Genomic DNA, 257657 nt, shown 5'->3' with positions numbered 1-257657 from the left:
AGATTACATGGAATGCGTAAATTATTTGAGATAATTTTATAAAAAAAATATTATAATATTTTTTTAATGTAATATATATAAAATAAAAAAATAATTTAAAAATAAATTAATAATACAAATAAATCAGCATATGTAAATAAAGTTGAAATAATGTATAATCCACACACACTCTATACATAATTTCTTTATAAATACATCCCAGCAAAACCGCTTACATGAGAAATTTTTCCACAAGTGGTAAACGTCGGGTTTGTTTGGATTGTTTCATATTTCCCCAATTTTATTTGCTTACATCATCTTTACAATTTCCAATACACCTTTTTATCTTACCAATATCTTTTTATCTCACATACATCACATCACAAAAAGTGCTACAGTAAAAATATCTCAAATAATCCCAAATAACTTACAATCCAAACAGACCCGTCAACTTGCGAGTATAAGTTTACTATTTGACGGATCTTAGATTTGGTGTAAAAAGTTGCATATTGACTGTGGGATCCCGTCTCGCGTAAATGGTTCAGTGGCAGCGTCTCTCACCAATGAATCTTGACGTCACAAGTTCGAGTTTTCGCTCCGCTGGATTCCTCCGCGCACTTAACATGTTCGAGTCGGGTTGGGGCGCCGGACCCGGGCCGCAGGGGATTAGTCGGACCCCCGTAAGAATTGACCCGAATACTCCTGTATCAACAAAAAAAAAAAAAAAAAAAAGACCGTGGGATCCCAACTTTTTCTTTTTCTTTTGTCCTTTTTTGGGGAGAGTGGGGGATTTTGGTGTTGACTGCCACAAACTACTCTACCCGGCAATGGTTCGCGCCTCGTATCCACTTTACACCATCGCTGTTGGAAACAATTTAGATGGCATAAACTATTTATGCAGTTGCTCTGAAACTTGTTTTTTCAGAGCTTTAAATTTTCTATAATGATTGGAGATTCTGCACAGTCTACTACTTGTGCATTACAAAAATGCGAATTAATTTAGCATATAATTTCCATTTCTAAAGTGTCTAGTGTGTTTGTACCACCCAAAAAAAAAAAAAAAAAAAAGGGTATCTAATCTAATGAGTAATGTCTACAGCTCCACGTCTTCCATGTAAATATGTACAGTGCACGCAAACTTTACGCGGGTTGCGGAATTGGCAGGTGTAGGTGTTTTTTTTTTTAAAAAAAAAAAAAAATAGTAATGTTCCAAGTAGTTTTTCTTCTAGCATCGGATCCATCCTCCAACTCATCTGATGGGCAGATTGTAATCACATGCATAACAGTCTCCCCTCTAGTTTCCCACGATAGCTTTGGATTCATCCGCCCTCCTTCCTTAGTATAGAATAGGCGTATAGAATAAAAATTATCCTATCAACCAAGAAAAAATTAAGACATAATAGTCTCCTTTATTTTAGTGTTGAAAAAACACTTCCACAGCTCCACTAACTTGCACTTAGTAAGATATTTTTCCAAAATGTGTGATTTGTTTATTACGGATATAATATGGATTAATCTTCTATATATTGATTGTGTATATAAATTTTATTATTAGATATATAATACATAATTTAAAATTAAAATTTTATACATATATTATATATCTAATAAATATATTATTATTAGTGTATATAAGATTTAGTTATACACTTTTGGGCGTGGAATCATTAAAAGATTATTCAAGGTTTGGTGAGCCACATATTCTATCGACGGAATATAGGCCTTGCCTGTTTGGCACTTGAGTTTTTTGTCAAGTTTGTCTGCTACAAATTGTTTTAAAAACTTTAACTATAGTAACCTAAAAAATTTTTTATCAAAGTTTTTAAACTATACACTTTAAAATATTTAAAAATTACATATTTTAAAAATTTTTTGAAAAACTTTTACTGTAAACAACAGTAAAATTTTAGATATATATCCAAAAAACTCACTTGTCAAATGAGGCATAGTCTTGTGGCCGATGGGCCGTACTATCACAACAGCTCACAGGCCCTCTTGTAATTTCGAATAAGTTGTTGTTCAGATCAACGTAACCTACACTCTATTCCAGGCCCAAGGCCCCAAGCACCGAGTTAACTAATAAATGTAGGAGAAGAGAGTATTTCTTATTCTCATTTTTATGGTAAGGTATTGCAGGAGAGTGAGTCCACTGATATTATCACAAATCAGGAGGATTTGTCTGTATTTCCGTCCACACCCGCCCAACGCCCACCGGTCCTCCCAAAAGGGAAGAGGAAAAACAAAGAAAAGAGCTTGTCTGTAAAATGTTTTCACCCTACGAAACATTTCCTGTTAGATTTCGTTCTCCTCTTAATGATTTGGTCTTTGCACTCAGTCAAGAATTGATGAGCCCTTTCGTGGTTAGTTGACGACTAATTTGAAGATTCAATCTTCTGAATAATGGCCTTCTCTCAGATACCTTCCTACATCTTACGTAATGGTGAGGTTTGTTTACTTTCCGGGGAAATTTTGATGGGTCAAGTAACAGGTTAGGGGTAACCCTCTGATCCTTTTTGTCTCCCACTGTATGGGTATGTACAACTGCAACAGCCAGGAACATTTTAGTCTAGGGCGTAACCAAAATTAGATATCTAAGTGAACGCCCGATCTCTTTTTTGGATTTCTTTCGCTTTTAATTGGGGCTAATAAAAGAAATTCTGGAGATGGAGGATGAATTTTAATTTTTGGTGTGGATTGGAAATTGGAATTAATTACAGGCTCCAGCAACCCTCCACGACAAGCATATTCAAATCCAACCCTTGTTGCCTGGGGACCAGCAAAAGCCCTTTCTCTTTCTCAAGAATGCAGGCAGGCCCAGGGGAACAGGGAGGCGGTGGTTGTCGGTGATGCTATCTGGTTCAATTTTCTTTGAGAATCAAGGTTCTTTTGATGGTGGCTGATTGTGAAATGTGAATGGCTCCTTGTTAACTTCAAGAATCGTCCATGGAACAATTTCTTACAATCAATTTCCCCGTCAGTCATAACATTCAAGTGCATGATGTCGAGCGAAAGCGAAATCCCGGATACTTATTCGAGCAATCACATTATATATAGATAGATAGTTTCAATTTTTTTTTCCGCACACACAGATAGAATTTAGTCTAAATCTACTTCTATTACGAGGAGAAGAGAACCTAAAGAGATCTTGGAGGAATCGAAGGGAATTAAATAATCATCGATTCAAACAGAATCTAAAGAGACTTTGGAGGAATTGAAAGGAACTAAATAATCATCGATCCAAACAGAAGACTACCACCCATTGCCAAACCTTTTCAGGACTGATGGATAGTTTCAAATTTCAATAGTTCACGAAATTTTTTCGCTCGTCTTGTTGGTATTTCTTTCACCCATTACTAATTCAATACGATATATGTGTGGTATGGTATGCCTTCTTCGACATGAGTGAGTTAGTGGCCTAGCCCTTCGCCCACCTACTGTATTGGAAGCTACTGCCTTCGCTTCTCTAGGTTTCGCTGTCGTTCGCCAGAAGTGACTAGTCGCTCCTCGAATGCCTTACATGATCTCTAATTTATATAGTATCTTTTTTTTTTTTTTTGGGGTGTCAGGATTAGGGCTGCAAATGAATCGAGTCGCAGTCGAACTCGATATTAATCGAGCTTGAGCCGGCTCGAGTCAAACTTGAGCTCGAACTCGAGCTCAGAATATTAAACTCGTTAGTTCGCGAGCTGACTCGAGAGTTTGAGTATATGTATATTATTTTTATTTAATAATAAAATTACGTATATTATATATATATTTTTTATTTTTTTTATTTTCATAGTAAAATTACGTATATATCTTTCATATTTTATTATTTATTAAGAAAAAAATATTATTTTATTTATTTTTTTAAAAATAAAATAATTATTTTTTATTTTTTTCAAGTTCGAGCTCGACTCGACTTGATTCAAGTCGAGCTCGAGCTTGAAAATTGTTGGCTCGTCGAGCTCGAGATCGAATTCGAGTTTGGTAAAATTTAGTCGAGTCTCGACTCGATTAATTCAAAACTTGACTCGATTCGGTTCGTTTGCCGTCCTAGTCAGGACTCGGGAGGGAATTCGAATTTCTTTATGAGATGCTTTTAATTGGGACCTTGCAACCTAACGACGGTTAACAGGCCAGGTCGCTGCAGGCTTTTTGGGCTGCATTCGTCCGGTGGACTTGTCAATTAAGGTTGGCCCCCTCCTCCTCTGACAGAAAGACAACAAAGCCCAATGTCTCATGTCTTGCAAGTTACTCCAGAAAAAGGGAAGCAAATCAAGCCCAGTTGCTAGCGTTCTTCCGGTTATGGATACTTAATACCAATAGAAAGAGGGGTAGTTTGGTTGCGGTTTGCAGCCCGTAAAACTTTGAATGATGCCTTATCGAATTTTTGGCGTTCGATCTTCCACCTCGTCTTTGGGCGAGTCAGAACTCGTACGCATAAATCCATCCGCTAAGCATAGGGTGGTGTGAGGCTAAGGCCTAAGGCGTCAGGTAGAGAACTAAAACAGACCAAAAAAATGTAAAGTTGAAAGCTGCCTATATTAAGCAAAGGCTCCATCTCACTCGTCGGACTAGCCACCCATAAATCATCTTTTACCTTCCTTCTGCTGGGTAACAACAACCCTTTCGGGGTCCAACACTGTAAACCTCCCCACCAAAATAGGGAAATTTTGTGCCCTTTAACACTAGATACCAAAGCCAAAAAAAAAAAAGACATTAATAAAACTGGCACTTGTTTTTCTTTCTTTCCTTTTTTTTTTTTGGGGCCCCGTTAGGATAAAACTTGGACTGCTTCAAGTTGAGAAGATTTACTGCGACTACAGTATCGCTTTTGGAGTTAAAAAAGAATAAAAGAGAGAGAAAGAGCAAGGGGGGGGGGGGGGGGGGGGGGGAATGTGATGAAGAAGGATAATTAAATTTTATCCATCCAAGAGAACATCAGAAACCAGATATCTGCTGCTGCTGAGTTTAGTGTTAAAGACGAATAGAAGAAGAAGATGATGATGATGAGGCAAGGGCTTGTGGCATGGAGCCCTTATCCTCGGTCTATGTGTTCTCCCTCATCTTTGCAGACAACTAAAGCCCACCGTTTGCAGCCTACTTTCTTGACTGTATCAGCAAGATTGCAAGATGGGGTTGCCCAGCACCAAATCACCTGCAAGTACGACATCAACATTGCTCGCCAGCTGCTCACTATCAGTCACAAGGTAGTTATCCCTTTTTTAAATCCAATAAAACTCTTCATTTAGGAGCCATTGATGAGCATTTCTTACGCTGGACCAGTCTTTACTTAGTATTAGCAGCTCAAGCACACAAGCACACTGCCAGAATCATTACCGGAACCTCGCCGAGTCCGAATTGCTGATATAACGTAAAGGAACCAAGAAAGATTTAAGGGATTACAAGTACTGGCACTATATGGTGCAGATACCATCCAAATTTAAGCGACAATATTTTTATTTCTAGAGTTGAGCGAAAATCGTTAGGTTCCGTACGAAAGATCGGTTCTTGGGAAACATTTCCTTGTACTACTAGTTTGCATACCACAGGGCAGAGAGGTCTTGTGACATTTAAGACGGTATAATTGGTCGCAGGACTTCCTCTGAATCCACTTTTTTACTACTTGTGTTGGATTATGCGCTTTCACCTTCTTGTATATTCACAATTCTTATGTTCTCTAGGAATTGATAAGTTTCCCCGAGCAAACACTGCAAGCTCACATTCTTTGTTAACGAAAAAAATTCACATTATGACCCACATCTGTAAAAATGCAAAAGGTTTCATCGCCTATTCAGTTTCTTGAGTAAATCTGCCGTATTTCCTCAGACTTGTGGCGTGAAGCTCTGATCCCAACATTTTAGGTTTGGTTCAATATTGTGGAGAACTCATAATGAAAATGACTCAGTCTTCTTCAAGAGACTGCATATAAACGGTTGCAGCATCAGATTGTGCAATCTCTACCATATAAGGAACTCATTGCCTTTTTGGCCTTTAGGGATGAAATGCAAATCAATGTGCACCTTGCTGAACATCGTATGACCCTGGTGTTCCCTGCTTAGTCTCACCAAGCTGCAATTTGCAATTTGAAATTGTAGATGCGAATCATAAGAAAGAGTCTTCTTTGGCAATGATGATTTTCTAAACGTACTCATTTGTTATCGATTTGGCAGGAAATGATGTCTTTAAGAGTCCCAGTGATGGCCCTTATTGCCACTGATGCCTTGATGTACTTTGCACCTTTGGAAGCTATCGCAGAAACTTGTGAGGCAGACAATTCAATACTCAATATGAATATGCCCTTGCTGCTTTTTGTTGCCCTTATCGGTGCCACAGTTGGAGGTAAGTTGCCCTTGCTGCTTTTTGTTGCAGATTCTAGTTTTATCGTTCACTTGATTACCTGTTAGGTGGAAGTTTTTATGGTCTTAGGAATCTCTTCAGTACTTCTCTTAACGTCTACACTTCCAAACTGTAAGCATTTTTTAGGCACTCAAACTTGAGGTCTAAAACTGTGGCTATGTTGATTAAAATGGGCTTAGGATTCTAGAATGGCATCCGAAAAGCATGGAAATGGGCTGCTAGGTGAGCGCCAAGGGAGACTTTGGAGACTGCTAATTTCCTAAGCTGCCCAGTCCTCATCACACTTCCACACATAATTTGTTGATTTGGAAGTTCTTTTAGTTCATTCTGCATAATTTTCCAGGATTACTTGCGCGACAAAGGAGAGGAGAATTACAGCGCCTGAACGAACAGCTCCGGCAGATTAATGCAGCTTTAAGAAGGCAGGCTAAGATTGAATCATATGCACCCAATCTGAGTTATGCTCCTGTTGGTGGAAGGATACCAGAGAGTGAAGTTATTGTTGACCCAAGGAAGCAGGAGCTGATCGCCTGCCTGAAAAATGGGAAGAATTTTTTGAGAAATCAAGATCCAGAGAAGGCCTTTGCAGAGTTTAAGTCTGCTCTTGAGCTTGCTCAGAATCTGAAGGACCCAATAGAGGAAAAGAAGGCTGCTAGAGGCTTAGGTATACCATCTTCGTATTTTTTTGAATCAATATTTTGTCCCAAGAATGATTAGTGGCAAGACATTCCATGGGATAACATACAGGAATATGTACTGTTTGTCTTGCATCTTAACTGAAACTAACACAGCATGCATGGATGCACCTCATCCCTTTGGCTGAGAATTCAGTGTAGGCATTCAATTAATGCATATACTTCGTGCATGTATGGTAATAATTCTATGCCAAAATTTCACCTTTAATCTTCCATTAATCTGGATTACCCATTTCAGACATGGGCTGATTAGTGATCTTTTGATGTGACAATTGGTTTATATCCCAACATCTCCCACCCCCAAAGGAAAAAGTCATTTGAGGCCTGTCCAAATGGAATGCTGCTCGTGTTCTTCACATTTTCTTGTATGTGTTTTTTAGGGGCATCATTGCAAAGGCAGGGTAAGTACCGGGAAGCAATCAAATATCATTCTATGGTTCTGGCCATTTCGCAGAGAGAAGGTGAGGAATCTGGGAACACAGAAGCTTATGGAGCCATAGCTGATTGTTACACTGAGCTTGGTGATTTGGAGAGAGCCGCAAAATTCTATGACCAATACATAGCGAGGCTAGAAACGGACTGAATGTCCACATTTTTCAGTTGATGTTGGGTATTCATTCAGTGATCACCATTTTCCTAGTAGCGTGATCCTTTGAAATTTACATAGAATTTATGGCTAGGCAAATTGATGGTGAGAAAAAATGGTTAGCCAGACATCTATCTACCGACTCTAGAGCTTGAAAAACAGACTGGAGCAAAATCACCCAACAAATAATGATGCAGGTAGAGAAAAGTATCTCGTAAATTGTAATCCTTCCCTGATGAGGATTGGTGAAATAATTTTGTATCTATGTTCATCGTTCCTGTCCACTGATAGACCCCTCCCCCGCCGGAATTCGCAAATTAAACACTTTTGATAAAGATCTCTTTACAAAGTATTCAAGAAAAATTTTAAATTTTTCAAAAAGGTCTTGTCATTAATCAAAATTGGTCTTCATGCGAAAACTTGATTCTACGAAGTCCCCCTCGTGTCAGTTGTAGACAGCAGAATTCCGCTTGTTTCGTGGACTTATTTATTCAAGCCCGGACCAAAATAATGATTGGCAATGAAATTCGGATTGAAAAATAATTTTGCTCAACAAATTTATTAGATTTTTCATAAACGCCTTACTGAACGAACATGTTAGACTCCATAGATAATTGGCGACTTTAAATAAAATTAGCTGTAAAGGGAAAATCCTTCAGTATAAAGCTACGGGTCTGCGTCGTTGATCTCAAACCCAAACCAAGAAAAGGACAGAGAGAGAGAGAGAGAGAGAGAGTCCTGTGGTCGGATGCATGGTTTCCGCTATTGGGCTCTGTGACCATTGTGATTGTTACGCAGTCAAAACGCCAACCAGGTGAACGCAACTGCCTGAAGAAAGATTTTTTTTTTTCCCTTTGCTCGCGTGATATATATATATATTTTTTGTTGACACAAAATAGTTTCTATATCATACTTACTCCTACTCTATTCCAAGGATAGTTTCTATATCATACTTGCTCCTACTCTATTACTTGCTCCTACTCTATTCTAAGGGGGAGGGATGGGCTTAAATGGACCAAGAAAGATCCTAAAATGAATTGAACCACTATCGAATCCAAATCGGTGTCTTTGCATCCGTTGGTAAAATTTTTAGAAAATTAATGCAAGTCAAGGGATTTGATGTCTTGGCCCACATTTGAGAGGTGGCCAGCTACTCTAAAAGCAGTTGGTTGGTTTTCCAAATACTCCCGTGATCAATCAAGGAGGGTTGTCAAGTCTTCCTTACTGTCAAAGTACAAATTTAAGTTGAGAGTGGAAACAGTGTGAAAGGATAAAAAGAAAAAAGAGAAATAGTTCAAGATCTATATTAATTAATTTAACCAATCTCAAATAATCAATAATGAGATTAGTGTCTTTAACGATTGTATTGTAGCCATAGCGCAAAGGTACTGGTATTGGATACAGTTTTAATATAGATGCAGCATTCGAAAATGAACAAGTATCTAAATTGGTTTGTTTGGATAGAGGATTATTTACCAAAATTTATTTGCTTACAATTTTTAACACACCTTTTTATCTTTCCAATTACCTTTTTAATTTACATACATCACATCACAAAAAGTGTTACAGTAAAAATATCTCAAATAATTTACAATCCAAACAGAGCAATAATATGCATGCATTTCAAGTCAGCCATTTACCTTAATTGGCCATTTCAAGATTTTTCAAGTCTGACAGCAATTTACCTGACAAATGATGAATTACAAGGATTTGGGGCAGGGTTACGACGTCCTGAGCGAATACTAATGTGCTGGTAGTCCTTTTCCGCATTAATTCTACACTGACCATACCGGGTGGGGTGTTCGGCTCTGGCATCAACCGTTGATCATCTCGTCTGTGTCCGTCCATTCTGTACAGAAGGTCAAAATTGGAGTTCTCCACCGGATCCCGACCTGCGACCACAGAGGATTGGTTGACAGATCGAGCGGCCAAGATCAACTCATTCAAGATCACCTATTATATAACAAAAGGATGAAAAGGATGTAGTTTTCCTGAATTTCAATCCTAAACTCCAATAGGACCTGCCACAAAAAGGATGTAGTTTTCATGCTATTATTGCTAGCTTTAATAGCTCAAATGGGCGAAAAGGCTATATGTGGAGCATATATATATATATATATATATGCTTTTAGAAGTTTTATTTAAAATGAGACCATACATTTAGCTGCTGGGAGGACGAACAAAATACAGATACGAAAGATTGAGAGCAACATGTAATTTTCTGTCACTCTAGTACTAAGAGCAAGAGGGAAGTTGTTGGTTCCAGCCAAAAGAAGTTGCCAGCTCCCACAAGATAGCAGCGGCAATTTGAATTTCATACCCTCAAGTTTCATTTTGTCAAACTGTACATAATGAGCAGTAACTTTTACAGATGTGGCAAAAAAAAAAAAAAAACTTGGTACATAAAAGTAAAGGGATAGGGAAGAGATCCAGCCCCCACGCCATATCCCTCCAGGGCCTCCACTCAAATTCAAAGCAGATTCTCTCGCACAGACGCAAATAACAAAAATTAAGATTCCTGAATGAAATTAAAAGATGGTCAAGGCTAGCGAATAAAAGACGTACGAGCACCTCTCTAAAGAAAACTAGAGAAAGCAAAAGCAGATAAGAAGAGTATCTGTTTTGGTCTCTTTTATGTTCCCCCTCCTCTTATGCATTTGGGTCTCAATTAATGTCTTGTTCCCTTTCTTTGTTTTTTCACCACGGTATCACTTACCACCTCCAGATGGGCCTACCACTTCTTTTGACTGAAAACAATCGCTGAATTTTGGTACAGCAGTAGTAGTATGTATGTGTCTGGTTCTGGTTCTGGTTCTGGTCTCATTTTAAAACTCTCTAAGCCAGGGTCCCACTGTCCCGTACGTTCTTTCAGGTTAATTCATACTGTATTTGCCTCGTACCATGACAGCTGAAAATGTGAACGGCAGACATTCCTACTTCGCTTTATGTTGTGGCTTTTTCTGCTTCTGCATCCGTTACAGAGTACATAATACGTCCCAAGGTTGGATTTTGGGCACCACAGGATTGGTGATTTGCTTATATGACTGGTGAAGACTGAAGAGGAGGAGCAGAAGAAAATTATTACAGGATCTGCTTGAACTGAAAGCCTTCTTGGTCACCACGGTCAATTTGGTTGAACCAAGGCGAGCATGTGGGCATGGCGTTGGTAGGAAAAGATCATTTCCCCCAACGCCTGATGTATTGCTAGCATAAGAGTAGTATGGTGTGACCAAAGGGGAAAAAGTGTAAAACGGAAGTCCCAGAACCATCTCTTTCTCTTGGTCTTGCTTACCTTTTCTTTTTTCCGTCTCCTCAATAAATAATCAGCAACTGCCTTTTCTCTGTCTTCCTGCTCTTTCTGTCTCTCTCTCTCTCTCTCTCTCCCCTCGTCGAGTGATCCATGTCAATCGGGAACATGAATAAGAGAGTTGGTTTCAGCCCCGATGTCAACGATAAGCAACCGGTAATCAGGAAGCAGTACTCTAACAAAGAACGCTCTGGATACGGCAGTATTAAAGTTAGCGGGGGGAGCAAGGAGAGAGTCCATGCTGCTACTCAGGGGACCTGGACCAGTTTCAGAGTTCCCGAAAGCTCTTCGTCATCAGGATTCTCAGCCGCGAGATTTGCAAAGCGCGTTGGAGCCAACGTTGCCCAGGCTCTTCGTTTCATCTCCTGCCGGAAGAAGTGTTCGTGCAAAGTGTCTTCGGCGGCTAGTTTAACTTTAGCAAGATCACGGTCCTATGCAGAGACACTTGATGATTCTCAGCGGGCTGAAGCTATTGAGGAATGCATTGAGTTCTTGAATTCATCATCCTCCTTGCAAAGATCCAATTCAGTTGCAAGCTCTTGCTAATACTTTTGTCTGCTTTAATTGCGCGCGCTCTAGTATTGTGGATGAAACTGATTTGTTTGTATGAGTAGGGAAGCTGCCCGTTTTACCAGTTACCACCTGGAAAGGGTTAATGTATAGAAAAACCAGGACATAGATAGAAAGATCATCCTCACATCGACTGGTGCCAGTTCCAGTGTTCTTGTTGTAAACAGATTTTCCAGCTAGAAATGGCTCAGATGATGGTTCGTTTGCGCACAGGCCACAGGTAACGAGCCTAGAGCCTAGAGGTAGGAGGTAGGAGATATATTTGTCAGATACATACGTGCATTTACTGAAAACCATGATTGTTGTCATTAGGCGAACTTTCCTCTGCTTTGGTCTTATAAATTCTTCGTCTTTGATGAAACCTCTTCCCAGATTTTAATGCTTATTTGTTCATCTTTCACCTTAAATGTACGGATAAACCCCATATCTAGGCCAATTGAGATCCTCCATTTTCTTAGTGGTAACTCAGTGCCGCTCGTAAAATTATATTAAGTATCTAATTAATTTAAATTATCACGCAGTATTTAATTTCAACTTAAATTAATTGAACACTTGCATCGAATGAAAGAGTGACACCTAATGAGCTGACGCTGATTAAGTGGCACCGAGCATCTAATTTGTATCTAGGCAGCTTTGATGAATATTTGCATCCGGTGGGGAGAGCAAACACTCCTCCGGAGTCCCCTAAGCTGTCTCATATTCAGCAATAATTTAGTCCAGTTGCCCAGACACATCATCCTCCATGTATATATATCTATTCATCCCAAAAGGAAAAGGAATCACTCGATTGCCTATCCCACGGCTGGTACGTCGGTTAATCTTCGCTACGTGAATCCTCGTTACTCTTTAGTTGTAGGATGCCTTCAGTAAAGGTCAAGGCTGCGATTCTGGGAAATGCAGCAGCTCACTGACGATGACAAATCTAGCCCAATATTGTCTCGTGTTCATGCCTGGTCCGGTTAAAAATTGAGTATTAAATTTATTAATCTTACGTTTTAGCTATTGAAAAGTTAAACTGGAAAATCGAATCAACCTTCTGAGTCCCGACCCAGCAGAAGAAAAAGAAATAATCAAATCAATCATCCGCAGCCAGTTAAAATTAAAAAGGGAGAAGAACTAAACAAACCCACTTTTCACCATTTACCCACTACCACCATACTTGCCAATACCTCGATAAACAATCTCAAACCGATGCGCATCTTACTGATTTTTGTTTAGACTCTGAAGCAGGAATACGTATAGTTTCCAACAGAAGTCTTCAATTATCTCGCTGCAGTAGACACATCTCCAGATCAAAACAGCACTTTTTTTTTGGGAGGGGGGGGGGGCGCAAAAAAATTGAGCTTACACAAGAATTCCGTAAATTCCTATAACCTACTTGTTAAACAAGTTTGAGTTTAACAGTCATGCATCACGTTGAGTTTCTCCATATCTCGAATTCCCTGACTTATAGCTTTCTTCATGTCAAGCGCTCTCTTGTATGGTGGTGCTATGGGAGGTTGTACAGGATCCAAACTCTGATACTTTCCATCTGCAACTTTGGGAAGTGGATAAGAACGATCTGAATCGTACCCGTTTAGGTCTCCACATGCCAGAAACGGGATGTACACCTTGTTTGGACCTTCCAACCATCCACTGCTGCAATCTGTAAAGCAACATGCATTAATAATGTAATACCCACAAAATCGCATTTGCAACCAGTATTTCCATCTAGGGCCGAGACAAGGGGATGTTTAAGGAGGCATCTACTATTCCTGAAACAATAGAGAGTTTGCCACAAGGAATAACGTCCTTCAGCCCGCTTTCAGTTAAAAGCACCCCAACTACATTTAGAGTAACAAAACTAGCAGCAACATATGGAAAAGAACAAGACGAAAATATTCGCTCCCACACACACAGATCCACAAATGCCCAAGTGCACACAAATGGCCAAGCCAATTGATTATATACTTCTTTTTTTTTCATTTTGAGCAATTGATTTGATACAGGAGCTCTGTAACAGGTCAAGTACACGTACACAGACAGAATAGTAAGCAAAAATGGTTATGTTAATCAAGTCATGATTACCTAGATCATCCGCACCAGATGGACTCCCAACCCTTTCAAGGAGGCGATGCAGATCCTTCTCATTAAATCCTTCAGGAGGAGAGTAATTCTCACAAACAGCAAATGCCTCTGCGTTCAACCAAACACAAGCACAATTCAGTTCTTTTCTTCACACAGCTTTTGTCTTGTGAATTTAACCTCATAAATACTACCTTCCCTGTAACCATTGATTGCTTGGACAACACTTAATAACTGATAAACCACCAAATCTTAAGATACATGACAAAACCCACATAATGAAAGGTCCCAAAAAATCACAAGGACCATAAAAGTTGACAGCACGAATGTTTGCCAGAGAACATATATTGGAAGGCTAACTGTTATCAAGCTACAGCTTATATTGTCTATAAAGCTTGTGACGATATTTTCACAATGTATTTGAAAGTTATCTGCTCTTGCCAACAGTGATCATAACTCTATGGTGGTACATGCTGATACAGAATATCAAAGAAATACAAGAGAACAAAGTTAAATATCTACCTATACTTGAGTTCCGGCTACTTTTTGGTTTTGCAAAGGTCACTTCAGTGAAAAAAAGTTTTAACTGACAATAGAGCAGGCTTGTGTCCTTTCCCCGAAATATCTTGGCAATGAACTTTCCACCTTCCTTCAGTACGTGGGTTACAATTGTCAGACCCTGCAAACAAGTTTTGACACCTCTTGTTGTCACTGTGAACACAAAGTGAGAAACAAAAGAAAAAGAGAAAAGCATCTGCAAATATCCACAAATAATGGTCAAAACAACTAATTGTTAGTATAGTAATACAACAAACCAAAGTTTCAAAATTTTTCAGTAAGGATAAAAGTAAAGATCCATAGTCTGGAAAAGCAATTCAAGACTAACTGCAAGTATGAGTTGAGACTGAACGAATTCATCCATGTCGTGAAGACCAGTAACTGCAACATATGAAAGAGAACACTTAGATATATGACAATACACGACATAGCAAAGAAGACAGCAGCCCACAAGTTAAAATCGCTTTTTTATGCTCACCATCAGGGGCACCATCACAGACAACCAGGTCAGCTTTGCATCCATCAAAATGTCTGATAACCTAAAGGGAAAAAATAAATGTTGTTGGTGATGCCTGCCTACCTTAACTCTCTTCATAAATAATATAACAAAGGATCAGATGCTAGCATTCAAAGAGACTGAATAAACACATCTTACCTTGAATGGACAATGACAGCAAGCAAGAAAAAATTGACTCTCTATTCAATTAAAATTATAAAAACACGTTTATTTAAGACAACTGTGAAGTTAACACAACCAGAAAGGGGTGGACAGAGGATTAGAATATTAATCCAGGTCACAGGTGTATTTACTTGAGAAGACTCTGAACTTAACACTGTCGGAAGGAGATCAAAGAGGAGATCTGTAATGACAAGATGTGGACTTTCTTGGCATGTTCAGATATCATTTTCAATCAATGGTCAAACATACACAACATAAGAAGCCAGTGCACAAAATTATACCACTTCAGCTGTTCTTGCATTTGTTATATCACCCTGAACTTGAATAACACCCTCGATTGGAGCCATAGGCTGCAAATCAATTGCCACAATAAGTGGAAGGTCGCTATCCCTACCAATTATAACTTGAATATGGTTAATATGCAGCAGGGAAGCACCATAACTGGGAAAATGCTAACAAAAGCTCATACAGAAAATGAAGCAAAAAGTAAAATACTTTATGCCACAGGCAGTTTGAAGCTAGCAAATCTTTGGTTAGATTCTACTCCTACACATAACATTCTCTATCTCTATAATCTGCAAATTTAATTGTTCATATTCCTTGAACTAAATAATGCAGTCTTTCAAATTCCATGTGATCCCAATGCAATACTGCCAATAATGCAAAAAACAACAGATAAGATCTTTCCAATTGCATCAGCTGCCTTCCTTCCAAGTATGCAAGTCTGAAAAATTAGTCAACAGATAATATTCAAATAGCTCAGAAGCATCAAGATATAGATTGCCAAGATTATGGGCCATTAGAAAACTCAAGTCTTTTATAAAAAAAACTTGAAAATGAAGGAAAACTTTGTTAAGGGAGATAAGTTTGTAATAAAACAACACCAATGTGCAGCATGAATGAATGAAGGAAAATTGCTGGTTGGTAGCAAACTAGAAATTCAGGTTTCAACATGATTCTCAGAAAAATATGTTAAGACAGAACATCAAAAGTGAAGTTGTGGCAGGCAGCGGTCATGGCAGCTATACTAGAGGGAACTAAACAAGCACACATACTTTGCATTAGGATCCAGCTTGACAGGGAGGTACAATTTGCGACTCAAAACCTGTGCAGAAGATAGAAAACAACTGAAACGTAAGAGAATGGCGCATCAGCAATCAATTGAAGATTAAGGTGAAAATACACTCTGCTTCGAGATCTATTTGTCTCCCATGTAGTCAATTTCTCCTATCTTCATTTCATTTAAGGGTATGTAACATGTATAATCGTGGTCCAGCAAGAAGCAACAAAAGCTTTCCAGGTTAAAACAATGTCAACAAGGTTAAAAGAATAGAGCCGATATTACAGGAAGTAATCTTATGTACTCCAGAAGTGACACTGACTCCAACCATTCAGTATAATTTGCTTGTGGGAAGCAAAATGCAACTAACTACTGAAATGAGTTCTATTATATCTCTGATTACAGATTCTTATTCACATTTAATTAGTTATCCTATAAAGATCGAAAAACATTTACATAGGGTTGAGTGAAACAAACCTTTTGCAGGTATAAAAATCTAACTTAACGGAAGATAGATAAAACCACAGTGTGGTGTTATGTGTATTTATATGCAGGAACTGACCTAATCATCTACTTTTCTAGAAACAATGAATAAGCAACCAATACCTGACTCCAGCTACCAGGAGCTGCACATAAATCAACCACACGCCTCACTCCTACAAGGAATTAAAAAAAAAAATTATCAGCAATTGATGATTATGAGAAAGGCAGTCTTGCTCTGACATTAAACTTGAAGATGCAGCAGCAACAGCAGAACCTTCAAAAATGTTGAATTCTTCATCAATCTGGAGGAGCTTGAAGGCACTTCGAGCACGCCATCCTTCCTCCTTCGCTTTCCGATAGTAGATATCCTGTCAGTGAGTGAGTGAGAGATCAAATAGGGAAAGGGACGATCCTGCTACATGCTCAATGTAGCCAACCAAAAAAAAAAAAAAAAAGAGAAGCAAAATCTAGCAAGTCAGGAGATCAAAACCCGTTTATCTCTTGAAGCCTTTCCCATTTCTCAGAAAAAAGGAAAGAAAAAGGGAAAACTCCTGCTTGTTCGGTGGAAATAAACTGGTAGATAGGTGGATTCCCTCGGCTGAAAAAGACAGACTAGGGGGTTGGTTGGGGACGCCAGAGAGGGGCGAAACAACGGCGGTTAGGGAGACCCAGAGGCCGGCGTCCTAAGGAGATTTTGGTTGGCGGTACAGATGCGACTGCGAGGACCAGACTTGCCTCTAATTGGGCTTTTTCCCAATTAATATTATATAAAAAAAAATTCCTTTTTGAGGTCTTGGTTATAATTTCCATGCATACATAAATTTCAAACCAATCCACACTAATTAACCCGCACAACGTCAGAATTGTAATTCTTTCAAAAAAAAAAAAAAAAACGTCAGAATTGTAATTTGAATGGCCCGTTTTTAATTGTTGTTGGCCTCCAGTTCATTACCCAATGGGCCGCCTATTCCATTTACCTTATTTTAAAAAAAAAAAACCTGCTCAGGAGCTGGAGCCTGGAAGCAAAGAAATTGGAAAAAAAAGAAAAGAAAAGTCCTATTCCATTTAACTTTTTTTTTGAATTAATTTTTTCTACGCTGACAATAATATATACATTATCAGCGTTAAATGAATGATAATTATGTAAAATTTGAATTTGAAAATTCAACTTTTGCACGTATCTAATAAATCAAACGATGATTATGTATATATTATCAGTGTATATAAGATTTACTCTTTTTTTTTTTTTTGTACGCACGAAGCAAGAACAGAGAGAACAGAGAGCAAGAACGAAAAAAGTCTTCAAGCGAATATAGTACAGTACATACAATCAATCATCTAACAACAGCAGCAGCAACAACTAGAATCCTCGGAATCATCTTGGTCTTGTGCATCTGTACTCCTACAGGCATACCAAAACCTAATTACCACATACAAGACGAGGTTTATGGCGCAGAGGCAGCACAGAAACCAGTAGTAATTATCGAGCCTACTCTTATTGAGGGTATCCTGGAACCAACTCGGCATTCCTCCCCTTTCACTCACCTTACCCACTGCGGAGACCGAAAGTATACTGCCTATGCATCCAAGCCCATGCACAACACAGCCAAAAAGGAGCATGTACCTGTTCAAGGCGGGAGTGAAATAAAGATCGAAGAAAGCAGCTGCACTGATTTCAAACATGCCCTCTACAGCGCCAAGGAGGATAAATTGAGGAAGTAACCAGAAGACGGACAAAGGAATTCTCTCATCGGGCTTATCCGGTAAACCATGGCTTTTAACCACATGAAGCCTATGGGATTCGACCTTTGCAGCAGTAACACAGCATAGTGCACCTAGTACCATTGATACCATAATTCCAATTACGGGAGCCACAGTTCGAGTATTAAATCCACAAAACAACCCGGAAACACTGAAGTACAATGCTGGAAAATACATTTTTGCTTGAATATAGAACCAAAAAAAGATTGTTAATGGTATTGCAAGGCTTCCAACCTTGTGGTTCATATTTTTTGCTTGCTCAATAAAGTAGGTATACCCTAGTGAAGACAGCAAACCCAGAAAAATAAAAGATATTGCCATCGGAATCAAGTCTATTATGAGTTTGGTAGCTTCGACTTCTGTGACGGTGCAAAGCCTCCATCTATTATTTTGTTGTTGTTCCAATGATTGATCCGGCAGTACAAGCGCAGCCTTGTCTAGGCACCTGCATCTCAGGAAGCCATGCATGTGAGGAAAAGCTATCTAAATTGATAGCTTAACAATGCAATTTCCATGTGCTATCATTCTTAAAAGGCAAAAGTAAACAAACTTTTTGGATCAGATTTCACAGCCAAAATGCCGTTTTCTGCACTGACTTAAACATGGTGGTAACATCAAAACAGGCAACTTGCTAAAGAACAATCGACTAAACCATCAATTTGGTTGCTGGCTTTTTTACTTTCTAAAAGCTTGAAAACATGAAAGAAACCAAAAAAGATATGAAACTAAATCAGTCAGCCATTATTGAGGATCTCTGATATCAATAATCTTCACTTTTAGGTGAAAAATATCATCATTTTTCTTATTCTTTTTGGTAGTAACCTCAACATTAGGAATGAGGATAAGTGCTTATTCCTTTTTTTTTTTTTGGTTTCATTAATACCTTTTGCACTTGCTAATGCAATCATGGTATAGAGTAAATATTTTATCATGAAGAGTTAACAAATGGACAAGGACAAGAGGCCAAAACCTGAGAAAACGTGTGCGAGGGAGAGGACAATCACTCATTCCATGGAGCTCATATCTATCCGCTGGGTGTCTTCTGAATAACTTGGATGCAGCAGCTACAAGGACCCTAAGCACCATTGTTAGATGGCTACCTTGGGGTCCAACATATGTATATGTACGAGATCCGCTAAGGAATATTATTGTTGCAACCAGGATACATATGGTTGGAATCCCAAAATGAAGTGACCATGGCTTTATATATGGTAATCCAAGAACTGCAACCACGCTGACAAAAAATGTTACAATATTTCCAATATAAGCAGAGATGATTGATCTGGTGGAGATATTCTCAATGGCATCCATTAATTGTTCACCAAGGAAACTAGCTAAAGAAGTTACATGTCCAGCTGTTCCCACAGCTATTAGAGCTAGTGCAGCGTAAAAGAGTATATGTTGAGTGTCACCAATGCATTCAGGCTCATAGGAACCACATGTTCCGGTAAGCTTAGAAAGTACGGGTGGTGTTGACATTGTCAAGAAGCCCATTCCCTGCTCACAGAATAAGTGTTAGAAGGGGGCTTTTATTTTCTTGTCCGGTGTTCTTCTTGCTTAACAAGAAAAATAGACTATTTACTCGTGACAGGTCAGATGGAAACAGAATCATATATAGCTTGCGGGGGAACATATACAATGTAAAGACGAAGGGTTTTGCAAGGTAAAAAGTGCAAAAGATTTGGAGTGTTTAAAGATGCAATCACCAATTTTGCAAATTGATATAATTAGTATTTAATCAGTGTGATGTAGGAGTAATTCAAGATCCGGTACGCTCACAAGTCGTCAAGAGATACATTGTTTTCAACAAGCTATTTCCATTAACTCTTGATGTAATAGCATGCTTATCCTGATTGTCCCGGACTACTAAGACTAAAAATCCATTCAAGCCATCTTCGAGTAGTTTCTAGTTTCTTATCAACCTGATTATCCTGAATTTGTGGCTAGATAGCACGAAAATATCAAAAGTCTTACCTGCATTCATTCAAGCCATCCTCGAGTAGGTTCTAGTTTCTTATCAACCTAGCATGCGGCAAAGTTTAATATTGTATTCACTCAGGCTTCAGTTTAATCTTCAATAATAATCCAAGTAAAGATGCAAATACATAGCTCAATCAACAGCAACAGTAATAGCACAAATGAAGACATCTGCAACGCTTCTGATCAGAATACTGTCAAGGTAAATAAAGAAGAATCTGGAAGAGGAAATACCGTGCAATACGCAAGAGAGGAAAACAGGAGCATCCAATAGTTCCCCATTACTGTATCGGCAATGAATTGCATAAATAGGGGCATAATGCCAGTTAGACCCATGTATACATTGATAATGCCAGCAGAGTGTGTGAAAGCAAGCTTCCATACATCTGTTAAATAGATCATGAGCATCCACATGGCGTACGCAATTAATATGTCTGCCCATGCCAGAGCTACAAGATTGAAAACACTTCTGATCAGTGGATTTAACACCATCATTCAGACATAACAATGTCTCTTAATCTGAAAATAGCATCCCCAATTTAGAAAAGAGAAACAGGAAAAAAAGGGAGGTGGAATGGCTAAAACCGGTGCTCTATGGATGCTCATTCCCAAACAATAATGAAAACTCTTTTAGCAAAGAACTAAGGAAATAGAGGAATCTTGCAGCGAAATGAAAAATTAGCAAAATCAGCAGATTAATAGTCAAAGGAAAAAGCATAATTACTTTGGATTCTCGTGAACATCGTTTCAGGTTAGCTGTTCGTTGCCCCAGGGGAATGCAAATAAATGCAAAACAAATGTAGAAAATGAAAAGCAATATATATCTACAGATAAAGAGAGAAAGGGACGAGGGGGAAAGATGCAGCTGCAATGTGAGAACAAGAAATTGGCTTCCAGCGATGTATATAAATATCTAGTTAGTTGACCGAGTATAGTGCCAGCCTGCTTAAAAGACAACCCCATGTACGTGTTTTCTGAGTTTGAAACTTTAGCAAGGTCCAACTCTGCAACTCTGGGACAAGATTTCTATAAACTAAAAGGAAGGCCATTGACTTGGAAGCTAGAAGGTAGGGAAAAAAATGGAAAAAAAAAAAAAACTCAATAAGAAATGCATAAGAAACTTAGCTGTAATTCGAGCGGAAATCTCAGTGACCAACTTGTCAAAACTCAATAAGAATAAGATGGGGATTGACTATTTCCATAAAATAATTATGGGCACATTCTCTTTGCATTTAGCATCCAGTTTCTGAGCAGCTGCGAATAAGCATCAGGTAGAGGTAAGCCCCGGTTGCGAAGCCGCCGAGCTACATGTAGCATCGAATGTCAACTAGTCCAGATTTATGCACACAGGTTTATTCGCTGAGTCGAAGATTAAGAATCAAGTTACGATGGCCAAAGTCAACCTTGTTCGCAGGACCTAATGATAATCCTCCTTAAATTAAAATGGGGGTGTTTCGCGAAAGCGATGGTCCGTATCACTATCACCCGATTTTCGTCTCATTCCGTAACGTACGTCAACTCTGTCGGTTGACCATTTCGCGAGTTGACGTTATGAACTCTGATTGCACCAAAACTTCCCAGCTCCAGGACTCGAGTTTTTTCATCCCCACTTAAAAGAGTCAGAGGGTGGAAGCAGGAGCTTAATACTTGGATCTTGATTGTCTGAAGTTCTGAGCAATCAGGGAAACATCACAAGTCTATTGGCTGAAACACAAGAAGAGGAGGCCGAAAGAAATGATACTCGAACCAGGAAAGGAGTAGGTCAATAGTTTGTTGTTTTTTCATAAAGTAAGATAATACTAATAATAAACAAGCTTCAATCGAGTCTGCCATAACAATAGCAGTGTAGTCTGTAGGAGGAGCGAGTTGCAGAACATGCTTCAATTTAGTTTATCCGACAATAAATCAAAATGTTAATATTCGCCGCCTGGACAAGGTATGATTATTTTACATTATTTTGTGGAATAGAAATACCATCTCACACGTGAAAATACTATTTTAAATGTCATCGGACTGAATTGTTACCAAAAATACAAAAATTAAGGAGGTCGGTGTAATTTTTGAAACCTTTAAAGGATGTATCTGAGATTATCCCTAAATCAGGAGTCTAAAATTCGCTAGCATGATAATTCGAAGATCATCTTAACCTTAAGAATTGGTGGTAAAGATGTGATAAACACACCAAGACGTTCGTTCGGCAAGTGTTTTTACATCAACCGAATTCTAAAATTCGGTTGCCAAAGGATAGTTAAAGTTTAGGGAGTATTTCCTCCTGTCCCTTTATTTTGAGAAATAAAAAAAAATTTTGTGCCTTTTCCTTTCTCACTTGAAAACTACTTTATAGAAAAAAAGCAGGAAAAGGTTGTGTGTTTGAAGAATCACACTGCCACTGATTTAATAGACAATCTGTATAATCGAAGTCGAATTTATCCAAACTTTTGTCTACCAATTAAAAAAAAAAAAAAAAAAAAACTACGGTGCAACTTTGAAAGTAAAGCTTTGAAGGTACAATCAAGCAAAATGATAGAATCGATAATATTGGGCTATGAAGTGATATAATTTGGGCTTCAATCCAAAGAGCAACTCAGCAGCAGGTGGTTGTTAAACCGAAACGCCCTGAGCATCTCAAGTCTCAGCATTCGTCAGCGTATGTTCTTTGGTCATTTGGATGCCAATAGGCCCACTATACATTCCAAAGATTTTGTCCCCAGAGACGAGTGTCTTCGCATTTGAAATTAACGGCTTCGACAGGAAATGCAAGTTGTAAAGGAAGGCGATGCTTCATTCATCCGGTAAGGTGTGATTTTGCGGACCCATTTTAGTCCTTGGAATAAATCGAATTCAGATTTAAAGTACAATTTGCCCTACGTCTAGATTCTCTCTATCGATCGAGAGATGGATCGACTCATATTCTTCTTAAATCCAAAAATAGAGACAAAAAACAGATCACCATTGCGGTTACCATTTTAAGCAAAAATAGAATTTTTAACTGGATGGATTAACATTATTCATAACCTAAATTAAAAAAAAAAAAAAAGGAACTGGGAAACAAAATAAGAAGCACAATAGACTAACTAAGAAGGGATGAATTACATGATACGAGATGATGGGAGACTGCAAGTAACAAGTTCTGGATATGAAATTTTTCACCTGCATCGTAAAAGAAAAAAACAAAAACCTAAAAAAGCACAACAGCCGTTACAATTTTGCACGTGGCTAGCGGGTTTGTTTGGATAAAGTATCATTTGAAATAATTACTGTAGCACTTTTTATGATGTGATATATGTGAGATAAAAAGTTGATTGGAAATATAAAAAGGTGGGTTGAAAAATGTGTTTATGATGTAAGTAAAATATTATTTGGAATAATATGTGTATCCAAACAAACCTTTAAGGGAGACTTCCGTTGGTTAGCGTAGGACGACTGACAAATACAACCAGTACAGCTGTCGTCTGATGGGGAGTCTTTATCCCGACGCTGGGCTAGAAGGCCCGGAACTCTACAAATCTTTAATTTTTTGTAACCCACAATTAGCACGCCGCTAATGTGGTTCAGACATTGAGAATTGTCATCAGTTGCTATAATCAGGTAAGAATAGCGTCTCTCCCAAGTCAAAACGCAGTATTAATTGTCAAAAAATGTGTTCTTGTTTGTTTTTTAAAAAAAAAAAAAAAAGTTTCCCTCTTTAGGTTATGAAACAAAATGATATTGCTTGTAAAATATCCTTTTTCAACGAGCATTGAGTTTCTTTTGTTTTAAATATAGAAAATGATCATTCGATAATAAGATTCAGATGCACATGGCTGAACAAGAAACCCTCTCCCTCTCTCTAATTTTCTAGTTGCCGGAATCTTAATCTTTGACTATAAAGATGAATATACCCTCAAATCTATATTTGCAAATAGGGAAATTTGCTAAATTGGTCCATAACATTTACCAAAAACACTTTTTTAGTCCTTAACATAAAAAATCAGCCAAAATGATCCTTCACATTTAAATTATGAGCTAATTTGGTCCTATTGCTCGTTTTTGCTCATTTCTCCGGCTAAAAATAGCACTCCCCCTCACGTGGTCATATTTTTAGGGGCAAAACTGGAAAACACATTTCATTACCGGTCAAAAGAAGCCATCTTTCCTTCATTTAATCACCGCCGGAGTTTGAATTAGGTACATAGGAGGAGGCTCGGTTCCCCCAACCCCAACTCCAACTCCAACTCCAACCCCAGCTGGAAAAGGCCCTTGTCTTTCCTGCCAATACGTCGCCGGAGTTGTCACCGGCGCAACCTGCTCCGCCTGAGGAGCCTGGGGTGGAGGTTTTTGCTGGTAAAACTCATCGACTTTCCTCCTGTACATATCTTGATCATGGCCTGAAATTTGCATCTTCTGCAACTCATGCATCTGCCGTTGAATCTCCGCCGCCGGAGGAACCACGGGCTCGCCTATCACCTGCCGAACCATAACCGTAGGGGCCACTGGCGGAGGATCCTGCAACTTCGCCGGCGTGGGATGACCCTTTTCCAAACCAAACAAAAAATCAGGACTCCTCGCCGGCTCCTCCACCCCAGAAACCGCCACAGACTGCGGAGAAGAGCCCTCCAAATTCTGATTAATCTGCGCAGCATTCAACGCATCAACAAACCACTGCCTCTCAGCCTTGGAATCATCCGACTCAAAACTACTCACGGACGGCGGTGGGTTGGCATTCAACGGAAATATAAACAGCCTCAGCCTTGCCGGCATAGCTGAAGACCGATGAAGACGGTCATATTCAATGAAATGTGTTTTCCGGTTTTGCCCCTAAAAATATGACCACGTGAGGGGGGGTGCTATTTTTAGGCGGAGAAATGAGCAAAAACGAGCAATAGGACCAAATTGGCTCATAATTTAAATGTGAAGGATCATTTTGGCTGATTTTTTATGTTAAGGACTAAAAAAGTGTTTTTGGTAAATGTTAGGGACCAATTTGGCAAATTTCCCTTGCAAATAACTCGATTTGCATTTGGTAAAGAAGAAACCTCAACAATTCTCTTTCTTTTTTTTTTTTCAATTATTTCTCGAATAAGTTACAGGAGATCCTAAGATGGCAATCAATGAATGCCCTCAAATCGCCTCCAAGGGTTAACTCGAGCGATCAGCTCCCCCTCTTTAGAGTATGGTAGATTTATCTGGGTAATCAGGACTCAAGCCCTCTTGCTACCGTGCTCGGAGTGGAATGGGGTCTCCTCTCTCAGGTCGGAGTGGGATTAGTCGGGTCAAAGGCTCGGATACCCACTCCGTAAAAAAAAAAAAAAAAAAAGCCCTCAAATCACGATTTCTAAATCACTCGAAGCACGCTTGCCACGGAAAAGCATTGACTTGAGATTACATCCCCAGTCTAACTCTACCCGAGAAGCTTTATGGCGTAAATTGTATTGTAAAAAGGACCAATTAGGCCTGTCAACGGGTCGGGTCTAGACCCGGATCCATGAAATTATTGTGGGTATGGGTAGGGATTTAATTCCGTTTCCCGGATCTGGATCCGTTTTGTCAAACAAAAAACGGGCCGGATACGGAATATAGTATTCCGACCCGTATTAGACCCAGATTCGGATATAAATGAATTAATAATTTAAAAAATATATATTTATCAATATAATTTGATTAGGGTGATGTATTTTAATAAAGTTAATTTGATTTCTTTTCTTATTTGGTTTTTTCTTTGCATTAGTTAGAAATTAGTTTACAAATATATTTTTTTCTCATTTTTATTAGAAATTATAAATTTTGGTAAATTTGTTCGGGTAGACCCGGATCCGGATCCGGATCCGGAACATAGAATAAAAGACCCGTCGGATAAACGGGTCGGATCCGGATCCGGATCCGACATAGTAATTCGGGTCCGAAATAATGAATTCCGGTCCGGACCCGGCCCGTTGACAGCCCTAGGACCAATGACCATGAGACTTCCTCCGTTATTAATTGCTTCCATGTGATTCACGCACCATACAACTGTCAAATGGCCATAATAATATATCATTTAATTTGTACGCTGGAAGTTTTTTTTTTTCCCCCCTTTTGGGGCACAGTTGAAGCAGTTAAAAACATTATTGAAAATGACTTGCTTGCTGCAGCTTGATGAAAAGAAATAATTTTCTTCCCCCTTTTTCTTAACATAATAGGGTTAAAAATTAAAAAAATCCCTTTGTGATACTGGTATATCTAATATACAGAAAAGTCCCCCGTAGTTTTAAAACATACAAAACGTCACTTTATGTTTTGAGTTAAATTGTAAATTAATAAAATTCGTTAATTTTAACGGAATCCGATAAACTTAACGAAATTCGACAAAGTTTAACAGTCGAGACCGTCATTTCCGTTAAATTTAACGAATTCTATTAGTTTATAATTTAGTTCAAGCATGAGATATCGTTTTGTATGTTTTGAAATTATAGGGGATTTTTCTGTGTATTAGATATATCACGGGGAATATTTTTGTTTTTAATCCAATATAATATGACAAAAAGGATATGAAGAAGTCTAAGGCACTGCATGCTAAGCAAGACTGGGACGTAGACTTTATGCATGTAATGTAATCCAGATAGCATATACGTGGTGCGTTATACCATATGAAGATCTTAATCATAACGATCAACAATTATTTTGTTCTCGTTTTTCTTTTCCCCTCTTTTGCTTGAATACGACGAAAAAGGTTCGAAAACATTATACTACTTGGGGAAACAAATGGAGGACTCAGGACTGCTCATTTCATTTCATGGGAATTGTCCTTCTTGTTTTCAACACGGCCATCTGTTCCGGCCATCATGGCATACTTGTCTTTCCTGGTCAAGCTAGTGCACTCGAAGCCTAGCGTGCCGGCGAGCACCCTTTGGATGTAGTTGGCAACTTCAATAGCAGATTTTCCACCACCTCGGCGAGTCAGTTCCGGGGGCAGTTGATTCAAGAAGGCGATCTCGTAGGTGGGCCTGGGATTCATGAAAACGAAGTACGGATCCAAAAACTTGTGCCCACGCACAGTTGTCCCATAAAATACGGACTGTTTCGTGTTAATGGCGACGGGGACAATTCTGTCTGTCAGCTCGGCAAAGAGTGCGCTAAATCTCAACAGAAATGGCTCCCTGCACGTAGTCCCCTCGGGGCAGATAACCAAGTCACCTTCTTGAAGCAAACGCTTGATGTTCTCTGCATCCTTTTCTCGTTCTCGAGATAATGCCACGGCTTTGATCGGTGAAATGAGTTCTGAGAATTTACTTATGCTGTATGTCACGCAACTGATCTTCCTTCTCAGTGCCACCGCCGTAACAACGGGGTCCAGGATCGTGCGGTGGTTGCAGACGAATAGGACCCCGCTATTGCCTTCCTTCGGAGGTGGGGGTGGGTTGCCCTTCACAACGAGTTTGATTCCCAGAATCATGTAGTTGTACCGAACAATTCTTTCGGGCAGGGGAATGTTGAGGTAAACGCGAAGGATGGAGAGGACAATCCCAATCGGCATCCACAAGAAGGTCAACAGGGCCACAAGAGGTGTAGGCCTTTGTACCAGACGACCTTCGTGAAAAATGACTGGGCTTAGCAGCTTATTTCTTGGCAGGGGTTCGCATTTTGCTCCTGGTACCATGTAACCTTCCTGCACGATCAGTACAGATGTAATTCTTCATGCAAAACCCCCCAAAAAAAAAAGAAAAATCTTTATGCATATATGTCAGTATCTGCATGGAAAACTGCCTGTCACCCAAGAGCCAAAAAAAAAGATGAAGAAGAAGAACTGCCTATCACCAAATATTGCATTTATTATTCTTCCAAGTTTTATTTTTTCATGAATTTTATTTGAGATAAGACAGGGGAGTTTGTTACGAGAGTACAGCGCCGGCAGCTGTAACATTCTAATCAGAAGCGGATATCATATCTACTCTGGTACTTAGTAGCGTCCAAGCAATGAATAGCATTGACTCTTGCCAGATTGGACCTTCCTGGAACGTGCTATTTATTGAGAAAATGAAGGGCCCATGTCCTTTTTTTTTTTTTTTAAATGGTCGCAGTAATAGGTACAATTAAAAATGGTTGCAATAATAGTTACAATTAAAAACTTAGAGCCACGCTGTCCTCTTCCCATGTCAATACAATTGCTTGATGCCTTCGTTATTTATATTTTTCCTAAAATATGCACACTCATATGCCTCACCCACTAGTATATATAAAGTATGAGGCATGATTTTGGTGTTAAAATATTTTTTTATTTCTTTATTTTACTCTCATAAAAAATAAAAATATACTAAAGATCGATAACTTCTAAACTCCATAACTTCCACTATTTTCAATAACTTCTTTTTTTTTTGTTTTTACAACAAAAAAAATTCTAATAAACTTTCATTTGTTTGAATAAAAAAACTTAATTTTTTTAACTGAATTTGCATACTCATAAGGCGCGTGCATCTCCCATTAGTATTTAATATTTGAGTTCATCTACAAAAACAATTAAAGATGATGGCATGCATGAGTACGTAATAGACACAAATGTAGGAATTCTTAAAATTAAAGAGGTTGATCATCTTTACTGCAACCATAGCTTTACGGGAGTATAGGTTTACTACTTTTCCAAAAGATGCATGGTGGGTGGATGTGTACCGTGCAGAGTCTCGGGTGTGTGTTCACCTTCTCCTTGAAATACAAATTTCACGCTTTTACAAATTTTCAGGATTTTATAGAAGAAACTCTAGGATTTTCAAGTAATATGAGACGAGAATGCTAACTACAAGGACAATAAAAATTTTTAAAAAAAATTACAATGGCAAACGAGACAAGGAAAAAAAAAAAACTGATCCATACGAAATAGATATTGCAGTTAATCATGATATAGGAACAAATAACAGTAGAAACCAACCCCGTATAAAACTGTTGCCTTCAGCTACAGAAAAAGTGAATCGATAAGCAAAGGCATGGACGCTCATGAGGAGGGAATTATGTATGTGTATATATATTAAAAAAAAAACAATCAAAGTATCGGGAAAAAAAAAAGAAAAAAGAAGTTGAAGTTTACCTTGCATATGGGCATGAAATCATGGTCTGTCTCTCGATCTCCTAGACCTAAATCAGGCACGTCAGTACCAAACTCTTGAATGAGTGCTGCTTTCTTGCGTTCGCCGACAAGGACACCAGGCTTCTTCAAGAATCCCGTAGCACGTCCAGATTTTGACACTTGCAGCTCTGTCCCCAGAACCTTGTCGGCCCCAAGGAAATTCTTGGCAAAAGGTTCCACCATGATTCTGGGAGTTGCGGTTATAATGTATCTCCTTCCAAAAGCATTGAACACCCTCCAGGTCTCGGGGTGAACATCTTCCGCATAAAACTTGGGCAATACGGACTTCGAAACGAGTTCGATATCCCGCAGTTTGAGTCCAGCAAGGGCGATGTATGCCCAAGTATGGATGGCTATAGATTCGGATAGGAAAATGTACGTGAAGTACACAAAGGGAACAGAGGCCAGGAGGAGTAATGCCCTTGGAAGGCTGCCGGCTTCCAAAGCAACAAGCATGTAGTAGGGAAAAGCACTTGTGGATACCAAAAGGGTGCCATCTAGGTCTGCTGCCACGGTCTGATTCGACCGTCCCTCCGAGCTACATTTCGAGATTGGTTCAAAGTGCGGATGAGCACCCATTGATCAGAGCGTGGGAGAGGATATGTATATGACAGTGTAATTACGATGAGATGGATGGAGTGGGATCTTAGTAGTTGTACTACATATATGTGTTCCAAGTTTCTTGCTGTTTTTTTCTATCGCTATGTACAAATAGATGCCGTGGGAGGAGGTGAAGAGGAGGGAGACCGGGGGGGTTTAAAAAGAAAGGAGAAAGTGGGGAGGGACACGAATATGAAGCATAGCTGCTACTAGTCTACACGTTAAGTATTTGCGGAGTGGTCTTTACCACCAAAATTTTGTGTGGCTGAGAAGGCAAGCCAGGAGTGGAGGGAGGAAGAATTATTACATTGGTCAGAATAATGGTAGTATTTGTTATTGAGAATTTGAGAAAAATACAAGTATAGATACCATAGAGACGGAGGGAAGGGGGATTGATTTCCTAAGCTTAAATTAGGGCGGTTGTGAAGACGGGTCGGGGTGGTTGGAAAGTCCAAACCCAACGCCAACGTTAACAATCAATTAGCCTACTTTATAGTTTTTAGCTGCCGTCTTCGCCGCGCCATTATAATTTCAGCCGCCGTGACTCCCCATTCCCCTCAACTTGGCTAAAAGGTCTTTTCTTCTTCTCGAGGTTTGATCAAGTTATAGAACGAACCTTATAGTTTAACTAAATTATAGTTATCCTTTTATGAGCGATGATGTCCAAACCCAATTAACTAAAATACGAAACGACAAAGTCACTTGGATCCTCGGTGACATGTTTTCTATACCAATTCAATATCATCTACAGTATTGCACCAAATGTCTTGTTATTATTTATCATTTAATTTTCTAATAATTCAACTTAGTTTGGTTTAATACAGGTGTAAATAATAACATGACACTTGGCGTAATATTATAGATGGCATTGAATTCGCATAAAAAACATGTCACCGAGAATCTCAAGTTTAACAAAGCAACCCTTTGCAATAAAATTACAGTTATCTTCCTTAAAAATTATCTAAATTGTAAAAAAAAGGACTGTATAATTTGACCCGTAATATAATTCAACCTTTGGATAACCAATTATTTATATGAAATTTCCTTAACATGATCCGAGAAAAAATGAGACCCATATTAGAAGAAAACAGTGAAAAAAAATAGAGTTTGATTATTCTTTAACCAGTTGAAAAATAGAGTTTGATTATTTGCACATTGACATGGAAAATGTTTTTTATGTAAAAAAAAAAAATGTAACCATGGTGGTTAAAGAAACTACACAAATTTGCAAAAGACTATTGTGTGTGCTGTCATATGATTAGAGTTTTGGTTACATTAATTGTATTCTATAAGGAGACAAAAGAATAACTGGGAAAGAGATCAGTCATTAATGCTCTATCTTGATTAGTGAAAATGTTGATTTGATAGGAGTTGCTTTAATTAAAGTATTGGACTAATTTGGACAAACTATGAAGTTGATCTTGTCATTTGGACAAACTTCAGGAGAGATAAATATAATGCACACAAACCTTAAGCGAGGCAAATGTAATGAACTCAATTTCCAAATAGGTATTTTGGGGGCTTTTATGCATGTATTTCGCTGATACATGCGTTATTTCTAACGGCAATTAATTTAAAGAGGGTATATGATAAAAGTCTTGTCATTCAATGGGTTTGATTGTAATATACACAAATCACTGAGTAAATTTTATAATTTGATCAAAACTCAGGTGAGGTAAATGTAATTAACCCTTCTAGTTATTAGTTATTTGCGAGCAAAGATGCAAAGTAAACCCATAGAGGCAGCTTAGGTAGTTATAAGGCAAACAATAATTGTGTTAATAGCAAGAGGCTTAATTATCTGTCCTCACAAACTTTTCAAAGAGCGAATCGAAAAAAGAAAAAAGAAAGCCATCCTTTGAATGGTAAGAAAGCTATCCTCAATGAGAGTAAGGTTTCGTTTGATAAAACTGAATCTGAATTCCTGAATACTGAAATAATTATTTTGTTGAATTTTATGCAGTGAACATAAATATATGAATGTCTGAATTTTAGTGCTAAACCTATTTATACTATTTGATAAATATTTATAACTGAATGCTTAATAAGTTAAATTTGACAATTTTGCATTTATATATTTTCATCCAAAAAAGAAATATAACCTATGATTTAATTAGCTAAAAATGTTATGTATGAAAATGACAATATTTATTTTTAAATCGAATTAATATAAAAGATGAATTATATTATATGAGGAATATGGAGAAAAAATGAAAGTCATTCAAAAGGGAGAAAAGAGAAAAAGAAAATCATTAGATAGATAATATTAGGTTGTTTAATTATATAAGAATTTTGAACATAATTAATAAATAAGGATAAATTTGGTAGATAAGATAAGGTAGTTGAAATAATTCTTATCAGAATTAAACATTCAGTTAGGATTCTTGTACTAAAAAAAATACAAACAAGTTCAACACTACTTAACAAGTTCAGCAAATGGATTTTTATTTATCAAACACTCAAAACATCTGAATGTCTGAAAAAATTCAAATTCAACACTTTTTTATGTTATCAAATAGGGCCTAACCCTTCAATTGTGCACTGTTACGTAGCTTTGTGGTACTAAGGTCCATACAACTATAAAATGTCCGCTCGATGCCGACAGAACAGTAAATAGTAAATACTAAAATCAGCACTCAAAGTCGAGGACGGACACACAATGCATCACATGCAACTCTTAACCGGTACCCGTAGAGGGGGAAAATCTCTGACGCTACCGCTGCTGCATTCAATAAAAGAGTTAAAAGCACCACCACGACGTAGTACTACTACTGCGTAGCATCAGGCCCTCCCCCCTCGTATGGACTATTTTGGCTATGATTACTTACTGGCAGTGTTGGTGTAATTATTTTTGGTCTCTTCTGCTTTTATCTATTTTGGGATAACGCCATAGAGAATTTTTAACTTCAACCACCGGCTTAAACGAGAGAAAAAAAATATATCAATCACCGACTCTTCCCTGGGGTTGCCTTTTGTCCTAATTGCCCAACCTCCGGGCTTGCTTAACTCCTATGGCGTCGAGTCTACGGGTGGCAATGGGGCGGGGACCCCTCCCCAGGCCCGTTGCCTATTAATTCTCTCCACCCCGCCCCGCTCCGCCTCACTTTCGCTGCCTCACTTTCTCCGCGGGAGCATCCGTGAGAATTAAAAATTTTGTTATATAATTTTATTATAATTAAATTTTAGTAAATAATCAAGTAATAAAATATCAACACATCACTAAATTATTATTTATTATAATTTCACAATTAAAACTTATAAAATTAATTAAATAAATATTATTTGAATACAATCTAATACGATATAACAAATATAACTAAAATAATCAAATTTTCACTTTTGATACAAATATAATCACTAAATTATTATTATTATATTTTTTTAGAAAAATTTTATTGTATTAAGTGTAATTAGAAATTTAATATAAATGTATTAATAAATTTAATATAAATAATTAATAATTTTTATTAATAAACATGTAATATTAGCTATACTAATATTAATAAACATGTATCAATTATATTAGCTATACGAATATACATTAAATGATACATATAACCAATAATATCATTATTATAAATTTATAACTAATTAAATTAAATATTATATATAATTATGATACATATATCTTTATTTTTTTAAAACGAGTGTACTCTGTCCCGCCCCGTTTCTAAACAGGGAAAAATTCCCCCCGCCCCCGTCTTCATTGCCATCCCTAGACTCGAGTTGATTAGCACACCCTGTTTTGGATTTTTACTCACAATTTCGATAATGCTTCCAAAATTGGCTGCGACTTTTGCGTTTCCTCGGGTTTTCTTCTATTATCACTGAAAATCGAAATCTTTTGGCATCCCAAACAGGGAATGAAGATTCAAGAAATATCTTTTATACCAACATTTTAATTTTGTAATTTGCTATTCCAGTCCAAGAAAGAAACAATAATATGTTGTGGATTCTTTGTTTTCTAATCTTACCCAGTTACCCCTCTCATTTGTCAATGCACCACCCACATCCTCAAACAAAAAGGTACCTTTTCTAGTTCTTCTTTAGCTCCGTGTGTGTGTGTGGGTGGTTTTTTTTTTTTTTTTTTTTGGGTAAACGTCCTACGAAGTTGGACGGGAGTTGTAAAAACTTAATTAATATTATAGGTGGACATTTACTACAGTAGCAACCAGATTGGACCATCTCTCTCGACGTCATCGAAGTTCGATGGGAAAATACAAAAAATTAATTAATTAAATTTCATCAAACTCTCCATGCTGTCGTGAGATAAAGCAAATCGACGCTCAACTAAAAGTTGAAGGATATAAAGTTGGCCCAAAGCAAAGCCACAAACTGTCCATCTCTCATTGCCAATTCCATCTGCTCCTTGGCTTCCAATTGCTTCACTTTTATTTACTTTTGCCACCAAATCGAGATTTACGGATAAAACAATTTTGTCGGCTCAAGTTATAAAATAGAAACCTCTCTTAACTTAAGTGGTAAATAGAGTAGTTAATCGAACCGAGTAACTCGCGAGTCGAGCTCGACCCGACTCGATAAGGGCTCGACTCGACTCGTTTATTAAGAGAAACAAACCGAGCTCGAGTTCAACTTTAGACTCGTTTAAGCTCAATAGGCTCGAATAGTAGCGTCATTAGCATCATTTCATTGTGTATTTGATACTTTTATCTAATTTATTCTCCCGTTTCTAGCCCTAATTTTTTCTTTTCTCTTTCGGTTTTGCCTTAATGTTCATCACCCAAACGAGCTCGAGTTTTCGATCGAATACACTGAGTTAATCTCGAATAGCTTGTGAATCTTGAATTACTAATCGAGCGAGCTCGAGTTAGCTCGATTAGCGGTTCGAGTCGAGCTCGATTATCATGTGTTCGAGCTCAACTCGACTCGATTAACAGCTCTAGTGGTAAATACATGAGAGTTTCATCCCAATACCGTTCTTGTTTCGTTCAAATATTGCACATACCTCTCCTACTTTTATTGTTTGAGTAACAAAACCTTTTGCTAAAGAATAAAGAAAAAGAAGAACAAAACAAGCTATTCTAATGTGTTTTGTCTAAACGTCGTAAAAAACCAGCACCAGCACCATCACCAAAACCACAAATGCCACTGTTGCCAATTTTGTTGCCACCATACTAATTATGGACCATAACTTGAAAGCAAAATTAAGAGGAGCATTAGGTGGAATTATCATAAATCTCCGGGGAAGCATCTAAAATTACTCCTCGAAGACATCACATCAGTTGAGAAGAACTAAAGACAAAACGTTCGTTTTCTTTTACTACCTGTTACGAGAGTCGGGCGGACGTCATACGGGAACGCTTTCTGCCAACTGAAATAGTTGTACGGAATCGGCAGGGTGACATTTGCATACATGAATATTAATTATATTATTTAATTCCGCGAACTACAGATTTCCCAGTAGTTTGAATTGTGGATACATTCGCTTAATCAGTGCACGTGTATCGGTTAAAGTTTTAGATCATCACAAAGCGCTTTTGAAGCATCCAGAAATTGGTTAAGAAAGTTTTACAGGCAGGAAAAAAAAAAAAAAGCTAACTTTAATTTAATCCCTGGTTAGCTCGCCAAACACCGACAGGCCTCGTCGCTCAGCCAAAATCAACCGTGAAATTTTGGCTTTGCTTCTTGTATAAGGAAACTTAAATAGGATTTGTTTCTTGGACCAAAAAGAAATTGTACCTGTACCATACCATCGTGACAACAAAATTTTAAAAAGACAAAATTAATACTATCCCGACGAATACGTATATAAAGTGAAGCCTGCCCCGGATGGTGAGTTTGGTTTTAAAAAATTAAATGATATGTATATCCAAATTCCCATATACCACTTGAGATTGGGATATATAGAGACCCGTGACTTTGAAGATTGCTGAAAATACAGAAAATGGCAGTACTTGCTTAGTACCTGGTTGTAGCACCAAAAAAAGTGCATGCGCTGCATATGTCTAATCCATCACACAAATTCAGTTGATTGACTGGACGCCATAGGCATGGTGGCTTCATCACGTACGTATTTGTTCGGAGACAACCGTTCCTAGCAGTTGATGCCATGATCTGACCAAAAAATTTTGATGCGGCTCAAATCACGTCTTATAATTCGATTTTCAAGTCACGTGTGGACTCGCAAAAAAGTATTGTAAAATTACGTCATGTACAAAGAAAATTACACCGTATTAATTTCTTTTCTTTTCTGTCGTTGATAATTACTCCACATGGTGGTACGACTGCAATTACGATTTTGGGGGTTGGGGGGGGGGGGTTTCGGTTTCCAGCTTTAGCGTGTTTGAGAGGATTGAGAGGCGTACATATTAATGAACCTGAGAATAGTTACCCTCCTTTTGGTAATTGGTAGTAGTAGTACTACTACTACTCGGTTTACTTGCCAGATAAGACTAGAATTATTGAGTGGAGGAGTTGTCAATTGCATAAGCAGTCATTATTATTAATGAGCCAGCCAGCCCTATGCCCTTTCGCTCGTTTAGCCAGCCAGGCAGCCAGCCGCTTCTAAAATAACTTGGTGCTGGACAAACTAATTAAACTCGAAAGTACCACTAGTTTTGGTAGCTTGATGGGTGGATTATATAATAACGTCAAAGTGCATCATAAAAAGATGGGATAATTGCAGAAACCTCCCATGAGGTTTTTGACACTTGCACTGACCCCCTCTAGGCTTAGAAATGATATTCAGCACCCTGAACAGGAACAATTCGTTGCAGAAACCTCGCCCGAGGCTTGATGAGACATGGAAGACTCCGGACCCAGTTAGTTGGTCACTTAGTTGTGCTCACAAATCAGATCTCCCCAGAGCTTGCTTCTACAGTAATGATGCTAGTTCAGTTGATAACAATCATATCAGGATTTTGAAAGCAACGCAGAGGATTTCCCTAGTTTTGATTAACAAGCTGCAGAGGAGAGGAGTGCCGCTTCCTTCTTCAAGTTATATATAATTATTATATCTGTGGACTGCGTTGACTTGAACTTGATTTTGGTAGGAAATTTAACTCGTTCGTTTGACCGCTTAAAATACATGCCGAATTAACTCGGACGTGCTCGTTTGCTGATTAGAAGAAAGAAACCGGTAGCTGAGCCATGAATGATGATGAAACTTTCAGCATCTACCCCTCGATCTTCCCACGCCTTCCCTCTGTATAAATAATGCAGTAGGCACACCGCTTTTGAGAAGAAAAACAGATAACTAGCTTAGCTAGCTGTGGGTTCCATGACAATGGGGGAGAGGAAAGAAGAAAATCTAAATGGTTGGTTGGATATTAAAATGATCGTGGTATGGGTCCACATTATTATTGCAAGTGATTATGTCGACAGAGAGTTTTTGACATTCATGTCAAAGCCAATCCACAATGCCACCAATTTCTTTAGGGTCCTTCATTCTGGGGCCATCCATCCCTGAATAGGGACCTCATATTTTAGACTTTGAGATTAGTCTCTCATACTTTATTTTTATTTTAGTGAAGGAATTGGAAGGCAAGAGATTGAGATTATTTTGGACAGGCGAATGTCATTTTCCTCACTTGGGACCCTCGGTGACATGTTTTCTATGCCAATCCAATGCCACCACTAATGTTGCGTCAACTGTCATGTTATTATTTACACTTGTGTTAAACCAAGTCAAATTGAATTATTAGAAAATTAAAGTGTAAATAATAACATGACACTTGGTGCAACACTATTGGTGACATTGGGTTGACATAGAAAACATGTCACCGAGCATCCCAAGTGATCAATGAACGGTGTCCGTAATAAAAAAAAAAATACTACTACTACTACTTGATGATAACCAAAAATGTAGATACGTTTTTAATTAGCAGGAAAGGAAAGCATTGAATGGATGCAAAGATTGCAATTTTAATGTGAAAGTGATGCCGGGATGCAGCGGAGTCTGTGACGTCGCTTTAGCGAAAGAGTAAACCGTTGCCTAACAGCACATGGGCTTGCCGTCGGTCTCTCACCTACTTTGACGGTTTTGTCTCTCAGACTTTCTGCAGTAACCGCGTCGCAATCCAACCATCTCGTCATAATATACTAGTAATAATTTTCAAATTCGGATGATAAATTATTTGAAATATTTTTACTGTAGTACTTTTTTATGATATGATGTATGTGAGATAAAAAAATAATTGAGAAGATAAAAAGTTGTATTAGAAATTGTAATGGTGATGTAAACAAATATATTTGGAAAAATAACTCACTATCCAAACAATCATTTTCTTCGCCTTTATTAAAAGAAATTCATACAAAAAGCAAACAAAAAATAATAACAAGAAAGAGAGAAAGAGTGGGGACAAAAAAAAAAGGGGAAAAATCATCCAAAATGTCCCTCAAATTTTGTAAAATAACTTTTTTCGTCTCTTACTTTAAAAAGTGTAATTTTATGTCCCTTACATATTCACATCGATCAAATTTAGTCCCTAACTAGGTTTCCGATCATTTTTTGGCCGGAATCCATCATGTGCAAGGCACATGATCATTTTTTAAGGGTAAATTTGTCAAATTATATTTTACATAATCTGATCTATAGTCCTCCACATTTTATAAAATAAATTTTTTCGTCTCTTACATTTTATAAAATGATTTTTTTCATCCATTACATTTCACAAAATGAATTTCTCCATCCCTCACATTTTAAAAAATGAATTTTTCATTTCTCACTAATTATGTGTGAATACATTTTTTTTAAACACGTGTATATGTCTATTTGATTGTGTTTAATAATAATAGTATAAACACATGTATGTAATTGGGCCCAACTTATGGGCTATCTTCTCTTTTTGTATGATTATGACTAATATTTACCAATAGAACCTTAATTTACATATTCTTATTGTATTTTGACCGAAAATAGCTTTATTGGCCAATTTGACAATGAATGCAAGATTTTTTACTAGCTAATACCAGATGAAATCAAATGATCACGTATAATATATGATATTCGTATTGTTAAGTGAAATCAAATAGACACATACATATATTTATGTTATTCGTATTATTAAGTAAAATCAAATAGACATATACATGTGTTTAAACAAAATGTATTCACACACACAGACACATATATATATTTTTAGGATTTCCCTCACACACATAATTAGCGAGGGATGAAAATATTCATTTTTTGAAATGTGAGAGATGGAGAAATTCATTTTGTGAAATGTGAGGGATGAAAAAATCATCTTATAAAATGTGAGGGACGAAAAAATTAATTTTATAAAATATGGAGGACTATAGATTAGATTATGTAAAATATAATTTGACAAATTTACCCTTAAAAAATGATCACGTGCCTTGCACGCGATGGATCCCGGCAAAAAAATGATCGAAAATCTAATTAGGGACTAAATTTGACCGATGTGAATATGTAAGGGACATAAAATTACACTTTTAAAAGTGAGGGATGAAAAAAATCATTTTACAAAATATGAGGGATGTTTTGGACGATTTTAAGGGTAAATTTGTCAAATTATATTTTACATAATTTAATTTATAGTTCTCCATATTTTATAAAATTAATTTTTTCGTCCCTCACATTTTATAAAATGATTTTTTCATTCCTCACATTTCACAAAATGAATTTCTCCATCTCTCACATTTCAAAATAGATTTTGAATTTGTTTGGATGGTAAATTATTTGAGATATTTTTACTGTAACATTTTTTGTGATGTGATGTATGTGAGATAAAAAGGTAATTGAAAAAATAAAAAACTGTATTAGAAATTGTAATGGTGATGTAAGCAAATATATTTGGAAAAATAACCCGCTATCCAAACAATCATTTTCTTCGTTTTTTTTTTTTTTTTTTTTGAGATTTAGTGAGTGGGTCCTTCAAAACGGATTGCATTTAATCACTTGATTTCACGGCTAATAAATAACCGATTGGCACCAATATCAGCCGCCACTAATATCATGTCCTCATGTTCTCTCTCTGTTATCTATCTCACGTGCTCCTCGTTGGAGACGGAAACTTAAATACCACCACTAATAAATAACATTGGGGTGGCAAGTAGTTTATGTTTTTGTGTGTTTGGCAGACCATTTTTATTTGTTTTCTCTGCCAATGCGGCGGCGTTGCATGATTTCAGCCCCTTTGTTCTGCTTTCGAAGAGATGTTTCAGTCGTTTGACTGAAATTTTCAATGACAAAAACTATTTGATTCACTTCTAGTTGAACCGTCAGATTTCACCCTTGCCCCCACGACCACGAGTTAGTTAGTTAGGACAAACTTTTGCTCAATTCAATTTTACGTCGACAGAGTGAAGTGCACGGCACAAGCATATAATAAGAAGACTAGAGACATCCGTACAATAAGTTACTGGCAAATCAGATATCATCAGCACATTCGTGTGTCGAGGTAAAATGAGTTTTAAGAAAGTATGTGGTAGTTACTGCTGTTGTCAATAATAATAATAATGATTAATAATCGTACTTCTATTAGAGCATTGATACATTTTAAATGGATGATAACTTAAGGAGAATTTTCATCAACTAACTAATGAAATTTATAGATCATAGTCCATAACCATCATTTGAATGGAGCATAAACCATCTTCTTTTTTTTTTTGGAGATATTCCGTGTTGTGACGAAATCTACCCACCTCTTCCACTTTTCCGGTAGGGAAAACAACAAATAATATTAGAAGGAGCATCTAATCCTTTGGAATAGCCTAGAAAATTTCTAGAGGGCCATGAATGCTAAAACCATATACCGATGTTTTAAAAGTCGAACCGAAAATGTACCAGAAGAGCTTTCAATTTGCAATTCGACCGTTCAATCTCGATTCAAAGGTTTAATAATTTTTTATTTACTTTAACAGTAAATAATGCGAGTAAAGCTGAAATATTGATTCTAAAAAAAAAGAGTTTGTATATCTGATTGATTGAAAGGATTTCAAAACACTGCCATATACGATACGACAGTTTACTTTTTCCAGAGCTTGGAATTTTCTTCCTAATCTATAAAGGATCGGAGAGGTTAGATGACCAACGCGAGAAAGTTCAGCCTATGCCGAACTCTTAACGGTTGGCTGTTCCAATGATAAATCTTCAATATTCACATCCATATTCTTTTGCCAATTATTTATATTTGCGAGACCAGAATTTTTCTGTCCGACACATGCACCGACTTTGGTTGAGTATTCTAGTAAGTAAATTTCTTTGTGAAACTTTGATCTAAAACACTTAATAGTTGTCCATAAAGAATGGCATACCCCGAATATATAAGTACTTTAGTCATTACCACGTCCTGATACACGTAACACGATTAACTTCATTTTTGTTTTTTTAACCAAATTTTGTGTATGAAGAACGTAATTTTTTATTCAAGTTCTTCTCGGCAAAAACCAGGGATTTTTGTTCCCTGGGCTCAAGATCCAAGTGTTTGTAAAATTTTTGATACAGGTTCTTCTCGGTTATACAAGTTTGGGCAGAGGAGCCCAGCTTGATTTGGTGCATGTGGTCCATATTTCAACGAGACATTTCCGTCTTTGTACATGTTAAGCAAGCCCAATGATTCTTTTTTGGGTCTTTTGTGACAAGGATTTGCTTACACGGTCCACAAACTTTAATGTAAATTATTGGGATGACTAATGGGCTTTGAGTACCGGGAAACATTGTCCACACACTCGGTGTGGGATTTCAATTTTAAGGTTTTATTTGATGAAGTTGTAATCTATAAATTTTAAATTTGAAAGTATTAAGTTGCCGAATTCATAATGTTATGTCTGTTTCATAAGTAATACTAGAATCTAGGTATTAAAGTGAAAAGTTGCAAGACATATGATGATAATTTTATCTTCTTTAACAAAAATTTTGCCTTTTCTTGGTCGTAGACAAGAAAGAAAGAAAAGTGTGTGTGTGAGAGCAAAATTAGAAAACAATTGAGGTGCGGCGTTAAGCGTGTGGGCAAGAGAGAAAGAGAGGGAGTGTGTATGTAAGAGAGAAAACGTGTGTATTTGTGTGCATAAATTTACACGTAACAACAGGATGCGTAAAATATAGGAATTTAACTTTATTACTAACTCAAAAATCTGTTGATCAAGCAAAACAGTTCATAGTATAGCATACTAGTTTTCTTGAAATTGATTCACAAGAACATTTTATAATAGTAGGCTAAGGTGAAAAGAAAATTCATACCTTGATTTTTGTTTTAAATCACCTTCACTCCCAACAGATGAACAATATATGTTCACTTTGTCTCCATTTTCTTTTTCCTTTGATTTTTTCTTCTCTATTTCTTCGCTTCTAGTTTTATGGCTACAATATCAAAAACTTGTTCAATCATCTTTTGTCACATCATACGAGTCACAAATATGGCGCCGAATTTCTTCCTCAATTGGTGCCTTTATGTAATGGAGTTTTAATCAACTTAATTGGATATAAAATTTCAGTTATTCTAATTAAGTATAATTAACTAATTCAAGTGCATTTGTTTCCCAAATTTACGTTAGTTATTAGTCCCAACTTTATAAGACAAAGTGGTAATTTCAACTATCATGATGTAAGCAAATTGGTAATTTCCCTTCTCTACCAAGGGAGGTCAATAAAATTTTTAAAACCTCAAGGAGTGTCAGTGCAAGTATCAGAAGCCTCAGGGGAGGTTTGTGCAATTATCCCATTTTCTTATGTATGCTAGAAGAAAAATGTGTATCCATGTGTGTGAGAGAAAAAGTTGTTTCCGTGTAACAGAGAAAGAGCACTAAAAAAAAAATAAATAAATAAAGTCTTGCTTTGTGGGTTAATTCAGCAAATTCAACAAAAATATTTTTCTAAAAAAGCGAACAAAAATTATGCATTGCTTAATGTATTAAAGTGGTAAGGTACTTCCATTATTAAACATCTCGAATTTAAAAAACTCTTAATAAATTAATTTTCAGCATAATTAAGTCAGGTTATCAGATATTAGGTCCGAAGACTACGTATAGATTTCATATTACGAGAAAGTACACTTTGACGGCCTTTAAACGGATTTTCTTTTTCTCGTCCAACTTTCTCTTTCTAGCTCTGTTAAACCCAAAAAAGGGGGAAAAAAAAAAAGAACCAGAAATAGATTCATTTTGTCTACTCTCCGTGCTAAAGGTAAATCGATTCAGTAGTAGTTTGATTTGATTCTTCACGATCAAATGTACAGGAATAGGAGATTCCACTGAGCGTAATATGTTTGACTCGATCTGTTGGGAATCTCTTTTCGTGTGTGTGCGGCAAAGCACTTACAATGGAGTTTCGTGTAGGATTTCTCAATGTCTGTCTGCCACAATCTCTACAAGCCACTCGTGCTAGAGCCTAAAGGAAGAAAATGCCTCCGGAAGATGGAAAACGACCAAAAAAAAAAAAAACACACACACACACACACTAAACAAACTCAAAGTCTGAAGAGTACATGCCACTTTTGAGATTGAGTTTTGTTATAATAAAACAAATAAATATATAGATTGTCATTCCTCTGAGGATCACAATTAAAAATGATTTGCAAGCACGGAGGAGAATTAGCAAATGTAAATTGCAGAATGACAGGTTGGGAGCAAGCGGTGCAACTCAGAAATTGGGTGGCGGATCAGCGGCCACTTCTTTTTGGTTTGTCAAAAGACACAGCAAGAAGAATGGTCTGCATCCGGGGTGATTGATTCACATGCACATGCACGAACCATCTAATGCGATGCTTTGCTTTGTAGGCCATCTAGGTCATTCCATAATGGTTATATTCATATCATCCCTGAAACTGATCTTACTGGGGAACCACCTCAAGTTCCTAGTCCCATTTTGTCCCAAAAACCCTCTTACAAAACCCTGTTCTTCGAAGAAGCCAATAATAATAATGATAATCCAAGGCAACTAGCATTTGCGATTCAGAAGGGAATCTGAAGTCAAGCCCGCCAAATGGAATTAGAGTTCGCATTCATAATCCCGCCTAATTACCCCTTTTGGACGACCAAGGCAAGACAGTCAGGCGATCCCCTTTAGCTTGGTGGCCATCAGGTTAAATTGATCTGATTCTTTGTGCCCGTAATATTTTGTGCATTGTATTGAACAATCTCCACTTACGATTGGTTCTACCCTCTCCCAGTGGATGTATATTCCTTTTGCCTAACCATTTAGGAACCCATCAATTACGAGTACAAATCTGGTTATCGGATGTGGAAGCTATGTCGGAGCCACTTTAGTAGTTTCTTTCGAGTCAGCCACCTTAATTTGCTCACAGTCCATCAACAATGCCCTGCAATGCATGTTCAAAGACATGACTAAACTGATGGTAACGATTGTTGTGGGACTCACTACTGCTCCATTTCATAATACATCATCATGGTAAGCATGTCTTTCATGTCTAATGGCTTCCTCCACCCATTGCCCCGGGCATCAAATCTTCAAACAGTAAATAGACGGTGGGTGGATTCACGGCATCAGAACCTCCTGCTGACACACTACCATACCGTCTTGGTGGGAGGTCAGGAGCTTCCAAAGGATCATTTTCTCATCAAGCAGAAATAGATGGGCCATTTCGACTAGTTAATTATTCATCTTGACTCCAAGCTCTCTTCTATTGCGGAAAGCTTCAACGTGGCGCCTTGCTGCTAATTTCTTTACCCACCGCTTGCAAGCGTGGTACAATTTCGCGGAGCACATAATTGTTTACTACATGTGGTCATGTCAAGTTAAGTGCGAGAATACCTGCCTTGAGCGCCTCGCTAAACAATGATTTGACAATTGTATACCCAACTTTCTTTACCCGCTTGGCATGGTCGTAGTAGAAGAATTTGAAATGATTTGACATTTTTTTTTTGTTTATCCCAATCAATTCCTCTCCTCTCCTCTCCCTTTATTTATGTATATATAATTATTATATATATTATATTCACATGTGGATCAGACTTTAATCGGATTTGAATATAATATGATTCAAACTCGACTCACGTTTAGTTCGCGTTTATTATTTAAGCCCAAACTCTGTTGAGATCCAATTAAAGTTTAAACTCAATGAATGTTTTTTGGGTCGAGTTCGAGCTGATATGACCCATTGACAGTCCTATTTGGAAGGAGTTACTATTGAGGGATTCTTTCAATTTGAGGGATCATGGCGAGATTTTATGTTACCTAGTGGATGAAAAAGGAGACTCTTCCGGTTTCAGTGACCAAATTGATATGTTTTGGTAGTTTAAAAGAGTAGATTGAATTCACTCATGCACTAATTTGGAGAACTATTATTACAAAAATGGAAAATATATATGTGCAGTGTCCTACCACCACATTAGCCAATTTCCGATAAAAGGTGGTTGGTTTGGCGAGGTGGGAGGGGGGGTGTTGAGGTTGGAGTTAGTCTCTGTCACGAGAGCAGTACGAGGTCACGTGATTGAGTTAGGGGTTAGGCGAAAGCTAATAATAATATATTATTAATAAAGCTAGGAACTAAGAGGAGTGGAGAAGGTCTTAAGATTTTTGGCTGGGGCAGCTGTCTTTCGTCTTAGGAAGGGCCACGTGAATTGCAGAAGGCGGCCCCTCCCCACAAGGCCTCGAATGTCTGTCTTCTATCGCTTCCAGTTTCAAACGTTGATCCATCAACAATATCTCTCTCTCCCTCCCGCCCTCATTAATTAATTAGTTAATTGATTTTTTTTAAAATTATTTAATCAATTTATTAATCATGCTGCAATGGCCTCGAGAGTAAATGCTTGATGACGAGATGTGCAGCTACTTTAGATCCTCCAACAAAGCACACAAAAAGAGATTTTCTCAAGGTTCAGTTGGCCGTTAATTTTATTATTTTGTATCACAGGGGCTGGGGGAGAAATAAGTACTATCTCGAATTTGGTTCAGAACAAAATGGTACAGTCCTGGCTGGGCTAACTTATGGAAGTAACATAACACGTAACATGGGGCACTAAACGACGGGTGACTGAGATTGGGAACTAGGCTGAACCTAAATGAAACCTTGTAGGGAGAAAGCAAAAGATGTGGTCACTATATGATGGGCCAGGATGGGCAATCAGTCGAACTTGTAGGCTAGGAAGCATTTAAAGCCTGAATGTCCCTTATCCTCCCCTGTCTATCTGGGCCCGCAACTTCAACTTGGGTTATCCAATCTAAATTTCGTGGGTCCTACCCAACACCCTCTTCTGTCACCATTGGCCTTCACTTGACAGAGGTCCCACCACCCCCCTTGGTCAGGTCCCTTCCTTCTTTGACCATCAAAATTTCCTTTCTTTTTTTTAAGTAAGCAAATCATTGGTGACGTACTATTTGTTGTCAGCATGGTAAAATAGTAACCAAAGGGTACCATCGGGTTTGTTTGGATTGCTTCATATTTTCCCAATTTTATTTGCTTACATCATCTTTACAATTTCCAATACACCTTTTTATCTTTCCAATATCTTTTTATCTCACATACATCACATCACAAAAAGTGATACAGTAAAAATATCCCAAAAAATCCCAAATAACTTACAATCCAAACAGACCCATCACCTTCCTAACTCGAACAAAATTAAATTAGTACAGTTTACCTAATTAACATGCAAAAGTGACACGGGATTGGATGGTACGGAAAAGGGTAATATAATATAAACGTGGAATCTCGTATTCGAATCCCGTTACTTGCATTTGCTATAAATTTAAAAGGAAAAAAAGGAGTACTCTGTAGTTTCCAAGTCCTTGATCAAGATTACTAACATGCGCATGCTTCTTTTTGTCATCTTTATCGGCTCCTACTTAAAATCAGGCAATTTGGACCAACTTTTAAATTGTTTAACCTTCACACATCTACTCCTCAACGAAAAATTGGAAACAATCAGACTGGTGGCCCTTCATATGACCGCGATTGATGAAGAAGGTCACGGTAGCAGGTACAAATTTAACTTAAGAGACAGATTGAAAAGATTGATGGGAAGTGCGATCCGAATACATATATGCATGTCTCAATTAAGCCTGGAGAAGATTGGAGCATCACAACCTCTCCTCTACGTTACTACTAGTCGGTCTATCGTCTACACCAGCAGCACCAGCTGTTGTTTCACAATATAGACAACGATGGGCAATGAATTCTCCCCCAGGCGGACAGCTGAGAGACAATCCTTGTTGTCATTGCATTTCCCTTTTCCTTTTTTTTCTCTTCCTCCCGCCCCCCTACTCTAGTTCTAGACTTCTAGTAGAAGAAAGTAGAATCCACCCCATTCATTCCTACCTCTACTACCACTTATTGTATTATCCTCGCTACCATGTACACTCCTGTTTCAGGGAGTTTCCACCAACCACTCATTATTTTCTTCTGTCTCCGCAAGCCAGCTTACTCATATGACCACGATGGATGGTGGCATTTTTACTCCCCTGCCGGAGATTAAAACGAGTAACCCTACGGCTACTTTCTGCTGCATTCACTTCAAGGCTTTTTTTTGTTCAATAATTGTTTCACATCCGCGTTAAGCTAGATAGAAAATTGCTACAGCAACATTTTGCTTGATCAAAATGTCACGTCGACCCTTTAACTTATTGGTAGTGGAAACAGTACGTGCAAGCAAAAATTAGACATTTGATAATAGAAAATCACAACGGCTGTTGGCCATCACCATAACCTTTAAAACTTGTTGGAGTAGGAGGTTAAGAGTTCAAATCTTACTTTCCACCAATTGTTACAATATGTGATTTGTCACTCTAAGTAGCTTAAATTCATGCTAGTATGTTCAACTTCCGTTAATAGGCTAATTCAATTAGAACTTCTAGAGTTGTTCACTTTAGAAACATAAGAAGCTTTTCTTATATATATATAAAAAAATAATTATTTGGTGCGTTAGCGGTTAGCTTAGCTGTTGTAATGCTGTGAAAGAGGATATTAAAACCGCGGTGACGGAATTTTGCATTTCTCTGTATAATATATATATATATACATGACAATCAGTAGTTTAGTGTTAACTAGGGATGGCAACGGGGCGGGGTTGGGGCGGGGGTCCCCTCCCCCGTCCCCCGCCCCGTCCCCCGCCTCCTGCTCCCCCGCCCCGCCCCGCCCCCGCCCCGTTTCCCCCGCGGGTGCCCCCGCGGGGTTAATACAATTTTATTATATAATTTTATTATAATTAAATTTTAATAAATAATCAAGTACTAAAATATCAACGCATCACCAAATTATTATTCATTGTAATTTTACAATTGAAACTCATAAAAACAATCAAACAGAAGTTATTTGAATACAATCCAATATGATGAAATAAATATAACTAAAATAGTCAAGTTTTCACTTTTAGTACAAATGCAATCACTAATTCATTATTGTGTTTGTGTTTTTTTTTGAGAAAAAAGTGTTATTCTATTAAGTGTAATTAGAAATTTAGTATAAATATATTAGTAAATTTAGTATAACTAATTAATAAATTCTATTAGTAAACATGTAGAATTATTCATATAATTGATAATATCAATTATATTACATAAACTAATATACATTATATAATATATCTAACTAATAATATCATTATCATAAGTTTATAACTAATTAACTTACATGTTATATATAATTATATATTTTTTTATATTTTTTTTTGTTTTGCGGGGGGCGGGGCGGGGGATGGGGCGGGGGTATACTCCCCCGCCCCCCGCCCCGTTTCTAAGCGGGGGGAAAAAATTCCCCCCCGCCCCCGCCCCACCCCCCGCCCCAACCCCCGCCCCGAGAGCCCCCCGCGGGCACCCGCCCCCATTGCCATCCCTAGTGTTAACTGGAATCTTTCAATTTATATACTAGTATTACTGCTATATATCATCTACTTATTCGTGCTAAGAATACGGTCGAAGCTCTGACTGCGCACAGGATATCCTAATTCTCTTCCCCCGGCGTCCGTCTGCAGTGATGATTGTGGAGAGAGAGACCCATGATGACGGACGGAAACCAAGAGGTAGGTGGCGTTTGTTTCGTACATTGGAATCGGAATCAGATATCCTGAGTTTGGAATGAGGTCATTCATTCCAATTAGTTGAATATTTTGGGAATCAGAAGCAAAAAGGAGAAAGAAGAAAAGTACTAATGTAACTGACTCTGAAGGAAGTAGGGATGACAACGGGATAGGGAAGGGGCGGCCTCTTCTTTCGCATAATTAATAAAAATTTGTTATGTAATTTTATTATAGTTAAATTTTAATAAATAATTAACTACTAAAATATCAAAACATTACAAAGTTATTATTTATTATAATTTCACAATTGAAACTTATAAAAATAATTAAATAAAAGTTATTTGAATACAATCCAATATGACGAAACAAATATACCTAAAATAGTGAAGTTTTCACTTGTTATACAAATAAAATTACTAAATTATTATTATATTTTTTTTATAAAAAATGTTATTGTATCAAGTGTAATTAGGAATTTAGTATTAATGTATTAGTAAATTTATTATAACTAATTAATATTGTATATTAATAGACATATATAATTAGTAATATAATTGATAATATCAATTATATTACATATGCTAATATACATTAAATAATATCATTATTATAAGTTTATAACTAATTAAATTAAATATTATATATAATTATATACATATATATGTATTTATATATTTATTAATTTTTTTAACGAGTAGCTGGGCGAGGGATTGAGCGGGGTTATACTCCCCTGCTCCCGCCCGATTTCTAAATTAGGGGGAAAAGATTCCTCTTGCTCCGCCCAAATCCCGGACAAGGGGCACAAATGGTTGCAGGTGCAATCGTTTCTGCCGGTTGTTTGCATTTTTTACTGTGCGTAACTTTGATTACACATAGTGTAACTTTCTTTGCATACGACGTAACTTTAGAACAAATTTTTGTGGGTCACACACACAATGTAAAAATCAAATTACAAGATGTGATCTGAGTCACGCAAAATTTTTTAATCAAATCATGACCGTCAATTGTCAGAAACGATCTGACAACCATTCCTGCCCCGTTTCCCCAAACCCCCGTTTCATTAGCCTCCGTAGGCATGCATCCAATTGCCATCCCAGCAGAAAGTGGGCTGGAGAAATATATACATGCGCGAAGTGTGTGTCGGAAAAGGCGGACAGATTTGTAACCTGACACAGGTTCAGTCAATAGTGTACTGCTCACTAGAAGGTCAGATTCCTAATAAAATACTATTCAGTAGTAACAGCAAAGATGGTGCAGTTAGACGTTAAGGGTCAGACAGGTTTTGCTAGGAAATGAGCATTGTGTCAGATCACTCACATGCTAATGAACCCTTCTTTTCTGCAAGTATTCGTCGGGTGCAATTCTAGATTTCAAAACAGAGAAGAGAAGCGCTGGCGATTCATATTTCCAACCGATCAAATTACTAATATACTAGTACAGTCGAACTAGTGGAGTTAGGCTGGACACTCGGAGACTTGAGACTGTGAGTACAGTAGAGAACAGAAGCAGAGAGCAGAAAGGGAAGGAACAGAAAGAAAGAAAGAAACAGTGGGTTGGTTGTGATGAAACTTGGGCAGGGCAAAGGCAAGCGAAGGTGGGTAGTGGGTGTTACTATTTACTACTATTATGTTGCAGCCTCTTTTTCGGCGTGTAATGTAACTAATACTGCTTAGGGCCCTTCATGAATCCGTTTGTTTGTTTTTCACTGCTGCTACTAAGTAAGTGAAATCACCAACATCGAATTTGGATTCAATGGCACAATCAGTTTGTCTCTGAAGCCCACATCCCTCCATCGATTGAAATAGCAGAGGGATCCCCAGCAATTCCAAAAATATCCACATGCCAATGTAACCATAAAGCTAGGCATCTCATACATACCTATATCCAATGTTATTATTGTCAACTTTTACAATGATCCCCTTCCCCTTTTTTTTTTTTTTTTACTAACCTAAAGCTAGGCACAATTCAATATATTCCGCCACGTCACTCTCATCAATGGGGAAGCAATTAATTGGTCAGTTTCTATGAAGGCAGCAGCGGTTATGGATTAGAGGTCCTTTTTTTTTTTTTTTTACTATTTGTTAATGGAGTACTTATCAGATAGAATAGGGTCAAAGACATCTCCTTTCGGGTATAAATTACTCCATTAAATTGGCCTTCTTATTAATGTATCCGTGAATTCAGAGTTTAATTGTGCATTGGTAAACAACAACAATTAATCATGTGAGGAATGTGGTGGCAGGCATTTGTATCATCAACTGGGTCAAACATCCTCATCTCCTAATACTACTATATCTCAAGCAACGGGGGATAGAGAATCCATGCGGAGTTTAGCATAAAGTTCACGAACGGTAGCAATTTTTAGTAAACGACTGTAACAAGTTCGATGATTTTGCCATACAGGATGCCTCAGTAACACCATTAAATCATTAATCCGTTAAAACCATTCAACGTTGCCAAATGCACAAGTAACTTTCCTTTTTCTTTCTTTTTTTTTTTTTTAAAAAAAAAATTTTTGGCCCTATTTGACAAATGAATTTTTTGGGTGTTTGTCTAAAATTTTACTGTAGAAATTGTAGAAAAAAATTTTGAAATGTACAATTTAAAACCTTTGAGAAATTTTTTTAGTTACTATAGTTAAAGTTGTTAAAAAACCTGTTACAGACAAATTTAGCCAAAAAACTTGCTTGCCAAACAAACCCTTTGTTTTCTTAGGGGAGTTGGGGGAGTCAATACTCATGTTGGCTTAAAAGACTGAAAAGCCCCTTATTACTAGCACTACAAGTTGTACTTAGTATTTATCTGCCCTTCTTACCCCAAAAAGATATGAATTAATCGCTTTATCATGTATGGTACCGTATCTTGCAAAACCAAGCAACTGAAAGATGATTCGTTCTTGTGTTTAATTCTTCACAAAACAATTACATAATTGGATTGTCATGCAAAGCTCGATTGCCTATACAGGTCAAAAATGAAATGTTTGCACTTGGTTACATTTTCTTTTTTTCTTGGGTTTGCACGCAGTTCGAGACATCTTGAGTTCATAATTAAAGCCAAAATGAGGGGCCGGAAGGCCGGGGGAAATGATGATTCGACCATGCTTTCCGTCCCTCGGTTATTTGAGCTAAATGGGACACAACCTTTTTTTTTTTAATTTAGCGCAGCGAGAAGATGTTTAGCAGCCGATTGATACTCCAGAACCAGTTCCACCCACCAACACCACCAATCCCACAGTGCAAGTGTGCAACAGATTCTAAAGAGGAAAAAGAAAGGCCAAAAACAAAGCGAAGCACATTAAAGGAGAAGAAGCCTAAGACTTCACTTTTTCGACTCTTTACTTATCTAAGAAACCATCCATCATGTAGTGTGACTTTATTTCTCCTTCATTACGTGATAGCTTTTGGAGATAGATAAAATAAATAAAGCACACAGCTTCCACCTTTCTAGTCCCACTCTGCACTGCTAATCTTCTTCAGTTACCCAATTTCCATTGTTTTTGTAGTATCCTACAAAAACTTTCAGGGGTATTGCTTCTTGTTGATTTTACAATTTCCTGAGATGTCGACCAATTGGTGCGTAGAAAAGCTCTTGAATCCGGGTCTCACAGGTTCCATTTTACTATATTTCATGATAAAACAGTCATTTAAGTTGTTTTATTTTTTTTTTGATCATACCATATTGCAACTTATATTATATATATCCTACCGATAACTTACTTATACTATATGGACAATGTTATTTTCACTCTATTTTTTGTTATTTGCATTCACATAATTTGTTTTATCATGTAGTTTAATAAATAAAAAATATATTATTAAAATGATAGTGAAAATATAAATAACAAAAATGAAAGTGCAAATAACATCTCCAATAGTATATTTCAACTCATTTACATTAACGGACAACCTTATTTGAAATCGAACTTGTGAGGACCCATGTGCTCTCGATGATAGGTTTGAATTTCCAAGTCACAAATCGTTCATCAAGCTAATCGGGATTGATCTTTCTAATCCATTATCCACGATGTCGTTGGATTCACATCCTAAACTTAATTTTGGTATAATGATAAGAAGGCGCCCTTCTTTGCGGCAACGTGGCATCTTTTTTTTCCTTTTCCTTTTAGTCCATTTGATACAGATCAAGCATGCAGAGCCTTTGTAATTGCGGCTTGCGTCCCCTTTTATCGCCTTTGCCGCTATAGTTGAACGCTTAGGACATAAATTGATTTAAACTCGTTTTTCCTTTCGCATGGAGGATACCTCTATCGAGCTTGTTTGAAGGTCCCGACGCCATTTGGAGCCCGAATTTTTGCAGTTGTAAGACTTGATTTGCAACCCCCCCCCCCCCCAAAGTTAGCAGACTCTTTTTTTTTTTTATTTATAACAATAACATTTGTATAATTTAATCTGTCATATTTTACAGGGAAAAGAAGTCTAAAGAGACTATGTAAGGGGTTAGCAAGTTTACGAACCTGACTAAATCAAATGGGTGATCTGGTATCTCATTTGAATTTTTTTTACTGCAAGTAGAATTTGAATTCTCAACCTACAGTCTAAAATGGGGCTTAATCCATTTTTGGTGATCACTAAGTTAAAACTTGGTGGTTCCCAACAAATTAGCCAATTCAATGTGCTCTTATTTTGTATATGAGTCGTTGCTTGTCAGATAAGTTGCAGTATATCACCCCGAGAGAGGTCGAGATTAGGTGTACTAAAGGTGATGAGAAAAATTGGACTCAGCACGTGGAGAAATTCTTGCGTTCTCAGTATCACGACGTCGTCTCATTTTCGACTCAGGAATATCAGGCATTCTTCAAGTCTAGCATGGTGGCGTCCCTTCCAACTTAGTTGGATTACATTAATGGTGCGTTTGACAGAACTGAAATTTCAAATTTCAAATTAAAATTTGAATGCATTAAAGTATTCAATTGTTAATTACTAAATCTGAAACACTTGAATATGTATATATCATATTAAGTAATAAATGAATAATTTATAATTCAATTTTTAGAACAATTTTTGTTTAGAAAATTTAGTATCGCTCAATTAATTCAAATATTTTATTTTGATTATCAAACGCATTTAAACATGTTAAGACCTAAAAACGTTAAATTTAAGTGTTGAATTGAATTATCAAACACGAGCTAAAATTTGAACCCACTGAGTTGTTAAAATTAATGAGTCAAGTGATTTTCTATTATGTATGTTTAATGATAACAATTTGCTTCTAATCCTGTGCATATGAATATATCTCGCAATTAGACATTCAATAGAAACAAAAACAAGATTCACTCGTGGAATAACTAATTATGTCCTAAACATATTTTAACATATTACTAACTAATGTAACATCGTTGTTTAGAAGATCTGGAGATTAATAGAAAAAAATGTAAGTTTAAAGTTTAAAAAGGACAGGATTGGTGTTGGTACTTCAAGATTTGAGCGATAAGATATTACATTAATGCAGATAGTGAATTTTTTTTGAATTTACTAATGTTGCTTTTTTTTTCTTTTCTTAAATTGAAATTTTAGAATTTAGAGTACTAATGATAGTGACAATCACGATGATAATGACACTAATTTGAGATAGGAAAATATGAAAGATTTAAAATAGTAGAGACGATGATTGAAAGTGAGTTTGAAATATTGTGTGAAATTGTTGAATAATTTCATACTCTCACACCATTTGACGAGTACATTTTCTTATGTGACACACACGAAAGCCCCATTGTCTCTCGCACACCATGGAAACACACAGATTTCTCTTCACTTAAAACACTTTTACACTTTCGAACATAAAAACATGCTCTCAAGCCTCTCTTTCCATATTAGTATGCGATTTATTACTCCTAAAGAAAATAAAATATTCACACGCAGCATGCTACTCTAATTCCATTTTACCGATATCCTAGTTCCTATCTAACACCCCTATTCATGAATATGTGAGGGTAAGGGCATGAGTAGGGGTGGCAATTTTCGATACGATCTGAAAACACGACACGAATCTAACACAAAATTAATGGGTTTGGATTGAGGTTTCGGGGGTTCGGGTCAGAATCGAGTCAAATTGATGAACTCGAAAAGAAAACAGGTCGATTTCGGGTCAACACGTGGGTGACCTGATATGATCTGATATGACCCGTTTACGAATTAAAAATAATTTAATAAACATAAAAATTATTTTATCTAACTAAACTAAGTTATTCTTTTTTTTCAAAGGCATTAATTACTTAATCATAAATTAATTTATTTAACTTGTGTGAAGTTGAAATTATATTATTTGGACAAATAATATATTATATTATTTTTACTTTTATACTATTTTAATTTATTTTATATTTGTTTGGAATAAAACACTTTTACAGTGTTTAATTTACTTTAGATTTGATTTGAAATTATTTATTTAAATTTGTATTACTTGATTATATAATTAGTTTTGTGAGAAATTGATTTTATTAGAAATTACAATGATAAATTAATAAATTAAAATTAAGCTTCGGATCATTTCGGGTTGACCCGCCAACCCGAAATTTTCGGGTTCGTGTCAGGTATCCTGGCCAGTTTTGGGTTGGTGGATCAGGTTCGTATCAACAGGTTTTTCATTATACTTGGGTCTCAACTCGACCCGTCAACCCGATCCCGACCCAATTGCCACCGAAGAGTTTTAATGGTTTGATGTTACGAGTCTTGGAAGTGGGGTCCTTAATTAGACAGTTTGGCACAGATAATGTATTCGGACCCTATGGACGGTCGATTTCACGGGGGCGGGGGGCCCCAAAAACCGGCACTGGTTCATCTCTTATCCGAACGCGCTTTATTTGTCTGGTCATTTATCATCAATAATCAGAGAGGGCATAATATTCTCCCTGCGGCGCAAACTGCACAGGACTTTTGGATTATTTATCCTTCCTGCTCACAAGTCACACCCGACTCCCCTCTCCAACTTCAAAAAACTTCTCCGCCTCCGGGGTTTGCTCGCCCCTCATTATTCATTGTTGGATTGATTGAAATTCCATTATTGTTATTGTTGTTGTTGTTTTCAAGTCACTCCAATTCCTAAAGCGTGTTCAATATGCAGGTTTCACATAATTGAATGTCGTTTTTATTAGAGACAAGATTCACTCACGTTGGATAATACTCTAATACAGTTTAAAAACTTGTTCGAGTTAATGGAAATTTTTTGCCCATGCTTGCTTCAACAATACATCCACGTAAGAAATGATAATTAGGGAGGGATTCGGGGTCCCATTGAGGACATGCGATAGATGGAAAACAAGAATAAAGCTAAAAACAGTAGTAGTAGTGTGTAATGAAAAATCATTCTACGTAGTAAAATAACTTGTACAAGCTATAGCACGAAAGAAACCGCGGAATGGTAGAAAAACGGTACGGGTCCTAATGGACATCATTTTCGATAATAACTACTCCAACTCCAAAGGTGAGAGAATAAAGCTAAAATCCAGATTCATATAATACTACTTTTTTTTTTTTTTTCAGACATGAGGGGTATCTAGACTTTCGATCCGACTATTTCCCCTGTGACTCGAGAGAAGAGACCCAATCCCCTTGAACGCGTTATCCCCGAAACTCGAACTGTAATCGTCATATCTTAAAGAGGAGCAACGAACCACTCGAGCTATCTCGGGTTGGGTGAGATTCATATAATACACTAGTGCATGTCTTATAGTAGTATCTATGTATGAGCACAAATTTGGTAAAAAAAAAAAAAAAAATTACACACACACACACATAGAGAAGTACATGCAAGAGTACTTAAGTTTTTCCTTTTTTTTTTTGGGGGAGGGGAGGGGGGCGGGGGAAGATGAGAATGCAAAATTTAGCAAACTTGTGCTTAATTGGACGTGCAAAAAGGCAAAAGCAAAAGGCATTTTCCGTCTTTGGACTGTCAATTCCACACTTAACTCAGACCCTATTCCATCTAGGATCCTGATTAGTTGTCAATACCAATAGGACCATATAATTGAACGATTCCTTATTCTTAAATGTGCACGTTGAAGCCCGAAAGCTTGCTGATTGAAGAGAGCAATAAAGTATTTGATGATTGCTCGTCATGTTATATCATATATGCTGGGTGATCGCATCACTTAGCTAAGATGCACGCAATAATTCCATGTATGTTTTTTTTTTTTTTTTTGCCCGAAAATTTTAAGTCAGAAATTCCCCCCGCCCCCCAAAAAGTAGAAAGAAAGAAAAAACTAGAAACGAAAACACAGACAGAACTGCTGGATCAGGGATCAAGAACACAGAACTCTGATTCCGACATACACAACTCCAATAAAAAAAAAAGCAGCTAACGCAGTACTTATATTAACATAACTCGAAAACAACATAGTATGATATGATACTAGTAGTAGTAGTAGTAGCAGTTTTTGTCATGATCTTTGGATGGTAGAGTGATTAGAGCTTGGAAGCTAAGCATATGTAGCAGTAGTTGGTAAGGCGCCAACTTTTCTTTTCATGAGTGAAAGTGACCACGAGCACCGTACCCCGTCACCCACTGAAGAAGAAAATACCACCAGCATCCAAGGCCTGACCCATTCAAAATTTTAGCTTGTTTTAGATTAGGTGATCGACAATAACCGGACGATCCAGCTCTCAATAATGTCTCGCCACAATCATAGAGAGCTATATATATATATAATACACAGGCAGAGAAGACTCGTGTCTTTGTTTCAGCTACTTCCTACTTGCATAATAGATGAAAAATTCACGCCTTTCATTATCATTTTCAGCATGTCCGACACCAAGAAGCATTGCACCCTCTTTTTCTTTTCTCTTTTTTAAAAAAAAAAAAAAAAAAAAAAGTATGACACACCGGTCTCAAAAGGTATCCTAGGATCGTTATGTCTTATGAAATTCAAATATTGCAATCTTACCCTTTTGAATTTTTTTATGGAACCAAATTAATCGCGATTAATCAATGATATATGTTACTAAGGAAAAAACGATTAAGAGATTTAAAAAAAAAAAAAAAAGAGACGGATAGGGTTTGAGGAAAGAAAACCCGTGCATTGTGATTCATACATGCTAGAAGATATCGTCCTAAAAGTAAAATGAAAGTAATCAACAAATTAAAGCCTTTAACATCAGATGTATAGTAAGTAAAGTAGGGAACAATCCTATGCAACGCTACCCGACATGCAGCGCTACGAACCAAAGATCATGGCACTCGCACGTGATTAATGAAACTGAAACTAAAACCACGATTGGTCTATTTTTTGCTACAGCGCTTCCTTATTTGTTAATAACATTTCCTTCGCCCTTTTTGATCATGTGAGTTGAGACAAAACATGGTCCGTGCTCGTCACTAAAATTATAACTATTCCTTTGTTATATATGTATATATATATATATATATATATATATATATATATAATAGACATAATGACTATAATCTTCATCTAAGTATAAATAAATACTCCCTCCATTCCATATATTTAGTCATATTTTGAGATATGTGCTTTTTATGCAGAGTACCCTCTACTAAAAGTTTTTTTTTTGTTTCACTTTTACCTTTAATCATTTACTGGTTAAAGTAAAAAGTAGAAAATAATTCCATCATATTTGTCTTTATGCATCATTAATGAAGGATATAAGGGAGATTTCAGAGTATAAAGTAGTTAGAAATATCAAACATGATAAACATTTTGGGACATGCAAAAAAGAAAAGTACGACACTTTCAATGAGACGGAGGGAGTAATTGATTGTTTTTATATTCGAACTCTTCTCCATTACTTCTTTAATTTTTTCAAGGGGGGGGGGTGGTTGTCTTTTTCCTCAAAAGAAGGAATAGCAGAATAATAATGCAAGAAGATTGATCTAATACGGTCTGACCGTGACATCCAGTGTGTTTCTTGGAGCAGGGGAAGTGTTAAGGTTTGATTGATTAAGTAAGGTGAAGATCGAAAACAAACAAAATTTAAAAGGATAAAAGAGCATCTTGATTGGAATAAGAAACCACTCGTAATGCTAACTAATAAATACAACCGGAAGTGAAAGAGACCACAGAAATACTAGTCCAAAAATAAAGGGGCGGGCCCGGGCCGGGCCGGGAGTGGAAAATATTAAAGGAAGAATTTAAGCACTAAGTGGGGGACCCGTGTGAAGGGCAACTATGGAACACGATCCCGAATATTTATCCTCGCCTCGTGGGCTAAAATGCATTCGTTAATCATTGCTTCCCCCACTAATGCTTTAAAATCGTCAAAATTTTCATGCCTGACAAAGTCTTAAGCGGCTCTCCTTCCTTCCTTGAACCCTTGCTTTAACCAGCCATATCAGCACGTAAACATTAAAATTGGGAAAAGAGATAACCGGATGGGGGATTGCAAAAGATTTTGCAAATGTGAAATGGGGGGAAGGATTCGCTTTTGGTTTTGGGCCGAGTGGCCGGCCGACAAATCCCCGTCGAAGGGGGGCAACGCTGGGGGTTGTGTAACAATTATGTGCAGCAGATTTTCCATTTTCATATGATTTCTAATCCTTTTTTCAGACCCAGGAACTTGTGTAAATTCCATTCCTGTCATGCATCTTTAAAGGGTTCTAGCACTTGCTTGGCTGCTGGGCCACTTGCGCCGCCGCACTCTCAGTCTATCACCACCGCTCTCTGTCGTTATCATTATCATTATTATTATTATTATGATTCAAGGCCATTCCTTAAGACACAACCAAATTGTACCATCATCAGCTCCTGACGGAAATCCAAATACTAGCTAGTTACTCGGGTCAAGAAATTCGATACTGATCATCTTTTCTTCTCGTTCTTTTCCATTAATTTTGAAAAAAAAATTCCGCTGAATGAAACCGGATACGCTTTATTTTATTGCCTTGATTTTAGGCTCGTGGTCCTAAACTAATTCAATTTTTTCACCTGAACCATGCGCCGTCTGGTGCTGAACTAATGCCAGTGTGTGAAATGAAGCAAAGACCAAAAAAGCAGAAGTGCGTGGAATTGACAAATTAATAATCTTTGTTATCTTCTTGGATCAAAGCAATAGTGCTGGTGAATACAGTACAACTGCTTTTATTATATATGTACATGTAAACAAGGAAATAGATAGAACGATTAAAAGACCTTTATTTGGATTGTTATTTTTCGTCGAAAAATTATGTTGTTTTTCGTAATCATATTTCTCTATTATCTTTTTTTCTCACATACATCAAATCGTTACAGTAATTTTTTTATGAAAAATTATAAAAAATGCAATCCAAACGCACCGTTAAAGTCCCAACTCGCATACAATTCTTTTGCCGTAGCTTTCCTTTAATTATCATTCGAAGCAGCAGCAGCAGCAGCAGCGAGGGTTGAAAGTTTAAAGGTAATAGTAACTAACAGTAATAAGTAGTACAAGTATATAGTGGAAGTTGGGTGAGTGGGTCCAAACGCCGATACTGGGCCCGGACAAGCCGTCGGGTGGTAAAGAAGAGAAAAGAAAAGAAAAGGAGCATCTTTCATTCTATATTGCGAGCCGGCGGAGAAGTGGGGCTGGGGCTTGATGATCCGCATGTTTCAACTTTTACCTTTTAAGGAGTGGCTGGCTGGCTGGCTGGCGTGCTTCACCCTCGGCTTGCGCCTGTGAGAAGCCTATTCCATTCCATCCTTAGCCGACTCGGCCCATTGGCGTTGGGCCTCCTCATCCATCCACTACCCCTGGAAAAAGCAAATGATGAGCCGATATGCATGGTGAGATTGAGAGCAGAGCGGCTGCTTTGATTGGACAACGGACAATAGCCAGGAGATGGCAAATTTCTTCCACCCCTTCTTGCATTTTCTTACTAAAGTAAGAATTCGACAGACAAACCTTAATCCCCGATAAATCTTTCAAAAGCCGACAATTTTTGAAGGTTTCAAGGAGACTTATTTATCCAAATCCCAACCCTCTCAAGATCGATGTGGGATTGAAACCCCAACTGGGGTCAAGCCTCTTAGTTTTTTTTTACCTCCAAGGGCTGCTGCTGCTAAGAAGTAACTACACCCCACAAACCCCAGCTAGACCCCTTGCGGAATGTGCAACTTTTGAAGGTTCCAAGGAGACTTATCTACCCAAATCCCAATCCTCCCAAGACCTCAAAGGACAAAAAATTTCTTCCACCCGTCAAAGGACAAAAAAAAAAAAAAAAAAAAAAACCTATTAGGATTATAAATAGGATTGTTGCCGTGGATATAGCTACAACTTTTAAATCGCATCTGGTAGTGTTCAGATGAAGTAACTGACCAATTGATGTAAATACACGAAGAAAAAGAATTAGTATACGAACTGCACCCAATAAATACGCATTTTGTTCGAGAGATGGAAAATGCAAAATATGGCGGACGCTTCACAAAGAGAGCAACATATGCCTGTGGTCCTATCGAGGCTATGCATCTTGGAAGGGTCATTGAAGTATGGATAAATTCGAAAGGGAAACGGATCCTTCATTCATTGCGCACGTTTAGAGAAAATCTGCATGGATTTTGTGTATCTTTATTAAATTGAATGCAGTTTAAAAGGGCAAAGATTAATGAGTAGCTGTATGCTTTCATGTATGTACAGACACAATAACATGTAACAAATATAATTAGTATTTTTTTTTATCAACCTAAGCAAGGCATAAACTTTCCTAGTTCATGAAAAAACATGTTATATCCCCACATTAAAATATATAGCTCAAAAATGTCATTCCATAACGATAATACATCAAAATAAAAATTTAACACAAATTGTCGGTGATCTTTTCTAGAATAAAGAACGTATGTAGAGGGCATTTCTCAAAAAAAAAAAAAAATAAAAAAAAAATTCACACACGCATATATAGCTCATATGCATGTATCTATCTGTGCGAGTGTGTGTACATGTATAAGGGATAGTTTCAGAAATCTCCCTTGACATTTTTTATAATATCGTTTAGTATTTGTTAAGTTTTCAAAATCTCGCCTACCTTCCTTAAATCAATATTTTAGCTCTTTTGAAGGAAATGCAAGAAAAATAAATTTTTTTGTTCCAATACTATCATCATTATGTAATCTTATAACAATAACAAGGGACGTTTAGAATTGTCAAGTTAATAAGGAAGGTAAGCGAGGTTTTAAAAACTTTAACATAAATTGAGTGATATTATAAGAAATTTCAGAAGAGGTTTCCAAAATTAACGCCACACACAATATTTGGATTTAATTATAAAGATTCTACTTACTAATTCACATAATAATTGGGGTTTCACATAATAATCAGAATCCACTTAAACATGTCAAATTAAATTAAATGAGACCCTTACATATTTACTACTCCCTCCGTCCCATTTTGATAGTTCTGTTTCTTTTTTCACACAGTTTAAGAAAAAGTAGTTAACTTTGTTGGAAAAGTAAATTTAGATTGCTATTTTCCTAAAATACCCTTACATTAAATATGGTACAATTTATAGGAACTTGAATTGATGGTAAAAAAAGAATCAACTCTCATTAAATGGGGTAAGTTTATAGTAACAATTACTTACATTGAATAAGGGTATTTTAAAAAAATTAAAATACAACTACATTTTTTAATTGAAAAGTGGACTATAATTTGGAAAAGATGAAAAATGAATACAGGACTATCAAAATGGAACGGAGGGAGTAGTATTAGACATGTCTAGTAATTAATTTGAACCAACATAAAAGTTTCCTTAATGACTGAAATGTTAGGATTTGGCGCTGAGGAATGCTATTGGCGGCCTGGCATGGGCTACATCGCCTACAACCAGCAGCCGAGGCTAAATGCGTTTTTAAGTCTTTTGCTGATGAGAGCGAAGTAAGACTTAAAAGGAATCGAATCGGAAGTGGAATACAGTAAAAGGAGAATTTCAAAGCCAAAAGAAAAGAAAAAGTTCAAATACACACGCATTAAATACTCTCCCCAAACCCAGCCCCAGTCGCTGTTTATCTTTTCTTTTTGGTTTTTATATATATGTGCGTACTTGTTGCACATAGTAGCAAAAAAGGTTCTTTTCATATAGTTACCAGTACTTGTTTCTACCGGTACTCCTCCTAGTCCTCCTGCATTAAGAAGAGTTGCAGGAGCTAATAGCCTCCGCTGCTGCTGCTGCTGTTTCTTTCTGGGACTTTTTGCTGCTTTTGAGGACTCTCTCTAGCCGCCTTTGTGTTTCGGCCGCGCGCTCCAGAAAATTTTGCAAGACGCTTTTTGCTGTTTCAGCAGCATTTAAGTTGGCTCCGCGGATTCTCAGATTTTCTTTTTGAAGTTTTCAATTATTTCTGGAAGAGCATTTAAGTCTTTCTCAGCCTTTTATTTATTGTCTTCCTTGTAACCTACTAGTAGTATACTTTACCACTCTAGTACACTATTATTCTAGCCAGTTCCTGGAAAGGAGGATTCCTAAACCAGCCACTAGTGTTTTTTTTCCCGGGCTTCAAGTGTTTTCTTTGCATCAGTAAATAAAGTAGTACTCTTATCTCATTTGCACACAAGTAAATTCTTGCTGCTGCACCTCTCCCGGCCGGCGGGCAAATAAAAAAAAAAGGAAAAACCACAGAAGGAGAGGTCAAAAACTGGCACGTACCCAATCCACGGAGCCTTTCTCTAAGATCTGGGTTCCAGAAAGAGACATCTCAAGACAAGGTATATCAGAAAAAGTGGAAAAAAAATGGTGACCTCCGTCCCTTTTCGTTTTTGGGTTTATTGGAATTGGTTAGGAGGAGGGGTGGGCTAGGGGGCTTTGTAATTTGGATCTGGGGAATTTTTTGGCTTTCGTTTTCTGGGGAAGAGGATTGGGTAGCTGGGTTTAGTGTGTAGTGGTAGTAGGATTTGTATTCTTTTGTCTCATTGAGTGTCCCTTTTTATGTTTCAGATCTGCCAGAATATTAGTACACGCTTCTCTTTTTAGGGGAAATCGAAGGCAAAATGTTGCCTCAGAAGCAAGCAGAGGAAGCAATTGTCTCCAACTTCAACGAGGCCGACCCCGAAGGCAAAGAGGAACAACAACCCATAGAGGATGACCAATCCATTTTTAACGTAAAGAACCTTCTCTGGCACGGTGGCTCCGCTTGGGATGCTTGGTTCAGCTGTTCTTCAAATCAAGTACGCCCCGCACACTCCTTTTTTTTTTTTTAATTTCTATATCCACTCACTCTTTAGTAGTAATTCAAAGTAGCATGTGAAATCAAAACTATACTACTCCGTATACTTGTTGTTGATATGGGTTTTTCAAAAACCGCCGAGTGTAACACCAGTGCTCTATCTATATTAACAGGTGGCACAAGTGCTGCTGACTCTGCCGTATTCTTTCTCTCAATTGGGCATGCTATCAGGCGTAATTCTGCAAATATTCTACGGTCTGGTTGGTAGCTGGACAGCATACCTCATTAGTGTGCTGTATGTGGAATATCGTAGCCGCAAGGAGAAAGAAGGCGTGAGCTTCAAAAACCATGTCATTCAGGTTCCGGCTACTTTCTTCTTAACGATTACTGATTTGATTCACCAACAGAAGAAAATAATTAGTAGTAGTAGTAGTAACCGGTTTTCTCATCTGGTGCTGCTCCTGCAGTGGTATGAAGTCCTTGATGGGTTACTGGGTCCTTACTGGAAAGCAGCGGGCCTAGCCTTCAACTGTACTTTCCTCCTGTTTGGATCTGTCATACAGCTGATAGCCTGTGCAAGGTAGTAAATTAAGTCAGATTTTACCATATGTATGCTACTTGCTGTCTGGACTGGATATCATATCATTAACACCCTTCAGAAGAAAAAAAGAAAAAAACTGTGGACTGGGTTTAATCCAATCTTGCTGACCGTTTTGGTGGTTTTTTTTTTTTTTTTTTTTTTTAAATTGGGTGCGCAGTAATATATACTACATCAACGACCGACTGGACAAGAGGACGTGGACGTACATATTTGGAGCATGCTGTGCCACCACTGTATTCATTCCCTCGTTCCATAACTACCGGATTTGGTCGTTTCTGGGACTAGGGATGACCACGTATACCGCATGGTACCTGACCATAGCAGCCCTTGTTAATGGCCAGGTACTCTGCTACCTCTATATAGCTGCTGCCACCCTACATCCTGCTTCTATTCATATTTCATAAGCAATAATAATTCGTGTTACATGGAAGGTTTCGGCCTCATACCCGCCCGGGTTTTGGTTGTTTTGGGCAGGTTGATGGCGTGCAACACTCGGCTCCAACAAAGCTAGTGCTGTACTTCACCGGTGCCACCAATATCCTGTACACCTTCGGCGGACATGCTGTCACTGTGTAAGCCTCTCCTTTCTAGACTATTTTTTCCCCCCCTTTCTTTTGCTTATCAGCTCATCCGCGCATAGTAGTTAGTAGTACTTTTCCATATATTATTTAATTATTCTGTCCGTTCTTCTTCTTCTTCTCTTGTTCCTACGCGGCTTCTCTTTGCAGCTTTTTGCCGGCCACCTTGGGCTTTGAGACTACAGACAGAATAATGGCAGCCACTTTTTCCTTGTTCGCTAAATAGTGAACAGCAATAACGTTTCCCCTTCATTTTCCCATTCACGCAAAATAGACCCATAGATTAATACTCTACCGTCCTTTATCTCCAATATCAATTCTGATCTTCCTGTCTGCTCGGATTTTCACTGGTGCTCTTAGAAGCTAGGGCATTTTAGTAATTGGCGTCTTCTACCCCGAAATAATACGGTACAACTAAAGCTGCTGGTTTTTTATTTGTTCTTTTTTGGCATTTTAAAGAAACATTTCAAAGTAGAATAAAGTGAATTATAATGATCACAATCTTCAAGTACGTTGAACTGTCATTCGACTGATTCTCAGCTTTTTGTGTTTTTATTCTCCTCGGCTTTTATTATTGCTCTCTCAATTTATTAGGTAGGTTAGTTACCAAATCAGATGTTGTGGGTTTCTTCTCGCAAGGAAAACGATGGAAATTCGACAAAATCTGACCTGATCATTGAAAACGTTTAATTACAGAGAAATCATGCATGCAATGTGGAAGCCCCAGAAGTTCAAGTACATTTACTTGCTGGCCACCCTTTACGTGTTCACTTTGACCCTTCCGTCAGCTTCTGCCGTCTACTGGGCATTCGGCGATCAGCTCCTCAACCATTCGAATGCTTTCTCCCTCCTTCCCAAGTCAGGCTGGCGTGATAGCGCAGTCATCCTCATGCTCATCCATCAGGTTAGCAGCTTCCCCTCGTCTCGTTCTCTGCTAGATTACATACCCAACGTTTTTTTTTTTTTTAAAAAAAAAAAAGAAGAAGAGTTCTGAGGTTAATTCTAATCTTTTATGTGGAAAAAAAAATGAATAAATGAACGCAGTTTATCACATTCGGGTTCGCGTGTACACCGTTATACTTCGTGTGGGAGAAGGTGATAGGGATGCATGACACCAGGAGCATTTGTTTGAGGGCACTCGCAAGGTTGCCGGTGGTAATACCGATATGGTTCTTGGCCATCATCTTCCCATTCTTCGGGCCCATTAACTCCGCCGTTGGGGCACTTTTGGTTAGTTTCACCGTCTACATCATCCCGTCTTTAGCACACATGCTTACTTACAGGAAGGCCTCTGCCCGGCAGGTAGAATTTCTCTCTTTAAAGAAAAAAAAATTCTATATATATATATATATATATATATGTATGTATATGTACATGCCTTGTTATTATTTGACATAGTCCTATACCTGCACTTGTTGCTCCTTACAAATTTTAATTTACCGTTGACCTCTTTTCTGTTACTTAGCAATTACTGCTTCCTATCTTTATATATATATATAGGCAGGGTACCCTACCCTTGTGTATGCGCCAGGAAAATTGTTCTTGGTTAATAAAAAGAAAAAGTCAACTTAAAAAAATGTCCTTGGATGCTGCCTCTCTTTTTTAACTCGAGTATTTGTTTGTTTACGAGGGAAAAGGTGGTGGGGGGTGTTTTTGGTCATTCGACTGGAGAAGGGTGCGGGGTCCTACTCCCGGTTTTGATGGGGAATCCCATTATTGGCAAGTGGGAATAGTAGTAGTTACTGATGTGGTACTAGGGGATGATGATGATGATCATGGGTGGACCGTGGAGAGAGGGAGGAGAAAGCTACAAGGATGGCATTTAAGGCTTTGATTTGGAAATATTTGGTGCCAGCCGGGACGCGGGATAGGTGGCTGGTCCTTTTCATTTAGTTATATGCTACAGTCCTGTGTTGCATTATGTCCGAATGAGATCAGCTGAGCTGGCTCATTTGTTGACTCTTTTCTTGCTACACTCCACCACCGGGATTTTGGACCTTTTCTCTTTTTCCTTTCGTTTTCTTTTTTTTAATTATATATTTTCCCACCAGCCTGTTTACTCAGTTGTCCCCTTTTCTCCCCGGTGATAGTAGAGATTACATAATAATACAGGCAGAAGGCGTTAATTAGTAGTGTAAATGAAAGCATTATTGTGAATGGCTCTTTACGCATTTTTTTTTTTTTTGGGATATAATTGCAGAACGCGGCCGAGAAGCCTCCGTTCTTTCTGCCAAGTTGGACGGCCATGTATGCGATGAACACCTTCGTGGTAGTTTGGGTATTCGTACTCGGGTTCGGGTTCGGAGGTTGGGCCAGCGTGACCAACTTTGTGAGGCAAGTGGACACATTTGGGCTCTTTGCCAAGTGCTACCAGTGCAAGCCTCCTCCGCCAACAGCGGCGCACCAGCCTGCAATTGCCCCGCCGCATCACTGAGTCCGACGAATCGACCACGTCTCTTTGCCTCGCCATCGCCGATTGAGGGAGAATTCAGTCATCGAAGGTCAAGTGCGTGCCTTTTTCTGGCCAGCCCTCTTATATAAATTCTGTATCATACCACCCCGGGGAGGGGGGGGGGGAGGCAGAGCAATATAATATTTACCCCGCCCCCCATAATGGCTTGTGCTTTCTTTTCTTTTCTTTTCCTAATATATATATATATATTTTAATGGTTTGGTAGTAGATTAAAACAGTGTGTTGAAATGTTGATGATTCCTTTGCTACAAAAGCATAGGCTAATTAATTCCAATTATGGTAGTGTTCATCTTATATTTATTTTTGATTTGATGGTCTTCATCCACTTTTGTTGGAGTAGAATACGTTGCACCATCCTTGTTGGATGTAGGTTGGTTGCAATGTCATTTCATTATATTACTTACTTGGTTTCATGTTTCCGAACGATATATTATAGTATTTAATTTTTTGTTGCATCTTTTTTTTTTTTTTTAAGAAAAAGAAAAAGGCATACCATACTAAATTACTCTTAATTAAGGTGAGGGGAGGAGGAGGATGGAGCCGGGAGTGGGGAATGAGTTAATTAAATGCAATGTGGGCTTTGATCTTTAAAGTTGGATGTAGACATATCCTAATAAATCCCTGCCTTTTGACCTAGCTAGATTCTCAATGTGGGGCAGCGTGGGCCGTGGACCCGAAACCCGCTCACATGGGCTGCACGTTGATCTTCAACCCCCTTGTCACGTGCTGTTCGTTGCCGCTGCTGTATTCCTTCTTTCTTTCTTTCTTTCTTTTTTTTTTTTGTTTTTTTTGTTATAAATAAATTCAAAAGCTTGACCCAAACCAAAGCTTCTTAGTTGCATCGCATCGTACTTACGTCATACATGTAGCGGGGCGGGCCGGGTCGGGTCTACACGCCCGCATATGATGCATGTACGTACCTCCCTCCGCCTCTTTCAGTCTTGATTAATTATCTCCTCCATTCTCTTTTTTTTTTTTTTATTTATCTTTTTAAGTAAACATAGATATATATGTAGTGTCGTCAGATTTCCAGGTTTAAGGCGTCGTCTTGCTGTCGCCACACAGTCACTTACCATTTTCAAAATTAATCTTCTTCTTAATTTTGAAGGTTGCTGACAGACTTGAAGGTGGTTAGGTACATGTACTTTTGACCATCCATCAAACACGTTGTTATTGTTCAGCGAGCATTGCAGAATTATTGTATACTAGTATCTAGTATTAAGTACTAGAGGTGCTTTGAACTGTGCAAAGCACGGTTTGGGCCCCTTAGAAATTTAGTCGAATGCGGACAAGGGGCAGAGACGGTCATTCTGATTATCGTCCCAGAACAGTCAACGGCCAGATTTTGACCAAAAAAAAAATGTGCGATCCCAATTACAAATTGTACATCGATTTTTACAACGTGTGTGGGGCCCCTAAATTTGTGTACTAAAGTTACACGTTGTGCAAACAAAGTTACGCCGTGTGCAATCAAAATTATGCGCTACGTAAAATGACCAAAATGCCTGCTGTCCATCGAATGCATAGCATCAAATTATTTTGACACATGCTGAATGAATAGAAATATAAGAGAAAAATTGAGCATCAGAGCAATTAAATTTAACAAATATTATTTGAACTCTTATTTTTGTTAATCATACTTCAGCTATTATTTTTATCGTATAGTTTTTGTTTATTGTAGGAACACAATTAACACAATATGAAGTATAAATAAAACTTCTCTCAAAATTTGTTGTGAAGAGAAATTCCATCTATGAAGTCAACCTCCCTATTTATTGTGATTCGAATAAAGATATTTGAACCACTATTATGATGATACTAAAAAAGGAGAGAAACTTAATACACTATAAATGCATTGGTGTATTAGTAGTAGTATAGTTTTAGTTAAAACTAAATCAAAAGCAGTCATAATACTTTTAGTACTTTAATAATGATAAAAAGTTTAGAAAGCAATTAAAACATGGCACAATCTTCAACATCAATATAACTTACTATAAACTTTCATATTTTTCTTTCTTTTGATAGAAGAATCCAGTTCATCTATTTAAAATTTTATCTAAAGGTGACAACATTATCCTGCAGCTCCTGAATATAAATAGTAAGGTTAGATAAAAATATGAATTGCCATTTTTCCCGGTCTACATATACAAATTAGAATGGAACTATATTTTTTTATTGCAAAAACATCTTTCTAATCAAAATTGAAATTTCTAACAATTTTTTGTCAAGCCGCACTCTAGGCCGAAAGTCTCAATTGTGACTTCTACCACCGACTGCAATCCTTGTATACCAACCCAATACATACTACAACACTTGAGTAATTAAAAAACAAACAAAAATTAACTTTAGTTTAAATATATATACAAAATCTTATTGGATCCTTCAATTAAATTTAATAGGCCATAAAATAATTGCAAAAAGAAAGAAATAGAGAAAAACGGAGGTACAAGAATGCCTAACTAGATTTATTTTGGTAGAAACATCACATGATATATTTTTCTCCTAAACAGATACACAAAATTATAGATAATTACAAAATGTAACAAAAAAAACAAAGAAAAAGAGACAAAATGTGAAGTAAGAAATCAAATCATAGGAAAAGAAAATAAAAGAATGAATTTTTGTTCTATTATTCATAGAAAATGATCATTGGTATAAAATGAATTCTAATTTTTTTACATGTTTTAATATTTTACCTTTTATCCATGAAGAACTACCAAAAAAACATCATCCTATAAATTTAACAAACAAAATGCCAGTTGACTATAACATTATGATAAAAAAATAGAGCAAACATGAGAGATTAGAGATGAAGAAAAAAGGAAGAAAAGAAAATGTAAAATGGGATAAAAAATAATAAATAATTTTTTTGTTAAGTAGTTATCATCTTGACAAAAAAAAAAGGGAACATGGCAACAATCTTAGTTAGATTAGTTTTAAAAAATAAAAAAAAGTGAGGGATGACAGTAGTCACTGCAAGAAGAAAAAGAAGAGATGGAATTGATTTTCTCAAGGAGAAAAAATATTTTAATCCTTTAGCCCAATTGAATCAAAAAAGGAAAGGAAAAATTTAGGTAAAATAATCAAAGGTCCACTTGTCAAAAATATATACAATACATGTGTCAAAAAGATGGTTAACTACAGTAACTTGGCTTTCTTTTTATATACACGGTAGATAGTATAATATGCAAGTGATGCGACAGCCAAGAACGCAGTCTGAGCTGAGCTGCTACAAACCGAGCTGGTTGGGAGCCACCGAGCTGAGAAGGGGAGGCCGAGCAGAATATCCTGCAAAGAAAGAACAACGGCAGGGCTAGAGTTCCCGGAATTGGTCAGACGGTCAAGTCAGTAGAGCTTATGAGTAGGGGAACAGTAGAGAGTACTGTAGATAGCGTACCTTGTATTGTCGTGTGGTGCAATATTTATAGGCTTCAGGATAGTGGTTTCCATATAGGCGTACGAGTCTCCTTAGGGTTCGGAGTCCTTCTAAGATTTTGTATGTCAACCCCTAAAGGTTCGGAGGCGACGGCCCACTTGACCCACTCTATGGAGAGGCGACGGCCATGGCCGAGCTAACCTCCCTCTATTCTGGGTTGAGGTGTCCGAGCTGTGGGATCTCTATTGCCGACCTGACACGTGTCACGCGTGGATTGGTCCCACTACAGCAAGCAATCGTTTGAGTGAAGTGGGAGTGGGGTTCCAATTTTATTACTACTACTTACTAATATATATATATAGCATTACACCACGATTTGACGATGGGCTTCCACCAGAAAATAAAATTACTACTCTCCTCTCTATGGTTTAAAAATTTCATGTCACTAATGTTAAATCTGTTGGAAGAATTAACTTTTTTTTTTTTGCTTTTTTTGAGGGAGGAGGGGAGTGGGGATCTTGCAGAGTAGGGGGAATGAATAATAAGCACTGTCATATCATCATTACAATGATTTGCATGTGAGGATTATATAATAAGAGAATACTGCCACAAATCAATAATCATATAGCTAGGTAGCAATGGAGTACACGCATCAGCATGTGCGAGACCTCGATCCCCAGAGAATGCCATGTTATGATGCTAGTAATGTCGTGGTGCACTGCAAGGAAGGAAGGAGATCTGAACTAGAAAATTTTACATTCAACTTGTATTTTACGTCCATCCGTCCTCTCACAAATTAACCTAACTTGTATTTGCATCCTCTCTTATTACGCTAAATCCACTCGCCGGAGACACCTTCTACCTTCTGTTCTGCACATTCTAGATGCATCGGAGGAGGTCATCATTCCTCATTTATTTGACTTTTAAAGTCTGCACAATTCAGATTGTCAGCGGTGGCAGTTAACCGTAGAAAAAGTTCGTACTAGTAGTAACTAAAAAAACCACTCATCAATAATAATAATAATGTATCCAAACAAACCCATTAATATTAATACCAAGTGACGGTGGTGGGACGCCAGATCGAAGATTAAGAACAAGGGGTCAGTCAAATCATACTTACTTGACCTTCTTCTTTTTCTTTAACTTTGGGGTCGCATCTTGATTTTTCCGTTTCACATTAAATTGTTAAGAAAAAAGGTCGTAGTAAAAAAACTGACCACATTTTAATGCAATGCAATGCAATGAAGAAAAAGAAATTTGCAATCAAGAAAAGCAACGGGTGCAATCATCACATGCTACCTTACCTAAGCTTCTGATGAGATCAGACCTGAACTCGAACTCTGAATCGGCACTCCAATATCTTGGTTTTGCCCATTTTGTAGGCTGAAAAAGGAAATTGGTTTTCACATTTTGGGAGCTTTTCCTCCAAAAAAAAAGTGTCTTTTTTTTTGGGAGTTTTTCGCGGACGGGACGAATTTTGGGCTGAGATTCATGTTTATTAACGGGCGTAAGTTTATTAGGATCCAAATTTTGTTGTGAGGTGTCTGACAAGTCTGCCATTGGGCTTGTCGGCATTTATTGTGATTGGACTGCAGGGCATATGGGCAGTCCGTTGTCCACATCCGGTGATGTTTGCACAGCTAAGAGATAGCGCTGCTGCAAACCGACTGATGACATCTTTCAGGATGGTTAACATCCATGAGCTTGTTACAACGGCTTTAGCTGGGCAAGTGGTGGAGATTATGTGTCCATGTTTGGATTTAAGCCCAAGAAAAGAGGCGAAAAGATCAGCTTGAGTCTGGTGAAATGGAAATTCTTACCAATGATTAATTTGTTGCAGAGTGTACAGGTGGGAGTCTGGATGGACAGTTTGATTTCATTACCGAGAATTGGACTCTCATGTTTAGAGTGATACCGCGAGTCGAGTTCGAGTAGCACCCTACTCGAGTTCGAACGAGTATATAAATTTCAGTTCGAATTCGACTCGATATAATAGAAATCAAATTCGAACTTGACTCGTTTGAACTCGAGTAAATTGCAAGCCTTATCAAACTCGAATACTCAAATTCAAACTCGAGTTTTTGTTTTCTTGTTTTTAATTTTTTACATTTTAAATTTTATTAGATTACCATTTTGCTATCCATCACTTTTTTTTTTTACTAATCATTACTTCATTTAAATTTATTAAAATATAAACCCCATAATATTTATTTCATAATTAATATATATATTATATAAATACTCGATTAAACTCGTTGAGTACTCGAGTATTTACGTCTGATGCTCGAACTCGACTCGTTACAATTAACTTGAGTTTGAACTCGATTTGACTGAGATTGGGCCAAACTTTTGACCAATCCACTCGCAAACTACTCACGAGCCGCTTCACTTGATAACTCCCCCAGTCATGTTCCAACTTGTCTCCTATGCATGGAATGCCGATGACCATGGTTATGATGCGAACAAAATGCCGCAGGACATCAGAGGCCTATACTCGATTGAAGAAGAAAAACAGGAATGAAGATACCAGATATTCATTTTTTATTGTTTCGTCTTTTTGGGTACCGCAATATGGTAATGGTAGGAAGTCTGAAAAGATTCTACTGCCTTTCTTTTGTACTACACCCATATCCGCTTGAAATGCTGTTCTCTGGGATTCTGTTTTTGTATACCCTGAATATGCAATGAATAATATTACGTTAAAATAAATGTATGTCTCGAAGTTTTCAAAAATTAATATAGTACTTGAACACTTAGATACATTAATTTTTTAACATAAATATTCATGCATATTTATTACTTTTAAAAATAAATATGTGTTGAAGAATATTATTTTATCTTTTCTTAAATTATTCATACATGGATAAATTCACCAATAATACTACTATAAAAATGCACTGGGCTAATGCGAGGAAATAACATGTACTAATACTCATCAATGGGCTGTCCTGTAGGCTTTGAAGTAACATGTACTACTCATCAATGGCAAAGCCAAGCCTTCGAACCCACAAACACAACTGTGCCTAACAATTAGCGTGTTTTGATAGTACATTATTTGAGAAAATTTTATGAAAAAAAATACTGTAGCATTTTTTTGATATGATGTATGTGAGATAAAAAGATAATTGAAAAATGTGTCGATGATACAAGCAAATTAATATGTGTAAATAAGGTGTAATAATTTACAATCCAAACATACAGAATGAAATTAACAATGCCCACATAAGAGCCTATTTGGGTTCATCTGATTTCTTTTGATGCAAAATTTTTTGGTTTTTTAATCTAAAAAAATTTCTTGTTTTTACTAGTTAATTATTTAGCACGTGAGTTATTAATTCTTAATTTTTTTGGTTTAAGTTAACTACTTTTTTTTTAATTTTTGCTTTGAAATTTATTTTAACGGACATATGACTGGATGTGACTAAATTTTGCTTGTAATTGGAAAAAATTCTTCAAATGTTCTAATTTGTTTTAATTTGTATACAGTGGGGGTCAAGTATACTCTTGCCAAAAGTTTAGAACTAAATTTATTTTTGATAAAAATTTTAAGAATTGAAATTGCACAAAAACTAAACATTAAGGACTAAAAGTGCATTTTTCCCAATTTCAAAGAGCTTATTGAGATTAATAGTTATTGGATCTTAAGAAAGTAAAAAAAATATATAATATAATATTTATGAAGAAAAAATAATAATATAATAAAAAATGAGACAAAGAGTGACACATAATAATAATATGGGATAGGAGATCCGTTGCGCTAACTAACGTTGTTTAGACACTATTTTGCGTCCTCGAAATCAGCAGAATTCCGGATGAGGGCTGACTGATGACACTACACAGCTACTTTTAGTATCGGATTCATTTACCATAAGCCACCTGGCTCACGATCCGTGCCACCCTTCCTATTCTCTAATCTCTATCTCTCTCTCTGTACTCTGTGAGGACTGAGGGGTGAAGTCTGCTGGCAATTTCCAGTGCCCCACACCACACAACCCCTTCACTAGTAGCCACCAGTTCTCCTCCAGTCCCCATATATATGTTCCTCTGGCACTGGCTGACAAAAAGCCCAGCGCCAGAAGCTGATCTCTACCAGTTTGTTTCTCGAATTATCACCCCCTTTGTGGGAAATACTTTTGTGGTAGTACCCCTGCTACCTAGTGCGATAGCCTTTGTTTTCTCAGCGGTGATGGAAACTCTGGCAGCTTCATCCGCGAAGCTACTTGTTTATGTGGAGAATCAGAATCCGAGAGACAAGCAGACCAGTACCGGTTTTTCGTGCCAAGCTCCGACAACAAGAGCTGCTGCTGCTGCTGCTGCCCGGAGTAGACCAGAAATTCGTTTTCTTCGATACCTGAACAAGCATGCCAACTTTGGTTATTCATCTTCACTTTCGCTTTCCTTTCATCGGAAAACCATTCACCCCATTTCTTCTGTCCCTGCTCTGTCACAGGTGATCTCCCTTTCGCTTGCTCAACTATTTGTCATCAACTTCCCGTACTATTTATTGCCACCATGTGTTTTGCTAACACCCTCTCCTAACGGATGTACTAATGCTTTTTCTTGATTCCTTATCAATCCTCATTTAAAGTTTCTTTTACTTGATTATATTGTCGCTTTTATTTTCATCTTTTCCTTTTTTCTTTTCTTTCTCTTCGACTTGTTCGTGTTACTTTCACGTTATTTATACCTGATCATGTCGATTTTCTAGCTATTATCCAACAATTCTGAAGATTTCTTTTTTTAGAATAACTTTATACCACTCTTCAATTTATCAACCAAAAGGTTTAGTAAAGATTGTTGCTTAACATGCACGATGTGAAGAAATTCGAGACTTTCACTTTAAAAAAAAGATCTCTCTGTTACCTTCAGGATAATAGATTCGTAACAATAATTCTTATTAGGAATCCCCAATTGGAAATCTGACCTTGGCTTAATAGAGTTCGCCTGGAAATTTGGAAACTAACCTGAAATTTGAATATATTCTGCCATGTAAATTTTAGATACTGGTTCAAAACAATGGAGGGGTGGAGCAAAGCATGGGATTGGAGGAGGAGTGGAGTTGGAAGATAGGGATGGGCTTTCGGCTCAAAGGAAAAGGGAAGAAGGGAGTGGGAATCAATTTCAGTGGTTTTAATACAAGATCGAGTTCTAGGAAATATATTTCACTTTCTTTGTCGTTCTTGTATGTTTAAACTAAAGCAGATTTCCAGGAAATCGGCTTCGTTGCATCTTTTTATTAATGTCAAACGGCAGATGTTTTTTATAACTAAAAGTTCTTTGTTCCACTATGCACTAAAATGGACTCTCTCACGGTTTCAATATTTTTATGGTATCGTAGTAAATTTTCCGTTCCTCTAATCCCCTCTATGACTCAGCTAAAATACTCTCGGTTCCATGGAAAAAATTTGACACATGCATTTATACGTATGGCATATTAAAAGATGTTCTGATCCCACCAAATCTTCCCATTATGCAGACTAGTGCTGGAATTGAAGAAATTCGGGCAAAGGATACAAGTAAGTGAATTTAACTTCTTGGCAGACCTTGTTATCCCCTCTATATTTAAGGGGTAGACCTTTGTCACCTGAATATGTTTCTGTCTAACAGCTCAGTTCAAAAGTGTTCACGTGAAGTTCCAATTACAGAGGGAATGCTTATTCGGCCAGCAATTTCTAATCGTTGGGGATGATCCTATGTTTGGATTGTGGGATCCATCAAATGCAATTCCGTTAAACTGGTCCGAGGGGCATGTATGGACTGTTGAAATGGTAAAAAAGAATGCGTATATATGTTCATTTTCTTTTGGCAGTGAATTAGAGGTATGCCTTGATTTGTTAAGACTGAATAGTTAAAGGGTTTATAATCTTTTCATGGACTAGGATATACCTTGTGACAAAGTGATGAAGTACAAATTCATCCTGAAAAGAGGTGATGATACCATCTTGTGGCAACCAGGCCCTGATCGAATTCTGAGGACATTGGAAACCTGGAAAACAATTACTGTTTGTGAAGATTGGGACAATGCGGAACTCCAAACCCTTATTGAGGAGGACCCTGTTGCACATCAAGAACTTCAAACCCTTATTGAGGAGGAGGACTCTGTTGCACATCAAGAACTACAAACCCTTATTGAGGAGGACCCTGTTGCCCATCAAGAACTTCAAACCCTTATTGAGGAGGAGGACTCTGTTGCACATCAAGAACTACAAACCCTTATTAAGGAGGACCCTGTTGCACATCAACTTACGGAATCAAGAGAGAATTCAGAAAAACTGACAGTCGTAGGGAATCTGCTTCAGCCAAGTGGAGACCCTGAGGCACTGGCCAGCACAAATGGCTATGCACAACCGGCAACAAAACCACTGTCTGAGAAACCTGTGACTGTTCCTGTTGAAAATAAAATTGAACAACATGAAGAACAAGCAGTTGAATTTAATGAATTTGCTGGTGTAAGCTTTAGTTCTAATCCAAACGAGATTGTAAGTTTAGGAGTAAATGATCACCCGAATTTTAGAAGGTCAGAAAGCACTGAGAATTTTACAGTGCCGAAGGATGAGAAAAAACTTGATACCAGTGCTGCTATGCCTGTTTTAGTACCGGGTTTGACTCCAAAACCAACAGCAGATATTGAAGAATCATCTGCCAGTAAAGCGGATCCACACATCAGTACTGCTTCATCGGTGGGATCCTACAAGTCTCAGGATTTCAGTGTGCCGGAGGTAACTGCTTAGTGTCAGTCACGTTCTTTCTTTGAATTTCATCCTCTTTCACCAAACATGAAGTGATCCTCTTTTACATCTTCTAGCAATTGGAAATAGAGTAGAGGCCTTATGCTAAGGCAGGTGGTTATGCATTGTGTCTTCTTATTTTAAAAAATAAAGAACAGGATGATGCATTGCAGTCTTATCAACTGATGTTCAAAGCTTGCACCTGCGTTCTGAGAGCGGCAATAGCTTCAATTACTAATATAATAAACCAAATAAATATCTGAACAACATCTGCAGCTAAAATTTTTCCTTTTCATTGCCAAAGGTGTTTATTGATCAATATAGATGGTCAGCAATAAACTGTCAAACCAATAATTCAATTTTTATGGTACATCGGTTTCTATAGATACAAGCAGACATAGACTTTATGGGAAAGAATCGCCAAAAAAGATAACAATCAAAAGAAATTATTTTACGGATATGTTAAGGAATAGAAAAAGTTTGGAAAAAAAAGAATAACAAAATCTTTGTTTTTATTCTATATTTGAGTTATTGATTCAATTTTCACATATCTTTACCCGATCGAAATTTCTTTTTCTAAAGAGAATATTATTTCGTAATCGACATGCAATCTATAGCTGCAGAATAATGCACCTTGATTTCATGTATAGCCTGTCGTATTTAGTTTGTTGCATCTCCATGGTACTAGCACCATCCTTCTGAAGATTTGTTGCTTCTGGCTTGATGGGATGAGTCTAAGCTAGAAAGCTAATATCAAATACAATCTCATTGAGCACCATCTTGCAGATTAACCTTGTTGTCTGACGCATATGATGACATTTTGCTCATCTGAACAACTGAAATTGCAGCTAAATTTGAAGGAAGAACCTGATATTCACTACCCAGTTGCTGAGGAAGAAACTGAGACGTTATTGTTAAATGAGAACCTTGAAATGCATGGCAAAGGACATCTGCAAATGCCGCAGTTATCTGAAGAAAAGGACCAGCCTGACTATACCGGGGGGAGAGACTCTGTCCCGGATAATGACATTCAATGGGGTCGAAGAACTCTCCAACAATTCCTTATGAATTTGGGCTTGTTATGAGTTGTAACGTATTGGTGGAGCTACAATAAGGTAAAATATGTAATAAAGCCTGTTAGTTAGAAATTATTGTTATCCCATATGAAGGGATGCATGTAGTAGTCATTGTGTGTATAGGGACTTAATATATGGTCCCAGACTCCCACGGATGGTTTCTAGTGTAGCTCATGGAATGGGCTGGGTTGATGAATGGTGATTCCAGTTTGTATACGAATGAAAGGTCCTATTGCTAGTTACACATACATGCCTCTTTTCATTAAGGCTCAGATGTTGATGCTGGGATGCAAACTGCAAGTGGAGCAAGAAAATGCATACTTCCTTAACTGCGTTACTTTTTAGAGCCATTCGTATGCCCCCGTCATGTTAGCCATACAGGCATCAGCCAATCGGTCTCAAGAAATTTCAGGGCCTCGCGGTTTCTCTCCGCCTGTTAAAGATTTTTGGATGTTTCTTTCCACCGCCTATCAGGTGAAGACCCAGTCCTTTTAGGTTCTTTTGCAGGACTACTCTTTAGAACTTGCATCCGAAGGATACAAGCAGTCCTTTTGAGGTTTGACTTCATCATGAAATGGAGAGTGCAACTGTGTAAGAATTACTCGAACCGAAGATCCTCCTCCAAGCTACTTTTCCTAACCTACGTCTTTTAAGGGAATCTAGTCCGTTAATTGCTGAACGTTCTTCTTAATTTATGTATCAGCATTATAATTGGAGATAATTTCATAAACCTACCCTGAGGTATCTGACAATTTCACTGAGTTCCTTTGAGATTTTAAAAATTACACACATCTCTCCAGATTTGACACTTTTGTTAGCCAAACCTTAGATTTGGCCGATTTTAAATGAATATCCAGAAATACCGACCTTATAAAGTTCAATTACTTTCTAAAGCAATAATAATATATTTAGCATTTATCTAAGATAAGATTATCAAGTTTTCAATATTAAATTTATTATTTGATAAGCAATTGTCTACCAATTATGATAAACCACTTTTAATTATGCTTTATTGAGGATACATACTTTTCATAAATTGGAGAACAAACTACCATCATAATTATTTTAGAATTTGTGCGTTTTTGTATTAGTGAAACTACCATAGTTTGATAGTAGTTTTGGCTCTCTTTTTTTCTTGAGTTATTGTTGCTTTTGATATAAAACAAAAAAAGATTGACAAATAAAAATCCTAAACTAGCCTTTTACTTACTAAATAAAAATATTCTTAAACTATTTTTTTACTTCAAGAAAACCATAACTTAAAATACAATTTCTAGTAGTACCACCACATCATATTGCTATAACTCATAAACATAAAAAAGATATTTATAAAGAAATACACTTGCACTAGTTTAACTCTATATGCTTATGACCAATTTCTTATAAACTTTATATTTTTTTAAGATCTTCTCAATCTGTGCCCAAACTTTTAAATTGTACTGATTATTATAAAAATCAATTCAAAATAAGCAAATAAATCATACTCTACTATATCACAATTAGAAAATGTAAAAGATAAATACAATTAAATTTATTATAATTTATAGATAAAATATTGCATAGTCATCCAAAAAATAAGTAAGAGAGAATATTGGAGAAAAGGGAGAGAGAAGAAAGTGACTTTTGTTTATTTTTAAAAAATTTTTGAATTTCATTTACTTGATATGTCAATTATGTATCAAGTGAGGGTTAATATAATCTTTTTACAATTATTAGGGGAGATAAGTGATATTTTTAAAATTTCAAGGGTGCTAAATGATATTAGGAGAAACCTCAAGGGAGGTTTTTGATATTATCCCTTAAATGTATTATTAAAAAAATTATTTTTGGATAGAGAATATGTCTTCATTCCAATATTGCGCTTTTTTTTATGTACCTTTTCGTTTTCATAACAAATCTAGTTAATCCCTTGCACTTTTGAGAACTTGGCCAACATAGTTTTGTCGTCAAGAATTGTGGGATGTTAACAAGATTGAAAGACCTTTTAATAGTTTTCATATCATTAGCCAGCACAATAAGCATAAAATTTAGAAATTCACAGACACTTTGGTCTCTAAAAACATTTCATATGAGTTTGTAAACAAAATTTTAAATATGTTTTTTTCCTACTTTAAGAAATTCTAACAATTTGAAAAACTCCTCAAGTTGGCTATAAACACTTTATAGTAAATTAATACATTTTTTTGGCTTCAAAGCACCATAACTATACTCTTAAAAATAAATTATTTATACCTTAAAAGCACATGCTATTATATTATATCCCACTAAAATTACGCAGTCACACAATTTGTCTCTTGATTTCAAGCTTTTCTTAATATACTTTTAATTTTGAAAAAAAAAGAGTAGGACAACAAAGGGCACTTTTGTATTGAAAATATCTTCTCTACCCAAAAATGAGGCTTTTTTTTTAAGTGATATATCGAAATGGGTTAACAATGTTACAAAAGGTCCAGTAATATTTTTTAGAAGTTCAGATGTGATAGGTGAAATTGTTAGCAACCTCAAGGGAGGTTTTGAAATTATCCCTTACAAAAAAAAAATTATGGTAAAATAACAAGAATGAGCTGCATTTGAATTAAACAACAGACTCGATAAGATTTCAAGGCTATAATTAGGATTGCAAATAAATCGAACTGCTCGCCAGCGACTCGAACTTAAATTCGATTCGAGCTTCGATCAAGATCAAGTTGATCATATCAAAATCAAGTTGAAAAATACTAAACTCATTAACTCGCCGACTTGAGTTCAATTTTATATATATATTTTTTATTTTTTATCTTAATAATAAAATTACTTATATATCTCTAATATTTTATTATTTATTAAAAAATAATTATTTGATTTATTTTTTAAAAATAAAATAATTATTTTTTTTATTTTTTTAAGTTTGAACTCGAGCTTTACATTTTGAACTGATCGAGTTCGAGCTTTATAAACCTAAGATGAGACTCAACTTGATTAGGCCAAAACTCATCTTGGATCGACTTGTTTGCATCCCTAGCTATGATCATGCAATGTCAGTTATGATTAACCAATGAAAAAGAACAATAGGGAAATCTCTCTGAACAGGTTAATCCCCTTGTCGATTTATGATTTTTGAGTACCAGAGAGTACAAAATGATCTGCACATACTTCAGAAGTTGACAAACTGATGGGGCAAGTATTTAAACCCTCCAGCCTGAAAAGACAAATGAAAAAATAACAACTTTTTTTTCCGTTTTGGTGCAAACCTAAGATACAAGACTCCCGCTGTACATGCTCCTCATCTCTCAGAAGACCTCAAGAGTGCAACCTCAAAGCTGCAATTTCAGTCAGCAGACCAGCCCAGCAACTATCCAATTTTCAAGTTCCTTCTCCGGAAGACCTCAATTAAGTGGATTTAACACCGTTTTGATGCTCTGAAGTTAATGCAAGTCGCAAATCATGAATAATTCTTCCTTCAAGCTTTCTTTCTTTGACTTGGGGGCAACCTATGTATGCAAATACAGATGCAAGTAAATATCTGTACTTCCCCAAGAAAACCAAGCTACAGACTCTGTCCACTCTACAAGTCTGTTGAATGTTCTTAGGACATGCACCAACATGGTTATATGACGCTAGCCCATTATAAGCATCCGCCTAAAATTGACAAAGACAATCACTAGAGGTACAATAAGATATCCACATTTTACCACAATTCATGCTCTCCAATGGCTGTTTTATGTACGCTGTTATGGATTATAAACACATTAGAAGCATTAGCTTTATTTAGCCAGTCATTTCTCAAAATTAAAGACACTATCAAGTAGAAAATTTATCTGATAGAAAATGGACAAATCAATAGTTCAACATCCAAGGCTTGCATCCTCTCCCCCAGCCAAAACCCAGCCTCTTGTCCACTGACCTAATACCAAAATAATTGTCCCCTTCGAGTATAAGAGATGATAATCAAACCACAAGAACGTGAACTTAGAACCTTACTAGGATATTGGCTCATTTATCCAATTGGCAATTGACTGCAGAAGAACCAGCACTCCCCTGTGACAAATCAGCAACTCATAAGACATTTTCAGTATGTAGATGACAAAAAATAGCCCACTAGGAATTAAAGTTAATAAGGGGAATTATAACTTGAACAGAAACGATGCAACTTTCACCATGTTTTCAGTGTATTCCAACAAAAAGAATAGGTAGAAAAGAGATTACTGCTAATATCAGTTTTGTCTAACACAATGTACTACTATATGTCACCACAAACTAGTTACTTAGGTAACAATAACACATTGGTCAGCCACCTCTTAGTCAAGATTGTTATAATGAAAGCAAAGCTCATAAAATGCATTTGCTTGATAATCTGGAAAGACAGAACACAAAGGAGAAGCACCATGATAATCAAGAAAGCAACCAATACCACTGTTCCATACAGGACAAATCATAGGCTGACAGCAAAAGAGAAAAGGGAAAACAACCACAAACAAAAAGGACAATTTTTTCCCCCTGCAGAGAGCAAGAGAGGAGGGGGGCAGTGGAAGTATATTACCACCATACGAATTCTTGGATAATGGGCAGAACATAAGGACTCACCACCAAGTCCTTACCTCTAAAACAGGAAGGATGAAGTATAGCCAAGATGCAGTAGTGACCACCAAGCCAGTTCACTCCACTTCCACAGTAGTTTGCTCAACTTTTGGAGCAACCCAAGATCCAAGAAAGGAGTGGTTTATCTTCAGATAATCACAACTTGTCCTCTTGCAATTTTAGCATATCCCCTATCCCAGCATTGCCTATGTTTCCAACCGATAAATGACATCAATCATAAGTAATATCATCAGAAATTCCCACCTCTGATGTATTTTGTTTGATGCCATTTTGGACTGGCCGTTGCTCATCAGATCCAGGATTAACCACATCCCATATGAAACCATTCTCATTTAGTGGCGATAGCTTATCAGATTCTTTATCCACAGCTCGAGAACGACTTGCATTGTATGATATGTATTTATCTGCAAATACCACACCAAGAATACATCATCAAATCTCCCATACATTTTATAATGTAACTGGAAAATTAACAGTGTGTACTTCAAGCTTCTATATCCCATGGTGTGCTCCAGAAAAGAAATTTCATCTTATTCAGATATTAGATGCTATGAAGCCGCAAGTTCTGTAAAACCAATAATTATGATGAAGGCAAGAAGAGTGCTCAGCAAAAGAAGATATCACTTTGTTCAGTTAATGGATGGTGTGATAAGCGAGTGCCAATAGGGCTAAGAATCGACACCAATAATGTTACAAATGAAAGCCCATGGTAACATCTGTAACAGAATCATATATAGTCATTCAATTACAGCATATATAGGTTTTGAAGAAGCTGTTATTCTTGTGTTGACCTCATGACTTTTCAGGTCATAATCCTAGGGGAAAAAAATTATTTGCACCATTATTGAATAATCACATGGCGATTTTGACCACCAAGAGATCAGAAGATTGTACTAATTCCCAAAAGTCAGTGCACATTTCTGACAACCAGGTTAAAGTATTCCAAGTAATATACACCAATTCTCGCACAGAGATAAAGCATGTTTTAACTGGTTGCTTCAGAATTGGAGAATGTGAATCCCCCGGCTGACTTGGTGGTTGCCTGCATCTTTGTTATTTACTAAGATAAAGATGAACGGATACGAGGAAAAAATGGAGGTGTAAATTTTAGGTGCATAATAACCTACTGCTCATAACAGGCCACTGAGACTACCAAAGAATGAGATCCCAAATATTTGAGCCATGTATTTATGTTTACAATAAAAAACTAAAAATGCATTAGAAAATAAATATGTACTGCTGTCAAGAGAATCCAAGAAAGCAAGGAATATATAAATGGGCCATTACCAGCCAAATTACGAAGAGCATTCTCTGCAGCCTGTTGCTGAGCATCCTTCCTCGTCTTACCCATTCCAAAACCAATCTTTTCACCAGTAAACAGGACCTACAAGAGTATTCAGCTGCTGAACTTAGCCTAAAGTATCTCTTGAGATGTAATATGCTACAAAAGCTATATACCTAGAGAATTTCATATAACATTCACCTTAATTAACAGTTTAGTTTTCACCAACTCAACAGGACTTTAGGTTCCTAATATCCATAGTGGTAAAGTAACAAAAGAAACATCTCTACGATTTAAATTTGTAACTGCAGATAACCCAACTGTGGGGAAACAACATTCCAATTCCATGTCAACAAGATAGACAAGCATCTATCCACCGCCGCTCCAGATTAGTGTTAAAAAGCAATTTAAGTGCATATTTGTTGAAGAATATATCCATATCCAACTCACTCACAAAAGAACATAATTACGACCCAGTCTACTTACCTCAAATGAGAATCTTAAATCCTCACTGGTGCTCACTAGAGTCCTGAATTCAACCTAAAGAACAGTAAGACAGCATGCATTGTCATATGTACAGAGCAACAACTGAAATACCTGCAACTAGGGAAAAGAACAAGCAAAATTATTAGTGTAGCGATTCAGACACCTTAGAGTTGCATCTTCTTCCAATTTCTTGCAGGACACCGATAGAGAGAGATGGTAAGCTGTTCCACTTTGCACTTTCAGGTTGTTGATCACTGACATTTCCAGATGATTGATTTTGAGAGCCAACAACCCCTAGAAAAGAAGAGGATTATATTCTATTTCAGACACTTTATCACAATATTCTTTCAGTTCAAGACAAGAAGCAGATCATAAAGTTCAGTTTACCTATGAAAATGGTGACTACTTAACTAACCCGCTAAACCTTAAACGAAATCTTGTGATGAGAAAAGCTGAAAATCTCTAGAAAAATGCATAGCCACATCTTGTATTGACAGAACCTCAACTATCACACAGATACAATAAAATAGACTCTCTATTCCCTCTTTCTATGATTCACCTCTACCTCCCTTATTTGTTGCATTAAATGAATAATAACTACATGCACTGAATCCATGTGATCAGAAGTATAAGGAGAGAAAGAAGACCTAGTACTTGCATTCATTATTCCAACAATAGAAGGAACTTTCTCATTTGGATGGCTCAAACCAACCTAACTTCCCTAGTACAACACCCCAAACTGCAGTAATAGACAATAATTCTGGGCTTTATTATATTTGGAGTAGTGGCAAGTCCCTATCTAATACAATACACTTCTAAATATCAACAACAAAAGAAAATCACAAGAACGTCAATAAGAAAATCCAAAGGCATTGGATAAGATTTCAGCTACCTGTGGAATGGTTGGACAATTGAAAATTCTGTCTCTGCCCTTCTTGTCTCGAGCTCAACTGTTAACATTGTCACCTTTACCCCCAAATTGAATGCACAAAACTTGGAAGATAATATGGACATAAAGTAAGAGAACAAGGAACCAACCTCTTCATTCTTCACTTGCGCTAGATGTGTATGCAATCCTGTGGCATTTGATGCTGACGGGCTATGGGTATGTAAATAATGACGGCCATGATGTCTATCATGTTTGAGTTCATCAGATTCTTGAAGAAATCCAGAGGATCGACCATTAGGATGTCCAATATTGCCATCTTCTTCCCCTAACCATCCTCCCTGTGAAGGCAGAGCAGGATGTTGTCCCGCTAACCTAGATAAAATGGGAGGTTCAGCTGAATTTCGATACTTCGCATCTTGGCCACGACTTAAGATGGGGAATCTTCTGTTCACATCAGGATCAGATTCGGACATACTGCTATCCAGCCTCAATGGAGCTCCAAGCAAACTAGGTTCTGCAAAGCAATCCAATAAAAATTGGCTTCACAAATACATAAATCAACAGCATTACAGTTCTTGCTTTTAGAACTGAAAGCCACACGATTTTATAAATTAAACAAATACTTTCAGAAGGTGGCACTGCTCTAGTAGAGGCTGGACCGACAACATTTGGAATTGATTCAGCAGGTAGCTGATGGTTCCCAGGTTTCAGCTCGACACTGTTGTTTACAGGATAACCACCAGAATTCAAAAAGCTCTTCTCATCCTGGAATTTTAGAATAGGGAAAGAATAAAATAAAAGTTAGACTCTGAAAGAAAAAATCAACCACGAGATGATTGGAATATACTATTTCTCAAGCTCAGAGAAATCATTTTTGCAAAACTAGCTTAAAAGATCATGGAGGAATTATCCCATGCGTACTTAAAATCTTTTCACGAATAAAAGTATTGCAAAACATGCACTCATTTTCTTATATCAATCTTTACAACATAATTAAGTAAGATGTATCTGGACAGACTTTTTTTATATAGCAATAAAGTTTTCTACAGCATGAGATTCTTCCAAGCAGAGAGAAGCATGTAATTAGACAATGCTGTATTAACTACTGACCAAGTGGTTTAATCTTTGTGCAACTTCAGGACCACTGATTCCCTCAGAAAAGGGCGCACTTGGATTGCCATTTGATGCAAAACCAGCATCCTGCCAGCATAACAGCATTCTAAATAAAAATCAACCTTCATCCAACAAAGAAAAATCATGAATAGAAAGTTTTACAGATTAAATACCTCTGACATCAAATAGTTGCTCACATCAGGTGCAGAAGGTAAAGTTACAACCTCGTCTTCATAGTAGACTTCAGAAATTTTTTGCAGTAAATTTTCATCAAACTCTCTGATTAAAGGACACATAATGAACTTTAGAATGGACATCCACATCACTGATATATCATTAAGCTAATAGCTTCAAGTTACAGTTTAAGAGACACATACTTAAAAAAGCCACCTCTGACATTGCATGCAACATTCCTTGCGACACACAAGACTGGAACTGCATTTGCCATCTATCAAAATAATTTCCGTTAGCATTGCCTCTCCAGGATCACATTTTTAATTGACATCATCTGAAGAAAACAGAAATGCAGTACCTCTGCTTGTGGAGCATAATATGGAGTAAAAGCAGGCACTACATGAACACGAGGTTGGTCTTTATCCTCCCATACCTTCAAACGGTCATCAATCACCATTGCCATTTTCGGATGACAATTTCCTCCTTGGAAAACATTGACTAGAGATTTCCTGGCACCTGTAAGATAGAAATATATTCCTCAAACAAAATTGAAAATGAAAAAAGAGGGCACCATAGAGAATTTGAAAAAAGCAAGAATAAGCTTCACATGACAAAGATCAATAGTAGTTTGTAAAACCATTTAGTCTACTGTGATGAAAAGAATGTACATCATAATGGAGATATCAATACAAACTTCACCCGAAAACCAACAATGACTACCACTAGTTTCACCAGGCACCAAATTGAAAATCCCACCAAAAAACGAAAAATAGGAGCAGAAAAAGAAGCATCTAATCCTTGAAGTCTAAAAGCTCTTGCCAATAATTCTCTCACAAAATGGCAATGTACTAACCTGATTTGACGCATACAACACGATCCAATAGTTGCTTTGAGCTAATCAAGTGTGACTCTGGATCAAGCAGCCTCCACATCTCCAAGGCATAATCCCTTTCCGCCATAGTACAAACATAAACTTCAAACCTTTTGCGACCTTTTGCCGTCAAGTAACTTTTCAAATCTTCCCAAGCAGGTCGCAGTCTAACAAGGACACTAGTATCACGGATCTGCAGAAGGAAACAGCCAAATCCGGATAAGGTAATAACAAGACCCGATCCAAAGATACCAAAAACAGGTAAAACATAAATGGTATATCATATCAGCAAGATCATCACCTAGAATTGCTATTTACAAACGGTGTCACATCATGTCAACAAAATTATCACCTAAAATTGCAACCAGAGGTGATGGTTGACATTTGGTAGAGGCCTGGCACTATACTTAAACTAGGAAGCATGATGCCCATGTACAGCAATCCTTATTTGCCAAGATCTCAGCTGCATGCCCAAGACATAATTTTCTGATAATTTTATACACTTTGAAGTAAGAATGATGTATGTTAATGAAAGAAATATCAAATTTTAGAACAACATTTTTTAACCATCCAGACGTATGAATTTGATATATAGCAAAGAGTTAAAAAAATAAAATTCACACTAACAATCTTTCAAATGATTTGCATAAACCATGGAGAAACAGATTAAAACATTTAAACCTTATTCTATCACAAGAAAAGTTTTGAATTAAACCATGGAAAAAGAACAAAGCTCCTACAATATGGCTGAGAGACCATAATTAAATTTGTTTTTGTCTTTAAACATTATTAAGTTATCTAGTATTAAAATATGACAATATCAAACTTCCAATTGGAACACTGTCTCGCTACTGTTCCAAGATATGCAAGAAAAATGGCCAAAAATATTTAGAAAAATATTCTAGTTTGCATTTTACTAAACCAAAATTTTCATTCACCATTTTTTTCCCGGTTGGTTTCTTATTTGAAAGGAAATTACACTATGATTCAAGAGAGCACAATTTGATGACATTACCCATGCATAATCGAGTAAATGGTTATCCATGCATTAAAAAAACAACAATGTGCAACCTGATGCTAAAGTTCTACTTTAGTACTTGTGCTTGAAAGGTTTTAGCTCCCTGAGTTACTAAAGACTTAAGCAACAAGAATTAGGCATTAAGCTATCTTGATAGGTCTCCTATAAAAGAATGAAACTCCCTAAAGGCCATTAAGGGGAGTACTAATCACAAACTACGTCTCCGATCAGGAAATCTGGGCCTTGTTAACCAGTGGTAGAGGTCTGGCTAATGAATCACTAATTATGGTTAACAAAGAAATTGAATCTTGAAAATCCTCGAATAATAAAGACACTCCTTCAATTTAGTAAGTTACATCGGCGTCATTGTACTCTATACTTATGGTCAAACTAAGCATTCAATGCAGCATTTGATTATCAATTCTATAAGCAAACAAATCGGAAATATCACCAAAACATTAAAAACATGAAGCATTAAGTTTGATGCTATCACCAACTCTAACCTCTGGATTAATGCGAGTAAGAACAATATTCTTCTCTGGCAGTCTAATAATTGGCCGAACAACTTGCTCATGACCATCAGATAATTGGGGCACCTCTTCTTGCTGAGCTTTATATACTTTCCCACCATCAACAACAGAATCATTCTCCGTGTACTGCTTCAACAATGCCCTGTCCTCTATGTACCGCTTCATCTCAGCAGACATCCCCGATGAACGAATTGGGTCTATTTCACGTGCAATCCAACCCCGCAAAGCTTCAATTCTGTCTTCGAAAGACTTCATTGTGTTAGCGACAATGAGAGTCTCATCAAGATCGAATACGATTGCTAGACACCGTAGATTCAACATCCCTAAACAAGCATTGTATAAACCACATGGCACTGAATAGCACCAAAAGCAAGGAAACTTCTTCAGCTTGCTTGGCATTGCCACTAAATGCACCTCTTCATTCCCAGCCACAACCACTGCTGTCTGAGATATCAAGAAAGCGAGTAAAATTTGATCAACACTAGCAATAAATAAGAAACAGAAGTCCCTCATAAATACAACTTTAAATTAAAAAAAAAAGGAAGGAAAGTCGCACAAAGAATGTCATATCACAATATGAGCAAAAAATTATTGATGATAAATAGAATAACTGGTACAAATTGACAAACAAACGACAAATCACAAACTTATTCTTCATGACACAGGCCAAAGGAAATATGAAACTGGGAAACATCAAAGTGTGATAAGCAGCATAACAACCTCCAGGAATTAGAAACCTATGCGGCACAAATTCAGATATGGCTATGGAATTATCTGGTGTTCTCCTCGACGATCAGTACATCAATAATTTTTGCCAAAATGATGACCAATACAACAATGTGACATGTACTAACATTAGATACAGTCAAGATTTCACCAGTGCAGAAACATAAGTAGGAAATTAGGTAGAGATGATATGAATGTGGAAGATAACGTAGAAAGACATAGTAGCTTGGAGTGACCTTCAGTTCGTAGAAGCAAGAGGCGTGAAGATTGATCAACTGAGACTGATCGGATGTGGGAATTGAGCTGGGGGGTTCAAGTTTGCAGCGAACAGGTGAACCAGAGATTGTCTGGAGAACAGAGAGCGGATGGCAGCGCTCGCTGTTGGGTGAGATGTGGTGAATGCGTATCTCGTTGTTTGGGAACTGGAAACTCTCATCCTTCACTGCAACACTATCCAGCTCTCCCAGACACGCCTCCCCATCATACACCACCACCCTTTTTATAAACCCTAAACGGCTCATTTCTTTTTTTCTTTTTTCTTTGCAAAAACAACAAAACTTTCCAATCCACGACCAATTTTATCAATCCTGATTGAATTTCTGCGAATGCCGTGACTGACTTTTGGGAGCTATACCTTGTTAACTCTTTCTCCCTCTAGGTTTCCCTCTCAAGAGAAACACACACTCACTCTCTCTCTCTCTGTGGCAACCCCCTCCCAGTGTCCCTCCTCTACCAACGGTTTCAAAATGAGGCATGGATTGGGGATTTATAGTGGGGGTACGAGGGCTGGGTATATATAGAGTACTGGCTTTTAACATATTTACGGAAATGCCTAGGTGTGAGTCTGTACGGATTTTATCCAGTGCAGCGGCAACAAATAACTAAAAGTGGGGAATGAGGCTAGTTTTTTTTTTTTTTTTTTTTTTTTTTGCCATATGGCGTGGGGATTTGGTGCGAGTGAGACTTTGTGCGCGTGGCTCTTGTGATGACTTCACGATAAACCATCATGAGGTATCGACCCGTCCAATCGCTCACTTGAATTCTTAGATTTATGTGTAAGAGGTTGTGATCCGCTCGACACCAAAGTTTATTTGCGGGGGTTTGTATCAGATTATCCTATTGACTAACGCCACTCAGTAACATCAAGGGATACATCTTGTGGTACGTCGCACCACAACGGTCCCACCAAGTTTATAGTAACGAGAAGAGCAAAATATCTGAGTAGCCACTAAATTTTGTGAATAACGGTGATTTGGCCATTCAACTATTATTAATGATACGTTTTCACTCACAAAATTGAAAATTGTATAAAGCTTAAACTATTTCGTCCGATTCTATCATTAATTTTGTTAGATATAAGAGTTCACACGATTCATAAAATATACTATTAATAGTTATATATGACAGAATCAACGGGAAAATTAGACAGAATGAATCAAAATTTATACTTTTAATAATTTAGTGAATACAAACATATTACTAATAATTAAGTGGCCAAAACTCCACTGTGTGAAAAGTAAGGTGACTAATTAAATAATATGCTCTAACGAACGAAATATCATGGGCAACGAGATGAGGCCTAATCTCGTGGAGTGTATTCCTTTTTTTTCCCCCCTTTTTTAACCTCCTTATTTCTTTTGCTGATTATGACTAGGTGATTCGAATGTAAAAACTATAAAGCTTTGTTTGGATCTAAAAATTTGATGAATGATTTGAAATTTATCCAAATCGCTTTGATAGTTTGGATTGCTTGCGAGATATTTAGGTTCGTAATTCATTAATTATCAAAATATATTTTAAACACTAGAACAATTAATGAATTATAAATTTAAATACCTTCTAAATAATCTAAACAATTAAAGGAATTTGAAAAGATTTCAAATCCTTTGTTAAATCCATCAATCCAAATGCAGACTAAATGTTTTTCACCTTTCCAAACTTAAGGATGGGAGCGGATCAGATACCTTAAAAAACATCTCTTATCGAACCCTAGTCTACCTATCTAAATATTTTATCAAATCTTATTGAGTAACCCTACGGATTTTAATTCTCACTACTTGCATGTTCATATTACCATCTAGTACCCTCTACCTACTAAGCTGAATAGTTTTAAAAAAGGGAAATTAACTTTTATCGAACTATAATCGATATATACATCATAGTGAATTAACACATTGCATTGAGTTCTAAACTTTGGGTAAAGCCATAAAGTTTGCAGGAGAAAAATCTAAACATTTAATGAATAGTTGAATCAATATTATTATGCTTTTATTCATAATTGCTTTCATTTGTGCTAGGTTAGAGTTATATGCTATTGGTTTATACAATTAAGAAACATGTCATCGGACTATTGAATTGGAACCTAAGAATATATATACATACATACATACATATATATATATATATACACACACACACACTCAGGTATTGGAATTTTAGGGTCCTCTTACCAAATCAATGAATATAGTTCACGAGAAATATCTAGACTAAATGATGCTTGAAATAAAGTTGGGTTCATCAGCGACATTTGTTAGAATTTGATACGCAATTATTATATGCTCTAGTATAATTTTATCTTAGTTGATTCAAGGGAAAACAAAAAAAAAAAGTTAATTATTAATAGAGCGACAGTTTAGAAACTAATAGCAATTAGTTCCTATAAAGGCTATCGTATTATACACTCTTTAGTAAAGTTTAATCAGTATCACGCGCATAAAATCTCATGTAATTAGTAAAGTTTAATATTGTGTTTTTATGACATCAGATGGCAAGAACTTATATCGCCAACAAGTACAAATATTGAGATTCATCACCGTTCACCAATATTCATGTAGATCTCATTTTAAACATGCAAAATATCTACCATGATTTTGTTCCTTACATTCTAATTATCTACTTTAGTTGTCTATGATAATTTTAGAAAGTGCCAGAAGTACCTTATATATGGTTTTCAACTTATAGATTAAAGTAGGAACACTTTAAAGGTTGTCGATAAAAGAAAGGAAATTTATGGCTTTTCAAATTGTAATATGACACCTTTTTGTAATTCATTTGGATATCTTCGGTTATCCTCTTACGGTTACCCAGCATTTTTTATCCTACATAACTCACTCTTTGTTTGGTTCACTAAATCACCAAAATTATAAAGAAACGAAAATGAGTGTTTTTGGATTGCATTTTTTATGATTTTTCATGAAAAAAATTACTGTAGTGATTTGATGTATGTGAGGAAAAAAGGTAATAGGAAAATGCGATTACAAAAAACGACGTATAATTTTTTTGACGAAAAACAGCAATCCAAACAAGACAACCAACCGAACCCTATTCCAATTAAGACGACGAAACAAATTCCTCCACATCAATATAATTCATAACTTCTATGCTACAAGATAGGGGTAGGCAAAAAAATCCGCCGATCCGAAAATCCGATGAACCCGATCCGATCCGATCCGAAAAATAGGATACCCGATCCGATTTTTCTTAGCGGGGCAGATGAGGGTCGGGTACCCGAAAAATCGGGTACGGATACGGATCAGAAAAATAAAAACCCGCGGGTACCCGACCCGTAGGGTATATTTTATAAATATTAAAAAAGTAGGGATCATTTTATAATTTTGTAATTTTTAATCCTAGGTGCAAGTGAAGTGGCTCGCAGCCTCATATTCTAATCCTATATGATCTACTCTTCTCATTTTTTTTTTGAAGAAAGTGAATATTCTCGGTGAAACATGAACAAAATGAAAAAAAAAATTTGTGAAACTCTGTTATAAAAATTGTTCATCCCTTTCATCTTTTTTATTTTTATTCTACCTCCATCGATCTTTCCTACAAATCTTGCATCAATTCAATCAAAGATTTTTGTTTGGAGTCTCAATTTTCTGTTAGCTAGATAATTAAAATATTTGTGTCATTCATTTGCAATTATATCTCTTAAATTTGTCTCTTTTATTTAGTGTAAAAAATTTATTTTTCTTTTTCATCACCTTAATACCATAAGGTCTATTCCAAAGATGTAAAGAAGTTGGGGAAGATTTTTAACATTATTTTGGTTATATTTTTTTCAAAAATAATTAGTTCTATTCAATTCTTTTCCGAACTTGATTTCACAATTGACTTATTTGAGATGCGGTCTTGTACCATAATATCCTTGGGGAAGTTACCAAATACTTATTATCCTTGTGTTTGTTGTGTCGTAGAAGTATGAAATGTGTGAAAATGGTGATGTACTCAAAATTATTATGAAACTTCGTTTTGTCCATTAGATATTCTAGTATGTACTAAATTTATGAGATCGATTTGATTATTGGATGAAATGTGTGAAAATGGTGATGTATGGACTTTAATTACAATATCTCTACCAATATTAATTGGAAAAGCATGTTTTTTTTTATTGAAAAACATGTTGATATTAAGTAGAAAATAAAATTTTTTTTAATTGAAAAATAGTTTTTTTTAGGGGCGGGTACCCTATGACCCGCCCTTTTTTTTCGGGTACCCGAATATATTAGGAGCGGGTTAGGATCGCAAAATGACTAATCCGATATATTAGGATCGGATCAGCCAAATCATGTTAGGGGCGGGTACCCGACCCGTGCCCACCCCTACTACAAGGTACATATATTTGCTTTTGGCAACGTGACCAAAAGATTTTGCAACAAACAACGACTCTCTCTGTCCCTGTTGATAGTTTTAGTTTTTTTTTTTTCATACACTTTAAGAAAAATTAGTTGACTTTGTTGAAAGAGTATCCAGCCTACTATTTTCCTAATGCCCTTAAGTTAATATTAATAGTATGACCAATCATTATACTTTTACACTAATTTTCGAATTCAGATTTCAAACTTCAACTTTATAAAATAGGCTCCAACTCTGCAAACCACTTGAAGACATCACAAGCGGAAATGACGCGGAAATCCTTGAGCAGAGAGGAAAACAACCGTTTGGATCCGTAGTCTTTGTTCACATCGTTTAGTGTCGGGTATAAGCCACGCAGAAATCCTCTGATTAGATTTCCAAATAGGAGACTGGTAGAACAAGTCGTCAAGATTAGGCGAGCAGAACATACAACTTTTAGCCATTCTCAAGGAGGATCAACACAAGACCAACAATTGGGAATTTCGGACTCTTGGCTTTCATCTGGGAAGCATTTGTGTCACACTTTGAGAAGTATCCAACCCAGCTGACATCGCAAAATATGCTGACATCTTGCCCTTGTCCGACCGTGAGGATGTTATTTGCAAGCCACCACCGCCTGATTGCCTAGAGGTATGCGGTCTATAGACTCCCGGAGCATCAAGTAACTGCTCATTAAGGTTAACCTCCTCAGAGAGCATCTTAAGCACTTGCTTCATTCCAGGCCTTTGATGAGCAGCTGCTTGGGTACAGAAGAGTGCAACTTGGATGAAGCGTATAACTTCCTCTTCTGGATATTCTCCCAATTCTGGATCAACAATCTCTAAAATCCTACCTTCTTCTCTTAGTTTCCAGGTCTGAAAGACGTGTTGGCAATCTAGTCAATATACAAGAACATTGATGCGTACACTATTATTCTAGCAAAACCCCTTGCACAGATTCAGCAACCAACATTACAACAGACTTGTCTATGAGATGAAAAGCGCAATAACTGATGCTAATAAACAACATCTCAATTGCAGTTTTCAAAAAAAGTAAAGGTTCTGCATGGTTGCAACTTACCCATTCCACTAGAACCAACAGATCCTCCCCGAATGCCGCCTTACTACTACTTCTGCCACTTACCAGCTCGAGTACAAGCACCCCAAAGCTATAGACATCTGCCTTCTTACTAAGCTGTCCTAGCAAGGCATACTCTGGAGCTAGATATCCACTGCAGAAACATATTAAGACAAATGAGATTTTTTCTTTTTCTTTTTTTTCCCTACCTTCTTCTTCCTTCTGGTTGTGCAGGCGGATTGTGCATTAGATTGCTCATGCTAAACTTATAGTACTCCCAAATTAGAATTAATTTTTTTTCTCTGGATGAAATTGTACTCCTTTCAAGCATGGTTCAATATTTTTGAAGCATAAAATCAACATCATGAGTCAAGTGACAGTCCACATTGGGCAGCTAGAGGCAGGAAAGGGAAAGATACATTCAATTCAAATGCACATTGAGACAACTTCCACCAGCAAAATGAGGCCAGAAGATAAACGTTTTATGCATTTCAGATCTAAATTTAAGCATTTGCGAGAAATGCAACCCTCTTAACACCGATTAAAGCACTCATAGACAAACTTCCTTGGACTCCCTCACGGTTGTGGCACTAAAGGTAAGTAATCTTAAGTCGTCAATGTCAGAACGTCACAAGATCTTTTAAACAATTTGAGCCAGACAGCAAATCTGGATGCTTTCCATAAGTTAAAACCAAACCATCCAACTCCGTTCTCTTAAATAAATGAAAAATCATACAACAACATGCATGTTATCAATACAAAATAATCAGCTGTAAGAAAGCCATAGAGAAGTAAAAGTCACACTTACACTGTTCCTGCCACCCTAGTACTAACATGAGTGACGTTGTCGGGGAAAAGCTTTGCTAGCCCAAAATCACCAATTTTGGGATGAAGGTTCTCATCAAGAAGAACGTTGCTGGCTTTTATATCACGGTGGACAATACTTGGGTCAGCTTCCTCATGCAGAAAAGCAAGGCCAGAAGCTGTACCCCTACATATGTTAGCTCTCTTGGACCAATCCATCTCAAGCCTTTTAACTTTTGAACCTGAAGTAGAACCAGCAAAAATTTTTTAGCTTGAAACTTGGTAATGGAACGTCTAATTTTGCATCTTATCTCCTTTTTGAATCATGGGATCCCATAAATTGGAACATTTGCATCAAAGAATCAGAAAATTACTGAGTAGAGAACTTGCAAGGCTGTTATTCTCCATATATTCATATACCAATATCCGATAACTGCCCTCGATGCCACAACCAATCAACTGAACAAGGTTTGGATGTCTAATATTTGAAATCATATTAATCTCTGTTAAGAATTCAGTGGTCCCTTGCTTCGAATCAGCAGATAGACACTTGATGGCAACTTGAGTTCCATCCCTCAAAACACCCTGCAATAGTACAAGAAGCTAGATAAGAGCCTCTATGAAGAGCTAACAATTTCAGAAGGATCGAGCATAAGAACGATATTGGCACGGTACCAGAATAGCTTAGTCCCTCGTTTCTCTCCTCTCTATTTCTCTCTTAAGCAAGGTTGCAATAACCGGAAAACTCATGGAGACACACAAACTAAGATTGATCATACCCTGTATACTACTCCAAAACCGCCGCCTCCTATTCTGTTTGATGGGTGAAAGTGTCCTGTTGCTGACCGCAAAGAGTTGTATGAGAACAGCTTGACATTGCTTGTAGCGAGCTCTAACCATGCAGAAGCAGATAGAAAACCAGAGAATGAGAAGTGATCAAATAGAAAATCATGGAAAAGAGTTGTAGATCAGTATACGCACTAGTCAGATAAGACCATAACTTCGACCCTAAAATATGCAGCAGGTTATAAATCTCGTAAAACAAGTTTAGGCTCTTGTATCTTTGAACTGAAACTGTTCTCTAAGTTGTAAGCAGCTGAAGGCACTTATGTCCCGCTTAGATTAAGCTCAAACTGAAGCCTGAATATGGAGCTTTATTTGTTAGCACGTAATGCTAAATTTTTCTGAACCAAACAACTCTAAACTGGGTAACATAGCTACTACCTTAAGAACGCTTGGATCGACTCCACTCATCAAGGTCAAAAACAGATGTTTCCTAAAGACGCAACAACATTATGATGAGAAGCTTGAAGGTTGTGATTGCCCGGGGAATATCTAGAGTTGGGAATTAGAAATCGGGAAAGATAAATTCAGGTTTGATTGCTTATTCGTATTTGTAAATAGTTAAAGTTTTGAGCATGATATTAACAGCCTAATTTGTAGTTCAAGTTCGGAGACATTTGCTTTAGCAGATGATAACTAACGAAAAATTTCATGGCAAATCTCTCCTCACTCGTTAATACCTCTTCTTTTCATGCGTACAACACGCAAACCCCTTTGAGAAAATGGAAATGGCCTATAGAGTGTTTCACCTTCATCAAGAATGTTAATTCCAATCAACAAAATTATCACCGTGCTCAAATTCAGCAGTAATTAGAAGTTACTTCCATTCAAGCCTAAACTAAGAATTGAAATATTATTGGTTCTTACCTCGTGGCCTCTGTGTTTTACTTGTTTCCTTGCAAGTAGAACCGAATGCACCGAAACAGCTACTAAACCCCATCCCTCCTTTTACTCATCTGACAAGACCCCACCAAGAAAAATCCAATCTTACATCACATCCCTTCCTCGTTACAATCATTGATGCACCTGCTTCAAATCCAGACCCATTATCTAGTAAGACAACAGAGTATGAAAACCCCATTGAGAAAAAGAAAATGGCAAACCTTTACCCAAGTCTTGGACGGCAGAGGAAGATTATACCCGAATTCGGGTCTTGTTTGTATGATATAGATATCCATACAAACAGGTACATGTGTATGCACCCATTTTCAATTATAGTAACGTAATTAATTATTTCAGTGCGACCAAAAAGATTAATAATAATCCTGCTAAAGATATGGGTTGGGTTGATTTCTTGTGATATGGGGAAGTTTATCTTTTGATAATGACTAGTGAGAGAGGGAGACGCAGGATTGAGTGGCGAAGAAAATCAGACAAAACAAACACGAGGAAGAGTGCAAAAGCAACCATAGTGCGTTGTTGTGGTCTAGTAGTGACGAACTCCTGACTCTGTATATGCTGCTGAGTTGTAGTTTACTGCTTGCTTTCGCCTTTTAGCATTTAGGTACTGCCTTCTTCTTGCGCTCGTAGTTGCATTGATTTGCGCTTCAGCTGTATCGCTTACGTAGCCTCCTTTTCCCAGATGGATAAGTGTCGTGTGAATTTTGTAGTCTTATTTTTCTTTTTTTATCGGTCCTAAATTATAAATATATTAGCTGGTGGCTGGTGATCAATGCCATCTGCCATATGGTATTCTCTCTCTCTCTCTCTCTTAAGTTTAATGATGTATATAAATGATTGTTTCTGTATTGTACTTTTCTGGGTAATTCTCCCCAAGAATTAAAAAAAAAAATCATATATAATTTAGTATGCATAGCTATCATATCATAAGTTTGAAAAAATGGGACTTAAGTCGGTTCATGTTAGTTTTCTTGCAAGTTTTATTAGTTGGTAGATTAGGAGAATTCGGTGAGCCCTGTACAGCACACTCTGGATTTATGCTCTAGTTTACAGTTGTTGTCCTTGCATTAGTTGGTTGGTCCGTGTGCTCAACGTTTGTGTTTGTGGAGCACTTGGGATCCTCAATACCATGTTTTTTATATCAATTCAATGCCACCAATAGTGTTATGTTATTATTTAAATTTGTGTTAAACCAAGCCAAGTTAAATTATTAAAAAATTAAAGTGTAAATAATAACAAGACACTTAGCACAACATTATTGGTGACATTGAGTTGACATAGAAAATATGTCGCCGAGAATCTCAAGTGATTTTTGAAGGGCGTAGGATTGGATGACGTGGTTGAAAAATTAGTAAATATAAAATTGTAAATTCAAAATCTTCTGGCTAGAAAAAAATACTATTCAAAGTTGCTGTACATGGGATAATAATATATGTTAATTTAATAAGGAGCACAAGAAGGATTTTGACATTACATGCGTTTTGATTGCTTTGGAAATCAAAAAGCAGCCAACACTGCTGCAAGTTAAAACTTGGCCGGTCGCCGGTCTTACTTTTTTTTTTTTGGTTAAAAACACAAAAACTTCCTGTGGTATACTTAATATACAGAAAAATTTTCTATAGTTTCAAAATATACAAAAAAATATCTCATATTTTAAATTAAATTATAAAACTAATGGAATCTAATAAATTTAACGAAAATGACAGTTTTGACTGTTAAACTTATTGGATCCTGTTAAATTTACCATTAAGTTTATCAGATTTCATTAAATTTTTTGTTATATTTACTGAATTTTATTAAATTTACTGAATTCCATTAATTTTGTAATTTAGTTCAAAATATTTATCATTAAATTTATTAGATTCCATTAAATTTTCCGTTATGTTTATCGAATTTGGTCAATTTTATAATTTAATTCAAAATATGATGTATCATTTTATACCTTTTTAAACCTTGGGAGGCTTTTCTGTACATTAGATATATCACAAGAGATTTTTTTTTTTTTTGTTGCCCTTTTAATCAGGTACCAGGCCCTGCTTCGCCCTGGATTCAACATAGCCAATGATTTAAACAAGATGTGAAAGATGACGTCCACAACTATAAAGCGTTCCTTAAACGCCATATGCAGTTATGTAACGCGAGTAGCGAAGTCGTAAATACTCGTCTTGCAGCTCCCCTAACTTAGCTTGCACAAGCGACATGCTATTTATTATATTATATCGGTAATGAAATGCTACAGATGCTTCGAAAAACCGAGCAATCTTTGCAACCAATGACGGAGCCAGGATTTTTTCCTTGGGAGGGTCAACATTTTTTCTATCAAAATTATCTTAATATGTTATGTTCAAACTAATTTTTATTTATTTAAATATATGACATCTTAAAATATCAAATTTTAATTTTAATTATAAAGGTATATCTATTTTATAAATATGTAGCATAGTCAGAATTAAAATTAAGATAAGAAATAACATTTGATTAAATATCTTATAACATCACAAACCACTTAAGTTGTACATTATGAGAAGATGCTCCAATATGTCACCTGCGCAAAAATAAAAATATAACTATGTAATATAAATATTAATTTTTTAAAATAAAAAAAAGATGAAAATTATGTTAATATACCTTGAAATTTCATCCTCTTTTATAAAAAGTAAATTGAGATTTACGTTCTTTCATAGAACTAAATTCATTTATAATTGAATCGGTGCTAAATTTTGATCATCCTTTTTTTTATGTACATTGTTAGACAATCATTCAAGAAATTATCTTTTATCTTGTTTTGATTATATTCACAATTGAAAATGTACGTTCTATAGTTGCAGTTAATACAGAAAGAGTAAAAACAAATATAATCAATCTGCCAATAACAGGATGTATCACTCAATTTCTTGTTTTCACCAAACTTTCAAGTAATTATTTGTATATTTGTATATGAGTCAACAAGAGGATAGATCACTAATTTTAAATTTTTTATCAATTAGGCTAAGGTGTATATTTGTATATGGACCAATAAAGTAATTATTTTTATTTTAGCCCATTGATAATTATGAATTGAGTCTTTCATTATAATCCATCAAATTGGGTCAATTTACTATGGATTATCAAATTATATGTTTAATTTTTTGAATGTTAAATAATTAGTACAATAAAAAATAAATAACTTTTTTTTGAAGAAAAAATTAAATCAAAAGGTGGCTAATTCATATACACACAGATATATATATATATATATATAAACTCTCATAATATAAACTAAAATTATAAAAAATTAGGGGGCCACCTTTAACTTATACATATATTTACATATTATGAATTAAAATTTTCAAAACTTAGGGGGCCATGGCCCCCCTCTGCCCTCCCTTGGCTCCATCATTGTTTGCAACGGGTAGGAACAGAATCAAATGAATACTTGAATCAAGAATGAGCAAAACCAAAAAAAAAAAAAAGTTTGAACTTACCAAAAAAATACGCCATCTCCTTTTTAGGCTTTAATGTAACTGTTGCCGAGAGGTACAGAATGCGTCCCAATTCCAAGACTCTTTTAACTACATTGAATATCTGGCGGAAATCGAACAAAACACTGAGACGAAAGCCGAAAGCATCCAAGACTCCGTTGAACCAACCATTCGTTTTAGAAAATTTTTAGTGAATTGGTATTTAACTACTTATATTAAAGTAGAGGTCGGCTCATGGCACTAATAAATTATTAATAGTAATACGAGCTGCATGTCATGTCTGCCATGTTTACGAGTTTGCAATTATTATGTGTCATTGCAAATTGTAACATGAGGCAAAAGGGAAGGAGCAGCAATGTTTCGAAAAGAGACGGTCCAGATGCATCGACACCCAACAAAATAATACTCCCTCCGTCCTACTTTGATAGTCCTGTTTTCCTTTTTTATCTGTCCCAAATTGCAGTCCACTTTCCAATTGAAGAATGTAGTTGTATTTTCATTTTCCTAAAATACCCTTATTCAATACAAGTTGTTGTTGCTATAAACCTACCCCATTTAATGAGAGTTGATTCTTTTTTTACCATCAATTCAAGTTTCCATAAAGTTGTACTCTATTTAATATGAGGGTATTTTAGGAAAATAGTAATCTAAATTTACTTTTCCAACAAAGTTAACTACTTTTTCTTAAACTGCGTGAAAAAAGAAACAGGACTATCAAAGTGGGACGGAGGGAGTAATAATTAAAAAAAAAAAAAAAACAACCAAAGTCCAGCGACTCCACTCTTTCCACAGAACCACTAAACAAGAAAACCAGAACCATACGCTTTGGGAGTGACACTGACACTGACATTGACGCCGACGCCTAAACCTGGTTATGATTATATAGCGGCATACAATAATTAGTTGTGATTAACTTAATCAAATACCATTAACTAGTTGCACATTTTAATTCTTTTTTATGCGTCATATTTGTCTATACTAAATTGTAACTTCGCGACAAATTAATCTTTTTAATCTGCAATTGCATATCTGGTGTGCGTCAATCAGTAGTTGATGTATAGAGCATTAGCGCCCCCCCCCCCACCTTTTTTTTTGTTAAGTAAACTAGATCTATCCTTCGTAATTTACCACAACAAAAAATCATTAAGCTAAAATTAACGGCCTTATTCCAGCTGAAATGCCCAAAAAAAAACCCCCTTCATATTAGTAGTACGTAGTTCTCTTTTGATAAGTAATTACCCACCCCATTTAATTAATTAATTTTCCTGAAATTAAGATCATTCCAAGGGACGTGTGCCTTTTCCCAGAGCATCACCACCGCTGCGCGCGCGCGTATGTGTGACTGTGTGTCTATATACGGTACGCTATGCTAGCGGGAATATAAATAGTAGCAATACGCTGCTCAATTAAGCTCAGTTCTTCAAATTACACAGTTCTTTACATAATGAGAACGGATGTAAGAATCCATTAAGGTGTTCTCAACTTGGAGGCGGATGTTCAAGGAAGAGCAGTTTGGCGTTCTAAGAGAAAAGTCCAAAGGTGTCAAAAATGGTCGTGTGGAGAGGGTCGCTCAAGTGGGTAGCCCAGTTGTTAAGCGGGCCTTTGCCGGTTGCGGCGGCTTGGACGGCAAAGCCGAGGGCGGCAACCATGGCAAGGCGGGCATGCTTGATCTCGGCAAGTTGAAGGGTAGCCTTCTTCTCAGGGTCAGCAGCCAACCCAAGCGGGTCAAAGAAACTTCCGCCAGGGTACAGCCTCTTTTCGGGGTCGAGCTCGGCATTCCTTTGGAACTCAATGTATCCAATGAGCAGCACCTCAATCCAGATCAATGTGCTCATGGAGAATGGAAGTGGTTGGCCCAGGTATGATGATCCTTCCACAAGCTCAACCTGTTCAAATTAACGTAGAATCTTTTTAGCTCAATAGAATAGATGCTCTGAAAATTACTTCACTTCACTGCGTACGTTTCGTACGTTACTAAAGCCAACATCGATTGGAATCCGCACGGAAAAATCATGCGTTAACGCCTTATAGGTTCTAGCCAGGGGCAGGCAACTAAGAAATACGACACGACTAATGCATTTGTATTTTGTATACACATGCAGGTAAAGGTACCTTTCCGGCATCCTGCCAGGTAACTCCGGTGAGCCACTCGACAGCCAAGGCGCCAAGAGTAGCCAACATAGCCCACCTTCCGTGGATCAACTCACATTCTCTGAACCGCTGCAAGCCAAAGACTTCGTTGTAGGGCTGAAATGGAGTTGATTTCACGTCCGCGACTTCAGTCCTGGTTCCGATGATGTCACCGGCAACGTTTTTAGCCAAGTTCTGGTCCAAGGAGTCCAACTCAAATTGCAAGTACTCGGCCGGCTTGCCTAGTCCGAAGGGATCGAACCCATAGTCACCCACGAGGCTGCCGTCCAGATAGTCTGGTGCTGTGGCTCCTGGAAACCACAATGGACGGTCTGAGGTGCGCTTTGCGATCTTTTTAGGAGCTTTCTTGGGTCCGAAACCAAACCTTGCCTGGACACGACCGGAGCTGGAGTGGACCTCCGGAAGACGGGTTCCAAGGAAGGAGGATGTAGCGGCCGCTGTGGTGGTGGTGGCCATGTCGACGAATGTGAAGCTAGAGGATCTGAGAGAGTAGGAGGCAGGGAGGGAGGCGTGTGGTGTGATATGGTGGTGTTTTTCACTTTTTCTTGGCAGGGTTATAGAGCCGGCAAATGCAATTGCTGGTGGAGAAATAGATTTTGGGGTGCGAGGGATTATCTGTCATGGGGATCTGTGTCCGTTGGATGGATTGATGAATCCATCTGAGGGTTGTCAAGCTCTGTGCCTTATCGATTTCTTATCCCGTCCCGGCCATCGATTGCTTTAACTGGTCTTATTGTATGCCACGTAGGATGATGTTATGTGGCTGACAAACAACTGGGGATTGGGAAAATATCTCTCTCCCTTTCTCACTTGTATCAGGGACCTTGCTACTATGAGCAAAGAGTGTATTTTTATTATGGCCCATGTTAGGCACGAAAGCAATAAAATCCTCTGCTTAGTTTTATACGTTAAAGATGTGTATTTACTCTACCACTCGTGTGAAAAGCGGAAAAAGAGAAACACCACCTTTTCTTGTTTTCCCCGTACAGAACATATTCCAAAAGCAAATACCTAATCAAAACAATCCCCCGTTCTATTTGCGAATCGGTAACTCGCATCTAGGGCTGCAAAAGAGCCGAGCCGAGTCGAGCTTTGAGCTAATCGAGCCGAGTCTCGACTAAATTTTGCCCAGCTCGAGCTCGAGCTCGACGAGCCGGCAAATTTCGAGCTCGAGCTCGACTCGAATCAAGTCGAGTCGAGCCGAGCTCGAGCTCGAAAAAAAATAAAAAATAAATATTTTATTTAAAAAAAATAAATAAAATAATATTTTTTTCTTAATAAATAATAAAATATTAAGGACATATACGTAATTTTACTATGAAAATAAAAAATAAAAAATATATATATAATATACGTAATTTTATTATTAAATAAAAATAAAAAATATATATATATATACCCAAGCTCGCTGGCCGGCTCGCGAGCTAAGGAGCTTAATATTTTGAGCTCGAACTCGAGCTCGAGTTTGATTCGAGCCGGCTCGAGCTCGACTCGAGCTTGACTCGAGTCGCTCGCGAGCCGCTCGATCCGTTTGCAGCCCTACTCGCATCTTTGTGTCTTACACTCCACACTTTGTCCGTTTCCTTCACGCTTGCTTTATGCGGTGAAAATTCTGAAGTGCGTGCGTGTAAATTTGATGGGCTCTTCTATTCATGACAAGTAAATGCAGGAGATTGTTGGGAGGGTAAATGAGCATCAAGCAACTGGAATGGCATCTGAGTTCCTTTTATAAGGTAGCTTGTGCCATTTGATACATAGACGGCTAAAAAAATCAATGAAGAGTGTCTCATGAATTAACTGTGTGATTTGATCAGTAATGGATAGGGCATTGGCATGCATGGTATGAAACATTAACTCAGATACACACAAATGATGATGACAATATTCCTAGCTGGTCAGCGTTCGTTTCAACATACAAAACGACAACATTCGTGGGATGAATTCACTTAATTCACTTATATATATATATGAACATTAGAAGGTATAAATCACTGGAATCTTGGACCTAATAGTTAGTTAGGTGTAAGAAGGATATGAGGAGTTCTGGTATAAATTAATTAAACTACTTGACTCGGATTTGTGGGTAGTTCGATTAAAGGTTCGACTCAGATTTCGGTTCAAATTACTTGAGGAGGTAATCGAGTCAAGTTTGAATAGAAAAAGTCAAAACTTGAATATTCGTTGAGCAATTATCGAGTATATTATTTATAATATAAATTTTAAATATTTATTATAAGATTATAAATTTTACTAAAAAATCGAACTTGAAACCTTAATTGAACTCAATTTGGTGAGTTCGACTAAGTTTAAAAAAGTTTGAACTCAACTTTGAAGAATCCGACGAGATTAAATCCAAATATTTTTACTCGAGTAGAATTCAAGTAGTACATTACTCAACCTTGACTCGATTAGTGGGAAAGAGGTGGGAGGGTAAAAAATATATATATATATATATATATATATAAAGGGATAATCTTTCTGAATATTGGCATGAGAAATAATAATAAATGGATCTAAAACCTTCGAGATGCTTTAAAATCTGGAGTATTATTGTGATACAAATTGATGACGGTAAAATCCTCACACTAAGTGCAGCATGGGTGAGAAATGAGAATCTGATCGTTGATTTTTTTTTTTTTCTTGGGTGAAGGAATCAGTGTCTTGAAAACCGGACCGGATCGCCGGTTCGACCGGTTGAACCGCGAACCGGCCATGGCTCCGGTCCGGTTCAATGTCAGGTTTGACTTTGTCAAGAAACCGGTCAAAAACCGGTCGGACCGCTAAACCGCTGAACCGGATTTGAACCGGTTATTTCCGGTTTTTGAGTTTTCCTTTTTTTTTTTTTTGCAAAATGTAGTTATCAAGATCCGAACTCAAAACTTTTGTAATAGAAGACCAATGTAGTAACCATTGCACCATCACATCTTATTAGTTTTTTTTGATAATTTATTTATATAAAACAAACACTCATATTTCTTTTGTTCCATTTTTTTCACAAAATATCATCCTTTCATGACTCTTTCTTTTTAATCTTCAACACACACACACTCTCTCTATCATCTTTTCTTTTGCCACTCATTTTTTAATCAAACCTTTTTATTTTTAATTTATTGATATTTTCTTCCATATTTTAATTTTGTTTTTGTCCATTAAATTTAAAAAAGTTAAAAAAGAATTATTTTTCTTTAACCCAATTTATTTAATACCACAACCACCCACTTTTATCTAATTTTTTGTTTTTTATCAAATTTGCATTTCTATTTTCAATTTTCTTGATTTTCTTCGAACTCCAAATTTCCTTTTTTAAATTGTAAATTTAAATTCCAAAATGTAAATTAAAATTTAAGTTCACAATGTCTAAATTCTCATAGACGTGAATTTTATATAATTTCAAATATTGTGATATTTTTGGATTATATTTAAGATTTTTTTGGTAGATATAATTGAAATTGAAATGAAATTTATTTGTTTTAACTTATAATTTAAAAAATTTATTTTTAAAAATCCAAGTTATTCAAAAATAGTAAATTTTTCATCATATAAAGTATTAAATTATCCATTACATGTCTTATTTTGTGCACATATATATTTATATAAATTATTTTTTAAAAAATTTATTGAACCGAGGTTGAACCGGTCCGACCGATTGAATCTCGACCCTTTCACTTCACCGGTTCGATTAACGGTCCGGTTTTTAAAACATTGGAAGGAATACGATCGTTGATAAGACAAGACCCAAGATGAATGGATTGTCATAAAACTCGTAACTCTCGGATCACTGACGTCCAAGTGTCCAACTGCAACGCATGACACGGAAAATCTTCCTTGTCATTGCATGCATGCGATATCCCTTGCACTCGCGTCGCGTGCCCAACTAAATTTAAGTAGTACTTATTTCACCACTACTGCTTCCACTTTAAGCGAAACCGGCCACTTCCCGTGACTCCTGCTCTTTTTAGCTTTTTAATCCTCCTCCTCCTTCAGCTATAAAATCGTGTTTTGGATTGATCAAAATTACAAAAACCACGAAAATAGACCTCTCAGGTCTACGTATTTTTAACTGATTAAAATTTAAAAAGCAAAAAAAAAAATAATTTTGCTTACGGCGTCTCTAGAACATTCGTAAGAGAAAATCTCGATTTGTTAATTTTTTTTTTATTTACAAAAGTCAAATTAAAATTATCTAAATATAAGAATGCATTAGGTGTAGGTATGTTTATTCACATAACAGCAAATAATATGCAATTTAAATGTACCAACGAATATTCATTCAGATGAAAAAAATTCTTAAAAAATTAACAAGTAGAAGAGAAAAACTAAAGAAAATGATCCAAACTCTTCAAATCATTTCTTAAAAATTAGAGAGGAAATCTTTTCTACTAATTATTACTATTGCCAGACAAAAATGGTTAGAATAAGCTGGAAGGACTTTATAGTTTGAACACAATCCTCAAATTTCGCTGAAAACGATAGTAAATGTTATCTAAAGTGACCTCTATAGTGTATTTCCTTCACACACACACACACAAAATCCTCTCTTGTGTATTTTATTTTGTTGCTATTTTTCTGCTTCCGGTCTGAGCCCTTGTATTGCGATTTTGTACCTAGATCCATCCCTCGTCAACTGCGTCATAATTACCGACTAGCCCGGTCACCAACACATGCGACGTCGTATTGTCCCACTCAAAAGTCGCTTGATTATTCGGCCAAGTTCCAACCACTACTAGACTACTCCTGCTCTGTTTTGCTCCGTTTACCATCCCGCGACAGCTGATCGCTTCTTATCTTTTTTTTCTCCAAAGGTAATTCTTCCCTTTTCCCCTGCAATTGTTGTTTCCATCTTCTTACTTTGTTCGGCAATAGTCAATACTACTGTTCATGATTGAATTTTGTAGGAAAAATGTTTGTGCATAAAATTTACTTCGGACTATCTTATGGATGATTAGTTTTTTTTTTTTTCTTTCTTTTACGTTTTAAATTTACATGAAATTCTTTACTTGAATCAAATACCGAAAACTACGAATAGCTGAACCAATATATTTGATTCAAATAATACATCTATCAGTATTCCTTGTAGCAAATTTTGTTTTATTTTTTATTTTTCATTTTTGCACCGCAGCGGTTCTCTGCCTCTTTGAAATTCTTGTTTGCGTCAGAATCAAACATGTTTGAGTATGTTAGAAATACGAATAATCTATTTTCTGTTATCAAAATTATGATGTCGCTCTGAGTTTGACCTGTCAATATCAGCAAATGGTAGTTTCAGTTGTTAAAATAGTAATTTGTGATTTATATTATATCTTCACTGGCAACTTCGTGTACCTAAAAATTTTGGTATGCTACTGTATAAGATGGATAGGGATTTTGTCAGGCGATAATTACTTTTTTTTTTCCCCACGTGAAAATTCGAGGACTCTGAAAATATGGAAGACTTATGTTTGGAAGTCATCGTTAATTTATTTATGTATCTACCTTCATGATATATTATATTACCTGTGTTTTTGGTTCTGGAACTCAGTTTGTCACAATGAAGACTGGGAAGGGCAAGGGGGCAGTGAAAAAGGACACAAAAGAAGCATTGAAGCCTGTCCATGATAGGTTCTTCTTCTTCTTCCTCCCACCCCAACCCCCCCCCCCCCCCCCCCCCCCAAAAAAAAACAAAAAAAAAGGCATACAATTTCTAGTATTTATATTGTTTATTGTTGACGTTATGAATAGCTATGTTCTACCTAAATGCATCTAATACATCTGACATGTACATTTAGCTGGCCAAGAACACTATTTTTTATTTTGTTTGATTAAATTTTTCTTATGTTTGCTGTTGGATATTGAGGCAACACATATTATAGTGATGGATCGTGTATATACGTGGTTTTTACAGAGGAGTTGGGAAGAGAAAGGCAGTCTTCATGGCAGATCAGAGTAGTAAAAGGAAGGCTAAGAAGGAGAAAATGGCCAAGAAAGATCCCAATAAGCCTAAGAGGCCCCCCAGTGCCTTCTTTTTATTCCTGTATGTGCCTTGATTTTCCCCAAATAAGAACTCGTTATACTTGTAGCTTAATCTAATTGACTTCGTTTTGCAGTGAAGAGTTCAGAAATACATTTAAGAAGGAACATCCTGATGTTAAGGCCGTCTCAGCTGTAAGTGTTTGTGAACATTTTCATATGCTTTAGTTCTTGCGCACATCGATTCTCAATGTTTGATGGTCTCATGGTCTCTAATATTTATGCCATATTTCAAGGTTGGGAAAGCTGGAGGGGCGAAGTGGAAATCCATGACTCCAGCGGTGAGTGTTCGGATGTGTATGTATTATCTATGGTATACACTAACCTGAACAACAGTCTTAATTGTGGTTTCGGTTGTCTGGCTAACACTTTGCTATTGATGTACTGACTAAAGTATTGCAACTATGGCACAACTATGGTGACTGGGTTAAGACATTAGGACATTTTTCAATTAGCATTCCTTAGAATGTGGGTTAATTCTTGAAGGCAGACATAAACAGGCTCCTGTGTTTTGAAGGAGATATGTAATAGGAGATCCATGATGCTCTGTAACTGACAAGGATGTCCTTTCTCTTTGGAAGGATAAAGCTCCATATGAAGCTAAAGCTGCAAAGAGGAAGTCTGAGTATGAGAGGCTTATAAATGCCTACAACAAAAAGCAGGTGAAACAATTCATGCGTTTTTGCTATGGTATCACGGAGCACATTTTACCAGTAGAATAATATTATTAATACTTTTAGCAGTTTAACTTCAGAGGTGTTTTATGCCGTTCTGAAAGGGCTTCTACATTAGGCTTTGTAATGCCTTAAGTTTCTGTATATGACTGGCAGGAAAGCTCAGCTGATGAGGGTGAGGGGGAATCGGAGAAGTCCAAGTCTGAAATTCAGGATGACGAAGAAGAGAGTGGGCAGGTATATATGCTTCTATATCTATGTTATATTTTTGTGCTTTGGTCTTTAGATGCAGGATAGCCTGAGATGAAGTTGCTCTGCTGGTTCACTTTCTGTTTGCTTTATATTCGCCAGTAGTTGTTAGTTAATTTTCAATTTTTAGGTGATAGTTGATGTTTTGTTATGATTTAGATCTAATCCTTGAGGCACCAAGTCGAAGTCTCCAAGCGTTGGGACCACAATTCCACATCATTTTGCTCTTTCTACTATCCTTTTCCTGATGCTTTAGTTGAAATATATTGTTATCTTGACTATCAATAGTGCAGGTTAAAATCAAGAAAAACTTGGTTTTGAAACTATATAGGACCAGACAGAAAAATTAGACGTCGTCTACTGAAAAATGTTACATTTATAGTTTACAGCCTGGTAGAGGATGAAGGTTTCTCTGTGGAGTTGAGATTATTCTAAATTTCGTTTTGAACCATCCAGAATTCTAATGGAAATGGTTTAAAAACATTCTACAGTATAATCGTAATAAGATGAACCTTTCAAGTTTACCTTCTTCGGGCTCCTTGTTATCTGAATGCAAGAGTGGTGCCTTTGTAATTGTTGGTATATCCCACAAGAAATGCAGCTGTAGTTACAGCCACTGGATGCATTGAGACGAATACTCGTGCATGTGTATCTGTTCTTTGCCAAGCTAATCTGGTAACCTTTGGACAGGATGAGGAGGAGGAAGAAGAAGACGATGACGACGACGATGACTGAATCAGAAAGGGGGTGTTTTTGGTGTTTTGAAATGAATATAATGTACTATATGTTTTTGTCCCTTGCTTTTGTCATGCCAGATTACCCGACTGAGAGTATAGGTTGGTATACAAATGAATTGATCATAAGGGGAACCGGCCTCATGAAATTGCCTACGCTACTAGCAGGATGCATTTGTATATATGTACACAAACATACAACTCGAGACGAGACCTTATTGGCAGTATTTTTTTTGCCTTTTTTTTTTGGGGGGTACAATGACAGTGTGTAATTTACTTGGCTTCGCCTGCTAATGCAAGTTATTTATTTGTTGAGTTGACCGTTGACCGCATTGTACTTGCCATCCAAAGCTGCAAATTCGATCTTATGTGAAACCTATCAATTTTTATCGTGGATGTGTCGACCCTGTTATAGATCTATACTGATTTAAGTTGATGCCGGAGGCCGTCTTAGCAAATTTAAATTAGACTAGATTATGAGCAAGATGTTTATTTATGGGGGGTTTCTTTTTGACTGCTTTGATTTTGTAAAGGTTGTGATTTTACTGAATTGATTTGTGAAAATTAGATTAATTCATGTATTCTTGCTTGCTGTTGAAAGCTCTATTTAGATGCATCCATGTTGTTCTAGGAACAAAAAAGTTTTGAAAGTTGAGTTTGACTAATTAATGATCAGGGAGGAAGGGTTGGGTTGGGTTGGGTGGTAGGGGGGGGAGAGAGTGTAAGTAAGAGGTCTCGGGTTTGAGTCCTTGCGCTTTATACTAAAAAACAAAAAAAAAAAACTAATTAGCGATCAAATTGTCCTTCTATGCTACAAGAATGGACTTCAGAAATATTTCATGGTTATTTTACAATTCTGAGGGTATAAGTAGCCCATAATGAGAATCCAAAAGCAATATGTAAAACTTCAAAAAATGTACAATTACAATACGGAAAATAGCTGAAGATAAATAAAATAACATTTAAGAATCAAAAGATAAAATTAGTTTGAGAACAAGGCCTCGTACACTCGAAAAGCTATTGATGGAAGCATCAAGTGAAACATTTCAAGTTCGTAGGTATAGAGACATTGTGATAGGGCATTCCTCAATGCGCCTTCACGTCTAACACGATCTTCAGGGACGCAACTAGAAATAAAACTTGAGAGGAACCGGATGGATACGATTGAAATATATATATATATATATGCACTACATGGCAAATCTAGATGGTGTATTACATACATGCCAATTACTCACAATTCTATATCTAAAAGTATTAGAGAAATAATGACCGCAGTTGATTGCCATTATTAATTAGTACATGGCATGTGGTGCAAACGGTATGACTTTGAAATATTCTTTTTACTAAAAGAGGTTGCTTGCAGGGTGATTTTAAATTTATATTCCAAACGAAAAATGCAAGGGGAAAAAAAAATAAATCAAAAAAGCTCCACAGCAGGGCCGCTCCAAAAGAAACAGTGGCGAGTCATTATATTATTACTTCCATCCTAGAACCACATAGGACACCCTTGACAGATGGACGGACGTCAGACACCGAAAGACTTGAACTCATAGACAGGAAAAGACTTGGTAATCCTACTGTGAAAGCCATCAATTCAAGTTGCGAACTGCAGCGCTTCTGGAAAAATGACCAACTCGACTCGTCATCTGTATCAAGCTGCTGGTCATGATCGTCGACCTAATACAAGGCATAAGGTGTTCTATCAAGACCCAACCTTGGATGTTACCTTAGCAACTTCTTTCTTTTAGGTACAGGTAATCCACGTAAAATCGACAGGACCCAAAGCCCCAAGTACAAGTAGAGGGGGCTTGGCCCCTGATAAACTGCCTTCCAAAGTTAAAGACGATAGAGACCAAGATGCACTGGAAGAGCATGGTCAAATCTTCCTGCGTCCCTTGTATGTGCACGGTGTCCTTGCAAGCACCCGTACAAGATTTATTGAATGAGCAAATATATTAGCGAGAATAGTAAGAGAAGACGAAGAAGGGCTAGAATGCAATTGCGCTGAGACCTTTTCCTTAGAATGCCTCGGATCTCATAACAAGCAGCATAGGAAAAGAGGAAAACCGCTTTCACGTATGTACAAGCCGACCTCGGGAAAATCTTCCCAGCAATATGCAGCCAATGTATTCCTCAACATCTCTATTTCTGTCTTGGCACAATAATAATAATAATATCTTTTGGAGTCAGTCGATTTTATCATTACAATTCAAATTCAAAATGATAGCTACTGCAGCAACACAAAAGAAACTAAAAGAATGAATTTCATGCTTGCATCTTGAATGTGCGATAAATACAGTGCAGACATCACCTCTAATGCTAGCTCACAATTGCCAAACGTCTGTTTATAGTTCTAAAACTTGTTTATATAAACAACTACACAAAAGCATATGTACATATGTACAACAATTTCAATTTAATGAACACTATAACTGTACCCCAAGAATTCTTTCATCTGAATTGAGGATCATAAGAGACCAGCACTGCATCTGGAACTAGAAGAGGTAGTTTCTCAATGTACATGAAAAGTCTCTTCAAGTTTTCCTTTGCAATTGCTGACAACTCTATAATTTCACAACTGCTAGTGTAAATCCAAAGGTCTCCAGAATTTACTCTTTTGAGACTATCCCGACAGAAAGGGCATGATTGAGACCTTGCACGCCTAAGTCAAACAAATAATAACCCAGCATTAAGAAACATTACCTTGTTTGACTTCAGTAGAGGTTTCCATCTAAAACAGATAGACAGAAATAAGGCACAGCTCAAATATCAGTTCGGAAACACGGGGAGAATGAAGGGTAACAGACACAATACCCTGAGGTCATAGAAACAAATCAAACTGGTCATCTGCATCCAATAATTTATTAAACTTTAGTTCTTTCACTGATAACAACAGGACGAGGATTTTTAAAAATTCCATTCCTTTTCTAATCCGTTTGAAGCTCTTGCCTGGCAGAAATCAGCAGACGCACTAGGACCAAAGATTACCTGGAAATGCTACAAATTCAGACTTGAGAATTTTTAACTGAGCCTGACATCAGATTTACTATATTGTAACTCGAGTGGGTACCATACGACTAGATAGAGATGCCACACCAGAAGCGAGCGATTGCAATGTAGCCCTTGGCTGGTTTTAAGTGATCTACAGAACTAAAGCTCAATATATCACAAGAATCAAAATGAAGGGCATGGGACTAATTAGGCTTCTGTAATTACATGCTGCATGGCTGCATCACATTGAGATATCTAGACACTGGTGCTCAATGGCCATCCTATTCGCAAAGGAATACAACAGCAAAAAGATCATAAAAGGTAAAAGAAATGTCCAAATTCATAGTAAAACCAAAAGCGGAATAATTACCAGTCCCTATAACACTTCAAGCAGAGAGAGTGGTTGCAGCTGGGGAGAACAACCTTAGATTTCATCTCCATGCAAATTCCACATTCTTCTTCTCTCTCAATTTCGATTTCAGACAACTTACCTTTGCCCATTTCATAACTTCTAGTGTACTTCTTGGCACAGATTTCTCTCTGTTTTCTTTCTTCAACTTCAGTGATTCCCCTTTGAAGTTGCAGCAAGGAGGGGAATATCACACCTGGTCCAATTTCAGTCCTTGTCAGAACTCGCATTGTGAAAACGACCAAAATTTTTCCTCACCAAGAACTACAATATAGAAGCCTCAGCAAGACTTTTTTTTTTTTTTAAAGAAAAGAAAAGAACCCAAAGATTGGCTCACCATAAAATTCCTTTATAGTAGCTTTCCTTTCATGAACGGACATGGATGTCCTACCATCTTCGTATGCCTGCAATTGCAAAATCATCTTATCGACTATCATTAACAGAGGAAGGAAAGAAACAAGAGCAACAGTGTAGCAGCAGGAACGAGATCAAGAAGATAGGAAATGACCTTATAAATAAGGATCCTGAGAAAGCCAAGAATTGCAGCGAGGTGACAATCCGTCCACTGGACGAGAAAGAGAAAAATGTGGGCACAAGGACTATATGATAGTCTCATCTGGAGGCAAGCTCCATCATATTCTCTAGGATAATCAGAAGCCCTGTGTTCCAAACAAAAAATCAAATATTACTGTTGTGTTTGGATTGCATTTTTCTAGATTTTTTGTAGAAAAATTACTGTGGCGATTTGATATATATATAAGGTAAAAAGGTTATTGGAAAATGTGCTCACGGAAAACGTAGCAATTTTTCTTTGGAAAATGGCTGTCCAAACAAGATTTCTAGATCAAAATATTCAGTACTGAATAATAAAACCTTTGTGATACAAATGAACTAAATATTTCCAAAGATTAAACAAAAACGTTGATGAATAGGAATACCAGCTGTGGTCCAGCCTCAGATTTTTCTTTCAGGAATAGTAAGCACAGGCCCTAAGTCAGGATATTCTAAAGGAGGACAGAGTTGAAGGAACTGAGACGAGGAATTTACGCGGAGAGCACGAGCACAATAACACGGGAAATCCATTCCCCAAATAATGTGAAAAAAAAGAGAGAGTAGGAAACATAAAAGGAAAAACGAAAGGTAATTGAACCATCAGGTTTTGTCATAAAGAACTACATAGTACCAGTAAGAATTTTCAGGAAAGACGATGAGGTGGGTTAACCGATAGAATAACAAGTTAGCAGTAATGGAATAAAGGTAACCCATTCAAACCCCAAACCCTGCTTCGAGCTACGGCAGACAACACAAAAATAAAAATATATACTACTATTTTGTGGTGAAATCAGGAGTTGGTTTGAATCAGGAGCTAAACAAATTGTAACCTTAAATATTTCTTTTCTGGTAAAAGGAAGAAAAAAAAAGGAGAGAGAGTAGCAAAAACGGTTCCATGGTTTAGGAAATTAAACAATCTAAAAAAGCACAGAAAAACAGGGAGAAGAAGGGGTGAAAGCAAAGCAGGCAGAAGTGTTTCGGGGAATTCTCGGTTGAGGGTACAGCTTACATACAAGGTATTGGCATGTTGGATGTCAGCTTCAAGGGCTTTGAGAGAATCCTTAAAAGACTTCCTCATCATCACTTCTTTTTTCTCCAGCACCTCTTCCTCCTCCTAATTTCCTCAATTCCCATCCAACTCCAACACCAATGTCCCTGAAAACCTTTCTTTGATCCTCCGCAAGCCCAAAGTCGGATATTACTGTACAAAATAAATTAATAATCGTCCACTAAATAATAATACTACTGTGAAGATAAGGAACAATGATTCATTCCAACAACCCTCCTGCTCAGCAAAGAATGAATGAATGAATAATCTATCGTAAATAATAACCCAAAAGAGAGAGAGAGAGAGAGAGAGAGAGAGATGTAGAGAGAGAACCGCTTAGGATGTAGTCACGTAGTGTCTGTCTGGAGAAGCCTCGATTTGGAGAGAACTATCCAGGAGGGAGGAGGGAGTAGAGAGATGAGAGAACTAAGGGAACAGAGTTGGAGAGAGAGCAGCGTCACGTCGACGTCGTCGAATTTACGCAGCGGAGTAGTAGCTAATCTTGCCTTTGGATTTTGGAGTAAAGAAATCCTGGAAACTTGAAGAAAGATTACCAGTGGGACCGACCCTAAATGATGATTTGGCTGGCCGTATCCTATTCTTGTTGGGTTGGACAACCTGAAAGGAATCTTTGGTCTGGTAGCCACCACCTAGCTTGGTGGGGTGAACCTTACCTCCCATCAAAATGTCACATTTAAATAATTTGTTTTAAAAAATTTAAACAAGTGTGTTGTGCATCATTTGATTCGTTGGTGATTCAGTCCTTTCCGAATTATTCTTAAGTCTCCTTAGGTCCGCCCCCTCCTCCTTAATATAAAATAAATTAGATTATACAACTGTTGTCGTTTTCGGAAAAAAAAAAAAAGATAACCCGAAAGGAAATTGGCCAAATAATCCGACAACTGGCCGTATTTGCTAGTATCCGCACGCTTTTTTGCAAATGGGGAAAAAAATGTTGGGAGAAAATACTCTGATGGTTACAAGCGAGACAACTAGTAAGTTAATTCAGAGGTGGATTGGGTGCTTTAGATGAGTAAGTATAAGTGAAATATCCAAGAGTTTCTGCCCTTCCACTTATATTTAAATTTAAAAAAAAAAAAAAAAAAAGTGCCAGTGAAAGTGAAAGTGGTAAGCACCTTTCATTGGTATGATACTCGGGGGACGTCGTCGTGACTTGTGATGTATGGGTTCGATCTGGCTTGCGCCGCACGCTTCTGTTTCTTGAATCTACGCTTTGATTATTTCATTCCTTCTTCCCACTGTTGCGGTTAATGTATGAGCGGCGATCCCACCCCCACACTCTCATAGCCTGCAAGGGTGTACTGTAACCGCAGGAGAGGTCACCCACCCCAATGCAGTTGAACACTTGAAACTAACCATGAGATACTTGGTTACAAATTTCTTAGTCTATTTTCCACCCAATTCATGGACTCAATGATGCATGCATGCGTTTCAAATTGCGTGAAGTGGACCTCTTCTTTTTTTCCTTGTTAAAAAGCTAACAAAACTTGTATGCAGATTTTCAGCTGGCTACCACCAATTCTTTTGCATCTATTATAAATAATAGTTTTTTAGATGCTTGTATAAAATTTTACAATAATTTGTTGTAGAACTTGTGAAAAAAAATTTCCGCATTTGAAGATTTTTTTAAAAAAATAATTTAAATTTTTTTTCTCTCTTTTTCTTTTTTCCATTTTGTTTCACGTTTCTTCTTCCTCACTACTTCTCCAACCACACCCTACTGTCGCCACTGGCATTTTTTTTTTTCCCTTTTTTCTCTTTCTCTGCTTCCAACTCTCCTACTCCTTCCTATTTTCCCTTCTCTCCTTTTCCCCCCACTACTCCCCCTTGTTCTCACCCATCCCTTGTGACTCTCGGCCTCTGTCCCCCATCGAATCTAGTCTAGATCCAATAGGAAAGAAGGGTCAAGGGTTGTGGCTAACGAGGGAGGAAGGGAAGGAGGAGGAAGAGGGAGACGGTGGTGAGAGAGGGGGGAAGAAGAGCAGGGAGAGAAGAGAATAAGGAAGGGATAGAGAGAGGGGACATATAGAAAGAGAGGGAAGAAAAGGTAGAGGGTAACTAGTGCTGGCGATGGTATTGGGCTGGGGTGGGTGTGACGATGGTATAAGTAGAAATGGTTAGGGATGATGGTGGTAAAAGAGGGATTGGGGTGCGTGTTGGATGTTTTGAAATATGAATTTAAAAACTTGGTGTGTTTTTTGAGAGTTCTTGTACATTGTTAAGAAAAAAAAAAAAAACTCATCCAATAAAAATGAAGGAAAATGAGTGCTAAACAAGCCCCTATTTTTCAAGAATAAATTTTACCAACATTAATGGACAATAGGTTTGTTTGGATTGAGTATTATTTCTTCAATTTTATTTGCTTACATCATCATTACAATTTTCAATACATCTTGTCAATTACTTTTTTATCTCACATACATCACATCACAAAAAGTGTTACAGTAAAAATATCCCAAATGATCGCGTCAAACGCGGCCATCCCTCGCTAATATATACCGTATGTACAGAGTACTACGGTATTCTTAAAACAATGGCAAATGGCATCTCGTGGTGGATAACGTCGTGTTGCTTTAAATCAATGACCATTAGGCTAACGAAGAGCTCACTCCCCTGTGCGTAGCTTTGTTTCTAGCCTTTGCCTTGGCCTTTCGTAAGAAACTAATGCCATCTAGAGCCGTCAGTGCGGTCGAGTTAACTCGAGTCTGTTTCGTCCGGTCCATAAAACAGCTCGATGACTCTTATATTTCATAGGATTGGGCAGAGTTTGAGACTAAATAATAGATTTGAATTAAATATGAATTGAGTTTGGGCTCAAATCTAATTAAGAATTGATCCATTCATATGTATAATTATACATACCATAACATATTAATAACTTATATTCAAATCTATAATAATTTATAAATATTAATATACTTTACATAATCATGAAGTTAATTATGAGTTTGAACCGAATCCAACGTGAGTTGAGTCCAAAACTCATAGTATATGATAAGCCAAATTTGAGCCTTCTAACCTAGGCTCGAACCCTAAAAGTTTCATTTATTTTTTGAGTCGAATTTGAGCTTACAAAATCCCCCGACTCATGAAACCCAATTGACCAATAATGACGCCCACACCAGTTGCTAGTCAGTGGAACATTTGCCGGAGATGAAGCCAGAACGCCAACCACACTCAACTTACACTATGGTTCTGGACCCCGGCCCCTTGATAGATGCTATTCAAATCCAATTGACCGTGTCAAATAATACAAGTTTAATTACAAGTTTTCTTTTGGCATTAATAATAACGGGAAAGGAAAAACAGATTGCCGGAGTTCCTTTTCCCTTGCCTCCAGCTCTCTGCGTAATTGGCAAAAAAAAAAAAAATAAATAACAAGCAAACAAATTGGATAGGTCCAATTTCCCAAGGAAAAAGTCCATTCCAAATCCATCCATCTAAACATTATTATATAACTGCAACTCAATATTATAACATCAGGGCTGGGCGGGCCGGGCTTGCAAATCGTCAAAATCGAACCACGACAAATGAGACATCAACAGTAGACCATATGTGTGTCGAGTGACAAGCTAACCAACCCTTTGCTTGCAAAACACAGACATTAATCGTCTTTCATCACAAAGGAATTATTACTCTTTATCGGAATCAAATAAAACCAAAAAAAGGAAACAAAAAAAAATCCATGCACGACGGTTACATCAGGCCTCTTCAAATTTGCCACTGCGGCACGATTGGTTGTAGTTTGATACTCCTTCCGTTCCACTTTTGATAATTCTATTTTTCTTTTTCGTCTGTTCCAAATTATAGTCCACTATCTAATTGAATAATGTAGTTATCATTTAATTTCTCTAAAATACTCATTATTTAATGTAAGTTGTTATTACTATAAACTACCTTATTTAATATAGATTGTTAGTATTGCATATAACACACCTCATTTAATACATTTAGATTCTCTAAAACATATTGATATATGAAAAACCAACTGTATTTAATGTAAGAGTATTTTAAAAAAATAACAATCTAAATTTATCTTTTCAATAAAGTTAATTACTTTTTTTAAAACTGTATGAAAAAAAAAATTAAAATTATCAAAATGAGACAGAGGGAATATCTACTATACTATTAATACGAGGGAGGGGAGGTGGATGGTAAAAATGATTCCACCAAAACACATACTTCGTCTTCACGCTAGTGTTCCTCCAACCGCGAACTACCTTCAACAAGATACTAATCCATGCAGCTCATTCTACAAGCTTGATTATTGATCAGCTAACATATTAATCTGTTATTTAGTTCACCAATTTACGATATAAAAAGATTTGTTACTATTAAAAATGAATAAAGCACGTGGCACTTGTTTCCTGGAAGAGGTCCAAACGTTCCCAAGTTCAGGGACCATTAAAAATGTGTGACTATAAACCTTCAGCAGCATTGTCGGTTTAAGACCGATGTCTGAGGAGGGCGAGACTAGGAATGTAGGCAAACTATCGGATTACAGATTCCAAAACTTCTTAGAAGCAGCCTCTTTTTTTGACAGCATGGATAGATATCTTGAGGAACGATGATTATCTTATTTATCTTCTGAATGGTACAACAAACCATCCCGATTCTCCAGAGTTGTCCTTTTAAAAACAGCTGGAGTTTCGCATTAAAACTGATTGTCCTCGCTGCCTCACTCCTTAATATCCTTAATGAAAACCTGTCACACATACCAAGGAGCTAATGTATCAGCAGTTAAACTAGCTATGATTTTTTTTCCCGGTCTTATTTTTCCCCTTTTTCTGTCCTTGACCCCAAAACCAAGAAACACTTTAGCACAGCAATAAGAATGGAAAAGGGTGCGGAAACAGGTTAATGGAGCTGCAAATAAATTAATCTCCAGACACAGATAATCCTGATTACCTCAAAAGACAAGAAGATCTTCCATCCACAACATCTTTACACGCTATGGGTGATTATATGTTCAGCAGAAATACCTAAACACTTTCTGCAGCACATATAAAATAGAATTGCAAATACTTCAAAGACATAATGAACGTACATAATTGGCTCAAACCAGCTTTGCACTCTTGCAAGTAGATTTGATAATCCAACATCCGTCAAATTGCACTCGTGGTACATAAGCTTTTCCAACTAGCGCACAACCTTGTAAGCTTTCCTGATCTTAATTGCCTTCCTCTTTAATCCAAGGTAGGATGTGTAATATTTACATCTCTTCTGGTAATCAGATGGCTGTTTAGTAAAATAAGATCTTGTCAACTTAAACCAACAAATGTTCCAATGCCTGTTGTCCAAAGTTCGCAATCAGGTTGGGGACACACCATCTGATAATGCCAACAACTTTAAATATGATAGCAGGCACAGGAGAAGTTCAAAGATCTTGTACCATCTGGGACACACAAGAGTGAACCTTGAGGAGCGTGGGCAGCAAATATGCACTGCGGCTACCATTACCGGAGTTATGTGTAATGAGTATCCTCAAGAACACCACTGCTCTCTCCTTCCCACTACCAAAACCCAGAAGACATAACAACTGTTTCGTTGAGGTTTCTGATGCCTTGAAAGCAAATAATTGGTTAGCAGACAGAATCTGCAGATGTTTTTCAATCTTGAACTTGAAAGGTATCACTCTGTGGAGGAACTGCAGCACAGGCTGGGGGTTTTATAGTTCACTCTGCCCATCAGGCTTCACTTGCTCCTGAATGCAAGCAGAATCCTGAATAATCCAACAAAATCTAGAAAACATCTTCGAAGTTAGATAATCTGTCCACCATATTGCCTCTGTCTTTGTTGAAAAGAAGATAGAGCTTCAATAAACTCTACTTCTCCAAAATCAGGCCAATATAATTCTGCGAAAAAAAGTTCAGTATAGGCCAACTGCCGCAGCAAGAAATTACTAATCCTAAGCTCACCACTAGTTCGTATAAGTAGATCAGGGCAAGGAAACTCTGCACATTTCTAAGTCTTGCTCGACTAGAACCTCATCAATATCTTCAGGTACAATCAGACCATCCTTTACCTTTTGAGATATCCTCCTACAAGCTTGTACTACATCATGCTTTCCACTATAATTTACCGCCACAACAAGATGTAGTCTTGGATTATTCATATTGTGGTTTTCTCCACATGTGCTATGGATTCATCTAAATTCCTTGGAAGCTTAGAAGTATCTCCAATCACAGAATTTCGAATATCCTCTCTGCCACCGAAAAAAAAAAAAAAAAGACGTTGTCTTACTGCGCCTTTTCCTTCAAACTGAACGGCAAATGACAATTTGAATATTCATTATGAGGAACAAGCATAAGAGTAACTACTAAAACAGTGGGAAAAAAAAGACATAAAATATCACTCAGCCGTCTAATAGAAAGAATTGGTAAAAAAATTTCAGAGAAAAAACTTGGCCACCAGTCAGAAACCTACTAGGGCCAATACCGATGATACTATGCCTTCTAGGCCTCAGTTGGGAGCAGCAGCATAGGTGGCATAGTGCTTTTGGTACTTGGGTACCACTTGTCTTATCTGATAGATAGCCCAAGAACTACACAAAAATATTGGATTTCTTAAGACCTACCCGATTCTTGTTTTATTCCTTGCGCAACTTTGAAAACTTTACTGTAGTAGTTTAATACTAGTACTACCTCAGAAGAATGAGCTCTGAGTCAGAATTTGGTGCTACCTCAGAAGAACTTTCAAGTCATCTTTCAATCCCTTCTCAAACAAGCCCATCAAGAAATCAACCTCCGCCTTCGCCATGCTCAAACCAAGAAAAGACAATCAAAGAAATTTAATTAGGCAACCCTCCCATCCTGGCCCATCTCCGGTTCCCGTGCATGATGACCGCCAAGAGGTTGGGCATCAACTCTCTGAGGAGCCCCTGAGGGAGGGAAGCAGTGGGCGGCGGAGCAGCTACGGTAGCGGTAGCATTTCCTACAGAGGCATATAAGGGCGGCGGAGCAGCTTCGGAGGTGCAGAGTGAGGAGTCCCGTGGGAGAGGAGCTTAACGGGGTTTTTGGGCTGAGAAGGGAGGCGTGAGAGGCAAAGATTCAGCTGCCGAAGTTGTTGGAGTGACCACATTACTCTTCACTCCAAACTCTCCGGTGCTCTCTCCTACTATTGCTACTGCGGTACTGATTAGGGCTTCCCCCAACAGATATTGGAGGGAGAACAGATGTTTCAAAAAGGTCTTTGTTACGGAAATTCAAAAAAACACCATATATTATACAAATATACAATTAAAATTTCTTTTGTACATAAAACTCTAGATCTAAATGCATTTTTTTTTATATAAATAATTATATGTTCTATCCAAACAGAATTTTTGTATTACCTACATTAACGACTCCACTTGAATTAGCTTTTTTTTTTTTAGGATGTTTTAAAACTACTATTTTACTATAACAATATACATAAACAACTTTCACTGCAGTTGTTTTTAATGATGTTTTTGAAATATTTTTAAGATTTAAAATTTTAATGAGGCATTTTTCAAATAACTCTTCAGTTCAAAGTAATGACATGTTGACAAATTTAAAATATTTTGGGAAATTTTTAAGATTTTTCAAATAAGATTTTTAAGATTTCTCTTGTGCATTTTTAAGATATTATTATTGTTTCCCCTCATTTCTTGCGTTTGTCTCCTCCTCTCGCCAGTCCTACAACTTCTCAAGGACGGCTTCCAGATTACCATTCAGCCTCTCACGCGTCACCGTCGTTCCCAACAATAAATGCGCACACTTTTGCTGTCAATTAGGAAAAGCCAAATATACAACACCGTCAACACACATACGTTGGAGAATATTAATGGACAGTAGGGCATCTCCTCTGCTCAGGACGAAGCTAAGCATTATTATTAGACAGCACTGCAGCAGGTTCCTCGATACATATTTCTTTAGGGACCTTCAAGTTTAATTGGCTTGGATCCCATCCCGAGCTCTCCAGTTGTTCCATAAAATCATCAAACCTTTCCTCCAGCTTACCTAAGCTTTGTTCCAGTTGGTCTTGCACATTATTTGACCAGCCCCAATTCTGATGAAGCCAGTGGGCCTGCCACACACTCCGCAGCACTGATAAACTTGTTGCTCCCTCCTGCAGGCCAGCAAGTCGTAAAAGCCTGAAAGCCTTATTATTTTGTTCAAGACTATGAATAGCACAGAATGTTTTTCTACCTTGAAGGTAATGAAGACTTCTAATTCTCTTAACTGCACTTGGTTCACCGCAAGAATGTGTTTCTCCTTTGCGTACAACTTAAGAAGAAATCTCACCTGTGCAAAGAAATTAGGACCAGTTTTTAGCCATGTGAATGGCATCCAGCAAATAGATAGATAACCACGTTGTTGCTTGTCGTTATTACTCACATTTAAGATCCAGTGCACACTTGGTTTAATCTATGGATCCTAAGAACTTGTTCTTGGCTTATAGTAGTGTATTAACCGGTTTCTATTGGCGAGAAGAACATCGATGAGAGCTTGCAGGGCTTTTAAATTCTAATCATCATATCAAGGCGCACGCAAGAAGTATTGTAACTTTTGAATATATGCATTAGAAAAGCAATAGAAATGGAACAGCAAGAGAGCTGATACAATACCATGGAGCTGCATCTCTCACCGCCAACCAACTCTTCCAAAGACGCACCAAATTGGAGACGTGGTTTTGAGAACTTTTGCCACACTAAGATATTCTCCATCCTATTGCATTCACGAAATCCTGATTCAAGCAAAATAAATAAGTACCTAGAAAAAAAAAAAAAAACAACTGCTAAATTGGATTAAGCCCATAGGAAAGAGGCAAACCGGGAATGGTAGAGTGCACAACATGCGAGTTTACTAGTATACAAGCACGTTTAAGGTTTATCTGTCAACAAATACAAGCAACGAAAAAGTCAGCCTCTTGATGGTTGTAAGTTCCACAAGAGCATCCTATCATAATGAATTAGTTACTAAAATTGATGACAGATAGCACCTGTTTTCCAGTAGGAGGAGTCAATGCCTAATATCTTACTGTATTGAATTGCAGGACCGAGAGAGACTGATAGCGCAACCAAAGATGCAGAACCCGCACACTCAGCCATGTTAAAGTCAATGAGGAATATGACGATGAAAAACCCGGTGTATCCTGCAAATATGATATTTTATTCTAGCCAAAACTTCAGTAAGTAATCATGTGTGATACATCAAAGGGCACATTCCAAGATAAATCTTCTCACGTACCAGGGCAAGTATACCAATAGCAAGACCGAGCAGCTCCGCAGCCACTTCCCATACTTCCTCCTAGCATATGGTAGTGCAAATTTCAGGAATCCTTACAAAGACAGAATCATATTCTAGAAAAGGGTGTAAGTTACCTAACATGCACTATAACGAAGAAGACAGAAAGTACATAAACCCATTCACTCAGTCCTAAAGCAAATCTCTCCCTAAAATATAAACAGAAGTCATTGAAGGAAAAAATTCAATATGCATGAAGTCAGTTGATACAAGACCCACAGTGCCACATTCAATTTTCTCTTTTAATTGGTGCTTAAACACTGTGTCATTAGTCAGTTGCAACTAGATGACAGTATTTTCCCTATCAGCTGTAGAATGATTCTGGATACACCTCCGTCTCTACCTTCATTCTTAAATCCACATCATATAACCATAACTTCCAGAGTCTCTTCTAACCTTCACACTCTCATGAAAGTAAGTGCTGCCTTTCAACACAAGGATGGCATATCAACCATAATACCATGGGGAAAACTTAATGCATTCAAACCTAGACTGAATTTGAAAACATAAACATCAATATACCTTGGCCGCGATCTCACCAAGATTTCCTGCGATTGCAAAGTGATTTTGTATCACCCTGAAAGAAGGATCTTTAAGTCCACTGGCAACAGCCTGTCAAAATAATTACCTCAGTTCAAACGCCAGCCAACAGTTCATTTGACATCATAGATGCTACAAGGATAAGACTATACAACAAAACAAAATTGTATTACAGCTTGACTGGATGCATGGTAAATATCATTTCCTCCTACAACCTAGTAAAGTATCGAATTGTTGTCCTCCAATTTGTGCTTCAAATAAGTTTAGAATAGGTGAGAAGTGGTAAAGAGAATTGCGATATGTTAAATACCTTAGCTAGATTTCCAAGTGAAGCCAGTGGCAAGAAGTAAGCAGGATATAATTGAGTTGTGAGATCAAATATACTGCATAAGCAGATAAATTAAATATACTGCATAAGTAGATAAATTAACTGAACCTATTCACTGAAAGAATATAATATGATAAAACAAATGTATAAAAGTGAAGGATGTCAAGCATACCTTCCTGCACTTCCAATGAAGTCTGCATACATGCGCCACTGTTTAGGGTCATCATCAAAAAGACTACCAAACCTACCACCTGGAAAATATGATATCATCAAGTTTACAAACATTATAATTGCCTTTTTTGAATAAACCTGACTTCATGCAGCCTGACCAACAAATAAGCGCCCTACAGCACCAATGCCATCCTTTGATACCCATCTGCAGGTTCAAATGTATTATCAAATAGTCAAATAATTCTGTATTTATCATGTCAATAACACATTGGGTGGGCAAGCCAAATGTAAAGGATTCTGTACCTGATGGCAGCAGCAGAAGCAGCTGCAGTAGTTCCTGAGAAGGAACCCACTCCAACAGCCTATATGCAAGCTTAATAGTATTACAACCATAACTATTATGATTGAACTGAACTACGTGCATATCCACACAAGCAACTCGTGTGAACAAGAACAATGCAAATTCTTGAGTTCTGGGTGGCTGAACTGTATGTTTTTGGCAATTCCCATATAAGTTCCAACAACGTATATGCAAGCTTAATAGTATTACGACCATATCTATCATGATTGAACTGAACTACGTGCATATCCACACAAGCAACTGATGTGAACAAGAACGATGCAAATATTGAGTTCTGGGTGGCCGAACTGTATGTTTTTGGCAATTCCAATATAAAGAAAATTCCCGTTGTAAGTTATTATCATCAGAAGGAAAGATGAGAAAACAATCAAAATCTTAAAGTACCGTCCCATTTTTTAAGAAAGCTGAACATTGAAAGAGTCAGGTCAAGTACAGTAATGTTGTACGGGCAACGACTGAAAAGCTTTGTGAATAATCAGATACTAATATAATAACAAGAATCTTAGAAAATGGGACACAGAAAATCATTTGGCCAAGTTTCTTGGTATTTAGCACACATACCCAGATAGAATTAATGGCCAGAGTTAGATTGACGTGCCTTTAGGAGACTTGAAGTGACAAACGTGTGACAGATCCACCCAGTGACATTGGTAGGGAACTGTAGCAACATGTAGGCTAAATAGTCATCTGAAACTGATCCTGCATCAAGTGTGGAGAAATTGTTCAAAATTAGGCAATACTTACAGATGCATTGAGATTGCAAAGAGAGGCGGAAACAAATTTATGAGAGCTTGAATACATTCCCCAACTGCTTACATTAGATGCTCTTACAGAAAGAGCAGCAACACGCAGTTTCTTGGAGGTTTAGAGGGCACAACAAGTAGGCAACTGCTCAGAAAATGGTTCAAGGGTATTGAAGTATAACATATATTACCGGGAAACCCAGTAGGAAGCCAAAAATCTTTGACACTCTGGGGAAGCCAAGGTAATTCCATGTCAGAGGTTTGTGAACCATGGGATCCATTACTCTGAGAGACTTGTTCCTCAATAAATGTCCTAATTCCTGAGTCATCGTCTAAAATGTACCTGTTGACTCGTGGCAAACCAGAACCGGAAGAAACACCATCACAGTGTTAAATATGCAAGGACTGAGTATATTCCACCCGAAACACATTATCTCAATTAAAGGAACAGTAAACCACAAACTCATAACTGGAAATCAAGCGTGGCATATTGGCAGCTTAGAAGACTGATTGAAGTTCCCTTTATTTGTTTAGTGATTCAAGTTGCATGTTGGTTTAAATACACGTCTAATTGGTTATGTTATGGGGAATTACTGAAGTAAGGAACCCATCTACCACTAATACTAGAAAAATTATGAGCAAAACGAGTACCTCTTGGAAGTCCCGTTCCCGTATCTTTCAACCAGAATCACATTTCCCTGGCCTCTTCTATCCTTCCTCCTGTTGCATATAACTTCAAAATACCAAAAAAAAGAAAAAAAAAAAAGAAAAGAAAAAGATAATAACAATAATAATAATAATAAGCAGAAATAGTGAATTTTGAGAGAAACGACAACCTGGGAGGCTCAGATTCTTGGTCCTCATCTGGTCGGCCTCCACGGATATCTGAATGCGGGGAAGTGCAGAGGATCTGAAGATTGGGATGCAGTTTAACTCGGGGACGCAGGGGAAAGGAACGCTGCCACGATTCAGACCTAACTTTCGGCAAGGATAGATGCAGAGACCAAGATGACATTATTGGTCTTCAGAATCTGCCCCCAACCTTTTGCTCCAAAAACAAAAAAGATGTAAAACGAAAAACCGCCAGATGCCCACGCGTACGATAACAGGATTATTCATTATAGCACCAAGAAACAAAATGTAAAGGTGGGTATGCTAATACGCTACTTACTGAACCGAGGATAATTATCCGTCTACCGTTGGAGTTCGTTTTGGCGTACCTTCCCAATTTTTTCTACCGGAAAAATCAACCAACAAACAATGACGATGAAATATGAATGTTCAGTACCTGCAACAGTGAGGTCGTATATGAAATTTTGAATTGCACCGAGCAATTTCAAAACGTGGATCATCAAACAACATTAATTATTGACTTGCGGTAATATCGTTGAGAAAGTTTGAAAACAAAAACTACTCCCTACTTGCATAACAAGCCCTTGGCCTCGTACTCAAAAATTTTTACCCCAAAACCAATATTTTCTTTCTCTTCTAATAGCAATCATGGCATTCCAGTTCAGGGGCAGAGAACAGCTTAGTAATGGTCACCAGTTCACGATTCATTAGCTAGCGAATCCTCATAGGCATGCACATCATACTGCCACGATTGAACGAAACTACGCGCAACGGAACTGAAAACAAGCTTTCAAGAATCTATAGTATAACAAGAATTAAATTACAAGCCAACTAGACAACTTTTAATAAGTGAAAGTTGTCTTGTTACAAAAATTTGGTGCTGCAGGATGACAAAGTAAAAGTCCCTGACAACCAAGCCCTCTCAGATACCAGCAGAGACGTGTTTATCCTGCTGCAAGTACTTGTAAGAGTGCAAATAATTGGGAAGATCAATATCAATCTTGGCTAACAAATTATCTAACTGTGCCCTCACTAGAACTCTGTCCTTCTTTGTTGCGATTCTCCAGTATAATCTTTTGAAGCTCTTTTTCACTCGCTACAATTAAACGCTTAACAGTGTCAAAGGTGGTAAGCCGTATGCTGCAACAGGAAAATCACAGAGAAGTAGTCAATCAAGTGCCATGATAATAATTACTCACTAAAAAAGGGAAAACAGTCCTAATTGACTTCCAATATTGGCCAAAATTGACGAATACCACTCATTTCTTCGTAAAAAATGAACGAAAAACTCAAGGCAGGTTAGCCAAGAATAAATTAGAGATTACCTCAAGAAGTTATAGTAGCAATACTTTCACTGGTATTGCCAGATTCATTTTCAACAAACCAATGAACAAGATAGCTACAAGAAGTTAAAGAGACATGAACCTGCTATTAGGTAGAGTTTTCAATGCATTGGGCACAAAACCCCTATACAATCCAACTAGCCCATCACGTTCCAGAATACCTGATTTGTATTTATATGTAAGAAGCGGAGTCAAAGTCTAATAATCATACACTTGCTGACTTCAAGCAGTTAAAGTCAAGTTTCAAACAAGATAGAAACAGGATTTCATAATAGAAGGTAACTCAATTAAAGAGATTGTTGCAATATTATCATATTATCACCAAAGTGAAAATGAACCTGAACATAGACAAAGGTCAAGCATGGGTTAGATGATGGTTAAACTTAACTGATGCGTTGAGAATTTTACAGCTACAAAAGGCCCAATTTGTCCATTTCCCAGACTAAAATAACAAATCAAGACTTGGAAAGTCCTCTAAGAAGGCTCATTCATGGAAGGTAATTGGCAAAAATGTTGTATGTAGTTAAGAGAATCGTAAAGACAAAGCACCTATCCAGAGTCAGATTTTCAGAAACGGGCTTGTGGCCCTCCCATAACTACAAAACTAATAACAAAAGTATAACAAGTTTTACAGGAATATCACCAAAGACAAGTAGAGTTCAGGGTAACATGTGCTATAACCCATTCTGCATGTGTTCACTTAATTGGGCATTTGTCCCCCTAAACTACACAAGCTCGCTAGATTTGTTTCCGATGCTCCACACATTGCAATGATCTTCAAACTTTAGTCAAGTAGTTTTTAAGAAGTTTCTTCACCAGCAAATCTGCAGTGCATGGATCACGAAATCTAGGTACATTTTCATAAATAAGCATTTGAAGGACTTTTCGGGTTAAATTTGATGAAAATGTAACATCTTTCTCTTGAATCACATCAACATGGGGAAATGGTTGGCAGACACTGTATGAGATCAAATCCCACAATTTTTTAGCACGGTTTCTGATTGTCTATTTACCTGGAAAGGCATCCAAAACTGTCTTGTAAGGTGTGCCTCTCATTTGCATTTGTCTTCTGACAGTGTCCAGGGGATAACACAAGACAGTAGCAACAGTGGCTGATATTAGACCCGTTATTAGGGATGTTTCAGTTCTTTTCTGATACTCTTCGGGAAGAGCTTTCTTCACCCTGATATTCACAACATTTTAGATTCAAGATACATATACTTCCCCTTCCTCCATTGACAAACAATCAGAAAGCAAAATTTCCAAAGAGAAAGCTCACAAGTCAAACACACAAAAGTTTACTGCAATATAAGGTGCTATTCCAATAAGGGAAGGTCCTAGACCACTATAAAATGATGCAACTCCTTCCTCTTTCAACATATTGAAGGCAACCTGAAATGAACGAACAAAATCATAAATCATAACTGCAAGTCTGTCTACCACTATAATGAGGCGGAAGTAAATCAGTTTACCCGTGTCATAGTTTTATACCCTGGTTCAACAGCTAGTCTCAGCCTAAGGACATCTAACGGATATGTAACCTGGTCAAGAACCAAAAATCTAAAATGTAAGAAAAACAGTAACAGTCGAATAGAACACCTGCAAAATCCATTAAGATAGCTGTCAATTTCACAAAACACAAGCCAGTATTTAATATCATTCTCTAATCTTTTTGATAAGAAGAAATGTATTGAGAGGTTAAGAGAGAGTAATAGTAGCTAAGAAACTAATGAGACGACTGACCAAAAACACCACAGAAATATCCAAAAAAGAAACATCACTTAATGCTGGTACCCAGCTAGAGCTTTTCAGTTGTAAGATTAATTATCTGTGTATTTAAGTAAAAACATTTTCATTTGCAAAGCAACTTTCCATTACATTATAATTTTTACAAGGCATTCTAACTTAGGGAAATACCCTACTTACACACGAGCGCATTACACCACTTGACATCAAATATAACCAGAACGATATTTTTCTGAACACAAGATTACAGACAGTACCAAGCTAATATATGACTTACAAAAGTTGATGTCATGCCAGCACAAGCACCTGCTGCTAGTCTTCCAATAACAGAAAGCGTCCCATCCTTTCCACTAAATAGTTTCTAAAAAATCAAACATCAAAATCACAATAATTCCAAAAATGTCTGCCGTATCATAGAATGCTAAGATTTCCTTTCATTTCATAAAAAAGTTTTCTTTTTCTTTATTACCTTGTAGGTTTCATAAGCAAACAGCTGCACTGCACTGTAAGGTATAATCCGTATCACCTAGACGTGGATTCAATAAAGGTCGAATTAACACTCTTTTCCAAGTTCAAAATGACTGGGGAGGGAATGCAATGCTACTGGTCTTTTAGCCCCCAAAATTCACCAATTCCAAAGAAGGAAAGAGTACCTGAGGAAGGTTGCCTTTCCAGTACCCTTTAATCCCTTCTTCCCTTCCAATCAATGTTATTGCCTACAGATAAGTACTTCAATATACAAGACAAAGACAGAAATATTCTGTACAATATAAACTAAATATCTCAAACAAGAAGTCACAAAGGCTTAAGACGAATAATCCCAAAATGTAACATGTAAAGAACATCAAAGTTTCTGGTGAGTGCTGAGAAAAGTAACTAACAGAAACATAAAATTGCAGTCAATTACTACACTGATCTTCATATCATCCCAAATAATTCCATCACTAAAGTTCCATATGTCAAGGGCTGCTATATTTCTACAGCCACAATTCTAATTCTGTTGAAGATTCTGGGAGAAAAGGGAGCAAAAACCCGCTATTGTATATAGACAGGGAAAAGGAAACAGAAAACAAATCCAATGAAGAAAATATAAAAGGGGAAATCACATCTAATGTAGTCTTGGTATGTTGCCAAATTCACAAGCATTCATTAGGTGGGAAACATATAGTTAACTCCATCTTCACTGAAAAGAAAAAGATGATCAATCATATAATTCACACCATAAGTTACTCAATGGGTGATGCAATATTTAATTACGTAATCTGCAAAAGGTGGTATCTTAAACAGCGACCATGAAATACTGCTCCCCATCCCCTCTGTTCTCCCAACACAAAAACAAAAGAAATGAAGAAACATAAAAAGCAATGAGGTGCACAAGTCACCAGGCATAGTAGAAATACTTACCTCGATAAATCCAATACCCTTTCTAACACCTTCTTGCCCAACTCTTACTCCGTGAGTCTGCAAGCAAATGCCACAGAGGAAGAAATAACTGGTGAACATTCTTATTACTTGTGAGAAGGCTTTCAGTCGAATACACTATTCCTTTTAATAGAGAAGTAGAAGTTCGCTTTTATACTAATAGCTACATCGATAATTTCAAATAAAGAAATCAAGAAGAGAACAAAGAAATATACATCCCTCCACAGTATCCAACTTATTTCAGAGATAAACCCAATTCCTGAAGAAGATAAGTTAAGAAAATCCGAAGCCCAAAACCATGGGAAAAAAAAAAGAAATACATTGTGTTATTAGAAGAACACAGTAGTATCTACTTAACACAGAAAGCATACAGGTGCATCTCATGAAACAAAAAACAAAAACAAAACAAAAAAAAAGAAAGAAAATTACATGTCTATCACCAAATTTGAAACATTATACCCGTAACTGGTGTCATTGACATTATTACGATTAGAAATTACCCACATAACAGATAGCAAGTTGCATGACAAACAGACTAAATTGACCATTGTAATCCAATGAACCGAACAAATTTTCTGAACCAGAAAACTAGGGGCGGAAGAGAATAAGAGAGGGAAATGAAGCAACAGAAACATATGCACCTGCATAAGGAGCTTAATACGGTCGAGCGGCGCCGTAACGGTCTTGGCAGCGGCGCCAGCAATAGCCCCGGCAGCGAAAAGCGCGGCGTCTTTAGGAACCAAGGCCAGCAAGGCCAAGGGACGCTTGAGTAACTGATTCGACGTCGGATAGAATTCTCTCTCCTCTTTCTTTTCCTCCATCGATAGTGATGCAAAATTAGAGACATTGCCACGAAGCCTCGTGCTGGTACCAGCATGACTAGAGCGGTTGGTTTGCAGTAGGTAAAATTCTGGTTCGACGATTGAAGAACTGATGGGGACATTTGATGATTTGAGAGCTGGAATTTCTCGGCAGCTCAAGGAGACCTGGCTTTTTTTCATATTGCTCACTTAAAACAGAGGAAAATTAAAAGGGTTTTCCTCCGTTATGGATAAGGTAAAACGCAACTTGCAGGGAGAAGAGAAGAAGAAGAGGGGAACAGTGCGAGGGGAAGGGGAAGGGAGGGAAAAGGAAACGAAATAGGACTGGAAAATTATTGGGAAATGAATAATCTAATTCTGATCTGTTTTATGTACTAGCGTGAGACTATTGATTTTTTTTTTTTTCTCTAATGCCGTCCAACCTCTGCTATTGCCTTTTTTTTTTTTTTTCCTTTTTTTTTATTGCCTTTTTTGGGTGGAGGTCCAGAAGGAGGGCGAAGGCCACACAATAAAATAGCAGTTTCAGAACACAATTCAGGCATGGAAAACTGCGGAAACATTTTCCCAGGCTTATACCAACGGGAATCAAGATATTTGTCAGGGTTGGTAGACAGATAAACTAGAATACTCGTCTGAGTGATGACGCCCAAGAAACCAGTCACCAGGTGGCATTTTCCGATATTCGGATATTTGATATTGAGCTGGTTAACTTTGAAATCCGATGATTAGGATCCGTAATTCAACTCCGGCCACTGGTTAGAGAAGCGAAAAAACATATAGATAGATCAAACAATACACTTTCCATTCGAATCAGTAAAAATATGGTGATTTTTTTTTCAACATTACAATTCTACTTGTTTATGCTCCCTCTAGAGTCTAGATTCATTTACATTATACTCTGCTTATTTACAACTCAAGAATAAACTAGTTTGAACTGAAACTTGTGAGGCCCCTAATCCATGTGATGCCATACCCTAATCAATAATTTTTCATAAAAATAAAAAAAAAAAATTAGAAGAGAAGATTTTCAACGAAATTCACACTTTACAAGCAGAGCATAATTGATGTTAGTTGGTTTTTCACGTTTTCATTAGTATTTTATAGACTAGGACTATGACTAGGGTTGAATAGCTCAAATTCGGCTGGGGAAAAAAAAAAATACTTGACCTTATTATACTTCTGGGTCGAGCAAAGTTTTTGTGCCTTGATTTGAAGCTCGATTAAAATGTGAGCCAAAGTCATGTCTTTATAGGCTCGGCCCAATTAAAGTTCGGCCTGTTATTATATATGTGTGCGCGCGTGCGCATGTGTACATGTGCACCCTAATATATATGATTATAAATGTATTATTTTTAAATATGTAATATATAATTAGACTTTCTGTAATTAGTAGAAAAAGAATTAGATTCATTAAATAAATTATTAGTATTCTATTCATGTATTATTATTATTTTTCAAGTATTTTAAAAGAATTAGATATAATTATAGTTGAAAAACTATTGATTTATGTACTTTTAATGAACTTTTTACTGGTTTGTGTGTTGTTTTAATGTTGTAGATTTCAAATTAATTTTACTACTTAATGGTTTAGTAATTACATTAAAGAAATTAAGAAGTAATAAATGAGTTTGGACGAAGCCCAAATTAGGTTCAAAACCCAAATGTGTTAATGTTGTGACCCAAGCATGAGGCTCACATATATTAACTTAAAACTCATGACTCGAAACCTCCTCAATGTCTTACTAGCTCTGTGAGCAAAGCACGTGTTTATCAAAATTTGACTCGAATAATCCGATTGACAGTCTTATAATGAACTGGTCTACACGTGCCATGTAGTCTTCTCAATCTCAAGATGCAATAATATCTCTCAAAAAAAGGGATTAGACTAATAAAAAAATCAAATTGATGTGAGAGTCTATCAAAAATTTTAATTTAGCTAGAAAGTTGTGAAATTTAAAAAGTAAAGAGAAAGCATAGGTATATTGAATCCAAAATGTCGTTCTTATAACAAGTCTTAAGAATGAGATTAAAGTACCAGTAAGTGACTAACGACTAATATCATCCAATAAGCCCTGTGCAGTTACATTAGAACGTTATATGCTACGCAGTTTGTTCTTATTAATACAACAATTGCTAAATATTGCTCCATTAGTTGGCAAGTTTTTTTTTTTTTTTTTTTTTTTTTTTGTTTAAGGGAAGGGTTAAGTTGGATTGAGTAGTAAGGTGGAAGAGATTGTAGTGGACGGTCATGAGTTGAAAATCTCTCACTTAAAAAAAAGGGTAAATTATCTTTTTCTTTCATGTGGTTTGGTGCTTCACCAAATAATCTCTTATGGTTTAAAAACTTACATATAACTCATTCATGATTTGGGTTAAAGTGTCAATAGTAAAAAAATTAAAGCCAAACTAATAAATTAACAAATTCACCCTTTCACTATTTTTTTCTTTTTTCTTTTTCTTTCTCTCTCATTTTTTTTGGGAAGAGAAAGGATGATTTTGAAAACCAATGCTTTAGCCTACAAAATCTTAATATTCTCCAAATACAAAAGAGATGGAAGGAAAACAAAAATAAATAAATAAGAAACAAAAAAAAGATGGAAGGAAAATATAAAATAAAATATATCAAAAAAAAATTTTGACTACAAATATCATTATAGGTTTTTAAATCAAATAGTTAATGGTATTTTATAGTTCTTATTTATTTTTAATTTCTTTTTTTTATGTTTGAAGGAAAAAAAAGAAGTAATGAAAGGGTAAATTTATCAATTTATTAGTTTAACTTTGATTTTTTATTATTAACCGTTAGTTTTAATGAAAAAAACAATGGTGACACTTTAACTTAAACCATAAATAAGTTATGAATTAATCTTTCCTACACCGACAGTGTATACACTATCAGCATTGGATGAATGATAACTATGCAAAATTTGAATTTGAAATTCAATTTTTGCACACATATCTATTTGGATGGGGGTGTTATTCAAAAACTAGTTTTTCAAATACAATAAAAATTTTTAAAAGTAATCTAAAAGGTAATCTAAAAATTAGTTTAAATTTTTTTAAAATTTTTAAAAATATCTCAAAATATATTCTAGAAACTCTTTTACACTTTAATATCCCAAAATATTTTCTGAAAATATCCGAAAATATAATCTAAAACTCTGCTGCAGCAAAATTTTTCAAAAACACTATTGTTAGTGTAAGAAAGATTTACTCGTAAGTTATAAGTATGTTTTTAAATCATAGTAAGTTATGTGGTAAAATACAAAATTACAGGGGATAAAATTTGATGTATCCAAAAATATATAAAGGTAAATCTGTCCTAATCCGTTAAAAGGGGAGCCGACAATCATCTCTTATCATCAAGACTGCATCGTGACCGACTATCCGAACGCAAAGTTGGTAAGTTGGTTATTTATCGAATAGTTTGTTCGTGCGGCAGCGCAGGACGAGAGCTAACAAGCATTTCATAAAAGAAGCATCAGAGCTGGGAAGCAAATTTATGAACAGGACCAACTGTTGTTTCTTAATTCGAAGGTCAACAAAACACAAAGGCAATGCACGCATTAAACGAAAAAATATATATCTTATTATAAGATAAGTAAAGGTCTAAAGTTACTATAACAACTCCCCTCGCTGATACGTGACACTATTAGTGAATTTTGAGCTTTCTTTTTTTGTTTTCTCTACGGACTTGGCTTTACTTTGTAAACTTGGCATTGTTTTATAAGGTTGACCAGAGGAGTAAGGTCACAGTTATAAAGTTGAAATATTTTTAATAGACTTTTCAAACTCTAGATTTTGAAGAGATATAATTCAATTGGAATATCACTTACATGATCATTTCAACTTATATTTGACAAATTAATTTAAGTTTTAATTGGATTACAGCGTTATTATCATCATTATTATTTGAATTTATATTTATATTTAATTTATTTCAATATGAATTATCATTTAAAGTTATGTTTGACAAATTAAGTTGCATTTGTTAACAATCGTCGAATTGCATGGATTTTTTCAAATTGTTATATTCTTTGACATTTTGTTATTTTGTTAATTTAATGAAAAAGATTATTTAAAACTAATTTCATCTTATTCTAAAGAAAAAGATTATTACTGTTGCTTAATGTAGTGTGCATTTTTCTGTTTCAAATTTATTTTAATTTGTTCATATTAAAATATTTGGTAGCATTTGAATCTATGTTCATATATTTTTGTTATCAATTCTATTTTAATTCATTAATACCTTAATAAGTGTTTTTTATTACAATTAATTTTTCCTTTCCTAGTCAAACGAATGCATTAACGTCTAAATGATAAAAATGAGTGTATCTCTATTATATTTCATTAAAATGCTCTTTGTTGTTTTTTTCATGGTAATTGTTAGATTTACATTATTTTATTTTCTATGCTGTCAAATTATTAAAATATTCAATAAAGCTTATTTATTATAAGTTATAATTTCAAGAGAAAAACATTTTTCTAATATTATTATATTATTAGATTATTCAACAAGCCAACTTATAAATTGTTTGGTTCCCCTATTTTTCCTCTGCTTTATTTGTAATAAACCATAAGTCAAATAATGCAATCATTTTTCAACTATTCAACTTTTTCTCAAGTATCTAATCAAATTAGATAATTATATATTTTTTTCAAAGTTAGGTTACCCTTTACAAAAAAGTCAACCTTTTGATGTATTATCAATTGTATTTTATCTATTTATAACTATTAGATTGGAAGACAAAGTACTAGTTTAGTTTAACTTTCGTAGACTATCTTTTTAGATGAAATTATTATCAACAAACGAATCTTGAACAGTATAGTACACACTCTTACATACACTAGCAATCTTTATTGTACTTCAATTCCTTCTGGTTTTATTTCCTTCTCGTTCTCATATAGCAGAGAGAAAGGTTCCTTCACTTTCTTGTTTTGTCTCGTTTGGTAACACAATTTTTCTTATTTTTTACTTCAACAAATCTATGCATTTATATCTTGTTATAGTAACATATACTTTCTTTTGCATGTTTTGTGTTTTTCTTTTACGGCATTACTTTTAGCATTCAAAATTTTTGTTTAACCTGTCACTTTACTCCAGATTAGTCACATCACTTATTTTATTTAGCACCGGTTAAACCTATGTAATCCAACTGAAATTGCCACCAAACAAAATATACATTTTTCCTTTCCATTCAATTTTATTTTATTTTATTTATACGTTAATACTTGCTTTTTATTACAACGAATTTTTTCCCTTTATCAACCAGGAATGCATTAAGTTGCTCTTTATAATATATTTACACATGATACTCAACTCACAAACAATCTTTCAAATTTTGTTATCCTTAAACACTTTAGGTGGGCACAGCCATGCCTTACTAGTAGTACCCTTAAACACTTTAGGGTGAGCACAGCCAGACCTTGCTAGTAGTATATATACGACACTCTCAAGTCTCAATTCAATTTGAAGAAAATACGGGTAGCGAATAAAGACTCATACATGGACCGAACGATATCATAGTAGTAATACCACAGCGTCATCTCCAACCTCCGACACCATGCTGCTTGCAACTAAAACCAATCCAAATGAAAAAATTAACAAATGGATGGGTGGATGGATGTAAACTTGATTGATTTATTTATTTATTTACTATCGCCGGCCGCCAGCATGGATGGGTGGATGGATGGCGATCACGTTCCGACTCCTGCAGCAAAAGTTGCAGTGAACAGTCCGCGAATGTTTGTTAGGGTTAAGAATGAAACTGTACAACAACAACTGCTAAATTTTAGAAGAATCATGATACGATGTCAGTTACCTCTGCTCAAACTCTCAAGATTCCATGGGCAGATGATTTCATAGCCAAGTCGACAACATTTGCTGGGTCTTGGTCTGAAGCAATATTGAAAGGATTAAATCAAACATCGTGATCCAAGTAAACTAAACTCTTGCATTTAGTATTAGGAAGGATCGATCTTAAGATTGGTACTCGATATCATGGATGGATTGATTAGCCAGGATAAAGTTAAACTAGTTTTATTACGTATTACCTAGCTAGTAGCATTAATACTATCCCAAATTCAGGGTGGGGGCTTACTGAGTGGGGATCTGGAAACAAAAAAGCACGCTCCAATAACCACGTAACACAAGAGAAGTACCAATCCTTTCATGTAGTGAGATGTCCCGTCCTGTAAAGTAAAAACATGTGAACAAAGAGATGATGATCAAGTTTATGTTCGTTCTTCCAAGGTACTGATATTACTTGCACAAATCGACAGCCACGTTCGCTAAGGTTTTTCATTAATTTGCTCTCTAGTTCTTTTGACACCACACCAGTTGCACTACCCTAGGAGGAGAGGAGTTATATGGACAGACAACTGAGAAAAGTATCAATTTGGCTCCTTTTATTTTATCATCACCATATTCATCATTGTACAAATCAGACTAAGAGGCAATTACTCAATCAATTAGTTTTACCTGCAGAGCGAAGGCCGTGATAATTATGGATAGAGCAAGAGAACCGGTTTCGAGGAGATTGAAGTCAAGATCCATGTTGATGCCGATAATCCAAGCAACAATCACAGTCAAGGGAACCTACGCAATATGAAGGACATTTATAACGATTTACATGCCAATTAAGTGTTGGTCAAACTTGTGATCAGGCATTGAAACTTAATTTAAGAATGGATCTAAAGAACGTAAGACATACCACAAACATGGAAATCTGAGATGCCGAACCTAGAGCGACCCCCAAAGAGATATCCTGCAATATGATTTTTCTTTTTCAACTACATTTCTTTGAAGATTGACGCAATAGGTGCTGCATGTGAAATGAGATGAGGAATGAAAGAGAATTCACTGCTGGCAAAAGTTAATCACCAGTTTATTCTTGAAAGCAAATATGATGGCTCCGGCGTGTTCTGCTGCGTTTCCAACAATTGGTAGCAAAATTAGACTGATGAAGCTGACAGAGAGACCCCAGGTGTCGGATGCAGCCTGACGGAAAGGAAGCCAGAAAGATTTCAAAGGTGTATAATATCGCGGGTTATCCTACTAGTACTTCACAAAAATTAATAAACTGATATGCTGCTCCAGTGTGACTAAGAGAATTAGTAGCCACTGGACTGGAGCAGTGGAGCAGTGGAGCGGAGCGGCTCGCACCTCGATTGTGGCCACAACATACTCGGATAGTAAAGCAATGACACCAGTCATGCCTGCCAACCAAGCAAATCCGCTCCAAAATCCAATCACGGGTGTTTCCTCTGCAATTCCGTCACCGTATTCGTCTTCATCCTGATCAATATCGTGTTATATATAACAGGGATGCATACAGTCAGCTACTGCAGTAGTAAAACAAGTTATATAGACTTCAACGCCTACATGCACGGTGATTGTGGGTAGGGTATACGCAAGAAGAACGAGTGCAATTATGGTTTTCATGAGGTAGCACTACTGTTCAATTAGGGCATTGTTCCCTGCATTAATAGTATTGGTTTATACTAGTATTTTCACGTTGACTGTTGTACTTTTGGTTAACAGATGCGGGAGGAGGAAACATAGGAACATCCGGTACGCATACAAAATTCGCCATTTTAACCAAAAAATGAAATCAACAAATAAATTTACAGGTACAACAAAATATAATAGGAGATCTATAAATACAACAACCACCTATCCATAGGTAGAGAACGGGGCAGCAACGGTTGTTACGATAAGCATCCCTAAAAGTTAAGGATCAAGATTGATATGATCAGGAGAATTGTTCATCGTTTTTTTTTTTAATATTTTATGTGAGGTTTACAAAAAATTTTATCTACATTTATATGTTTTTTTTATGTATATTTTGTGTTTAAAATGATTTACATTCTAAAAAAATGCACACCCATCCAGTCCCAGCCGCTCCCCATGGGAAACGGCAGCAGCAGCTGATGACACACACGCACACATATGTAGTAATTGCACGTATAGCCTAGCTGCATATACATATACGTACGTACCTCTTGTGCCTCGAAAAATTGTCTATGGGTCCATAACTGGAAAACAAGATAGGCCAAGTAGGCGATGAGCATCAAAATGCAACTAACTCTCGACAAAGAGACAACGGTTGTCTCCAAGGCGAAAACATCCGATGAATTCCGGGAGTATTTAAGCATGAGGGGCAGTAGGTGGCATAACAGTCCCAGCAACAGCAGCATGGAGTTCACATCACTTTGTTTCTGTCAATTAACAACCATCAATGTATAAAAAAATGTCATCAATTAATGAGATTAGCATAGTTCATAATTAATAACGTAATTCAATTTTACCCTGTCAAACTTTTGTTCCTTGCTGACGTTGGCGAGGCCACCGCAGAAAAGAGAGGTCCCGAGCACCAGGAGGAGGTTGGAAAGCACAGAACCCAAGAGAGAGTACTTCACCACGTCTACTTTGTGCTGGACCAGTGCCAGTATTGCTATAATCAGCTCCGTTGCATTTCCACAGGTTGCATTTAGGAGCCCCCCAACTGCAAAAATGAAAAACCATCACCAATTAACTTTGTTTCTCTTTTGAAAAAAAAAAAAAAATTACTACTAGTTCAAATTAATGCCTGCTAGCTAGTAGCTATCTACCACATTGCATCAATTAAAGGAGAAAAAATCTGAAGCGAAAATGGACTGGATCCACCAAATTATTAAGATATATACTAGATGTAGAAACAATAAATATATAAACTACAACGAGAGGGATCGATTGATCGAGGACTTTCACTTCAATGATCTCAAGTCCTCCCACATGGTGCTTGATTTATAGACTAGGGTTTCAGATGCAACTTAAAATCCTCCAAACGTACAGGTTTAGGTGCCTGAGTAAACGAAGAAAAAGAAAACCAGTGTCAAGTATAATTAGTAGCTAATATTTTACATAAAAAGGACTCCAGTATTGGGACCGGGGACTGGCTAGTGCTAAGCTGGATAAACATCCCTAGCATATCTACCCAAATGCATGCTAAAGTTGGAGAAAGCCAAATCTTGCCGCTTCATCGAAAGACGCCATGTTGCAGTTGTTCCATATTTTCTTGTCCTCTTATCTACAAGAGAACCAAAACCCTTTTTCTAAGAGCTAAAAGACAACGCATTCTCAAATTAGCTCCCGTCTTTCGTCAAGAAGGGTTTCGAAAACCGTGAATTTGTGATAGGCTTCATCCATATGTCCAGGCCTTTCCAGTTCCCATCAATGAATAAAGCCATGTATTTAGTCCTTCAAGAATTGTTTGCCACCACTTTTGAGTGCAAGCAACTCATCTTTCCATTCGAACCGCTTTGATTGCATTTGACACCAGATGTTTTCAGTCGAACATCTTGAGTTGAGAAGATCCAGAAGTCCCATTTTTCATTATTTAAAAGAACAAAGGTCGTATAAATTAAGTAGAGGGCAGTAGAAAGAAAGAAACATGTAATCTAGGTAGCAGGCCAATAATCGTGTTTTCCCTTGTATCAATAAACAAGACTGGGAAATTGAGTTATCAAGTACCATGCAGGAAGCATGGGGAACCAGAAGAAAAGGAGCAAACAACAGGAGGAGAAAATCAATTAGCCAAGGATTGATCCCCGTGCTCAGGAGATAGTCGAACCTTTTCGACACTCTTTTCTTTGCACGTTTAATACTAATTTCAACAACATACTGAATTGAGAATCTACCTGTTGGTCCGGTATACATTGCTATTTGTCTGCATTTCGAATGAGGGCACATACAACAGAAAAGTAAATTAGCAGATGTCAGCTCCGAAATCCAGAATCATAAGATGGTGGAATTAATTAATGCAAGAGCGAACGATTAGGGTAGTTGCGGTTTACGTATGGAAAGCTTACTCTGTGAGGAAGCTGACGCGTTCTGCGAGCGGAGTGAGTCCAAGCAAGCTCAACGCAAAAACCCACGGCTGTTTCGGAAAAATTTAGTAAATCAGTGATGAGGGTTTTTTCAAAATTAATGACTGTATATAGCACTATATAGACATACCTATCACATGAACTAGTGGTTAATTATAATAAGCTTAGAAATATTAATGGAAGTGGAAAATTATTACTCTTCCGAAGTGGTTGCATTGAGCGGCGATTGCAAATGGAATTGCAAGAAAGAGGACAGAAAGCTTTGTTCCGAGAATGACTTCTTGAAGATTAGCCAGAAAGTCTCTAACGAAACGGTAAGGCACTTTTGAGACTAGGGCAATTTCAGATTTCTTGCGCAAAGAGGATGATGACATGTTATGGGCTGTCCGCCCACCATGCCTCATCTCCTTGCTCAAGCACTTCAGGTTTCCATTCTCCAACAGCGATGTTTCTGCGTTCGAAGCCATTCTACCTAATTTAACCTAGCGAAATCAAAAGTGAGCAAAATTTATTCCTCGAACTAAATTGTGGGGAGTCACAAGTAACTAGGGCTTGCTGCTCCGATGTGGTGGTGCACATAGATGTAATACTACTGCATCATGTATATACACATATATAGATCCGGAATCATAATACTCATCACTCAGTTCTAAAGGAAACTTCCGCGTGGCTTCCTTTTTAGTTCATTCGTTAACCACTTCTCTAAACTACAGCCACTGCACTAGCTATGGCGTCGTACAACCACCTTTTTTTTTTTCTTTTTTTTTTCGTACCTACTATTATGTGCATCTTCGGGGTTAAGTACTAAGTTGTCACGGAACATTAATGTACACAAGGTTGGAAAACGTAATTACCATTCTTCGGGTTACAATTTTCAAAAGGCCATCTTAAGTAACTTCAAATCTTTTTTACAGCATCAATTCTGTGACTAGAAAAGCATTTGTCAATTATATCAGTTGATCTTATTATCAATCTCGCTCAAACGTCATGCAAATCGTATTGCACACACATTATGTGTTGGCATATTAAATTAAGGTTTAAAATTAGAAATTTTTAATTATTATTTAGTAGTGTTTTAATCAAATTAGGGTTTTAATAATTCTATTGGAATCAAATTATGATAGTTTTATTATTTAAAATTTAGTATTTTATTAGAAAATTTCTTATGGTTGTATTATCAAGTCGTCTTATCTATAAATAGGGTGTCATATTATTATATTTAGTTAAGAACCTTGAAGATTTGAGGGCCTTGATATTGTAGTGTGTGATTAATATATTATTGTTGATATTATTCCTCTTCTCCCACACATATTTTTGTGTGTGTAAATTGTCACCCCATTTTTTTTTATTTTACATTTGGTATCAAAACCCTAGGTTTCAAATTAATGCTGGAGTGCTTATCGACATTGAAGAATTGACCCAATTACAAAAGTTAATTGTGGGTGTTTTTTGCTGTCAAAATTAGAGCATAAAAGTTGCTGTGAAAAAATTAGTTGATCGAATTCGATCACGAGGTTGTCATAAAGGGTCCAATTTGTGAGAATTAAACCATAAGATTGGTTCAAGAATTATCAAATTGATTGCGGATGTTACGACGGAGAATAGAGAAAAATCTTGTCAATTGAATCATGATTATGAAAATCACAAAGTGAATTTTCAATAAGTTAACATGAAATTGGACGATGAAAACAGTCTATCTAGAAGGGTGATTATTTTGGCAAGTGAATAAGTTAAGTGACAAGATAAATCTGTCTAAGTACATGGAATATTGCAGCAGCAAAAATCAAGGAAAATTATTGATCATGATGGTGGTGAACCTGATCCAAGAGAGAGTTTGATTTAAGGGAGACGCATATTAAATCAAGTTCAAATTTAGAAATTTTCATATTATTATTCAGTTGTATTTTTATTAAATTAGGGTTTTAATAATTTTATTGGAATCAAGTCATGGTAATTTTATTGTTTAGCAATTAGTATCTTATTAGAATTTTTTTTTTATGATTATAAAACTTGTTTCTCAAGTCATCTTGTCTATAAATAAGGAGTCATATTATTGTATTTAGTTGAGAAGAGTGAAGATTTGATAGCCTTGCTATTATAGCGTGTGATTAATATATTATTGTTGGTATTATTTCTCTTCTCCTATACATATTTTTAGGTGGGATAAAAAATCTTAACGACCGATAAACCATTAGTCGAATCAAGTTTTGACCATTAAATAATTTTTTGTCACAAATTAGCGACTAAATTAATTAATCAGTACACTCGTGACCATTGGGTCAATTAGTGCTCTTAATTTATGAAATAAGTAGAACATGTAGCAAAGTACAGGGGTAGTTTTGTCCACAACTTACACAATTAAGAGCAAAACTATGCCATATGTTCTGCTTATTTCACAGATTAAGAGTTTTAATTGACGCAATAATCATGGGTGTACTAATTAGTTAGTTTAATGGTCAACTTGTGATAAAAATTGGTTGAAGATCAAAACTTGACCCGACCATTAGTCCTCATATATATATATATATATATATATATATATATATATATATATATTATTCTACATTGTGTTTGCATTATACACATTGTTTAGCAGAGGCCAGGAGCTAAAAAATTATTTTGTTCTCATGTATTGAAGACATCTTGTTAATTCTAATACGTGTGTTATACTTACTATTACAGTTGTAGGAAGTAAAAAAGGGGAGTTTCTGTGATAAGTAGTTTACTTAGCTTGTATTTCTAGTTTGCTTGTCTTCTGTCACTAACTAACGTACTTCATCGACAGGTGGATGTTGTCGAAAGTTGCATACACGATACATATAATCAATCTCAGTTTCTCGACCACTCGTTTGGAAAACAAATATCTGAAGTTTGAAAAACACCCTCTCCCACCAGCTTGCTTCCGATGATGGATGAAGCCAGGGCACACTACACCAGCACTAGCCGAGCATATGTAAACCTAATTGCCAAACTTCCATCAAACCACAAATGTTTTTTGTTTTCGATAATTAAGGAGACTTTGTTTTTTTTTTGGGCAAAATAAGCGTAGCGCCCCTTTGGTTTTAACCTTTAACTTTTAACCGCACCATCCTCCGTCGAGCGGTACAAATTCAGAAAATATTAACTGGCCAGTTGCAAATTAGTAGTACCTTGCTTATCACCAAGCGAAAATAAAGAAGGCGGGCGTGCGTCAAGCTTCCAAAATCAACTCTTGCTCTCGTACTAATATCTGGTCCTGTTTCCACTTTCTAGTTTGTCCCTCAAGTCTTTTTTTTCTCTTGATTTGTGTGTAAGCATGTCATTAAGTAGGGTTCGGATTAGATCTCTTGGATCTGGATCCACCCATTAAATATAATCAGATCCAAACCTATTTGAGTCTAAAAAGTGAACCCAAATCTGGACTCTCATGAGTTTGGGTATCCATTTTCAATTCCATGGATACGTTTCTAAATACAGTAAAGAACTAAAGTAAAAATATTTAAAATAATATAAATGTCATCCAATTTTTATTTTCAAATAATGAAATTAACATTTAAGATGTTGAATGCAATATATAATTAATTAAACTCAAATAAAGAACACTTATCAGCTAAAACTATCTGTTTTCTAAACTTTGTCTGCATCTACATTGAATCTCACTTATTCGCTTTTACTTTTTTCTCTTTTTTTTTTTTTTTTGAAAAGGTTTGTGCCAATTACAATGACACAAAATATTAGATTATTATATAAATTTATTGATAACACACACATTTTTTTATTTATACATGAATCTGAATAGGATTTGAATTTGAGACTAGATCAGTGAAAATCAATCCCTATCTAAATCCAGATCCATGACTCTTTTATAATGTCTGAGTTTGGATCTAAACAGGATTTAAGTTTAATAAATTAAACTCAAGCCCTACCTAGATATATTGAATTTAAATAAGATCCGACCCATTGGCATATCTATTTGTGTGATCTATTATGCTTTTTCCTCGCTTGCCTGCAAGAAATATTATGGCCATGGAATCTAATATAAGCTTGATGAATTCAGGTCATCATCATCGAAATCTTCTGTACAACAGATTTGCTTCGTTGATCGGTCCTCGCATTCCTCCACCCGGGCTTTGTTGGAACGTCTCTTTTTTGTGGTCGCCGCAAATTGAGGCTGCTGCCATATGTACGTACATAGTACGTTTACGCACGGACGTTCAGAGCAAAAACAAGTGGGCCTATTTTCATTCGGGTCCAAGAACACTTGTTCATTCGCATCCTCACGGATCTTCAGATTCAGGAATCAGTTGGCATCAGCCATTTTTCTTTCTTGTAGTCCCAGAACAATTCCCATCTCCATGCGTTCCTCTGTCAAACATGCAATGGCATATGAGACCCTTTATTGTTGACGGTAAAGGTAAAGCCGCCGCAGAACCACCCACAAAAAAAAAAAAAAAAAGTATTAGAACTACTCACTCTCTCACTCAACCCTTACAGACGCTGAATTTGGGCGAGGCCCCTGCCCTAGTTCTACATCGGAATCCCACCAGGATTGGAACAATAGATACTAGTGCAGCGCATCGCAAGATTTTTTTTGTTTTTTTCTTTGGATTACTGGAGGTAGTTGAACATTCGGGGATGGGAAGAAATTTTCAAATATCAAAGCGGTACCGTCGTGGGTTGCGTCGTGTAGTTACCATCTGTTGTATGGTCATCATGAACTTGACGATGAATCCAAAACAATGCAACTGCTAGCCCATGTGATCAACTGTCGTCCAGTTTCAGATATCAAAGCGTGGGGACTGCGGAATCGCAAGAGCCGACTTCTGCGAAGTTTCTCCCCGATGATGATGACAAAATCACAAATTCGAATTCAAATTCTTGACGACTGATGTTTATGTATTTATTTACAAGGGATGCGAAACCAACCCGCCGTGAATTTGTTGTGGAGCGGCGATGTCTTGCCTGCACAGGACATGTCCCAATATTGGCTTGGCCAATAGAAATGTATTTGGAGGCCCCTCCATATCCAAATTGGGCCACCATTCGGGGCATCCCACCGTTACAGCCTCAGGCTCCAGAGTTTGTACGTAAGGAAATCCCGACCGGTGCAGCGGAGGGAAGCAGTCATGTGGTGGTGGGCTTCAAATGGACAATAATGAATGGTACCAGTTCCCGTACTTTGTTGACATCGACTTTGATACTCAAAAAATGACGGCTTTCTACTATTTCTTGGTGGTTTTCGGAACGATTTGCAGGATCTCCCCGCATTAGATTCACCGGCGAGTGGAGAAAATTAGTTCTGAGGCTCGGGTTTCGTTTCAGGCAATATTCTTAGGGATAATTTCAGAAACCTCCCCTCGAGTTTCTGACACTTTCATTGACCACCCCTAAGGTTTTAAAAATTACACTAACCCCCCATTGTTAGAAATTTGGACCCATTACTTACATAAGATATAATGAAAGGACTATTTTGTCCTAAGACGTTATGCATTATTACAAATAGATATTTGACAAAAAAAATTAGGGCACTAAATAAATAAGATTAATTAATTAAACCAAAAAAATGATTATTTCATCTCAAATTAGCAACCATAATTACAATAAAAAATAGCATCAATTGCTATCCTAAGATGGTGCTATTTTTGTGATTGATATCACTTGACAATGATCAAAACAAACAACCTTATATAATCTGCACGCATAGATCTTATGAGTAAGAAAAATAGAAGAATATTTTGATTAACTTATTTTGTTGAATCGAGACAAAACTATTAATGCCTTTTGTTGTTGATTTGTTGACTAAAACTTGTATGTTTTCTGTACCAATACTTTTAATTTTACCTTGTCAACTAAAATAAAAAGATTAATTTTTTTAACCTAAATTTAAATTTAGATGCTTATAATAATAATTTATAGCATTATGAAGTTAGTTGTGTCCTTTATAGGTAATTGTAAATGACAAAAAATATGGCCATTACAATTTGCACCAGCTACATGCAAAGACCATTGTTGCTTCAGGTTATAAAATTCTACATCTTTTTAAATTTTACATATATCTCTTGACTTTTATTAATTATTTTATTCTTTACTAATACAACTTGAGAACAATTAGAAAAGAGCATATATGGAAGAAATCTATCATCTCACTCCTCAAAATACATTTTTAATAGTAGTTTTTCTGAATTGGACTGAATTGTTACTAAAACTTTAAGTCCAAGGGAGATTAGTATAATTTTTGAAACCTCAAGGGATGTCAATGAAAGTGTTAGAAACCTCAGGGGAGGTTTCTGAAATTATCTCATATTCTTAACTATGGTTATGAAGTCTTGAGTGGCTTATGATTCACAAATCAATCAATTTTCAATGGGAAAACCGAAAACAGGATGGTCCAATAGCATGAGAGTCCAACGTGACCTGTTCCTCAAGATATCAGTAGATGACTATTAGAGTTCACTCTTTTTGGATTTTTAGTGCTACAGTAAATTCTAAAATATAATTCACCAAAAAAAAAATGAAGACATATTCATAATGTGATTCAATGGTATGGTTCAGTAATGGTCATTCGGCATCATTTATCTCAGTTAGGATTTAGGACGAGCATATAAAAGTCACTTTTAGTACCTACTTTTATTTTTAAAAAAAAAAAACGGTGATCAACTTTTATTTTCTTTTTGAGTTAACCAAATTTTAATCAACCACTGACAACAGGAGGATACAATTTCATAATATAACATCATATGCCAAGACAATAAAAAATTTCTATATTGCCCCAGACTTGCTTGCAGTTTGCAGCCCAAGAGAGAACATGTAAGCAATTGCTCAGGAGGAGTCCTTGGAGAACTATTGATAACACAAACCCTTCATGAATTCAAAGGAAGTATTCAATCTGGCCCGTGCTAAGGTAATAAAACCTTGTAAAAACTAAGACAGGTCCCCAGAGAGATGGTAGGGAAAATCTAAAAGCTTTTGGAAGAAGTACCTAGATGAATAAACCTTGATAAAGAAATCTTCTTTCAAATTTGACGGTGTCTATTTTCCATGAAGAGTAAGTTACCTGTGTTTTAGCAATTTCCTCAACAGTTTACTTCTCTAGGTACAATGCAGTACACGCGGGTTCCTAGATGCTGTACTTCAAGACCAGCTTCATCACATCCATTGAAGAAGAGTGACTCGTCCTCCTTCCGAATTCTGCGCCTCCAGCTCATCAAAAATGCAGGTCGGGGTAGCAGGCATGCATCTGAGGTGCAAACCACAGAACATCAACTAGTTTAGGTTAACTGGCGTCTAGGATTTATAATTCAGTAATAACCAGGAATAAATACTACCATTTGATTGACTTTTTTGAGAAACTTCTTCACTAGCTTGTGGCTTGTAGGATTTCAAAAGGAAGGAGAGAGTTTTTATTAAGTTTGGATATTGCTTCACATCTAAAAATCAGCAAACCATCAACTCCATATTAGACCACTAAGAATGCTCCACAAGTAGTCAAATAGCAAGAAGATGAAAGATAAACACAACCCAAAAAATTATAGAGATGCTCGAAGAATATCCAAAAAATCAAGTTACTTCGAAAAGTCATTATGGTATTAGGCACTCACACAATAAGATATCACTAGCAATTACCAGGTCCCAGTCTGGATTGGTTATGGGGAAAATTTCACCCCATGAATCTGAAAAGACAAGTAGATAATTGGTTCTGAAATCCAGTAAAATGATTTGTCAATTGTGAGTACAACAGATTGAGGGCTTATAGAAATTTCCCCGAAAAATGGCTTCATTGCAATAGTAACAAGTGATAAAGAAGGACTAACGCTTTATGTGAGGAAGTACAGGAATAATCCCATTGAATCTGCAATTATGAGCTATGTTGTCTTCAATATCAGGATCATCATAATCTGACGTTGTAATATTGAGGTTAAATGATTTATGCAAGAAGATTGCCAAGGCTCCGGTTCCACTGTGATGAAGCAACGAAACAAACATCAGCAACACCTCCAAACTCCCCACAAGTTTGAAAAGGTGGAAACGGAGCTGCCAACAGTAGATGAAAAGTCCAGATCATCATAACAAGGGGAGACAAGTCCTAGGCTTCTCTAGATAGCAATTGCATCAGGCAATAAACCTAGGTGGATAGAAGCTGCAAATCTACAGATTATGTGTTACATTAATTTGATGATTATCCTGCGTCTTTTACATCATCAGGATGAGGAGACATTTTTTAACAATTTTGTCCACCAAATTTTCATTTTCCCCCCTAAAGATAAGAGTCTGGGAGTATTCGCAAGTCAACTTGGAGAGAGTTCAACTCTGGGATTCTTCAACAAACTAAGATCTTGTTTGATAACCCAATTTAACAGTTAAATTTAATAGATTCGAATCTTAATATGTTAGACGCGTTTGACAACCAAAATTGAACATCTGAATTAATTAGGTGGCACTGAATTTTCTAGACAAAACTTACTCCCAAAAATAAGTGATAAACTATTTACTTATCATTGAATGTGATGTATACTCAAATCTATTTGATTTAATAATTAACAATTCAATACCTTAATGAATTTAGACTTCAGATTTCACTTTTATCAAACGCACCGTAAGTAAAAATTGTTATAATTCATGTGATTGACTTAGTTGATAATTTATTCTAACATCTAGCTCCTCTAGCATGCTTTAATCTACCACAAGTACTTATTTCACTAAAGCAAGATCCACATTCTCTCAAATTATTCAAGTTTTGCTACAAATTTAAATTAAGTTGAATTTACTCTCTGAAGCATCTTCTTCAGTATATCATTTGCATCCAAATTAATTAGTTAGGGCGGATTTAAGGAGTATGTGGGACCAAAACTTGAGAAATGGTATTGGTCTCTATTGATAAAATGTAGTAAAATTTCTACTAAGATCCTTATGCAAATTACAAGTCTACAATTTCACAACTCATTAAAAAAAAAATTCTGTAAACGTAAGGTTAGTCCCTACATGTACATCCATACTATATCTTGCCCCAGCACAGGCTAAATCATTTAACATCTATAGCTGACCTGACCCTCTAATCTTTTTCAATCGCATGATATTTGCTTATCATCAATACGTGCAGTGGGAATGCTGATTATCAATATATGCAGGATAGTTTATCAATATATGCAGTGGGAATGCAGCTTTTCAGGTTCCTAATCATAAACTTCCATAGGGCTAAAAGATGCAGTGCAGTTGTTTAAACACAAGAACCACAAACAAGGTATACCTTCCCAGCTCAATTACACGCCGTCCTACCATCCATGATCTGTTCTGAACTAACCATTCTGCAAATGCAAACGTTCCAGGCCACAACAAATTAGCATTCAGCTGGTGAAACGAAAACTCCCGAATGATCAATTCCTGCAGAACCCCCGCCCCCCTCCCCCCCGAAAAAAGAAAGGTCCAAAGGTAAGACTAGTGTACGGCTGCAACAAATAGCCACTGTAGCTCACATCATTCTAGGAAGTTGCTCTATCCAATAATAACTACAAGCCCAAAACAATAAGGTCAGAGAGTAGCGGCTCTATAAATCCAACTAATATTTAGTCGTTATTTGTTCCTTTCCTGCTAATTGTTGGGTAGAGTATATTACAAACAATAAATGTTAGTTAAAAGAAAAAGAAAATAACATTAGTTAGAAAGATTGCAATGCTGACCATTCCAGGGAATTGATGCTTTCTCTCCACGAAATTTTGATGGGATTCTTTAGTTTCCTCGTCTGACAAATAATAACAGAATTTTAATTAACACGCAAAATAACGAGAAGAGAACACACAAGGGCAAGTGGACATGAGATACATCGAAAGAAATAGAGAATTATATGAGATAGAAAAGGAGACGACCATTGGAATCGCCGTCGGGATCAGCGAAAAGAGAAGCCGGAGAAAATAAAGCAATATCCATTTCTTTCCTAAGCTACTGCGACTAGTTTTGTGAGAATTGCGACAAGCGGGCCGAAGAAGATGCCAATACTACTACAGAGCGGCGCCGACGATGCCCTACTGCTCTTGGCTATTTCTTGTTTGTTTTCACCAAAGGAAAGCGCAAAATACTGAATGGAAAAAACTTGAACCCTTTTTTTTTTTCTATATCCTATCGACTAACTAAAAAAAGGAGCAAGTTTTTCCCTTGTTTAAGCACTTATTACTGTGGCATGGGGCAAGTATGGAACTGCATCTTATTCCATGTTATTAAAAAATGCTTTACTTAATAAAACTTTTAATTAAAATATGTAATAAATATTTAAGTACCTTTAAGTATACGATTTGGATGCATAAAACATGTTTTATGTATAAAAACGCACATTAAATATTTAAGCACTTTTATGTTTTATATTCGAGCACTTTTCAAATCTCGCTTTTTTATAATGAAAAAAATATGAATGGATTCTCATATAACTTTTTTAGAAAAAATAAATAAATATTGTTCAAATCAGATCTCATTTTATTAGGAACTAAAATGAATAAAAATCGAGTCAACTAGAGGTGATAAAAATAGAGACTTAAATCGTCGTGATTCTAATTAAATTGATCGTGGATCAAATTAATCCAATCTAATAGTAAATGGTTATACATGGACTAGACACAAATGGATAATGGTTATTCAATTATCCGGTAACAATCCATTTAATTTGATGCATATCCATTCCTATACTTTTTCTATCCTCTTGTTTGTTTTCCCTCCCCCCCCCCCCTTTTTCTTAATTCATCTGAGTAATTCTTTTCCTTCGTTTCTTCTCCTTCTCCTCTTTCATTCTCGAGGCAAATGAAACACCATCGCCGCCGCCTAACTGTGTTGCCCCTGTACTCAGCCACCAAAAAAAGACGATCGAAATTCATGCTGCTAGTCTTGTCTCAATGTTTTGGAGCCGATTTCCATCTTAAAACTTTAATTAGAGAGGCGAATAAGTGCGCATCCGTGGCCAGTACATGCGAACACCTGAAACGGATTAAGGTACGACGATGGGGGATAAGCAGCTGATGCAAGGACAGTGAGGATGATATTTGTGTCTCATCTTCTCTTTTTTTTTTACTAGGAGGCACAAAACGCGCTGCGCGCGTTGGGATAAACAGAAAATATGCCCACTTAGACATATGGATTCATGGAACAAAAATGTTTGTTAGTTAATAATTTGTGTACACAGCTAAATATAAATATACATGAATAAGTAGGAGGCAAAATTGTTTCACGAAAATAGGAATCCAAATCAGCTATCTTATCTTGAGCGTCAAATGCATAAGCTTCATTTCAAAATTTACTCTATGGTCAACCATAGAGTTAACCCATATAGAGAATATTTGACCTGAATCCTGATACATGATCCATATCAAAATTTACACCAAATTTCCCTTTATTCATGTAGCAGTTGTATCCATGAAATCCTCCTTGCAACCGGGAGAAGAACAAAGAGGCCCGTTTCTTTGACGTTGACATGAAAATGAAGTCATCAATAAACCTTAAAAGCGGATATTTGCAGTGGTACATGACAGCTTTGTTCTCATGGTGGATTGCTGCAGACAAAGCATCACGTGTATCTTGGTTGCCAGATAAATGTGTGGGAAGCTCCACAAACTTTCTCCAGATTTGTATCCAAAAACTTGTTCGTACTTTTTAACATCTCTTATGAAAAATCCAAAAGAAATCAAACAAAACTCCAGAAAAGATAAAACATCAAAAAGCAGCAAACAATCACAGCCAGATATTTAGCATAAGGGAAAGAACAAAGCATACAAGGAAAAAAGATGAAAAAATTAGCATTAAGACCGTTGCATAGCAGCATTAGTAAAGCAAGGATCCAAGAAACACATAAAGGAGTAGGGGGGAAAGGCAATTCTCTAAGATTCCAACTCCGTAAAAAAATTACCTACCATCGAACAAGCGAAAAATTTAGGTAAAGCAAACCAGCAAACAACTGCAACCTTGAATTTTGGGCCATGGTACAATTTAAGAATTCAAGAGGGCTAACAAGAGTCAGTCAAGCTAATTTAGCCAACATACCGCTTTAGAACGTTGATGGCTTCTATTGTACCCAACATGCCAACTACCCCATCATATTTCCCAGAATATGGTATTGCATCAGTGCGAGAACCTGTTGAAACTGAAACTGGAGCAAGCTCAGTTTTGGAACCAGTCCTACAAAAAACCAAATGACGATTTGGGTTAAGTACATGTATAACAAGCAGAAGAGAATGAACAATGGATTATTACAAAAGAATTTTTCAATCAAATTAAATTTTTCCTACATTAACATCCAACGTCATTCTGCGAAATTGAGAATAATTCTTCTTAAACCACCAGTTCACCCTATAAATATGAAGTTTGGAGTTGATGATACTTAACGTTCAAAATTTGGAACTTAACATCAACAATGTAATTTCAATTATACAACTTTTGAAGGGATTTCATATTTTATTGCTTGAAATATTCTCAGTGCCAATTATTCTTTCTTATGGACCATAATTCACCAAATATCTCTCAAATAATCTTTTTAAATAGTTCAAAAGTAGTCAATCACTTTTCGAATTTTCAGTACCTTCTTTTTAAAAAAAATTGCACAAAGAAAACAAATGGAAACAAATATTTCTTTCAACGTTAAAAATGGCAAAACTATGCATCACTTCCAGAGAATTAGACCTCTTAAATATCCTCAAGGCCATTTATAACCTGGCAATAGATAGAGAATGTAAAGCCAAATTGCTATGCACCATGAACCAATTTTTTTTTTGAATCGGTGAACCAAATTTTTAAGGCAGTCGGCTGCATATATTACCTTATCAGCAATTACAACTTTGTCTGGAATTTCTAATTTGGTTCCAGGTTTTGCAATTATTGTCACTTTCCCCTTAAAACAAGGGGAAAAAAAAAGAAAAGAAGAAATTAATGCATATGCCATATGGACACTAAATAAGAAATAACAAACCACTGTACAACCACAAATTGCCACATCACAAGAAAATCTTCAAGGAACAGATACATCCATAAAGCTTCAGAAACAGGGTAACAGGGAAATAGAGTAATAGGGAGACAAGTAGTTAGTTTGTATTACCTTCAGGGTGATACCAGATCCAAACCACCATCACCACTCATCTTTAGGCTGTCTAGTTCAACAATACTGGAAATAGACTTGATACGACTTAAGAAGTTGCCTACCTAAAAAAGTGAAAAAACAATTAGCTATATAAACAATTCAACCTGTGGAGAAAGATAGGGGGCTAAAATCTCAACCTTCTTAAATTCAGGTCCCAATTCATAGTTGGGTTAGTTGGATTTTTCCTAGCCTCGTTGCAGACCACATAGCCGTCATCAGACAAAGTGTACAGGTCGGACTGTAAAGGTTAAATGCATGAATAAATAGCAATTCATATAGTATTCAAAACAGAATTCAATAGCATGATCAAAGAACTGATTGGGGGTGGGGGCTGAAAGTAAATGATTTTACTTCTTACCTTTGGTTGTTGGTAGAGAGGAGACTGAATGTGAAATGTCATATTGATAAACCTAAATGGAAAGAAATGGAAAATAAAGATGTTTAAATGAATATCAAGAGATAAGGTTAATGTATCCTTATTGTAGCGCCAGTAGCAGTTTCAAGTTGAAGAACTTTCACCCCATCTACTTCCTATTAATCAGACAAAATTAAATAGAAGAACAAATACATTGGCAGAATGCAGAACGGATAGTTAAGAAATAGAACCTTTGGATTTGGAATAATCTCCATCTTCAGTGCACTTTCTTGTACAAGTCTTTTGATTGCTTTCAAGTTCACCCATCTATATGATAGCAGAAATATATCATTCCATTGCATTTTCCATGAAGGCAGCATTGCCCACAATGCTTGAAGCAAATAATATTTTAGCTTCAAATGAGAAGCATAACACTTACAAGTTGTTGGGATTGAAAATTTTGAACTTCCCTATCAACTTGAATTCATTCACCTGTAAAAAAAGAGGAGCAGCATAATCCTTTAATATCAAAATGATGCCTATGAAATTGTGTAACCCAAGAAAAAGATGTTACATCAAGAATGGGCTAATTCTGGATACCCTTGTTTAGTTGCCTAAATAGGTCGATGGATCTAACTCCACATTAAGTAAACAACCATACTGATTAACCTAACTGGTTATATGTAACGTGCTTATACCCCTACATACATCAATCCTGGGACCTTCTTATGTAGAAATAGTTATTTAAAGAAACAATGTTTAAATTGCACAAGATTGCATGCAGTATGCCAACAGTTAAAAGCATTTCGCTAAAAGGTAAAGAAACCAGAAGAAATTGAATCTCACATGTTCATCAGGAACTTGAGCTATTTCTAGAAGCTGCAACAGAAGATAGAAAATGAATTAAGAGCAACTATTAAGCATGAAAATAGAAACATTCCAGTGCATCATTGAATATATCCATCTATCTCATGGCATGGTTTAAACCACTTAGCAAAATACAGGTAAGAAAAATACCATGTAAACAATATAGCATGTTTATCAATCTTGTCAAAATTTTACAAATATACCAAGTTTGAGTAGTTATTCCAATTTTCTCATAAGTACAATTTTAAATGTTCAAGTATGTATTAACCTACAAAAGAATGAATATGGCAGGTAATTGTCCCTTTTATCTTTTGTAGAGTATACCTGCCGGTTTTAGTTTGGAGTGGCCAAGAACTTTCATCAAATCCCCGAGAAAGCACTTTCTGCAGCTGAACCCTAATAGATCAACAATAATAGGAAAATAATAATAAATCATCTAAAAGTATAGAATACAGGGAAAACAAAAGGCAGAAAGTTAAAGAAGACATTATTCTAAATGCAAAGGCTGGTTCGATATTGAAAAAGAAGTAAATTTGCATCACTAATCGGAGGCAGAAGCCATACTAACACAAATAATAGTCATCTTTAGATGGATTTTATCGGACAAAAAACCAACAGAAAATTTCAGGGCAGAAAAATCAAAACAAACAACCATGAAACAAGCAAAAAGAACAGCTGATAATTACAAAAAGTAGCAACACGACAATAGTTCAAACATGGAAGGAAAAAAAATGGAGAGAAATGACAAAAAAATGAAGGCAGTACCTTAAAGGACTTAAGATTCTTCAATGCTAGTAGCTATCACCACTATTAAAAACACCAAACCATCCATTCACCATACTATGCCACTTATATGCCCCCAACCCCACCTTTCCCCTTTTCCTGAAACGAATATTGACCCTCATACCTAAAATAAGCAAGTTTGAGCCTAAACTCTATCCTTGAGGCTTCATTAGTTCTGCATTTTATTTTTCCTTATAAATGGCATTATTGTAAAGAAAGAGCAATCAATATAAAAGTTAGTTTAAGTAGAAAAAACCCAATTAACTTACTAAACAAAACTTACACAGTCATCATGCCTTCCTTAAGAAAATTTATGTAGTTTGTAAATTTCAGTAAACATGTAAATTTAACTTAAAAATGCATGCAATAACTAAACCGCAAACAATTGACAAGATAATGAACAAGAATGCCAGAAATGATACCATGAAGATGATCTTCCAATGATCCCAAGGGCATGAACTAATAGACAAGTAGCCTCTGGTCCCTATTAGCACAGTAACCAATTAAATTTACAAGGTTAGAATGATATAAAAGACTGAACATAAGAACATCAACCAAAAATTCCCGGTTACCTTAAAGTCTATTTCTATCCAATTGCTTAACTGCAACAACCTGTCCATTCCAGTAATCCAATTAATTAGCAATAATAAACTTGAAAAGCAGCCAGAAAAATTTCGGTAGAGGCATTTCTAATAAAATCAATATTGCCATTCTAAAAAAATTTCAGGAAAATTCAGAAAAAATCCTATGAAATGAAATAATTAGGAAAAAAATTAGAGAAAATCGCACATACCTCACTCTACTACTTTAGCTTGAAGATCTGGGATTGAATATTTTCTTTCAGATCATCTCTAAGAGGGCCACCACATATCTACACTCTAGCTGCATTCCAGAAAAAACAAGACAAAACATCGACGCAACCAAATGGAAGAGAGAAAAATAATCACTAATTAACGGAAAGTGACGGAAGAACCGAGGTAGTACCTGAAACAATAGAGAGGAAGCAGCAGTCAATGCTTCACTCTCGGTTCTATATTTGACCGAAAAATAAAAGTCAACAAATCAAAAGTAATCCCAGCCAAGACAAAGTCGGCAGTCTCTCAGCCAAGGAACGAAAATAAAAGACGATTGTGGAAAAGGTTAGGTATCGTTTACAGGGTTTGAAGCTTCAAATGTTAAATGAAAACACGGAACAAATAGGCAGTTGGCACGGGTAGTGGAGGCCTATGCTTTATTCCTTCATCTAGCTGTAAGCTTGGGCCGGATGGACGGGTGGAGTGCTGTGGATAGAAAAGAAAAGCCTAGGGACCAGCAGAAAGTGGCAACTGGTAGCTTTTAAATTCTGTGACGTCCGGAGCTGGGAGACATGACAAATTGGTCGTAGTAGCCGGTGTGGCAAGTTGAGTGGGGAATTGGGGACGGCAGGCAGGCGCAGTAAACATGAGAATAAAGAAAAAAAAATAAAAAAGTTGAAGTAATATTCAAGAATAAAATGAAAGAGTTGGAAGAAAAGGAGGAGAGATAATAAAGATTTTGAGAGCAAGAGGAAGAGGGAAAGATCTGATCAAGGACTGTTGGGATGGGTTTAGCTTCAGAGGATAAAGGTGAGGCGAAGGAGAGAAGGAGAGAAGAGAGAAAGCGGTGGCGGCGGAGGAGGAAATTTAAGAAAACCCTAGAGAAGAAGTATTTGGCGCATCGCGCGGAAAAAAAAGAGGCTGGTGACTCACATGTGTGGCACGTGAGAGGACGACGAAAACCATTCCAGGTCATCAGAGGCCTTCGGCTCTTTATCTACTTATGTTGAAAAAAAAAATCTATAGTTTGTCTTTTATGTGGTTTAACTTGAACAACCATTGGTGTCCGTATAAATATTTTTTGGTAGATCCAAAACCATTTAAGGGTGGTGGATATGGATGGTTAAATGGATTTAGATAAGAATTGTTACTTTAATCTTTTTACCCTTAAAAAATGATTATGTTGGGTCAATGCATTTCTCTTTTTACCCTTAAAAAAAAATGATGATATTTCTCTTCTTTTTTTTTTTTTTTGTTAAAAGGTCAAAGTATTTTCCATATTAAATTTTGATCCCTAAGTTGTTAAAAATTATTAATGTATCTCAAATATTTCATACTTTATAAATATTATCCTAAAGTTTGGTGTTATTTTTCAATCAAATCCATAATTTTAATTCTAAACTTGTTAATGTTCATTGAATAATATAAATTGCTACTTGATCGTTCTAATTTCTTTGTATTTTTTTGTTAAATATATTTGAAATATCAAATATATCCGAATATACCTTTATTAATATTAACATGCTTTTGGATATCTCACATGAAATATTTTAATTTTTATTTATGACGTCATCCGATTCAACTCAATCGAATCCATTGATTCGTGATTTCTTAACTCGACCGAGTCAACACTTAATCCAGGTCTAAAAACATAGGATAGCAATCGCGGCATTGATCCCCAAAGGGCTAGTTCTTGTTATTTGTTTACATAAAAAAGCCACTTATGGTCTTGGAATCGTTCATGTAATACGGCATTGTGCGTAGTTTGGAAACATCTCAACGTATTTCCAAAAAGGGTGATGACGATAACAACCAAAAACGGACCGGTCAATGAAAGGGTAGAATATGAGGTTTACATATCTCTAACTACATAAAGCGCCGAAGGGCTTGCTACAGTGATTTCGCCGGTTATTTTGTAATTTCGGTGTTGATTTTGTCTCTTTTGTCCGATGGTGCAATTCTCCTTCCACGTCCTCTTTTGTCCGCTGCTTCAATTATCCTTGGACGCCGGTTATTTTGTAATTTCGGTGTTGATTTTGTCCTCTTTTGTGCTGGTCTCTTCGTAATTTCCCTATCAATTTTGTACCTTGTGGTCTTTAGATGTCATCTCACTTAATTATTGTTTCTTTGGTTTTGTTTGTTCCAGTTGCTACCTTTCATTCTCTAATGCAGCACGAATTTTTAGGGCTATACAAATCTATATATATTATTGCATCCTATTTGTGTGCCTTTATCTATATATATATATATATATATATATATTCATTTTCTCCAAAATATATATATCAACAAAAATAATGATTTTCTGAAAAAATATATATATTGACAAAAATTTTGTGCATATCTAATAAATATAAATCAATTGTGCCACTTTGTATTAGCTTCCACTAATACGACCAATTGTTTTTAAAAATATAGGATAATTTTCCTCTTTATTATCTATTTATTTTTCAACAAACTTCCCATTCTTTTATATCCTTTCCATAGACTTTTCTGCTGCAACAATGCACACTTACTCATCCTAACTATCCAAATTATGAAAATATCATCATCCTATAATACATAAACTACCAACACCCAAAGTACAATAAATTATAACACTCTCAATGCAATTCTCCACCTAATTTCCCATCCTATCAACTTTAAAAAATTAATATATATTCCATTAATTTAAATAATATTTACTTATCACTAAATTAAAATAAAAAACAAAATTTTTTGAAACCAATATTATCCATCAAATCTGTAGATCGTATTAATTTTAAAAACACAATACAAATCACACCAATTTTACTATATCTATTTATAAATAAATCAATCCAATCTATCACTTCTCTATCCACTATTCCAACTCTATTATGATACAAAATACTCTAAATCTATGTTATTAAATAAATTTTACATTAACCTAAGTACACTCTCAAATTAGGATATATATATAAAAAAAACACATGTTTTTTGCTTTCCTATTCATAATCTATTTCTTGCACAAACATCTTCTTCATAAATAAACCATCAGTTAGCACTCTTACACTAGATACAATAAATACCAATTTCACATCGCTCTACATTTACATATACTATCTCATATTTGCTTAATCTACAATCACTACTCTAATATTTAACAAAATAATAACCCTCTATTTATGATTCTTTCTATTTTATTTTATATTCTTCATCACCCAACAACCCTATAATATGGGCACCCGCGATAGCCGCGGGGTCCAATGCCTAGTTAGTTATTAAAGGTTGAGCTGAGAAGCCAATGATCAATTATTGAAAGATCTTTAGCATTCTACGGGGACTAGCAGGATCGCCTTCAAAGTTCAATCTTCTGTCAAAATCCCTCAACCATTCTTTTTCTTAAACCAAAAGAATATATTTGTAGTAAAACAGAAAAGGCCGCTTGGATATGGATTTAGCGGCATTTGGAAACTTTTTTTTAATAATTTTTAAGCACAGTTTTCAATCACATGCGTTTCACCTTTCAAACTATACCTGGCAATTGGGTGGGTTAGACGGATTTTTGACGGGTTGATATTGGGCTTTTATTTAAATGGATTATATCCAATCCGTCCAACTTTAAATTGGATTAATTTTGGATTATGTCATATTGAATCATCTCAAACTCATAATCCAAATATGGCCAAATTAATTAATTAATATATTTTGATACATAAATTCTCTCAAATATATTTTTATGTACAAAAAAAAATTTCACGCACATAAACACATTTTCACACACTAAAATAATTTTTGTCCAAGTTGGATATAGCATGAAAAAATGGTATACCAATATACAATTTTCCAAGTCTTGTTACTTGATTTAGCATTTGCCATACCAAACATATTTATAATATCATAAAAGATCCAATCACACCTTAATTAAACTGAAATTTTGATGAGAGAGATATAATTCTTAACAAATTAGTTCAAATATCACTATCCAAATCATTTGAAAATTTTTGAGAAAATTAACACAACATTAAAACAGGTCCAATGACAACTCAATCATTCACCAGTCACCAATAAAGCACATTCTAATGCCTTTGGTCCTACATTTTTCTAAAAATTTTAAGTGATAAAAATTTAAAAAAATGATAAAATAAAGGAGAAGATGTCCTACTTTATATAACTATAGATGAAAAGTTAATCTATGATCCACTTTATAACCATTCTCTATTTTTCGAGTACTCAGTTTTGGATTTTAACTTTAGAATTTGGTATTGACATTTCATTCAATATAGCAATATTGATAAAGGTACATATTAAATCATAACATATAATGGAATCCGTTGTTCTTTACCAGTATTGTTTTTTCAAACAAACTAGAGTATTGTTATGTGACAAAGGGATTATTACATCCAATGTTTTAAAATCCGGACTGTCAATTGAACCGGTGAGGTGAAAGGGTCGAGATTCAACCGGGTCGGACCGATTCAATCTCGGTTCAATTAATTTTTTTTTTAAAATAATTTATATAAAGATATATATACATGCATAAAATAAGACATGCAATGGACTAATTTAAAACTTTATATGATGAAAAGTTCACTATTTTTGAATAATTTTGATTTTCAAAAATAAAAATTTTAAATTATAAGTTTAAATAAATAAATTTCATCTCAATTTCAATTATATCTACCAAAAAAAATCTTAAATCCAACCCAAAAAAATCACAATATTTTGAAATTATACAAAATTCACGTCTATGAGAATTTGATATTGTGAACTTAAATTTTAATTTACGTCTTTAAGATTTAAAGATTGTAATTTAAAAAAAAAAGTTTGGAGTTCGAAAGAAGTTAAGAGGATTGAAAATAGAAATGCAAACTTGATAAGAAACAAAAAATAAGATAAAAGTGAGTGGTTGTGACATTAAATAATTTGGGTTAAAGAAAAATAATTCTTTTTTAACTTTTTCCAATTTAATGGGCAAAAACAAAATTAAAAGATAGAAGAAAACATCAATAAATTAAAACTAATGAGGTTTGATTAAAAATTCAGTGACAAAAGAAAGGATGAAAGAGAAAGAAAGAGTTGAAGATTAAAAAGAATGAGTCATAAGAGAATGGGATTTTAAAAGAAAAATGGAAAAATGAAATATAGATGTTTGTTTTATATAAATAAGTAATAAAAAAAAAGCAAATAAGATGTGATGGCGCAATGATTACTACATTGGTCTTCTATTGCAAAGGTTTTGAGTTCGAATCTTGATAGAAGTATTTTGCAAAAAGTTTAAAAAAAAAAAACGGTTCAACATGGTTCACCGGTTTTCACGGTTTTGACCGGTTCTTTGGCAAAGTCAACCAAAGCATAGAATCGGGCTGGTGCCGTGATCGGTTCGCGATCCAATCGGTCGAACCGTCCAATCCGGTCCGATTTTCAAAATATTGATTACATCAGGAACTGTTTTTAGTGAATCCATGGTTCTTAATTGATATCGATATGTGACAAGGGGATTATATTAGGAGCTGTTTTGATATTATTTGCTGCCAAACAAGACAAGAAATTTTGGGCTAGTTCAAGTTGCCGAAGGAAACGAGAGTTGTATTACTTGAATTCTTTTTTTTTTTAAATTTAGGTTGGGTAATGGGTGCTCAATACAAATGTTCAAACCGTTCAAAATATATTTGAATTTTTATTATCCAACCAAAAATTGATCCAACACCCAAATTACCCAACCTAACCTCTCAAATTAGTGGGTGAATTGGATGGATTATTGGATTTTGGGCATAATTGCCGGCTATATTTCAAACCACCAATCATTAATCACAACCAAAAAAAAAAAAAAGAAAAGACCCGATCTCGTGCTGCCGTAGAACGGTAGTAATAGTAGTAGGGCGAGGAGGTGAAGGTGTAGCCACAACGGAGTTGTTGTTGTTGGGCGGGATGGGGCCGGGTTGGTTGATACGGAAGGCAGTGAAGACCAGAAAACCTTAACTTAGGAATTGCAGGATAAATGGAGCAGCAATTCGAAAGTTCAAGATGCTATTGTATTGATGGAAGAATTTTCTTGTTACAATCCAGAATGAGTTCACTCTCCTTATTGCTTCTGTTTTAAGCTATCATTAAGTCGGTTTAGATCCTTTAACTAACTAACCAATTGACAGCTCATACAACTTAACCAACTCACAATTGCTTAACCAGCTCCGGTAACTACCGTAACCAGAAATTGTATATATCATTGGTCTTTGCCGGTCGGAATTTGGAAAATGGTAGGACCTGAACGCCCCCAGTTCGTTCTGTTTGGCTCATCCATCGTACAGTTTTCTTACAGCCAAGACGGTTTTGGTGCAATCCTCACTGACATCTATGCTCGCAAGGTACATCCCTCTTCTTCTCCGTCTTTCCCCCGTTTTGGAGCAATTGTTTTGTTTCCCTTCTTGGTAGGCGCCTCTAATCGTGCAAGATTTCTTGATTTTTGTTTTTTCTTGGTCATTATTCATTAGTAATTTGACTTGCTTTCGCAATTTCAATTCCAAGTCAAGGTCAAATCTGCACGACGATACCCCTGTTGGAAACTTAGAATCATATTTCTGTTGTTTTCTTCTACCCTGCAAACGGTAAACATAAATTATCATTTTGAGGATTTAGCTTTCTTGTTAGCATATCTGTACGAGCGTCATTTCAACGCCGATTTGGTCGCTACTTTCCAGTTTCCACCCTAAGACGATGACTTTTTAGTGCTGGGTGCCGCGTACCTTCCTCCCTTGGACATGTATGCACTTGCAGTTTACGAATATTTCCGCCTAGTAATACCATTGGTCTTAGTTTTCCTCGTTAGTTATCATCAGATTAGGCCCCCTTATCTGTTTGACTGAATAATTACAGGTATAAAGAGTGAGAGATATTGAGACAAAAATTATTTGCTTGAGTAAAAGGGACCTTGTACAATGATACCCCTTTGACTAATTTCCCCAGGAACTAGGAATTTGCACATAATTTCATTCCACTTTCAGCTAGGTAGCTACAGAGAGAGCCCAGCAAATATTTGTGTACCATGGTTGTTGACTAACGTTGTTCATGATACTATAGCTGAGTTTTCTCCTTGCCAATTTCTTTTGACCTACATTTTCTCTCTGTGTAAACTGTTGGGGGCAGGCTGATATATTATTGAGAGGATATGCTGGTTGGAACTCTCGGGGTGCTCTTCAAGTCCTGGAACAAGTTTTCCCCAAGGTACATTCTCTTTAGTATTTCATCAGAATCCAATGTTCCTCGTCAACATATTCAAGAACTATTTCACCTTTCAGTAAACTTATCCTTGAAGTTGTTTTCCTCTAGCATGCAGCCGTGCAGCCTTCTCTAGTTATAGTTTATTTTGGCGGTAATGATTCAATGAGACCTGACCCAAGTGGTCAAGGACCTCATGTTCCTCTTGCAGAATATGTGGAGAATATGAAGAAAATTGCCTTTCATCTTAAGGTGACTTTTTTGGGAGAAAGCTGTTTTAAATACTTATTTTGCATTGGACTGACCTGATACCTGAATTGTCAATCACTGGTAACGTATGTTCATGGCAGCTGTTTGTTCTGCCCTACTACGCTCACTTCCGCGTTTCAGAGCGCTTGCTTTATCTTGTATTTGCATCTAGTTCTGTGAACGTGAACCTCAAGAACAAATCCAATTATTCTGGGCCTCCTTTAACTTTTCAATTATTTTCTGGCTTTCCGACTGACTAATGTTCCTTTGGCAGTCTCTTTCGGACAAGACTCGTGTACTCTTCCTTAGCACCCCTCCTGTGAATGAGGCTCAAATTTGTGAATTTTTTGGGTAAGGAAATGTTAATTTTCAGTGAATTTTAGTGGTTTATGAGGAACATTATCAATTTGAAGTGTTTGAATGGTTTTCCTTAGTCGAACATGTGATCAGCTTTGTCGAACAAATGAATCCTGCCGAATATATTCAGAAGCCTGCATAAAATTGTGTCGAGAGTTGGATATTAAGGTTGTTGATCTCTGGACTGCACTTCAACAGAGGGATAATTGGCTGGATGTCTGTTTTGTGTAAGTATGCGTCTCTGCGTGAATTCTTGATCCTTCTGTTGTTTTTTCTAATCAAGCTTTTCATGTGGTCAAGCTCCAGATCATGCTTTTTAAATCAGTCCTCAGCCTGATAAAGACTTTGGTTATGTATAGCATTTCTCTCATCAATTCCCTGTTTTTCTATTCAATGCATCATGTTTTGTAAAATTGTGCCGTAAGGATTATGGACCTATCTCTACCACCAAGAAGAGTGAAATTATAATGGCAGTAACTCATGAACACATATGTTAAAACTGAAAAAAGGGTCATGTCCATAAGTTTGATGATAGATGTATTCTCTCCTGATGTCTACTTCTCCGTTTGAATAGAAAATTGTATGGGAAAGTGAAGTGAAAAAAAAGTGAGGTAAAAGAAAATGTAAATGAGTTTCCCATACACATTTGGTTACTAAGAAAAATATTGAGAAAATATAGGGAGTTAGTGAGAGTTAGTAGCAGTTATTGCAACTTTTGCTGGTAACCAGCTATTTTACTTCAAAATCCTACAAATTTTACAAGGCACAAAATGCAGTCAAGTGCAAGATAATTTTTTAACATTTTTGCCGTCCAAACGTGCTTGGGGGAAAAAATAACTGACTTTCCTTCACTTTCCCATGCTTTTCCGTGCTAACAAACACTATCTAAAGATTTACATGCTGATGCGACTGGTTTGGCTGGTATAAAGTAATAGGATCACCAACAACGAAAGCCAGAGAGAAAAACATATAGGTATTGCTAGAATTCAGGTGAAAAACTGTGTCAAGGGAGTTTCACTAGAGCTGTTTTTCAAATTGAGATGCTTGTTTTGTTGACTTAATTCCGTTCCCTTTCTTCAGGGATGGAATTCATCTGTCATGTGAAGCAAGCAAGATTGTGGTGAAGGAGATATTGAAGGTTCTCAAAGAGGCTCAATGGGAGCCAGGCCTGCACTGGAAGTCATTGCCAACTGAATTTTCTGAGGACTCACCTTATGATGTCATTGGTCCAGGTGGTGACACGAAAAATGTTGCTGACCTCAACCTTCACTGGCAGATTCAGTGGGAGTAAGGAGAAAGTAGTCTGTTGGTTCCCTGTTCAACCCCCTGCCATGAAAGCCTTGAGACAGGATTGTTTTGTATCATTTTCTGCCATTTATGTCAACCCTTTGGTTGTATTATATTCTACTTGGAAGTCTCGAATGATCAATTGACTCGACAGAAAACCAATTAACTTTTGCCATCTGGGAATGATCCACCCTATAATCTTCCAATGACAAAATCACTTCTTGCTTGCCATATCTGCTAAAAGAGAACTGGAGCAGATTATGAGATCCTTTTACTGGAGCATCCGCAAACCATGGATGCAGGTAATATCTATTCCTGGATGGTATATAGATTCTATTCCATTCATTCCAAAGGGCAAGCAATATTAATCTCTGAATGGTTATAGATTCTTATCTATGTCAAAATGTGTTCAAAATGTATCGACTATGAACGTCAGAACTTTTACTCCAAACAAATTGCATCCTAAAGTTGTCAGCTCGTCCCAAATCCCACGAAACCTCTCCACACTGCCATGAATTCAGACGAACAATTTGCAGTCGCACTTCCCAATTATACTTTTGCCTAACGTGAAAGCTTGCATTCAGCATTTAGAATCCACTAAGAATGAAAACGCACTTGAGCTTTAGTCTACTTTCAGTAACATGATGAATATTTTGAGTTTTCTTTGGAGGAAGTTGCCGTGAGGTGCATTGAATTGCTATCGAAGTGATTTGAACTTCATCTCAACGTGTAAAATAAATCACAGAACCGTAAAATTTCAATTCAATAGAAAATCTAAAGTTGCAGAATCAAATTATCCAAATTAAAAGCATCCAACCTCGTTTGCAGGCTTTACAACATAATGTTTAATCCATCAAAGCATCTGTTACTTGAGGTCGAAGAGGAAACGAAAAGATGTGACAATCTGATTAGTGTTGACTACAAATGATTCGTTCTCGTTGACCATATGATACATCATGTATAACTGTAAGCAGCCCCCCACCCGCAACAAACTACACAAGCTAGTGTGTAACTTAATCAAACCAACAATACATACAAAAAGTGCAAAACCAGTCAAGCAGCAGTATCGCTACAGCAACCAAATTCGACCATGGATGATGCCCGTCTGCTCAGGAAGAAGAGATAAAACAAAACGACACGTGCATATCCGAATATCAAACTGCTCTTACAATGTCCAAACTCAAGCTCCAAAAGGTCCATTGTTGGAAGCATGCACTTTGAGGAAATGAATAATTTAAGACGACAGCTGGAACCTGCCACTGGGCTTCTTTCTTCTCCAACCCTGGCCAGGTACAAAAGCATGCAGAACTACGTTCAAGGTGCAGCCTTCAAAAGCCAAGAATGTAGGAGAGAAAAGGCAGGGCACTTACAAAAGCTAAGTAGTACACAAAGGTCAGCCCAGCTAGAACAATGAATGCAATTTGAAAAACGTTGTACCTGCACAAGTATAGACGTGATTAACAGCTTCTGAAATATATAAAATATAATTAATTGCAAGAATAGAAAGGCAGCTGGAACCAACTTGTATAGATATTTAATTCCCCGAAGTGATTGCAATGTGTGACCAAATATTTCTTGAGCTGCAGTAGCTTGAGCATAGTATGCAAACGCAGTCGCACAGAACTGAATTACACTGCAATAATGATGACCAAAGTAGTCACAACCAAATTCCGAAATCAGACATTAGAAGCTGCAGGTGCCACTCCTCGTTATTCTATCATTACCTATTCTTACTGATCTCCATGAGCACATGGCATTGAAGCATAAAAAGAGAACAGTGCAAACCTGATAGAGCAAAGGAGGATGAGGCCAACATTGAAAAGAAACGAGTTCATGAGTGTAGCTCCCCACCTGTAGAGATTTGGAGCAACCATCATGAGCTGCAGGAAACCAGCTCTGGAGGAAAGGGGTAGGGGAGCAATGGATAAAATTGCTGGGAAAAAAAGATTGAGATGCCAAAAGTCGTTACTTCATAGGATGAATTGTAATAAAAACTAATCTCAGGCCAAGCATCATGGCACCAGCAATCACTGCAAGTAGTAGATAGAAGCAGAAGAATGCAAATGCTGCCGTACCCAAAAGACCTAAGTAGCAGCAGCATTGGATATCATGTCAGTTAAGAACTAATCAATCAGATGGCAATGTACAAAAATATGTAGAAGTCTAAAAAAGTACCCCAAACGTCATCCAATTTGATGAAAACTTCATTCAGGAATGCAGAAAGTGGAGGCCTAATCAACAAATATATAATGATATGTGCAACCCAAGCAACTGAAACAATCAACCTGTCAGAAGAGAGCAAAAAATTACAGGTCACAAAAAATAGTCCATCCACCTGATAAAATGGCGTAACTACAGGAGAAAGTATAATAGTATAGAAACCCCATATCAGTGAACAATGCCAGGGCAACAGGTCATGAAGAAGGAGAACCTCATAGAAATTGAAAGCCTGAAAGCCACCCAAAACTTGTTCCTTCCATCATAATGCTGTAACAATCAAATTTACCTTTTCTTCAGGTTTGGGAGGAAATCTAAAGGGCAAGGCAATTCAAGCAGATTAGGTACGGAGCTTGGGCAGGACTGGGGAATACACAATGACAACCGTGTAAGTAAAACAGTGTTCCCATGACTTTCCATGTACAATATACCATGACTTTACTATTGGGAGGCTATCATGTTTATATGGCATAGCCTAAAATGTAAAACCATGCCAACACCCAAAATGCGACACTAAAAACCATACAAGAGAGGACAAAGGCCAAAAAATAAACAAGGGATGACCAATTTCGTTAAGCACTTCAGGCTAAGGGAAAATATTAAATTATGAAAATACTTCAGCTTTACATGTATGGTACAAATAATTTCATCTACTCGTATCATTACAGTACATGTCTGTAATTACATGTGATTTATACAATGATGAGAAAATCTAATATAGTGCCCAAGGATATGACACATTACAGCACATGAATATCTCAAAGCAACAAAGTTAGGGCACCAAAGAGTGCAAGTTTGTACACCAATCAAAAAGGGCACAAGGATATGATATATAGCATAAGACTTCCCCAACAAGGATAGGAACAAAATATCAATCAATTTAATGTGCTCACAGCTAATGCCAATAAGTCTTACTCTCAATAGCAGGCTATCCATCTTCTTACCTTCTGCTTCCTTTAAAAAAAGCTTAATTAAGTAGATTTTGGTTCAGGGCAGCCTAAATGTAAAACTTCTACACTCAATTAGTCCTAAGCTCTGTTCCCTAAGATGTTTGACAATGCGGATAACTCTCATTAAAAGGCCCAACAATGTCCAGGTTATAGCTAAAATGTGTTACTTAGAAAACAAAGTCAAAAAGGGCAAATGAGTCTTCCTTTGGGCAAAAGTAGCTTTTTAAGATACTAATAAAGGGTAAAGCTTATTCGGGAATAACTGTCATGTAACTATTTTATGCAGTAAAGCTGCAGAAAGCCTGAAGGCACAACAACATAGCATAAAGTAAAATCACACTTCAGTAGAACAACTTGAAAAAACAAAAAAATAAGGCATACCCTAAGATTCCCAACACAAATTTGGCCAAGTAGCCAAGAACGGTCATGGCCCAAGCAGCCTCAGCCTAAAAAAGATTTAACATGAATTAAATGTGTGAGAGAGAGAGAATAAACGCGACACACTTCTATTAGTTACAAAGAACGAGTTGATCACCTTTTCACCTTGAGGGTACATCTCCTCTAAAGCCTTGACATCATCTTCCAGAAGTAGTAATTCCTGGAGAATTAAGTATGCAAAACGAATATCCTTAATGATAATACAAAGACAAATATTCAAGCGCACATCAACATCATAATATAATAAGTATGGGAAGAGAAAAATGCAGAGAAGAGATCAAATAAATATCATGTCCCCATTGACACTAGCTATCAAACACAAAAGCACACTTACATAAATTAAAAGTGAAAAAACCATGTACCCAAACTTCAGATAAAAAGGCTTACCAAATGATTAGCTCCATAGTTGGAGTTACCATTTAGGTAATGCACGTATATTTACAAAAACTCTGGAATATTACTATCCAAGAAGTACGAGATTCCAAGGAGGATTCAGTGGTGAAAGCAATGATAACCACTGTGGACACAAATGTAACACCTTCTGATCATGCCAACTGTGGTTAATGCATTATGAAAACCACTCGATATTTTTAAAACAAGGGTCTCATTCATTTAATCCTAAAGGGTTGAACATGTAAAAAGTCATGTAAACATATTTTCTCATTCTATCTCTCAACTAGATTTACATGTTCCTGCACCATGATTTGAAAAATCTCCTCCCCCGGCCGTATAAATCTAAGCATTTCTAACTGAAATGCCGCTGAAGCCGTAGTGTGTTGCCTTAGGTGATTCTAAATTTATTTCATAAAGGTGAATAAGAACCAAAATATTCCCAGTCATAACCTACTGTTTTCAGATAAGTCATAATATCAACGAGTCTACTTGTTCAATGCTAGTTCTTTTGCATTATACAAACACAGAGAATAAGCCACAACACATATGAATACAATAAAATTCAAAAAGGAAGATATTTGCGCACACGCACCATAGACGGAAAAAAAAAGCTTTTTAAAGAACACAAGATTTTTGTTGTCCTGGCAGCTTAAATACAATATCCACCTAAACAATAATTGAGAAAGTAAGAAAAACAAAATAAAAACAGCTCGTGACAACTGCAACTGTTTTCTGCCAAGAAGACGAGATGGGTTTCAGATGAAGTAGAGAGACAGTGCATACCTTTTCTACAGCCTTGACATTTTTACGCCATTTCCTTCCCTTGCTGCCACTCCTTTCTTCCTGATGAAGTGCGTCAGCCGCCTTCTTCATTTCTCTTGCTTTCTTACCTAGTTCAGTTGCTTCCTAAGTGACATTAATCACCATCACAAAACAATGAATTCATTACTTTTCTTTAGAACCAAACTTTCTCACTTCAGCAACACTAAACATTTTGTGAAAAGCACCAAGTACCTTGATATACTGTGAGCGAGTGATAACTGCCTTTGGACGTCTAATAAAGGAGAATATCAGTCCCAGTGGGAGACAGGCTATTCCAACCCCTCCAAAAATCTGAAGAGCAGCATGAGACATTAGGGCACAAAAAATAACTAGAATACTCGTCTCAATCCAACTGTTACATCTTCTTTCTTTGCAGACAATGTTCAACCAGTAAACTAGTTAATTGCTTATGACCATAAATGAGCATTCAAATATTACAAAAGAAAAAAACAACAAGAGTCAATAGGTTGTTAACATAGCACCATGACAATTTAAAAGGATGACTCCACATAAAACAAAGTAGGAGCAACTCCAACCCCCCCCCCCCCAAAAAAAAAACCAATAAAATGGAAAGTCAAATCCCAAAAATTTCATTCAGTGCACTGAGTCACAAAGAAATCATGGTATTAAACATTTCGAGAGACAAGTACCGTAAAAAGTACAGATCCGACTATTGTTGCCAAAGCAACAACATATTCTGGGAAGGTAGCGCGCATGCTCCATGTGGTCTCAGATGAAGGACTTGCAGAATATGCAGAACACTGAAATTGAGATAATCTAATATTAGGAACTGAATGGAATTAGTGATATCAAAAATGCAATAAGGCCTGCATAGTTTTGACGTTGACATTAGGAGATTGATTATCATAAAGTACCAGCCCCGTCCACTCTAAGTGGACCAGATGAAGCCACAACAGCATATTCATGTTCTAAATAATTTGTGAGAGGCAGGCCACAAAAAAAATTATATAATCGAAATTCACATTTTGAACAATAATATGTATAAACCAGAAACAAGTCAGCCTAGTCTTTATCAATTATTAACGTAAATTTTGAAAGATGGTTCAACACAAACACTGATTGGTGAACACCTTTAAAAAATGTATTAAATAGTAAAAGCTGTTACTGTGGCTCCATCTACACAGCTTATGTTAATCATTTGTCATGCTCCAAACTTAGAAGCCCAAGATTTCTCACAAAGTTCAATCAACCATTGTACACTAACGCCTATTTCACAATTATAATAAGCAAAACCAATAAAAATTAAAAAAATAAATATGTTTGCTCACCTGGCGTACACCATTTCCTACACATGGTTGACCACTAGAGAAGTCCCATGAACTTGGAAATGAAGCTGTGCCCGAGGAGAGGTGTCTGACCGTGAAATCCACCTTTCCAACCAGTCCTAGTAGTGAAAAGGACGCATATAAAGTAGAGGGATAAGAAACACAAAACAGCTCAATTAAAAGAAACAATTTTTCTTAAAGTAAATAGAGAAGCAATCTTGTTTAATTTCCAGAAGCCATGTCAAAGAGAACTCTGCTTCCTAGTCCAAAAGAGCTAGAGTGGATAAAGGATTATTAGGTCAAAATAAGCAAATACAGAGTGGACAATATACAGCTACATAAGCTCTGTAGTGCTCCAAACCGAACAATGCTATTTTGGGCAAGGGTTTATCATTAAATATGGGGAAAAAGCGGCTGATTTCTCAAAATTTAGTTCAATCAGTTCGCCTAGAAATTATGTGCCCATTACATTGTCTTTGAGGACAACATTCTATGCTATCTTGCAAATTATATCCTTTCTTGTGAGTTCAATATATTTACAATAGATCACAGTAAAAAAGCATTTTAAGCTTTGATGGAAAAAAAGCTATTTAGAAAAAAAATCCACCACAACTAACCATATAAAATGCCAAGCACCAGGGCACAAACGATCGCAGTAGTTATCACCCACCATAATGCACTTTTAATCCTCTTGCCCACACTCCTGCACCAACAAAAATGATTAAAAGCTCCTTATAGAATGCACCATTGCATAGCATTCGTGCTATTAAAAAATAGTATCAAAAGAAGAAACAAAATAAAAAAGGAAAAAGAAACGGAAACCTTAGGCGATGTACTTACTTATCCTGGTCGCCTTCATAATAAAACATAGCGAAAGGAATAACGAAGAAAACCAAAATCGCATCAGCGATGTAGACTGCAAGCCAGAGATCCTTCATCGGTAGCGTGAGTTTACACGCGCCATTATAAATAGCGTGGCGACATGCCTGCCGGTTAGCCACATCGGCAGGCAGCATGAGAATGGAGATGGCGGCAATGGAGAGGCCCAAAACGACAACAAATTTTGGGAAATAAGCCTGGTTGACGTCATCGGGATGCTGATAATTAATTAGCAGGTAAATGTTGAAGATGAACACCAAAACACAGACAACTATTGCCACAATCACCAGCGCCAAATTGAAATCTCCCATTCTTGCTGGTTGAGAGAGTCCTCTCTCTCTCTCTCCAATTCTTTTAATTGAATCAATACGATGCTGATTGATTCAAATTGAAACGGTAGGGTTTTTCTATATAAATTTCAGGGAAGGCAAGCGGATCTGGTTCTTGATGAGATTTTTCCCTCTCTTTTTTCCTTCTGTCTTTCTGTTCAAGAGAAAGAAGAAAAGGGGAAGGGCTTGGAAGAGAGGGGCCGGGTGGGAGGGGTGTTGGGGGAATGGTAGTGGTCCGGTGCCGGTTTGATTTGAGGAAACGGGGGTGAGTGGGTTCGACGGGGGAGTGAAATTACCAATTTGGACGCTAAGAATACGGTTATCAAGAGGAATATCTGGTCAATCACGCGGTAGTCCTGGAGGTTGTAATGGGTAATAGGCTTTGTAACGGAGACAGCTTTTCGAGCAGCCTGGCCAACTGAGGCTTTTCGGTTCTCAACGAGTAGTATTTTATATGCTTGTAGGATTGCTCGTTGGCTCCGCTCGGCCGGTGAATCACCACCGGTCTAGTGTAGAGGGGAACTGACTGACTGAGGAGGTTAAAGGGCTTTTACTCTACATTGGGAGGGGACCGAAGGAGATCAAAGGAAATCCGATGAATTACTCAACATTAGGGGAAAGTAAATCTAAAGAGACCGAGGGAAATCCAATGAATCATCCCAATTCCACTGATAAAACATTTTAAAGAAAGTCTAGATATTAAAATGCAGAGCAATCTGATCTCTCAACCTACACTCAAGTAAAATTTTAAAACTTTTTTTGTGGCCAACTACTTCTAGTTGGTTCCATGATTGAGAACTAAGGAAGTGGTAACTAGCAATGATGATCAAGAATGGAGTATCGTGGTTAATGATTTCAGTTTCAATTTTGGTTGGTTTATTGAATTGGTTACTCTAATTTTTTATCAAGTTACCAAGTAAACTATTTACTTCTTTAATTTGTTTTCTTTTTTTTTTGTAACAATTAATTCCCTCCTTTTTTTTATTTCATGTATAGTATGATTTCTTATTTGTAGTCAATATCAACAAATTTAATAATAACTTACCTTATACAAATTTGTATAAACTCATACTTCTTTAGTTTTTAACTAACTACTCATTTGGCTGTTAACTACCACAAAAATTTTAAATGAAGGATCAAGAGTTCAACCCTTATCTTTCATCACTTACTACTAATAGTGATTTCTCCAATTCAAACATGTTTGTAGTGCATACCCATTTGGTTCAATAGTGATTCATTTTCCATTGATTTTCTCCGGTCTAGTTGAGCCCTTTCTTACATAGCTTCCACCAATTTTTCTTGACCTAGTTGAGTTTTCCTTTAGATAGGTTAATGTAGGAAAAGAAATAAGAGTAGACGTAGTGTAAAAAAATATTGATTGACAAATAAAAAAACTCATATCTTTTTTTTAAATCATATTCAATCATGTTCTTAATTCCTATTATTGGTTTGATTATTATAAACATATAGACTAAGGGCGGACGCCCAGGATCCACGTCGGACGTGGTCGTCCTCCACGTGGCTCCATGGGATTGGTTGGATGGTGACATGGCGTGCAGTGATTGGTGCAAGTTTGGTTCCCTTGAACATGTCCTGCACATGACCTTTTTTGCTCTTTCTTTCATTCTTTCGTGCATTGGTCTTCAGACTCTTCACTGGAAAGCTCCACCAACCCCAACCACTCCAGACGTCTTCTCCCATTTGTTTCTCCTTTTCCTTTCTTAATCAATCAATCATCTATGCCTTTTGCTAGAAGCTATGGACTTGAGATGACCACTCAGTCCTATCCATTCTTTAGTCTTTCTCTGTCATACATTACCCGTTGTGCATTCCTGAAGTTGTGGTCAATATGAGATATGTGAAGAGATTCCCATGAAATTCAACTTTCCTATTCTCTTCTTTTCTTCCATCCCCCTTTTGTTACGGGAGAATAAATGGTGAAAAAATCAGTTGAGCAGAAAAAAATGTTTTGATTAAAATAAAATAAAGGAAAGAGGAAAAAGTGTTGATTCTTCTAATTCCTCCACTTTCTTATGCCCGAGTTCTTTTGTGCTTTTTTTTGCTTTCTGAAGAAACCGTGCTGTGGTTTTTTTTTTTTGTTTTTTCCCAATAGAGCGAGGAATCAATGATAAAGGAGCCATCTTTTTCAGGTTTAAGGTTATGTTTAAGAGTTTTTATCAATGATATTTAAATCAATAGCCTATTGTTGTTTTTTTGCTTGAACTATTTTTACTTATCGGTAGCCTTCTTGATTTTCAAGTTTAGAAGAGATTTTTTCAGTTTTTTGGGACAAAAACAGCTTGGATGAGTTTTCAGGAAAAAACAGCTTGGACTATTGTTATCTAAGCGCTTTTGCTTCATTGTCTTTTTTTTTTTTATGCTGTTTTAGACATTTATTTTTTAGAAGTTTGGGTTATAGTTTAGAGTAATTTCTGTGTCTTGTAGTTTTGTTACATCTCTACTTGCTTCAGTTTTGTTCTTGACATGTGCAGGTGCTGGCTAATACGAGGAGAGAATGTGGGCTGCATAATGTGACATGCAAAGTATGGAATGGTTTTTTATTTGATAGTAGTAGATTTTAACTCGCTAGCTTATATGACGCATCTTCAGTTCTTCACAGATAAATGATGCATTGCATACTTAGTTTCTATATTCAAGACCATAATCTGAAGCCACATTTGACTAGAGCCCAATAAACTTATAATTGGTCATATTTATATGTATTGCAAGGTGTTAGGACTTACATGGGGTGTTTGGGATGAACAGATATTCACCCTGTGCCCAAATATTATCCTTGGAGCTGATGTCCTATATGAAACAAGTGGTAGGTTTGTCCCTATTTTTCTCTTCCCAATATGGTGACTTTTTCTGTTTTGTTTCACATATCACTTAACTGGAAAGATGTTTTTACCACGCATGCACTTTGAAGCATTTGATTATCTTTTTGCTACTGTGGCATTTCTGCTCCAGAATTCTTCCTCTTTGGTTTTTATAACAGCTTACTACAACAAAAGGTGATTATGGATTTTCAATTCCTGATCTTTTCTTGGCTGAAGGACATTTGGTAACCACGCTTGGGTGTATCACAGGTTTATGTTAATTTTTTATTTCTCTTTTTACTGTAAACAGTGGGCATCACCTGATTGAGTTCTTGATGGTTAAATAGGAATTGAAGTGCATGAAACTTCTAGATGGATTTTCATTCATGCCAGCTGACAAGGCATTTGGATTGAGTGGGAATATACAGTTGGTAGACAATTTTGGATAATGACAAACTCAATTAGCAAATGATCGTGATGCTTATTGAGAAAAATGGTAAGATGTAATATATTTTTTCTCTTTGCTCTCTCTCTCTCTCTCTCTCTCTCTCTCTCTCTTTTGCCTTCTTGAATGACTATTAAAATACATGGGTTGGGGATGACATTAACATGTTACACTATCTGTTCCCCCCTTGTTTTTATTTATTGCTTCACTTCTGGAATTAAACTAAGCTTGATGCTGAATTGAACTGTGGACCATAAACAATTGTTTTGGTTTTTGTAATTTTTTTATGTCCTGTAACAAGACCACTGCAATCCTGTATGCACCAATAACTTGTTTGTAGCATCAAAATTATATGAGCTTATTATCTTCTATTCAGAAGTGTGGAAAAAGGTTAACTTCCTAAAACTGGATTAAGTGCATTTGTACTGAGATCTGATCAATCAGTTTGGATGTTCATGCCCAAGGAAATTTTGGACAATTTTACATTTCCATTTATGAGCAACACGTGGGCAAATAATGTATGTCAAGACCTCCAATTCTGCTTTCAAGTAAAATTAGTGGTTAAATTTTCATGAAGGCTTTTCATTTATCTCTTTTCATTTATTGAACCCCAAAAATTCTGTATAACAGAGTATCCAAATAGGACTACCATTTGCAGGAGTGGAAATAGACTGCTTTAACATTTAAATCTGTAAATAATGGTGATGTGGCGCGAATTGATTGGTTAACAAATGTGCTTGTTGCACCTTACCCTTCCTCTGGGCACAGTCGTCGTCCCGTCTTCCTCCGAGATTTGGACTATTTTGTGATTATTGTGGTTGATTTTATAAGTGGCATTTTTCAGGCAAGCTGAGTTAGAGGCTGAAAGATTTAGGATTGCTGTTACAGCTGAAGCTCAGAGCATTTTTTATGCTCTATCCAAAACGTAAGTTTTTATGTTTGTCATTTCTTTATTGCTGTTTCTTGATCTTCTATTACCGGTTTGACTTTCTTAATATGATTTTTCAGTATATTTTATGAATTTTTTCTTTTCTCTTGTATTGGTTGAAAATATTAGTTTTTTGCAGTCTTGACTAATTATTTCTATTTTGTGATAAGTAAGTTCTGGTAATGCAAAAAGCAGATTTTTGCATGAACTAGATGACATATTATTTCAAGAATTAACTGTGGTTATACAGCTCCAAGTGTCTATCGTCATAAAAAAATCTTTACTAATCAAAATAATTGTTTCCAGTAAAAGATCATAGATTTTGAGTAGATAGTATTGCTTCCATTTAAAGGTACTATCAAGTTTGAGATTCTTAGTTTCATAAAGTTCATTGGGCTATTCGAATAGCTTAGCCTTGAGCATCAGATGCATCAAACAACTCCATTTCAGAAGTAGTGCTAGATGCAGAATTGGAGAGCAAAACTGATGAACAATCTTATTCCTGTGTTGAATCTCCTTTTTAATTCTTCAAGTGCCATTGTGCACTATATGAATGTTGTATGCAAAACAAATCTATCCATCATGTCTAAATTCACGAGAAGACTAACATATTTCTTCTTGCTACCTTCTTGCCAACACCACTAAGGGAGATGCCAGAAGATGGTTAAGGCCTTTTTTAGTGAAACTGAAAGAAAAGGGTCAAAAATATATACTGATACAATAGCTGTTACATGATTCTAGAAAATGCAGCATTTAAACTAAGATCATGTGTACGAAATATTATCAGTTTATTTTGCCGTGGCTGATTATTATATTGGGGAACATAGCAACCTCACTGACAAAACAAGGGAGAGTTGTTCTTGCAATTCTTTAGCTATACTGTTTTGATTCCACTGCAGTTATTCTTCATGCTTATTTAGGAGCTTTTCTGGGGAGTATAAACAATCAAGTTTCCTGAATCAAAACTTCTGTATTATATCCTAATTCCTCGTCCGATTTGCCACCAGTTTTGTTAAGAAGAATTGGATTTCTAAAGGAAGTGTTTTTTCTTCCAACTCTTAATACGGGAGACGAGAAAATGATTGCTGGTATTGCTTGCTTGATGTCAGAAATTGGTCAGACAGTAAGTGTTCGAAGTTCTTTTTTCAATAGGAGTTTTCCTTCTTCATGGCTTGCTTCTTATAGAATCTTGATTCCAATTTAGATTTCATAAAATCATAGAGTGGTACTAATGCTCGTCTGATGTGGCCTAAACTGGTTTTTTCTGATATGATGTATCCTATGCACCATCTTTGATTTTGAAAGCAAGTCCTGAGGCAGTAATACTCATGGATGCTCTGTTGAGGTTAGATCCTGAACATTTGACAATGATGTGCTTAAGGAGATAATGTGTATCATAGCCAGAGGTCATAATTTGATGCATTAGCCTTAAAATGCTAACTTAAGCTCTCTGCATTTCTCCTGCTCATCAACATTATAATTTTTTTGGGAAATCAAAACTGTCTTAGTAATTAAGGATGAAACAACTAGATTGGCAAACAATTACATCATTGGAGTATGAATGTTGAGGATGTTTGACCATATGAGCCTATTTCAGTAGATTTAAGGTACTGTACATCTCCCTTGTGGCATGCAAAGTGCATACTTACGTAATTCCACTGCAAAATGTCCCTTGTTTGATGTTAACTTATAATGTTCTGATTTTTTATCTATGCGTGCAGTTGTGCTACTTTTCCACGTGAATATTAGGAAATTGCTGACTGAATCTTGCAGTTCTGGTAGAAATAGTTCTTTGTTTTCCTATCTTTCTTATCATTGCCTTTTCCCAGTGTTAGTTCCCTGATTCCTGATGGCTCCGATATGGCTAAAGCTGGGTTCACAGTTTACTTTATGAATTAATTATATCTCATGCAAATTCAGCCTTTTGTTCTCTTTACATGTCAGGTCAAGTCTTGCAGGTTGCATTCTTGGGCATGATTTGAGTGGTGGAGGAGATAGAAAGAATATACAAGAAGTATTTCTCCCTGCTCACTCAGCTTTACTTGATGATCTTCTCTTGCAGGCACAAGTTTGCTTCATTTGTTTCCACTTTCGTTGGATGCAGATATTTGGTTTGTCCATTTTTGTGTGAGTCTTAGTTCTATTGGTTTATGCAAACATGCTTAAAGTATGTGCAGTGAAGGAATATATTGAAGAGAACATTGTACAAACATGCTTAGATCATTCAAAGTTGAAGAATAAGTTGGAATAATATATTAGTACCTGTTACACTTGAGCTGGAGAATAATCTTAGTGGGTAAAAGTAGTTTATCTTTTTCCAGGGGTGGTAGTTGCTTACAAGATTCATGGTCACTGTGTATGCTTTTAAAAGCAAGTCTAGAGGCCTGTTCATCCTTGGCTAAGTTGTTAGATGATTGAAGGTTTATCCTATTAGTGAAGACATGGAAAAGTTGAAATATTAGTGCTTCCGTTGTAATTGTTACAGAATCTTTACTATGTTGCAATACATGTGTGACCTTTTCATCCGTTGTACGCTTCCCTGCAAATTGGAAAATAGGCCAGTAGTGGAGAAAGAGTCCATATGTCAGTTCATTTTTGGTCATATTAATATTTTGAGAAAATAGTGTATGTGGGAATAATTTTGTTTTCAAATACATGTATTGCAAGATTCTTTCCTTTTCCTCATTTTTTGTCTGGATTATGATTAATTTGGAGTCTTTTGGACAGGTGAACGATTCTATGTTTATTGATGATGGAGAAGCTATTGATCTGCCTGATGGCCTTGTTCAATTTTGGATGAATTTGGTGGAACTTTTCGTTGATATCTATCAAATTTTTGGCTCTGCTGCATTCAGGCTATCTCGAGCTACTGTGTTCAGCATTATAACTTCATACTTTTTGGATGCTTTTCTAGGCGTTGATCAGCTCAGCTTCAACAACCTAAGCATTCAAGACTAAAATTGAACTTGTTTGATTTTCATATTTAGAATGCCTGTAGAACTAGAACCTCTTTCGGATGACTATTCAATATTTATAACAAAATTGTATTGCTCAAAAAATTTTACTCTGTTTAGTATTTCACTAATTTTCATTCTCACCAACATTACTAGCTAAACATTAACTGGGCATGTATTCCATCGTGCACAGCGCGGTGTCACCACCTAGTTTAGTGCTATTTGGACAAAGCATGTCACTATTTATTTCCCACTCTAGTAAGTTGTTGAGTTAGTTGTATTTTCTCAAATAAAAATTTTATCTTTTTCCATGTGAAAAAAATTGTGTTTGCTTATATTTCTCGGAGGATTTTATTATTTATCTATTTTATAACAATAAATTACAACCTTTTTTTGCTCCTTGTTATAGTAAATTTCAAAAATATATTAATTACATATTTTATATGCATTTTTATAATTGATGCCTTGATGTATTTTTTGTTAATTTTTCCCTAGTTTAATTATCTATAATCACATTCTCTATCCTTATTATTGGATTGGTAATTTTTTATAATTATTAAAATTTGGAAAAACTTTTATTTTTCCCTATTATTCTATACTTTTCTTATTTATAGAAATGTATTAATTCTCTACTTTATATATGGTTACATTGATTATTTGTTGCTATTACTAAAATATGGACAATATTGTAAACTAAAATAAACTACTATAGTATGAATGGAGATATTAGAGGAAAAGTAGAACAATGGAGAATGATATTCTAATGATTCCAACTAATACAAAGATTTTCCAAAGAGTGTCAATGTACCTCTATATATAGGTACTACAAGATTAAAGGTATATCAATTCTATTAAACACCCACTACTACAAGAATATGAAAAAATTTATGAAACGATTTTCCCACTACATGAATAGATTATGGATTGTAACTTCTATACATAATATAATCATAAATCAAGAATTAATTATCTTGGGAATACAAATGGACATCCATACTTTTAATTGTTTCATAATACTCTCGCTTGGATGTCTATTACACAAAGAATATGGCTCGTTAAAACCTTACCATGGAAAAATTCATCGAGACAAAAACTCTAGTGAAGGAAAAAGAGTACACTATTCTTGTGTATTAATTTCTCCCCATGATGTAAATATTATTTGAGATCTTTTAATCGTCGCATTCCAATATTCTTCGCCAATGACGCTGAGATATGGTACTTCAGGATCAAATATCTTTTCATCTTCCTATAGCGATCTAAAAGGATCCTTATTAAGATATAATGATCTGACAACCATTGGAATACTTAATATATGTGCCTTATCCATATAAAACCGTTTTAATACCTTTCGAGTATATGCAGTTTGGTGGATAAAAATTTCATTTTTCAAATGCTTAATTTGTAAATCAATGCATAATTTTGTCTTTCCAAAATCTTTGATCTCAAATTCTTTTTTTAAATATTCAACACTATTTTGAATTTCTTTAGGAGTTCCAATCAAATTTAGATCATCAACATATACAGCAATTATCACAAAATTTGATCCATTTTTCTTGATAAAAACACATGGATATATTGGATCATTGTATAATCTTCTTTAGTTAGACATTTATTGAGGCGATTATACCACATACGTCCAGATTATTTGAACCCATAAAAAAAATTTTATAATTTAATAGAATAAATATCTTTAGAATTTGATTTGCATGCTTCAGGCATGTTGAATCCTTTGGGAATTCTTATATAAATATCATTTGTAAAATTTTCATATAAATATGCAATAACAATGTCCATTAAACGTATCTTTAGTTTTTCATGTATTGCAAAACTCACAAGATATCTAAATGTGATAGCATCCATTGCAGGTGAATACGTTTCATCATAATCAAATTCAAACCTTTGTGAAAATTTTTAACCTACTAGCTTTACACCTTTAGGTGTTTGGACTATAAGTCTAAAAACTTTTCTTTTAATCAATAAATCTAATTTAGATTGGATCGCATCTTTCCACTTTGCCCAATCATTTCTATACCGACATTCATCAACTGATCTAGATTTATGATTCTCATCAACTTCTATAATATCAAGTGCTACATTTCATTAGGTTTCAATTAAATTTTCTATGATTTCATTCTCTTCAGGAGTTGGTTTTTCGGGAATGACCTCTTCAAGAGATTGAATTTTTTCATGACATTTATTTAATTTTCGGAATTATTCGAAATCAATTTATACTTTATTTAGGTAGGCCGGTATTAAATTTATTTGTAGCACTTGTGTATGTCCTTCAGGAATATCAATTTTAACCAGAGTATTTTCTACAGGAATAGTTGATTTAATGACTCTTCTGGAGTCGATAAATATAACTTTCTACAAGAAAAATTTCTTGAACTTCTAGTTTACATTATTTTGTATGAGGATCGAGTAAATTCAATTTTTCAAGTGATTTCCTTTCGGTTAATTTTTTCCTCCCCTTAATGTCGGGAATCGTAGTTCATCAGAATAAATAAATCATTCAATAGATCACCCATCAATATTTCACAATATTTAATCGTAAAAGGTGATTCATACCCTACATAAATTTTAAATTTTTTTAGAGTCATATATAATATAAAGGGGATATGTATAAATATTTGTCGGCTCTCAAATATTTTCACTTTTGCCAAATCAAATGAGAATGAAGACAACTATATCGATAACAATTTCTCTTTCGAATGATTATTATGATACAATTAACATTTATCTCATTTGATTTCTAAACATGATCTTTATTATTGTTTCATTTAGTGTCTCAATTTGATATCCATTTTGTCGGATATTCATATTCAATAAATTTTTTGAGACATTGTAAAAAGTTGTGTTTTATTTATGATAAACTTTTCTATTATAGGAAAAAATATAGTAGTTACTTTTCTGGAGTTTTCAATCATTTAAACACTACAACTGAGTGTGTTTGTCTCTTCCATTGGAATATAGTGTATATAGTAGCACTTATTAATGAGATACATATCAGTGTCACCATAATTCTTATGGGACAAATTTCATCTCCATAATCCTTTGATCTCAAATATTTAACATCAATTTCTTTTTCAGGAAGAAAAGTTAATTAAATCAATTATCATACATCTTCAGGATGTTTAAAGAAATTGTTCACGTGAAAATGATATTATAATTTTAATTCGTCAAATGTATTTCGGGACATTTATCTTCAGGATTCTTACTTTATTGTCCTTATCATTATTATCCCACTTCAAGTGGTAATTTTTTCTCTTGTCATGATAAAATATATATTTATCAAAATCATAGTCATAGCAGCAATCATAACTATAAATTGAAATTTAGTCACACTCACTTCTAGAAATGGACTAGAATTAGCATGCAATAAGTACAAAATACTTCTCAAATTTTCTCTCAATATTGCTACTACAAGAGCATATTTGAGAAATATGTAGAAAATATTATTTTCAACTAAAAAATAATTCTAAACATAGCAGAATTATGTACTTGTAGCCATAAGTAAATTTATCATACCAGACTTTGAAATAATGACCATCTTCTGGTGGTCAAATATTTTCGTTAAAGAACGATCATTTTCAGGTGATCGAATCTTTTTCTTTAAATATTTCAAAGGACAAGTAGATCCTCAAATATAATTGATTTTCTATAATAGCATCTCCAAAATTCATTGCATCAGAATATAAGTATTTATAACAAATAATTCTAAAGATAAATAAGTAGAATTAAAAGGAGAAATATTATCTCAAAGATGTCAAACAGTATATATTTGTGTTTAATGATTGCTCAGCAATAGAAACTTGTATTTTTTCGATAATTCAAATGTTAGCCATAAGAAATTGAAATAAATTTATGTGTCAAAAATTTACCTCAATAAGTAGACAGAAGTTACCGAAAAAATACGGGCAGAATCTCTTGTTTCACTTTTACTCAAGATAGAGGCTCCGTTTTCACCTTTTGCTCAAAAATAGAGACTGGTGCTGATAACGTATTGTAAAACAAAATAAACTACTATATTATGAATGAAGATATTAGAGGAAAAGTAGAGTAATAGAGAATGATATTCTAATGATTCCAACTAATACAAAAGTTTTTCCAAAAGGTGTCAATGTATCTCTATATATAGGTACTACAAGATTAAAGGTACATCAATTCTATTAAACACCCACTATTACAAGAATATGAAAAAACTTATGAAACGGTTTCTCCACTACATGAATAGATTTATGGATTGTAATTTCTATACATAATGTAATCATAAATCAAGAATTAATTCTCTTAAGAATACAAAGGGACATCCATACTTTTAATTGTTTCATAACAGACAAACTTTTATTTTTTTAATCATTCTATACTTTTTTATGTGTAGTAAAATTCAATTTATTAATTCCCTACATTATATATGTTTACAATGATTATTTCTTTCTTGATTTTTTTTATCAATTAACGGACAATTTTTCTTTTATTAATTTTCTTTAATTACACTCACTCTATCTATATTATTATACTTGATTATTTATTTGTAATTCTAAAGTTTTGAAAATTTGTATTATTTAATGAATATATATTACACAATTTTAACATATTACTCCTACAAGTCCATTTAGATTAAAAAAAATTAAATCATCCTAAAATTGTGTAACAAATACACCAAGACCCAAAATAGAAATTATTTCATCTGCCACAATGCATCTTCTTCCACCATCTATTTTATTTTCATCTGCATGTACACATGAAACAAAATAGATAGACTAATCAAACTAAATCTACTATATATTGGGGATACTCACAAATTATTGTTGGGTGAATACTAGTTTTATTTTCTTTTTATATGGATTGTTACTTCAAAGCTCTTCTCTTGACTTTTTTTTTTGGGATAAATATAAGTCATGAAGCGTAGCTTGTTTCTTTATAGTGGCTTTTGTAATCAAGTGTTTGGAGATTGAACCTTTTGGTCAGGGAAACCATCGACTTACAAACTATCTTATTGCTTTTATAGTGGAGTGGGAAGACGATGGTGGTAGCATTAATGGTGGAGAACAAGTTGGAATCTATAAAGGAAGGAAGAAAGGGATATAGAGGCTTAGAGGCTATCATTCTTTTTTCTTTGACCATTTTTTCCTAAAGGCGATTTTTGTTTAATTTTTTTTTATTTCTATTTCGTTTTCAATTTATTTAGTCTCTCTTTATTCCTACCTTTTCCCTACATATTATACTACATACGCGTATGTTCTGGGAAATTAATATTATGGTGTTTATAAATTTCTTAATTTATTGATTTTTTCCCCTTGGCTCTTTTTTTTTTTTTTATTTACAACAAAATGCTATATTATTTTGTTTAGTTTTTATTTTCAAATGTACAGAAGGCATCGTTGTCATTTTATTAGATTAGATTTGTTAGTTGGTTGTTGACAAGATTAATGGTAGGGGGTAAATGTAATCTGGTCAAACTATGAGATTTGTTCCGTAATTTGGACAAACTTCAGGGGTGGAAATGTAATTATTATTATTATTATTATTATTTATTGTTTTGGGCGTCCCCCCAATTCTTACCAGTAGAAGGGAAGAGCAGATAGGACTTGGGGGGGCGCCCAATTGGCGCCAAATATGTTGAACCTGATCCATTCTAATTGATTATACAATTCTGTCGGTCGACAATCGCAGTCTACCTAACCGTCGCTATATTCGGTTCATAACTAACAGTCGAGCTAAGCAGCTCTGGAGCTGACTTCTTGGTGAACTAAAGACCGAAAACGCCCACCCCGAGAAAAAATCAGTTACTCGCTTTCTTTACATGGACTATTCCAGACCCAATGCCCAGTTTTTCGGTAAGTTTAAAATCGTAATTGGGGTTCCATATCATTCAAGCTTCAAATTTTAATTTCTCCGTATATTTATGCATATTTATAACTTTTTTCAGAATGGAAAACAATAATCAATCTCCGCCGACTACTTCGGCTGCTTCGAGCTCGCCGTCAACGGACTCAACCAGAAACGGAGAAGATTTTGGTGTTGCATCAACGTCGTCGACGAATTCGCAGGTGCAAGAGGAGGAGACAGCCGCTGCCGAAGAGGAAGCGGAGGGTAACGGACTAAGATATCCGGAGCTGATACAGCAGAGGACGAGCTTGTCCTATAACGCATATTCAACGGTAACGGAGAACGCACATGATGTTGTGGGACGGATGAGAGGCGACTCGTTGTCTTGCTTTGTCGTTATCCTCGCCTACTGGTTCTTCGGTATAAACTTCCTTCAACCTTTTGGGTTCAATTGTTTTGAATAACATTTGTGTTTTTGCTTTTTATTATTTGACATTCCGCCTTAAATTCATTTCCACTTTTGAAGGTTAGTTTATACTTTATATTAGTAATTGTAGTTTTGGGAAATGCTCTCTTGCAAAAAACTTTCCACTGAAGTTGCTGGTAATGATGCGCGTACGAATGGTTTACCATGAAAAGAACGTATTAATAAATTGAATATACGTGTCTGTTCTATCTGTTTTGCACACTTGTAGAAGTCCGTCTTGAATCTAAATAATAAACAGCACATGCAGCAATTATATTCTGTTGTCTACCTAAATGTCAACTACTGTTCCTTTTCAGTAATTTTTTTAGCTTTGGGAAGTTGTTGGAAAAACGTTACAGAAACCAAATTTTTTCTCCTTTCCTGTCCCTGATTTTGATTATGTTCTTTTCCAGTATCTATGACTATGATAATGGGCGTATATGGTCCTGCAAGCTTGTTGCTCGGACCGTACTCTTCGATCCTGATAAAGCCTAATTCCTTTTTCGTGGAGTATGTAAAGGTACTTTCTTTTGCTTACTGTTCACTCTTCTCTAAAAATCCTTGTAGTGCCCCGCTTTAACCTAAATTGAGTTTATTAGATAGCGGAAATTCACGAGGCAGCTAATGGAGTTATGCTATATGGATTCCACAAAGACCCACCACTGGATGTTGTAACCTCCTGGTCTGAGACTCATAAAACCACTCTCTTCTCCGGCAATCACAAGGCAAGTTTGTTAGCTTTAATTTGCCGCCTGTTTTCATCTTTGTTAGTTCTGGTAAATTCAGTCAATTTCTTGGTGCAACAGGAATGGATATATTTCTTAAATGAAGGATCTCAAGTAAATGTTTCATACGATGTTAACTCTCCAAGCTCCTCTTCTTTAGTCTTTGTAATTGCCCAAGGTAAGTCTATACTTCTCAAGAGAAGCTCTTTTGTAGGGTTTTTTCTCTTGTAATGCTCACTATTGACAGTTGTGTGTTTCTACAATTATTTTAGTGGACTCTGAGATCAAATCTTGTGCTTTATGCTTGATTTCCATTACTTGATTAAACTTTGCTGAGTAAATGCTTGATTACAGATTCTAACATATTGTTGTGTTCTGATTTTGTTCTATTTGATACTTATTGTAAGTTGATTTATGACAAGTATTTTGTTTATGATGGTATTCTAGCAGCTAACAGATAAGACAGGAAGTATTTGTGCTTGACATTCCTCTTCCCACTATGAAGAGGGAAGAGTGTGGAAAATACAAAACACACGTTTCAATGTAGTTGATAATGTAATCAAAGCCATCCTGAACCAACATGAAGCAGCGCAAGGCATTCTCTAACTGCATGTTAGACAAGTTTGGTTTAACACGTGTTATAGTCCTTTTGGTTTTGCCCAAGACGAAATGGAGGCAGAGACCTGGTTTTGGTTTCTCTGTAACTATTGAGCTAATTCTACTTAACTAGGAAAAAAGAAGGTGCATCGCGTGTGTGGCCTGTGCTGTGGACTTGGGTCTTCTGCAGGGTTTTAAAGGCACTCTAGTTCCTGATTACTTTCCTGTCTCTTATGCCTTTGGCAATTTTTAATTTCTCAATTCTGCCAGTTTTGGACCATGGAGGTGTTTTGGCAGTTTCGTTGATTGTTGCAGACCACCTCAGTTAAAATTTTGGAAAACCTGTAAAATTTGTTCAATTGTTGTGGCAAAGATCTAAAGTTGGATGTTAATCATGTTTGTGTTGATCCTTGACTTAGGCTTGTTGATCAAAACTTCTATCATCCTTATTTCTAATTGAGGGGGGGAATGCATCTACCATCTCAATGCTTGATGTTTCATTATTTTTTTCATTATTATGTTTGAATTGAATAGATATAGAGTGCTCAAATGTTAGTATTCACACAGTGCCACAAGCTTTTTTGTCAAATAGAATGCAAGTTCTATGATAATTAATCTGGTATTGCATGCAGTCTAACTATTTGCATTTAGTAACCTCAGTAAGCTTGTGGCTGCTGTAGATGTTTCTAGTGAAAGTTGAGCCAATGCAGGTAGTGAAGGTCTTAATCAGTGGCTTGAGGACCCATCATACCCGAATTCCACCTTATTATGGCAAATTATACGAGGTGAGGCAAAGCTGAGAAGCTTGTGTACATGGGTTTCAGTACTTAGTCTGTTATGGTGATAACCAACTTTTTATTTGTAGGCAGTGGCCTGATCCAGCAGGATATATTAACATCCTCTAATTACTATGTTGCAATTGTTAACTTGAATGCTGAAGCAGTGGAGGTAAGTCTAATGTTAGATTCTTATCTGTGTTGACATTGCTAATGAAGTGGCTTTGGACAATTTATAATTAGCCTATGGAAGTGTGGCATGATAACTTGGAAGAGTGTGGTCTTTAGTAGGTCCTTCCAGGGAAAACAAAGCCATCTTAGTTTGCCTCTTTAATTGTTGTCTTCTTCTCTGAGGAACATAGAGAACAACCACTCACAGGAAATTGTGAAGCCCCAAATATTATATCACAAATTAGCTGGCATTAGTAAGAATCATAATCAGAAGTGCATCTACACCTGCTCGTTTCTTCTATCTCTTTCAGCCCTGGCCCATTGTTCTGGTTACCAATGTTCTATGTGCTTCAGTCCAGTTTATCATAGCTTTCTAGGTGTCTCGCGTTTTGTAATTCCTGCTTATGCTTGACTTTTCATGAACAGGTGCAGTTGAATATGAGATTAAAGACTTATCTATATAATACAACTGGGGCTTACTACCAGTGTGGTCTTACTGAAAGTGGATGTAGTTTTAAACTCTCGTTTACTGGTGGACATACTGCTCTTCTAACCTCTCCTGCTCCAACACCCGTAAGTATGTTACCTGTTTAGATGTCCCAGTACATACAAAACAATCATTTTCCATATTGCTGTATATATTCTGGTTTGATTGTTTTTCACTTTTTGTGACACCTTCTTCTTACACAGATTTTCACGTATAACAAGTATTTAGCAGCCACTACCTTGTAAAGAACCAAAATTTTTGTGTGAAACTCCAGTTTTAATACTCAATGAATCAAGACTGCCGGACAATTTAAGATACTTTATCCTCTAAATCTCCTTATACCATGCATTGAGTGTTATGTGCTTGAGTCACTGAGATGTTTGTTGGCTTAATATCAACAAGCGCAAATAGGCACCACGTTTTCTTATTGAAAGATCATAACACGTGCAATCTTGTGCAAGGCCAGCAAGTCTCCTATGGTATTCCTATCAGCTTCCAAACTAAGTGACATACAAGTTATTTTTCTTTTTCTTTAGGGTAGAGGAAATAACGAGTCCCATGTGAAGCTCTCCTATGGGCCCAGATGGGTGACATATGTTGTGGGCATAGGTACCTTCTCCTTCCATTTCTTAAAGAGAGAACAGAATGGCAATTGGCTTTCCCTGAAGTTCCTAATGCTGTAGCCATACAGGTGGAATGACAATTCTCATGTTAGTGGCCTTCCACTTCTTCATCCATCTCCGGTGCACAAATCAAGATGGAAGTAGAATTCGATTTGGAGAAACAGGATCTGCGAGGACCCCTCTGCTTGAAAACAAAGATGATGATATCTCGAGCTGGGGTTCCTCGTATGATTCTGTCTCACAAGATGATGAGGATGCTGAAGAGGGGCAGGCAGCGGGTTCACTTGAGGGTATATCGGCAAAAGATGGTGAATACAATAATAATATCCGACGCCTATGTGCAATTTGCTTTGATGCTCCTAGGGACTGTTTCTTCCTTCCATGTGGGCATTGTGTGGCTTGTTTCGCATGTGGCACGAGGTCACTACTTTTCTATCTTCACTTCAGCATTAAATTTACTACTGGAGTTCTTTTTCCAAAATGTTTGAGCATAAAATGTCAGTGATACAGGTCAACGAATTTGTCTACCAAGTTGTAAACAGTTATCCTCTTTCTGTCCCCCAATATATAAAATGTAACTGGATAAGTAGATCTACTGAATTGGTCCAAGTAAATACATGATTAAACACTTCTGGGTCTGGAGGTCATTCTAGGCATCTGATGAGAGGCTACATATGGGAATCCAAAACAAAGATTTGGGATTTCGTTTCCCTTTTTGGTTTATCAATTTTTTTTAAGCATGAAAATGGATGAGTTTAAGAAGCAGGGAATGAGGAGGAGGAATTGAACCTAGGGCCTCCCAATTTTGAAGTCTCAACCTTAGCCACTAGACCAAGGGCGCTTGAGCAAATGAAAAGGAAATATTTGCTTTTTTTTCTGTGGCTTGTTACCAAATCTTTTACAAAATGGACTGATATTTTCCTGATTCAAATTAGAATAATTGGCTGTGATAAATTTTATAGTTTGCATCATTTGTTCACTGCTGCTCTTGTACTTGAGGAGGCAACAAGTGCAAGTTCAGACATCTCTTGTAATCTCGAACTGCTTCCAAACATGCAGGATAGCAGAGGCTGCCGGTGCTTGTCCTATCTGTCGTAGAAATATGAAGAAAGTCAGGAAGATATTCACAGTTTGAGCAGCTAAGCAATCATGTCACATTTACGCTGCCTTCTGCACATATCACGATGTTGAACCAAATGCTATGTTCACCAAGAATTTGATAATTAACAGGCTAGAAAATTTTGGATGACAAGGTAATTTTCTTATTCTGACGTGTGTCAACCATTTATAATTGTATTTCCATGAACCATTGGTGGTACGGATGCTCTAAAGAATTATTTAGAGTAATTTTAGCCTACAATGTTTGTGAACAAGTATGTGAAGACAGTTTTTATTCTTCTTCAGTTTCCAATGACGCACGAGAGTGCTGGCCTCTTGACATACTCTTTGAACATGTTATATCGGAGCTTGCTACAGCTTCACAGTCGTGTTCCTTCCACTGCCTACACTGATTGAAATACATAGTCGAGAGTACTTTACGAGAACTACAGCCTCTTATACATTAAATTCCCAATTTAGAGCTTGCAAAGGGGAGAAAATTCTCTTGTGTCTTGTTAAACTTCCGTGATGCCTGGTCAAGTCTCAATTCTGCTATTACTATTTGTCAAACTTTATTTGCATGATTCATCAATGCATTTTTCAATCTCCTATATATCAAAAAAGGGCGAATTTCTCATAGTATTGTTAAAATTAAAAAGCGTCATAAAATTGGTGCTGTCCGATGGAGGGCTGTTAATTAGGGGTCGCTGCAACTCCGATGTGCAGCTTCAAGTAAAAATAATTTTAATTTATTTTGGGTTGCTTCAGTTTCCCTTTTTTTTTTTTTTTTTTTTTTTATATTCCTTCAAACCATCACCGCTCATTTGATTAGCGGCTAAGGCTCTCATGAGGGCAGTTTTTTTTATATCTAAAATTTTTTTTGCATCGCCGCCCATGCAAAATCTTGTGGTATATATTTCATAGATGGAACAATTCCTATTCCTGTAAGGAAATGAGTTGTTCCAAATAATTGTTCCACAATGCAATCAGAGAAGGGGGAAGCTTTTTCCATTCTGATTTATGTTATATCCTATTTGCCACCGGTCCATTTTAGGACTGTCAATGGGGCTGGGCCAGCCCGAGCTCGGCTCGTTCGGCCCGACAGAAAGCCCGATGAGCCCGATCATTTAGTGAGCCGGTCTGAGTTTGAGCCTAAAAATTAGGCCCGAATTAAATGTGAGCCGAGCTTGAGCCTTATTAGGCTCATACCCGATATAGGCCCGGCCCTTTAATTACCTATATATATAATATTTATATTTTGATATTATGTATAATTATATATCCAAATATATTTTTGCTAAATACTAAATATATATATAAATTACAAAACACAAAAACACATCTAAAGACTCTTTCATGAACTTTCTTGAGAGCCAATATTAGTAATGCATAACTAAATCTCTAATTTTTCTTATTGGTTGAGTAACTTTTTGTATTGGCATATTATTGGTTGATTTTTTTTTTTGGTCTACAAACACAAAAATCATCAAGCATATTTGGATTTAAATCACAAGATTATAAAAAAAAGTTTCAACTTTTAAAGATGTATTGGCTTATGATTGCATGTTTTATTACTATTTTTCATGCATTTTAAACGGATTACATATAAATATTGTTGAAAAAATTTTGGTTTATATACTTTTTAAGAACTATTATTTGTTCATGTTTAGTTTTAATATTATAGTCTTGTAAATGTTAAATTAGTTTTACAACTTAATAGTTATAGCAATTATATTAAGAAAATTCAGGAGTAATAAGTGAGTTTGGGCTAAGCCCGATTAAGGCTCACAACCTGAATATTATGTGAGTTGAGTATGAGCTTCACATTTACGAACCCGAAACTCATAGCCCGAAACCCGAAAATGTCTCAAATTAAATGAGTTGAGTTTGAACTCATCAAAGCCCGGCTCATTAGGCCCGATTGACAGGCCTAGTCCATTTGGAGCATTAATAACCACCGGCTTGGGCTGGTGGTCACCCCCAAAACCGCTTTGGTGGGGTGGGAGACAAAATGTCACTCTTGTGGCTCTGCTTCAAATCCAGACGGGTGCGTAGTGCACCTGTCTGATCCGGTGATGGTTCTTTTTTCATCTGTCCTCTGTAAGGTCAGTTGTGTCTTTCAGGAGTAGGAATAGAGATGACAATTGAAAAAAAAAATAAAATTGGAGCATTAAAGGCTAAGGAGCCGATTTCCTTGCATGGGCCACCGTGGAACCAGGCTGTCCACAACGTGGGCATAGCAAGTTAGCAATGCCTGGTCCGGTGATCATCCACCTTTCAAAATGAGAACCTAACAAACTATTTCAGCAGCAGCCTATATGGTTGAGATTATTCGTTTTAGATGCTGAAAAGGGCAAAAAAAAAAAAAAAAAAAAAAGATCGCCCTAATCATTTCCATTAAGCTTTTAGGAACACTTATCAGTAGTGCTGCTTTAATTAAGCCCTACAACGTCATTGCGAGTCTTTGATTGGCGATTCAGCTGGTTCAACAACGACAGCCATCAAAAGGAGTGTTGGACAATTACATCGATAAATGTATCAATTACATGGACTCCTCCGTGTTGGACAAAAATTCAAAACTGAAGGAGGACCTACCAGCGGCCTGTCTTGATATCATTGAAATTAGGGCTGGCTCGAATCACATGTTTGGCCGCTCAAAGGTCGCGTCATGGGTTTTGGTCCAGACTTTTTTTTTTATTAATTTCTGCAACGACAAACACCTATTCTACTCGCATACTAATCAAGACAAGACTATGAGAGAGGGGAGAGGCAAAAGAAGCTTGTACGAGGGTTAAAAATAAACAACTAGGAAGCATGCATCCTTGTGATGCACCTAGCTATCGGCTTTCGTCCCAACAACTCGAGAGGGATAAAGAATTGATGGCTGACGAGACAACAAAGGAAGGCAAAGCCTTTCAAGTTGGAACGTTCAACTGGGAATTGCTAGAGGGAGACTGCACAAGAGACAGCCATTGTCTTGTCCGAGTGACCAATGACCAATGTCACACACCTTCTTGTTGTGTTTCACGTTGCAACTAACTAAAAGTTAGCGTTTTCCTAATCCTTCTGGGAGAACCCTGTAGTACTTTGTCTTTTTTTTTTTTTTTTTTTTTTTTCTTTTCTAGCTAATTCGATCGCTCTCAACAACTATGTAAGTCACTATTTAGCAAAGTTTGCTATAACACTGATTAATGGAAGCTTAGCTTCCCAGCGTGACTGCTTGAATTAGTTCAGGCAAATTTACAGGAGCAATTGCTCTGACTTTGTACCCGTTTATGCTTAATACAATGTTATGGTTTGGAAAAAAAAAAAATTCCATCGCTCAGTCTCCACTTGTTTGTTCCATTGATTATATATATATATATCGGACGACGTTAAGTAGAGCTGCTAGCTAGTGCGGCAATAGTTGTAGGAATGTGGAGGTGCGGTTGTGGAGTCGGAAGAACTTAAACTGTGTGTTGTAAAGGCTTCAGATTCTCTAATTCGCGGTCCCATGCCAAAATGAGAACATCTGCTGCCAGATGTTTAGCACTTAAAAAGTATAACCATCCGCAAATCCAGGGGTTGATATAAATTAATGGGTTAATTACATTTACCTCCCCTGAGCTTTGATCATATTACCAATCAATCCCTGTAATTTGTCCAAATAATGGTCTCACCCTTTGAATGATCAAACATTTAACAAAAACCCCCTTAATGCCGAAAATGCCCTTATTGAGGCCATGTTGCATTAAAAAAAATATATTTTTATTTTATTAATCCTGAAGCAATCCAAAAAAATAGAAAAAAGTTTTTGCATATTATTTTATAAAAACCATATATTTGCTTCCATAAATAGTTTTGAATCAATAATTATTTTAAATCTTAAAAATAAATATTAAAAATTAGATAAATTGAAAGAAAAATAAAAAAAGAAGAAATTATTTTAATTCCTAAAGTATGGTTCAAAATGAGGAAAACATGCCTTGTGCTCTCCGCAACATGTTTTGAACCATAAATTCGAACCATACTTGAGGATTTAAAATAATTGCTTCTTTTTTATTTTTCGTTCAATTTATCTAATTTTTAAGATTTAAAATAATTATTGATTCAAAACTATTTATGGAAGCAAAGATATAATTTTTATAAAATAATAAGTAAAATTTTTTTTCTATTTTTTTGGATTACTTGAAGGTTAATAAATAAAAATATGTTCTTTTTTAATGCAATATGGTCTCAAAAAGGGCATTTTCGGCATTAAGGGGGTTTTTGTTAAATATTTGATCATTCAAAGGGTGAAATCGTTATTTAGATAAATTACAGGGATTAATTGATAATATGATCAAACCTCAGGGGAAGTAAATGTAATTAACCCTAAATTAATTAACTAACTCGGACTTGTCTTCAAAAAAAAAAAAAAAAACTAATTCAGAGTTTGACCTAGGATTTACTTACATAATCCTTGCCTTGGTCAATGCTGCTTCCCATACTTCCACCCTACATGTGGTATTGATGATGGTGTCGAGTATTATTATTTAATTAGCCTCACCAGTTTCAGCGTTCCACTTCAGGATGAGACTCTGAGAGAGAGAGAGAGAGAGAGAGAGAGAGAGCTCAGTTAGCTTAGCTATGCTCGTATAAATAATTAAATAGTCTAACCTGCCCGTCGTCAAAAAGATACCATTAATCACATACATACGCCTTCAGGTCCAGGTTTTCTCGATCGCGCAATCATTTGGAAGGAAGTTACCGCGCGAGACCATCTAGGAAGAGATGTCAAAGCAAGCTTACAAGGTATGTTGCTGCTTCCGAAGGAGATTCAAGTTCAGAGAAGCTGAAGCGCCTGATGAGATCAAAGCTTTGTTTGGGAGTTACTCAGAAAATGGTCTGATGACGGTTGATCACCTGCACAAGTTCTTGAAGGAGGTCCAGGGTGAAGAGACGGTCACCATGGAAGAAGCAGAATCTGCAATGGAATCCATCATCAAAGACCTCAAACATCTCCACGTCTTCCACCGCAAAGTTCTCAACCTGGAAGCCTTCTTTCGGTACCTCTTCAGTGATGCTAATTACCCTCTCATCTCCTCCAATAAGGTCAGTGTATACCATGAATGACTGACTTCCTTCCTACCTATACCACCTTCTGCTTTGTCTAGTAGCTCATCAGGAAAATGATCGTTGTAGTTTTACGTGCTGCATATATATCTGCTGGCTGTAGCTGTTTTGTTCTCTACAATTATAATCACCAAATGAAATCTAACGTATCCATTAATTATCTGCTACGCACTGTAATCGGCCTGCAGAAACCCATTAGCTGGTATAATGATATAATGAATCATGGGGAGGGTTTGGTTGGATGGGAAGGCGGGAAAGAAAAAAAAGAATCGGAGCGAGTCAGGCTGTGCAGTGTCTCCTTTCCGCTACTGGCTGACGGATTCCAGGACCTGTCAAAAGTAGAATTCCAATCTTCCTTGTGTGTCTGAGGGTTCTTCATTAACTGTTTTTTTTTTTTTCACCGGCGGTACATCTAACCTAGTCTAATTTACTCCTACTCCTAAGAGGGGGAACTTACTTTAAGGAAAACGACTCTAGGGAGTGGGCCAATTGAGTCGGAGGAATCTGACGGAAACTTAACCACTGTCTAATTAGACGGGTATACCACTCATCCGCATGAATTTAGAACACTCCTCATATTGAAACACATTGATGGAATACAAGGTTTGAACCTTTGAACTCCCACTCTACTATATACAGTGGTGGTCAGCTCCTCTATTGGGAGTTGGTTCTTTATTAACTGTTAGGCTCTCGTATTTTGGTTGGTTACTTAATTTCGCTTTTTCCAGAATGCAGTTGGACCATTGCTCCCTATGGCTTGCAGATTGGATTAAGCATGTGAGTTAAAAAAAAGGAAAAGAAAAAAGAAGCTTGAGTCATACGCATAGGATTTTCCATAAAGTGGTATTCAAGAACACTCAACCGACAAGAGGATTCACAACGTTAATTAGTTAAATTAGAAAAAGAAAACAATGTGGGATCAACAACGATTGTTCTGAAACTTGGTTACTTTATAGATTTATAAGTCTCTTATAACTTTATATATATATTTTTTCTGAATATTGTCTCATATAACTTTACTACTTCACTGTCCACCGACAATTGTTTTGAGAAAACAAAGGGTAAAAAACAAAAAAAAAATCCTCTGTGGTGAATCTATTATACAGAAAAACCTCCTGTGATTTCAAAACATAAAACACGATATCTCATATTTTAAATTAAATTATAAATATGACGGAATCCGTTAAATTTAACGGAAATAACTTATTGGAACTTAAAAAAATTTTATACTTAATTTTTAACAAATATATACTTGTTCAACCCCTTAATCCTCAATATTATTTCTTTAGAGAATAAAATAAATGATTTTATTGAGCTGTCTTTTGCTTAATTATATTAGGTCATTTTTGCCATTTCGTCTATTTCCGTTAAGTATAACGGATTCCGTCACATTTACAATTTAGTTCAAAGTATGAGGTCTCGTGTCGTACATTTTGAAACTACAGAGGGCTTTTCTGTATATTAGATTTACCATAGGATTTTTTTTTTGTTTTTTACCCAAAAACAATTAACCTTTGGTTCAAACGCATATAATGTTGTTTGATGGTGTCTGCAGTTTTTGGATAATTTGTTGGACAATTGGACCCATTGCAGTAGGATCGCTCTGTTATCCCATAATTTTTAGTTTCTGCATACATTATGTGGACCAACCCAAAAAAAAATGAAAAAGAAGGCTTTGCTGCGCTCTATGTTCCTCCTCCTTGGCCGATATTCGGCTCTAGATCAATTTTACCAAAAATTCTAGCCCTGATTTGTTTTACAGACCATCGTTTTTTCCTATTGCTTGAATCAAAAAGAAAAAATTAACAAAAAAAAAAAAGTATTCACTTGAATCAAAAAGAAAAATAAAAAAACTATTGCAAAATTTGTTATGATTTAAAACATTAAAATAAAAAAAAAACTGTTGGTATCGTAACTGGCCGAGTCCAACTGACCGTACCGAATGATCTATGATCTAGCTCTCCTCATTCTTCAGCCGTTCTTAACAATTTGGCAAATGCAAATTTGATACTATTACTCAACGCTCTGAGAATGCGAATTGGAATGCCGATTCCAGCATCAGGTCACACAATCGTACGAAAGACAGAGCATGAATTCGTAATTCGAAGATGTCCTCTGAAATCTGAAAAGAAGCTACGGTCCATTTTGTATTCAACCCATCTGCATGCATTCTTCTTTTTCGATAGTCCTTGCCTTGGTATCCATTAATAAAGAGCTACTACAGCAAAACTCTTACTCTTATATGATGAGAGCTTATTATTCAGTGTCTGCAAGAAAATGATTTCTTTGTTTTAACTCCCTTTCACCCCAGGTGCACCAGGACATGACTGCTCCGCTGTCGCATTATTTCGTGTATACGAGTCACAATTCCTACCTGACGGGAAACCAAATCAGTAGCGATTGCAGTGATGTCCCGATTATAAAAGCGCTGGAGAAAGGCGTAAGAGTTATTGAATTAGATATGTGGCCGAATTCCACTAAAGACAATGTGGACATCTATCATGGGAGGTATGAACCACTGCGAACTTCTCTTGCTTGCTCAGCATGATCCAAACTGATGGGGAAACAATATGTTAATCTAGGAAACATAGTCAGGATCTTCTGTAACCTTTGCAACATTTAAAGCTGATTCGATTCACCCTTAAATCCAGTTCTATCCTCATGAACAATTTTCCTTTAATTGCTCTCGCTTTCATGGGGGAGTGCTTGTTCAAGGAGTTCTAATCATGTTACGTTACCGCAAATGCTTGCAATATGCAGGACGCTAACAACACCAGTGGATCTTATCAAGTGTTTAAGTTCGATAAGGAAGCATGCTTTTGTTGCGTCTGAGTATCCAGTAATTTTAACTCTAGAGGACCATCTCACTCCAGATCTTCAAGCTAAAGTAGCAGAGGTGGGTACGAGTCTTCCCCCTAATTACTTGGTTGATGCTCTCGTGTTTTGGTCTTTTTGTAACCAATTTTAGGTTCAATTGTAGATGGTCACCCACACATTTGGAGATGTGCTCTTCTCCTCGGAGTCCGAGTGCTCCTCGGAATTCCCCTCTCCAGAGTCCCTGAAGAGAAAAATTATCATTTCAACGAAGCCCCCAAAGGAGTATCTTGAAACTAAGAGCATAAAGGAGAGGGATGACCACTCTCGCAAGGCAAAAAATTTGTCAGAGGAAGCAGCCTGGGGAAATGAAGTCTCAGATATTGCAGATCACTTAAAAATCCACAATGAGGTAGATCAGATGTTATTTATCTTGCATTACCTTAAACATCCATGCGGCAAAATCTCGTTCTTTTGGTACACCAAAAATTATCAGTTGCTGGTCTAGGAACATTCAATGTTTTTAGCTGCAGAACGAACCAGATGATGGAGAATTTCTAGATGAGGAAGATGCTCGTGAAGATATTCAAGAACTCCAGCAAAATGCAGCACCAAAGTACAAGAATCTAATTGCAATCCATGCACGAAAGAGAAAAGGTGGGATCAAAGACTGGTTGAAGATAGATCCTAACAATGTTACACGTATCAGCTTGAGTGAAGAAAAGTTTGAAAAAGCCGTGTTATCTCATGGAGGAGATATTGTCAGGTATGGAATTTGTTACCCTAGGATGTGACTATGTTTTGGTGTTCCGGGCTGAGAATACCATTAGACCAGCATTGTAACTACTCATCACAAAAGTTTTTGTAAACCGTTTTAACCTTCTCATGGTTCAGCTTCTCATGTTAGAAAGCTTTTTTATTCTTAAAGTCATCATAGGTATGAAAATAAAGTTGAATTTGGCAAAAATGTATACGATGTACTGATTTTTGAGCTTGTTATCCTCACAAGTTTACTTATGAATTCCGCCATCAAGTTCATTCGTGTTCTGTAGTTACGAAATGCCATCTCAATACTGCGGGATATAAAATTAGCCACTCAAAGATAATGTACATTTGACTGGTTAACTTTGTCACAATACGCACAGCATCTGGTGCAGAGGAGATAGGGATTCATGTATGACAAAAGCATTTGATTTGGTGATTGCTTTCTTATAGGTTCACTCAGAGAAACTTGCTGAGAATATTTCCAAAAGCTATGCGGCTTGACTCCTCAAATTACAATCCCCTAATCGGTTGGACACATGGAGCTCAAATGGTCGCGCTCAATATGCAGGTTCCTTGACAATTTTTGTTATCACCTAACAGTTTAGACGTTCAGTTATTTGGGTGGTCCATCCATGCCTCTAGGCAGAAACACGAGCTCATGCTTAGCATGATTTTTTATGCACCCGCAGCAAATCGTATCTTGTGAGGCTAGTGACTGAAAACATACGTATTTCTGGATTTCAGTCAAATAAGCCTTCATTCTTCTTTGTTTCTATCGAGTTGGGAGTTTGTAGATACAGGATATAACTTCGTGTGGTAGGGTTCGAGATGTAACACCCGAAACAAATTGAAGGAACAGTGTGCACTGCAGTGTGAACTCTTTTAGTTGTTTCTGGACTCGACATATGTGCACTGCCACAAATTCTCGTGTATGTTTTCCGTTTTCCAACTGCCAATATTGTATCTATGCCAGGGATATGGCAGGTACCTTTGGCTGATGCAAGGATTGTTCAGAGCAAATGGTGGGTGTGGCTATGTGAAAAAACCAGATATTCTACTGCAGATTGGTCCGCACAGTGAGGTATTTGATCCTAAAAGGGCTTTGCCTGTGAAGAAGACTTTAAAGGTACATGTCTGCCATAAGTGGTCTCAAGCTATATCTCATGATTTGTAAGCTTTTCTAAGATTCACATTGGTTATATATCAGGTTAAAGTTTATATGGGTGATGGATGGAATTTGGACTTCCATCACACACATTTCGACATGTATTCTCCGCCTGACTTTTATGTGAAGGTAACCAGACCCTGGTTTTCAGCAAAAAATTCCTCTTATCATTTGACCATAATTCTTCCCCAGATACTTGAAAATACAAATGACCGTATTCATGCTGCTTTTTGATGACCGGCAAAAAACTAACAACAAAGAAAAAATCATGTCCCCACCCGCCCAAAAAAATAAAATGTTCATGTCCCATGCTAAGTGCTTTGGTGCTACCGCATTCTCCATTTGTAGGTTGGAATCGCTGGAGTTTCTGATGATTCAGCTGTTAAGAAGACCAAGATAGTGGAAGACAACTGGGTTCCGACATGGGAAGAAGAGTTTGAGTTCCAGTTGAGGGTTCCAGAACTTGCATTGCTCCGGATTGAAGTTCACGAGTATGATATGTCAGAGAAGGATGATTTTGGAGGCCAAACCTGTCTTCCTGTTTCAGAGTTGAGAGAAGGAATCCGTGGTGTACCTCTTTACAATCAGAAGGGAGAAAAATACAAATCCGTGAAATTGCTCATGCGCTTTGATTTTCTGTGAAATCAAACATCTGAAAAAATTTCGTTCAGAAGCCACTTATAATTAAGCTGAATAAGGGGGACCTGATCCTCGGTGCAGGCACTGTATATAGGGACTTGTGTCTCTTTTTTTGCAGTGAACTTTGGTTCACATCTATTAATTCATAAGAAAGCTGCCTTTCCACCTTCTGATACCCCATACTCTCGATCATGTAAAAAATTAGTCTTTTTCATGTGCAAATCATCTATTGGTTGCTCCACTCTGTACTGACCAATTGGTAAAACCCCGAGCATATTCCATTTAAGCTCCAGTCATGGAGTAATTGACAAAAGAAGGTTAAAGGGACTGCAGTTTGAGCTAGCTACAATGTCATCACTCAATGAGCCAAAAAAAAAAAAAAAATAGAATTACAGACAAGGATTTGAAGCCTGCTGGATTAACTTTCTTTTCCCACAGCTTGTAATAGAATAAGTAATTTAAGAAAGTAGTACGAGACACCCCCTATCGTAGCAAATTGCAGCTTCTCAGTTCCTTCAACTGCCGAGAAATCATTATCTGCGGTACGACTAAATCCCCCCGCCAACCATGCCAAGTTCTTGTATCCTTCTCCATGTAATCTTGAAGCGGCCATCATAGACCTGATGGTGCAAATTTGAATCAGTACTCGGTAATATGTCAATTTCGCTTTTCCTATTACGAATATATATATATATATACTGTATATACTATTTCACATCCACAATGAATAATGATGGCCTTAATTTCCAGCTAGTTTTACTCTAGACAATTATCTAACGAAATCCCAGATGATTAGAAACATTGACAACTGAAAATCGATATGCTGTTGGTCTACCTACACGCTGTATGAACAGTTGCCAGTGTACAAAATGCCACTTACTACCTTAGACCTTCTCCGCACGCTAAGATAATCTTGGCATCCTTATCGGGAAGTTCTCTCTCCACTTGCTTGACAAAGTCGGGATTAATCATGGTCAAGTCTTGGCCGGTCCAGAGTCCGATGTAGCCAAAATGTACCCACTTCTTGAGGAGAGTTATGGGGCTGTTGTCCATGTCCTTGACAAACAACGGCACATGAACTGACCCTGCAACGCGTGCCTTCTGTCTCTCCCACTCCGGCCTAACGTCCAGCAATGCATAGCCTTGGGACTCTATGACCGCGGCAGCATCTTTTGGCAATATGGGACGCACTTCGCCTGACTGTATCAGCTGCAGAGCCTTCCCGGAAACTGCATTCACTCTAATTCTTTTCAAACGTCGAGAGTTGGCGAAGACTGGTAACTTGGGCTCTTTGTCATGCTCGCACTTCAGAGAGGAACCCTGGAGCTGCAGGGTCAGTTGAATTGCCATTCCCAGCCCTCTTATCTTGAACCAGAGCAGTTTTACTCGTTTTGGAATTTCTGGAAGGTTATCCTGAATGATTAATTGGTCCCCTCGCAAGGATGGACCTGGAGGCTGGAGCCCGCCCCCAAGTCCTACATATTTTGTCTTTCTCCCTTGCTGTTTTCACTTATGAAGTCTGAGGAAGGTGATTTCGGCCCGGGTAATCCGATGGCTCACCCCGGGTCTCCCGCTCCGAACACCGCCCATCGAGTCACTCCCCGTCCCTTGGTCACCTCGGTCAATCTCATAGCCGAGGTGATCTATGGACACCCGACTCCAGCACAAAGGTTGGATATGACTCCTGGAGCCTCTGACACCTGACAGAAGGCTGTCCTGACACGCCGCCTGAACCTTACCAACGTCCCATCATGTCTTTTCATAGGGACCGGTCTAATCCACCGGATGCACTGACCGAATCAGATCTCTAGGGACCTGTGATGGATGTTCTTCCCACGCAATCTTCCCCTATAAATACTCAACCCTTCTACTAAAAAGGGGGATGACCAATTTCGGGTAAAACAATACTCTCCTCATTCACTATCCAACTATCTTTACTTCCGAACTGACTTAAGCTTCGGAGTTATATCGGGGGATTCAGTCCCCCCCTATAACCTGAGCAGGTGACCTCGTCATAGTGACCAGACTCAAGGAGGAGGTATTCACGCTTCCGGGAAATTCTACCTCATCCAGTCAGAATTTACCTCTTCAATTGGCGCCGTCTGTGAGAACGCAAAGACAGTAGAAAATGAAGCCTGCGCGTTCTAAGAGCAGAAAAGCTCTCACTATAGAGGCTGAGCAAAGCAATGCAGCTCAACCGGAGAATATTTCTGAAGGGCAGGAGCCCCCGAGGGCTCCGCCCCCGAACGAAGAAGCCATAACTCGTATGGCCAAGTTCGTAAATGAGAACCCCAACATTTTTGAGGAGTTGGGAAGATACCTCAAGAGGCAAGGCAAACAAAAGGCCGAATCCTCCAAGAGGAAGTTGGATGGGTCTCCTGAAGATTCATCCGAAGAGGAGTCAGATGGAAGGCGCCTGAGCCGAAGTGCGTCGAAACGGGCTTTCTCTAAGGCCACCTCTAAGGTAGCCTCTATTACTAAGGCCTTTTCTCGAGGGCTCCTAGGGAGACGACCCGAGAAAGAGCCTCGGCCTTTGGGAAGACCTGGGGTGGATTACATGAGAGCCCCACCCGTCACTGACGATATCAATGAGGAAAGACTTCCTCCAAATTTCAAACTTCCATCAATACAATCTTATGATGGCCGAGGCGATCCTGAGGATCACATCCACGCCTTCATCTCCGCTTTTCGTCTGTATTGCATTCCTGACCCCGTCATCTGCCGGGCTTTTCCCGTATTCCTCCAGGGCACAGCCCGAAAATGGTTCGTAAGTTTGGAACCTAGGAGCATTTCGACCCTGGGAGAATTAGTGGAGAGATTTCTTCACCGGTTTATCTCCTCTCGACCTACAACTAGGACCTCGGCTTACCTGCTGAGTATGCAACAGAACCCGGGGGAGTCACTCCGGTCATACGTCCAGAGGTTCAATGAGGAAAGTGTACAAATACCCGACCCCAATGAGCAGGTTACCATAGCTGCTTTTACCCATGGACTCGTGCCCGGGGTATTCAACACGGGAATTCATAAAAAGTACCCCCACACCCTCTACGAGTTGTGGTCCAAGGTCGAGAAGGGCATACAAGCCGAAGACCTCAACCGTATGAAGAAAGAGGTCCAAGCTGCTCGCCCGAGAGCTGATGCCCGAAAAGGGAAGGACCTCGGTCGAAGTGACGCAAAGGCAGGAGGTGGTTTCCAAAGTCCCGGCCGAGATCGCCGTAGCGTGTTCGATAGAATTTCTAAAGGGAAAGCCCCCATCCCTGAGTCTGAGCTAACTCCACTAAATACCTCCCGATCTCAGGTGCTATCCGTAATGGAACAACACAACCTCGGGAAAGCACCCCCCAAGATGAACGGTAGCCGAGACAAGAGGAACTCGAACCTCTACTGCTTGTATCACCGGGACATCGGGCATGAGACTGAGGATTGTAACGATCTAAAGAGGGAGATCGAGAGCCTGATCAGACAAGGTAACTTAAAGCAGTTCATCCGCCGAGGTGATCAACGCCGGGACAACCGCCGTGATGGACGAAATGACCATCGCCGAGATGAACGGCGGACTTCACGCAGCAGTTGCCGACCTCCTGAGGACCCTAGGGAAACCAAAAGGCCTCCTCCAGACGGATCATCAGGCCAGGGGTTGGGTTACGGACCGAATATTGCCGGGGTGATCAACACTATCGCCGGGGGTCCGACGGGGGGAGATAGTCAAAACTCCCGGAAGAGGACCTACAGGCAAGCTAATCCGGAACAGGCCGAGTCGAGCTCTCGCCTGGCCGAGGTAATCACCTATGGGCCCAGCGACCCCGTGCCAACTGCCTCTAGTAGTCATGAGGCCTTGGTGATTGAAATCCTCACCAACAATTACATTGTAAAAAAGGTCTACATTGACCCGGGGAGTTCAATGGACGTCATGTACCTGCGCACCTTTGAGAGCCTCAAGCTGGCCAGGGGGAGCATGACCCCGGTAAGAACCCCTCTTGTGGGGTTCGGGGGACACATCGTGCACCCCGAAGGGATGGTGACTCTGACTGTGACTGTGGGACGCCACCCCCGCTGCAGGACCGTCCCCGTTAACTTCGTAATAGTCAAAGCCGACTCGCCCTACAATCTGCTCCTAGGTCGACCTACACTACATGCTCTGCGCGCAGTGTATTCCACCTACCACTTGAGCTTCAAGTTTCCCACTCCTGCTGGGGTGGCCGAGGTAAGCAGCGATGTCAGTGCCGCCCGAGAATGCTACCTCGCCACTCTACAGGCCGCCTCTCCCTCAACCTCCGAAGTGAGGGCCGAAAGAAGGTCAAATATCCTCTCGATTGACAGCATTGATCCTCGGCGGGCTGAGAAGGCACCGAGGCTAGAGACTGGGGATGAAGTGGAAGAGTTCCCTCTGGACCCCACGAAGCCCGATCAGACGGTGCGAGTTGGTACCCGATTACCCAGGCTCGTCAAGAAGGGGATGTTGGATCTTCTCAGAGATTACCGGGACACCTTTGCCTGGAACTCAGAGGAGGTCCAGAGGGTCCCACATCACCTCATGATACATGAGTTGAACGTCGACCCCCAGATCCGCCCGGTCAAACAAAAAAGAAGGCACCTCGGCCCCGAGCGTAGCCGAGCTGTAGGAGAAGAAGTGGACAAGCTTCTCCCGGCCAAAATCATCCGGGAGGTTCAGTATTCGACCTGGCTGTCCAACCCGGTCATGGTAAAGAAGGATACCGGGGCTTGGAGAATGTGCGTTGATTTCACTGACCTCAACAAAGCCTGTCCCAAGGACTGCTACCCACTACCCAAGGTGGACACCTTGGTAGACTCAGCAATGGGCTACGAGGTCCTTTGCTTTTTCGACGCCTTTAAGGGGTACCATCAGATCGGAATGAGCCCGGAGGATCAGGAGAAGACCGCCTTCTACACCGATCGAGGCACCTACTGTTACACCACAATGCCTTTCGGACTAAAGAACGCCGGGGCCACGTATCAACGCTTGGTAAACCAGGCTTTTCAAGTTCAGATCGGCCGAACTGTCGAGGCCTACGTAGATGATATCCTCCTCAAAAGCCGTACCACCACCACCTTTCTGGCCGACCTGAAAGAAGTTCTGGAAGTCTTTCGAAAGACGCGGATGAAGTTGAATCCCAAGAAGTGTGTCCTGGGGGTCACTTCGGGAAAGTTCCTGGGCTATCTTGTTTCCCGACGAGGGATTGAAGCAAATCCAGACAAGGTGAAGGCAATTCAAGAAATGTCCCCACCTCGGTGCGTCCGCGATGTGCAGAGGCTCACTGGTCGGTTGGCCGCCCTGAACCGGTTCCTATCGCAGTCCGCATCTAAGGCCCTACCATTTTTTAAAGTTCTCAAAAAGGCCACTAACTTCTCCTGGACTGAGGAGTGTCAGAAGGCATTTGAGCAGTTAAAGGAATACCTCTGCCGCCTCCCAACACTCACCTCACCTCGTTCCGGGGACAAGTTGTTCTTGTACCTGTCCGCCGCCGCCGAAGCGGTGAGTGCCGTGCTCATAAGGGAGGAAGGTGTCCAAACACCTGTGTATTATGTCAGCCGAGTTCTCCGAGGTCCGGAAATCAGATATACTCAAGCGGAGAAGCTCGTGCTAGCCTTGATTCACGCAGCTCGAAGGCTCAAGCCCTACTTCTTGGCTCACCACGTCTGCTTGAGGACAGACCAGCCACTCCGGCAGGTCTTGTCACGACCGGAGGCCTCTGGGCGCCTCACCAAGTGGGCCATCGAGCTGGGGGAATACGACTTATCCTATGAACCGCGCAAGGCGATTAAGGCTCAGGCCCTCGCAGACTTCCTTGCCGAGCTCACTTTTGACCAGGTACAGGTTCCCACCCCGGCTACTACCCAGGCTCAGCGCTGGATCTTACATGTGGACGGCTCGTCCAATAGTGGGGAAAGTGGAGCCGGGCTGCTCCTCGAAGATCCCCAAGGAGATGTGTGCTCATACGCTCTAAGATTTGACCTCGCTGCCTCTAATAATGAGGCTGAGTACGAAGCGGTTATAGCCGGACTGCAGCTCGCCCGTAAGCTTGGAGCCGCGCACATTCTAGTCTACAGTGATTCCCAGCTCGTCGTGTACCAAATACTAGGCGAATACGAGGCCAAGGAGGAGGTAATGCAACGTTACCTCTCCAAAGTCCTTCAGCTGGTGGCTCACTTCGAGTCTTTCGAAATCCAGAGAATCCCGCGATCGCAAAACAGGAGAGCCGATGCTCTCTCCCGGCTTGCTTCGACCTCTTTTGCCGACCTGAACAAGACTGTTCTCGTCGAAGTCTTAGCCGAGCCAGGGTACGAAGGAGGAGAAGTGTACCCCATTTATCCCGGAGACACATGGATGGGGCCACTAGTTCGATTCCTCGGCCGAGATGAACTCCCCGAAGACCGAGCTGAGGCACGTAAGATTCAACGTAAAGCAGCTCGGTACACTCTTCGGCAAGGCCTCTTGTACAAGAGGTCCTACCTCGGCCCCTGGTTGCGGTGCATCACCCCGGAGGAAGGCAACAGAATTCTTCAAGATATTCACGAGGGACTCTGTAGTGCTCATGTCGGTTTCAGGATGCTGGTGAAAAAAGCTTTATTACTCGGGTACTTCTGGCCCACCATGAAGATGGACGCCCAGGTCATGGTCCTTTGTTGCCCCTCTTGTCAGCACCATGCTCCTGAACACCATCAGTCGACCAATTTAATGATTCCTATCACCTCCCCCTGGCCCTTTGAGCAATGGGGAACTGATATAATCGGCCCCTTCCCAAGGGCTCCAGGTAGTTATGCCTACGTGGTGGTAGCAGTAGACTACTTCACTAAATGGGTAGAAGCAGAACCCTTGAGAAGCATTACCGGGGTGGCTGTCCAAAAATTCTTCTGGAAAAACGTGGTTTGCCGCTTCGGCCTTCCTCGGGTGATCATCTCGGATAACGGCCGGCAGTTCGCTGACAACCCTTTTAAGGCCTGGTGTGAAGAGCTCGGGATCAAACAACATTTCACTTCGGTCGGACACCCCCAAGCTAATGGACAAGCCGAAAATTTCAACCGAACCCTCCTCCATGGCCTTAAGACCAGGCTCCACCGGGTTGGGTCGTCATGGATGGAAGAGCTTCCTAGTGTGCTGTGGTCATACCGAACCACACCGAGGTCGGCCACCCAAGAAACTCCTTTTTCCCTCACTTATGGGTCTGAAGCTGTTGTCCCGGCTGAGTTTATTACACCCAATCCACGGATGGCCGCCTATGCTGCAGAAATCAACGAAGAGGAGCGGCGAATTGACCTCGACCTTGCCGAAGAGAAGCGCGATATAGCCGCAGCCAAGGTTGCTACCTATAAAAATATCCTAGCTAGCTATTACAATGCTCGGGTCAAACACTTAAGGTTCAGTCCGGGGGATCTCGTACTCCGGAAGAATTCAGTTAGCCGAACTGAACCCCAGGAAAAACTTAACCCCAAATGGGAGGGACCCTACCGCGTTGTTGAGTCCAGCCAAAATGGATATTGTAAGTTAGCTTACCGAGATGGTTCGCGAGTGCCCCGGACTTGGCACGCTGAGAATCTTAAGATGTATTTCCCTTGAAGGGGTACGTATTGTCGAATCTCATTCCGTTGTTATTTATCACTTATTCTCCTTTATCTTAAGTAAAAAATAAGGGGACAAAACAGTAGCCAAAAGAAGAAAAACAAGAGAAAACCAAACTCAATTAGCAAAAACATGTGAGAAAAGCCAATTGCATTGAAGTGAAAGAACAATAAGCCGAAGTTATATGTGACCTCGGCTCCAGAGCACAAGAAATTGACAAAGCGAGGTCATCCATGACCTCGGTACACCTATTAGTCCACCTATTACAAAAATGGGCGCTCCTAAGCACTCTGGCCTACAATTTCACCCCCCACTTCGGCGTCTGGCTGGGCCTTAGCCCCTTCGCCGGCCTGACCTCCTTCAGCCTCTTTACTGGTTTGACTCCCTTCGACACTATCCCCATCTAGTTCAGATTCTAGGAGCCATTTGTTGAATTCGGCACGGACCTCGGCCAGGTCCTTCCCAGCCTGAATGCCCTCTGCTATGCGGTCGCATAGCTCCTTGGCATCCTCGTTGTAGTGTGAGGTGCTCTGAAAGGACTCTAGCTGCTCAGAGGAGAGGAAGGGTGTCGCCTCGGTGATGGCCGACGTGTAACCCAGCATGAAGCTCGGCCTTGAGAGCTCGCCGAGGTCACGAACGAAGGACTCGGTCCTGCGGAACGCCTCTACGGCGGAGACCCCGGCTGCGTTTATGGCCTCCAGACTTGACTGCTCTTGTTGAGCCCTTCTTTGCCTCTCCTCGTCAAGCGCGGTGAGCAGGGAGTTGTTCTCGACCACGGCATTCTCCCTTGCTGCCTCGGCTTTATCCCGTTCCTGCTCGGTGGCCTTCAACTTCTCCTCCAGGTCGGCAATTTTCTTCTGAAGCTCGGAGGGTGACTCGTAGGTGCTGATGAAGTCCCCGAAGCGTTGGTACATTTCGGCGACGAACGCCGTAGTGGCAGCCCAGGAGGCCGCTGTTCCTTGCATCAGCTCGGCTGGATCGAGCTTCCTGGTGTAAGTATTGTCCCGCGGCAAGACTGAATTCACCAGGAGCTCGTGCGCGACCTGGGAATTCTTGCAGCGGTCATTCACATTAATCTCCCACTCCGGACAAAATTGTGCCCCGGAGTGCCTTTTGTCTTCCCCTGCTGTGAGAGAGGGTACATGATGGAGGTTGAACAATGAGTTCCCCGTAATGGGGTGATCCTGAACCATGGTAGCACCCCGGCCTCTTCCCCGAGGTGGAGAAACCAAGGTCACTCCACGGGAAGGAATCCCTGTTGGAATGGATGACTTGGACCTCCCAGCCGTGCCCGAGGTGTGCGAACCCTCGCCTATTATCACCACGGCGGGCTCACGGGTGCCCGCTGTTGCCGTGGTCTTTTTGGCCGCCCTGGAAGAGGTCTCGGCAGCGTCCTTGCGCTTCTTTGATGGCCTCTTCGCCACCTCGACTTCTCCCGAAGTAATGAGATCGGAAAGTCTTGTCACTGCAAAGAGTGAAGCAGAGTCAGTTAGAATTCAAGAAGAGGGAACAAGAAAAGAAAAATGGAAAAGTACGGGGTATATGAAGCCTAGTGGAGATCAGGACGGGGTGATCCGGGCTGATTAGGGCTCGACTGAGCCCTCCTTCCACAAGCACGTTCTCAGGGAAGTCCCAGCAGTTGATTTTGAGGCCTGACCCCGTCAGTTTGTGGAAGTTGCGTTCTTCCAGTTTCCCCGGGGAAGTCTCTTTGACCGAAGTGGGAGGCCTCCACCAGAATCCTCCAGGAAAGTCCTCAGCCGGGACGAACATGAAGTTCCTTTTCCACTCCTTTATTGAGCTCGGCGCATCATACACCAACTTCGGGACCTTATTCCCGAAGTAAAACCAGCCCTTCTCACTCCCGCTATTCTTAAGTGAATAGCAACGACGGAAGAGGTTGACGGTGGGTTCGATCTTCTGATGTCGGCAGAGCAATTGGAAGCCGACTAGGACCCGGATCGTGTTCGGGGTGAGTTGAGTGATCCTCACCCCCCAGTACCTCAGGCAATCCCGGAGAAACCTTGTGGTGGGCATTCTGAGCCCGGCCTCCAGCTGATCCATGTATACTGCCACCCTCCCTTTAGGTGGCAGGGCGGCAGATTGGTCCGGCTGAGGTACGTATATGCTGTAGTCCCTTCTCCAGGGGTATTTACGTATCACCCCGGCCACAGAAGCTTCCGACATGGCACTGCGGAAGGCTGGCATGTGACCATAGTTCATCGTTGCTACATTAGGAGGAGTGGAAGGCTCCTGCACGCCTTCATCTTTAGGAACCTCATTCCCGAGGTCGTCGTTATACAGGACCTCGGGATCAACCTCGATCTCGTCGGCCTGTTCCTCCAAAGTTTCAGCTCGGTGAGACACCTCCTCACCTCCGTCCCCTGTGCCAACTGTATGTCCTTCCTCGGAAGGGTCAGGCCTCTCTGCCTCGGTGAAGTTGGGTCTCACTGTTTCTTTGTGGGTATGAGCGACTCTAGCCATAAGGGCAGAAAAAAGAAGTGTACTTACTAGGGAATGCGAAGTGAAGAAGTGGTGGAGGATAATTTGTAGAAGATTGCCGAAGTGAAACGACGAGGAGACAGAGCTCTGAAGTGATTTTCGATTTTTAGTAGAGAATAAAACGGTGAAAAAGAACCCCTATTTATAGGCAGCAGAGGGAAACCAAAGAGTCGGCACCCCTCGAACTTCCTACAGCACCCGTTCTCTCTCCTCATTAATGCAAATCCTGTTCACCTGACGATTGATTCATTCCTCGCTCCTTTCCCAGGTCCGTGTTTTACACGCTCATCAGCCTCGAGGAGGTACGACTTCAGATAACAACGACTTCGCCCTTCTCGAAGCTTGGGGGGCTTAGTGAGGAAGGTGATTTCGGCCCGGGTAATCCGATGGCTCACCCCGGGTCTCCCGCTCCGAACACCGCCCATCGAGTCACTCCCCGCCCCTTGGTCACCTCGGTCAATCTCATAGCCGAGGTGATCTATGGACACCCGACTCCAGCACAAAGGTTGGATGTGACTCTTGGAGCCTCTGACACCTGACAGAAGGCTGTCCTGACACGCCGCCTGAACCTTACCAACGTCCCATCATGTCTTTTCATAGGGACCGGTCTAATCCACCGGATGCACTGACCGAATCAGATCTCTAGGGACCTGTGATGGATGTTCTTCCCACGCAACCTTCCCCTATAAATACTCAACCCTTCTACTAAAAAGGGGGATGACCAATTTCGGGTAAAACAATACTCTCCTCATTCACTATCCAACTATCTTTACTTCCGAACTGACTTAAGATTCGGAGTTATATCGGGGGATTCAGTCCCCCCCTATAACCTGAGCAGGTGACCTCGTCATAGTGACCAGACTCAAGGAGGAGGTATTCACGCTTCCGGGAAATTCTACCTCATCCAGTCAGAATTTACCTCTTCAAAGTCTATATGTAAAGCATATGTTTTTCAACTGCTTCGTTTTGGATTTATGAACATTTACCGTCAAAAGTCATAGATTTCTAATTTAAACTTGAGCTCTAGAGGACTTAATTAAGATACAAAGCCAGTCATTTAAACGCAAACTTTCACAATCATTCCCACTTTTTGTATTCGATTTGGTCACTTTCTGGAATTTAATTTTGATTTTTGTATTAAATTTGTATTTGGACCCTAATTAACAGGTCGACTGGGCACTCACTAACAAAATATTGTAAAATGAGAGTTTAAATGTCTAAGAATTTCAAAAAGTTGCGGATTAAAAATTGAAAAATTGTGATGTTTTGCTTGTTCTTATTAAAATACGTGTTGTTAGGGGAAATAATGTGGTTGTGTTAACAACAAATAAGCAGGAATTAAAACAATTTACAAACGACAATAAAAGCTTACCTTCTTTTGTCATTTAAATGGTTATGATTTGAGGTTGGCGATAACTGATTATTCTAATAAGTGCCTAGCACGAGGTTTTAGTTGTTATTTCTTTATTTATTTTTGGTAAGTATATGATTAAAGCCAAAAGGTTTATGAAAATATAGGAGATAGTAAATGTCAGTGTGTATATTTAAAATATTATCTTTGCGTATTAAATTAAAAGTTCACTAGCTAGAAGGCATTTACAAAATTCCTTTGGAAATTTAGGGTGGGGTAAAGAGTGGATCATAACAAAATTGATGATGATATAAACATTTATAAATAAAAACTAACTCGAGCATTTATCTTTTTTATTAGTTTGGATTATAGTCAGTAAAATACAAAAATGGTAAAAAACGAGTGTTATGCATATGCAAAATACTTTTTAGAAGTATGATTAAAAATTCGGGGTAAAAATACATCTTCAACAAAATTGTATATACAAAAATTCTTAAGTGAATAATACGAATATATTTGAAAATTACGGAACTAAAGCAGCGATAAATTTTGCAATGATTTTCCAAAGATTATACTATATTTATACTAATTTTAAACCTTTTTATTATTGTATGAGTTGTTAAGTTTATTAAAATAAGATCATTTTATTACTCTTACCTCTCATTTGGTACGCAAGAAAGATCAAAATAAAAAGGCCTTTTCTTTAAGGGGCCATTCATGCGTACTTCTCATGAAATTATACGTAGGAGTGTAATAATATCTACAAGAATTATGATATACGTAGCTCTTTTTTTTTTATATATATAAAACTTAAAAGGCATGCCATTATCCTTACTAAAATTTTAAAATATTTTAAAAAAATTGAAGTATCATTCCTGGTGTATAAATTAATGCGCTCAAACTTAAAAGTTTACTATATGTGTTTTAAATAATTCGTGGTATATGCGAATATTTTTCGGAGCATTTTTACGGTGTACAAAATATGAAAATATTTTTGTGAATAATAGATACAAACATGTATTATACGAATAAATATTGACTAACTAGGGCTTGGATGGGAAAAACATCATACGCTAGTGACGCGACGGGGCAGGCGTTTCAAAGCCAGTTTGGTAGGCATACTGCTAGTCTCGGCTCTCGAGTAGCCATTGATTTGAGGGCGCAAACGAATCAACCAAATCCTACGGAATACCCCCAGGCAAGGTTTGTTAAGACGACCAAGAGTAGAGTTTCGTTTCAGACAAGTGAGAAGTGAGGACCTTGGTCCACTAATCTCCCTCCGTTCTCCCGTGATTCTAGGCGTCTTCTAATTCACGTTTCTCTGGGCAGAATCAGTGAGACCATCGTTGTAGATGACGTTCTATGGATTAGGGTTTTTTTCTTCGTAAGCAATGGTAGGAATAATGGCGACAGTTTCCAGAGACAAAATCTCGAGTCTCATAAACTCGGTGAAGTTTGACGCTAATATTCCTTCGAAGCTGGAACACTTGCGCTCGCTGAGCGACGAACTCTCGAATGCCGATTCTGTCTTGCTCTCCAAGTTTCTCTCCCCTCTTCTGGACCTCCTCTCCGACCGCTTCAGTCCCGTTCGTAAATTCACTGCCGAGTAAGAAATCTTTGTATGTGCGGATGCTTGAAAGGTGTTATGCTCGTGTTCGATTTAATGAAATTGGAGGAAATGCAGAACATTTGCCTAAAGAAACTTCTGGAAGTTATTTATACCTGAAATGTTGCTCAACCTTTTTTTTTTTTTTTTCTTCAAGTGAAGGTCTTAGACTAAGACAAATTGACCTTAGAATGTAATTCTTTTCCTTTACTCAGTCCATGCTGCCACTTTAGCATCTGCAACCAGTTTTCATTCATTTTTTTGTTACGAGTTGGTCCTCTATAGGATTTTGCATGCGTGGTTCATTGGCAGAATTATGATGACATTGACATAGACGAATTAGGGGTGATATTGGTAGGTTAGGACTCGCATGATGTGATAAGCTGGATTCATATTTTGAGCCAGTGCTGGAGACTTGATTGGCCTGTAAAAGGTTTCCTGTCAAAGGAGGTTAAAGTACTAGACGAGTAATGTGTTTGTGTTGGATTCTTTCCGCTGTAGGATGATTGGCGACATTGGATTGAAGTTTGCAGAATCCATACCTGAAATAGTACCTGTATTAATACCTGTGTTGAAGGATGATACCCCAGCGGTTGCTCGACAGGCTATTAGGTGTGGTATGGAGATTTTTCGCTATGTTCTATTCAAAGTTGCGCTCCAGGTAAATTGGAATTGTATGGGCACGCCATTGGGTTTAGATATTTGTCCCTTGCTTGTGGAAGACCTTGATTTAGTTAATTTTTTCGCAGTGCTATGATAGTTGGTCCTACAGTTGCTCGCATTGTCTATCTTCTACCTTGTGGAGATTTTCCTCTCCTCCCATGTCCTCTGGCTTTTATTTCATATGACTTGTTGTTCATTACCATTTTGTATGTGCTGTTCGGTTCAGTGATAGACTCCAAACACTATGATGCATGGCTTTGATGCTTTATACTCGCTTTTGAAACCAATAGTCTACTGCTTGGATGGGATATGTTTATTGCCTATATTTTGCAGATCTTAATTTTGTTTCCTCAGGATATAGGCATGCATATAAGAAGTTATTAAAATGAAACAAAAAAAAAAAAAAAAAGAAGGTAAGTTTGTGTAAGCATTGTCATTGATTTTATTTTTCTCTATATTTTATTTTGTGGTACCCGTATTTTTTTGTCTGCTGAGCTCGTTTTAATCACTTATTTGCTGAAAGAAGTCTTCCTCTTGCTGAATCTTCTGTTCTTGAGTAAAATTGTACGTATTGCATATTCTTTTGTGTACTTTGCAGGGAATGTATTCAAACGAGTTGGATACTTCTCTGGAATCATCTTGGTCATGGATGCTAAAGTTTCGCGATGAGATATGCTCGTTGGCATTTAAGGTAAATGAGACTCTAGAAACATGGGATGCACCTATCTAGCCTCTGTGCACTGTTTAACTTGTTCCTATAAAATCTTTAGCCAGGAAGTGATGGGAGAAGGTTGCTTGCACTGAAGTTTATGGAAACAGTTGTTCTACTCTATACACCTGATCCTAATGGCTCCTCAGATCCACCTGCTGATCTAGATTCAGAAGGTACTTTAGGTATGCATCTTTTCGGTATGCATTTGCTCCTTAGCCTATCCCTAAAGGCATTTCTTAAGTTACTAAATATGTATTTCTTCTGAAACCTTCTCACCTTCTGCAGCCAGTGTTAAAGAATTTAACATATCATGGCTTCGAGGGGGTCATCCTATACTAAATATTGGAGATTTGTCAGTTGAAGCAAGTCAGAGTTTGGGTCTGCTGCTCGATCAGTTGAGATTTCCAACAGTAAAGTCACTGAACAACTTGATTATCATTATGCTTATCAACAGGTATTCCTTATATCTTACTTTGCTTCAGTTTTGTAATTTTAAATTTCTGTAACTTTTTTTCCTCTTTCACTTCATATTCGTCTCTCAATGTGTGTGCGTGCATGCATGCATCTTTGTTTGTCTGGCTGTCTCTCACTTTTCATTTCTTCTCTTTAACTGCGGTTTCGTTTTGTCATTTTCCAACAGTCTCTCTGCAATTGCAAGTAAAAGGCCTGCATTTTATGGACGTATTCTGCCAGTTTTACTTGGTTTGGACCCTTCAAGCTCCAGTGGCAAAGGGGTGCATCATGCTTTGAAGAGTGCCTTCCTCTCTTGCTTGAATTGTACTCATCCGGGTGCTGTCCCGGTATTTAATTTCAATTTTTATTTTTGAAATGAGCATTCTTGAGTCTCTTGATTGGGATCATTTTTTTTTAGTTATGACTTTTTCAGATGTAAATACATTCATGAGTCTTATTCTTCTACTTTTATTGTGTCTCAGTGTTGTCCTGTTTTGTTAATTTTACTGATTTCATGTTCATACCGATTCACTGATTACTTAGCTGTACAATATTGGGTAATAGGCAGTACAGTGAAATGTATAGCGTGAAACCTGCTGCATGTACTCTCTCTCCCTATATATATATATGTATCATTCTCTCTCCTCAGCCAACAATACTGAAATGGTTCAGTGCTCAAGACTGAAATTCTCTTGACTTTTCTCTTCCTGTTCATTTGGATTAGGATGTCTTCTCAAGTAGTTTTTCAGGTGAATTTGTTTACAGACTTGTGGCTTTGATTTTGAGCATCACTAACTTTAATTGACTCTTTGGCTTTTCAGTGGCGTGATCGCTTAATTGATGCTCTGAGAGAATTAAAAGCTGTAGGAGTGGCAGAACATGCTGCTATAGAACTAGCTTCACAAAATAGTGGAAGTTTAGAGAGGAAAAATGATTCTTTAATAACCCAGGTATGTGTTTTGTTGGCTGTAGCCGTGTTTGACTATAGTTAATAACATCTTTATGTTTCTGCATATGTATATTAGTACATAAAAGTAGACTTAAAATCAATCTTTATGGACTGTATTCTTTCTTTCCTTTTTTCAACACTTATTTCTAGGATCAAATTTTTATAGGATCGAAAACCTACAAGCAAGGCCCTTGATGATATACGCAATGACGCCAGCAGGAAAAGAACAGGAATGGAAGAAAGTACTGATCTACTTGAGGATAAAATGTCTGTAAAACGCATGAAATCTGTGCCTGTCACCTCTGATGGATCAACAAATGATTTAAGTTCTGACCAGGGCAGAGTTCCTTCTGGTGGATCTGGGGCTTGTAAAATGGAAGAAGACAGTGGCCCTGTCCAACAACTTGTTGGTATGTTTGGTGCATTGGTTGCTCAAGGAGAAAAAGCTATTGCATCATTAGAGATTCTCATCTCTAGTATATCAGCTGACTTGCTTGCTGAAGTTGTAATTGCTAACATGCGAAATTTTCCTTCAAATCGCCCTCAAATTGAAGGAGATAATGAGCAGTTGTTTGGCAGAGGGTCTTGTCCTGGCATGTCAGGAAGCAATTCTGAGTTTGATAATTTAACATTGCTTCTCACCAACCTTCTTTCACAATCTAGTGCTGTCTCACAGAAAGATGGTGGGATGGATTCTCTACCTTCTGCAGCAAATGAGCTTGAGGTGCTTCTGAATCCTCAGCCTGTTTTTCTCTTTTCTTTTTTTGGTATCATTCAATCTGCAACCCTACTTCTCTTATGATGGCCATTTGACTCTGTCTAGAATCTGTTTTTTAACCATCAGTTCTTTATAATTTCTCCACAAACTGCTTTTTGTGTTGATTCTGATTGGGCATCATTATTTAAGATCAATATCCCCTTAACTGCAGCTAAGAGGGACCTCGGGTAATACTGATGTCCCTGGTATGAGCTATGTGATGGAAGAGGCTTCGGTGCCTACAACTACTCCAGCTTCTTCAGGTGGACATGTCCCATGTGACACAGAGAATGGTGGTTCAGGGACGCCTTCTGATGTTATTGATGTTGGGAATGAAGAGAGTGACATACCTGGTCTAGATTTACCTGTTCCCAACGATGAATTAGTTATTACTTCTTTGGGTTCAACTGAATTGAAGGATGCAAGTCAAGAACAAGTTAGTAGTCTAGCTAGGTCATCACTAGAATTACTTCCTTCAGTGTCAACTGATAGGTCTGAGGAACTTAGCCCTAGAGCTACAGTCACAGACCTAAGCTGTGTCAACTCCTTAAGTGCAACTTCTTCTGGGTTATCGACACAGTTGCTTTTGCCCAAGATTTCTGCCCCAGTTATAAGTCTTAGTGATGACCAGCTAGATAACTTACAGAAGCCAATTCTCTTGCGCATAACTGATACTTACAAGCAAATAGCTACCGCTGGAGGTTCTCAAGTCTGCCTTTCTGTACTTGCTTATTTAGGAGTTAAGGTACTGTGCCTAAGATTTCTTTGTCTGATATATGTTCTTATAATGGTTGTAATAAGAAGTGCTAGATGTTGTTCTTGAAAACAAAAGGTGCTCAAGATTGTTTCATGTGCTTCTTGATGCAGTTTCCATTGGATTTAGAGCCATGGAAGTTACTACAAACACATATACTGTCTGACTATGTAAATCATGAGGTAATCATACCTTTTGTTGATATATTCGGTTTGTATGTGTCTGGAGACAGATTGGTTCTTGAAATGTTGCACTCTTTTCATTATGCTGTCCTCACTTCGAAAAGCAGATGGCTTGAAGCCATACAGCATATGATTTTTGTTTTTAAGCTGTTATTCCATTGGCACTTTATAACTAGTGATTCTTGCTTGCAAGTTTCTCCAATCTTTACATCAATCACCTTTCCACTTCCTATTCTATGGGCATTAATGATGCAACATGATTTAAATGCATTGCAAATTTTTATAGGTTATTCTTAAGAGACTTCTCACCAAACATTGGAAGTTGTAAAGAATGTATTCAATGATCTTTGAAGAACTTTTCTTTTTCTCTTACCTTTTCTTTGTTTGATTGGAAAGCAGGTACTTTAACCAAGGCCTTATATGGAATATCAGTAATTGGTCATTAACTTTAGTTAAAGGCTGTGTAGCATAGGTGGTATATGCAGTTCAGTGCATCTATTGGTTGTCACTTCTGTCAATCTTCATAAGCCTTCTTTGTTTGGTTGGCTACTCAAATTTTGCTTTGTGGCTTGTACTTTATCTCAACTTTTAGCATGTTCTAATATTCTGAAAACTTATCGAAATTTTTTAGTATGTTTATATGCATATTTACATGTGATCTCTAGCATAGAATAGTCATAAATTTTTCCATTTCCTCCTTTCCAGATATTTTAGCTGTAAAAATTATTTCCATACCTTTTGGTGTCTGCCTTTTGTATTTGCAATATTAAAGTTTCTAGTAACATGGCTAACCAGTGGAAGTTGTCAGGGGCACGAGTTGACTTTGCGTGTCCTCTACAGGTTATATGGTGAAGCAGAAGAGGACCACGACTTTGTTTCCTCAACCACTGCTAAATCTGTATATGAGATGTTTCTTCTTACCGTGGTATGTGATCTTTTCTACCTCTTTGGCCTAAGTGAATGGTAGCTATTTATACCATCTTGTTTATCTTCTAAAATGCAGGCAGAAACATTAAGGGATTCTTTTCCATGGCCTGACAAATGTCTAAATAGATTGCTTGTTGAAGTTCCTTACCTGCCCGATTCCATTTTGAAATTGCTTGAGGGCATGTGTTCCCCTGGTGGCAGTAACAAAGATAACAACAATCCGGAACGAGTTCGGCAAGGTCTTAGTATTGTATGGAGTCTGATTTTGTTGAGGCCTCCTATTCGAGATGCCTGCCTAACAATTGCTTTGAAGGTTTTTCTCTTCTATTGTAACATTATTAGTTTTGCTTTAATATATGCTTCAATGGTTTCCTAATTTATCTTGTTCAAAGTTCTATGAAAAGATTTATGACTTGTATATATGCAGCTCTTTTGTCATGGGCTTTTGGCTTGTAAATGACTTATTTTAACCTTCTTTGCTTTTTTATAATGGAAAATGTTGAAATATGTTTGTAATTATGCTATAATTGATAGAACAGCTCATTATCTCAAAGAAGAATATTGGACAAAGCTGTGCTCAAGTATAATTAGAGGACATCTATTGGCTAAGGATCCATGGCTTAATAAAGCTAACCACACAGTTATCTCTCTCATGCTTTGTTATGTACTTATTTTGTACCTTTTCTCCCCTTTCTTTTGTTGAAAAGCAGAGGTGGTGTTATAAAGAAGCGAAGGTGTTGGTTAATTAGAAGTTAAAATTTCTTACTAAATATGTGTATGTGGTGTAGGATTGGAGAGTGATAACTCTTTTTAAAAGTTCTCTTTAAATTTATTGATTGAGGGGGCGGTTGTATGTTCTACTTGTGCTTGTCTTCTCATTCACTTGAATTTGCTTGATAGTGAAATTGCTGAGTTTAGGGTATTGGGTTTATGAAGCTATTGTGCACATCCTTTAGAAATAGTCCTTTATTTCAAGCTGAAGAGCTTCTCATGAAATCTGAACGGTATTCAGGTTATTTTATTTAGGAGGCTACTAACTATCCTTAAGTTCTTCAGTTCTGACTTGGATTTTATTTTGATTTCTGATAGAGTGCAATTCATCCGGTTGAAGAAGTGCGAGATAAGGCCTTACGTCTGGTATGCTTTGCTCAAGTCACTTTGAATTGAATTTATATTTGTTGCATATTATGTTCGTTTATATTGCTTCTATGTTTACAGGTGGTGAACAAGCTTTATCCTCAGCCTTCAATGTCACGGCAAATAGAAGCTTTTGCCTGGGAGGTGTTGGTATCAGCTGCAAATGCCAATACTGCACTGGAGTCATGTGATGCTGATGGAGCTAATGCTGAATTTAAGGTCTTGCTTTTGAAAATGGAAAAGTGATTTCACGATTTAAATGCAGCTATTTTGTTTGACTTGCATTGCATTTTTGTTGAACAATTATCTAATTCTGCAAATTTTGAATTAATGATTAAATAGCTTGCTTGTGTTGGAGTAATTTGATGATGTGTAGAAGCCATTTTTATTCAGGATTCTGATATGGGAAAACCATCAAATGAACTTCCTGTTGTTGGTACCTCTTCCAAAGGGTTATCAGCAGTCACCGATTCATTTTCAATATCTGAAAGTATATCGTCCTCCTTACTAGCTGAGGGGCAGCGACGCATGGCTCTGTATTTTGCAATTTGTACAAAGGTGTAAACTTAGTTTCGTTTCAAAAATTGCGCCACAGAAATGAACTCTATGTGAGTATATTATAGATTGTTATACGTCTCTTCTTACACTCATTGTACGTATTCAATTTTGATGCACAGAATCACTCCCTCTTTCGCCAAATATTTGTTATTTATGAGAGTACATCCAAGGCTGTAAAGCAGGTTTTGTACAATCTCAAACTAATATATTATAATTAGGCATTTTGTGTACTTTTTAACAAATTTATTTAGATGTTCTGACCCAATTGTGTGTTACAGGCAGTATTACACCACATCCCAAAGCTTGTTCGAGCAATTGGCCCGTCGCCTGAGCTTCTTCAAATCTTACCTGATCCACCAACTGGAAGCATGGAGCTTGTGATGCAGGTTTTTAGATTTGTGAATATTCTTAATTATAGAGTACTGAGTAATAATTTTTATAAAGTACGGCTCAGTCTTGATGATCTTCCAGGTTTTACACACATTGATAGATGGGACAACGCCTTCCTCGGAATTGTTATCTACCATTAAGAAGTTGTATGATACTAAAGTAAAGGTGTAGAATTTAGCTCTTTTCCTAGTTACTTCTAATCTGAATTCTTCTTGTTGCTGTTTTATTTATTTCTTCTTTTTCTTCTAAGGTGGGGGAGTTGGGTGATAGGGTTGGTCAAAAGTTGGAATTCTTTGAGTATATACAGAGAAATAGCTCAATCCTTGTACTTTACATTTGCAATTCTGCTTTGTTAAAGAGGGACATGTGCACACTAATGGCATGGTAGCATTTCCCACATTTTAAATGTGTTAATTCACTGGTGATTGCATACTATAAACTTTATAAGTACATTTAGTGCTTTATCCTTCTCTGTTGAGATGCCCTTTTTAGATAAGTGATTTTTGCCTTCACTCTGTCACTTTGCTGATTTTTCCTATCTTTATACAGGATGTAGAGATTCTAATTCTCATACTGCCATTTTTGCCAAAAGATGAGGTCTTAATTTTCTTCTTTACATTCTGATTTCTTTTTCTTCCATTTCATATTTATGCAGAGTTTACTTTTATTTATGGCCCTTTGGAATTGCCTACTTGAATAACTTTAAGTAATTCGAGTATTTTAACATACTTTCTTTTTACAGATCTTGCAGTTAGACACGGGATCAGTTATTTTTATCTGGGTCTATGTACCCAAATGAGATCCTTTACCTTTAAATGTCAGCTAACTACCACATGGCATATGTATTAATCACCAGGACAAATCTCTGTAACCACTAGTGATAGAATTTGAACTTTGGTCTGGCTTTTTTGTATGAGATTAATAGCTGTGTGTTATTTGGAGCTTAGTCATGTATTAATCAGATGATTTGTAGTGTATCATACATGTGATATTTATGTAAGATATGCATTGAAACCAAGAAAATTAAATTTTGATGTGAAACCATCATCTAATAAGATGCAAGATTTGCTCATAAGCTATACAACTATATTCTAAGATATGCTTGGGAAATTATTAAAGATGTTTTAAATTATTAATATTGACCTGTCAAAAATATCACGACTAAATTTGGTAGTAATCAGATTCATTCTCTGTGTGGGCGTCTGTGTCTCTCCAATTTTTTTTTTGGTTTGGTCAATTGACTTAGTTACACTGGAATTGAGAAGATTAGAATCAGGGTAGTGTATGAACATGTATGACTTTCATGGAAGGCTTTGTTTTATGGTCTACTAGCTTATGCAATGCAAAGTGTCCATCAAGCTGTTATAGATAGAGACATAGAAATTGTGATAATACCATATATATTTTCTCCCTAGTGACTTGAATTTTGCCTTTTGTGCTTCCCTATAACTGGTTATCTTCTATTTTGAAGGTTTTGGCAATGTTTCCACATCTCGTGAATTCCCCATTGGAGAAGTTTCAGCTTGCCCTTGCACGTGTGCTTCAGGTATTGGTGATTTTTTTTGTTATGTTTCTGCTGTTTTGGTTCTATGTTGTTCTTGTACATCTCTATCTTTTTGATAAGTGGTATGAGTTCATTCTAAACCACCCATTTAATGGGTAGCTTTCTGAAAGAAAAGGAGAGAAAAAAGTGCTTGTGCACAGGTACGTAATGTTTCTTCAAGTCAAACTCGCCCTTGAGCGATTATTAAATTGAAGCTTTTCATGACACTTAGGCCTTGTTTGGACAGCAATTTTCCAAAGAAAAATTGCTACGTTTTCCGTGAACATATTTCCCAATCACCTTTTTACCTCACATATATCAAATTGCTAGTGTCATTTTTCTACAAAAAATCCAAAAAAATGCAATCCAAACAAAGCCTTAATTTTCCGTTAGCAATCATGATTAGTAGTGGTTGGCATTTTTTTTTTTAGTTTTAATTTCTTAGATATTCTGTCTTTGTTCATTCAAGAAGTCATAACATTATGAGCTGGTTTAGTAATCATCTAAATGCATTGAACTTTTTCTAGATAATCTAATTAGTTTAGGGATTTTTTTGCGATAACTACTTTCCTACTCTGATAGTGTATACATCCAGGTTTGCATGTGTTATGCATCCAGGTTTGCTAGTGTGTACGTTGTTAGTGTACGAAAGACTCCTTTTTTTAACACATGATATTTACAGTTTTCTTATCTTTATCCTCAGAATCTGGTCGTGCAAGTGTGAACTTTCCTTTAATAAATATGTTGGAGACTTTTTCATATTTATACCCTGGATGTGTTACATTTTGGATCATTTCTCTTGGCTGTATCTTGGATTTAACCTAGAATTTACTATCTGACCCTTGTCTTAGTACCTTTTTGGGTGATTTTTGAATTGGTTGTTTCTTCCATATGGCTGTTAATTTTACTATGCCACCATTATGTAATGATTTTGACAGCAACAATTTGAACAGGGGTCTTCTAGTTTCTGTCCGGCAATAACTCCAGCTGAAGCTTTGATTGCAATCCATGGAATTGATCCAGAAAGAGATGGGATCCCTTTGAAGAAGGTGCGGAAGCTTATACTTTTCTTGCATGATTTACAATACAGTTCCTGGCAGCATCAGTTCATCACCTTGGCTTTAGGACCCCATATGTGAATCATATTTTGTTCTACCATGTGTTTAGATGCTTAGTCATGCTGTTGTGGTCTTTTTGTCATTTTTGTTCTGGTTAAGGGCATCATAGAAAATCTTTGAGACCCACCCTATCTGAAAATAGCAGCACATTAGTCACATGATATTAGGCTGAGTTTCAGTCTGCAAGAACATCACACAACTAATTCCCTGGACCGTTTAAAACAAGCCTAAAGTAACATCAAATATCCATGGTGTCTCTTGGATGTTATAGCATAGTATTTAGTGGTAAATTCATCTTTTGCACATCCAATGCACACATTCGGTTGATATACTGTTGCACTTATCTGGTGAATAATCCTAAAATGCCTTTCTGTTCTGAGTTATGGTAACTTTTTCTTTTAATTCCTATATAAGCTCTTTTTGTTATTTGTTGTACTATTACCATATATGCTATTCCATATAGGGTAACCTTTCCCACAAAATACAAACACTGCCTTAAAAGTGGAAACTTCTTACCTGCAAATTGCACTTTCTTTGACAGTAAATATCAGTATTTTTCTTCCAACCAAAAAGAAAAAAAGAACTATTCTATTTTTCTATCCTCTTCCTCAATCCTGTATTATTTTGCTAGTCAGGGTATGCTGTTTATCTATGTAAGGGAGATTCCTATCTTTGTCTATTATTTTACAAGCTTTACATCTGTTCCTCATACCTTCAAAACTCAAAAAAAGGACATTTTCCAATACTGCCCTAGCCTATCTGAATAAAGTTGCTTACTGAAGAACATCTTTCTAAGAACAGGTTACGGAAGCGTGTAATACTTGTTTTGAGCAGCGACAGATCTTCACTCAGCAAGTTCTTGCAAAGGTCTTGAATCAATTGGTATGCAGAACTCCTAACTCCACTCCTTTTTTCTTACCCTCCAAACTACGTGGCTTCATTCCTCACTTGATACTGCTGCAGGTTGAGCAGACTCCCCTTCCCCTATTATTTATGCGCACGGTGCTGCAGGCAATTGGTGCTTTTCCATCACTGGTAAGATGATTTTTAGTGATTAAACTGTTGCAGAAAAGTATTTTCTGTATCATATACTCTGCCTGCTGATCTGCAGCTGAATTAACTTGTGTATGATAGTCCCTTTTGAGTAGCCAAGACTTAGGAGTTGATTTCATGTGGGGTCTTGTACACTATATTCAACTACAAAGATTGGTTTTTATTAATATTCAAGTTTGATAGCCCACAAATATTCAAAAAGCATGATAGTTTTAAGCATTTTGCCCACAAGAATGAGCAAATACATTGTGTTTATATCCTTTGAACTTGAGGCATTGTATGTTTATTTGGAATAAACCATGCATTGATTTTTAAGAGTGGTTTGTAATTGTCAGACAACTCAATGAGATTGATGTTGGGAAAAGTGGTGGATACGCTGTGCTGATTATCTTTGTAAATGTAGATCATGTCCAGTGCTGTTCTGACCAGTTCTACCGAGGGATCTTCTATGTGTCCGACTATAATAGCTAAAAACTGAGATCTTCTATGGTTCCAACTATGATATTTTACCTAAAGGATTATTGCTGTGATTTTGTGACTCTAGCTAGAATCTATTATAGGATATGATCCAAAGTCATGGTTAATGTATGATAAGTTCCATCTTTCGTCAAGTATCTCATAATCTCATTGGTGGCTTCCTTACCCTAATTGTGTTTCAGGTGGACTATATAATGGAAATCCTTTCTCGCCTTGTACAGAAGCAGGTAAAAAATTGATCATGGAGTTGTTTCATGTCATTCTTTCTGGGAACTTATTTTCCTGTTGTCTGGCAGATATGGAAGTATCCAAAGCTATGGGTCGGATTCATTAAGTGTGCTTTTTTGACAAAACCAGAATCTTTTGGTGTCTTGCTTCAGGTACTGTTATGTGTAGCAAAACATTAAGTTCATGCTTCATGTAGCTCACTAAACTATATTTTCTTTCAACTAGTAAATTTCTACTTTGCTTTTTTTTTTTTGTCTGTGTGACTAATTAGTGTGTGTTTGGGGGTTATGATAATTAATTTGATCTTGCAGTGCTAAACCAATTGATAAATCTATGTGTTTTATAATTAGCAGATACAGGTATTTTGTTTGTGAATTACCTGCTAATGGTGTGCCATTCCTCATCATCCTCTGATGTACTTGCACAAACTTTATCTTATAAACTTCCTGAGCTGGTCTAGATATATAAAAGATATGGATGTGGCTGACATTCAATGATGAATGATCTGGAAGTGACTGTAATAAGAAGAGTTTTGCCAATTCAGAATTGATTCTGTTCAGTTGTATTATTCTTTTTTTTGGGGGGGGGGGGGGGGGGGCGTGGTGGGTTCTAAATCTTGTGCTACATCATGTATTTGACTCTGCATTCTTCAGCTGAGCAGGTTGCTTGTCAGGCTATCAATTTGAACTTTTTTTTGCTAACAAGCCATCTGTTGTAGAATACAAAATTGGAAGAAGAATAGTTATCAACAGCTGAAAAATGATTGTTTACAAATTCGAGTTGCCATATGCTTGATTTTTTCCTCCCCCTGCTTTTGAAGCAGATATTCGCTAAAAGGAAAAAATTTTGAGAAGACAGTATATGTAATAGAGCTCTCCACTGAGATATGGTTCTTCCTTGGCTTCAATTATCTGTATTTTCTTCATATCTTTAAAATGTTGTAGACTCTTGAAGTCTTGACGATTATGCTGAGACTGACCTTTATGGTTATTTAGTAATACTTGAATATTGATTAGTTTGGTCCAATATTTGTAGTTGACTGCAGTGATTTTATCAATTCTTGTCATACTGTGGGCTCTGGATGTGATGTTAGATGCTTTCGCTTTTTCAGCTTCCACCAGCACACCTGGAAAATGTATTACATAGAACGCCAGCTCTAAGGGATCCCTTGATTGCACATGCTAGCCAACCACATATTAAATCATCACTCCCAAGGTTCACACAAGTTACCTCTGTCGTACTTATAAATTACATTTGTACTTATTCTGACTAGGGAATTGAATTGCTGTGTTATGAGCAGGTCTGTACTAGTGGTGCTAGGATTAGCTTCCGACTTTCATAATTCAGATTTGACAAAACCAACCCATTCTGAGACAGGAGAGTTGGGCAAGTCGGAACATACACACTCAAGTCATGCTCAAAGTGAAGAGACTAGCAAGTCTGATAAGGAGGTGGTGACTGACAAGTCAAAGGAATCATCTGATGCAACTTGATCTGAGGAAGATGGCAAGATGTGCCTCTTGCATGGTGCGTGTATTCAGGTTTAAAACCATTTTTCATTTTTCAGTGGTCACTGGTTCATCTACTTCCCTGCACCATTTTTCATTTGCCGCGAATCCAGACAGTTTGCTTGTAAACGTGTATATAATAAAGATGTTTACAAGTTTACTTTGCAATTAGAGTTTCTTCCTTGATTTATTTTTTCATTCTGAATGCCACCTAGCGACTTTGTACAAGGTGCACGTATCTAATAAGGAGTAATCCATAAACATAAATCTGAATATCTATGTCATCCTAAAAATACTGAAAAAGCTACTGTTATCCTCTTAGAGATGAAGTCTAAAATAACTGCAAAGTCCAAAACCCTGTGATTCTTGTTCTCCAACAATCTGTTTATGCTACAAATTTAATTATGGATCTGAGGAGCACAATTTAGGGAGATAACTAATTCTCAAGTTCTGTCAATTCTCATGTTCTGTCCCCCACCACGAGGGGCCAAGAAATGAATGAAAAGAATATCAAATAATAATGAGGGAAAGTAATCTTAATGCAAGTGTGACACTTGAATAATGTTGAGATTTCCACATAAAAAATGTCAAGAAACATGTAAAGTAAAGCTTAAAAAATTTACCATTTTGACATGAAAGGTCAACTGTGACGGTACAAACTCTTAGTGGGTTATAACTTTTACTCTGGTCCTTTTCCTTTCCAACCAAAGATATAAATTCTGTGTTGAAGATAACAATCACGTGGTCGGTTTTGTATTTTGTTATTCAGTAGTCCACTTTTATTGATGATCGAGTTAGTGCTCACTTATATGTTTTGCAGTTTAAAGTGTTACTTGAGAAGAGTAGTTTGTATTGGGACTGTGCTTAGATAGTGCTATGTATGAGCAAGTAGCTATGGTGAGAGATTTTTATCTAGTTAAGGGAAATCACTAAGAAGGAAACTGCTGCATCAAAAGTTTCACCGAGAGAGCTTTAGGGGAGATCATGGACTATAGTTTGGGTGGTACTATAGACAATTTGCTCATAATCCAGGGTTATTGATACTGAATCAGACTAGCATATTGAAATGTTCTCTGGTGAATCTAGTGATGGTTTTGGTACTCAGATTGTATTCTTTTTACTGGTGAAGTTCTATTAGCCTTTATTGCTATTTTTGGTTTTCTAATTGCTGCATGTTCTGCTACCTGCATTACAGTTAATTGCAGTATGCAGGAATCGTGTGAGGCAGGCCAGTTATCCCAAATCTCTGCTTTCTTGTGCTCTGAAAAGTTGTCTGCATTCATTTGGTGATAAGGTCAAGATCTGCAGCTATCTGTTGGCTCAATCTGTTGATTGGATCTTGAATTTTATCTGGAACATCTCTAATAGGGGTGAAGAAGAAACATGTGGCTAGGGAAATGCAAATCTTTATAATGGTTGGTAGAATTTCTTTTGGTTGACTTGCATGGCTTAAATCTAATGTCGCTAGATACGTGGACTACTGCTACTTGAATTCCCAGAGTTTTAGATGCTGTGGGATGTAGCCCAAGCGGTCAATCTTACAGCACATCAGCCTTGTTTCTTGAAATTATCTCTATGCTGCTGACCTTGATGGTTCCCCCTAGATGCTCTGAATGTTTTATGATTGCTGTTCCAGTGCTTGAGGAAATTAAAAAAAAAAGAGCTGCATCTTGAATTTCATCATTTTCTGTTCTTTATGAAAATTGATGGCTGCTCACATGTATTTGGGAAATTAACTTCTGCCAGATAATGATTAGTAGTTATCTCGGATTTGGGACAAAGTTCTACAGCTTCTGCTTGCAGTTTTGCCGGGGCAGTGTAGGGTTGCATTTCGAGAGCGAATTCTCTCGCAGCTTTGTTTTCTTCACGTGATGTTACAAATCCAGCTGCATTCTGTAGGCTTGTTGATGGATAGGCCCTGTTTAATGGGAATCACTTGGGCAAACTGGGTTTAAGCATATGGCACGCGTATGATGCTTTTATGCGTGTGTATTTTTTGTGGGCTGTGTAATGTGTTAGAAGTGAAACTTTAGCCGCCTAAAATTTTCCTTTTGTTGGCAAGATCACTTGACCTTGCTGACAGATTACATCTTACGAAGAAATAAATGATGACATGCCTCTGCAATTGAGATGTTTTCAGAGGGTGTCGTTCAGGACAACTCTGCTGCTGCTTGGAGCATGTTAGCAGCCATGCCTTAGCTAAAATCTTCTTATCTCAACGAAATAGTCCGCAGTTGCGAGTACGCTGGTCTGGAACCTCTAAATTATGCTTTAAGCAAGGATTAATGTCATAAAATTTTTCGTACACAAGTAAATAAAAGTTGTGTCTCATTAATCTATTGTGAATGCACCGGGCACACTATGATCTAAGATCAAAAAAAAAAAAAGTGAACATTGGGAATTTTAAGAAATCGGGAGAGATCAGGAATAAAATTATGATTATATTGAGAAATTGATTTACATTTAAACACTAAATATTCATAACTCTCCAAAATTACCATATGTGTGATCTTGATGTTTTCCTTGTCACACTTGAACAGAGATTTCTCTCTATTGGTCTTTTCATTTATTTATATCTAAATCCATATAATATTAGAAAATTATGTAATTGTATCATTAGTTTTCTTTGGTCTGTAGATCAATATGGTACAAAATGATTTTTTTAGAATATTTTGATATTCAATTTACATGAAATATTTGAACGGTGAAAAATGGGCCAAAATTGTGAAAATTTTGCAATGATTAATTAGACAGCAGAACCAACTTGGTCTATTTTTGTATGAAACTTTATGTGTAACTAATACAAGCAGTGAAATATATTACAAATGATATTAATTTTTGAAAAGAACTTTTGAAAATTAATTTAGTAAGGTGCGATGGAAAGAAGTTCTCTCTAATCTAATACAAAAGAGGAGTCTAATTTAAAAAGTTACTTATATATTATGAAGAGTAAATGGCCAAAAGGATCATTAAACAATTTAAAATGGTAAGGGTAGGCCATCGAACCATTTTTTGAGTGAAAAAAGTCACCTCAACCCTCTAAAACAAGCTTTTAGAATCATCTTGACCAATTTAGCCGGTCAAACCAGCCAAAAGAAAAAAAAAAATTAAACTTGACCTAGTATTATAAGTTTTCAAAGGCATAAAATGTCATATTCTTATTGACACATCTTTTCTTTGGATTGATTATATATTTACCTCTCGTGAGGTTTTGCCAAATTATCAATCAAACCCTAAGTGTATATTCTCGTCGATATCAGTCAAACCCACTTTCAGGGGCAAAATGTAATTACACCTTGCATTTAAAAAATAGAGTAGTTTGTCCCATTTCCGTGCACAGCCAGGAAACTGAATGAAGCCGAAGCTCAGAAATTTACAGACATCAGAAGAGGTGAAAGAAGAGAGAAACTGCGCCTGCGCTAGAGGTAGAGAGAAGGTGCTACATTTACAGAATTCCACGAGGAGGAGGAGGAGGAGAAAACTCTCATATTTAGGCAAATGGGGGTGGACTACTATAAAATCCTTCAGGTAGACCGCAATGCCAAAGAAGACGACCTCAAGAGAGCCTATCGCAAACTCGCTATGAAATGGCACCCCGATAAAAACCCTAACAATAAAAAGGATGCCGAAGCAAAGTTCAAACAAATCTCCGAAGCCTACGATGTACTACTACTTGCTTAGTGTATTGAGATGTTTCATACTAAAAAAAAAAACCCTAATCTGTCGACCCTCTAACTTAGTATCTGTTTATTGACTTTTCCCTTTTGTTGTTTTGTCCTTTTGAAAATGTAGGTGTTGAGTGATCCGCAGAAGAGGGCAGTATATGACCAGTACGGAGAAGAGGGATTAAAGGGGCAGGTTCCTCCGCCTAGTGCATACGCCTCTACGTCGGATGGGGGTGGTCCCACCATGTTCCGGTTCAATCCCCGCAACCCCGATGACATTTTCTCCGAATTCTTTGGGTTCTCGAGTCCCTTTGGGGGAATGGGCGGGATGGGAGATATGGGTGGCCCGCGTTCTGCTGGATCAAGCTTCTCCAGAGGTATGTTCAGCGATGATATCTTCGCATCGTTTAGGAGTGCCACCAGCGAAGGCTCCTCTGGCAGTGTCCCCCGGAAAGCCGCCGCCATTGAGCGGACACTGCCCTGTAGTTTGGAAGATTTGTACAAGGGAACCACAAAGAAGATGAAAATTTCGAGGGATGTAAATGATGCCAACGGGTAAGCTTTTTATTTGAGTTGCTTCGGCTTCAAAAATTGTTTTTGTTGCGAGAACTCCTAAAATTCAATCTGGAGTATAATGTTGGGATTTAGAATTGCTATGTTTGTCTTTTTTGTTTGGGTTTAATGCGTTAATTACGGAATTTTGGTTTCTTTGGGGTGAAGGTGTTATATCTGTTCACGGGAATTATGCATATAGGGATTGGTTTTTGGTCAATTGTGTGATTCACAAGCACATTTATACTGGCAATTTGGGTTTTTGATGCTGCATTTACAGTTTAGTAGTTGTGGGAAAATTTGATGGCACTCCTAGGGCACTTGAAGTGATTGGTCTTAGTATTCTGAAAGAGGCCATCACATTTTCTTATCTCAAATTTCCAGTAATGTGTGACATATATTCTTGTAAGTTGCATTTTGATGTCTCTAATATGCTGAAGGACTCACAACCATGTCATTGCCCAAAAAAAAAGTGTCCTAGTATCATCCTGTACTTTCTTATGGTAATAAGATTATATGATTATTGATTACACTTATTCTGCATGACACCCAATAGCCAATGCCCCCATATATGCATGTACTTTTGAGTTCTAAGCTTTATTTTTTTCCTGGGTTGGTTCTTTCGTTCTTTTTAGCTCATTATTTTGGAATTTTAAATAGCATGGACGAGGGTTTTGATGAATAGACAGTTTGTAAAAGGATTGGAGTTGGAAGGATAGAGCCGCTTTTTCAGTTAAGTTTGTTGGAGTCTGTCATTGACATAGGACTAACCTTAAACTATGAACAGCTTTCTATGATTGCATTTTCCAAGCAAGGTGATTGAAAATGAGATAGACAGGGGCTTCAATTTGGCTATAGAGGCCGACTCATATAGGCCATACATTGTTCACATGCTTTTTGAGCAAGCTAACAGTTGCTATAGCGTTACACTCTCCCTGGACAGGTCTTGATTTTAGAAATGATTCTTTTCCTGGTCCAGTCTCTTCTTGTTCTAGCACATTGTAATAATGTCTCTATCTCACTGAGAAAAAGAGGGGCTCTCATCATGATAACAGCGTTTGAAGAGGATTTCAGTGCAACTGACTGCACCCGTTTTGCCTTGCTTTTGGTTGAAAAGTGTGAGTATTTGGATGCTCCCTTCACCCCTGGAGAAAGAAAGCATGAACTTGATGGCTTTTTTGAACTCATTGGACAACGGTTGCAAGGCCTGTGATATGCACAAGGCTTTGAGGGATAGTTGTAGGTGAATTGAACCTCCCCCCTCCCTCCATCACTTCCAAAAAAAAAGAGAGAAGATGGTCAGGCGTACACATTGCTCAGATTGTACTGGTTTGGATTGTATTCTCGAAACTGATGCAGCACTGGGATTGGTATTGGTTCCTCTTTGGACTTCACAGTGGTCAGGGGCACATCCTCTCTGTGACCTCTGGGTAACTTGTCTATCCTACACGTTCCATACAGTTGTGTGGATTTGCCACCTCAGTTTTTGGATCAATGGTTAGTGACATTGGTGCATGAGGGTTGTTATTACACCTCTTTTTGTTGCTGGTTTTGCTTAGTTTCCCTTGTCTCATTTTTGAATAGAGAAGGACCTGAGGTGTATTTCTCTCAACCCAATGCTTTATTGCCTTAGCAAGCCTACCAATGTACCAAAAGCTTTGAAAGTGACTATAATTTTGGACTTTGGGCTCGTGCAATAAATGAATTAGAATTTTGGCTCTTCCTTCTTCTCCTTCTTCTTCTTCTTCTTCTACCATTTCTGAGTGAGATGGAATAGAAGAGCTTCTGATTGGCATGGCCGTGTGGGCAGTCAGTGTCAACCATCCTTTTATTTACGCTTTTTGAATTAAGGAAATATTTTTTATTTTGCTTGGCTTGTCAGGTTAAATGTGATGTCCTTTTTCTGAAGCTGGTCTTGGCCCTCATCTGAATGGAATTATTAATTTCATGCCTGATAATTTTTCATCATTTAGTAGACTTGTCATTCTAAAATTTTCTACGCTCAATGTTTTTCTTAGAACTGAAATAACTTCTTTTTTGTGTACATGATTGCTCTAAATTATTGGATAATTACATGTCCATAGAATTTAGCCATTCTGCCCAGTGCTATTCCATAATGCAGCCTGGCTGATTGTGCTGCAAAATATCAGGCTATCAGATTTCCATAGATGATGACATGCAAAGATTTTTTAAAATTTCTTTTTTTTTTGTGTTGGGGGGGGGGGGTGCTGGGAGGTTTGGGGGAATGGGATTGGTGGGGGTGGGATTCATGCAGGATGATTTAGTTGCTTTCTTTTACATATGCTATCTGGGGCTTTGATGCTCATTGTTTACTCTTGTGCAGGAGACCAACAACAATGGAGGAAATTCTTTCAATTGAGATAAGGCCAGGCTGGAAGAAGGGAACAAAAATTACTTTTCCAGAGAAAGGAAATGAACAGCGGGGTTTTATACCCTCAGACCTTGTCTTCATTGTCGATGAAAAACCTCATAGTGTCTTCAAAAGGGATGGCAATGACCTTGTCATTACCCAGAAGATTTCGCTAGTTGAAGCTTTGACTGGTTATACTGCTCAGATGACAACACTTGATGGTCGAAGTTTGGCAATACCTATTAACTCCATCATAAGCCCTACCTATGAAGAAGTTATCAAGGGAGAGGGTATGCCTATTCCCAAGGAACCTAGCAAAAAGGGGAACTTAAGGATTAAGTTCAACATCAAATTCCCTACAAAGCTTACCTCTGAACAAAAAACTGGCATTAAGCGATTATTGACATCTCCAGGAGCAAGTACTTAGTCCAAGATCCTGTCATGTTCCCTACGAGGCTTACCTCTGCACAAAAAACTGGCTTGAAGTGATTATTGACACTCCAGGAGCGAGTACTCAGTCCAAGATCCTATTATGATCATATGAGCTTGTAGTTGTTGTCTCGCTTTGAGGTTGCTGAAGTAGAAATTTTATCATGACAGTAACTTAGTAGCCTATCATTAATTTAATGTTACTTTATCAAAGTACACGGTTGTATACTGCAGTGGCTCCTTTCAAATTGAGATTTTTTGTGCGAAACAATTTGTTTCATTTTTCGAAGCACTGTGCTGAGAAAAATGGGTTACGGTTACAGAAGAAATGTTGTATCCTTTCCTGTGTGTGTGTTTATGTGCGTGTGTGCATGTCAAATGAGAGAGAAGATTTCACAGTTACAGTTGAACTAGTCAGTAGTTTTCCATTTCATTTGTCCATGGAAGATCGTGGATAAAATTCATGTATCTTGAGATGCTTTGCTCTTTCTCATGCGCTAGCATAAGGGTTGAAATTTACTTGTTGCTGTTCGTACGTCTAGCTAAGGAGTTGTGGATCAGCTGATGCTTAAAATGAAGGGGTTTCTGAAGTGTTGGGTTTTGGTGCTGCTGTTTGAGACATTATGGTCAGATTTAGCGGTTTGAGGTTCTTGGAGTGATACCAAAGCTTTTGCTGCTTCTTTAGCTTATATTTGGTGACAAATGGAGTTTTCCCGGAACCTATCGACCAGTTGCCATGATTTAACCTGTGCCCGTGGGTGCTCTCAACTGGCTAGAGTAAATTCTTGATGCTGATTGAAAGTGGTCGAAGATATTTCTTGTTCTTATTTTTTTGCCTTCGGTTAGCAGTACTGTTAGCAAAATTTGGATGCAGATAAAATCTTGCTAAGTAGTGCAAATGGAACCTCTGTGACCCTTCCATTGTGGATTGATTTTTTTTTTTTTTTTTTTTTTTTAGACTTTCCATTGTGGATTTTTAGATTTGACAGATTGTCACAGGGCTGCTTAAAGAAACAAGGAGTTTTCTGCTTGTAATCTAAAGATTTATTGTGTTCTCCGTCGTATAAGGAATGTCCGCATCTTACTGAACAGGGAGAAACGACAGCGACAGACAGAAAGGCAAAAGGAAGGAAGCGGGGAACGATGTCAGAAACCAAATCTCACTTCATTTACTACTCCTTTTAACTTGTTTTTTAAGGCAGTCAGCGCTGGCATGGCCGCCTACGCATTCTAAACGTATCTTTCAATCTCTTTACATCTTTCCTTTTTTTTTTTTTATAATTTCTTTTCATTTTCTTAAGACCTCTACAATATGTGCTCTTGCTATTTTTCCATCACTATTTTAGAAAGATTTTCTTGAATTTTTTTCTTTTTTTCCATTATTTTTTTTCCCTGCAGCCAATACATTACCACAAATTGATGAATTTTTATCAATTTGCTTGTAACTCCTTCTACGTTCCAGGTGCTTCTTATCTACTCTTGCACGACGTCATCAGTTTTAGCTAAACCTTAAACCATTATGGTGTAATGGTTATTTTAATGGACAAAACTCATATTCGTTAGCAAGAGAAGAGAGAGGCCATTAGGTCACATCTAATCCTCCATACTATAATCTTTTTTTTTTCCGTATTATAAAATTACAATCTTGAGAGTCTACTATGTTTTTTTAATTCTTATTTTTTATTAAAGACCATGGGAAAATTGTGTGATTGCTATTGTGATGTCAACTCAATTGCATGGTACACGCAACGCGTTTTATTTCTCTGAATTTTGCTTATTTATTGTACTTGTGTGTGGTTGATCTTTTTACAAACTTCACAAATTTTTTCACTTTTCTAATTATTATATGAATGTTGACTTCGGCATGTGTCAATATTTTCTTATAATTAGATTAAAGTATTTTTAAATTGCATTATGTTCTATATCTCATGAATATTGAAGGGGAAGTGCGTCTATATATATTTTTTGATTATTTTTGTTTTAGATTGTTAATTGTTCGAGTTAAATGTATTGTATTTGCAAAAAATAGTAACTTTTAAATACAGCTTAAAAAATTAAAAAATAATAGTGCTTCAAAGTAAAAGAATTACAATATAAGAACAAAAATATGGTAAAAACCCAATATAAGAAAAAAATATGGTAAAAACCCAAAATCAAATCAATGAGTTACGAAGATAATTTTTTTTTTTCGACAAGGTATATAGATGTGACTAAACCAAATAGGTGCTTCGGCCCTCCTTTGGATTTTTTTCACTGCGTACCCTTGACCTACAGTCTAAAGAGGGACTTAATCCCTTTTTGGTAGCCACAGAGCCAAAGCTCAATGGTAGAGTTATAAAGATAATGGATGAATAAATTAGAGAGAGAGAGAATAATAAGACAAACTAGTCAATTAATTAGAAAGAGAAGAAAAAGAGTAATTGGTGGATAATGAATCCAACAAATTAATCAATGAGAATATATGGGATTGACTAATTGAGGGTGACGTTGGTATTTGAATAAAAATTGCTCTAACAATAAATTATCATCCTGACAGTATTGCCAGCCAAAGAGAATAAGTAGGTGAAAAGATAAAAAATAGAATTAACAGTCACAAAAAATAAAATGTTTAAATTAAAAAAAATTTAAACATTGACACATGACGAAAAGATAAGAGCATCTAATTGGCAGAAACCAAAATAGGAACACAAGAGTGTAAGAGATAATGACATAATTAATATGAACATATAAAAGGTATAAAAGGCAGGTCATCAATAGATTGGTCACAATTTACAATATATAAGGATGAGCAAAAAAGATTAAAATCAATTATTACCAGAAAAAAGCATAAACTAAAAAATTCAAGTGGCACGTAGATAGAATGTCCATTTGGCAGAAAATTAAAGCAATCAAATCAACATACGAGTGTGTGGTGCATCCGTTTGATTCGATGATGATTTAGTTTTCATGGGTTCTCTCGACTCAGTTGGGTCACCCCCTAGAGAAAAGTAGTATAGTGTTGTTTTAAAATTTCCTTTGGCAAAAAAGAAAAAGTTTTTTTTTTTTTGGCTTACGACACTCAAAAGTGTTTTTGCTCATCACACTCCGCATTTATTTTGACCTAAAAAAAAAGTGACACGAGAGGAAACAGAGCATAATTAAGAAGCTTGGCTTGAGTAAAAATTAGGTGCTCCAAAATTGATTCTTGCAGGAAAGAGTTAAAAACGATAGCGTTAATCCCACTTCTCAAATTCCGTCCTCTTTCTTCTTCTCCTTCTTCTTTATTGTCTCCTCTTTTTAAGTTCAAAAATTTAACTTAGCGGTATTGGATTGGGCATGGATCCAATAATACGCTAGTAAATACTAGAGAGTACAGAGTATTACTACGCAAACACAAAGTGAAGCGGCAGGTAATTTTTTAGAGCTCTGCTCGTAATTGTAATTAATAAAATCCTTGTCTTCTCAATCCTCCTCCTGCCTGTGGGTGTAAAATTAAATTGGTTTTTTTTTTTTAAATAATACTACTCAATAGAATAATTGAAAAAAAAAAAAAAAGAGGAGCGGGTTGAAAATCAGTTAATCTGGGGTTGTTAGGAGGAGGACTTATAGCTTCTAAAATGTCTTCGGTTTCCTCAAACCCCCGAACTGTAGAAGAGATCTTCAAAGATTACAGCGCTCGTCGTGCCGGAATAGTTCGTGCTTTAACATACGGTACTCAATCCCTACCTACCTCTCTTAATCCATTCTAATCTTTTCCTTAGTCATTCAGTGTCTAATTTATTGTTATCATTTTGCTTAATTTCACGCTGCAATCAGCCTTTTCTCCATTTTTTATCCTGGTATTCAAAAAAGCTCCTTTTTTTTTGGGTTTTGTGTGATCAGATGTGGATGACTTTTATGGACTTTGCGATCCAGGTAAATTCTGCTTTTACGAGATTTACGGTTTTGTTTACTGTAGATCGGAGCGTGTTGGTTAAACTCAGTTGCTTTTCAAGGAAGGTACAAATATTTAAGATTGATCCTATAGTAGTATGAAACTGCATTTATCCTCGTATCAAAAGGGCTCTGTTAATTCAAGGAATTCCTGCAATTTAAAAGCCGGTGCTCTGATTTTTTGCGCTCTAACATTCATATTTTGATATCGAGCTATACGCTTTTAAATTACTTTTACGTTGGAGATTTGAAAAGATGATTGTATCGCTGTTCCCTGGGAGAATTAGGGAAAACTTTTGACTGATCATGATGATAGTATTATTTTTAGCATTTTTATTTTCTTGAAAACATATGAGACAGAAAGTCGGCAAGTGAAGATTCCTTTGCGCAAGGAGAGTCATTTACCTTGAATAAACGGTTGGAACTGTCTACTGAGTTGAATTGCATTATATGCTTTGTTTTACGCGATACATCAAACCAAAAAGAATAAAGCACCTACCTGCAGTACCTTCGATTGAGATATATACTCCTTTTCGTTTCTTAAATATGCATAAACTAGGCCCGTCTGTTCGACTTCCATGTTCTAACTTTGCTTCAGATTTTTTGGCTTTATAGTTCTTGCTTTCTTTGTGGTATGATCAAGTCAGTCTGTTTTCTGGGCTGTGTAGAGAAGGAAAATTTGTGCCTGTATGGTCACCCAAATGAGACCTGGGAAGTGAATCTTCCGGCTGAAGAAGTACCTCCAGAGCTTCCAGAGCCTGCACTCGGGATCAATTTTGCTAGGGATGGAATGAACCGTCGAGATTGGCTCTCGTTGGTTGCTGTGCACAGCGATTGTTGGTTGCTCTCTGTGGCTTTCTATCTTGGTGCTAGGCTTAATCGAAATGAAAGGTTAGCTGTTTCAAGGCACTGTCTTTGGAATTCCGGGATTAGACTGTCAATGATAACAATGACCTCATTTGAATTGGGTAGTCTCCAAAGTTGGTGTTGCATGCTTAAGAATGTTCTATGGCTGCATTATTCACATCGTTTATTTCAAGATTGCTTCTGTGTGTGGTGTGTGAAGAAAATGTAATGTATATAGATTTATTTGCCTTTTTGCAAGCGATCTTAATTACTCAAAGGCAAAACAGCATAACTTCTATGAGTTTAAGCAACGTTTCTGATGTGCCATCAAGCTTTTGCAGTTTGCCTGGAAATATAATGATCCTTGTGAAACTTTCAATTGGTCAGAGATATGTTTGTCTATCTGATCAAGCATAATTTGCTTAGATATGAGCGCTGTTACTAATATCTCGTACGCAATCAAGTTCATCAATCACTAATTATTCTGTAAATGCTTACACACACACACACTCTCTCTCTCTCTCGGGGGGGGGGGGGAGGAGAGGTGCTCGCTGCGTGGGGTGGAAGCTGGGTTGCGAGGTTTTGGATGCTTAATTGGCTTGTTTTGGCATTAATGACTAAGCCTTTTGTCCTGATCTCACCTTCAGCCACTATGGCTTGTTATCAATATGTAAAATTTAACTTAAATTTGCTATGGTGCAATCAAATTCTTCTAAAGATTCAAGATTTCCTACACATTGCTTTGACTGGTATACCTTGATTCAAAACCAGTTATCTGTTCCTTCACTCCAGCTCTTTCAGTTCTGGGACTTCTTAATATTGCTTGATCTTAATTTGTACAGTAAATCAAAATTAGGTATGGTAATTAGTCAAATTCTTTCCATTATGCAAGATGTCCTAATCTGCTGTTTTGGCTGGTATACTGTGATGCCTTGATATTTCATAGGTTGTGCACTTATCTTCAAGGTAGTGAGCTTGCCATATTACTAGAAACAATTGTTAATCCATCGTTTTTACTCTCTCTCTCTCTCTCTCTAGCTGACCAAGCATGATATTATACTAATTCAAGCTCTTTCAGAGAGGTAAAGTATCAAATCAGCAGTTGCATGATATTATTGTGAAAGTTGGCATATGCCTATGATGTGAACTAATGTAGTGTTGTGTTGATATGCATGACCGCCTCTTTTTGATCCTCGAACATTTAGTTAATGGTTTATGATTCCATTATTTCTGTGTGTCTGTGTGGAACCAGATTAACAGATTGTGGTATCAAGTTACTAATCCAAAACTATTTATGCTGCTTTCTGGACAGGAAGCGTTTATTCAGCTTAATCAACGATCTTCCAACTGTCTTTGAGGTTGTGACAGACAGGAAACCTGCAAAAGAAAAGCCCAGTGTGGATAGTGGAAGCAGATCTCGTGGCGGCACAAAGGTATGTCGATAGTAATGAAGTTCAAGTGGCTGTTGTTTGTTCTCTAATTGTATTTCTTTCTTTCTTCCCATTTAAATTGGGGTGACTTCTTTGGCTGATGAATTATGCTGTGGAGATAATCTTCTAATTCTGATTGTATGACCAGTACTTAATGGCGCATTTTATATAACAATGTGTAACTTTTAGGTACTTTTATTTGAAGTTTGATTTCTGCAACTGGCTTTTTCAAGGAACCAGCACAACTGACCCAAATTTGTCTATTACCCTTTCCTTGCGTGTCCTCCTTCCAAGGACTATATGCTGCATTGTCATTTATATACCATGAGACAACTAGATTACCTTCAGTCGCGGAAACAGAAGAAACTAATTTTTTGAACATTCTTCTGGTTTATATTTGATTTACATTTTGCACTTCCATCCTTGACGTGTGATCTTTATTTGCAGAGATCAAATGATGGTCAGGCTAAAAGCAATCCAAGATTGGCAGATGAAAGTTATGAAGAGGATGACGATGAACACAGCGAAACACTTTGTGGCAGCTGTGGGGGAAATTACAATGCAGATGAGTTTTGGATTGGTTGTGACATTTGTGAGAGGTGGTTCCATGGGAAGTGTGTGAAAATTACCCCTGCTAAAGCTGAAAATATAAAGCAATACAAATGTCCATCTTGCAGCTTGAAGCGAGGCAGGCAGTAGTTGTCACTACTCAAGGCCAACTCAGGATCAGTGGTGTTTTGACAAAAGTAGTATAGAGATATCACTTTATAATGTCTTTAATGGACTCATATTATGTTTGTTTGCAATTTAGGGAACAACAAGCTTGGCTTCTTCCCTACTAAACCCTTGCTCTGATGCTTTGTTATATAGAAATCTCTTCATTTTAATAGATATTCTTACAATTTCAATGGTTGGTTTTGTTGTTACATCATCATTTAATGAGGGGTGCGCCTAGCTTCAGTTTGGTTGCATTACTATGTGAACAGGCCACGCAAGAAATATTTATTGACGGGGTCAAGATCAAATCTTCTGATCCTGTGAAGTCTTGTTTATGCTTTAGAGTCTTACCATTATCTTCTTTTAGAATTGTTCGTTAGCAAGTTGGCATTGTCGATGTAAGCAAATTTGCAGAGAATCTAGTCTGTCGAGGCCCCAGTTGGTAAAAGGTAAGCAAATTTTTTAGGATCTCGCAGGTCAAGGCTCAAATGGTAAACGCCACGAGAGTGTAGACAAGAAAAAGTGACTCTCGTATCTTCTATGTCATAACTTTATATAATTTGCGGTAGATTTGATTTGGGCATGAAGATCACGCTTACGAACGTATCTTGTCCGTTTATGTTCTTGTTCCGATCTTTATCCATAGATTTCTTCACCAAGTGATGCTAACTAGAGAAACAAGTCTCGAGTTTGAGAAAAATAGGACTCTTTTCCTTGGCTTGGTTTGTACCGAAAATTGAAGACAATCTACGGCATCCCACCCCACGCCCGCTTAGTGCCTATCGCCCACATAACATCATCTACACTGGCAACGAGCCCTTTAGCGCCTTTTTATCTCCTGCATGACAATACCAAGACCGGAGGGGCGGGTCGCTGCGCATTTTTATGCCCGGGAGACTAGTGAGGTCAACATGGGGGCGAGTCGTTCCGATGGCTCTTCGAAAGAGCGCTTGAAATGGACCCAAGAACTTCACAGTCTCTTCGAGAAGGCGGTTAACCAGCTTGGTGGTCCAGACAGTAAGTGAGCCAATTGAGATATTCTTCTGCGCAATTTGGTGCATGCATTAATGTTCTTCTGCGTAGCCTGCCGAGTTTCTCCTCCATAGTCTTGTGTGTTGCGGCAGCTGATTGATTTTGTCATCCTCTTGATGTCTAAACTGCAGGGGCAACACCAAAGGGTATTTTGAAGGCTATGGGCATTCCTGGACTCACTATTTTCCACGTTAAAAGCCACTTGCAGGTGCTCTCCCCTGCCTTCACGAGTCACTCCACTCCATTCAAATTTTTTGATCCAACAGTTTTGCTGGAATCTTGCTGCTTCTCCCACCCTGTCCTTCTGTCTGTACACGGAGATAGAATATGCATTAAATGGTGCGGGAGGGAAGGACTTGCATTTCTATGATCGGAAGCAGTTAAAACTCTCTTTTCTACCATCGCGATCATCATGGGAAATTTTCGTCTCCGTCACTAAAGAGTTTCTCTGTTTCCCTCCCGTCTGCACTTTTTTTTTTTTTTTTTAACCGTTTATGTATGCATCAAAAATAAAATCCGATATGCAAGTCGTCGTCAGCCAGCCGGTATCATCACATATTCGCCTGAGATGCACCATAAATCATGCATATGGGTCGATCAGGATCAGCACATAGTTAAGAACTAGAAGTGAAGAAATAGTAGTAATTGTCAAATATCTCTGAATGGCACTTAATAATTATTAAGCCTTCTTGATTTGGCGCAATATATAGGTCCAGCTTCACTTTACAATGGTACTGTAAGATAAACCGAAATAGTGAGAGCACTATTTTAGGATTGAAATGAGATAATTGCTTAATCAAAGCGTTTTGCTTGGCGTCCTGTAGATTTTTAGGAACTTCAGTACATATGACTTGGCAACCATTTTGGAGTCATAGCTTTAATAATAATATATTTGCTCTTTTTTATTATTCCAGAAATACAGGATGTCAAAGTTCATCCCAGAATCACCCAACAGTAAGTTTATCCAGTTCGAAAAAAAGTATATATATATATATATATATATTTGGCTTTCATTTCGCTTTCAGATCTCTGTTTCTGTGCGTCCACCAGGAACAGGAAGAGAAAGGGCCATTCCCGTTCGTTTAGTTTAGTTTAGTATATTGATTTGATGACTGATGGGTCTCCTCAATTCATTCATATTCAGGGGGCAACAGGTTTGAAAGGAGAAGCATATCTGAAATATTGCCAAACTTCAGCGCAACATCGTAAGTAGCAGCCATCCATCACTGTTGATTTTCAGATGAATAGCAGCAAGTCAGATTCCAATTAACAAAATCTATTCTCCCTGTTATTACAGAGGCGCTCAACTTAACGAAGCACTACAAATGCAAAAAGAGGTGCAAAAGCGGCTGAGTGATCAGCTTGAAGTAAAGCAAATCGTCCCCTTATTCTATTCTCCAAGTTGGAACTTAAGATCAAGTTGGGATTTCATTCTGCCTTTCTTATCCTATTTCAGGTTCAAAGGAGTTTGAAGATGAAAATCGAGGCTCAAGGAAGATTTCTAGAGAGAATTGCAAACGAACACAAAAACAGGGCGGCAAATGCAAAACCAAGCAAGCCTTACTCTCCAGCTGTATCCCTGCCTTCTCTGTGCGAGGAGTCCGACTCTGAGGTAGACAGAAACGAAATAAGACCTGCTGTTGCTGCTGCTGCTGCAGAATTTCGAGCACCAAAGAGGATAAGGATAGAAGATGACGATGCTTTGCTACAAAAATGCAACCTTGAATCCTACAACACTGGCCATCAGAGCCCGTTTCTCCTCAGGGGATTGAACAGCCCGTGTTGGGCTCATGAAATGGGATATCCATGGGGCGTTGCAACCCAGTCTCCCATGTTGCCGGCACTGTATGACCCTCTAAACTGAATCAATCAATCAAATCAGATCGTGTATAATTCAAATAATGGCGATTACAGTAATAAACTTGATCTAATCTATCCCAAATTTTCTCTTAATATCATTTAGTACTCCTAATGTTTTAAAAATATTACTACCTCTTATTTTTGCTATTTGCATAACAGGATTTTTAAAAATTCTAAAGTACCCTTTTGCTCATTTTGTTAAATCAAAACATTCCTAATGCTTACTTTTAGAACTTTATAAGTGACATTGAGAAAAACTTCAGGGGAGGCTTCGGATATTATCCAAAAAAAAGGGAAAAACACTCTCCTCCTTGGTAATTAAGCACGACTTTATGCTCAGTAATTTGTGCTTAACCGTCGAGATCAAATACGCCTCTTTCTGCTGCCTGATATTTGCACTTAAAATGAACATGCTGCTACCTACGTTCGTATATATAATTTATCTTGTTCTTGCTGTGGGTTTTGAGGCGAAGATTCTTGATTGACAAATAATTTCAGGCATCAGCAGCGCGAGTCCGGGTTACTTCTGGATGTGATGCTTTTGACGGGGATTTTTCTCCCTTGACCTTTTTGGCACGGCCAAATTTCAAAGAGCTTTTTCCCGTCCTCACCTGATATTTCATCTGTCTCAGTAACGATACGGGAATTATTGGACATTGATCCAATGATTAGGGAGAGCTTCTCTAAAACTCTTCTGCAGAATAAGTTGATTTAACTCTGTCTAATGTATCGCATGAGAGTTGACGGGATTCAAATCCTGTTTAGTGCATCACGCGAGCAAGAGAAGCACAGTGCTTCCTATTTGTTCATAAAAAATCTAAAAAATGCAGTTGCACACTTATTAGTTTGCCTTTTGGAGTAGGACTAAGAATAATTGCCGTTGCCAATTTAATAAGAATATAATAACGAAATGGGAATCCGGATATGGACAATGCCTAATGGGCTTTGACAGTTTCTTTCAATTGCGAGGGGAAGCTTTGGGTCTTAGACGGTCATCAACTTTCTTAGCCCCGAATCCATCATTGAGCGCCCAGTTTTCAGATGAGTCCTAGGGAACTTAGAACATTTACAGTCGACGCAGCATTTCCACTTGATCCAAATACTCGTTTTAGGGCCCCAAACTCATGGCCCAACAGGAATCGTAGGCGGAAACGCGGGGAAAATAAAAAGGAACAAAAAATGAAAAAGATCTTATCACCTGGAAATCTAATAGGAAAGCAAAAAACCAAAGGAGCCCAACACTTACTTGCTCCACTGAGACAATTCGCCCAACTTATTCTTAATTAATTCTTTTTGGAAATATATTTTTAGTCCGTTTATTCACACGAAATGGCTGGGACATGAGTAAAGGAAAACACATTAGTTAAACCATTTGCGTCAAACAGCAATGGCCAGTACTAATCTAAGGCCATCAAATATTATGATCGGTCGCTCCTTGTCTGGTGATGGACGCCGGAAAAAAAAAAAAAAAGTGACTCGTCATCATTTTCCGTTGATAGGTGATTGGTTTTAATACACCGTATCATAATCCAGCTAATAATAATATCTTCTCACAAAGCAGATCGTTACCTAAATTTCATTGTAAAACAAGCTTTTTCCATTTGGGTTGTTCTTCAGTATTCCTTTGAAACTCAGTTACAGGTCGTTGGTGGCACGAGGTATCCCACAGGCGTACAAGATGAAGTAAAGAGGTCGTTTTGTGCCCTACTGAGTTTTCTAAAAAGAGTAAACTACTTGGATAGTCACTAAAATTTTTTTGAATAATCGAGTTTTGACCACTCAATCATTAATAATATGCTTGTGTTCACTAAACTATCAAAAGTGTAAATTTTGCACCACTCCGTCTATCTTCATGTCGAATTCTGTCATATTTAATTATTAATAGTATGGCTTGTGAATCGTGTGAACTCTTAAATTTGACAGAGTAAACGGTGGAATAAGATGGAATGACTCAAAATACATGCTTTCGATAGTTCAGTGGATAAAAATATGCTATTAATAGTTGAATGGTCAAATCTTGACTATTCGAAAGTTCAGTGGCTACCGGATAATTTGCTCTATTTAAAATCGTTTAGCTTTTCTTTTGGTAAAAAGAAAATTTTATTAACAGATTGTTGAAAATCGTCCAACATGCTTTAGTATACATCAGTGCCTATGCTAGATTCAGCAAAGAATACGTAGTTCATCTTCCTTGTTATCGACCTCAAGAAAGTCACGCAAACACCACATAAAGTCGAAGCTAGTGTTAGCCAAGTGTTGCTCTTATATTGATCAAAGGCACGAGATCATGAGATATTCTTTCTGATGTATTTTAAAAAGGGGTGAAAGAGAGAGAGAGAGAGAAGGAATATGATCAATTACGTGTTCCCTTTTTCCCAAGATTGCATGCTTGAAAATTAAATTGCATTAAGCAATGGTCACAAGAATGCATCATTTAATGACTAAATGGACATTCTGGCTATCCTACAAAACCTTCCGTGATGGTCACGGATGTGTGTGTGTGTGCGTGTGTGTTTTTTTTTCCAAAAAAAAAAAAAAAATAGGGAATGAAAATACAGGTCGTAAGAAATTTGCGTGGCATTGGTTGGTGAGCAACAGTAAAAAGTTGGAAAATTGGGCTTGAGGCGATTGGCCATCGCATTTAGAAGAGATTTTGGTGATAGTTCTGGTGTTCATACTTAGCTGTCTCGGCTGAAAAGTGAATGACCGTGACTGCCCTATTACCATGCCAATAAAACGTGCTTCTTTTCAGAGTGCCTAACCTCTGGAATGTGGCAAATAGCCCGCCCGCCCGCCCGCCCTACAATATTTACCATCCACAGGGATAAGAGTAGGCGGTAGTATTGCTTTTCAAAGCTGACTAATTTTGCCTCCGACCTTGATATTCAATGAATCGAAGGGTCCGCTGTGCTTTCTCAATTTTGACCGGTAAGGTAATTACTTCTCCCCGCCTCAGTTCAGTTGAGGACGATTCAAGCTATCTACTCCAGATATGACGAAGCATTGCGAAGACAGGAACGAGGAGCAGCGCGCGCGTAATAGATAAACACGAAGGGAGGAGTTAGACACTTAAAAGACTTGCAGCAAAGCAAAACAGCAACAGCGACTCCAAGCAAGAAGGATTAAAAGAATCAAAAATCTTGAATTCCAATTTGTCGACCGGTCCCAAATTCTCTCTTTTCGGAGCTCTTTCTTTTTTGAAAGAAAGAGCAAAGCTCAAAACTTGGATTCAAATTTCTCTTAAACTAAATGGAGGATGTTCGAACTCATTATTTCATCCGATCCTAATTAAACTATGAGTCCACCTGCACAAATCGATTGAAAATCACGGCATTTTTGAGCAACAGACGCAAATGTGAAATCCCTAAAATCAAGGAGTCGCGTTATCTTTTAATTCAATTTTATCATTAAGTTTCATGGTCGCTTAGTATAGAATACTACTTAAATTATTTATATGACCAAAAACAAGCGGTTTGTTCAAATCAGGCCGAGCCCAGAAGAAGATCACTAGAGCCTACGTATTTGTTGGGTTTTGAACGGAGGCAAAATAGTTTGCAAATTTTAATTCACGTATTCACTCTCACCCAGTTGAATTTAACAAGTAGCCTCTGCTGCAACTTGTATTGAATATGCGTTTGGAATGTAGGGGCTTTAAAGCCCTTCAATGAACCCCCCCCCCCCCCTCCCTCCTAAAAAAAAAAAAAAGGAAAAGAAAAGAATATATTTTTCCTTCAACTTTATCGAAGAAAATTATGGTCATACAGCTAAGTTGGTAATTATACCAAAATTGTACGAGTTTATACCAAATGTGATAAAAAAAAATTACACGAGTTAATTTGAATTGGATACAACTCAACTTGTGAGACCTCTGATCCTTACATGATTAGGTTATTGTTCAATTTAATCATCTTCACCAGTTATTAGCCTAAAATTAAACAAAATGTTTAAATTATAACGGTGTGTAGTAGTTTGAGTTTGAGTTTGAGAATTGGAATTGTATCTGTCTCAAGCAAATTAGATTTGGTCAGACATGCACGTGTGATTAATTATGCTGGCCGTCCAGTTGATTAATTTTATAGCATTTGTTGTGGAGGTCAAACTTGCACTACCAATGTGAAACTGGGAAAATAAGGAGATTGATTAACTATAATCAAGCGCTTAGACGAATACAATACAAGATACAATAATGGATCATTCATCTATTTGGGGGATTTGAGGGATTCAACTTGGGACTTGCCACAAGGGCCCCTTGTTCTGATGAAAACCCTGTATTCATTGTAGGTCATGGGCGAATATAGGGCAGGGGAGTCCTCCGCGACCAGCTCCGGCGCAGGTTGGACAAGCAAGTCACCCCTTGGATTGTAGAAAAATGCCAGCGACACTCGCTCTTTGACCGAATTCACGATGACTCGGTGCTCCACGCTTCTGTACCTCGCGTTGCTCAGGACCTGCAAATTCCTCGCGTGCTTAATTCATTTTCTATACTTTGACTAATTACGGCTCGAGAAAAGACAGCGATGAACATAATGCAGAATTTCTAGAAAAGCAACTTTTTTTATTTGGTCGTAACCACTTTGGTCCCCTTTTGGCAATGTTTTTCTTCTCTTTTATATATATATATATATATAGAGAGAGAGAGAGAGAGAGAGAGAAGAAGAAGCAAGCCAGGATGAAGAAACCTGAATTTGATCTCCAATGTTGACAATGAAGGCATTAGGAACCGGTTTGACCGTTATCCATTTACGGGCACGGCGGACTTGGAGGCCGGCGACATTTTCGTCAGGGAGGAGAAGGGTCATGCCACCAGGATCAGAATGTGATGAGAGGCCCAGCGTGAGGTCCGGTTGTGGACATTTCGGGTAAAAATTTATCCTCAAGCATGCGCCCACTTCCTCACCTCCGAAAGCTTGCTGAAGGTACTCCTCTTTCAGTCCAAGATTCAATGATAAAATCTTCATCAACTTCCCACAGAGTTTAACCAGTTCCTCGTTATACTTGCCTACCAGTTCCCTGCGTTGGACACCAAACAAATTCCTAATGTTAGAATGAATAAACAAATTCCTAATGATAAACTTAATTTTAAATTGAAAAAAATAAATCACCGCCGTCTTTTTAACCTCTTTTTTTTTTTTTTTTTTTAAGTTTAAAGGGAGATTTCAAATGTTACAAAAGAGAGAGAAAATGATAAGGCTCGAAAGTCAGCTGCAGGGACTTCGCCGTACGCATTAATACTAAACGCACGTTTTGTAATAAACCAGATGCCTCAGATATATATACTATACCGTGGATCAATTTTTAATGGCCGAAGACAGCAGTTCCTTTTAAGTTATTGTGGTGCATGAGTCTAGCTGCGAGACGACGTAGTATTAAAGGAAGTGGTACATGTTAGCAATAATCTCGAAGTGGTACTATTGAGTTGATGTTGCATGATCAAGAAGGTATGATGCATCAGTATCAGCAAGCATATCTTACTTACCTTACTAAACAAGTAAAGGTTAGACATGGAAAGCTCACTTTACTTATTTGGTAGATCTCTCACTCTAACAACTCTCAAGTGACATATTTTGAGCATGCAATGAGATGTACGCATGTCAAAGCAATCTTCAAATCAGATGATCTCACGTCGATTACTCCGAAAGACGATATGACGTGAAGACAATTTGGGGAGGGTTGGATTGGATAGACTTCTCATGCAAAGACATCATCCATGCCGCAACAACTGGCGGATTGGAAGAGGGTTCAAGTGGAAAATAAGAGACGCGATCGTTAATTACCTGCATGAAGATGGAAGCTTAGGCCACTTGTTTTGGTCCCTCAGGGAAGTAGGAAGGTAATGAAGAAAGAAGTAGTCACTCCAATCCAACTTTGCTCCTTTCTCCACCCCGAGCCGGCTGCCGTAACCTTCATAGGTGCTCGGGGAATTAGCATATTGCTGCATCTCCTCCAAGGGAAGGTGAAAGAATTCGCGCCACACCTCCCGAGTGCGGGCCATGAGCTCATGGCTAACCCCATGGTTAACCACCTGGAAGAAGCCCCACTCGCGACACGCAGTGGCTATGCTGTCCAAGGTTTCTTGGCGCAGCGACTCATCCTGCGGCAGGCCAGAAAAAAGACTCTGGAGGTCAATCACGGGAATTTGCACATCGCTGCCTGCAGAGGATTCTACAAGCGGGGAAGGCCTATCGGATGGACCTTTCACGTAGCGTTTGGGGATTGCCCGAATGCCACTGTCCGACAGTGATTGGACCCTCACAATTGGTTCCGGCCAACTCTGTAAGCAGTTCATGCTTGCTGCTACCAAGTTGGTGTACAAACTACTACTCAGTGAGAGCTTCTTCTGCGTTGTAGTGCTTGTATATATTTACCGAAAGTTGTGGGTATAGTGGCGGTGGTGGTGGAGGGGTAGGGAGGCGGATGGTTCTTGAGACTTGGAGTCAAGTGCAAGCGTTCTTTTTAGCAACGAGTACCACTACCAACGAGTTCAACGTGACTGAAAAAGTCCCAAAAGGCAAGGGAAGCATCTATGCAAATAGCAGCAGTAGATAGTGAACGTGATATTCGTGTGGAGTTAAACTTAGAATAGAAGTAGCGGTGGTATTACTACTACTACCTATATATAGAGAGCATAAAAGTTGGGAGGCAGTGACAGTCCAGTCCAGTACTTGTCCACTCACTCAGACCATACAGCTAGTCTTATACATGCATGATAAGTGAACATTGTAATGAAGGAAATGATCGACTTCCTGATGGACTTTTATGCATGAAGATATATGCTAACGATGTTGCTAAGGGCAAACTTGGGATCTGGCTAGTATGAACTGAACTAAAAGAGTAGATGGAGGTTACATGAACACTAAAAACATTAGAAAAGTACACGAGCTGTAAAAGTAGGGTTGGTGAGCTTTTCTGTACAAAGAAAGCTCCTTGGAGAGACCGATGAGGAGGAAACAGACCAAAACCATAAACTAATAAAGTAACAAAGTTCGTGTTATATGGTGTGCCTCGATGGCTGCCTGCCTGCCTGCTCAATATCCCTATTGAGTGCGGTGATTGATGGCTGATCGAACTGTGATATACATTACATCAGACACACAACTCATATATATATATATATATATATATATATATATATATATACACACACACACACAGATAGAGAGACATGAATAATGGTGGAGCTCATATTTCCGGCGCCGTGATGGTTTTGATTAGCTCTCTCCCTATGGGACAAGTACAAGCACATGCACATAAATGTTTAGGATGGAGAATTTTGGATTGGATCAGATGCTAGTGGCACATTAACGCTACCTTCCCTGTGGCCTATACCTACCACTTCATTCTTGATATGGATCCAAGTGGTTGCACCTATTATAAATTTGGTTGGCCGGTATTGATTACTATTTAATACTATGATCGGTTATGCCTCAAACAGGGCATAGTTTCTGGTGTTTGTTACAGCAACAAGGGTGTCCTTACCGTCATCTCATGTCCTTACTGTTAGAATTTTTCCCAAGTTTGTGGTTTCAGTGATTAATTTTGATTTATCAAAAGTGGGTTCTGCTGATCAATTTTATTTTGTAAAAAATGAATTGAATGATAAAGTTCACTGCAACTTGGAATCTACATGTAGCCGATCAATTATTAATGGAAGGCCCTTGGTATAGGAATAGTTATTAAGATTAAATTTTTATGCACTGACAGTGTAGTAGTGAATATTTTTACGCTAGCAGCTTTAGATGTATATTACATGCATATGATTTAAATTTTAAATTTGAATTCATGCGTTGTGATATAATCCAGGCGTATGAAAAAATTAGCCTTAAAATTATTTTAACAAAAGATCCAAATATCCTTAATTTCCAGCCAAGGATCTCCTCAACCTATCTATCGAACTCAACCTGACCGTAGTTGGGGTTTCATCTTTGGATATGAAGACCAAAAGCCACGTCGACCAAACACCAAAGTGGATGGATTTGGTTTTATTAGTAGGATATCTAGGAAAGGAAACCATGCTGTTGTAATGTAGCTTGCTGGTTTTATAATACTGCACGTTTTAATAATTTTAATTCTCGGGTTTAAGGTAGAGATACGATGATGATGATGCAAAATCAATTATGCCATGTTTGATGTAATATTAGATGACAGAAGTTGTACGTATTTCCTTCGTGTTGCCGATGATGATGCACGTATATATATAATTGGACACACAAGAACACTGCTGATTGTGAATCCAAGACTCGCGTCTGGATTGTGGATCGACAGAAGAGGAATGATACAAAATTTAATTATGCCATGTTTGATGTTGTAGACCCACGCATAATTAATAATGATCATTGCTGATATTTGATCCAGAAGAAGAATGAAGATTTCATCCTCCAGATATCGTCCACATTCATTTGAGGATTATAGCATAACAAACGTATTAAAACATTGCGTGAGCTTTGCCTAAGTTTGTACTACTCATGTCTATGTCACTACTATTTACATTAGTCAATTACCATAGTGAAATTTCTGCATATGTGCTTGTCAATTCATTTTTTTTATCGACCGGCAACATCTACTCTGCTCCTACTCCTAGTATAGTTTATCGAAAACAAGACTTAAACCCCTAATCTCCAATCCCGCCAAAACTTAAATCTTTAGTGGTGGCCCAGGAATTGCGAAATCTTCATATGCTGACCCAGGAACTCATCATCGAAATCATATGATTATAGAAAGCGATAGAGTGCAATGGATCCAAAATCACTAGACTAATCGGGGTAAACGGTTTCGGATCTACCTATTTTTGAAGCATCAATTGAGTTGGGCAGGATGGAAGGCAATTGGTACAGATGAGTATATATGGATATAGAATTGAGCTACATACTCGTACAATAATTTCATTGGAAAAAAAAAAAAAAAAAGAATTGATCTCCGTAGCTAGGCACCTTACTTCGCGTTGGACTGTTGGAGGATAGCGATGTGGGAAGCATGAAGTATGGCGCATGTACAGGTTCACCATGCTATCTTGGCAGTTTGCACCCAAAAGAAATAAAAATCTCAAAAAAAAAAAAAAAAAAGGAAAGGGATAGGGATAGGAAGGGACATGTCCCACTTTGCGCAGCCATTGCAACATCGGCAACTGACTAGATTATGTCGAAATGATAGACTAAACCCGAAAAAAGTGTTCATGGATTTTTTTTTTTTTTTTCAGTTTTGTAGGGAACTTAAGGCTTAGTTTGGCGGCTTAGGATAGAAAAGAGAAGGAGAAAAAACTGAAGTTACGAGAAAAGAGAAGGGATTGTTATGTTGTTTGAGAGTTTTAAGAAATAGTGGGATGATTTTGAATATGAAAGTTATTAAATATTTGTTCAAGATCATTTTAAGGATAAAATAGGTATTTTAAAAAGATTTCACAAGTTTCCTCCAACTTTCTCTCCATTTCTCTTTAATTTAGGAGGAAAAATTTTACCTACTATTTATCCTTCCATTTTCTTTCTTTTCTTTTTTTAAGTAAAAACTCACAAACAATGAAAAATCAAACTTTCCCTTA

General features: G+C 37.2%; 25 protein-coding genes, 3 long non-coding RNA genes and 1 pseudogene across 81 annotated transcripts; 13 read left to right on the top strand and 16 right to left on the bottom strand.

The window, feature by feature from the left end:
* Nucleotides 1–4788: 4788 nt before the first annotated feature.
* LOC113691569 (protein FLUORESCENT IN BLUE LIGHT, chloroplastic-like) lies at nt 4789–7886 on the top strand. The gene is made up of 4 exons (XM_027209772.2): nt 4789–5171; nt 6135–6303; nt 6665–6985; nt 7397–7886. Exons 1-4 carry the CDS (start codon nt 4962–4964, stop codon nt 7597–7599), a joined length of 903 nt encoding a protein of 300 aa, XP_027065573.1. The 5' UTR covers nt 4789–4961; the 3' UTR covers nt 7600–7886.
* Nucleotides 7887–12596: 4710 nt separating this feature from the next.
* Nucleotides 12597–17056, bottom strand: LOC113695670 (tRNA (cytidine(32)/guanosine(34)-2'-O)-methyltransferase). Its single transcript, XM_027214804.2, has 10 exons — nt 16814–17056; nt 16598–16691; nt 16447–16496; nt 15836–15885; nt 15062–15170; nt 14580–14640; nt 14430–14482; nt 14066–14222; nt 13547–13654; nt 12597–13124 (listed from the first exon to the last, which is right to left on the bottom strand). Exons 1-10 carry the CDS (start codon nt 16838–16840, stop codon nt 12877–12879), a joined length of 957 nt encoding a protein of 318 aa, XP_027070605.2. The 5' UTR covers nt 16841–17056; the 3' UTR covers nt 12597–12876.
* A 452-nt stretch (nt 17057–17508) lies between these two features.
* Nucleotides 17509–21943, bottom strand: LOC113692220 (protein NRT1/ PTR FAMILY 5.5-like). Of its 3 annotated transcripts, none has more exons than XM_027210590.2 (4): nt 20296–21943; nt 19055–19581; nt 18319–18529; nt 17509–18158 (listed from the first exon to the last, which is right to left on the bottom strand). In XM_027210590.2, the coding sequence occupies exons 1-4, from the start codon at nt 20554–20556 to the stop codon at nt 18012–18014; spliced, it is 1146 nt and encodes a 381-aa protein (XP_027066391.1). In that variant the 5' UTR covers nt 20557–21943; the 3' UTR covers nt 17509–18011. The 3 variants fall into 3 exon arrangements, with proteins under 3 accessions (XP_027066391.1, XP_027066390.1, XP_027066389.1); XM_027210589.2 differs by having other exon boundaries at nt 17509–18529; nt 20296–20510; nt 20786–21943; XM_027210588.2 differs by having other exon boundaries at nt 17509–18529.
* A 4682-nt stretch (nt 21944–26625) lies between these two features.
* On the bottom strand, nt 26626–29918 carry LOC113695669 (glycerol-3-phosphate 2-O-acyltransferase 6-like). The gene is made up of 2 exons (XM_027214803.2): nt 29096–29918; nt 26626–27685 (listed from the first exon to the last, which is right to left on the bottom strand). Exons 1-2 carry the CDS (start codon nt 29711–29713, stop codon nt 26801–26803), a joined length of 1503 nt encoding a protein of 500 aa, XP_027070604.2. The 5' UTR covers nt 29714–29918; the 3' UTR covers nt 26626–26800.
* A 33186-nt stretch (nt 29919–63104) lies between these two features.
* LOC113693799 (auxin transporter-like protein 2) lies at nt 63105–67647 on the top strand. The gene is made up of 9 exons (XM_027212494.2): nt 63105–63243; nt 63473–63702; nt 63875–64060; nt 64169–64281; nt 64460–64643; nt 64777–64874; nt 65577–65784; nt 65925–66182; nt 67081–67647. The coding sequence occupies exons 2-9, from the start codon at nt 63526–63528 to the stop codon at nt 67312–67314; spliced, it is 1458 nt and encodes a 485-aa protein (XP_027068295.1). The 5' UTR covers nt 63105–63243; nt 63473–63525; the 3' UTR covers nt 67315–67647.
* Nucleotides 67648–74613: 6966 nt separating this feature from the next.
* Nucleotides 74614–78777, top strand: LOC113692729 (uncharacterized). 2 transcript variants are annotated; one of them, XM_027211246.2, is made up of 5 exons: nt 74614–75179; nt 76206–76245; nt 76337–76497; nt 76609–77448; nt 78306–78777. In XM_027211246.2, exons 1-5 carry the CDS (start codon nt 74766–74768, stop codon nt 78540–78542), a joined length of 1692 nt encoding a protein of 563 aa, XP_027067047.1. In that variant the 5' UTR covers nt 74614–74765; the 3' UTR covers nt 78543–78777. The 2 variants fall into 2 exon arrangements, with proteins under 2 accessions (XP_027067047.1, XP_027067048.1); XM_027211247.2 differs by having other exon boundaries at nt 78244–78436.
* Nucleotides 78778–81589: 2812 nt separating this feature from the next.
* Nucleotides 81590–90971, bottom strand: LOC113693862 (RNA polymerase II C-terminal domain phosphatase-like 2). Of its 5 annotated transcripts, none has more exons than XM_072051877.1 (16): nt 90437–90971; nt 89448–89918; nt 87909–88119; nt 87414–87571; nt 87259–87329; nt 87055–87160; nt 86879–86968; nt 86392–86533; nt 85918–86282; nt 85772–85829; nt 85043–85173; nt 84880–84933; nt 84399–84495; nt 83097–83515; nt 82494–82550; nt 81590–82151 (listed from the first exon to the last, which is right to left on the bottom strand). In XM_072051877.1, the coding sequence occupies exons 1-14, from the start codon at nt 90719–90721 to the stop codon at nt 83322–83324; spliced, it is 2433 nt and encodes an 810-aa protein (XP_071907978.1). In that variant the 5' UTR covers nt 90722–90971; the 3' UTR covers nt 81590–82151; nt 82494–82550; nt 83097–83321. The 5 variants fall into 5 exon arrangements, with proteins under 5 accessions (XP_071907978.1, XP_071907977.1, XP_027068410.1 ...); XM_072051876.1 differs by having other exon boundaries at nt 81590–82003; XM_027212609.2 differs by having other exon boundaries at nt 83111–83515.
* A 3988-nt stretch (nt 90972–94959) lies between these two features.
* LOC113691839 (cold-responsive protein kinase 1-like) lies at nt 94960–99098 on the bottom strand. Of its 9 annotated transcripts, none has more exons than XM_027210149.2 (8): nt 98946–99098; nt 98406–98564; nt 98219–98287; nt 97475–97587; nt 97070–97280; nt 96700–96937; nt 95895–96045; nt 94960–95689 (listed from the first exon to the last, which is right to left on the bottom strand). In XM_027210149.2, the coding sequence occupies exons 2-8, from the start codon at nt 98476–98478 to the stop codon at nt 95333–95335; spliced, it is 1212 nt and encodes a 403-aa protein (XP_027065950.1). In that variant the 5' UTR covers nt 98479–98564; nt 98946–99098; the 3' UTR covers nt 94960–95332. The 9 variants fall into 9 exon arrangements, with proteins under 9 accessions (XP_027065950.1, XP_027065953.1, XP_027065952.1 ...); XM_027210152.2 differs by having other exon boundaries at nt 98406–98567; nt 98946–99096; XM_027210151.2 differs by lacking the exon at nt 98946–99098 and adding an exon at nt 98642–98939 and having other exon boundaries at nt 98406–98567.
* Nucleotides 99099–103284: 4186 nt separating this feature from the next.
* Nucleotides 103285–104735, bottom strand: LOC113692524 (chlorophyll a-b binding protein CP29.1, chloroplastic-like). Its single transcript, XM_027210944.2, has 2 exons — nt 104012–104735; nt 103285–103785 (listed from the first exon to the last, which is right to left on the bottom strand). The coding sequence occupies exons 1-2, from the start codon at nt 104504–104506 to the stop codon at nt 103420–103422; spliced, it is 861 nt and encodes a 286-aa protein (XP_027066745.2). The 5' UTR covers nt 104507–104735; the 3' UTR covers nt 103285–103419.
* A 3978-nt stretch (nt 104736–108713) lies between these two features.
* LOC113691527 (high mobility group B protein 1-like) lies at nt 108714–112033 on the top strand. 2 transcript variants are annotated; one of them, XM_027209693.2, is made up of 8 exons: nt 108714–108852; nt 109569–109648; nt 109932–110060; nt 110134–110191; nt 110293–110337; nt 110638–110718; nt 110887–110967; nt 111670–112033. In XM_027209693.2, the coding sequence occupies exons 2-8, from the start codon at nt 109578–109580 to the stop codon at nt 111712–111714; spliced, it is 510 nt and encodes a 169-aa protein (XP_027065494.1). In that variant the 5' UTR covers nt 108714–108852; nt 109569–109577; the 3' UTR covers nt 111715–112033. The 2 variants fall into 2 exon arrangements, with proteins under 2 accessions (XP_027065494.1, XP_071907975.1); XM_072051874.1 differs by lacking the exon at nt 109569–109648 and having other exon boundaries at nt 108723–108852.
* A 1126-nt stretch (nt 112034–113159) lies between these two features.
* On the bottom strand, nt 113160–117274 carry LOC113693806 (E3 ubiquitin-protein ligase AIRP2). Of its 7 annotated transcripts, none has more exons than XR_003449149.2 (8): nt 117050–117250; nt 116682–116869; nt 115625–115775; nt 115454–115520; nt 115078–115312; nt 114155–114378; nt 113443–113864; nt 113160–113362 (listed from the first exon to the last, which is right to left on the bottom strand). XR_003449149.2 is itself a non-coding variant. In XM_027212507.2 (7 exons), exons 2-6 carry the CDS (start codon nt 116747–116749, stop codon nt 114168–114170), a joined length of 732 nt encoding a protein of 243 aa, XP_027068308.1. In that variant the 5' UTR covers nt 116750–116869; nt 117050–117274; the 3' UTR covers nt 113160–113864; nt 114155–114167. The 7 variants fall into 7 exon arrangements, 5 of the variants coding, with proteins under 5 accessions (XP_027068308.1, XP_071907974.1, XP_071907973.1 ...); XR_003449148.2 differs by having other exon boundaries at nt 113160–113629; nt 113728–113864; XM_027212507.2 differs by having other exon boundaries at nt 113160–113864; nt 117050–117274.
* Nucleotides 117275–121588: 4314 nt separating this feature from the next.
* LOC113692499 (cis-prenyltransferase 4, chloroplastic-like) lies at nt 121589–124559 on the bottom strand (annotated as a pseudogene).
* On the bottom strand, nt 124455–129699 carry LOC113692497 (protein root UVB sensitive 5-like). Of its 4 annotated transcripts, none has more exons than XM_027210910.2 (17): nt 129571–129699; nt 129321–129437; nt 128986–129191; nt 128801–128869; nt 128341–128492; nt 128005–128105; nt 127349–127407; nt 127204–127250; nt 127047–127125; nt 126857–126929; nt 126529–126618; nt 125950–126009; nt 125741–125875; nt 125533–125593; nt 125328–125446; nt 124909–125004; nt 124455–124828 (listed from the first exon to the last, which is right to left on the bottom strand). In XM_027210910.2, the coding sequence occupies exons 3-17, from the start codon at nt 129162–129164 to the stop codon at nt 124580–124582; spliced, it is 1569 nt and encodes a 522-aa protein (XP_027066711.1). In that variant the 5' UTR covers nt 129165–129191; nt 129321–129437; nt 129571–129699; the 3' UTR covers nt 124455–124579. The 4 variants fall into 4 exon arrangements, with proteins under 4 accessions (XP_027066711.1, XP_027066713.1, XP_027066712.1 ...); XM_027210912.2 differs by having other exon boundaries at nt 125741–125854; XM_072051870.1 differs by having other exon boundaries at nt 124531–124853.
* Nucleotides 129700–129774: 75 nt separating this feature from the next.
* Nucleotides 129775–134851, bottom strand: LOC113692498 (probable envelope ADP,ATP carrier protein, chloroplastic). Of its 2 annotated transcripts, XM_027210913.2 has the most exons (10): nt 134154–134841; nt 133495–133551; nt 132744–132806; nt 132560–132616; nt 132368–132451; nt 131817–131885; nt 131624–131736; nt 131358–131527; nt 130427–130505; nt 129775–130141 (listed from the first exon to the last, which is right to left on the bottom strand). In XM_027210913.2, exons 1-10 carry the CDS (start codon nt 134511–134513, stop codon nt 130015–130017), a joined length of 1179 nt encoding a protein of 392 aa, XP_027066714.1. In that variant the 5' UTR covers nt 134514–134841; the 3' UTR covers nt 129775–130014. The 2 variants fall into 2 exon arrangements, with proteins under 2 accessions (XP_027066714.1, XP_071907972.1); XM_072051871.1 differs by lacking the exon at nt 130427–130505 and having other exon boundaries at nt 134154–134851.
* A 4758-nt stretch (nt 134852–139609) lies between these two features.
* LOC113693830 (vacuolar cation/proton exchanger 3) lies at nt 139610–144977 on the bottom strand. Its single transcript, XM_027212559.2, has 12 exons — nt 144401–144977; nt 144186–144253; nt 144015–144043; nt 142644–142840; nt 142335–142553; nt 141499–141630; nt 141217–141333; nt 141047–141100; nt 140815–140931; nt 140435–140525; nt 140156–140229; nt 139610–140044 (listed from the first exon to the last, which is right to left on the bottom strand). The coding sequence occupies exons 1-11, from the start codon at nt 144668–144670 to the stop codon at nt 140162–140164; spliced, it is 1362 nt and encodes a 453-aa protein (XP_027068360.1). The 5' UTR covers nt 144671–144977; the 3' UTR covers nt 139610–140044; nt 140156–140161.
* Nucleotides 144978–150920: 5943 nt separating this feature from the next.
* On the bottom strand, nt 150921–154358 carry LOC113694329 (uncharacterized). Of its 4 annotated transcripts, XM_072051868.1 has the most exons (8): nt 154043–154356; nt 153857–153918; nt 153427–153560; nt 151994–152139; nt 151781–151852; nt 151508–151609; nt 151237–151419; nt 150921–151161 (listed from the first exon to the last, which is right to left on the bottom strand). In XM_072051868.1, exons 1-7 carry the CDS (start codon nt 154101–154103, stop codon nt 151256–151258), a joined length of 741 nt encoding a protein of 246 aa, XP_071907969.1. In that variant the 5' UTR covers nt 154104–154356; the 3' UTR covers nt 150921–151161; nt 151237–151255. The 4 variants fall into 4 exon arrangements, with proteins under 4 accessions (XP_071907969.1, XP_071907970.1, XP_027069050.1 ...); XM_072051869.1 differs by having other exon boundaries at nt 150921–151419; nt 153427–153579; nt 154043–154357; XM_027213249.2 differs by having other exon boundaries at nt 150921–151419; nt 154043–154355.
* Nucleotides 154359–154685: 327 nt separating this feature from the next.
* LOC113692087 (uncharacterized) lies at nt 154686–160954 on the bottom strand. Of its 10 annotated transcripts, none has more exons than XR_011815625.1 (13): nt 160448–160954; nt 160277–160322; nt 160086–160174; nt 159865–159904; nt 159715–159776; nt 158834–158905; nt 158489–158521; nt 158082–158134; nt 157894–157969; nt 157646–157697; nt 157425–157525; nt 157246–157349; nt 155395–156332 (listed from the first exon to the last, which is right to left on the bottom strand). It is a non-coding gene; the product is annotated as an uncharacterized lncRNA (long non-coding RNA). The 10 variants fall into 10 exon arrangements; XR_011815626.1 differs by having other exon boundaries at nt 160086–160170; XR_011815623.1 differs by adding an exon at nt 154686–155138 and having other exon boundaries at nt 156198–156332; nt 160086–160952.
* Nucleotides 160955–165549: 4595 nt separating this feature from the next.
* On the top strand, nt 165550–169330 carry LOC113694106 (GDSL esterase/lipase WDL1). Of its 2 annotated transcripts, XM_027212956.2 has the most exons (6): nt 165552–166412; nt 167191–167268; nt 167374–167514; nt 167786–167862; nt 167946–168095; nt 168949–169330. In XM_027212956.2, exons 1-6 carry the CDS (start codon nt 166302–166304, stop codon nt 169157–169159), a joined length of 768 nt encoding a protein of 255 aa, XP_027068757.1. In that variant the 5' UTR covers nt 165552–166301; the 3' UTR covers nt 169160–169330. The 2 variants fall into 2 exon arrangements, with proteins under 2 accessions (XP_071907968.1, XP_027068757.1); XM_072051867.1 differs by lacking the exon at nt 167374–167514 and having other exon boundaries at nt 165550–166412.
* A 586-nt stretch (nt 169331–169916) lies between these two features.
* Nucleotides 169917–176665, bottom strand: LOC113692823 (LIMR family protein At5g01460). Its single transcript, XM_027211397.2, has 14 exons — nt 176102–176665; nt 175879–175964; nt 175265–175380; nt 174626–174736; nt 174168–174266; nt 173937–174059; nt 172858–172920; nt 172704–172768; nt 171331–171440; nt 171125–171239; nt 170941–171006; nt 170678–170788; nt 170526–170592; nt 169917–170437 (listed from the first exon to the last, which is right to left on the bottom strand). Exons 1-14 carry the CDS (start codon nt 176449–176451, stop codon nt 170390–170392), a joined length of 1530 nt encoding a protein of 509 aa, XP_027067198.1. The 5' UTR covers nt 176452–176665; the 3' UTR covers nt 169917–170389.
* Nucleotides 176666–178006: 1341 nt separating this feature from the next.
* LOC140007942 (uncharacterized) lies at nt 178007–180760 on the top strand. The gene is made up of 6 exons (XR_011815376.1): nt 178007–178619; nt 178962–179012; nt 179200–179293; nt 179468–179558; nt 179636–179784; nt 180578–180760. It is a non-coding gene; the product is annotated as an uncharacterized lncRNA (long non-coding RNA).
* Nucleotides 180761–180904: 144 nt separating this feature from the next.
* On the top strand, nt 180905–183703 carry LOC113694311 (uncharacterized). 2 transcript variants are annotated; one of them, XR_011815375.1, is made up of 3 exons: nt 180905–182439; nt 182606–182675; nt 183389–183703. It is a non-coding gene; the product is annotated as an uncharacterized lncRNA (long non-coding RNA). The 2 variants fall into 2 exon arrangements; XR_011815374.1 differs by lacking the exon at nt 180905–182439 and having other exon boundaries at nt 182447–182675.
* A 5469-nt stretch (nt 183704–189172) lies between these two features.
* LOC113692781 (E3 ubiquitin-protein ligase APD2) lies at nt 189173–194836 on the top strand. Of its 3 annotated transcripts, XR_003449055.2 has the most exons (12): nt 189176–189455; nt 189548–189867; nt 190327–190433; nt 190513–190638; nt 190720–190816; nt 191946–192020; nt 192101–192183; nt 192609–192755; nt 193206–193278; nt 193361–193712; nt 194352–194545; nt 194697–194836. XR_003449055.2 is itself a non-coding variant. In XM_027211335.2 (11 exons), exons 2-11 carry the CDS (start codon nt 189549–189551, stop codon nt 194425–194427), a joined length of 1455 nt encoding a protein of 484 aa, XP_027067136.1. In that variant the 5' UTR covers nt 189176–189455; nt 189548; the 3' UTR covers nt 194428–194695. The 3 variants fall into 3 exon arrangements, 2 of the variants coding, with proteins under 2 accessions (XP_027067137.1, XP_027067136.1); XM_027211335.2 differs by lacking the exon at nt 194697–194836 and having other exon boundaries at nt 194352–194695; XM_027211336.2 differs by lacking the exons at nt 194352–194545; nt 194697–194836 and having other exon boundaries at nt 189173–189455; nt 193353–193596.
* Nucleotides 194837–198920: 4084 nt separating this feature from the next.
* On the top strand, nt 198921–205042 carry LOC113692780 (phosphoinositide phospholipase C 2). 2 transcript variants are annotated; one of them, XM_027211334.2, is made up of 9 exons: nt 198921–199463; nt 201796–201992; nt 202245–202380; nt 202465–202710; nt 202832–203064; nt 203514–203631; nt 204037–204189; nt 204271–204357; nt 204577–205042. In XM_027211334.2, the coding sequence occupies exons 1-9, from the start codon at nt 199143–199145 to the stop codon at nt 204868–204870; spliced, it is 1785 nt and encodes a 594-aa protein (XP_027067135.1). In that variant the 5' UTR covers nt 198921–199142; the 3' UTR covers nt 204871–205042. The 2 variants fall into 2 exon arrangements, with proteins under 2 accessions (XP_027067135.1, XP_027067134.1); XM_027211333.2 differs by having other exon boundaries at nt 202826–203064.
* An 81-nt stretch (nt 205043–205123) lies between these two features.
* LOC113692782 (rhodanese-like domain-containing protein 10) lies at nt 205124–206348 on the bottom strand. Its single transcript, XM_027211337.2, has 2 exons — nt 205751–206348; nt 205124–205487 (listed from the first exon to the last, which is right to left on the bottom strand). Exons 1-2 carry the CDS (start codon nt 206215–206217, stop codon nt 205286–205288), a joined length of 669 nt encoding a protein of 222 aa, XP_027067138.1. The 5' UTR covers nt 206218–206348; the 3' UTR covers nt 205124–205285.
* Nucleotides 206349–217358: 11010 nt separating this feature from the next.
* LOC113691623 (uncharacterized) lies at nt 217359–232994 on the top strand. 10 transcript variants are annotated; one of them, XM_072051864.1, is made up of 29 exons: nt 217359–217499; nt 217626–217902; nt 218404–218563; nt 219164–219256; nt 219336–219459; nt 219563–219731; nt 219918–220077; nt 220552–220680; nt 220846–221403; nt 221609–222181; nt 222304–222372; nt 223181–223297; nt 223376–223612; nt 224389–224436; nt 224518–224655; nt 224830–224994; nt 225114–225176; nt 225273–225380; nt 225466–225549; nt 225934–225981; nt 226856–226930; nt 227881–227976; nt 228847–228927; nt 229009–229080; nt 229758–229802; nt 229872–229955; nt 230915–231018; nt 231104–231330; nt 232507–232994. In XM_072051864.1, the coding sequence occupies exons 2-28, from the start codon at nt 217688–217690 to the stop codon at nt 231294–231296; spliced, it is 4008 nt and encodes a 1335-aa protein (XP_071907965.1). In that variant the 5' UTR covers nt 217359–217499; nt 217626–217687; the 3' UTR covers nt 231297–231330; nt 232507–232994. The 10 variants fall into 10 exon arrangements, 8 of the variants coding, with proteins under 8 accessions (XP_071907965.1, XP_071907964.1, XP_027065651.2 ...); XM_072051863.1 differs by having other exon boundaries at nt 217363–217499; nt 217596–217902; XR_003448744.2 differs by having other exon boundaries at nt 217367–217902; nt 230627–231018.
* A 1596-nt stretch (nt 232995–234590) lies between these two features.
* On the top strand, nt 234591–238732 carry LOC113691314 (uncharacterized). The gene is made up of 3 exons (XM_027209416.2): nt 234591–234974; nt 235104–235531; nt 237873–238732. The coding sequence occupies exons 1-3, from the start codon at nt 234810–234812 to the stop codon at nt 238324–238326; spliced, it is 1047 nt and encodes a 348-aa protein (XP_027065217.1). The 5' UTR covers nt 234591–234809; the 3' UTR covers nt 238327–238732.
* A 2714-nt stretch (nt 238733–241446) lies between these two features.
* LOC113693836 (PHD finger protein ALFIN-LIKE 1) lies at nt 241447–245424 on the top strand. Its single transcript, XM_027212573.2, has 6 exons — nt 241447–241717; nt 241902–242018; nt 242190–242222; nt 242909–243131; nt 244399–244519; nt 244964–245424. The coding sequence occupies exons 2-6, from the start codon at nt 241925–241927 to the stop codon at nt 245213–245215; spliced, it is 723 nt and encodes a 240-aa protein (XP_027068374.1). The 5' UTR covers nt 241447–241717; nt 241902–241924; the 3' UTR covers nt 245216–245424.
* Nucleotides 245425–245935: 511 nt separating this feature from the next.
* LOC113694325 (protein PHOSPHATE STARVATION RESPONSE 3) lies at nt 245936–248207 on the top strand. 2 transcript variants are annotated; one of them, XM_072051862.1, is made up of 6 exons: nt 245936–246250; nt 246397–246473; nt 247180–247219; nt 247410–247470; nt 247563–247602; nt 247722–248207. In XM_072051862.1, the coding sequence occupies exons 1-6, from the start codon at nt 246076–246078 to the stop codon at nt 248127–248129; spliced, it is 801 nt and encodes a 266-aa protein (XP_071907963.1). In that variant the 5' UTR covers nt 245936–246075; the 3' UTR covers nt 248130–248207. The 2 variants fall into 2 exon arrangements, with proteins under 2 accessions (XP_071907963.1, XP_027069043.1); XM_027213242.2 differs by having other exon boundaries at nt 245937–246250; nt 247563–247632.
* Nucleotides 248208–252239: 4032 nt separating this feature from the next.
* LOC113691925 (jasmonate-induced oxygenase 1-like) lies at nt 252240–255198 on the bottom strand. Its single transcript, XM_027210251.2, has 3 exons — nt 253900–255198; nt 252805–253135; nt 252240–252573 (listed from the first exon to the last, which is right to left on the bottom strand). The coding sequence occupies exons 1-3, from the start codon at nt 254409–254411 to the stop codon at nt 252325–252327; spliced, it is 1092 nt and encodes a 363-aa protein (XP_027066052.2). The 5' UTR covers nt 254412–255198; the 3' UTR covers nt 252240–252324.
* Nucleotides 255199–257657: the final 2459 nt, after the last annotated feature.

Source organism: Coffea arabica, chromosome 6c (genome assembly GCF_036785885.1).
Source record: "Coffea arabica cultivar ET-39 chromosome 6c, Coffea Arabica ET-39 HiFi, whole genome shotgun sequence".
In the NCBI taxonomy this organism is placed as follows: domain Eukaryota; kingdom Viridiplantae; phylum Streptophyta; class Magnoliopsida; order Gentianales; family Rubiaceae; genus Coffea; species Coffea arabica.
This window is presented reverse-complemented; position numbering and strand designations above follow the sequence as displayed.

What these genes read in the sequence shown, in the direction of transcription:
- LOC113692498 (XM_027210913.2), bottom strand. Translation starts at nt 134,513, where the DNA reads ATGAAAAAAAGCCAGGTCTCCTTGAGCTGCCGAGAAATTCCAGCTCTC. An exon ending in GGAAAGGCAACCTTCCTCAG is followed by an intron (nt 132,617 to 132,743) that starts GTACTCTTTCCT and finishes ATCCACGTCTAG; the next exon opens with GTGATACGGATTATACCTTA. An exon ending in AAAACTCTACCTAATAGCAG is followed by an intron (nt 130,142 to 130,426) that starts GTTCATGTCTCT and finishes TTCCTGTTGCAG; the next exon opens with CATACGGCTTACCACCTTTG.
- LOC113692497 (XM_027210910.2), bottom strand. Translation starts at nt 129,164, where the DNA reads ATGTCATCTTGGTCTCTGCATCTATCCTTGCCGAAAGTTAGGTCTGAA. An exon ending in CAAGAATCTGAGCCTCCCAG is followed by an intron (nt 128,870 to 128,985) that starts GTTGTCGTTTCT and finishes TATATGCAACAG; the next exon opens with GAGGAAGGATAGAAGAGGCC. An exon ending in TGTGCACTCTACCATTCCCG is followed by an intron (nt 125,447 to 125,532) that starts GTTTGCCTCTTT and finishes TGCTTGAATCAG; the next exon opens with GATTTCGTGAATGCAATAGG.
- LOC113692781 (XM_027211335.2), top strand. Translation starts at nt 189,549, where the DNA reads ATGGAAAACAATAATCAATCTCCGCCGACTACTTCGGCTGCTTCGAGC. An exon ending in TGAATGCTGAAGCAGTGGAG is followed by an intron (nt 192,184 to 192,608) that starts GTAAGTCTAATG and finishes TTTCATGAACAG; the next exon opens with GTGCAGTTGAATATGAGATT. An exon ending in GACATATGTTGTGGGCATAG is followed by an intron (nt 193,279 to 193,360) that starts GTACCTTCTCCT and finishes GTAGCCATACAG; the next exon opens with GTGGAATGACAATTCTCATG.
- LOC113692729 (XM_027211246.2), top strand. Translation starts at nt 74,766, where the DNA reads ATGTTCCTCTGGCACTGGCTGACAAAAAGCCCAGCGCCAGAAGCTGAT. An exon ending in CTGTCCCTGCTCTGTCACAG is followed by an intron (nt 75,180 to 76,205) that starts GTGATCTCCCTT and finishes CCCATTATGCAG; the next exon opens with ACTAGTGCTGGAATTGAAGA. An exon ending in AGGATTTCAGTGTGCCGGAG is followed by an intron (nt 77,449 to 78,305) that starts GTAACTGCTTAG and finishes CTGAAATTGCAG; the next exon opens with CTAAATTTGAAGGAAGAACC.
- LOC113695669 (XM_027214803.2), bottom strand. Translation starts at nt 29,713, where the DNA reads ATGGGTGCTCATCCGCACTTTGAACCAATCTCGAAATGTAGCTCGGAG. An exon ending in ATTTCATGCCCATATGCAAG is followed by an intron (nt 27,686 to 29,095) that starts GTAAACTTCAAC and finishes CTGATCGTGCAG; the next exon opens with GAAGGTTACATGGTACCAGG.
- LOC113692782 (XM_027211337.2), bottom strand. Translation starts at nt 206,217, where the DNA reads ATGGCAATTCAACTGACCCTGCAGCTCCAGGGTTCCTCTCTGAAGTGC. An exon ending in GCGTGCGGAGAAGGTCTAAG is followed by an intron (nt 205,488 to 205,750) that starts GTAGTAAGTGGC and finishes TTGCACCATCAG; the next exon opens with GTCTATGATGGCCGCTTCAA.
- LOC113694329 (XM_072051868.1), bottom strand. Translation starts at nt 154,103, where the DNA reads ATGGATATTGCTTTATTTTCTCCGGCTTCTCTTTTCGCTGATCCCGAC. An exon ending in TGCTAGTGATATCTTATTGT is followed by an intron (nt 151,610 to 151,780) that starts GTGAGTGCCTAA and finishes GCTGATTTTTAG; the next exon opens with ATGTGAAGCAATATCCAAAC. An exon ending in TCAAAAAAGTCAATCAAATG is followed by an intron (nt 151,420 to 151,507) that starts GTAGTATTTATT and finishes TTTGCACCTCAG; the next exon opens with ATGCATGCCTGCTACCCCGA.
- LOC113693830 (XM_027212559.2), bottom strand. Translation starts at nt 144,670, where the DNA reads ATGGCTTCGAACGCAGAAACATCGCTGTTGGAGAATGGAAACCTGAAG. An exon ending in CTCAGATTTCCATGTTTGTG is followed by an intron (nt 140,932 to 141,046) that starts GTATGTCTTACG and finishes CATATTGCGTAG; the next exon opens with GTTCCCTTGACTGTGATTGT. An exon ending in TGTTTCCAGATCCCCACTCA is followed by an intron (nt 140,230 to 140,434) that starts GTAAGCCCCCAC and finishes ATATTGCTTCAG; the next exon opens with ACCAAGACCCAGCAAATGTT.
- LOC113692780 (XM_027211333.2), top strand. Translation starts at nt 199,143, where the DNA reads ATGTCAAAGCAAGCTTACAAGGTATGTTGCTGCTTCCGAAGGAGATTC. An exon ending in CATGGAGGAGATATTGTCAG is followed by an intron (nt 203,065 to 203,513) that starts GTATGGAATTTG and finishes GCTTTCTTATAG; the next exon opens with GTTCACTCAGAGAAACTTGC. An exon ending in CTGTGAAGAAGACTTTAAAG is followed by an intron (nt 204,190 to 204,270) that starts GTACATGTCTGC and finishes GTTATATATCAG; the next exon opens with GTTAAAGTTTATATGGGTGA.
- LOC113692524 (XM_027210944.2), bottom strand. Translation starts at nt 104,506, where the DNA reads ATGGCCACCACCACCACAGCGGCCGCTACATCCTCCTTCCTTGGAACC. An exon ending in CCTGGCAGGATGCCGGAAAG is followed by an intron (nt 103,786 to 104,011) that starts GTACCTTTACCT and finishes TAATTTGAACAG; the next exon opens with GTTGAGCTTGTGGAAGGATC.
- LOC113691314 (XM_027209416.2), top strand. Translation starts at nt 234,810, where the DNA reads ATGGGGGTGGACTACTATAAAATCCTTCAGGTAGACCGCAATGCCAAA. An exon ending in AAATCTCCGAAGCCTACGAT is followed by an intron (nt 234,975 to 235,103) that starts GTACTACTACTT and finishes TTGAAAATGTAG; the next exon opens with GTGTTGAGTGATCCGCAGAA. An exon ending in GATGTAAATGATGCCAACGG is followed by an intron (nt 235,532 to 237,872) that starts GTAAGCTTTTTA and finishes ACTCTTGTGCAG; the next exon opens with GAGACCAACAACAATGGAGG.
- LOC113694325 (XM_027213242.2), top strand. Translation starts at nt 246,076, where the DNA reads ATGACAATACCAAGACCGGAGGGGCGGGTCGCTGCGCATTTTTATGCC. An exon ending in CATCCCAGAATCACCCAACA is followed by an intron (nt 247,220 to 247,409) that starts GTAAGTTTATCC and finishes ATTCATATTCAG; the next exon opens with GGGGCAACAGGTTTGAAAGG. An exon ending in GGCTGAGTGATCAGCTTGAA is followed by an intron (nt 247,633 to 247,721) that starts GTAAAGCAAATC and finishes ATCCTATTTCAG; the next exon opens with GTTCAAAGGAGTTTGAAGAT.
- LOC113691839 (XM_027210149.2), bottom strand. Translation starts at nt 98,478, where the DNA reads ATGGGGTTTAGTAGCTGTTTCGGTGCATTCGGTTCTACTTGCAAGGAA. An exon ending in ACTAGGGTGGCAGGAACAGT is followed by an intron (nt 96,046 to 96,699) that starts GTAAGTGTGACT and finishes ATGTTTCTGCAG; the next exon opens with TGGATATCTAGCTCCAGAGT. An exon ending in TGTTGGTTCTAGTGGAATGG is followed by an intron (nt 95,690 to 95,894) that starts GTAAGTTGCAAC and finishes CACGTCTTTCAG; the next exon opens with ACCTGGAAACTAAGAGAAGA.
- LOC113692823 (XM_027211397.2), bottom strand. Translation starts at nt 176,451, where the DNA reads ATGGGAGATTTCAATTTGGCGCTGGTGATTGTGGCAATAGTTGTCTGT. An exon ending in GGTGCTTGGCATTTTATATG is followed by an intron (nt 175,381 to 175,878) that starts GTTAGTTGTGGT and finishes TTTCACTACTAG; the next exon opens with GACTGGTTGGAAAGGTGGAT. An exon ending in GGAATTAAATATCTATACAA is followed by an intron (nt 170,593 to 170,677) that starts GTTGGTTCCAGC and finishes ATACTTGTGCAG; the next exon opens with GTACAACGTTTTTCAAATTG.
- LOC113691623 (XM_072051864.1), top strand. Translation starts at nt 217,688, where the DNA reads ATGGTAGGAATAATGGCGACAGTTTCCAGAGACAAAATCTCGAGTCTC. An exon ending in CTGCAGCAAATGAGCTTGAG is followed by an intron (nt 221,404 to 221,608) that starts GTGCTTCTGAAT and finishes CCTTAACTGCAG; the next exon opens with CTAAGAGGGACCTCGGGTAA. An exon ending in TTGCTTATTTAGGAGTTAAG is followed by an intron (nt 222,182 to 222,303) that starts GTACTGTGCCTA and finishes TTCTTGATGCAG; the next exon opens with TTTCCATTGGATTTAGAGCC.
- LOC113693836 (XM_027212573.2), top strand. Translation starts at nt 241,925, where the DNA reads ATGTCTTCGGTTTCCTCAAACCCCCGAACTGTAGAAGAGATCTTCAAA. An exon ending in TTATGGACTTTGCGATCCAG is followed by an intron (nt 242,223 to 242,908) that starts GTAAATTCTGCT and finishes TGGGCTGTGTAG; the next exon opens with AGAAGGAAAATTTGTGCCTG. An exon ending in GATCTCGTGGCGGCACAAAG is followed by an intron (nt 244,520 to 244,963) that starts GTATGTCGATAG and finishes CTTTATTTGCAG; the next exon opens with AGATCAAATGATGGTCAGGC.
- LOC113693806 (XM_027212507.2), bottom strand. Translation starts at nt 116,749, where the DNA reads ATGATGAGGAAGTCTTTTAAGGATTCTCTCAAAGCCCTTGAAGCTGAC. An exon ending in ATCCAACATGCCAATACCTT is followed by an intron (nt 115,776 to 116,681) that starts GTATGTAAGCTG and finishes TTTGGAACACAG; the next exon opens with GGCTTCTGATTATCCTAGAG. An exon ending in TCAGGATCCTTATTTATAAG is followed by an intron (nt 115,521 to 115,624) that starts GTCATTTCCTAT and finishes TTGCAATTGCAG; the next exon opens with GCATACGAAGATGGTAGGAC.
- LOC113695670 (XM_027214804.2), bottom strand. Translation starts at nt 16,840, where the DNA reads ATGGGAAAGGCTTCAAGAGATAAACGG. An exon ending in AGTCTCAACTCATACTTGCA is followed by an intron (nt 14,223 to 14,429) that starts GTTAGTCTTGAA and finishes ACTTGTTTGCAG; the next exon opens with GGTCTGACAATTGTAACCCA. An exon ending in TAGCCGGAACTCAAGTATAG is followed by an intron (nt 13,655 to 14,065) that starts GTAGATATTTAA and finishes GGTTGAACGCAG; the next exon opens with AGGCATTTGCTGTTTGTGAG.
- LOC113693799 (XM_027212494.2), top strand. Translation starts at nt 63,526, where the DNA reads ATGTTGCCTCAGAAGCAAGCAGAGGAAGCAATTGTCTCCAACTTCAAC. An exon ending in CAGCTGATAGCCTGTGCAAG is followed by an intron (nt 64,282 to 64,459) that starts GTAGTAAATTAA and finishes TTGGGTGCGCAG; the next exon opens with TAATATATACTACATCAACG. An exon ending in TCCTCATGCTCATCCATCAG is followed by an intron (nt 65,785 to 65,924) that starts GTTAGCAGCTTC and finishes AAATGAACGCAG; the next exon opens with TTTATCACATTCGGGTTCGC.
- LOC113692220 (XM_027210588.2), bottom strand. Translation starts at nt 20,556, where the DNA reads ATGATGGTGTTAAATCCACTGATCAGAAGTGTTTTCAATCTTGTAGCT. An exon ending in CCTCTCTTGCGTATTGCACG is followed by an intron (nt 19,582 to 20,295) that starts GTATTTCCTCTT and finishes TTCTGTGAGCAG; the next exon opens with GGAATGGGCTTCTTGACAAT. An exon ending in CCTCGCACACGTTTTCTCAG is followed by an intron (nt 18,530 to 19,054) that starts GTTTTGGCCTCT and finishes CCTGAGATGCAG; the next exon opens with GTGCCTAGACAAGGCTGCGC.
- LOC113691527 (XM_027209693.2), top strand. Translation starts at nt 109,578, where the DNA reads ATGAAGACTGGGAAGGGCAAGGGGGCAGTGAAAAAGGACACAAAAGAA. An exon ending in AGTGCCTTCTTTTTATTCCT is followed by an intron (nt 110,061 to 110,133) that starts GTATGTGCCTTG and finishes TTCGTTTTGCAG; the next exon opens with TGAAGAGTTCAGAAATACAT. An exon ending in GGAAATCCATGACTCCAGCG is followed by an intron (nt 110,338 to 110,637) that starts GTGAGTGTTCGG and finishes TCTCTTTGGAAG; the next exon opens with GATAAAGCTCCATATGAAGC.
- LOC113691925 (XM_027210251.2), bottom strand. Translation starts at nt 254,411, where the DNA reads ATGAACTGCTTACAGAGTTGGCCGGAACCAATTGTGAGGGTCCAATCA. An exon ending in AAGCTTCCATCTTCATGCAG is followed by an intron (nt 253,136 to 253,899) that starts GTAATTAACGAT and finishes TGTCCAACGCAG; the next exon opens with GGAACTGGTAGGCAAGTATA. An exon ending in ACATTGGAGATCAAATTCAG is followed by an intron (nt 252,574 to 252,804) that starts GTTTCTTCATCC and finishes AGGAATTTGCAG; the next exon opens with GTCCTGAGCAACGCGAGGTA.
- LOC113693862 (XM_072051875.1), bottom strand. Translation starts at nt 90,721, where the DNA reads ATGAGCCGTTTAGGGTTTATAAAAAGGGTGGTGGTGTATGATGGGGAG. An exon ending in ATTATGCTCCACAAGCAGAG is followed by an intron (nt 87,330 to 87,413) that starts GTACTGCATTTC and finishes TTATTTTGATAG; the next exon opens with ATGGCAAATGCAGTTCCAGT. An exon ending in ATTGTCCAACCATTCCACAG is followed by an intron (nt 85,174 to 85,771) that starts GTAGCTGAAATC and finishes CTTCTTTTCTAG; the next exon opens with GGGTTGTTGGCTCTCAAAAT.
- LOC113691569 (XM_027209772.2), top strand. Translation starts at nt 4,962, where the DNA reads ATGATGATGATGAGGCAAGGGCTTGTGGCATGGAGCCCTTATCCTCGG. An exon ending in TGCTCACTATCAGTCACAAG is followed by an intron (nt 5,172 to 6,134) that starts GTAGTTATCCCT and finishes TCGATTTGGCAG; the next exon opens with GAAATGATGTCTTTAAGAGT. An exon ending in GAAGGCTGCTAGAGGCTTAG is followed by an intron (nt 6,986 to 7,396) that starts GTATACCATCTT and finishes TGTGTTTTTTAG; the next exon opens with GGGCATCATTGCAAAGGCAG.
- LOC113694106 (XM_027212956.2), top strand. Translation starts at nt 166,302, where the DNA reads ATGGTAGGACCTGAACGCCCCCAGTTCGTTCTGTTTGGCTCATCCATC. An exon ending in TGGAACAAGTTTTCCCCAAG is followed by an intron (nt 167,269 to 167,373) that starts GTACATTCTCTT and finishes GTTTTCCTCTAG; the next exon opens with CATGCAGCCGTGCAGCCTTC. An exon ending in AAATTGCCTTTCATCTTAAG is followed by an intron (nt 167,515 to 167,785) that starts GTGACTTTTTTG and finishes TTCCTTTGGCAG; the next exon opens with TCTCTTTCGGACAAGACTCG.